Consider the following 288358-nt stretch of genomic DNA (forward strand, 5'->3'; position numbering starts at 1 on the left):
ACCTTACCCCCAGGTATTCTATAAGAACCATGGTCATGAACGGGAAAATATACTAATCAGTTTCAATCGCGCATTTCATACCTAAAACACGCAGTTCGGTAAATGTGAACTATGGATATGAAACAAGTGGTAATTTATCTTCTATTGTGTACCGGTCACATTTCTTCAATACATCTTATCTTAGAAAAACAACGCGTGGTTTATAGTTATTTCAACGTTACACAAGAAACTTGCTTGAACGCCCCTGGTGAAGTTCCGTTCTAGATTACAAAACCATTCTGAATAGCTGTTGTGAAGTTGTATGTCAATCGTCATTTTACTACACGTGTTTGCTAAAATGTGCAGCATAAGTTTGTAAAATGAATAAAATAAACAGATGAGATGCAGACGTTGTACGTTTTCAAAATTAAGATCATAGACAGATGACTTTCATTCATCATTTAGAGTTTCAGTGTAAAATTGTGATTCTTTAAATTTTGTTTTTGTTTGTTTTACATATCGCCAAACATGTAACACACTTGCCAGTGACCTCTAGACCGGAATGTTCATTTAGGAAGGTCAAGCAAGTTTTTTTTCTGTAGCGTCGACGAAAGATAAACTATGTTGATAATCTCAGCATTATGGAAATGAAGACATGTGGACTGGTGCAACGATGGAAGATAAATTATCGACGTTGTTATTATACTTGGCACCCCTTCACCGTCTGCGCGTTTTAAGTTGAGAAATGTACTATTGAAACGGGTTAGTATATATTCCCCTTCTTGACAGGTTTCTTAAATATACATCGGGATAGGTATAACATTAATAGGCTTTCTTTTCATGGTCTGGATGCCAGTGGCGGCGGCTCTATAAAATGTTTCCCCTTACTTGGAATAGTGTTTATATATTTCGGCAGTCCATTCTATACCTTGGTTATAGAGTTCCACAATTATTTGGTCAATCTACACAAGTTCTACTGTTATGTTGTTCAGTGTAACCTTGACATTTGACCTATTGGACCTCAAAATCAACTGGGTTATTAGCTTGTGATGATCAAACCTCTCTATTTAAGTTTCCTGATCTAGACTTAAAGCATTCTCAAGTTATCGTCCAGATTCGTTTTAACTGATCCGGGTCATTGTGACCTTGACCTTTGACCCTTCAGACCTCAAAATCATTATGGGTCATCTGCTGGAATGATCAATCTACTATCAAATTTCTTGTTCCTAGGCCAAAGCGTTCTTGAGTTATCATTCGGAATCGTTTTACTGTTCCGGGTCACTGTGACCTTGACTTTAATCTACTGATCTCAAAATCATAGGATTCTTGCCTGCTACGTCAAAACCTAACAATCAACCTTCATGATCCTGAACCCAAGCATACTTGGTTTCGTTCCTAGGCCCAAGGTACTCGATTTATCATACAGAAACGGATTGGTCCTTATAAACTTTTATTTGTTTTTAAATAATGAACAAAAATTTGTATGGTTAATGTCTCGGAAGATTCCTGGTATTTTATGATATTTCTTGATATTTCTTGATATACATAATAAAAAAGTCTCTTGCTAAGCTAATTATATGGTCATGTAGCACCAACATGAATGAAAGTCATAGTTAACTGTGGAATTTACATCAATCTCAGCAAATTGTTCTTGTCTTTTGTCTTATGTTATTGTCTATTAAGATACGAATGAAGCTTGTTTGCCTTATGTCCTTATTAGTCGACTATACGTGTGTGGGAGAGCATCCTACTCGACATGGTGTTGGCGTCGGCCGGTCCTTCCGCGTCAGCCTTTGGTTAAAGTTTCGATGCACTTTCTACTTTATCTTTGTTATTACTAGGACGGATTTAATTCAAACTTAGAATAGTTGTTCCTCATTCTCATACACATCATTTGGCTCAAGGTTAATAACTCCTGCACCAATATTTAATGAATAATCCTCCTTTTTACTTATATTTCAGGTTTAAATTTTGGTGCACTTTCTCATCATCTTCAGTTATTTACTGAATGGATTTGATTCAAACTTAATATTGTTGTTAACATCATCACCCACATCATGTGGCACAGGGTTCATAACTCTGACACCAATATTTCAGATTATGCACACATTTTTACTTTGAATTTCCAGGTTAAAGGTTTTGGTGCACTTTCACTTTTTATCTCGGTTTTTACTCAATGGATTGATTCAAACTTCAAAATAGTTGTTCAACTCTTCACTCACATCATATAAACACAAGAGCCATAAACTCTTGCACCAGTATTCATGAATATCCCCCTTTTTATGACTTATTTCAGTTTAAGTTTTGGTGCACTGTCACTTTATCTCGGTTATTACATAATGGATTTGGATTCAGACTTAGATAGTCTGTTCAACATCATCCACTCACATCATATAACACAAGAGCACATAACTCTTGCACCAGTATTTCATGAGAATCATCCCCCTTTTTACTTATAATGTCAGGTAAAGTTTTAGTGCGCTTTCACACTATCTGAATTATCACTAAATTGATGTGATTCAAATACTCTAAAATAGTTTTTCCAAAATCATACTCACTCATATGACACAAGGACATAATCTTGCATCAGTATTTCATGTATTATCCCATATTATGATAATTTATGTTAATGTTTTGATGCACTTTCACTCTATCTCCGTTATTACTGAATGGATTTGATTAAAACTTAAAATAGCTGTTCAACTATACCAGCTTCATCATATGGACACAATGGTCCATACTTTGGCACCAATTGTTTTCATGGAACTTATGCCCCTTGTACGTAGAATCAAAGGTTGTAATTTTGATGCATTTCAATATATCTCAGTTATTACAAAATGGATTTGATTCAACATGACAAAAGGTGCATCACTCATGTATCAATAGTCATGTATTATGCCCCTTATGTATATAGGTAGACAATTACTCTGTTTTAAATATCATCGGGAGGGCTTGTTTATAACAGTAATAACAACATTTAAATACTGCTAAATTGTTAATTTACCCGATACTTTCAGGCAAGAAATCCATCTTGGACAACAAACGCTTTATTTTTCACATGAACTTCATACCTGTTTTTCTTACTTTTTCGCCAAGCCTTTCACAGTATATCTGAATTTCGTCTCTTCAAATGGCTATTTTGAGTACATTTTTCCGATAAAATACCGTATTTTGTTCGAAATTTACTATAGCGCTCGTTGGAACAATTTTCTCTTATGTAATCCTCAACACATTTCCAAAAACTGAAAATTGTTTCTCCCCTGCGCTCGAATCGTATTTTGTGTTAAAGTGCATGGAAAATGTCTAAAATGTACAAAATCTGTGTTGATGAATTAGAAACTAGACCATGGATCATGACTTTAACGCAAATGTTACAGTTCTCGTCAAAAATGCACGGATTAATCATTTATCTTTCAAATAGTTCATAACGTTGAAATTTTATTTTTAATTTCATTTTGTCCAAATTGTAGTGGCTCTAAACTGTGCCTTTCATAACATGGACCTTTATACTGAGTACTGATTCTATGCTACTACTTTTGTGCTGCTTCTGTGCTGCTGAACTTCTACCTACTGCGACTGCTTGCTGCTGCCACTGTGCTACTGCTACTAATTTTATTGTTGTTATGCTACTGCAGCTACTTCTAACGCTCTGCTACACGTATCTTTTACTTACAGCTTACTGCTGCTTCTGTTGCTACTGCTTCTGTCGTTTTCACGTTTCTGCTACTGTTAATGTGCTAATGCACTTTTCATATTTTCTAGTTGATACAGATACTGCCTTAAAGTGGAAATAATTGGTATTTTCCGATTAAAAAAAAACAAGGCGGAAAATTGTTGTGTGTGTAAAAAGGTCGATGGGGAATTTATAAACTTTCAACTGTCAACATACAAAGTATTTCTGTTCCAGTGCGAAATTATAATAATCAATTATGACTTTATTTATTTTGATTTGGGTAGTCTTTTTAAAATGGTCAAACTGCATGCTGAAGTTGCTTCCCTTTCAACTTCAGAAATTTCTTAAGGGTGATCACTGTATGTAGAGATTGGAGAAAAGAATATTATTGTATTGTCCATATATTTATTTCTTATTTTTAAAGATCAACTTCAAATATTACGCGACATTATCGTTAATTTAACACATTTTAATGACACGAAACTGAAAATTGATTTTATTAAAACATTCACCAAAAACTCAATTTGTGCAGTAAGATGCGATAATGCCATTTTATTTCTAGGACATCTTTTAAAACCAGCTTTACCCCCTGGCGAATCACGCTTTGCATTTCGCCTTTTCATAAAAGATCCGGTCTTTTTTAATGAAACCGAGTCTTTTTGAGAGATTAGTTTAAAAATCGAGGCTTAAATGTGAAATGTTTTATCGTGGATTAAAATGGCCACAATTAGTCCTAAAATATATTATGTGTTGCGTGACTTATTCTATCATGAAGACAGAAAATGTCTAAGTAACAAATTGAAAATTTAAATTCGCGACGCTTTTACGAGAGCAAAGTTGTGAAAGAAAAACTCAGAATATTTCTCATGTTATTTTTTTTGCGCGATATTTTATACAATTTTGCATAAATTCTTGCGGGACTTGAAAAGCTACACGCGCATTTTATAAATGACGGTTAAAATTTCTCGCGAATTCAAATGAACGAACTGGCAAAACTGAAAAGTGGCAAGTTACAAACAGATCATTCTAACACGATCCGATTCATTTTCCTATCAAACAAAGAACTAAGAAGATGAAAACAGTGAATTATTATACAACAATTCACTGTCTCGACGTTCACCAATTATCACGTTATAGCGTCAAACGAATTGCGGCGCGCAGATAAGAAACGATTGAAAACGGGCAAAATATCTAATGAATGCGTCAAGGATAAACTTACTTTAAAGGTCCTGGTAACGGGTTTGAATCGAAATATTATATCTTATTTCGTCGTTCAATGCGTAATTATTATATCACTCGGCGCTGCGACCTACGTGTGATATATTACCTTCGCTCTCTGAAAATCCAAACAATGTTTTTTCAGCGACAATTCACTAAAATGAGATATGTTATTTTTAATTAAGGTCACACAATGGTTAAATAGATTTCATCTTAAATTTAACGTTTAACATACAACGACCAAAAAACAGGACGGGTACTTTAACAATCGTTTTTTAATCAATTAATCTTACTCTAGTTCCCGTATGTAAACTAAATATTTGATAGTTTTCCATATTTGTTCGGAGAGACTCTTTGGGTGGGTAGGTTTTTTTTTTATTATACATGACGGAACCATTAAACCAGGGGGTTTGAACCTCTATATGCAAGACCGTCTGTAGTACATGTCAGGCTCTAAGCCCAGTAGTTGACAATACGGAAAGGACAGTTCATTTCTGTATATTTACATTATCCTGATCTGCGCATTCTATTTCTCTAAACCACTACAATCTACAATAAGCATTTATTTGTGTAAAATGTTCATTCTTCCTAATCATGAGTTTGAGCATCAGCAAGTCTCACGAAAATGTAATTCTTATTACATTTAAAAAAACAATATTCTTTATTCTCTAATTTTTTCTTTTGTATTGTTTATTTACTTCGTTAACTTGGTAGCATTGTTTTGAATCTTTGCACACTTATTTTTCATCATGAAGGGACCTGTTATGGCCTAGAAAGAACTTATTTTTTCATGAATTTTATCAAAATTATGAACTTCTAGTACTTCGAAAAATCTGACTTCTTTGGTCAAATTTTTGTTTGATCCACCTTTTTTCAAAAACTATAAGATCTAAGGCCATAACTCTAACCTGTATTTTCTCAGAATTATGGCCCTTTTGTACTTAAATATTTCTAAACTATGACATTTGTTCTTACATAATGGCGGGTATGTGAGACGAGCGATAGCACCCTTAGGAGGAGCTCTTGTTTTAATTTGGTTGTAACTGTATGTATAATTCATATTACATTTCTAGGCTGAACACCACTAAGTCCACGAATGCTCTTTATTTCATTATTATAAAATACACTGACTTCAGATCAGTTTTTCGACTATTCTAGCATATTAGACTTTCAGGAGCCTTTATTCCCATTAAGAACTATATCGCTAATTTAGAAAATACAAAATGAAATGGGGGTGGTGTTAATTTATTATAAAAAAACTACAGGTTGTTAAAAACAACCACTCCTTTTTCCTTCTTTCATTTTCTCTTTATCGAGACATTAACTTATTACCCGCCCTTTTTACCTAGCATGCGATAGGGATTATGCCGATTTCGATAGAAACAATGCTGATACTTACTGAAACGCTTAGGGTAAAAGTAAACATGTTGCTGTTGAGAAAAATGCTCTAGGAAAGGATTTAACAGTTAATCTAAAACAATTTTCTTTCACACAAGATCAGGGAGTGTTCAGCAATTATTTTTTCATTATTTTATATATTATGTCTTGCGCTTGATTTTTACGATGACGAACCCTTTGATATATGTTATCGTGTGTACGATATATAATTTCAAACGCATGATATAAGTGCTGAAACATTCTTGTCTCTGTAATTCTCTAATTTTTCAAAATTGGTTGCCGTTGGTCCTACATCAGCACCGTAAAGAAAAAAGATCTGTAAAATGATGTTAACCAATAGTTTACGAAGAATTAATCTCAAAGGAAGCTCTTCTCAATGAATTATTTTATACATTTGTATTTTACGACGGTGAATTTCTACTCTAATTTACGACCATAAATACATATTCTAATATTTTACGAATTAATACTTCTCATATATTTACGACATAAATATACTCTTAATTTACTACTTAAATACTACTCTAAATTTACCGGTGCATACTACTCTATATTTACGGCATAAAATTATACTCTATATTTACGGCGTAAATACTACTCTATATTTACGACGTGAATACTACTCTAAATTTACGACATGAATACTACTCTATATTTACGACATGAATACTACTCTATATTTACGACGTGAATACTACTCTATATTTACGACGTAAATACTACTCTATATTTACGACGTGGATACTACTCTATATTTACGACGTGATTATACTATATAAATACGACGTGAATATACTCTAAATTTTCGTCGTGGAATACTTACTCTTTATTTACGGACGTGAATACTACTATATATTTACGACGTGAATATACTCTTTATTTAAGACGTTGAATACTCTCTTATATTTAGTCGTGAATACTACTCTTTATTTAGACTGAATACTACTCTAATTTACGTCGTGAAAGATACTCTAATTTACGACGGAATACTACTCTATATTTACGTCGTGAATACTACTTATATTTACGACTGAATCCACTCTTATTTACGGAATGGAATATACTCTATATTTACGACGTGAATACTACTCTATATTTACGACATGAATACTACTCTTTATTTACGACGTGAATACTACTCTTTATTTACGACGTAAATACTACTCTATATTTACGACGTAATATACTCTTATTTACGAATGAATACTACTTCTTTATTTTTACGACGTGAATATATCTTTATTTACGACCGTAAAATACTACTCTATTATTTTCGACGTGGATATACTCTATATTACGACGTGGATGCTACTCTTATTTACGACGTGAATACTTCTCTATATTTACGGACGTGGATACTACTCTAGATTTACGAATGAATACTACTCTTTATTTACGACGTGGAATATACTCTTTAATTTTACGACGTAAATCTACTCTATATTTACGGGACGTGGATACTAACTCTATATTTTCGACGTGGATACTATCTTTATTTACGAGTGGAATACTCCTTATATTTACGAGTGAATATACTTATATTTAGACATGGATATATCTCTTTATTTACGACATAAATACTATCTAAATTTACGACGTGAATACTACTCTATATTTACGACGTGAATACTACTCTTTATTTACGACGTGAATACTACTCTATATTTACGACATGAATACTACTCTATATTTACGACATAAATACTACTCTAAATTTACGACGTGAATACTACTCTAAATTTACGACATGAATACTACTCTATATTTACGACGTGAATACTACTCTTTATTTACGACATGAATACTACTCTATATTTACGACGTGAATACTACTCTATATTTAGACATGATACTACTCATTTTTTTCGACAGACTACTACTCTATATTTACGACTGAATACTACTCTATATTTACGACATTGGAATACTACTTTACGACTGAAAACTATCTATATTTACGCGTGGATTATACTCTTTATTTACGGCGTTAAATATACTCTATATACTTACGACGTGTATACTACTCTTTATTAACGACGTAAATTACTACTCTATATTTACGACATGGAATACTACTTATATTTACGACAGAATACTACTTTACGACTTGAATACTATATATTTACGGAGTGGAATACTACTATTTATTTACGGGTAAATACTACTCTATATTTACGGACTGAATACTAACTCTTATTTACGACGGATACTACCTCTTTATTTACGGACGTGAATACTAACTCTATATTTACGACGTGAATACTACTCTATATTTACGACATGAATACTACTCTTTATTTACGACGTGAATACTACTCTTTATTTACGACGTAAATACTACTCTATATTTACGACGTGGATACTACTCTATATTTACGACGTGGATACTACTCTTTATTTACGACGTGAATACTACTCTATATTTACGACGTGAATACTACTCTATATTTACGACATGAATACTACTCTATATTTACGACATAAATACTACTCTAAATTTACGACGTGAATACTACTCTAAATTTACGACATGAATACTACTCTTTATTTACGACGTGAATACTACTCTTTATTTACGACGTGAATACTACTCTATATTTACGACGTGAATACTACTCTATATTTACGACATGAATACTACTCTATATTTACGACATGAATACTACTCTATATTTACGACATGAATACTACTCTATATTTACGACATGAATACTACTTTACGACATGAATACTACTCTATATTTACGACGTAAATACTACTCTAAATTTACGACATGAATACTACTCTATATTTACGACATGAATACTACTCTAAATTTACGACATGAATTGAATACTCTCTAAATTTACGACGTGAATACTACTCTATATTTACGACGTGAATACTACTCTATATTTACGACATGAATGCTACTCTATATTAACGACATGAATACATAAAGTCTATTTAACTTGATTATGCATTAGCATAAACTTTCATATATACGAATACGAATAGTTTATTGCATTAAACAATTTACATTGTTTCTAGCAAATATAAAAATGCAAAGTAGCTTGGGTAGATATAAATTCACAATATAAACATGTAAACATCAAGAGGGTTACAGAAGAGTACATGAATACATACTTGAGGTTGACATTTGGTTGATTTTCTTTAAATAATGTCTAGGTAGGTTATAATATCTGTATGGTTTTTCTTGTATTTCTAGAGCTAACGAATTACAAAATATGTTGTGAGAAAGTAAGAACTAGTTCCCCTTTCGCTGAATGCAAAGTACAAAAAATTTGCAAGGCACAGTTTAGATGTTCTTGATTGCGAAGATAAAGGAGTTTCAACTTGTTCAGGATGGCCGCGGCAGAAGTAATTAGATAATATTTTCTCGTATGGTCGCTGTATTTAGGGCATATCAAAAGAAAATGATTTTCAGGTTCTACTTGGTTCATGTTACAAAATATACAGAGTCTATCGTTTCGGGGCATATTTTCGTATCTTCCCGATTCAATAAGTAAGTTTTGTGATGACGTCTGAATTTGTCAAGAGAAAATTTCTGTATTTACTTTTGGTAGTCATGAAAAATATTTTCTCTATAACGTAAATCATGTTTAAAAAGAGCATAAGACTGTAAGCGCTTGAATTGTTAATTTCACGATAACAGGTTCGCGCTTGTAAATGTCAAGTATTCTATTTTTGATGGCCTCAAAAGGTATGTCTATTTCAAATGGTGATACCGACATATCCAAATCCATTGGTGTCTACTATATTTTTAATTTGACGGCCTCGTTTTTGTGAGTGAGTTCTATTAAGTCTACAATCCTCTTTCAACATTACAAAATGTTTGCTTAACAAGTGAATTATTCCTTGTTTGAGTATTATTTATACCATTTTTTGAAACATTGTTGTTTTTTCTTTAGGAGTACTTAAAGGTATATCCTTAATGTTTCTCATAAGGCGCTGCTAAAATGGATAGATGTTTTACGATAAATTGCGCTAAGATATTTGGATGTAATAACTTCATGTCTTGGCGCTTTATGGTAACCCCCAAACTGGGCGAGCCGAAATGAAGGATTGACCCAATTGGAGTTTCAAAAAGCTTAAGTGTTTTATCAATTGAATATAAATCTGCATCTATCAAATAATTTTAAAAGATTGGAATAAGGAGAATTATGCATGCTGTGAAGCATTTATGCGTACGAAAACCAATTGCCATCTATGAAAAGCTTGAATCCAAGATATTTAATGGGAGTAATTGTGAGTATATATATTAATTAAGTTTTGGACCGAAATAGAGTGAGTACCTACTTTTTGAAGAGTTTCACTTCTACCTTTAAAAACTACTTCTGCCCCAAGACTATTTTTGAATGAAGTGAGCATAAATTTCAAAACAGACCCCAGAATTCAACCTTTAATTATAATGTCGAGTTAGATTCTGTCTCATTTAAAATCTGTTTAATTGAGACTAGAAAAAAATGATTAAATACAGTTTTATTTTGTGTGGTTTAATAATTGTTCAAACAAATACGTTGATGTTTCTTTTATCAAAATTAGTGCTGTAATGAATTTCTGCAATTGTTTTAGATAGTGGGCCATCACACTGAATTTGTCTCTACTTGAGTGAGAAATATCATAAATTATACAAAATTTACAAAAAAACGGCAAGGTAAAAGTTGTTTAAAATTTGCAACACAGTGCGAAACATGGTCACTTTAAGAATAACCATGCAAATGCCATTTTTTAAACATTACTATTAGGGGTCCAATACTTAGATTGTTATGTCTCCAGCGTTCAAAAATCATTGACGTGTTGATCCTTAGTCCACATATATTACTATAAGCAATACTTTATATCTAACATTGACTGTAATGTTTCAGGGGATGTAGCAAATAACACTTGGTCCTATGAATAAGATGAGAAATAATTTGGAGCTCATTAATTAAATACCCATCAGATCGCATTAATGTTGATGTATAATATCGTTAAATTATCATAAGAGAAGAGGGGAACTTGGATCACCTGTTTCAAGCTATATATGAAATATTCTGAATATGTATTTTGTTTATCTGGACACATGATGTGGACGGGAATTGTACTATCTTTATTACCCATCACAAGTTTTAGAAACTAACTGTTCTGAATTAATTTCTGCCTAGAAAGGGACCATTTCTATTTTATCGAAACACTGTTGGTAGTCTTATAAAGATTGCAGTAGAATGTTACCAGAATTCAGAACCTTTGTAATAACAGATTGTAAAAAAAAAGATACAAATCGATAATAGATTTCCTTTCTGAAAACCGAACTGATTCTGGGAAAAGAGTATCGTGTGATTTTGCCATGCATTTATCTTTGAGTAATATTTGAGAGTAAACTTTGCTAAAATATTTATCAATGTAATCCCTCTGTTAATTCATTTGCTTCATTTACATGGCCTTCTTAAATATCGGGGCTATACACCCTCACCCATGATACTGGGTAGTTTCAGAGTTGAAAATCTGATTTAAAAGATTGAGTGAAATGGATGATGTAATTTCATAACAAGATTTTTAACACGTTTCATCGTAATTTGTCAGTGCCTGGACTTTATTATGGTTTTTGAAGAAAATATTTGCCCTATGTAGCTCTGTTTCGCTAAAATTTTCTATCTATTTCCTCATTTTCGCGACCTAGTCTCTGTATCTGTATGAGATTGCCTGATTCTCCAAAACAGTGTAATGAAAATGATTAAAAAAGATTCATTTACTGAAAGGGAACTTGGGTCTTCTTGAGTTCTTTTTAAATAAGTTTTTATTGAACTGCTTTCCAAAAACTGCCTTGGAGTTTTCTTAGACAGATTTTTCTAACCTTTTACCTCGTTAAATCTATACTTTCTTCGAGCAAGCTTTTTACTTTGTTATATCTGTTCTAGCACGCACAAAACTTCGCTAGTTACATCAGATTTTATCTCTACGAATGTGTTCCTTGCATATTAAACAGTTTTCTTTTCCATGAAACAGTTTTTCATCAAACCACTCAGGCCGTTTGTTTTGCGTAGGGTATCTGAACTACGCCTGACCAGTTTTACCAATACCATTTATATAGTTTATGTCATTATTTCGAAAAATTGTTGCTAGCTGTTGTGTGATCTTGTATCACCAAGAGGAAGAGTTCTATCCCGAAATATGCTGCCTTAGAGGAAAAATTATCCCCACTCTGCAGACCATAACCGTATATGACTAAAACCTGTCAATCAACAAAAAGGAAGATTCACGGGTACAAATGTATAACTGTCATCTTTAAACAGATATTTATTTGCACGTGCATATCAAAAATAACCAGCTGAAACGATTGCCTACTACTTATGACTAATATTGTGTTACATTCCGTGTCGGATAAGGAATATATATGGAAAATTGTGGGGGGATTACCAAAAAAAAAATCTAATGTTGTTTCTGTTTCAGTACTGTTTATATAACGCATATTATCAAAAATACAGTGAATATTTCAATCTCACTGAAATACAAGATCTTAATATTGTAAGCAATGCATTTTTGGTGATGATTTAAATTAAATCAGATTAAACAACTAGTTGAATTAATCGAAACTGGTAAAAAAATAAAGAAACATTTTCTTATTCGTGTAAATCTGTACCGCCTCGGTAGCCTAGTGGTAGAGCGTCCGCTTCGAAGTGCGGGAGGTCGTGGTTCGATTCCCTGCCGCCGGCGTCATACAAAGACGTTTAAAAAATGGTACTATGCAGCTTCTTCGCTTGGGCGTCAGCATAATGGGGATAGTGCAGGATGGTCAGCCCGGTGTCGTATAATGTGATGGTGGGGTATTATGCCACGTGTCTACGGCGTGATATTCAGTGAGGCAGCACCTATAAGTTGGGCATGTGCTCAACTGCTACAAGTAGACACCGTCGTTTATATGGCTGAAAAATTGTTGAAAAAGACATTTAACCGGAACACACACACACACACACACACAAATCTTTTCTGCAGTTCTCTGTGATATTCTATAATTTACTATTTCAGTGTTTTCGCACCTTATTATTACTATGATCGGTTTAAAGTTGAATCATATTGAGGTAAAAGCGTATTACAATTTTCATGAATGAAAACTTGCGAATCAAGCAACCAGTAATCAAACTTAATTACGTTACTTATCAGTTGAAAGTCGGATACATTGATTTACATGTACTATATGTTTTTAGTGTTTGAAATTATCTTTTGTCCAATGGCAATAGGATTTTTCAAATTATCGGGAAATTTGTTTTGGTAAATCAGCATTTACTTCCAGTCGTTTAATAACACGGTAAGTCATACTTTAAAGTGAAACGATTTACAACCGCAGCATAGGCATGTTATTGATTTTACTCGCTCTGGCGTCATCCACGATCCGCATGAAACTGTTCAAATCTTACGCAAATTGGGAAAATAGCTAAATGGTAGACAATTCCTACTTTAAATGAAAAATAGTAACAATGATAAATTAAAAAGAAACAACAACTGAATGCCTACTTACGTGCCATCAGATCTACATGTATTTAAAATTCAAGAGAATAATCTCAGTCGAACAATTATAAATGAAAAGCACTTGCTGTAGTCCAAAACGACCACAACGGAAAAGTGGCACCCTTAAAAAAGAATCGTTGTTTAGTGTTACTTCACAATACGTAACAGTACAGGAAAGTATATAATTTAAAATTAAACGTGTCAACTAAACTGTTTTAACGAAAACCCTGGAGAGAAATACCATGGTTCCTATGGTGCTCGAACCCCGACCTCGTGAGCCGTAGGCGGATAACTACCACTCAAACCAAACGTGCGACCCAATAACAAGGCACTTACCACCATACAACTGCGAGGTGTTGGAAGTGGCCTATAAACCCTCAAACACTGCATTGTCATCTGTTAATGAGTCATCAATACTGTTTATTCAAAGAGTTTTTATTCCCGTCTTATTTATAATGTTCACGAGATTTTTAACGGTTAGGAACAATGATCACTACGCATCATTAAGGAATCGCAAAAGTAGCACAAACTGGATGATCATTTTCGGCATCTCGGAGACTTTGTTCGGGGACATCCGAGGGGAACTTTATCATTGCCGGCGGCTGGTTACTGGTAATTCATTTTCAGTCTTTTTTATATCCGGCTCCCGAACACGTGATTATCATTCAAAACGAAAACAGATCGAAGCTCACTCGTGTCTTTCTCGTTTCATTCATAACTTTTGCAGCTATTCAGTACTGAAAATGACCGGTTCTAGTGATTACTTCAGCTGTTCTACATGTTAACTAATTTTGATGCCTTGGGAAGTAGGTTTAACTTACTAGGTAGTCAGGTACACAGCACGTGTGTCTGTAGGCGGAGCTTTTATTTGTAAACAAAAACTATATCAAACACTAAACATGTTAGTATTTATTAGTAAGTATTTATCAAATCAAATTGGTCCCGCGGCTAGGCCGAGGCAGAATAGTTTTTTTTGATAAATGCTTACTAATACACTAACCTATACTAAAAGGATACCTAAATGAAGTTGAAAATATATGATCTGCATAACAAGATTGGTTCGGTTCCACTATGGGTGATTATTTCTATTTAAAAAGATAAGTGTTTGCTCGCTTATTGCTCGATATAATTTAAATCTGAGAACACTTGTGGCATATGTCACAAAAGGATGATAGTTCCAGATGATACTTTATCTACTCATCACAGCAATATTTGGGACGACCGTTAATGAGGTATGAACCCTATATCGCGTTCTTTCTGAGAGCGGGGCATGTTAGTGTGGATAAGACAACGGTGGTCTAAAAATATTTGGGTACGGTTATCAGTATCTAATTTCTGTACATTTAAGTCCATTTATAATTCCTTTCCGAAGTATTATAAGTTGTCTGTTGAAGTTTAAATAAACAAATATACTTAACTTTAAAGAAGTCTGCAAAACACTAATGTTATTTTACAGAAACAGTTTATCAAATCAGGAATAAAAATGAATTCTAACACTTTTAAGATTTCCTTTTATATAAACAAAGAAGTGCTTTACGTGTATTGTTTAGTCGATTAGAGCACGTTTCGAAAATGAATACTTTTGGCTATTCGGTAAACGCCCTTGCATTAATACAGCATGGAATTATGTGTTGGAAATAGTTGTTGTAGTAGTTGTAAGTTTACGTTGTCCTGCATTGGTGTAATAGTAATAGTAATTTGAAAGTGTAAGAATGGAGATTTTAGATTTGAGTGCTGTGTTGGCACATAAAACACGTTTTTTTTTTGTTCAGATGCGTCATAATTAATCACTCAGGCCTTTGTGATTAGATTACTACGCATCTGAACTCACTCTATTACACCAATTCAGACGACGTAACTTACAACTGCTACAACACTATTTTCATATTACATAATTCCATGCGGTTTTAAATACAGATTTTTCAGATTTTTCGACGTACACTCAAAATTGCCCCAAACCTTGATTATTTTCGAGGCAGGGGGCGGGGGCGGGCGGCATGGGGGAAGAGGGTTCGATAAAAAGTATTTCATTTGAACCGAGTTTTACCGAAAAACTTTTGGCGCGGGCTCATAAACAAGAGGACCATGACGGCCATAGGTCGCTCACCTGGATACCACTGCTCTTAATTATAAGGTAAAGGTCATATTACATAGATCATTTAGGCATACACATAAAAGATCGCAAGATTAATATTTTGGAGCATTTTCATAATGATAAGGTATTTCTATCTAATAAAGCATCAAGTGTATTCAATGAATACGGGTCATCTACTAATGACCAACCTCCATACCATGTTTAGGTATCCTACGCCATGGTCTTGCCAAAGTTAAACCCTTTTAGTTTTGGTGGCTTGACCTTGACTTTTTTTGGATTATTTACGCAAACATTCCTACTAAAAATGATACGAATGATTGGTGATGAAAATTATGGTTATGAGTTCCAGAGTTTCACAAGGTAAAAACTGGGTAATATTAGTAGTTCAAAGGGCCCATAACTATTCATCAAATTGATTTTGATATAATATTACTTCACCTAAGATAATGGTAAAGCTATCTATTTGTACAGCAATTAATACGATGACGTGTCCTGCCGTTACTAGGTTCAGTATAATTGAAAACTTCATTAATGTTATAAGTTATCAGTTTCAAGTGAACCTGACTAGCTCGTAGGTCAAAATGCTTTCCTTATTGTATAATATGTTTCAATTTTTTTTTTTTTTAGTTTGAGAAGGTCGTTCTCAAATGCCCAGCTAGGTTTTATAGTTGCACTGATTAGACACATGTGTTTTTAAGAATAAAAAAAGCCATTCTTGACTGTATGGTTTTCTAGTAAGTATTTCTAAAATAAAAACTTTACAGAAATATAAAATCAGAAAATATTGGTACCTAAGGGTCTGGAATTCATTAAGAAAATGTCGTAGTTTTTTATATTTCAGCTTGTTTGATCATGGACTGGTTTAGAGGATCCTTTTTATAGGATAACTGACATAAAGAGCGTGTTATTATAGCCATATAGAGTCCTGCAACGCTCAAACTGATCAAAAATGTACTTGGACATTATATAAAGTGAACCGCTGACCTACTATCAATTATTTTTAGAATTTGCTTTCGTACTTAATTTCAACTCCAAATGATCATCGTCTTCCAATACTCGACGAAGTCAAATCCATAATTAGTATGCCTCGCTCAAGTAAGGATAGCGCGATATAGGGTTTAATACCTCTTTAACGTTGTGTCCATACAGCTGCACGTGTAGCATAATGATCATCTGGGAAACTTGTCTCCTTTTGTGATTAATTTAAATACCCACAAGTATCTCAGCATTCATTTTATTTTGGACATTAAATTACGAGCAAATTGTCTAATCCCGGAGTCAAAATTCATATAAATTTGTCAAACGTGGTAATAATACAAACCTAAAGACGCCAATGTGAGGTCACAGGTTTGTATCATAAAACTGGTTTTAAGTTTCACATCTTACCATTCATTATATATTTATAAATATTTAATGTATTACCTACCCCGTGACCACTGGCACCAGATCAGAAAGAAAATGCCTCCGTACGTGTTATACCCCCTACCCTAGGTATTCTATAAGAACCATGGTCGTGAACGGAAAATTATAACCATATTTCAATCGCGTAATTTCATACCTAAAAACACGCACAGTTCAGTAAATGTGTTCTATTGATATTAAACAAGCGGTAATTTTATCTTCCGTTGTGTACGGTCAAATTTCTTTCAATACCTTCCTTATCTTAAGAAAAACAACGTGTAGTTAACAGTTTTTTCCAAGGTACAACAAAAAGTCATGCTTGAACTTCCCTGGTGATGTTCCGTTTAGATTACTGCAAACACTCTGATGGCTGATGTGGAAATCGTTGTTAATGTCAGTCGTCATTTTACTCACGAGTACGCTAAAATGTTTATATACAGCATAAATGTGCAACAAAATGAATTAAATAAAACAGAATAGATGTTTCAAATGTATGATTTCAATTCAAATCATTTACAAGAATGGAAAATTTCATTCATCATTCGATTTATTATCCGTAAAACTGTGTAATATATTGCATGCTGTTTTTGTTTGTTTACATTCGTTTAACTGTGCACACTATGCTTGACTTAGGACCGGAGTTCATTAGGGGAGGTTCACGCAAGTTTTTTGTTAAAATTGACTTTGCATAAAATATAGGAGATCTCTGCAATTGGAGTATTGAGACAATGTGACTATATGTGCACGATGGACGATAAATTATCGCTTGTTTAATATCCAATAGTACCATTTAATAACTGGTGCTTGTTTTAGGTATGAAATAGCGATTGAAATGGGTTTAGTATATTTTCCGTTCACGATATGGGTCTTATGAACACCTAAGGGTTAGGTATATACAGATACGGAGGCCAATTTCTTCTGATTGTGCAGTGCCCGTGACTAACGGTCTACGTGGTTACTTATCCAAACGTGTCGTATATCTACGTAACACGGGGTGGTCTAACATAAACCATATGGTAATTTCTAGATGATAGATTTTTTCCAACTCAAATTGCGACATTGAAATGCTACAAACACATAAAAATCTCGAGTTTGTTACATCATTATTTATCTCTAGAAACGAATTTAATCTCTACACGTTTCCTGTTTACCTCGTATTGTTTACTATTTGGACATTAAGGAAAGAGAGAACAATTTTGCCTCTCATAGACAAACTGTTATTATATCAAATTTATATAGTGCAAACTAAGCATATTTACAATATCGTTATTGTGTCGATGCTGATTGACATAATTTTTGAATGAAGGAAGCTGAAGAATGGTTATTCAGTATACTTAAATTACATTAACGCTACTCTAAATTTTGATTATCATGTTAGACACGATTATTCTGTCTTTGCAACCTCGTATAAACCTGTGCAGAGGTCGGTCATAAAATTTGCACAGTTCGTATTCATTAGTTATATTTTTGATAAGTTATGGTTCAAATTGGAGAATGGGACTAGTTATTATAGAAATTTATAGTTGGTAAGGATTAGCTGGGATCATTTTATATTTCTTATCAACAAGAAGCACCAATTTTGGCAATAGTGGCCTTTGACAAACTAAGAGAGAAAGAGAAAAAAAAACCTCTTAAATAATAATTACCCTTAGGCTGTTCTCAGCTAGACCCCTTGATTTTTTCACTTGATATAAATCTTCTGGCTATTCAAATTTCGTATAATTATGTCTCTTTCCTATTCAGAACATTGGATATCAGAGTCAAGAGTGAACGGTCTGATTATATTAAAATAGAAATGAAAATATATAAAGATTTGTATCTAGTCGGTAAAAGGACTATGATTTCTCATTCAAGGCCATTTTTTGGATGTTTTTATGTATGTTATATCTATATATAAAACGTATTTTGGTATGCAGTATGAACAGAAAATAAAAAATACAACTAGAACATTTGAGATATTTATACTTTCTGCATTTCTATCAAGATAGCCTGTATAAGGTGTTTACAATATTCAAAACCAAATTTCTATTTATTTGAACATTCAAACGATTAGATAAACGAATGCGTTCTAAATTTTTAACGTGTATACTTGCGTGTTGGATCAAAAATGTTTAAACAAAAACGACAGGCCTGGAACTTACAATATCATCTTTCAAGGTAGACGATTTAATTTATGACATCGCAGCAAACTATTGCCATATATGGTAATCAAGCCTACTATTTAACAAAATGTGTGTTTCACGGGCATTAGAAAAATCAATCTCACAGAGGGTAACAGTCGTAGGTGTTTACGAGTTGAAATATATTTTAACTCTGCTATAATTAATTTACTGGAGCAAATTATAAATAAATATATGTTTGCATATTTTTTGTAAAAGCATAAGAAATTCGTACTTATAAACTTTTACGTTTAACAACTGGTGTTAAAATTAAACATCTTCATACAAAGTGAATTTTTTTTGTGTTGTGACTACGTGATTCCTTAAGACATTTATTACAACTCAACAATGGATACGTTTGGAATCTAAATAAATCATTTGGAATAGAGTTACATGACTAAGGTAACTTTCGTTACACTTCTTTCAATCCATTTTGGATAATATTCAATTAATCTATATAATATATATTAACTAACCCTATTACATAAGGTTCAAGCCCGATAGATATAACTTTCATCTAGTTATTTTCCCTAACTAAAACTTCCAGCAGACACAGATAACAAAACCACACCCTATAAACCAATCTGCTCCCTCTCTTCCTCTTGCGACCGATCAAAACAACAATTGCTAGCGGAAATTTTACAAATATCTTCATATTAATTATTTGCAATCAGGGTTTGTATTTATTTTTACAAAATTAAACAAAATATGTCATGTGGTGTTTTTAAAAACATTGAAAAACAAGAAATATTTAAAAAATGCGACTGATCACACGAGTTACAAAAAATGAAGGAAGGGTAATATAGGGAACAAAGAGCACCAAAAAAACAACAAAAAAAACAAAAACCAGCCTGAGAGCTATCTACACCAAAATTTTGTCTAAAACACATTTTTTTTGATCCCATAACAAAACCTTTACCAATTTCGTGTTTTTTAAGATTTTATGTTCCAAGGCGGGTAACTTTTTTTTCTGTAAAAATAGCCCTATTCAAAAAAACAGTATCACAGCCCAGGATCAATTTTTTTCGTACTACGTTTGATCCCGGGGCCCTGTTTTTATGCGCACTCATTACTCATCTGGTAATATTTGTGAAAAGTTATTTTAGAACACTTTATCAAAAGGAGGTTAACGCCCGAAAAACCAAAAAAAATAAAGCGCCCCTTTTTGACCAACAAGAAATTTTTAATTTTAACAAAAAATAAAAACTTATTGCTGCTCCAAAAAGAATTTAACAAAAACTGGACATTTTTCTGATCTCTAAAGTTACTAATTTTTAACATGTTTAATTCTCATTAATTTTAAATGCCTAAAATATTTTTTCGTATTTTTTTTTTATTTTTTGAAACAAGTGGGCTAAATTCAGGGTAAACATCGTTCTTAGTGGTTAAATTTTTTCATTTAATCTATACTTTTTTAAAACAGAACAAAAAGGGTTTTCGATCATGTAAATCCTTTTTACACTGTAGTCCCGTGAGCTTGGAATAAGACGCGCACGAGATGACATCTGAAGAGTAATCAATTTTCAAAATTAATTTGTCTATCCTATGTTACACCGTAACAAACAAAATTCAATATGTTCACATAAACAATTTTCTTACAATTATCTAGAAAATGTCTACGACATATCAATTATGCAATGCAGCTGACCTGCCCGCTTAGCTCAGTAGGAAGAACGTTGGTCTACGGATGGCAGGGTAACAAGTTTGATCCCCGAAAAGGGCGTAATTTTTCCGTGACATTTGAAAAAGATTTTTGTCTGAAATCATTCTTTTTTCACCTCTGTAATTCATGGGAAAAATTTGGGCATTACTTTCGGAGAAAATTTGTACTGGTCCAAATCCAGAACAGGGTGGGTTTAACTGTCCGCAGCTGCATGACTGAAATACTGTTGTAAAACGGCAGTAAACCCAAACGAAACAAACAAATACAATGCAGTTCTACATCGAATTACATAAATACATTTACATGCTCAAGTTCTTGTGTAAAACAAGACGATGCATCGGCATAAACTAAATGTCCTTTATTTTGTACCATTGTAGTTACCCGTTGTGGAAATTTTCTCCCAAAAGAGCCACTTGGTCTCCCAATATATTTGCCCCTGTTTTGAATAAATCCCCCTTGCCGGCTGATAAGTCAAATTACCGTATGACTAAACCTCTGTCAAGTAAAACAAATAGAACAATTAAAAAATATGTAGCATTGAAATATTTGAACACATATTTTATTCATACCCTGCGTGCACATCAAGATACACCTGAAATGATCTGCTATTATTACTGACTAAACGTTTTTAAACCTTGATGACGTGGTAGGAAACTAATGGGAATATGTGGAAATTACCCAAAATAATTTAATTCAAGTACATGTATGTAAAGCGTTTATCGACCACAGTAAAGCAAATATTTCAGTCTGACAGAAATACGAGATCGTAATAAGGTAAACGTGACACTTAGGAGACGATTAAATCAGATTGACAAATATTTAAATTAGTGATCGACATTTATTTGAGAAAAGAAAAGGTAAAGAAACTTATCATTATCGTGCAAGTTTTTTGCTGCAGTTTTCTGCAGAATAAAAACTGAGAATTTTTTTAATTTTTAATTTATAATAAAGTGTCACAAACTGATCAAAATGTAGCTGAGAAAATCGGTTATATTTTCAAGTTTAAAATTTTTTGAATGGACAAAATGCCAAACTAGTATAACACTACAGACCGACTTTGTCTTGCATAATAATTATTTTACATTTTTTTCAGATATCATAGATATATCTCATTGTTATTACAAGGGTGAAGAAAATAAAATTATATATCAAATATAAACAGAAATCAAATAACTACATTACTTTAAAATTAAGTGTAATACAGAGGTAATAACAGAACAGAATAGAATAACACTGGAACAAAGTCATACGATATACAACAGAATAACACTGGAACAGAGTCATACCATATACAAGTACCTTTCGTATTTAAAAACCAATTCGCAGAGAGATAAATATGTTCTTTCTTTAAAATTGGTAATTACATTTTTTTTCAATGGCACCATGTGTGTTGAATTTCAGAGGACCTTAAAGATTAACAATCAAGATTTCAAAGAAAAATTACTTGTAAAATTCTTTCATAAAATACAAAAAAATTTTTTTGGGTGGCCAAAACCCGGTTATATTTAAATATTTTGGGGATTTTTTTATAACAATTCATGATACAATATAAGTAACTTAGGGAGAAAAAGGGATCCACAGCGATTTACCGCTTAGGAGCTATCTATAAAATGTGTAGAAACAGTGGACTCAACCTTTTTATTTCAAATGTAGCCTGAGAACGTATTATCTTGAAAAGTAAAATATACATTTTCCTAATATCTGACATTTAATTTCTGTGATAATTGTACAAAAAAATGTCCGACTTTGGTTGATACTTTAAACAACTCGGAGAAGTTTTATTGCTTGTATATTTTGTGATCATTTATCGTTATTTATTATGTAAGTGGTCATATTTCGAACCATTCTTATAAGTTAGGTTTCGAAGAAAAAAAAAAGATCATCACCAAATCATAGAAAAAGCTTTTTTTTACATAAAAAAAACCACATAAAAACATGTACTTACTAAAAACCATTGTCAATTTACTCTATAGTAGAATTTCCGGAAAAGACGCTTGAAGGGGCCACAATATGGGCTTTTTAGGCCCCAAAAACACACCAGTTTTGAAAAACTGTTACATGTTTTTGCAACAATGTATCAGTGTTTAAACTAATTAAAACATCGTTTTCAACAATTGTTTTTCATTTATTCTTTACAAAGACATTTTTTCTTTTTTATGGGGCACTCGTTAAGTATCCCATTTTATAGACAGAATAGTAAAACATGTATTTGACAGATAAGGTATTTGTTAAGATATTGTTTGTTAACTAATAATTACGTTTGTTTTGTGATATACTGATCAACCTTAAACCAAGCCTAAACTTAAACTAAAAAATTCTCAATAAAAGTTTACTGAGTAAGTTTGTGTTAACATTCAAATAATCCCCTGGACCTGTTTAACATTACTAGAAAATGCTTGAATTTTATCGCAAAATCGGTTTTTAATCAATTTTCGTGATACGAAGCAATGTCAAAAGAGACTTTCATTAACAGCTGTAGTCTTTTTTTTTCTTTTTAACCAATGATTTAAAGGCTTCATTTAAAAAAAAAAATCCTTCTTAAGCCTCACGATATTTAAACAATACAAAAAAGGATAGTCGTAATTATAAAACTCATTTTTTAAACAGTCTTTAGTTTGGTTTTTACCCTTCGAAAAGAGCCGAAAGGGAAAGTTTTCTAGTGCGAATTGAATTAAAAAATTACATATCAGAGGGAGATGTTTTTCAATATAATTATCCTTGGGGTACTTGTTTTATCCGCTAGATTTATCATGGGGTTTTAAATTTTATTTTGCTGTCATCACAAATTTACGATTAATTATCGACTGCTTTGGAGTTTTACTGTTCCCCATTTAAAAATTTGTTTTCCCTTGAGGGAGACAATTTTTTTATCACATAAATTTTTTCATCACTTTAGGGGCCAGTTCTGTTATCACATAATTTTTTTATCCCTTTAGTAGCCATTCTGTTACACATATATTATCACCACTTTGCAGCCATTTTGTCATGCACGAATCCTAATTCATCTTGGTTGGCTAAAGTTTATGCATCAGATCATTATTTCATGTCTTTGGGTTCTTATTTTATCATAAAATTTGATGTAAAAAAATAAAAGAACAAACTTGTAATTTCCTTTTTTTCCAATCCATTTTTTTTCCCCCAAAATACCATCTTTACTTTTTTGCTATAAATTTAACAAAAAGTTTTAAAAATTTAACCAAGCAGTAGTACTTATCATAGGGGGGGTGGAACATTTTGCGACGAACTTTAAAATCTAATCTTTTAATGCATTTTTAAAATTTTGTTGCATTTTGCAATACATTTTTTTTTTTAATTCAAGAATGTAATCATTCCCCAAAACGATTTAAAATCGAGTTTTCATAAAAACAGTTATATTTTTCCCGTTCCTTTTGGGGCATGAGTTCATTAATTTAATAAAAACATATGTAAAGAATTACGCATAAGACACAAGTCAGGGAGGGGGCCCGGGAAAGGGGTTGCCTTAACTTACCTTACTCAACAGAACCGGGTTTGCTATTACTTTGCTTGGTTGCATATTATGTTTCCAAAATACCTTCTAGTAGACTCTATATGTCTGTCTAGTTTTATTGATTACTTTACAGACAACAATAATTTCGTTTGAGCAAATTTAATCTCCACATATCTGTCATGTGCAGAACAAGTCAATTTAAAGGGGCCCTTATCCTACACACTGTTTTGGATATACTGATTTCCGTTATAAAACCTTTTAGTTGAAAACATTTCGTTAACATGATGAAGTAACATTCAAGGTAGACGGTTTTTTTTTAGACCCACGGGTAAACAAAATCCCATAGCTTATCAAACTTACTATTTAAAAGATATTCTCTAGAGTAAAACGCGTAACGACCCTTAAATTTAAACCGGGCCGGAGTGTCTATAAAATTAAAAATGTTTTAACATAGCTATGAATTAGTGATAGATTAATACATGTTTGCATATTATTTTGTAAAAAGCATAAGAAATTCGTACTCTTATATATAATTTGGTTTTTAAAACCCGGGTTAAAAACAACATCTTCATACAAAGTGAAGGGTTTTAAAGTGCCCTCAACACAAAAAAACTCATTTTCGAAACGTTCTTCAACAATCTTTAGTCGCCCACTTTTCCTATCCTGTCCCCACTGACCACAACAAAACCACCACGAGTGTTTTTGCTTGGTCCCCTTTTCCCTTTTCTAGCCCTTTCCCCTTATTTTAAAAGGGGCTTTTCAAAAGCTGAAGTGCGCAAAAAAAAACTACATCGGATAAAAACTGATTTATTTCTAAAATAATGAGCGATCAACGACAGTAGCTAATATTCTTTTTATTTTTGCCTTTCCTCAAAACACATAAAGAAAACCCAAAAATAGGTTAATGTAAAACGCTGCTGTTTGTAAAATTAATATTACTAATCACATTTTGCACAAAATCCCAATTCGCAAGAGTAAGGGTATAAAAGCTTAGATTTGTTTCTAGGGTGAGGATATAATGCCAGATTTTAAAATGATATAAAAGATGTTCTTATATTGTTGATGTTATGGAATGCTGATTAAATGATAATGAGAAGTTATAAATGGTTTTTATATGAATAAATACGTTGTAGTACTGCATAATAATTGATTTCTTTTTCTGTTATACTCGATGTTTTAGTTTTGTTTGACCAACATAGGAAACTTTACGTTATACGGGAAAAATGCAGCACTATTGCTTCGTTTACAGAAAGTAATTAAACAAAGGCTGTCAATGGTTATTTATGTTGTATCTACATGAGTTACAAGTTTTAAATGTGCTTATTAATTTAAACTACAAAAATGTACCTAAATACTTTTTCGATATGATTTTTTAAATATTTATAACAATAATAGTAAATGCATGGTAATCATCGTTTATAGTATAGCTAAGTTAATCTTCTTTGTTTCAAAGAAGACCAGCAAGTGTCTAATCAGTGATCTATTCATATGTATACATACTAAATGTGCCGCGCGCTTGGAATAATTTGTAAAGCCCTGTAAATAAGATGTTGAGTGCACGAAATAAGATGTTTGTTGCACGAAATAGGATGTCAAGTGCACGAAAAAAAGATGTCGTGTGTGTGAAATAAGGTATCGAGTGCACGAGATAACATGTCATTTTAACGAGATAATAAGTGATGCGCACGACATAACATATCATGCGCACGAGAAAAGATCTGAAGCGTTCTCCTCTATATAATTTATATTCAAATATATTTTGTGTATCCTGCACGTAGCACCGTATCAAACAAAATTCAGTATGTTCACAAACACATTTTCCTTACAATTATCGAAACAATTCCTACGACAAACCATTTATACCATGCAGTTCTACAATGAATTACATTAATACATTTACAAGCTCAAGTTCTTGTGCAAAACAAAAATATGCATCGGAATAAACTTTATGTTCTTTATTTCAAACCATTCTTGTTAATCGTTTTGGATTCTTGTCGCCCCAAACGTGTTTCCCAAGAAGACATCTGCCCCTATTTTGAATTAGTCCTTGGACGATAAAGTCAAATTACCATATGACTAAACCTCTGTCAAATAAAGCAAATATAACAATTCACAATAAATGTAGTACTGAAATCTTTAAACGTATATTCTATTTATACACTTTGCGTGCATGTCAAGTAACAACTGATATGATCTGACAAAACGTTTATAAACTTTGATGACGTGGTAGATTACTAATGGGAAACTGTGGGGATTACCCAAAATAATTTAGTGTATAGTGCATATCTCTAGCAATCATTTAAATCTGACAGAAATACGTGATCATAATAAGGTAAACGTTGCAATTAGGAAATGATAAAAAATCAGATTAACAAATATTTAAATTAGTGATCGACATCGGTTTGAATAAAAAAGATATAGAATAAAATCTGTAAAAAGATCCTTTGGAAGCAAAGAATGCAACCAAGAAAAATAATAGCAGACTCGGTTTGATTGAGTCTGTTCATGAGAGGTAATGAAATGTGCAACACCTCTCACCTTATCTTCATCGTGTATTTATTTCTGCAGTTTTCTGCTATATTCATAATACAGATATTTAAACGTGTCAGGCTAAAAACTGAGGAACAGAGAATATTAGATTACTGTCTTATTGATTTAAATTTATTAAGTGAGTTGGAGAAAATATAAAAGTCGAGGCTCATTTATAAGACAGTAACCTAATGTTGTATTTACTCTACCGTGATCTAAAACATTTTCTTGAATCAAAATTCAAAATTTACTACCAACTAGTTCTGAGTCTTGCATAAAAATTTAGAAATTAATACGCACCACCATTACACAAATAGGTCTTTAAAATCCAAAATATTATAACATAAAAGCTGAAAAACAAAGGCTAACCTTGTTTTGTGCACGACCTGTCTGTTATGATAAACATGAACGAATAGTTTTAATTTGCTGCCAAGTGAAGTTTTGTCCGAAGTTCAGTTGCAAATCGGATTGATCACATTCACCATGCAAACTTATACACAAGCCAAAACGCCGCTTGACAACACAAATAGGCAAACCGTTCCCTCAATGATTTTATTCAATAACACTCCATTCCAGATGCAATATATTCCTTGAATTAAGTGCAGAATGCTAAAATCATGGACAAGCGCTATACATGGGTCATTTTCCGTTTCTCCGATCGTTTCCGTTATAAAAACTTTGTTTGTGGTAATTGCAAATACGGTATGCATAGCTATATATTTGAACCATGGTCTAATTAAAGCGCGTTGTTAAAAATAATTTCATTAATATGTCTTTTATCAGTTATTTTAAAAAATCAAAAAGAAAGCCACCAAGCTTTATCAAGTCACGAACCTGATAAAGCAAAATTTATCGTAACCCTTGATTTTTGCCTTTATTTTGTATGAAGGTAGGATTAAATGTAATTTATATGTCACCGACTGGGCGTTATATTATCTTTTAAAAATCGTTGATAATAAAGTCCTTTACCACTGAAAATGAGTCCTCTGTCAATAAGTTAACAAATATCGCCATTTTAACTACAGCTGACATTATATCGCCTAAAAACGGGAATTAACAATATATTTCCACCCAATGATTACAAAGGTAAAATTTAAGTTATTCAACCATGCAGCGTTTGTATAAATCACGTCAAGTAAGTTATGAAGGCCTAAATTTCAAACATTTAAATCTGATGTCTATGTAATAGTTGTTGTTTGAGGAATAGATCTGCATGATGTTTATAAACATATGAGAATTTTTGTTTCCATCTGTAAACACTATACAGACCAATTCCTGGAGTGATAAATTACCATATAGTCCAGATTGCTTTCGTATATGTAAAACGTTCACTGTATATATGTAAAATCCGAAACAAAATGCAAAGAAAGGAACACCACCACTTACTAAAATGTGTCGTGTACTAGATAATATAACGAAATGCCCACGACATTTATATTGCATGAAACACTCGTGCACATGGTAGACATATATACGATTATTGTTATAGTTTGATTCTGATATCAGCAATGCAAGTAAACAGACTGTTTTGTAGTATCAGTACACCAGGGTTTGACAACTATGTTATTTATCTTTGTTTATATTTATATAATTGAAGAAACTGTAAATTAATTTTCTTTCTAAATTTGCTACTTACATATACATTAACCTACACATCCTAAAATTCTCTTAAAACCAACTCCTCGGGACAAAAAAATGTGTTTGTTTGTAGCTGGAGTGTCTTATACATGGACAAGTTTTGGAAATAAACTGATTTATATAACTAATTGATTAAACGATCATTTAAATTCTCCAGATGTCTTTATGATATTATAAAAGTTACTTTTTGGGAACTTATTTCATTACTCTGCTACTTGATTGCTACTTTCGTAATATTCTTGAGCATGTGCAATATCAAAATTATATGTTCTATATGTAACCTGTACAAAATTACATTTATAAATTAATACAATGTCACAAATAATATAATTTTTTGAAAAGGAAATATTGCCAAGTAGTATAACACTTCGGTCGTGCTTTATCTCGTATTATAATTATTCTACATGTTTCGGATATCATACGAGGGATGTTCGAAATGAATTTCTTATTTCTATCTGGAGACTTCAAATTTCAAGTTAGCCCAAAAGGGCTCATTTCACGCCCTCGAAGTACTCCCCGTGGCTAGAAATGCAAAGTTTCAGCCGATGTATCCACTTCCTGAAGGCGTCACGGTACGCTGATTTGGGCACAGTAATAAGGTACTGATGAATGGCAGATCCAAGTGTCTGTCGAGACTGGTATTTCCGCCCAGCAAGGAATGATTTCAATTTCGGAAAGAAAAAGAAATCACATGAGGCAAGGTCTGGAGAATACGGTGGGTGAGGCAAAACAGTTACTTTTTCTTTCTTCAAAAACGCCGTAACTATTGCGGAGGTATGAGCGGGGGCATTGTCATGTAGAAGACGGACATGTTTAAAACCAGTGGCAGGGCGTCGTTTCTGATAATACTTTTTCAGTTTCTTCAGTACTACGTCTTTGTAGTACTTTCCGGTGATGCTTTTGCCCTTTTTCACCGGCACTTTTATTGCGACTCCTTCACCAGAGAAGAAGATTGCATACAAAACCTTCTTTGCACTCAAAGAACGTTTGGCAATTATTGGGCGTTTGCTGTGTTTAGTGGCCCAGATCTTATTGCTTATCTTTCTGACGGGCTCAAAATAATGGACCCAGGTTTCATCACCTGTGACGACATTGGCAAACTGCTTTTTGTCATATTTTGGAAACATTTGAAGCAGCTTTTTGGCCACTTTAACCCGTTGCCTCTTTTGCTCATCAGTCAACAGATGTGGCACCCATCTAGCAGAAATCTTTCTGACTTTCAAATGCTTCTTCAAAATAAGGTGAACCGTTGTTAGTGATATGCCTACCTTTCGTGCAATATCACGAACTGTAAATCTGGCATCTCCTTCAATGATTTCCTTTATTTTGGAAACGATTTCTTTACGAGATGCAGATTTTGGCCTACCTGATTTCGGTGCATTTTTGATGGACTCTACACTCAAATTTCTTTTTCCACCGCCGAACTGTAAGACACATAAGAAGGTCCATAAGCAGTAGAAAGTTCAGTCATCAGCTGCTTCAAAGAACAACCAAGTTTTGAGCGAGCTTTGATGTAAGCCCGTATTTCATCTTTCTTGTCGACGCTTCTACCAACCATTTTTACTACAGTGGTCAATGATTGCGTGTATTCAAATGGTAAATTTTATGTCTTACACTTAGTCTAACATGTACATTTATACACCGTTGTGTAGGTATTGAATAGCCCTATACAGGTAGGTATTGGTTTTTATCGTGCCCCACGTGGATATCGAGCTAGAGGACAATAAGCAATTCATATCGAACACTCCTCGTAGATATATCTCATTGTTATAACAAGGTTGTAGAAAATATAATCTAACAGAAATCAGATAATTACACAAATTTGAAATAATATAACATTAGTACAAAACTTAAGTCATATAAGTTGAAAGCCAATTCAATGAGAGATAAAAATGTTTATATAAATTGGTGATTTACATAATTATTTTTCAACGGGCATCATGGGTACCTAAATCACATGTTTCATATTTCAGGTGACCTTGAAGGCATTTTGTTTTAAACGCTATTACGATGTATCAACAATCACGCTGCTTTTAAAATTTATTTTATCGTTCAAAATAAGAGATAATATTATAAAATCATTGTATTAGAATACTGAAAATATCTTTTCGGGGGGTTGCAAATATGAAAATAAACACTATTTGCAAAAGTTCAAAACTGGACATACGTCCTGAGAATTTGTGTAAGTTCACTGCACAGTAGGTTATTAATAACGGACACCTTGAAAGTATTAGTACATATTAACTGTCTGTTTAATGGTCCTTTGCATACAATTCTTCTATTGAATAAGTAATTAAACTGTAACCTCAATCGTTTAAACAGCCATTCCGCCCTGTTTATTAGCTCTGTAAATTCATTGCAACCCAGTTATTTTTTCTTGTCCTGTAGGATCATGAAGTCCATTCAATATCCATATAATAAATTTCTGCATAAGCCAGCTTTAGACGGCGTGAAAGATCTTGCAGTCTTCTATTATTCTGATTCGTTACACCCATGTTTGCAAAGGATCTTCTTATAAATTCTATTCTATTTATAAATAAATATGTGGCAAGTTTTATTGGTTATTTGACAGAAAACAATTTTGCTTGTACGAATTCTTCCTATATCTGTTATGTACTAAAAAGAACCACTCAATTAAAGTGCAGAACCTAAACATGTGTCAGAAAATACCGATCCCCGTTACCACGGGGGAGGAACTGTTACACGAGACTCGGTTGTGGAGGATATCATGTTACAGATTTAGGATGCTACTGTTACAGTTTTCCTGGATAACGTTACAGCATTCGGAGGATAAAAATCACTGTCGGTGTTTTGTTTGCCAAAAAAATAGTAAATATTTATCTCTTTTTTGCAAAAGTAAAAATTGTTTTTCTAGATCAATGGTATGTACGTCTGCTGAGACATGGTTTAACACGTGAAACACAGTATATTGATGTCTATCAAGCGTTTAATGACAAAATCCGAAATTTTGATAGAAAATCTAAAAGAAGTTGATTAAAATATGTTTCAACCATATTTTGTGCTCATTTGCATCGATAAAGACCCTCTTTAGGCATGCAGGTATAATACGAGGTAGAAAAATCAATGTGGGTCTAATTTTTCGTGGTTTTATAGAATGTTACAGTTGTGGGGTGCTTCTTCTGGATGTGTTACAGATTTAGGATGATACTTTTTAGAATACATTTTGACAATATACAATACCAGGATAGCAAATAAAATTTAGATATCATGAATTATGCGGGATTTTTTGTAAGATGTAACAAATATATTATACCAAGTGCATTTTTTTTATCTAATTTCGAAATTCTAAATCTGATACAACAGCTATATAAAATAAAATGATATATAAACATTTTCAATGGAAAGCTAGTGTTCTATATCTAATGTATATGATACCATAATCACCAATTCGCATTGAATCGTCGTTTGCACTTTAATAAGCTGTTCTTTCATAAATAGTACCTGTTTATGCTACATGTATTAAGCTAGCAAACGATGTGTCCTAGCTTCAGAAGAGCTTGGCAATGCGTGTCTTTATCAACGATTTCAATTACTAATAAGCCTAAAAGAAAATATCCTCTCGGAATCGGTAATGGAGAAATTAATTGGCTTTTCTCACGACAACTCGCATGTGCAATAAAACATTTTTTCAAATAACAAAAGATTCTTTTTTTGTTAAACATGTATACGTGTTTACTGTTGGAACAACCATCGAATCATAGTCTGCTTGCAGGCGCGTAGCTGCCTACAAGCAGATATGCATCTGCGCAATGAAGATTTGGCAAGCATGCACAATCAAATAGGCTAATCTGAAGCATTGAATCTGTTTGGACACAGTTAGGAGCCTAAATCATTTAACAGAGGATTTTATACGCAGTTCATAGTTAAAATGGATAATGTTTCAGGATTTTCATCTAAAAGTATATGCGTCTTTGTCTTTGTGTGTATGACGGTGGCAAGGGCTTTTCAGGACTGTGCGCCATTAGAAGGCATGTCTCAGGACTGTAGGCATTGCGTAAACGCGAGCACGAGCACATTAAATTCGGGTTGTTCGAAAATTAGGAGCTACCTTATAAACATAGTAACTCACTCTCTTTTTTAGATTTGAACGAAAGTAATTAATCTATGTGAATATAAATAAATACACACTTAAAACATTTTTCGATTTCGCTCCGCGATATCTTTGGTGATTTATTTAGAGGTTATGGAAAAACATTTAACAACTGATGTAATTAGAGATTGTTCAAACGATCGGTCAATTTGCATGGAAAAGGGACGGGAGATTTGCTCTGCATAACTTGTATCATCAACTGTTCATCATATGTGATTCTTGACATATCACAACCGACATCTTTTCCCGTTAGGTGGACTTTCCTGTGTTTTAAACGTCGTTACAGCAACGCCACTCTAGTACATGTCTGACTGCCTCAAATGACAAAATAAATGTTGTTTAGCAGTATTTACATCTAACAACAGAATCCTGAAGAAGGAAAAAGTATCATCCTAAATCTGTAACACATTCAAAAGCAGCACCCCACAACTGTAACATATCCGGCTAAACTGCATCATTCTATAAACCACGAAATATTAGATCAACAGTAATTTTTCTACCTCGTTTTATAAGTCCATGCCTGAAGAGGGTTTTAATCAATGCAAATTTGCATGAAATACGGTTGGAATATCTTTTAATCAATTTCTTTTAGATATTTTTCTATCAAAATTTCGAATTTTTTCATAAAACGCTTGATTAACATCAATATACTGTGTTTTGCAGGTTAAGCAATGTCTCAACAGACGTGCATATCACTGATCTAGAAAAACAATTTTTATTTTTGGAAAAAGAGATAAATCTTTACCACATCTTTGGCAAACAAGATACCGACAGCTATTATTATCCTCCGAATGCTGTAACGTTATCCAGGAATACTGTAACAGAAGCATCCTAAATCTGTAACATGATATCCTCCACAACCGAGTCTCGTGTAACAGTTCCTCCCCCGTGGTTACATAACCGTAGTTGTTGAAATTAATGCGTTAAACCCAATAAAAGGTGCACGATCATCCTCCTAATCAAAGATACTGTTTGCTCGAAATAATCAGGTTGTGTGTTTCATAAAAGCAGGATTATGTTGCTCAATAAGGTATTTTTAAATGGTCTTTGCTAAATAGTAATACATTTTTTTCCGCATATCCAGTTGTCGTCGCATAATATTTGTTTCAAATTTTCACAATTTGGAGCAAAAGAAATAACAGTAATGCAGTCAGCAAGTTTAGTAGGTAAAGTAAAATTTCTGTAAATGGAAATGGAATAGCCGCGTGTTCGATGTTCGGAAAGATGTGGTTTGACAGAAGGCGGTGCATCGCTCATCCATTTTGTAGTTTAGTGACAGGAAATTGATAAAAGAGGATATTTCAGTGCACGAATTAAGAAAAAAAGTTGTATACATGTTTTATGTGTACAAAATACGCTTGCAAATTCTAACCCGTAGGTCGGCTTAGTTTTTGATAACCAACCTGCGCTCAATCGCTTTTCAGATTGATACGTTAAAAATTAACTCTGTGAAAACAAATGAGCCATACAGTAAGCTGCATAAAAGTAAATTTATATCTATAGTTTCAAATTTTTCGAAAGCATAGGCACCTACTTGTGAGAGGAAATAATCCCCACTGCAGAAGTTATACCTATTTCTCATTCAAATCTGATAAAATGCCATTTTTGCCCACGCAGAATAGTATCTGATGTCTAAATAAAAGCATAATTCTATCCCTTTAAAAAGTGTAATGTTGGCCAATAAATCATTTTCTCCTGCAGGTGCCATTACTTGCCACATGTCAACCAGCACCAGTTTGCACAAATTCAATATTATCTTATTGCATCTGTCACGGTCGCAGTTGTTATCTTTGTTGAGCGAAAATGTTGATACGTTTACTTATAACGCAATGGCGTTGTTTTAAATTCTGTGACTTCCTCGCATACTAGTATAATATTGCTTCGAACTCATCCACTTTAAAAAAATAAAATAAAACGTAATATATCCGTAACAGTGATTTTTCGTTAAATAAGATCATTGTTTGGAGTTTAGATGCGAAGGAATTATAATACGAGGGCGCTGCCCGAGAGATATAATAATACGCATCTAAACGATAAACAATGCTTTTATTCACAAGCAAATTACTGTTTGGGACATATCATTTCGATTCTAACATGTTTTCAATGATTATTATATACGTCCTTGACGATATCTATAAAATATTTGCCTGATCTCTGTTAATTTCTTTTCCAGCGCGCCAATATGTCGTCTAACGCTATGACGTAATAATTGCGACATCCAAAACGTTAATTGTTGAAAAATGACACATAGTTTTCAGCCTTCTTTGTTTAATAGAAAAACAAATATGGTCTTGCTGAAATTCAATGTAATGTTTGATGTGTCGATATTGCATTTCGTCTGACACGAGATTTTAATATATAATACCGTGTTCACACTAGCAGAACGGTTTTATTTTTATTAGGCACTAATTGGCTATAATTGGTATTTGACATTCAAAACCCATCAAAATATAATTTAGTTTGCGTCCACACTAGGCAAAGAAATGTGGTTTAAATATATACATGCAATGTTGGAAGTTAACAAATATCTTGCAATAAGCAAAAAAGGTTACAAAGAATTGAGGCTAACAGAAACAAGAAGGGGTCATCAATATTTAAACTTCTGTGTTCATCTAAGAATTTCTGTTCATTCCATCTATTGTCCATTTTGAGCGTCAGCATGACTCCATATCGCAATTTAATGTTTTTGTTTCAACAACAGTCCAATTACTTTTGCCAGCCACAGCATCAATTGTTTGATACAAAAGAGAAACACATGGTATTCTTCCTCCAAAAGGTAAGATCTGTGGATTTGGGATTGTAAAACCAGTTATAACCCACATTTGCGTTCACATTTGTAAAATAATGTAGCATTACTTTTTAATGTAGTATTAAAACCACCTCCCGAAGTAGTTTTAATGCTACATTACAGAAACCACTTGACCTTTACAACATTCACGTTTTACACCACATATAGTGTGGACGCAAACGAGTTTAAAAAATAAACCCAAGTTAATGTAGGATTAAAAACGTAGTCTGAACACGGTATAACATGTCTACACTTGTTTTACTTGCGATATTGTAATATTCATGATAATTATTCCCTCTATTTCTACGGATCGCGGGGTCGTGAGTTCGATCCTCGGGCGGGGCGTATGTTCTCCGTGACTATTTGATAAACGACATTGTGTCTGAAATCATTAGTCCTCCACCTCTGATTCATGTGGGGAAGTTGGCAGTTACTTGCGGAGAACAGGTTTGTACTGGTACAGAATCCAGGAACACTGGTTAGGTTAACTGCCCGCCGTTACATGACAGAAATACTGTTGAAAAACGGCGTTAAACCAAAAACAAACAAAAATCCATCTATTTTAGTCTTGAACTGCCTGCACTTCATAAATCTTTAAAACAACATTTGAAAACGGAGGAAACCGCTCAAATATCCCAATTTCTTTTAGGGTGAGGAAATACCCTGAAGCTTCTATACTGCCTCGGTTTAAATTTGTGTCTGATACACAGTCCTTGTGTATTTAAGTAATAAATGTTAAAATTGACTCCTTCGTTACCAGTTTAGTTATCAATATTTACATTTCAACTCCTTCGTTACTAAACGTGTATTTTAGTTATCAGTATTTACATTTCGACTCCTTCATTACCAAAGGTGTATTTTAGTTATCAATATTAACATTTTGATTCCTTCGTTACCAAACGTGTATTTTGATTATTAATATTTACATTTCGACTCTTTCGTTACCAATACAATACAATACAATATTTCTTTATTACGTCAGGTTACATGTGCAACAACAGACAATGTAATAATCAAATCAGAAAAAAACATACATATGGGTAACAACTAGAAAGTACATAGCAATAACTTCTTTTTTTATAAATTTTATAGTAAACTCTGTAATAGGTAGGGTAGGGGACAGTGATATTCATTTGTCCGCTTAATTTATTTAAAGTATTGAATTTAGCATGGAAATTCAGTATTGTACTATAGGTAACCAGCGCACGATAAAATCGTGAGCTGATCCAAGTGAGTAAATAAGGAATGTCATTGACGGGATATACTACTATAATCAGTAAAGGGTCACGAGGAAAGTAATTCAATGTTGGGAGAATTGCACTTTATGAATGAGTAGATATTATATAACAGTACAAACAAATAGGAGTACATGTGTTAAACTGTGATTAACTTGAATATATTTGGATTTATACAAACAAATTTCTACTGAACGTGCTTCATAATATAGGATACAAATGTGCTAAGATTTTTAAGTATTTTTGGATCCTTGCTGTTCATAAGTTGGCTGTATTTAATAATGTTAGGATTTCTGTAAAATTGTACTGGGATGTGCTGGATTCTTTTAACTCTGAAGCGATTACAAACAAGTAGATAGTGAAATTCGTCGCCTAATTCTCTGGAGCATGAGGAACATTTCCTATCATTGTATGGAACATTTGACCAGCGACCTGTCTCAATAGGCAATTTATGATTTGCAGAGCGATACTTAAAAATTGGTAAGTACAGATGCTTAGGTAATAATGTTAGATAGTTCTCACAAGCGTGTTGATCTTTAAAAAGGCCGTAAAGCTTACCCTTATTAGATGCTTGCATTTTACTGTGCCAATCCGAAAGGAATTGGTCAATCAATGTTTGTTTTACTAACAGGTGAATATTGTTGCAAGTTAGATTTGCTTGATTTAAAAATATGCCACTATTTCCAGTTGTATCAAAAATATTTCTAACATAATTATACCATTTAAAATTACGTGTGCTATTTAACATAATATTATAGGCAATTCTGGAATACTTATTAGAGTCATCTATAACTAGTTTATTCCAATATTTGATAATTTTTGTGCGTATTAAAATGTCAATCGGATATCTGCCCAGCTCGCCATATAAAATGTAAGCAGGGGTACTTTTGCGTGAATTAGTGATTTTACGTAGAAATTCTAGGTGTACCTTTTCAATATCACTTGAATTTTCTATACCCCATACTTCGCAAGAAAAGGTCAGGATTGGTACTACCGTGTTGTCAAATAATTTTAATTGAAGATCTATTGGTAAATTCAAATTATAGATACGTCTGTATAAAAGATGCATTGCTTTTCTAGCTTGTGTAATTAGATGCATTCTAGCTTTATTAAATTTACCAGTTGGGCTAAAAACAACACCCAAATATTTATACTGATCAACAATTTCTATATCAGTTCCATTTAAAATAAATGACATATTCCGCGTACCGCGTTTATTAGAACCAAAAATCATGGCCTTTGTTTTATCTGTATTAATTTGGAGTTTCCACATTTGACAGTACGTATTAAAATCGTTCAGGCATTTTTGAAATTCATCCGGGCTATCAGCTATTAAGACAGTATCGTCTGCAAAAAGGAGAACGAAGATGCACAAAATTCTAACTATTTCATCAGACAGATACTCCAAACGGATTCCATGGTTATCTTTAGATTCCAAAAAGTCTAAAAGATCGTTTAAGAACAAAGAAAATAAAAGAGGCGAAAGATTTTCTCCTTGTCGAACGCCACATTCACACGCCAGCATGGGGGAGAATTTACCATTGAGTTGGACGCAAGACTGTATATTATCATACATATTGCGAATTATTCTAAGGAATTTCCCATTAATACCATTTTCAATTAACTTCTGGAATAACTGGGCCCTTGGTAAGTTATCAAAGGCCCGAGAAAAGTCCACGTAAGCAACGAACAATTTACGTTTCTGGGTCTGCAGTAAATTTACTAGAAAATTTAAGGTAAAAACATGGTCTACGGTAGAATAATTTTTTCTGAAGCCCGCTTGATTTTCATGTATTATATTATATGTATCAACAAACTTAGTCAACCTCTCATTTAAAACCCCAGTAAATAGTTTACCTAAGCAACTAAGAATTGTGATTGGCCTATAATTTTCAGGTGATGAAGTAGAGCCCTTTCCTTTATAAATCGGGATAATATAGCCCTCAGACCAAGTAGTGGGTATAATTCCTGTATCTAAAATTAAATTAAAAAGTTTTGTGTATATAGGTAACATTAAATCTTTGGTAGATTTGATATATTCATTGGTGATATTGTCGGAATTACTCGCCGCTTTTCCATTCTTACATTTGTTAATGATTTTTGAAATTTCATTAACAGTAAAGGGATCATTCAATATAGCATCATTATTAAATAAATTTGTTTGTTCAGCTTGAAATACATCATTTTCGTTAGGAGCAGAATTTACAGTTTTAAAGTACTCATAAAACTCTTCGACTGTAGGCGTTTTTCCGTTTCTTACAGAAGAAAGTCTATTTAAAAACTTCCAGACTGTACAATTTAGGGTCTGATTTTTGCATTTGTCTAAGTTTAGACTCATTGATAAAATTGTGTTTATTTAGGTAGTATTTCATAGTACGCTTGTAATCCTTACTGGCACGGTTGAGTAAACTTCTATTGTGGTCATTTTTGTTCAAAGTATACTGCTTTCGCATACGATTGTAAACAATACGCTTGTTGCGACAACGCGGCCCGTACCAGGGTTTATTTTTTGTAAAATTATTAGATCCGTGTAAATTACGATTACGCTGTTCATTTGACGATTGGTATGTCGTGAACGTAAATTTTGCCGAGTCGTCGAAAATGTTAACAATACTCGTAATAATATCATTCAACTGAGTTTTTTGGTCACCAGAATCTAGTGCGAAATTATCTAATAATGAGTTAACCATTGCAATCTTAGTTACATCAATATTTTGTACAAATTCATTTGATTTCCTATTTTGCCACCTGGGTATCGAATTTCGTCGAGTGTTATCATTTGCATTGATGTTTACATTTACTACATCAAAATTTATTTGTAATGAAAGTAGGGCATGACCATCTGAAAATATACTGTCAACTTCACTAATACTAAAGTCAATCAGGTTTTTCAACAAATTAGCAGACGATATAGAATAATCAATAATAGATGTGTTTTTAAAAGTAAAATTGCCAACATTCTTGTCTTGGCCAAAACGGCCGTTCATAATAAATAAATTGTTGTTTTTACAAATGTCAATTAATTTACGACCTGTAGTATTTATTTTGGGGTCTCGAGATGAGCGTAGTATACTCATGTCAAACTTACTTAAGGTTTCTGCTTGGTTAAAGAAATCAACAATTACATCATCAAGGTCAAAATAACTAGTTAAAAAATCATCAGCTTCAGTAAAATCGTCAAGTGCAGCCGTATGGGCATTTGCATCACCAGTTAACAAAACATTAACATATGAATTGCACATATCGACAATTTCATTTTCAAAAATCAACAATTCATCCTGGTTAAAATATTTAGAAGACTCCGGAGGAATGTACATAACACCAATTAACAAATCGTCGTTAGAACGTTCAGCATTTGTTTTAACTTTTAGCCACATAATATAATCTGAATCGGATTGTATTATTTCCACGTGATCATACAACATACTTGAAACAAAAATACATATACCACCTGATTTACGCAGAACTGCCTGTTTTCTGGGCTTTTTTAACACTTTGTAATTTTTAAGATTAAATTCGTCATATTGATCTATTTTGCATTCTGTACAACAAAAAACATCGAACTTTCCCACCAAATCTGTGAATTCTTGGTAGTTTAACCTAGATTTAATGCCGCATACATTTAAAGTACCAATGTTCAGTATTTTGCGAGGAGGCTCGCTACTTGAGTTCAAGATAAAGTTGGGGTTCACTGGCCCCTGACTGTCCTATGTAGCTTTTTTATCCTGGGCCATATCTTTCGATCGACTGCGTGATATCCTTGACATGGGGCTATGAATTTGCGACGTGGTAGTCGTCTGCGCAGAGGTTAGATTTTCATCAGTACCCGGATGTGGCGCACGGGAACTTGGTAACAGTGAATGTGTACTAGATTTACGGCGGTGCTGGTCTCGTCGGCGAGAACGAGACCTACCCCTCCTTGCTTGATTGGATGGTGGTGATTTCCGGTTTGGAGAAAATAAACGTTTCTCGAGAGTGTTCGTATTATCCTCCGATTCCGACCCGGAAGTGATAATATGTTCGGGCTCGTTTGCGGAATCTGTCATGAATACAGGCTGGGAAAAGTGGTTTTTGACTTCATCCTGTTTTTCCTTCAGGGTTTCAATAATTCTCTGTCTAACATTTGTAGATCTTGACTGGTTAAGTACTGAGTACCAGTCTGGAAAGAGATCCTTATATGTGCGACCCTTGACGATTATTGCTGCAGGAAACACCAGGCGTACGTTTTTAGCACCATGGATTTCGCGTTGACGTTTGAATTCGCTCCACAATGATTTACGTGCATCTGAAATTTCTTTTGGATAATCACGTGAAATACCTGTTTGTGAACCTTTTAGCCGAGTTGCATTGTTTAAAATAAGATTCACCTGAGTAGAATTTCCAAAAGTCACAAGTATTTGACGGTGCTGGGGCTTAGTGGGCCGCTTGTCACCTGCATGCGGTCTGATTGTTCTACCTAACCTGAATGCCCGCAATATTTCAAATGACGATTTGTCTAACTTTAACGTTTCAATAAGAATATTGCTCACTATAGACGCTGTGTCTTCTCCAACGACTTCAGGACAACCAGAAAATAACAAATTTGTTTCCCTTTGACGGGCCTCAATGTCAATTTGCTTGTACTCTAACAACTTGAGCCTCTGATCCGCGACTTCATGTGCCGCACTATTAAAGTATACATACGACTCAATGTTATCTATTCTACACTGCATAAGGTTCAATCGCAACATACCCTCCAACAGCACATTTAACTTTTCGTCCGTCGGCAACTGTTTCAATACATCCATATCCTGGTCTAAATAATCTGGAGGCGGGTTTGACCCCACCCCACCCACTGAACCTGTAGAATGGCGAGCACGCTTGTTTCTCTGTACTGGCTTATAATCATCGGATAACACAGAATATTTACCCGTATATGCTGCAAATGTTTTAGCGCTATCATTTGGTGCACTTGTAGCCATAATAAACTGTTGCTAATAAGCTTCAAACACAATTTTTACGAATTTGGTTTGACACGTCTACAAAAACACGTCCGACATGTTGGTTACCGAACGTGTATTTTAGGTATCAATATTTACCTTTCGACTCCTTCGTTACCAAACGTGTATTTTAGTTATCAATATTTACATTTCGACTCCTTCGTTACCAAACGTGTATTTTAGTTATAAATATTTACATTTCGATTCCTTCGTTACCAAACGTGTATTTTGATTATTAATATTTACATTTCGACTCCTTCGTTACCAAACGTGTATTTTAGTTATCAATATTTACATTTCGACTCCTTCGTTACCAAACGTGTATTTTAGTTATCAATATTTACATTTCGACTCCTTCGTTACCAAACGTTTTTATTTTTGTTATCAATATTTTCATTTCGACTCCTTCGTTCCCAAAACAGGCATTTTAGGTATAATATTTACATTCTGCTCGTCCTTCGTTACCAAAAGGGGTGGTATTTTAGTTATCAATATTTACTTTTCGACTCCTTCGTTACCGAACAGGCATTTTAGGTATCAATATTTACATTTCCGATCCCTTCGTTACCAAACGTGTATTTTGATTATTAATATTTACATTTCGGACTCCTTCGGTACCAAAAACGTGTATTTTTAGTTATCAATATTTACATTTCGACTCTTCGGTTACCAAAGTGTATTTTAGTTATCAATTTACATTTCGACTCCTTCGTTACCAAACGCGTATTTTTGTTATCAATTATTTTCATTTCGATCCTTCGTTACCGAACAGGCATTTTAGGTATCAATTTTTTACATTTCGAACTCCTTCATTCCCAAACGTGTTTTTAGTTTTTCAATATTTTTCATTTCGAGTCCCTTCGTTACCAAACGTGTATTTTAGTTATCCCAATATTTACATTTCGACTCCTTCGTTAATACATTATTTCGCCGAAGCCAAAGGTAGCTGCATATTGTACCTCAGCATCAGTCTAATCCTATACTGCTGGAAACAGTACCAATTTAGGTTAATCACTTGGTGAACACTAGTCGGATATCTGCCGTGATCGGGAATCGATCCGGAACCGCTGTCGTTAAAGTCCAGTTGCAAGCACTGCGTCACGGGACTCCCACATTACCTAATTTCAAAAAAATAAATTTTAGTCCTTCTTTGCTATCTTTTAATTTCATGTTTCAATGAATTTATTTTTTTACCTTCTGGTTCCTGCACTGCCTTCCGGTGAATTAAAATTTTCATTATTTACATTCTGGTCCTCCGTAGCTATCCTATGTAATTTTATCTTAATAGTTTTTTCCCTCGTTGCCAGGGTTTGTATGTAGTTATTTTCACAACTTACATATTTCTCCTCCGTTTGCCATCCCGTTATTTTTTTTTTAGTTTTTTAATATTATAACTCATGTATTCTACACAATATTTCCGGCATTCTTATCCATTAGAACCTTTTCTAATATTCACTGTTAACTTTGCCTTCTTGATCTTGTATAATGGATTTTTTTTAACATAAGATTTCAAAGCAACCGCCTATTTATAGCCTAGTGGCAGGAGGCGCTTGAGTGCGAGAGGTCGTGTTTCGATTCTGACCGTTGTAAACTGAAGGACGTAAAAATGGTTACTATTTTGGCTTCCTAACTCGGCGCTCAGCATTACCGAGAAAATTCTAGCACTTTTTCAGCCCTTTGTCAATATATTGTGATGGGTGGGAGTATCGTGCGCTTGTTTCGGTGTGAATTCTAGTGAGGCAGACTATAAAGTGGCATTGCGCCCCACTGCTACTAATGGGACACCTTCTTTAATGACGGACATGCTTGAAAAAGCTTAAACCGTACACACTCACTACACCCCAACAAAATTCAATGTAGTAAAATATCGTGGATGTTAATTAAAAAGTAATAACTAAAAATTTGTATCCTTTGGCTATCATTGTAATGAGTACGTCCGTTGTAATTCAACCTTTGCCTTTAAAATCAATTTCTAAGAGTAATTATAAGCTAAAGTTTGTTGTCGCAACCATTGCCATGCTTATATCGAAGTGAATCCCGTTTTACCTCTGCTAAATTATTTAGGATTTAAATATAAATTTATATATTTGTATATGATTTTAGGAACTTAGAAAATATTCATTATCATTTACATACACGAGTTAAATAGTTTGTTCAAATAAAAATATTTTGCAAAGTGCGAAAACACGAGGAAAGTTTAAAGTGTTGGTTTGAATACCTGAAGACATTAATGAAAAATTGACACTGGATTGGGCCCCTTCAGCCCCAAACAACGGGAATAAACACGTAGCTTAGGTAACTTTGTACGCATTCAATCTGCTTTACTTAATTAAGGTTTCTTTGCGAACGTTCACCTTTATTATCCATAGTTGCGTTTATATTTTATTCGTCTGTTTACCTTTGTTGGTGTGAATTTAAGATGAGATGTGCTACCCATTGTCTAGTGCAGTATGTTGCCCTTCTTACATAATTTTGCCTGTTGATCATACATTACATGTAAAACGCAGGCACATCCCATCATTTTTTCATTTTGCAAATATCTACCTCTCAAACCATTTCTATGTCGTCTGGACCTTACCTAATGATGTATTTGGTATCTTGCCCGATGAACAAAATTGTTTATAGCCATGGAACTGGTTAATTGTTCTGAAGTAATCCGCTGGTCGTGGTGTTTTCTTCGATATTAACAAATGACATACCTCAAGTTATTATTGTCTTTTATTGGTACCCGTGTCCATTGTTTTTGTTTGTGTAACGAAAACGAATTGCATTAAAATTTATTATTTTTGGTAAATTCATCACAAAAGTGGCTTCGTAGCAGCGGAAAACCTTTCATCATAATTTCTTAGTTGGTATATATTTTTTCATCGGCACAGCCTGATCATCAGTCTTTATAACATCAGTAAGAATTTTTTCTGTGATATTGTTAATCATTAATTTAGCGTAAAACGTAGTTTTAATTAATAGTGTCAGTAATTTTACTGGACGTATTAAAACATGTTCACGTTCCATTAAGGACATATAACAAGAAAGTACCATAGTACGATGTTTGATCTCGAAACAACGATGACGTCGTCTGCATATTCGTCAAAACTTATACCCTTCAGGTTGATGTAACAATGACCCTGAAACCCCAATCTTTGTTTTTAAAAGGACATTTTCTTATGATTTATTCATTTTGTTCTTTATTTGTTATGAAACTTTTGAAATACTTTCAAATCGGGTTGCTAGTGTATTGTCTTAACTTTCAACCATTTCGCCAAAGAAAATAAAGAAGTCTTGCCTTTCGTTACAATTTATGCAGATATAGGCCCCCGATAGGACTATAGGAATACTCCGTCTGTCCGGCCTCAAATCTGGATCCTGCAATACTCAAAAAGTAAAAGTAGGTAGAAAACCTTGATACGTGAATCAGACAATACGTAGATCATGCATATGGATGACTTTTGCCTAAAGGTCATAGGCCATAGTCACTATTGAACGTGAATTAAAAATTGTTTCATCTCCATAATTTTTATATGAATTGTTGGATTATTTTAGTTCTACGCAGAAACGTTTCCCTTTATGAGACAACGTGTCAACCCATGGTCTATACTTGTTGGTTTAAGGTAATGTTCACTGTTTAGGTCTATTTTTTCACCCCATAACGTCGTTGCATCGTTAAAGGTTCCATGTGTACCGCCGTATGAATACATCTGCGGATTTCTCTAAATTACTTTTTGTACTTTTAGCATGTGTAAGTGTTAAGTTCTGCTCAAACCGGGACTAGATGGCGTGAAAACATGCATTTCCACCACCGTCCATGAACAGGCTCAATCAAACCGAGTCTCAACATTTTCGTTTTTGTCTAGTTGAACGACCTGTGGAGTTTCTACTTTTTCTATTCTTACTACTGTACTAACATGTTCCCCGTGATGAGACAATTTGTACATGACCTATGCTTTTAGGTCAAAGTGACTATTGACAAGTAGGGATTGCGTTTCTTGACTCCTGAATGCCTTGAAACATTGTCAATCCTAACACTATTACCAACAAATGGCAAAGATCGAACACTAATACAGTCAAAGTTTTCCGTCCGTATGGGACTTCTGTATTGCCGCTACTCTACTCGGTCACTTGTTATAGTTTATTTCAAATCTTATTTTGACAAATATGTTATTCCCCGACAACTAAAAATCAGGGGAATGTTTAAAACTTATCTGTCTTTGCTAAAGTGATGTTGTTTTTACTCGGTAACTAGCAAAAATATATTCTATCTGTAACAGATCATGTCAGACAAGAAAAGCTGAAAACCGGGTCTGATTGGTCTGTTAATAAAGGTAAAACAACTCAGGGTGATTGAGTTTTTTAACAAAGGTAAACAGCCCTGGTCTGATTGAGTCTGTTAACAAAGTTAAACAACCCCAGCCCTATTCGTCTGTTAAAAAAGGAAACAACCCATGTCTGATTGGTCTGTTAATAAAGGTAAACAACCCGGTCTTTTAATAAGGTAAACAACCGGGTTGATTGAATCTTTTAATAAAAAGCAAAACAACCCTGGCCTGATTGAGTCTGTTAATAAAGGTAAACAACCCGGTCTGATTGAGTTGTTTAATAAAGGTAAACAACCTGGGTCTGATTGAATTGTTAATAAAGGCAAACAACCGGTCTGATTGAGTCTGTTAATAAAGGTAAACAACCCGGTCTGATTGAGTCTGTTAATAAAGGTAAACAACCTGGTCTGATTGAATTGTTAATAAAGGCGAAACAACCCGGTCTGTTGAGTCTGTTAATAAAGGTAAAAAACCCGGGGTTTCTGATTGAATCGTTGATAAAGGCAAACAACCCCGGCCTGATTGAGTCTGTTTTAAGGGTAAACAACCCGGTCTGATTGAGTCGTTAATAAAGGTGAAACAACCCCGGTCTGATTGAGTCTGTAATAAAGGCAACAATCCGGCCTGATTGAGTCTGTTAATAAAGGTAAACAACCGGGTCTGATTGAGTCTTTTAATAAATGTAAACAACCCGGTCTGATTTGAGGACTGTTTAAAAAGGTAAACAACCCGGTTGATTGAGTCTGTTAATAAAGGTGAAAAACCCCCGGTCTGACTGAGTCTGTTAATAAAGGAAAAACAGCCCGGCCTGATGAGTTGTTAATAAAGGGTTTAAACAACCCGGGTCTGATTGGTCTTTTAATAAATGTTAAAAAACCCCAGGTCTGATTGAGAAGTTTATAAAGGTAAACAACCCGGTTTGATTGAGTCTGTTAATAAAAGTGAACAACCCCGGTCTGATTGAGTCTGTTAATAAATGGTAAGGAAGTGTGTTACAGCCGTCATGCCCGCACGTATCGGCTTCAATCTATGAAATGAATATATTCAATTTATTTTAGCCAAACTAAGTCCTTCCTTCCTCCTTAACTTACACAAAAACACATTTTATTGAACCAATTACAATAACTTTGAGCGGCATCAGGAGAAAACCAATATGGTGCGACCAGCATGGATCCAGGCTAGCCTGCTGCATCAGGAGAAAACCAACATTTGTGACCAGCATGGATCCAGACTTTGAGCTGCATCAGGAGAAAACCAACATGGTGCATTTGCGACCAGCATGGATCCAGACTTTGAGCTGCATCAGGAGAAAACCAACATGGTGCATTTGCGACCAGCATGGATCCAGACTAGCCTGCACATCCATGTGTTTTGATCAGGACCCATGCTGTTCGCTTTCAAAGCCTGTTGCAATTAGAGAAACTGTAAGCGAACAGCATTGATCAGGCTGGTCCGGGGTCCATGCTGGTCGCAAATTACTCTATATTGGTTTTTTCTTTGGTGCGGCTAAAATTGTGTTTTGGGTAAATTTAATGATAACGCTATTGGCAAAACAGCAAAATATTTATTTATTCATGGTTTATATCAGCAGAGCCGTGTTTACTCACTAACAATTTATATTTGAAAACTGTTTTTTTTCCCATGTACATTTAAAACCGACACATTTTTACATAAATTACTGAATTATTGAAATGTTTGTAATTATGAACAAAAGCACACAACAATAGAGAGAGATAGGCTGGTAATGTTGTATACAATGGCGTGACAATGTATAATTATCATAAAGAAACATTTAAATTCACCGCGATAGCCGTTCTCAATGAGTTTTCAAATAATAAGTAATCTGAACCCTGTAGATTTTATACCATTTGTTGTCTTTCAGACATATATATTATAATAAATTATTTGGATCATTGTATCACATATGGATGACATTGATCAAATTACAATCTGAAAGAAATAGATAAGTACGCCGACCTTCAGATAACTTAATAATACCTGTTTTTATCTCAAGAGAGGGTATTCATTTTTATTATATTGGCCGTCACTTATGTTTGCACGTGCAATATAAAACATTTTTATGATAGTTTCGTGTAATGATGAAAATGAATGTCCTTTGATAGCTGGTCCAGTGCAGTTTTTGCATATATTTGGTTTATTCTACATGTATGCTAAATATAAAAACTACTTGTAAAGCATTAATTCTAACCGGAAATGAATCGCCAGAATCTGTTAACGTTTTAAAGATTGATTGCATTCTCGAATTTGATGGATTTTGACCGGAAGACCAATACAATACAAGGAATAAGAAAAAAGGGACTGGTGGCACTTTAACAATTTATCGTACAAAAATACCAGCATTAACTCAACTTAAGAACAAAGATGTCAAAAAATGCCGAATTACACACTCAAGTATTAATTCCATTAAAGTGACTGGCTCCAAATCGTTCGACAACAAGACATTTTGTTAGATATCCGAAACACAATGCTCATTTTTAAGAAAGGTTTTAAAACTTTTGACAAACTACATGTATATGTTTCGGAAACACATGAGAATTTGCTGTTTTTACTACGTTCAACGATTTTAAAATCGGACAAACAGTTTAGTTTGGCTCTTCGTTGTCCAAAAGTGTATTTTCCGGTGAATTTAAAATTTAAACTATTTACGTTCTGTCGTCTCCATTAGCCATCTTATGTTTTCTTGTTCCAAAAGTTTATTTCGACTCCTCATTGCCAAGGTGTATGTACAGAACAAAACATATACTATATTTTTTTAAGTATGGCAATTGTTAGAATATTTTTCTTTGTACCGTTAAAACCGATACCTTGTAATTCATTATTTGTTGAAATGTAGACGTTTTAGTAGTTATGAACAAAAGCATTAAACAATTAAATATATTAAATTACTACAGACGGGCCGTCAAAACTGATTACAGTAGTTAAGCTATAGAAATTCTCATACTATACGCCGCGCCGCGCCGCGTTGTCTCAAAAAAATGGTGATTTGGATCATTTTATCAGAAACAGATAACCCTCAAATAAAACTTGTAAGAAATAGATGACCCTAGCGTAATTACACCTTATTTTGTCTCCCAGGGAGGGTATTCATTTTTTGCAATCGGGCGTAGTTGGTCAAGTACAATCATAATTTTAAAAGAAAGAAGAAAAAAAAAAAAGGGAAAAAAAAACAGCTTTAAACATTGTCTTCAATAATTGTTCTTTATTAGTGGGTTAAGGTCAGAGCTTGCAAATAGTTTGTTAATTTTACGCATGGTTATGTAATATTTTCCAGTATTTATATAATGGTTGAAAGGTATTACGTTTTAAAATGTAAGCATGTTCCTGGAAGCAATTACTTTAAATTTTTGCAGTTAAAATAGTACTTATAGACATTTTAAAAGAAAATGTCAAAAATAGAGAAAAGTGGAAACAAGTTGACAGAATGAATATTAGACCCATTTCGTTTGCGGGTGAAGGGCTTGTTATCGTCTTTAACTCGGTAACTGAGATATTTCGTCATCTTCTCAAACAATGAATTTATAAAATAGAACAATACAATGAATATCAAGATGATATTATACACTGACTTTATTTAGATTTAACAGAAAGGACCCATACGAATTGTTTGAAGTAATGGGTTCTGAGGAAAGTTACAAAATACACGAAAAATGAAATGAATTTAAACAAACCATGGAGAGTACAATTTTCTTTGCAATTGCATTAACATGATAGTCTCTATTTTACGTTAAATTGAATATGGTCTTGAGCAATATGAATAATAGTTTGTTGCTTATAAACTCATTAATGCGAAAGGTTGGTTTGTTTTAGTTCAAATTGTACTACCCAAAAACAGGGATAATTCAAAATTATTACAAATACTAGACTAGTTTGAAGGTAAGTTTCCTTAATTACCCATTATCTTAAAAGTCGGTTCACATAGATTTGAAATATTTTAAAATACTATATTCATATCTAGATTTGCTGATTTCTTTCTTCAATTTTTATTGTCAAAAGTACATAATTGCAATATTTTGACACTGGTCACTGGCTTACATGCAAGATCACGGAAAATCAGGTTTTCAAAGGTTTCTGAGATTTTTACTCAGTCGCCCCTTTGGCTGAGTGGTTAGGGTATTTAATTTTCACCCGTGCGATCTAGGTTTAAATCCCACCCAGGCAATGAATTTTATATAATAAATTCTATCCTCTTCAATTTCTGTTTGCCCTTTAAAAGGGGTAAATGGGGTTCGCCTGAGAAACAGACATTATCTAGTGCCTAAAATGGCACTTTCTACGCCAAAATGGCATTCACATCACATATGATGATTACTTTGAAGAGGGGCAGTGTAACCGTCGCTTACGCATTTTGACACAAAAATAGTTTCCGAAAAGTCTTATTTAAATAAAAAAATAAATCCAAAAAATAAATAATGAAAAAATCCGACCTACCTACCCTAAATCTTTTGAGCATTTTATCGGAAAAAAGAAGGTATTAAATGCCTCCGCTACTATTTTCTATGTAAAAATAAAAAATTATAACATATCTTTATCAACATTTCTAGCCTTTCACACCTGCGAGACTACTCTAGTCTTGGAGGTCTGTATTAAGGCAATCAAATGATACCAAAAATATGGGGTTGACCATAATGCAGTGAAACCATGGTCACGTGACTGAGACACGTGATGAAAAGGATAATATTGCGTAAGTAAGAAATCAGGAAATACCTACTTTTACTTTCTTTTTACAAGACAGCTTCGTTTCAACTTTTAGCTTAGAATCATCCGTAGGCATTCCTCTTTGCACAGAAGCACCAATAAAGCCTATATCTGACATGAACATGGCCTTTAATGAGTTGGACTTGGCGTCCAAGACAAATTCAATTCGTTGTTTCAACTTGGCTTGATGTCTGATATCAGCGACCATAAATAAAATGTCAATACCTTTAAAATATCTATAGCATGACGACTAAAGCGTAATGGAAAAATATCAATGTCAATAATAACCAAAGCGCTCTTTATATGTCATCAGTTTTCTGGTCAAAATAGCGATATCATAGAAATTGTGTCATTTCAGTCTTGAGGCTTTGTCGTAAATGTTATTTAGAACTTTATATAACGCAATGAAATACCGTATTGAAATGGGATATACATACAAACATAATGACCTTTTAACGTTTATAGTTGTATTTGTATAAACGTTATACATGTCTTTGTCAACGCGACAATTAGTAGTAATATATCATGGTTATTAATTAAAATAATTGTAAATGTTCGGGTAAGCAGATCCTATAAAGCACAGACACGAGTATCGTACCTAGGTCGGAAATACACGACTAGACTGATAAAAAACCCCTGTGTACATCCGAAATGTGTTCAAAATAAATACATGTAAATACAAAAACAACAGCAACAACAACAACAAAAAAAAAAACATGTACTAAACTATGAGTCCGAATCATGTGATATGCTGTATTATTATCTTTTGAATGCCGGAATCTATAGAATCGAGCCTGCAAGTAGTGGGTTCACTTTCCAGGCAGTTGAAAAATAAATCCGTCAGAAAAATTACACAAACGGTCCATCACTATTTCATCACTATTTCATCTAAGATTTAGATAGAAAAGACCGATCCCCAAGTCTTCTAGCCCTTCCTGGTAATGAAATATCTATCAGGAAACGGGTGTTTTTTCTACTGCAATTCCCAGGCAGATAAAATATTGAAACGGTACGAAAAAATATCGACTAAATATAGTAAGCTCACCCGCGTAACTCAGTAGGGAGAGTGTTGGTCTACGGATGGTGAGTTCGATCCATGTGCGGTGCAAATGTTCTCCGTAACTATTTGATAAAAGATATTCTGACTGAAATAATTCGTCTTCATCAACCTCTGATTTATGTGAGAAAGTTGGCTGTCACTGGTGGAGAACAGGTTTTTACTGGTTAGGTTAACTGCCCGCCGTTTACATAAACTGAAGTCCAAAACAAACAGACAAAAATATGGTTTGCAGCCGAGCACGGTTCAGATTTATTTAATAAAGATCGAATCAGAATTGGCACAACTAAACCAGTTTTGAATATCAATTGAAAGCGATACCGGATGAGAAAATATTTAGTCATTCTGGACACTATTGCCATAGCGATTAGCAAATCAGGTGCTTTGACAGTATCAGTAGTTTGAGCGTCGGTCTACGGACGCGGGGTCGCGAGTTCGATCTCGGGCTGGGACGTGTGTTCTCCGTGACTATTTGATAAAAATACTTGTGTTTGAAATCATTAGTCCTCACCTCTGATTCACTGGGGAAGTTGGCAGTTACTTGCGGAGAAACAGTTTGTCTGGTAATAATCCAGGAACCACTGGTTAGGTTAACTGCCCGCCGTTACATAACTGAAATACTGTTGAAAAACGGCGTTAAACCCAAAACAAACAAACAAACAAAAAGCTTTGACAGTAATTCGTTAAGTGTTAACAGTCGTACCGCAAATACCCCCAGTCCTCGAATTCAAGAGTTAAGCAACTTGTGCTAACGCCGTATGACCATCTAAGCAAACATTAAAATTTTGTGCTTGATGTCATAGAATATCAGGAATTAAAACTAATTTGCGGCCTTACACAAATTCATTCTCATTTTGACTAGGTTACACCACCCATTTACACTTATCACTAGACTTTCGAATTGTGACGTTACTTGATATGCATTTTTTGTTAAAAAAATTGTAGTAACAATGTACTAACATATACAGTCAAACTTGTGCCAGCGACCAGCGACCGGTCTCTGGTCCCCCCGTAGAATAATGCTCATAAAAAGGCCGTTAATAGCGACCACCTGGCGACCGCGACCAGCGACCGGCCTAATTCATTCCAAAGGGTCATGTTTGCCCTCCACCCCCCCACCCCCGTCATAACGACCAAGCCAATCTGACTAAAGTACTTGATCTTCTAAACGAAGATCTGAGAACGACCCATTCACAGACGTCTTCTGTATATTTTGGATTTCCAGCATTGCTATTTTTATTTTCCCACATCTATTTTTATTTGAACCAATCGGACGACTTGTTCGAATGTGAAAGAGTAAGAAAAATTTGCAGTCAGTCCAAGGGTCGAACTCGGGACCCATCGCTTACAGAGCAATTGTCCTACCGACTGAGCCAACCGGCTATCTGACTTCTGACGAGATAAGAATTGTGGATATCAAAAACCAATGTTTTTTTAAGCTTGCAGAATGTTGTAAGTTGGCTTTTGACTGGCTTGCGGAAGGGTCGTCAGAACGAGGCTATCTATAGCTCGTGTTCAGATCCTATGCGTAGCGTAATAGGATATGTACTTTAGTCAAATTGCGACCAAGCTGGACCGTTCCGGCATGAAAATATATGAAATCCGCCGAATTTTCACGAGTTTCGCATTATAGCAAACATAATAATAAGTGATTGTTTGAAAATTTGCAAATTTGCACCGGCCTAATTAATACATAGAACATAAAGAAAGAAAGAAGCTGTAAAAATACTTTTTATCAGCATGATAGTGGCTAACTAAGAAGTGACCCTTCCCCCGAATAAAGGCACCTGTGGCCAAGACCACCTTTGCTTGTTCCTAAGAGTGGTCTTTGTTCACAGGTTTAACTGTATCCAAAATGATTAAAAAATATAGTATCCCCGGCAGCGAAGTCGGAATCTATCGAAATCTATCTAATTATAATTAACCGGAAATCTTTTCCTTATGCGTGACGTTAACACTGTACAAGAAAACGAAAAATAAAGCCTACATAAAAACTCATAGAATGTCTGCACATATCAGATGAAAAAAAGTTCTAAATTGATAAATTGTTGCTTAAAAAACCTTAAAAGACCTGTTTCTGTCTGCTGTCTAAACGACGACCAAAATTGACAGTAATGGCACGGAAACAAAGTATGATAATAGTTTCAAATATGATATCAGCAATTTATTTTGTAGTATCAATTCATCAGAATTTGGTACATATTTCAACTAAGCTTCATATATGAATTAGAAGAAAATATGTTTAACATAGACTGAGTGTCTTATATACATAATGTATTTGTTGTTAAATTAATTGATTTAAAGAGCATTGAAATTCACCAATTGTCTTTGTAGTATTGTTAAATTACATTTTTGCCCATTATTTTAGCATCCTACTTTTTGGTCGCTTATTTTGTAAAATTCATGGAGAGGGCTAGAAACTTGGGGTTGGTCTCATTTTGTAGCTCAATGTACACGTGAAATAGTGATAGGTAGTTTGTTCAATTGTCTAGAGAATTTATTCACAACGGCCCGGGAAGTGAACCCTTGCTCGCAGGCTCGATTTTCGGGGATTCTGGCCTTCGTAGACTTATGTATTTTTTGAAAGGGGGGTATATTTCTACTACTTTTTTCATTTTGAATCATTTAGGATTTAAAAAAAAACATATTTTGTCCCAGGTCCCATACTGGTGCTGTGGACGTAATATTATGCTTTTTGAAGATATCAAAGAAATATCGTATTGTTATTGCAAGGTTATAGAAAATTAAATCCAAAATAAAGCAAATAATTACACCAATATGAAACCAAGACCTTTAGTTCCTTAGTGTAATACAGGTACAAAATCATACGATATATAAATACCTTTTCTACTTGGAAATCAATTCACAAAGAGTTATTTGTTTTATCTTTTTTTTTAAATTGGTGATTGCATATTTTTCACGAGTACCTAAATTACTTGTATCGTATTTCAGAAGACTTTAAAGATTATCAATCAAGATTTCAGACATTAATGAATTTGGGTTTAAAAGCCATTTCGATATGACAAACACTCTGTCTCTTTTTTAAATTTGTTTTATGGGTTAAAATAAGGGATGATATTGTAAAATGCTTGTATAAGAATACTAAAAAATGATATTGTGATGTAATAATACGCATCTAAACGACAACGAATGATTCTATTGACGAGCAAATCACTGTTTGAGGTATTTTATTTCGATTCTAACAGGTTTTCAAGGATTGTTATATACGTCCTTGGCGGTATCGATAAAATATTTGCCTGAGCGCGCCAATATGCCGTCTAATAGATCTTCCGTTGACATAATTAAAATACCATATTCATTAAGCCTTGTTAACCCACGCACTAACTATCTTTTGATCAAGTAGGGTTGTAAAACATGCCATATTATGCTCTAACAATGAAATTGAGCTATTCGTTTGTTAAGCTAAATGTTATCTATCACTGAATCATTCCTTTATTCATACACAATGATATTATTGTTAACTTCAATGCGTTTAAAAATGATCGTCCAACCTTGTATTTGTCACAGCGTGTTAATCTATTTGAATATTTGTAAAAAGTCGTTTAAAGTTAATTCATGAGATGTCTGGCTTCTTCTTCTTCTTGTCAGACCAGTAGCCTCGATGAAACTTGTGGTTTGCCGCAGATTCTCAATGCCTCCATGCAATTTCTGGTGGACTGAGGTATCTATCGGCCAAGTCGCAGCTCGCTCCTTATCATGCCTTTTACATCTCTGAAGTATATGCTCCGCAGTCTGATCTTCTTCACCACATGCACAAGTTGGCGATGATGCCAGTCTGTTTTGTTTTTGTTTTGGGTTTAACGCCGTTTTTCAACAGTATTTCAGTCATGTAACGGCGGGCAGTTAACCTAACCAGCGTTCCTGGATTCTGTACCAGTACAAACCTGTTCTCCGCAAGTAACTGCCAACTTCCCCACATGAATTATCAGAGGTGGAGGACTAATGATTTCAGACACAATGTCGGTTATCAAATAGTCACGGAGAACATACGCCCCGCCCGAGGATCGAACTCGCGACCCCGCGGTTCGTAGACCAACACTCTTACCTACTGAGCTAAGCGGGCGGGTATTTCTTGTACATGTGAGCATTGAGCTTGTTGTGCCCTGAGCGGAGCCTGACCATCATCACTTGTTCAGACCGATCAAGGAGATGAAAATCATCTTCCTCCATCTTTGGTCTCGTTAGTGCTTTTATGATGGTGACTTTCTCCTTGTAACACACATGTTCTGTTGGTTGTTCTGACTGAGCTCCTAGCTTAGCCAGTTTGTCTGCCTCTTCATTGCCTGCAAGTCCACAATGGTATGGAAAATCTACTGAAGTGCTACTTTGCAGGTTATACTCAGGCTCTGCATTCTCCTGGCTAGCTGCGGAGCTTTATTGTTGATCAGAGCTTCCATGACAGACAGTGCATCCGTGAGAAAAACGACTGAGGAGCTTTCTTCTGCCGAGTCTTCAACCATTGAGATGGCCTTCATGAGTGCTTCTGTCTCTGCCTTGTAATTGCTGCAGTATTTTCCTGTGGCTGCATGTAGTGTTTCTCTCTTCACCACAGATGGGTATTGAATGAAAACTCCTGCTCCCCCATCTTTGACGGCGCATATGGCTGATCCGTCTGTATAGACATGAGTCCATGATTCCGGAGGATAGTCTTCATTGATCATAGCAAGTGTGAAGCTCTTTCGAATGCCTTCATCCTCTTGCTTCCCGCGGTCAAGACGAGGAACAGCAAGTCTCACAGTTACTGAGGACAGATCATTCGCTAGTGGGTTTATAATGTCTTCACTACCTAGGGGAGTCGTTGGTATGTTCAGCTCAGTTTTGAACTCTCGGTTGTGTTTTTTTTGCCTCATGTACGAAGCTGCTACGTTTGAGCCGATTCTTGTGCAGCCATCTAGCTTGGCTTTCATGGGATGGCCCTTGAAAAGACCTGAACTTCTCTGCTTGAAGCAGAACCTTTGCATGTCTTCTGTCTTGTAACGGTTGTGTGCCTGTTAGCTTCTCCATGAAGGAGATTGGTTTAGACTTTGTAGCACCTGTCATGATCCGCAATGCTTGGTTCTGGACCTTGTCTAAAGCCTGTTGGTTAGTTTTCGCAGTTGTGGACCAGGCAGTTGAGCTATACTCTAAATGGGGTCTCACTGTTCCCTGATATACTGTCTTGAGTATTTGCTCATTTGCTCCCCACGTTGTTCCAGCAAGTTTGCGCATCATGACAAGCTTCCTACTGGCCTTCCCTTCTGCTTGACTAATGTGGGGCTTCCAGGTTAGCCGTTTGTCAAAGGTCACTCCGAGGTATTTTGCCTCGTCTGCTTCAATCAGCAAAGTATTTCCCATCTTGATTTTTCCCGCCCTCTGCTTTGACGACAGGGAGATTAGTGTGGTGCACGATTTCTCTGTATTGATCGATACACACCAATCTTCAGCCCAAGCTGAAAGCTTGTTGATGGTTTCTTGCATCCTGTATGTGGTTGTAGTGGCATGTTCTTCCTTACACCATAACTCCAGATCGTCTGCGTAGAGAGCAGCCTTAACTCCTTTTGGTAGTTCAGACACCAGATCATTGATGAAAAGTAAGAAGAGTGTAGGGGATAAGACTCCGTCGTGTGGGACACCATGACGCAACAGGAACTTCCTACTGCTGGCATGTTCTAAACTGACTCTTGCAATCCTGTTGTGGAGGTATGACTTAATCCACCTCAGCATGTGCCCTCCTACTCCAGCCCTCATCAACTTGACGAGGAGTCCATCAGTCCAGACTTTGTCAAACGCCCTCTGTAGATCAATCCATGCTGTAAGCACGACTTTCTGCTCTTGGAAGGCGTCATCTATCTCTTGCGATAGGTAACGCATAGGTTGTTAGTCTCCATGTACCACTTCAGGCGTGCATTCACAATCCTCTCCATGATCTTTCCAACACAGCTGGTTAGGCTGATAGGGCGGTAGCTTGCAGACTTCTTTGGATCCTTCCCTTTCTTGTGGATGGGGATCATGACTGCCTCATTCCATATCTGTGGAAGCAGTCCTTGTGTCTAGCTGTAGTTGTAAATTTCCAGGAGTTTGCAAATTGCTTCAGTGCCTAGATGGGTCAGCATTTCATTTGTGACTTCATCTGATCCAGGAGACTTCTTTGTCTTCAACTGCCTAACTGCTGTCTGTAGCTCATGCAGTTTAAGACCCTGCTTCATGCATTTTGGTGTCACTTTGCGTGTCTGCCTTTCCTTTTTTTTTCTCTTCGGGCTTTCCTTTGCCGTTCCCTGTTGATGGGGATGTTGGAAACATCTTTGTATTTAGAGGCAAAAGTGTTTGCCGCTTGGTTACCCGTTAACAGTTCACCATTCTCTTCCAGAGTTACTGAGCCTCTTCCTGTTTCTTCATCGTTCAGCTGTCTCGTTCACTTCACAGCTTTTGGCCATCTCGCTCTAGGTTGAGCGCAGCTGTTTTGTTTCTCCAGCTCTTCCTCTGTGCTTCCCGTTTGTGCCTGAGGAATTTGGCCTTGGCTTGCTGTAGAGAGAGGTTACTTTCTTGTGAGGGATTGTTTTCTGCTTCCTCCCTGGCTTCTGATAACTCTTGCTTGTAGATTCTCTAACTCATCACTCCAGTAGGGCTTATAGTCCTTTCTTGCTCCCCTTGGAATGGTGCTGTAAGCAGCCTTAAGTATACTGGCGTTGAAGTCTTTGACAACCCGGTTGATGTCTCTACCTTCCACTCTGATGTCTTTACAGAGCTCATCACTCAGACTTTGGTATAAGGCCCACCTGGCCTTCTTGTAGTTCCATCTGGGGATGTTAGGTGAAGTAGAGGCTATACGGTCCATAGTAAGTTGGACTGGGCGATGGTCGCTACCTCCTAGTTGTTCATTGACTTTCCGCTTGACATGTCTGGCAAATCGTTATATTTTTCTGATTCCGCGTAAAAGAAAAGTTTTGTTTATACAGAAATAATTTGTTTCTTAAATGACTTCATGTAAATATCCATCTTTTTTGTTCACGCCATTAATATGATGTTGTTGTTTTTTTCTTTGTTTTTGTTTTTTTTTTGCATTACACTGATACGTGTATGAAGCTCACAAGAAGATACACAAAATTCTTTTTTGTATCTTTAGTTATAATATAAAAATGTGATCAAAGTTTGCAGCCAGCCAAACGTACTGAAATGCTATTACCATGTGTAAAGACTAAGTCTGAAGACACGTCGAAGGATTTAAAATTAATAAAAAAAACTTCTATTGCAGTCATGTTTAGAATTATGACATCTGTTATATCTCATCTCATACGCAACTGCAGCACTATAGTAGATGTGAAAGTATAATGGCTGGTTGAACTGTTAACTACCTATCGTACAAAATACCAGCATTAAATCAATTAAAGAGCAAAGACGTCAACAATCAATCCGAATTACACATTCAAATATTAATTGAATTAAAAAAAAAACAAAGGCGGAATTACATTCTAGCATTAATTTTATGAATGAGCAAAGACGGCAAAAAGCCGGTCGAATTACATAATCCAGTATCAGTTCAATATTAGAGCAAAAATGTAAACATACTGCTGAATTACACAATCAAGAATTAATTCAACTTAAGTACAAAACAGGTCACGGAAATACACATTCAAGCATTAATTCAGTTAAAGAGCAAAAGCATGATAATATATCTTTACAATGTCTATTTCAATTACATACAATTGGTACGAAGTTTAAATTATATCTGTTTTAGTCCTTTCAACAGTAGGATTTTAAAGTAGCGGTTATGTTGTAATATTTGTCTTCCAGTTAAGATTGATTACGTCCAGAAAGCAATTCATCTAGAAACGTTTCTGCAATCTATCTGCAATCTATTTACATGTAAATACTGGTTCTGGCGATGTCATTTTTATTTAGAATTAATGCTTTACAAGTAGCTTTAATATATAATATATAGCGGGAAGTTTGCATACATGAAAAAAGAACAAAATATTTGCAATTTCCTCATGTTAATGATTTAACACCCCAAGCGAGGCTATGAACCTTCATGGGTGAGAAGCTAGTGAATGAAGATTAGCGAGCTTAGCCTCTTGGTCACGACGGTGCCTTGGTATTTCTTCACGTGTAAGGTCAAGAGAGATCAACAAAAGCTTATTTAGTGTTACTCTTTTAAGACCGGACCTTTGATCCAACCAGATCTAACCAGTTTGGACATTTCATCGGCTAGTCCCACAACGGAGGCCGATTTCAATAACGATGGCCGATAACGCAATGATGGCCTATTTTTAGACTTATTTCCACAACGGTGGCTGATTTGTAACAGAAATCTTTAACTGCGCCATGATTAACCTATTAATGACCAGGTCAAACCGACCAATGACCAACGTCTCCCAAATTTAAAACGGAACAGGCATCGAAGCGTCGGCACACTATTGCAGTATCAATGGTTTTACGACACACCCATGGCGTGAAATAATAAATAGATAAAAAAAATTTGATTTAACGTCGCACCGACACATGATAGGTCATATGGCGACTTTCCAGCTTTAATGGTGGAGGAAGACCCCAGGTGCTCTTCCGTGCATTATTTCATCACGAGCGGGCACCTGGGTAGAACCACCGACCTTCCGTAAGCCAGCTGGATGGCTTCCTCACATAAAGAATTCAACGCCCCAAGTGAGGCTCGAACCCACAACGATGAGGGGCAAGTGCTTTTAAGTCAGCGACCTTAACCACTCGGCCACGGATGCCCCTGATAAATAGATATTATTACATGAGTACCTATAAATAGTAACAAATTTGTGCTGAAAATTCTCTTGTTATCGCATTGCGTCATGCATTATCACATTATCATAATAAGCTCCGGGTCCATTATCGATAATGGTCCTGGCGTTAGCGCGGGAAATTAACGTCCGTAAACAGGAATGACGTCATGACGTTTCATAGAGGTAAGAAAATCCGGCTATAGATATACGTTGTGCATTCGGGCGTAAATGTACTTTTAATATTGAACTAATCCAAGTAAAGGGGTGCTGAATAGTTTACTGAATAAATATTTTACACATAAAAGACACCAACCAATCGGACATGCTAAACTTTTCTCGTTGGCGCAGTAGGTAAGAGTGAACGTCGCATGCAACTTATTAGGTATAGGTGTGGGTTCGAATCCCGGAAAAGAAAGACTTTTTCTTGATAACTGTGTCCAACTTTTTTTCACGAAAGACGTTTTTAAAGTTGATGATTCAATGAACGATTCAGAAACAGACACTGCCAGCGAATCTGAGGATTAACCTTGTTTATTTGTAATTTATTTTTCTGATATGAAATAAATTTTTAGAGAAAAAAATAACAGAAAACAAATGGGAAAACTGCTTTGTTTGTTTTGGGTTTAACGCCGTTTTTAACAGTATTTCAGTCATGTAACTGCTGGCAGTTAACCTAGCCAGTGTTCCTGGATTCTGTACCAGTAAAAACCTGTTCTCCGCAAGTAACTTCCAACTTTCCCACATGAATTATCAGAGGTGGAGGACGAATGATTTCAGACACAATGTCTTTTATTAAATCGTCACAGAGAACATACGCCCCGCCCGAGGATGGAGCTCGCGACCCCGCGATCACTAGACCAACGCTCTTCCTACTGACCTAAGCGGGTGGACACGAATGGGAAAAATGAAGAAAACTAATTCAAAACAGTAAATATTGAAGTCCAGGCAATAAAATATGATACGTACTTTTTGAATTATGATTCATAATACAATAAAAAGAAATTTTGTCGGGGTTCGAACCCACAGGTAGCGTGCATGTCATGTATCAATGGGCAATCGCACTTACCAATACGCTGTGCAGTCTCTGATCGCAACTCGGTTAATTTCTTACATTACATACCTATTTCTTACGTAAATCATCAGCCGAAATTATCCGAAAACCAGATCCACCTTAGTTAATGAACTCGTCCAAAGGTCACTTTTGAAGGTCAAAGTATATCTATAGTTTTAGATATCTTGAAAATTGATTTAAACATGGCTTTACTGTAAAGTTTTATCATTCAATTTTAAGCAGGTCTTGATATTTGTCTGAAAGTTAATACGGACATACTCCTCCGTCAGAGTGGAGAATGCTTCCTGAAATAGAACAGTTTATTTTACAAAGAAAAATATTGATTGCAAAAACTACAAACTACACAAAGTTCCTCCAAGTTAATTAATAGAATTGTGATGATATTCTGTACAATTAACATAGAACATAAGTAACGAAGTTGTATTTTTGAAAATAATACAGTGAAATTATCGTGTTAATTCCGAGCATGTCTAAAATAAAACTGATAGTTTAAACATATTCAAAGGCAGTTTTAGGTAGTGGTAATTGTTGGGAAACTGGTTAAAGTATATTTTTTTCCTGAAGAAAGTTCCAAGTTTTGCTGAATGTCGTTAATTCTTATCAAACTAACACTTGACATTTTTATGCCTTTAAATATTACTAGATATTTTGCACTGAACAAGGTTCCATTGATTCTATACGTGACATTCAATGGAATATAGAGCAAACACCTTATTTAGTTATTGCACACCTGTTTAATTCGACCGCTTAATTATCTGAGAATCTGTTAAACTTGAAACGATCAAATATAGCCACACTAGCATGTTTTGTTGATTATTTTGCAGGTCGATGAACGCTTGTGACACTACTGCGCTATATAAAGGATCTTTTCGAATGCAATGCCGAGAACACTGACAAACTGTAGATTTTTTTGGCCAGAATAGCCTGATGTTAATACAAATATGGCTGACAAAGTGTACAGTCGTAAACTATCAAAATATACATTCAAGAATTGGATTAAGGCTGGGCTGGGTGTTCTATATACTAAGGAAGGTATCGAACCTTTTGTTTATGATGAAATAAAACAGTTCCAGCAGAAATGTTTGAGCGACATATGCAATAACAATGGACTTCCTGCCGGTACCACATGTTCTAGTTGTTGTACGGAAAATGTTGTTATTTGTCCTACAGATAGAATTTGCAATGTAGGACGTGGGAAATGCAGCTTCCACAGAAATACTGCAACGCGGTATCTCCGGTCTGGTTGTCCTAATATGATATGTCATTATTTCAAATGCGAGATTCATAATGCTCATCGATTCTACAGTCCATCCTTCCAAAACTCGGATGCAACCCACTGGTGCAGCAATCCATGGCAAATTGCTAAATGTTTCATGCCACCTGACGATTACAAGGATGTGACATGTACAGCAGACACGGATTTCAATGGAATCAACAGTGTTATCATCAACTATAAAGCATTTCAATCAAAGATTCACGATGATCTTTGCAGGAAAAACAATATTTTTAACCAGGTATGTCAACGGATTTCAATATAGAAATTACATTATTATGATATATGTAGTCCTTTGCTTGTTGTCAACCTATAATCGCTGATATATGGCACTTCTTTATTTCGTACTGTCGTTATGGCTGTCTTTTTCCTAAGCCCAGATTTAATATGGCAATTATAAATAAGAATATTTGAAAGCGCAAGCTAAGATGAATTCAAGTAAAAAACAACAACAACAAAAAAAAAACTGTAAAATGTACTGTTGAAATTGGTGTACAAAATATTGTTACATTATCTTAGCTTTAATTTGTTTTTGTGTGACATGCAATTTATGCATAATTGCTGTTACGTTATCACAAGTTATTCATACTCTTGGTACATGTCACATCAAAATTATGCACAACTGTTTTACATTATCGTACAGCTCTTGCTTCATGCGATAGGCACTTAACGCATTATTGATGTATGCTTTATGTGACAAGTAATTCATGCATAATCAATTGGTACATTATCATACAGTTATTTGATATTTGCTATTGTTTGTCTCGCAAGATTGAAGTCATACAAGGAATTTATCCACAATTCTCGTGACATTATTATAGAGCTCTTGCTTCATGTGACAGGCACTTAATGCATTATTGCACAGTTATTTGAGATATGTTTTATGTGGCATGCAATCACTATTTGTACATTATTAATAGTAAATTATTCTAAAGTTATTTGATAAATGATATTGCTTGCCTTGTGCAAGATGTAAGTCATACAGAACTACAGTTTAACATACTATTACCCAAATTAGAGCTGCCAAGGAAACTTACCTTCTAATATTAGTCAATAATCTGAATTTAACATCCACAAATTCGAAATCATAGTGGGCGAATTAACTCTTCCTCTTGCCAAGCCCACCCGCTTAGCTCAGTAGGTAGAGCGTTTGACTATGAATCGCGGGGTCGTGAGATCGATCCTTGGGCGCGGCGTATCCTCCGTGACAATTTTGACATTGTGTCTGAAATCATTAGTCCTCCACCTCTAATTCATGTGGAGAAAATGGCAGTTACTTGCGAAGAACAGGTTTGTGCTGTTACAGAATCCAGAAACACTGATTACTATGTTAACTGTCCGCCGTTACATGACTGAAATACTGTTGAAAATGGCGTTAAACCCAAAACAAACAAACAAACTCTTCCTCTTGCCTTTTTCTTTTTAACTACTCTTTGACTACATTCACATTTTATGATGCTTGGATAGAAGCTTATGTATCACTCTACATTAAAAATGGTGATCGGCCTTTACGTGGAAACTATCGCCCAATTTTTCTCCTGAGCACAATAGGTAAGGTATTTGAAAGGCTAGCTTTCAAACACACATTTAACTATCTTAGCAGAAATAACATTATCACATCTCTTCAGTCCGGCTTTGTCCCAGGTGATTCAGCGGTTAATCAGCTTACTTACTTATATAACTTTTTCACAGAGGCAATAGATTCAGGCAAAGAGGTTTGTGCTGTAGTCTGCGATATAAGTAAAGTGTTTGATCGCGTGTGGCACACTGACCCTTTCCACAAATTGAGATGTATTGGCATAAGTGGTAGCCTTTGGAATTGATTTTCATCGTATCTCTCTCATAGGAAACAAAAGGTAGTTATCCCGAAAGATACCTATAATCTCTGTGCATATAATCTCAGGTGCAAAGAGCTAGAACGTCTCTCTGTTATGACTTATTCCTTCCGTTAATGTAAGAGCGTTTAACGCTCTGCCTCTGCCTATTACAAAATCTCCTTTAGTTTCAAAAGACAACTTTTCTGGCAAATAATAACGTTCTTGTTCACTTCTATAGCGGAAAGCGAAGAAATCAGATTTATCAAACTCACTTTCGGACCAATTGCAGCTTACTCGCCGATGCTCTGTTCTCCAAAAATATTGCTGCATCACCCCTCTGCTCATGTTTACGGCCTGAAGCAACCTACCTCTATTTCTCCCAATGTACACATTACGACAACATACGTACATTACTTACAAATGAAAAAAACAGATATTGTCTTTTTATTCTAAAAGGTATTCTCGTTGGTAATGTGGAATTAAAGGATGAAGACAATGAAAGAATATTTCTTGCTGTGCATCTTTATATTGAAATTGCAATCTGTTTGACTGAGGCGAAAGAAACTATTCAAACGTAGCGATCAGACATCCATCCCCAAGTCGCTTTCTACCGATTTCTTCTACATGCCCGTACTAAACCTTTTCCGAACTATGAAAATAAATATTTCTTACAGTTCACCATAACCACCACATTGAAAAATCGAAACTGTTTGACTGAGTTGAAAGAAAGTGGACTATCTTGTAGACTACACGATTTTGTTGTTTCATTCATAAGTTCATCAGATCATCATTTCGACAGTTCCTTTAGATACAAATGATCCCTACAAATCTTCAAGGGATTTTCTATATAATGAGCATATTTTGTTCAGAGAACAACACAATGAATCTTGCGCAGGACGTTAGCTTCAGGCTGCACTAGGATGTCAGACTTTCGATTTCTTATTATTATTTCTTATTGATATCTTATTCGGTCTTTATATGTGCCGAACTTAGAGGCATTTCAGTGTTCCTAAAATTTATTCGACGTAGCGTGATGAAAGGTCAAGTTTACACTTACAAATTGAATACTTATCTGTTTGTCCGAATACAAATAATGGTAGGGAGCATTTAAAGAAGTCACAGAGCGTAAGTGCGTGCCATAATTGTCGGGACTTGTCCTTTTAACCAAACCTTTGACAAAAAAAAGACAATTACTAAGCTACTCTCACTGAAATTGTCATTATAAAAGAAATAAACCGCAACCCTATCTTGAATATCAATATTTATCCATTTCTTCTTTTACTGCATTTTGAAACTTTGCAATCATTCTGAAATATTTAAAGGATAATTAGGTAGATAGGTGAAAACTGTAGGGAAATGGTGTTTGAGATACTGACATTATGCAAGGTAAATTATAATGACAGAAGGGTCTTTCACGAAAAATAACCATACATGTAAACTTATTATCTTAGATCAGCAAAATAAAGCATTTAGGACTTGAATTAAATTGCAAATAAAAATATAAAAATTATGAATAAAAGCGTTTGCTGATCTTTTTTATATAATTTTTTGTTTGCAGGCTGAAGAGGTAGGCAAAGCTTTCAGACATTCTTCATATTTAGGGATTGAAGATGTAGATCTACAACAGTACTTGATCACCTTACAGAATCTACTGTCAGATCCTGGATATTTGGCTTCTAATACAACTTCGCAAAAAGCCAAAGAAAAATTATTACAGGTGCCTTTATTGTAGATTTTCTAGTAAAAGAATATATATGTTCTTAGTTTAATCAATAATTTTATAAAAACAAACCAAACTTAAGAGTCATTTTTCCTGTTATATACGGGGGATATTTACTATTTTTGACATGCCTGTCTGTCGGTCTTTCATACTGTATTACATCCCTCCATCACAAATGTATGTAAGCTATTTCTTTTGAGTTATTCTTTGCGTTTCAACAGTTGTGCCTATTGCCTATTGGAGGTACTTTGAAAATTTAATGTTTTATTCCTTTCTGCTCAACCTAGATAGCGTTACAAATGTTTGTATGCATCTTTGATAAACTTTACCTTTTGAACGATGTTAATATAGAAATCTATTTTATTGACAAATTTGTATTGTACGAAACATCACGTGAAATGCAAGCTTGTAAAAATATCATTACTGCATTTTCATTGCTTGGTTTCGCAAGCAAGATTCAGAGGGTTGAAGTATCCCAGTATCTAGCTAACTTTAAAAGCACAATTAATGAAAAAACTGCAAATTATATTGAAATCTAAATAGACAGTCAGTTTTTTAAAAAAAAATATTTTACATTAAATAGGATTTCTTTTTCAACAAATCTTTCAATCATATAAACGACGGTATCCACTTGTAGCAGTGAGAACAGTGCTCAATTTTAGTGCCTTTTCACTCGATTATCAAGCCGTATTCACGTGACATTATACCCCAACCAGGCTGACCTGTCTTACCACTAACCTCTTAATGCTTAGCGCCTAGTGATTAGTACGATTTTCACGTCTTTGGTATGATGCGGTCAGGGATCAAACTCACGCCCCCCCCCCCCCCCCCCCTGCACTCGAGGCAGGTACTCTGCCACTAGACTACCGAGGCGGTCATATCAAGAACAAAAATGCATTCCTATTAGTGATTTCACTTAACGTTACGGGAATTTTGTTCCTTAAATAACTCTTCAGAGACTAACGGAAACGAAAAAATAATAAAATGTTGTTTAAACGATTGATCGACCATGTTTCAATAATATATATATGAAAAATACACAAAGATATAACTACCACAACCCAACATTTAAAATATAAATAATAAGACATGCCCTTTTAGTATGAAGTTAATTACATTTAAAAGAATACGAATTCAAAATGTGAAGTTTGATTTTTAACAAGTAACATTTAAACATCAATGAAAGATCATACGATGTTTTTGAAGGGGTACGACAACGAAGATGGTTCATGTTCGTTATTATTTACTTCTATAGTTCGCATATTTTATCATAAGTATACTATAGATTTCAGGGAAGTATGAAGCTATAATGCAGATCTTTACAAAATAAGCAATGGTTGATTAGCTGTTTTTAAAAATACAAATTTTTCAAAATGCTTTAGATTTCCAGTCTGGTATAGTTTAACACATATCATTTGTATTAAGTATTGTAACATTAAATATCCTGCTTAATATGACAACTTAATTTTCGTAGGGAAAAAAAATCCACCACAAACATCTTACATTAAATGAAATTAAGTCATTATCCTATAAGGCTTGTAAATTAAAGAAGGGATTATATTTCAGCTTCAAAATGATACACTGGCCATTGGTATAGACGGTATCCGGAAAGTGCTGGATGATAATGTCAAGGTAGTTCATGAAGAATTTAGGACTGAAAAGGATGAACAAAAGAAAGAAGCTGCAAAACAAAAGTTAGAACTGATCAAAATCACAAAAAGGTCTGTTAATGCTTTTGAAAGACAAGGAAAAATGTCAATGTCTGAGCTAGAAAAAGCATTACAGTCTGCAATTGATGAAACAGAAGTGGATACAAAAGAATCGGTTATGGAGGGTGAGCATTTTTACTTTAAACTGTATGAAAAACTCATTTAGTTAGAAGTGCTTAATTAAATAACTAACCAATGTATTTCGTACTATACAGTGCAAAAGTTAATACTTCAATGAATAGCTCAAAGTTGTTTTCTATTAAGGCAATCTATGTATATATTCAGAAAATATAAGTATTGCTTCCAGATTTAGATACCGTTCCTTCGGATATGGATGTAGATAAGATTGCAAGGGCAATAGGACTTAATTGGGAGTTACTTGGACCTCACCTTGGACTTCCTTCAGCAACGATTGACCAGATAAAGATGGACAATGATACTTCGCAAAAACGTATATATCAAATGTTATACAAATGGCGAGAAGATCGAGGACCCAATGGGAGTAAAGGAAACCTTTTCACGGCCTTTAGAAATCAACCGTCCACAAATATTGACTGGATAACGCTTGGTATGGCTTTCACCGTCACTATTGTTTTCATGATAATGTTCTAAGCAGTGTGTTATCTATTTACGGTTTACTACTACAAATATTCACATTTCTATATGTTCGCATGCTTAACATGGTTTGTTTAGATTCTACCAAAATATACATTAAAACAGTTCCATGTCCATTTTAACAATCAAAATTGCAACCTATTTTGATCGCATTTCAGATTTTATAAAAACATAAGAAAGAAAAAATCCATCTGCATTTTGAGTTAACTCGCTTGCTTTGATGTTATAGTCAATGCAATGAATATAATTATAAATTTCAGAACAATCTTTCCCTGATGCTCCAAAATTCAAACCAAAAGAAGAAAGTAAGTATTTGTTATATTTTAACATTTAATGTATATTACTTATTGGATAGGAAGCATTACAGTCAAAGTGACAAATAGTAAAGATAATAGCAATAGTTTATTAGGTTAAAAAACAATTATTTGGGAAATAAGACGATTTAATTTAATAGATAAAGTTTTTTAAGTTTAAATTTTCATTCGTTTCCAATGTCTATCCGAATGTCTAATGTCTATCCCACTGCCAACTTCACGGACCTATAATTTTGCCGTTTTTTTTTTTTTTTCAAATGCAAAGAGGTAAAAGCACATAGCAAGATGATATTTTTTCAAAGCTTTTCTGCTCCTCGCCCTCTGTGGATTATGTCAATAAAGATATATACTTCACATACTTCACTGAATTTTACGACGTCATGATATTTCGCTTGTAATGGTCAGAGACAACCATTAAAACAAAGATACAGGGAACTTGCTGGGAATGAGACATGTGTATACCTGAGAGTAAGATCACAGTTACTTCAGTGCGTTCTGATTGGCCAGTCATATAAACAAACCCAAAGAGTGATATTTTTACATAACTGTTATTTTAACTACATGTAAAATGCTTGATCATACATTTAACAATATTTACTACTATTTACCCTTCCCCCCACCCCCATCCCCCATGCCAACGAGGTAAACATCTCATTCACACATACGTTACTTAAATAAAGTATCGCAATTTAATTGCTTTTCGCCCGATATTTTGGTAGAACTAATATAATTCTTGTTGAAAAACGTGTACTTAGGTATACAAGTTTCTATTCATAGAAAGCCGTACACGCAATAATGTAATTATAATGTACGTCTATAGGAAAAAAATGATGGTCCCTAACCTAATGACGATATCCAGGCTTCCTTCAACGTTCTTTGTTAGCGGAATTCGAAAGTATACAGGGTCACATGGTATAACGATGCGTAAATAAAAATAGATGATAAGAACTACTCACGAAAGTGCGGTTAACTCAGTCTAAGACCAAAGTCTGGTTCATTATTAAATCCACAAATATCACCGAATGTACTTTTATATTAAATGAATGCTGCACACTTCATATTATCCCCTATAATGCACAACTTTGGCTTATTTGGTTTCTATACAAAGATAATTTTCTAACAATAAAAACTCGAGAACACGCGATAGAAACATTTAAAACCAATCAGCGATCTCTACGAACAGATCAAATGCTGTAAACTCACAAAAATTGGGTTTGGCACTGTCAATCAAATCTATAATAATCAATAAGGTCCTCTTCCAAATTTATTTATATAGGAACTTGGGCCCTATTAGGGACCACTATAGCTAAAAGTAGATATGCCTTTCTTCGCATTAACCACTAAAATGTAATGGATTATTATCAAACTCGATGTGTAACAATATCGTAAGGTCTCCTGCTATTTTGTTACAAATGGGGATAGGGACCAATTTAGCTAAAAACATAAACACGTTTAATGACCTCTTCTCATGAACCGCTTCATGAATCTTCATCAAACTACTGCTGTAATTATTCGTCTAAGGATAAACGAAACAAAATTGCAACCCTACGAAACCTTTGCGAAAAATTAAAAGAGAACCATTTAAATTGTTAAAGTGCGGTGTTTAGTTTTGCAATTTGAAAAATGTTAGATGAAAGATGAATGTTAGATGAAAAATTCATAAACTTCTTTCCTTATTACAATTCGCCGACCATCATTTTTAAAGATATTTCTTGTTTTTCTTTACTTCCGGAAATAGAAGGTCAAGTGATGTCATTTTCTGTGATATCAAGAACATATATATGCATGGAGAGATTGCATAAAATTGTGAGGGTATGATATCCTAAGGCTATCTTGTTGCCCTCTGATTATTGTATGACATGTATCATCGATGACTATGTTAGAATGGATTATTTGTATATAATATTGTTTATATATTTGCAGTGTACATACTGAGTGTTCTAAATAAAGTATTAATCTTATACACAGCAGCAAACAAAGAAAATGAATAAGATTGCAATGCCTTCAAAATTACAATTGATATTGACTGGCACTTATAATTTTATCCAATTTTTTCGGGTGTTTTCGTTTGTCTACGCAATATTCATATACTAAAATTCAGCGCGCAATGAGAAAACAAATATAGTGGCTTTGCGACCAGCATTGATCCAAAACAGCCTGCGCATCCGCGCAGTCTGGTCAGGATCAATGCTGTTCGCTTTCAAAGCATTTTGCAAAACCGTAAGCGAACAGCATAGATCATTACCAGACTGCGCGGATGCAAAGCCACTATGTGGGTTTTATCATGGCGTGGCTCAATTATATATCTTTTTTAATAAAATCTATTAAGTAAGCCAATGACACTATGGTGAAGTAGAAAGTTTTCTGACTTTCACACACGTTACCACGGGTTCGAAGTCACTTCAGGCCATTTTTTCAAAAATCTATAAAATGTAATTTTATCGACATTACTTTTATTCTTACATTATTTCATATAATATATTTCACGAATTTGAAATATTTCTCTTGTAGAATTTATTGTCTTTATTATAACCTCACCGACAAAATGAAAGCATTTGTTGTTATTTTTGCTGTCGAACTCAACTGCTGTCAAATACTAACAACTGAACACACATTATGTCATAAAAATGGAATAAAAAATAACAGTAGTTATACTAAGACAAATATTCTTTGGACCATGATAGTTTAAGAAACGTCACGCTAAAATAAAATGGCAAAATGAGTGTTGCAAAGTACTTCTCTAGAAAGTAGCGCCATCTGCGTGATTAAGGTAATAGACACGTGATGACACTCGACAATTGTCGCTCGATTCCGTATTCTCCGAATGCTATTTCGGCATCATTCGGTTTCTTACGTAGTTTATACGAGCAACCATCAGCGGAATGGCGAAATCTCTTTCGGAAAATACGTCATTTTACGGAAATTACGGATCTATTGAATTTGCTAACAATTTTACATTCGTCACGTACAAGAAGAGGCCCTACCCTTGACATTGGATACCGTTCAGTAAGTTTGTGTTGTCAGTTGGATTTCCGGAACAATCATTAGTAAACACAATGCGGATAATCACGTGACCTGGAGAGTTACTTCGAAGTACACATTTCTTTATTTAATCTAAAACTGTTCAGTTCATCCTAATTAATTTATAGAAAAAAAATCAAAACTCAAACGTAATATGCCTTTCCTTGTGCTTCTTTTTATCAAGAATCCCTCTCGTTTTTTCCTGAAAGTCGAAAGTGTTTAGTTTGTTGTACAGCAAGAGGATTCCTTGAAGGAATTCGCTGTATATAACAGCTGTTTTGCAGGAAAGCGGTGTAACATACTTAAAAATGTTTAAGCAAACTTTCCTCCGCAGAATTAAAACACATCCGCATGTTAATATTATGATGAAAGATATTTGAAAAAAAGGAACTGATGGATCATGCAGACAATTCTTTGATGTATACAACGAACGTTTTAATAAACATTTTGATCACACCCTTCAAAAGCTATACATTTTTAAATTCACGTTTTTGATTTTTACAAGCAAACGGTAAATATATCATTTCGTTGTTGTTGTTTATTTCAGAGCATTTTAGGTTGCAGTTTTAAAATTGATGGAAATCTGCTACAATGTACTAACTATTCGTTATTACACAGACATCCTTGTAACTTAGATTAATTTAGAATTTTCCGTTTTTATTTCATTCTTTTCAGTAAAATACTGAAATTTATCAGTGAAATTTAAATTGGGTTTCACACAGTACTGTTAGATACTCTTTCCTCCACCAGTGTGCCCATACCACGTGACTTTGACGTCATTTTATGGCTAAGACGGCAAGCCAAATTCCGTCGATTCGATTCTTCAAAGTGGCGTAAGTTCTTTATTTCTTGATCAAATATGACCAAATAAAGCGCAGGCTAAGGAAAAAAGTGAGTACTTCACTCACAAGTAAACGGTTTTATCAACAGATGAACAGTTTTGGCCTGTAAACGTGAAAACTGTTTTGTTTAGAGAAAATGAGCATGGTAAGACGGCAAGCAAGGGCCCTTTTTGACAGAAAAACGGATGATTGTGCACATCAGAGGTGTCGCACGTATTACCGATTCACAGGAATTTAATGCCGGCTCTGTTGGAGGCCTTAATTGACAAAAATGTAGCAGGATTATTTAAAAACTTTTTAAAAATCCAAAATATGTTAAGACGGCAATTCCGCTAAGACGGCAAGTCATTTTTTATAGTAATATCGTCTATTGAGTCGCACTTTTCTACAAGCGGTCATTGGATGTTTACCAATAGTAGATCATTCTACTTCTTGTCAAAACTATAGGAAAACACCAAAGAACCGTTATATAAGTGAAGTCATATGATGTTTTGAACTACATTGTACGTTATATGCTTTTTTTTTTTTTTTTTTTTTGGTACAATTGCTAAATTGTGAGGCTTAATAGATAAAACGAGAATTATGATTTGCTCTAGCAGGACTGGCATATAAGTAAGAACTGCTCTAGAAAGGTTAAGAATTCAAAAGCTACACATGTATACCATCTTGGATGTACCTCTGCGTGTCGGTCTTTGGATTAAAGTATGTTATAGCGTTTCGAAAACTAAAGAACAAATATACAGTTAGCAGCAGGCAACAACAAATAATACACATTTTTAACCTAATCAATACTACTTTATATGTTCACAAGTCTGTTGTACATATAATGTTTGAGTGAATGTTTTCTTGACAAATCGTTATGTATTAAAAATAAGGCTACTTATTAAAAAGAGTCATTTTGTCAACTTCCACAAATCAAAAACACAATTTTCAGATATATAGAATAATGTTTTGACAAATAAGAATCTTATTCTTAACCCAGTCTATAAGCAAGAAGACATGCTTTAAAAAGTATTTCTATGTAGCTGTGTTCAAAGTATTGAGTAGAATAGAAAAATCTTATTTTTCCCCCAAAAATTAAACACGATATTACATAGAAATAGTGGAAACTCCACAGGTCGCTCAACACAACAAAAACGAAAATGTTGCAGGCTCGGTTTGATTGAGCCTGTTCATGGATGGTAGTGGAAATGCATGCTACCGTCCACGCCCTCTAGCCCCGGGCTGAGCAGAACTCAACATTTACACATGCTTAAAGTACAAAAAGCAATTTAGAGACATCCGCAGATGTATTCAAACTATGATGAACATGGAACCTTCAATGATACACGTGTTCCATGAAGAGCGGCGTTTGGTCCCCAGATAAAATAAAGGGTTTGCCCCAAACGAGAAAACAATGGGCAGAACTAAACAAACTGGAATTTAGGAAGGGGATCTGAGGTTATGGAGCCTGCATATCACAGGAACAGTCAAAAGACAAAATTAAAAAGCAGGCACCATATCCAAGGGGTGATTAAACAATACCCAAGGCTATGAAAGCGGGAGTATTGGAACCACCCACAAATACACCAACTTTCACAATTCTTGGAGAAAGGGTTGTATAATTCTACACATTTCTGCAAAATCAACTTCTTGTTTAGCCAAGCCTAATAAAATAAAATGTACTGATGTCACGACTTAAGTAATCGTGACACCAAAACATTAAAAATGTTGCAACCCTACTTCTTTAATTCATGGGTTGTTGTCTTTAAACTCCACTACCTTGTTAAAAATGTTTGTACAAACGACCGACCCTGCTACAAAAACAGTAGAAGTCAGTGGGGCCCGCCAAACTGGAAACTAGACCTGTATCTACCCTAAGATCCTGCTGTTTCGACTTCCGTGCAGTTTTGAGATAAGAAAAAGAACTATACACATGAAAATCATCGGGAGAAGACGCAAATGCCCCGTTGATATGCTTTGATTCAATTTGGCTTAAAAGAAATCACATACTTAGAAACTTCACATCAGGCAAACACCAACATTTTATATACTAAGATAAGATTTATTAATTGAGTCGGAAAGTCAAATTACAAGTAACATTAGCTCTGATGAGATTTTTAACCGACTATAAATTCTCGTTATGTACTGTTTTGATTCTATTTTGCTTCATTATCTATTTTAAAAAATTCTGTAGCTTTTACTCTGTTTTATTAACGTTTATCAAAATGACAACTTTCATGTAAATTTTTCAATTCAATAACAATTATAATAATCCGGAAATGATGTAATGTTATTAAAAGACATAGTAAAGTACCCCTAACATCTAAATGTATTCATGATTTGCAAGGAATGTCAATTATTTATCTTGTAAGTATTAATATAGATTATTACATTAAATATCGAGACAAATAGGTAAGTTAACCAGACGTGTACTTGCAGCACGACCATTTTCCTTAAAGCCCTGCTCCCGTCCTACCTTTTAACCTTGAGTTGTCACTGAAAAAGCGTGAAAATCCTGACTATGAAAAAAAGCATATAACGTACAATGTAGTTCAAAACATCATATGACTTCACTTATATAACGGTTCTTTGGTGTTTTCCTATAGTTTTGACAAGAAGTAGAATGATCTACTATTGGTAAACATCCAATGACCGCTTGTAGAAAAGTGCGACTCCATAGACGATATTACTATAAAAAATGACTTGCCGTCTTAGCGGACTTGCCGTCTTAGCATATTTTGGATTTTTAAAAAGTTTTTAAATAATCCTGCTACATTTTTGTCAATTAAGGCCTCCAACAGAGCCGGCATTAAATTCTTGTGAATCGGTAATACGTGCGACACCTCTGATGTGCACAATCATCCGTTTTTCTGTCAAAAAGGGCTCTTGCTTGCCGTCTTACCATGCTCATTTTCTCTAAACAAAACAGTTTTCCCGTTTTCAGGCCAAAACTGTTCATCTGTTGATAAAACCATTTACTTGTGAGTGAAGTACTCAATTTTTTCCTTAGCCTGCGCTTTATTTGGTCATATTTGATCAAGAAATAAAGAACTTACGCCACTTTGAAGAATCGAATCGACGGAATTTGGCTTGCCGTCTTAGCCATAAAATGACGTCAAAGTCACGTGGTATGGGCACACTGCTCCACCATTTCCTGAAATGGTTAAGAAGCGCGGATCGTAATTGCTGCACAATATTCGTCAATGTCGAAGGTGTTATACGGAAGTGACGTCAGTATCTGGCGCAGATGAGAGATGACGGCGTCAATGGGTCCACGTCCTCAACGCTTAATGACACCTTAGTTAGAGGTATGTTGTTTAGCATAGTTCCGCTCTCCGTGACGATCGTCTAAATTGTTTCCATGGTGATGAGGGAGCATCCTAGAATTTTACTCAGCGCTATTTTTGTGAAACTTATTACTTATTATTTCTTTATTTTTGTATGAGAATCCTGATCTTGCCATTAATTTAAAGCACAAAATATGCACGCAATTTATAAAATGGCCACCCTGATTCTGCTCATAAGGGAAGTGCAAAACTGCGACTCGCTACAAGTAAGACTGTCCGTGCCCAAAATTTTCGAATCTAAGGTAATCTAACATTTCCTCCAGTGTATATTTACAACTATTTTTTTCATTTTTATCTCTTTCAAATTTCTTTTCTTTAATATCATTTTATTCACGATTGATTTCAGTGCACATGTTTTACAATTTCATAGATATTAATTAAAACAAGTTTTATTCATGATTCAGTTTCGATTGCTATAATTTCAGTACGAAACACATGTTATCGTGAAGCCCGTGAATTTTGATTTTCACCTGTTCCTTTGTAATTTAAAACATATAAACCAGTAAACAAATAAAAATAAAAAAGAAAATGTTCTCACTTTTGTACTCGAACCACCAATTTCCCGCATAAAAGTCATGCCGTGAATTCCCAGTCCAATATTACCACTTTGTATTTTCGCAGTAGCGAACTGTAGCAAGTCTATATCTGCATGTAGTTCTCGTGAGGCTATCGGTGTGTAACATTATCGTGTTCGCATTAACCGTTAGTTATTTTTATAGGCTATAGCATTTATTTTTAATCCATCGGTATTCAAGAAATTAGAAGTGTTAAAGACCCACCAATACCTAGTGGTCCACTTTTTCCTCTCACATGAACTTGGTGCAAATAATCGTGCATACTACTACATTAACTGAATAATATATTTAGACATTAAATACATTGTCTTAGCCCTATATCTGTAACTGTCAAATTGTAACTAGATACTTGTTATTTCTCATTTCTTCATATAAAAAATGTATAATTACCCTCATGGAAATACAAAAGATTACAGTTATTTTGTGGTGTGTCTTAAAGGTAACTTAATAGCCACTACTGACCTTGACATTTTATAGGGAAAATACAAGTATATACAACTCTCAAAATATACTAAATATTTAGAATTAAAGCTCAAATAAGAGCTGGCACTATAATTAGTGACTAACGCTCTGAAGTCACGAAATGTGACCAAAAATGCCACAGTTGTCTGTGGAAAATATGTCAGCATAGTTTAGGTATGACTCATTTTGCGACCAGATTAAACAAGTTCTCCGAAGGTAACATTGACCTTGGACCTAGGGTCTCGGGTTTTGAGCATGACATACCAGCTCATCATAGGGAAGAATTGTGACAAGTAGTTTCTGATGAATGGCAGAGTTATTGACTGCACAAGAAGGATACAATGTTAAGTCTAAGTGTGACTTTGACCTTGAAGCTAGGGGTTTTGGGCTTGTGTCTGACACGTCATTTCGATATAGGGAACATTTATGCCATGTAATTTTAAAATCTCTTAATCGATGGAAGAGTTATGGAACGGACAAGAAACACACCATGTAAACTGTCAACCTCTAAATGTGACCTTTACCATAGAGCTAGTGGTCTGTTTGTTATGCATGACACGTTTTCTCGTTATGGGGAATATTTATGCCAAGTAATTTCGAAATTCTTTGATGAATGACATAGAAACGAACCGGACATGAAACAAACCCTATTAAACTTTGACTTGACCTCTAAGTGTAAACTTGGTCTTGGAGTTAGGGGTCTGGGTCTTGAGCGTAACACAATGCCTCATTATGGTAAACATTTCTGCCAAGTTGTTTCAAAATCCCTTCGTGGATAACATAGTTATGTACCAGACACGAGAAAGATCCTATTGTATCATAGCTCGGTGTTTTTTCTTAACAAATTTGGTGCAGGTAAACCGTATACACTGACTACAGGGTGCGGTAACTAAAAGTGTGCAGGTATTTAATACCCGCACGCTAGTTACCGCACTGTTGGATAGGAAAGTGTGCCAGCGTGTCTGGAACCGCAGACAGCGAAGTGTATTTTATTGATTTTCTACTCTCGCATTGTTTTATTTGACCTGGGGTGACTAACTCAAAGGTCCCTTAAGTCCTAAGGTGGTCGTAACGTCTCCTTTTCTTGCTCGTAGGGATATTTTTGATTAACTCTATCTTCTCGTAAGATACGAGATACCTTAAGTAATCCCGTATCTTAAGGTAAACAAATTGATGCCTTATCTATATCGTAAATAGATTGAAAATTGAAGAAATTAAGTTTTGTTTAACTTTCTGATTAATTTTTCATTTATAATCTAGCTTTTCTCATTCCTGTTGTTTTTTAAATCGATATAGAGGTAATTTCCTAAAAAATCTGGGTTTTTTTCGTCTGCCTGCAAGGCAACTATCATTTCAAACTATACAAAGTTGCCTCAATACAAGTATTGAGCAATGGCATTTTATTTAGTAAAAAAAACCATAAGAGATACGAGTGTTAATGAATATTTGCAAAGATCTTCAAATGACCTCAAACATGCAAGTCACTTTTTGAATTGATGGTATAAACCTTCCGATGTTCATCAAACATCTTTTTTAAATCCCTACGTGTATAGGAAATTTTCAGTCAATATTATATAAATTGATATTCCGTATGTTAGTTATATAAGTCTGATACTTTCTTCTGTCTTATATCATATATTTTGCTGAGTGATTATAACGCATCTATTTCGGACTCCTACTTACGAGGACGTGTTTGAAGAAATATCAGATCTCGACGTTTCAGTCGTTCAATTACGATGTTCCACATTTTAATGTAATTAGCTAGTTCAGTGATTGATAAAACATTTCTGTTGCTTATGCATATCTGACACTCTGGGATACGGTCAAAATAAATGTACTTGCCTAATGCAGATTTTGGTACTCCTATTCCTACAGTTTAGTAAATATTTCACAACTGTCATTCTTATAATAATTTCTATTGTAGACGCGCACTTTAAATGCTTACCGTGCTCAAATGTAGATTTATATCAACAAAAGTTTTACCACTATTACAAAAAGTGGATGACAGGTTAACATAATTTGATATCCTTTCATGATCCTTTCATGATTCAGACACGTTAGTAAAGAAATTTTAGTAATCTTCAAAAGATTTACCAGGATTAAGTTTCCCGTCAAATTCTTCGACTTAAATTACTCAAATTTAGAATTTAAACCAACAACAGCAAAACTCATACGGTCAGATGTGTTGAACCTAATGATAAATTCTTGTTACACGTTTACACATACCATTGCTTCAAAATTGTACGAGTATTTTATACGAATAAAAATTTATATATTTATCATATTAAAAAAGTATATTCGTGTAGTACACGTTAAGTCTTACAGCTTTAAGTATATCCATAAGGTCTGTCTCAAATAAGTTATGTCATACATTGTAGATACCAGTATAAACTTTGATCTTCATCTTCAGTTTTAAATAAGCTCCAGTATTGTAGTATCAGCCAAGGATGAGGGTCAAAGGTGTTGCCCATAATTATATCAAAACAATATCTTAGAGCTTTTCGTTCGGAACAATAGATACGTCAGTCTGGGAAGTTTCTAGATTGGCTACTTAAGGCAAGTGGCTGCTTAATTAATACCTGTAGGTGACCGCTAATGCAGGATGTACTGTATACCTCTATCACAGTTCAACATTAAATGTGTGCAAAAAGCCTCTTTGAATCTTCATTTCATCTTATATCTCATTCCCTTAGCCTTCAAATTTTATTTATTGAATTTCTTTTTTTATATTTTTATTGTCGAAAAATGACGATATGTCTGTGCGTATATTAGTGTGCTGAGCTACGTGCCTGTCATGTGCATTATAGATCTACGGAGGTCATACCGGTCAGTCGTTTTTACAAGAAGCCACAAGTTCTCTTTCTATTCCCAGAATGTTTACCCGTGGGGAGATTCAACTGACCCATACAAACGGAAGAGGACTCCCCTTTTCACATCCTCCCGCTGAGTAGCTTCAGAAGTGGTTGCGCTACGCCCTGACTCCCATATATATGTAATAAAAAAGGCCTGTTAAAACCCACCAAATAGCTGTTTCCAAACATTCAGGAATGCATTTTTCATTCGCGTAACATTCGGATCCGATTAAAATTGGCACCCCTCCCATCGTCATTTCGTACTTTGGCACTTATAACCGGAGCAATAATTTACAGAACCTTGGAATTGGGAGGTTAGGGTTGATTACATCCTCCGCCAGAAAAGTTTACATACCAACGTTTTCTGGCTATTTTATCTTCAATATAAATTCTTTTTTTTTTTCCAAACCTAATCTGATTTCAAAGTATGGTTAAGATTCAAAATAAACCGATCAGTTTGTTGGTGCCAAAAACAAAATCATTTGAAACTTAATGATTTATCATTATAGTTTATATGTAATTCATTTTTATCAAAATATCATTGATTGACAACGGTGCGGTTTATTTTCACTTGTTTTGAAGAATATTAAGCGCGAAGTTGCTGTTGAAGCGTCATATGCAGACGATAGGTAATGCCGCGTGGACATGTGGTATCGTGGTCAATTGATGAAACTTCATTTATGCTGTAATCATTAATTAATATGTATTTGATTTTTTTTTAACCTGATGAAGTTTTATTTTAATTTTATGTCGCAAACAATTTATTTAATGGCATTCTGCTCTTATATCTGATATCTAGTCTTTTTAGCAACATCCTTGTCATTGTACGAAAGAAGAACTGTTTTCATAGAAAACTAATGTCCTTTTCAGCATGACAGCAACATTAGACGGAACTTTGATTGTAGGGATAATTGTTTGAACATTTTTACATTTAATTTTACTCGTATGAGATAAACCAGGAGCTCCATCAAAAAGAATATTATACATTCACCTCCCAAAAAGTAAGTCCTGTGTTGCACCCAGAGACCTCCATCGCAAGAGAGACACATTACAATGAACCATAAATTAATATTAATACCCGGGGTAGACCACGAAGTGGAAAGAATTTTTTTTTTATTATAAATAAAAACAGCGCATCAAGCTGTGTTGTTCTATCATATATCCTATTTACTTGGGGGACCCCCTCCCCCCACAAACCATCCTAACTAACCACTGTCGGCGCTTTGCCTTTACCATTCAAATCTACCTAACATATATATACATATTGTGTATAATTTTGTCTTCTTTTACTAGAAAACGCATTAGGGTGCCTATTGTAAGCCATTTATTTCTTACGAATTTCATTCACTTTTGGCTTATAGGCCCACTGGGCCGGGTGTTTTTTGATATGTCTGAAAAAGGCGATAAATAATTATATCAACTATAATTATATCCTTTCCGCGGCCGTAACGTAATAAAACGTATTAGCGTCTGATGGCCCTTTCACGCTTCCGTAGAATCAACAATTATTACACGAAATTCATTTTAAAAATATTTCTGAATCGTCTAGGTTGCCGCTTTCAAATACGGAAATATCTGACATCCGATGAATATATATACTGACATTTTTAGACAACAGCAAAAAGGACCTTTTGAACGATTTCAGGAAGTTCCAAAATTCTCCATATATCCTTGCTCCGGTACGGACACCTTTGGGATTTAATAAGTATTTTCTAATTGCTTTAGTAAAACTAAATCGACACAAAAATGAAGGAAATAATTACAAGTTGTTATATAATTTTTCCTTAAAGATAGGACAATTACAAATGTGAAAGATTCCCGTTTCATTTTTATGCACTTTTCACATTTACGGTATCGCAAGTCAGGCTCAACATACGAGGCTGATAAGGTATGCTTTGAGTTATCGAAATAGCGTTACCTTAGTGTTACCTTAACACTGTCGTAAATAACCTCGTAAATTCAGCGATATCGTAAGTTTCGAGTTAGCCACCCCTGGGCTTTACACATTTGTAATGCAAGGATTTCAAGTACTCACTGAACTGCTGTATATGGCAATGAGGAACGCCTACAACTACTATATATGGAAGGCTATGATACAAAACAGAAAGAACATTAAAACTCTCGGGTAAACGTTTTATACTCGGGGGCTACGCCCCCCTCGTACAAATCGTTTACCCTCGAGATTCAATGCTCTTTCTATTACTTAACCTATGACTTCTAAGTTTGACCTTGAATTTCGAGCAAGGGATCTGGGTCTTGCGCATGACAAATTGTCTGATTATGGTTACCATATATGCTAAAGTATTTCAAAATCCCTTCATCGATGGCAGACATATGGACCGGACACACAAACAGATCTTGTTAACATTTGAACTCTAAGTCTGACCTTGACCTTGGAGCTAGGGGTCTGAGTCTTGCCCATGACATGTCGTCTGATAAAGATAAACATTTATGCTAAGTAATTTCAAAACCTCTTGATGAATGGCAAAGTTACGAACCGGACACGAAACAAACTCTATTAACGTTTTACTTATAAGTCAGTATGACCTTGACCTTGTAGATAGGGGTCTGAGTATTACACACGAAACGTCGTCTCATTAAGGTTAATGTTTATGCCAAACTATTTTAAAATTCCTTCATGGATGGCAGATCGTGTTACAGTCCGGACAAGAATTTACAAAATTACAGTCGGACGGACCGAAGGGCAAAGTTAATATGCCCACCTTCGAGGCATAAAAATCAAAAACCATACTGTACTGTAAATAAAAAGTTATTTGCTGAAACATCGTTAAAAGATGTAAAGATGTTTTTGATAAATAAAACCTAAAATTATCAACTGCTTTTGTAAAATTATTGAAATAGATATATACTTATTAACTTAATAATAACAAAATATATTAGCAAAATCTGAAAAGTGGATCCCTCGGAAGCAATAGTGAATATTGCAAACTCAATTTGATTGAGACCGCATTAACTGTAGTTGATTTATTTTGTACACTAGTCAGCAGTGTACATGTATCTAGATAATTTGCAATCATGCTTTGCACGGAATGTCACGGATCAGAGGGATAGACTGGCTATATTCATCACTACAACCCGACAAACTGTATGAAATCTAAAGTGGTAGTATATTCATGGCATGCATGTGTTGTAACCACTGAGCCATCGATACGAACAACGAGTAGGGGTTTTCATTTACAATACTAATAATGACATTTAGACACTTATTAAGATCAGGATTCTCATACAAAAATAAAGAAAGTTATCAAAACGAAAGCTTTATACCATCCATTAAAAACATGCCAAAATCATCAATTTTGCACCTTTTGAACAGCCTGCAATGATCCCGCTGCAAGAGCAATGCCAAATTATTGACTTTCTCAATTTACATGCAAGTCCTTACTGAACTTCAGGTTATAAACGGAATGGGGACCCATCCAGCTAGTTTTTTTCACAAAATAGCGGAAATGTTCCGAGTACCAATTAACAAGCACAGATACCTTCCGTGATTTGAATTTTTCCGCAAGAATATGTCTCATTGATTCATACAAAGCTAGCAGCAGTTAGTTTTACAACTGACATCATACTTTTACATATAACGGCTGTATATTTGTCTAAAGAATTAACAATCATTACCTCTCACCATATTTTACAGACATCCGAAATCACGAAGTTCTAATTATTACAAATATTGAGTATACATACTTTGATACTGCACTGCATACATATTTATTCCATACATTGCTACCATAATCACCCTTTATTTCTTCAATGAAATAATCGATATGAATAATCAACTGAAGGTCAACCATTGCGGTCAAGGTGCGACATTTAGCGGCAGACGATTTTGCGACATTTAGCGGAGGTTGCGACATTTAACGTCAACCTTGCGACATTTAACGGTGGTTGCGACATTTAGCGGCGTTGCGACATTTGACGTTGCCACATACTATACTATTCAAAAAAACTCTAAACCAAACATACTTATTCCCCTTACATTTCATTTTGTAGGTGCTCTTAAACTTTGCCGATATTGTCTTTATCAACTATTTATCTCTATAATACTTCAGAAACATTTACCTAATTCGAGCGATATCAGCAACCTATTATTTCGTGATGAACATGTTACTGTGAGTGAGAACACAATTGTTTTTGCAGCAAAACTTTGTTAACCTTGGATGATACTCCGCTTGTATAGGTCATGTGTTTTTTTTACAACTGTGAGAAGTTTCATTAAATTCTACATCGTAGAAAAAACTCTATTCGTTATGAAAGTTATGATTCTCATGTGAACTTCTATTATGAAAAAAATGCGCAAGGTCCAAAATTTTTAAATCCGTCTAGCACGACCTATCGTTTCTATTTGCTGAATTTTCTAGGTATATTCTGAAGTTTTGAAAAATCAAAGTTTAATCAAATTCTACATTGCAGAAAAAAAAATCGATTTGGAAGTTCAGAACTACCTTAAGCTAGTGATATCGCCTAGTTAACCGTCCGTCCGTCGTCGTCCGACTTAACAGCTTCGCTTTAACACTCCAGAATTAACAATAACGGTCAGATTGTATTGCGACTTGGTCAGAATCATTTTTCTCAACGAAATGACGGACAAAATAGATAATAGGTTTGAAGAGTGTTAAATATCATGATTTCTATTATATATTATCTCCTGGATAGTCTAGTTCCAAACTTTTCAAACATGATTTATATTCAATAAAGACAAATATTCTGACCAGGCCTTATATATATCTGGTAAAAAGTGTTAACAAGTTTGTTTTCATTATTTCATTATTGATCGCGGCCGATGAGGCCGCGATCATATTGAATAGGAGTTTGAGTTTGTCTACCCTCGCCACCGGTTAAGACCATATGGGCGAGCATAGCTTCAATTATATAACAACACTTTATAGGCTACGTGTAGAGTGTGTACCATAATTCACAGTCTAAAGTAGGTCAAAGTGACCTCCAGTGGACTGTGAATAAGATGGGAACTTAATCCCATACATTTATCATAAAAACTACAGTTAGAAGAAAAGACTAACTTATTTGTTTTCTTCATTTTTATATGTGTGTCTTCTTTCATGTACCTCATATAGTGTGTCAAGGCATTTTGTTTTCCCCAATTTATACTATATTAATTATTAAAACATTTTTTATATTTAAAACTATATTTATAGGTCTGACAGATACAGCAAAGTCCTAAATTTATTGAAAAACTTCTGTTTGTTTACATTTTTCAGCCGAACCACGCTTTTGGCAGACCAACGCTGATTGGTTAAAACCGCGTTGTCTGCTTTGTCGTGATTGGCTGTCCTAAAGTTGTTTACAAATCAAGTAGGTCAATCCGATTTTTCTGAAAAACCAGATAAAACGAATTTAACCACCTGATTGTTACTGTAAATAGAAAATAAATCATTTTTGATGTTAAATAAAATGTTTTTACATAAACCATAATCATTTTTATATACTGCCTCTGTCATTTTGCCTGAATTTTATTTTGGCATACTTAACAAATATCTGGACCTTATTATTACTGAATATTGATGATGACCATATAAGAATAACAATGTTGCCAGATATCACATTGAGATTCTAACAACTCAGAAAAATCTGAGTTGTAGACTAAAGCCCCATTTAGCTTTCAGTAATGTCTGTATTGCCTGGTATGTGGTGAAATTATCTTGTTGAACATATATAAGATAGTTTCACTCTTGAATGGGCTCATGATGACTTTTGCTCCATATTATTTACATTGAGCCCATTTTTGCAGTAAACTGCTAAAATTACTTATACTATAAAAGAGAAATAGTATATATTTATGTACAATATGGAGGCTTTTTTAACATATCAGGCAACATGTAGCTCCCTTCCTCCCATATGGATAATAATGGTCATCAATCAAACGATATTTAAGACAATGCCTTTCATGTGACCCTGTTTAAGATATGAATAATAAAAACAATCCAATATATAGAAAACACCGTTTCATGGCTTACTTTTTAGGGCCACTGTTAAAAAATATCAATTTATATAAAATAATTACATTTGGCATATATACAGATAAAACATGAGGGTCACATGATATGGCAACAATTAAAACCTACACAGTTATAGTATATGTATTCGTGTACACCATGGCGTCTGTACTGTATTATTGGATGGACAGGACAAGAAGCAACAAACATAGTTTTTTATTGTTATTATTCTTTCTTTAAGCTTATTGCTGTCTTTATCTCCTTTGCTGAATCAGCCATAACAATTATAGCTGATTGGTAATTACTAGAGTTTCCTGGGGTGACCGGTTATATATGAGTATAATGTTGCTCAACTATTCTAGCTAATAACTCGCTCGGCTAACATATATTTTTCAGCTATCAGTATATGACCAAAAATGTTGACAGTCTAACCTAACCGTCTGACTATTTTTGTTTTCTATTTGTTTATAATATAATTTCGGGTTGATATCCAGCTATGCAGAGGGATGTAAGACAGTTCACACGATCCTTACATTTACCAGTTATCAACCTTACTTTTTTAGTAGTACCCTTTAATGAAAATCATAAAAATAATTAAAATCACTACCCCATAATTACTGACGCCAATACAATATATGTAATTACCTAAAATTTTTGCTTTGTCAAAGAAAAAGACTTGCCGTCTTTGGCCTTTTCTCATAATTGCTCAAACAACTGGTTCCCAAGTGCCAATTAACTGTTATAGAGTTTTTATTTGAAGAATATATGTAAAATGTTGGTAATCCAATGGATATCTATTATAAATTGAATAGAATATACTAGCACCCCTATATCTGTTCAGTTATTGTTATTATTCTGTGTTTACTGCTTACCCAACTTTGTGTTCTATATTATTAAAGTAAAATAAGGAATATCTGACACAATCTTATTAATATGTATTATACTAATTAATTTTCATTTTTACTTATTCCATTATATTAAATACAATGGGGATGTACGGCAAGTCCGCACTCCTTCAAAAAAAAAAACCTCTTTGGGATTATGTAGAAATATTAGGTATTTCTGACAAAACTGACAAATTTGGTTCATACTCTGGTGTTGTCAAGTATAAACCTCATTAATATTTAAATTTCTTATACATGTACTATTAATATTATTTTACACTATAAAGTTATTATAAAATTATGCAATTCTTTATACAACCAGATCTTTTGGTTATATTGTGTATTATACATTTCTTTCTTTTGTCAAGTATGAAAATCCAGTATAAACCTTACACTATTTTATATTTGATATTTAGGTTATGAAAAGAGACACATGTGGGAAGCAGAAAACCTTAATAATGTTTATTTTAGATTTTATCAGTTAATCTACAGTCTAGAATAAATTTTTCTAGTGCTTTAAAGACAGCTACTCTATTAATTTTTGGTGGATCTAGTATGTTTTTATTGTATAATTGAGGCCACAGAATGATAGTGATTGTTTTAAAGCTTCTCTATTGGTGCCAAATTCACCACAGTCCAGTAACAGATGTTTAGTATCATATTTCACTCTACACTGCGCACAAACCGGTTCAATCTTCCTGATATATTGCCCGACACTACCCGGCAACAGGTTTGTGCCCAGTCTCAGCCGTGTTATGGTCTTATCCACCTTCTTATCCTGTGAGTAGATCATTGGACGGCAGAGCCCCACTGAAGTCTTGATGTGTTTATTTTTCGGTTCACCTATAGAAACAATTGCTTGCCATTTGGCCAGAATATAGGTTCGAATCCTGGAGTATACTTCAGTGGGTGAGAGGTCAATATGTTTGGTTACGCTGTCAAACAACAGTCCCGCCTTGGCCGCCAAGTCAGCTCTCTCATTGCCAGATATACCTATATGTGCTGGACACCATACTATGGTGACCTCTAGGCCTGCGTTCAGGCCCTCATTATATAAATTAATTATTTCTGATAACAGTTCTGGCCTCGACTGACTATTATTTGATTTCAGCGAGGTCAGTGATGAAAGTGAATCCGAAAAAATGGCCACTTTGCTTGATTTGTTGGCCAAAATCTAGCACATAGCATTTTTGATGGCAAGGAGTTCTGCTGTATACAAGTATATGCGCGCTGGGGAAAATATTTCATGATGGACCTGTGAATTCTTTACTTGTGGGTGAAACAGGCCTCATAAGCGTAAATACGACTAGCTTCTACTGATTATAAAACATACCGTACAATTTGTTGTGAATTAACTTTTGTTGTACTTTTAGTAGTTCAACCGCCACCCTTGTTTAAGAGCAACATTTAAAAAACATGTTTTTTCATCCTCAAGTAATAAGTAAGTAGACTCGCCCAGTTTAATCAATCTAGACGCATAATCTAACTGTTATACATAGAGCGCTTACTTCACCCGATTTACATTCGGAACATTTTCACGCGTTAGGGCTTTATCGTATGTTTAACATGGGATTTTTGAACCGTCCAAAGATGTTGGAAATGTTTGTCTCATTGTTTATTTTTTTTTAATAAAAATGTTACTGCTTTCATTGTCTACCACTTTTTTCCACCCTTGCCTGAAAAAACAGTAATGAGTTTGTACACTGTTCAAACAATTGTGCTCTGTTGAAATTTAACCAAACACAAGTTTACCTGCATAAACAGAAAGCATGATATGTCACCATGCGCGGATCCAGAGGTGTGGGGTGGGAGGGGGGCGGCGGTCCGGACCCCCTCTGGAAAATCTTATTAAAGGAAAGAAGACACGAAGGAAAGAAATGTTTTTCGAAAAAGGCAACATTAGGACTGCATGTAAAGTATATGCGGCTGCTACTACATACGACCCCGACATAATTCATATTTTTTATCTAAAAGAAACTAAGAATTTTACCTTCAAGAAAGCTTGATTTTATCCTTTTCCCAAATATAACAGGTTAGTCCATAAAACTGTCCCAGAATGCAAAAAATGAAGTGCTAAATTTCAAAATTTCCAGGGTGTGGGAGGGGGGGCAGGGGATCGGACCCCCTCTGAGAAAATTGGCTGTGTCCGTGCATGGTCACTATACCTGTCTAGTACTGGACATTATGGTAAACGCTTCTTTCCTGCACAAATGACAACTTCGCAACTTCTGTCCGGTTTGTACAAATTTCTGGCCGCGGTAAACCATTTGACTTGTTTCTTATTAGGATTTATCTACTGAGCCCATGTATTGGAAACACAATTTTTAATACCGATTGTGTATTGCAATAATGCTTAACTATCTCAGCCGTGACGTGTTCTTAATTCGCAAATGTCTATTTCGTATATGAAACACTTACGATATTTTTCAACGATAAAAACTGGAGAGCACGCGACAGGAAATTGAACCAATCAGCAACCTATACGAAAAGATCAATTGCTGTAAACTCACCAAAATTGGGTCTGACACTGTCAATCAAATTTGTAAACTTTACCTATCAAAGTTAATAGGTAAGGATAGATTTCTTTGAAGCACAGAGCATCAAAAAACGCAGCCCCAGAGCCGCGCATTTAAGTCTACAGCCGTGCAAATAAATGCTCAATGATTCCAAGGAATCAGTTAATATATAACAACACTGAGACATCAAGAATGACTTTAAGCGCGAAATCATCTCGTTAAATTGTTTGGGAGATTAATATCACTTTTTAAATTTCCTTTTAAATAGTTTAGTAGATTTAATATATTGCTGTCCTCTGATTGCCTTCTAAGCCTTGTATCATTCATGACTATGTTTGAATGTATTTTTCTTATATAAAGCAGCACGCAAATAAATAAACTTACAGTATTTTCAAACATGCTAAAAATCTTTGATAAACTGCCTTCCGTATCCTGACAAATTCCTATTATGAAAGGAAGTGCGTTTAACAATGGAAAAATACTAAAGGGATCTTCAATGTTTCCACAAAATATCCATCCGAGGAGTGATAAAATAAAAAAATATATATTTCTCGCATTCCAGGTTTTCAATAGAAGAATGAAATAATACAACTTGCTTTTCTTTTAAGCACAATTTTATCAAATTGCTTAAGAATTTTCGTGGAAATCTCAGTGTGGGGAATCACGTGACTTACAATGGCAGATTACACGGAAAAATGGCCGATAATTTCTCCGTTTCGGCAGGAAAATCAAGGTATTTCTGTTTATAAACATTTGTTTTAGATGTTCTAATATATCCTATCATATGCCCCTTATCTTCCGATTTCCTCCGGTACCCATACTTTGTTCCCTTCACCTATATTTTCCGAGAACACTCGGGAAGTTTGAATACATTCGCAGTTTTTGGGATGACAGTATCCACGGATCGGCTAAATTTTGTCAAAAAAATACAAATTACTGAAGTGAATGACAGTACAATCACACGAAAAGTTGACCAAATATCTAGTCCATCATAAACATGTAAAGAACTGGCAAAAAACAAAGCTGCTAAAAAGAGAATGTCGAAATCTATGAAATGGCGCTGAACACGTACACAGTCTTCAAAGGCGCTGTGCACGAACAGGAACAACTGCTCCATTTTATACTATAGAAATACTTGTTGCCACGAGGCTTCTGTATTTAAACTTGTTTATACATACACAAATGTATTTATACTAAACAGATGTGTAAATATTACTTTAAGAAGTGCTTTTGCTGCTACTGTGTACTTCATTTTATGTTCAATGTTTTGGTTCACTTTACGGAATGACATTCGTATAAATGATAAAGTGGTTGTAGATCTGTTTGTAAGTACTATTTTTATAAATTGTATTTGTATTTCTATACATGCAATATATATGTAAGCTTTAATTTGAGAAAAGTGAATACAGTTAAAGTTTGTTTACGTTATATAATTGTGTCAAAGGATAAAATCGCATTTTCTGAAAAACAGGATCTACGAAAGTCCATGCCTGAACGGCACTGAAGCAGACATGGTCTATTTGTCCGGATAATCTAATTCTGAACGTCCATGAAAGAACACACAAATGAAAAAAAAAAAAAAACCTTTTTACAATGTCTCTATAGGTTGACTGCATTTCTACCCAATTTTATTACATAAACGCGGTATTTAGTGTAATATCAACGATTACACTTGATGACGCTACGAAATCTAATTACATACTGTTATATGACGTCTCGGAGACACTGACGTAGCTTCCTATAGGCACTTTAGACACGTGCCTACGCGTTTTCTTCAAATATGAGTAAAAAAAATCCCCGAAAATGCCAAATATGCAATAAAATACGAGGGTGTACGGGATGATGGGTGTTACATATATTTCCTAGTTTCTGTAGTTTTCTATATGAAACTCATGTTTTTATTTACATATTTTCAGAATGTTTGGTGATAAACAGCGAACGTTCAGTGCAAAATGGCTGTCCGGGTACAAGTGGCTTTGTTTATAGATCTATCGCAAAAGACGAAGTACATTGTGCTAACTACGTATTGTTTTGGCGCATTGGCGGTAGGGAGAAAACCTTCATATTAGAACTACCAGTGACAGATTCGAAGAATTTTCCATCTGGCTCTAAAGAAGTTATAAAAATCCTGTCACCAAAATGCGTCGGTCCTAGGTGGAAATTATGCGACTATCAAGACAGGAAAAAATGATTCGATCAACAAGAAAATATCTGAATCAACAAAGAATTCAGTACAAAGAAATAGACACATACTTGGGGAAATAATAAAGGTCACTGCTGTTTGTACGGAGCAGAATATAGCAATGCACGACCATACGGAAGAGGTTAATAATTTCATGACAATGTTCACACATTTGCACAGGATGGTGATATTTTAAGCGAGCACTTGGGCCATGCACAGTATAAATAAAAAAAACACATCTCCTGACAATGCACATATAGAGATCTAATTCAAACTCCTGACATTAAAAAAATGAAATAATAGGAATTTGCTCTAAACAAATAAAAGAAAAAGTGTAAGCGGACTGTATAAATGCTTCTTTCTTTGCCACCATTGTTGACGAAGCAACTGACAAATCAACCAAGACACAACTCTCGCTATGCGTTAGGATTAGGCCTACTGATGATGCATGTGCCTCTGTAAAGAGTTCCTATAGAATTTATTGTGTGCAGATCGATCAAATGTGCTAAAGTTAATCGAAATACCTTGGATTTCTTGCAAGAAGCTGATCTAGGTATTTTAAAGTTAAGGGCACAGTGCTATGATGGGGCATTAATACATAAAAATACCGTAGTGTGCAAACGCTTATAAAAGAACGATCTCCACATGCAAATGATATACATTGCAAGGCTCGTTGTTTGAATTTAGCCTTAGTACACAGCTCTAAAATCCCATGTGTCCGAACCATGATGCCAACTGTGCAAGATAAGCTTTCTGTTCGATTACTCAGCAAACGATCGGTAGCGTTACCGAGGAACTGGCAAGGGATGCAGTTTCAATGGACGAGATGGAGCAACGTACTAAAATGTGAACCCTTCTGAGACTCGGTGGTCAAAACGAACTGATGCCCTCTGCACGTTCAAGAGCACGTTTCCAGTGGTAATCCATGCTCTGGAAACACTGCGTGAAGATGGAGATGAAAAGGCAGGCCAGTATTTTGCTGCAGATCTTAGATTTGACTTTATCATTTCCCTTGTATCTGAAAATTTGTTAAGTATCATCGTAGCGCTGACGAGCCTTTTGCAGAAGGAAGATATGGACTTTCTAAATGCCGTTACAGAGACAAAGATACACGTTTCCTCGAATTAGCGGAATGACTGGGCAGTGTGGCTTGCCCGGTACGAAAAGGCAATGCGTATGATCAGAGACTTCGGCACTAAAACATCTAAACCAAGGTGTGTTGGAAGTCAAATGCATAGAGACAACCATGATGCAGAATTTGTCTTGGATTATTGGCAGTTTACGGTATACAATGTATTTGTCGACCATTTTGTCTAGAAATGGCAATAGAATCTGTAAAAAGATCCTTTGGAAGCAAAGAATGCAACCAAGAAGAATAATAGCAGACTCGGTTTTAGTGAGTCTGTTCATGAGAGGTAATGAAATGTGCCTCCCTAGCACCGGCTTTAGCGGAACTCTATTACACATAATATTATGTTGAATGTACTCCATGATCCCAAAGGACCAGAAAATATAAAACACTGAATCCAAGTATTGGGAGACTTTTTACAGCCGCCACACTGCACTTAAAGATTGCTTTTGTGATAGATAACTCACATTCTACAAAATGAAGACCGTTTTGTCGCCGGAAAGTCAAAAGTGCCGGTGCCTGTTTACACCGCATATGCACCAGATCTTCACGGCAAATGTCAGATATTTAAAAATGAGATAACAAAGTAGAAAGTAAACTGGAATATTGTCAGTCTAAAACCACAGACTTCAGACCACTCTTCTACCTCCCAGCAAGGTCTTGTATCCGTGTGTAAACACTATTCTGTTTGTGCTTCTGACCATGCCTCCAACATCTGCATTTTGCGAACGCTCATTCAGTGCAATGAAACGCATTCAAAAACTACCTTCGTTCAACAATGACGAGTAATAAAATGCTTTACTAGCTCTGATACACATTCACAAGGATGTCTGCATTGATGTAGACCACGTCATCAATGCACTCGCTTCACAGAAATGCAGAATATGGACCTTTTCTGACCCAAAGCCTGCTCTTTACGAATTTATAAATGTAACAGAAACGGAATAGACATTTTCTCTCTCTATCAGACACAGTTACCAAAAATTGTTAAATGCGAATAACATATTGTAGCGGTTATTAGAAATGATAATAAATAGATATAACTACTCAAACTGAACCCCATGGCAAAATTTGAATAGCTAAAAGTCAAGACAATTATTGGAACTATTTTGTGCATGGTGTAGTATTTTTAAGTGTGAGAAATCAAATGTAAAACACTTGTTTCTCAAAGTGTAGTTCAGGATGTATTTTCAAATATAACAGAGTTGTGGAAATGGCCAGGACAAATAAAAATCAGTTCTTCCTATTTTGCATTGTTATTTTTTAGTGTCTCTAAGTCGTTCTACGGGAAACTGTGAGTGAAATAGGTCAGTATCGGCATCTGATCACAATTTCAAATGCTGGAAAAAAGTCAAAATAAATGTATAAAAATACATTGACAATAATGTGTTGCTGGCGAGGTGCTCAGATGTGCCCAGAATGTAGTACAGGGCGCATGTTTACCAAACAATTTTCCGGCGGAGCATGCCACCGAACTCCTAGATAACTAATGTGCCAATTAAAACACATCTGATTCGGGCAAGGAGCGCCTATGCAAAAGAAAATAAATCTAACAAATCGGTTTCCTTATTCACAACTAGAAGGCATAGTAAATTCACTTTATATGATAAATAGCGTTGTGTATTCAAATGGTTTCCAGTACATTCTTTTACACAGCTATGGCCGAGTGAGTAAATCAGAGTCTTCTGTCAATATTCTCTGTTGTGTTTAAACAAAACAATCATATTTTGTGCTATAATCTACCCACAGACTTAGCCTAAATCTTTGTGATTTCCAAAAAAAGTATTATCTGGCATCGGTACGTAAAACAATGGTGACGTACTAAGTTAAAGCTGAGACGTCACAATATTAGGCTATAAATAACGAAAAACAACCATATAGTGTGTGTAAATACAAAAACCTCGCGGCAACTTAAGTATTTCTATAATATAAAATAGAATAGTTGATCCTGTACGTGCACAGCACCTTTGAAAACTGTGTACGTGTTCAGCGCCATTTCGTAGATTTCGACATTCTCTTTTAGGCAGCTTTGCTTTTTGCCAGTTCGTTACATGTTTATGTTGAACAGGGTACTCGGTTAACTTTTCATGTAATTGTACTGTCATTTAGTTCAGTAATTTGTATTTTCTGGACAAAATTGTGTCGGTCCGTGGATACCGTCATCCCAAAAACTGCGAATGTATTCAAACTTCCCAAGTGTTCTCGGAAAATAAAGGTGAAAGGAATAAAGTATGGGTACCGGAGGAAATCGGAAGGTAAGGGGCATATGATAGGATATATTAGAACATCTAAAACAAAGGTTTACCAATAGAAATACCTGGATTTTCCATGCGAATCGGAGAAATGATCGGCCATTTTTCCGTGTAAGCTGCCTATTTAAGTCACGTGTTTCCCCACACTGAATCTACTACATGTGTACTTACTTTTCATTGTCACAATGACATCCTAGTAAGTTGGAATTAATTAGAATCTTTCGTTTTTATTTTATGCTTTTCAGTGAAAGTTAAGGTGACTTTCACACTGTGCTGTTAAAGGTCCATTACTAAAACCCGAACGAGTATTATATGAAAACCTGAGTTTGTAGCTGAGACTTCCTATTTACTGAAAATATGGCCCACTGCATCGATTCTGACCAAATAGTCATGAATATGTTCAAGAATAACTAACAAATAAACAAAAAATGTTGCCTATGTCAAACCGAAAGTATGCTTTCCGACTGCTTACAAACCCGTCGAGCATCTTCGGACTTTTTTGGAAGAATCCTCCGAAACGAGGCTTTAAGGTAGTTCTGCACGTTTGATAAACCGGAAGTGATGGCGTAGCGTCATTTATCCGGAAAACGTGGAATAAAGCCTGGATTCGACGTACGGAAATGAAACTCATTTTATAAATGAATAGCAACCTATCAGTAAATTTATTACAATGGCACTGTTACTGTCTTTCTAAAGTTAAAATATGATATTAAAATATCTGACACGTTAAAAATTCAAAATAATGTCTTAAAATTAGCGTGAAAAGGGCGGTTCACTTTAATCATCTTCAAATATCTCAAAATCAAGCACACGGACCTATACATTTTATTTCACCACATTATAGGTATTATGTTTATTTACAACTATGGGAAGTTTCATTAAATTCTACATTTTAGAAATATTTCTATTCGCGAAAATGTTATGAATGTTATGATTTTCCCATAGACTTCCATAATGAAAAATTGCGTGAGATTTAATTTTTTCAAATCGGTCTAACAAAAAATCAAGCACACGACCCTATCTTTTTTATTTGCTGAATTTTCTAGGTATATTCTGAAGTTTTGAAAAATCAGAGTTTAATCAAATTCTACATTGTAGAAAAAAAATCGATCGAAAAGTGCAGAACTACCTTAATTTATAAATAGATGCAAAATATATCATATGCCCAAACGATAACGTGATTGTTACAAACTTAGCACATGGAATTCAACAATTTTGTAACTCACAAAAACTTCATGAAAATCATTCTTATAATACAGGTAATATACAGCTATACTACAAGTTTTCATAAGGACAATTCAGGCCCTTCCCGAATAAAAGTGTTTTTACAACTTCGTCTGTAAACTTTTTCGGTTAATCTCTTTTCAGTATAATTTTAAGAATATAAATGAGTAACTGTCTTACACTGCAGAAACAAAGTATGATTGAAATTTACCTAAATACACTTATTTATGTACACATAGCTACATTAATTTAATAAGATTTTAGACATTAAACACATTGTCTTGGCCTAATATATGTCACTGTCAATTTTAAATTTAGATTTTGTACATCTCATATTTTTCGTGCAAGTCGTGCATAATTACCATCATGGAAATACAATTATTTTGTTGCGCGTCTTAAATGGATATTCGTTTGAAACAATTTTAAAATCACGTGATCCCGAAGAATTTCCGACCGATTACGGAAAAGCGATAAACACGAAAGTAGGACAAAATGACCCCACATGTCAGTCTAAGAAAATACAAAAACAATCATTTGTTTCTCTGTACATGTGTTGATTTCAAGGGAAAATTGCACGGCTATCATAATGTTTAGTACTATATTTCAAAATGTGTAGTCTTTTTTTAAGATTTATGTCTATTCATTTGTCTTTATTTTGCACCTTTAAATACTCCATTCTCCACCGTTTTCAGAAATGGTCAAGAAGCCTAGATAGTAATTTTGCCCGAATTTTCTTCAAACCTGACTGCGTTTCCAAAGTCTAAGGCAATGGTGTTATACGGAAATTACGTCAGTATCCGACCGCGGTTGAGAGGTTGCGGTGGCGTTGGGTCTATGTCATTTAAACGCTTGGTGACACCTGAGTTAGCTGTCTGTTGTTCAGCATGTTTCCATGGTAATAAGGGAGCATCCTAAATTTTTATTTAGCGCTTTTTTTGTGTGAGATCTATTATCTGCTCCCACTATCCTCCGTGCAATGGTACTCGTTTGTGAATGGAATTTCATTCTGTGCCTTTCTGCTTAATGTTTCTCTGACATGTGTTGACTACAAAATAATTTTCAAGCTCTCTGACATACAAGCAAACGTTTAAGCACTGTCTGACATCATGGCCTTCGGAATATATTTAGTATGACTCAATGCCTTTGATTTCTACATTTAGGCATATAGACCACGATGTTCGTTCACAAGGTCACATTGATTTGTTCAAAATATACATATTATATCTACTAAAACATGAACCGTTTTAGGTCGTTGTGTTAGTGTATAATAACGAAGCTGTACTTAACAATGGAAACGGAAAAATAGGTATTACAAATCAAACATAAGAGCTGAAAACATAGAAATACTCAGAAGTACGTAGTTTCAAAATAAAACATTTTAAGTGTGCGGGGTAACTGACACTCTGTGGTAATTTATTCATCATTATTAATTTTTAACATTCTTAAACAATGAATGTCAAACATATTTAGTTTGTTATAAACATTGCCGCTAATCCTCTCGTTAGCTTCCGATTGGGCATACACATACAAACATCCTACCTCTTTTATCTTTTGTAAAATGGTACAAAAGGGGAAGCTATAACTACCCTTCAAATAACTCAGAATCAAACAGACTTATGCCCCTTATATTGCATTTTGCAGGTTAGAATGTTCGTAATTGAGAAGTGTGGCCTTGCAATCAGGTTGTCATGTTTTGACAAATCGAACGTATCTTAAAACGCGGCAAACAGTTTCTTAGCAAGATATTTTTGCTCTATCCTGCTTTTTTATAATTGTTTCTGTTTATTTCATAGCAAACATTTAATGATATTGCATCTCAATTCATCATTGGGTTGGCAAAGAAATGAATTCAAAGAAAAATAGTTAATGAAACGTACATGTACATTTGTGAGAAAAGAAGAAAAAATGAAAATGAAAAACGTCTTAAGAAGTCAACGAATTCTGAAAGAGATACACAAGAATCATTACTTATATTCAAAGTGGACAAACAGCTAAAAATGTCCAATGATGACTTTTCGACCATATGTTCAGTACCTCAAAATTGATTAAATTATTCATATAAGGCAAATATAAAATAATATTCAAAGTCCGTTTATGTCTATTTTGTAAGAAACGCTTAAATGTATCCAAAAAAAAAAGCAGCATAAGTGCATTTTGCGATCGAACATCGGTTGATGAAAAACTAACATCTGTATTTCGAATACTGAAAACCTTTACAAGAATTATTTCAAACCAAATGCAACAGATATGTTTAGAAGAACGACGCACTGAAAACTGGGACCCTTTACCTAACTGGATGAACATTTGCATTGCTGTATGTGAGAAAGAAAATGTTTAACGCATAGTTGCAATTTTCATGTATAAAACATCAAGACTTGATTGAAAATTTATAAATCATTATAAATGTAAACCTTTACTATCTAGAAATACTAGGCGTTATTAATTATTTTTAATTTGTAAAAATAGGTTTACTGAATAATATATATTCATCGTAAAATTATAAATCTTAATAGAAAAGTCACAAACGAATTCTTTTTCGTTCGTAAATATATCGTAAAATTACAAAATTATTTTACACGCTCGCTAAGATTTTCTTAAAGTAAATTAAACATTTTATGACGCCATATTGTATTATTTGCCCTGATTAGTAATAAACGAAACCGGTAGGCAAATATTAAGTAACTCATTGAACAAGTTAAGACTGTCATTCGTGAAACTCCACAAAAGTCTGTTCGTTAGGTATTCGGTGATATTATTAATTCTGCAAGTTCTACAAGTGTCTTTAGAATGCTGAAATATGATTTAAAACTGAACCCTTGTACATGCAGCATTTAAAACTTACAGACATTACAAGTAGATATTCATTTGCCAGTTGGATAATTGAGAATAGCCATATTGTTTTCAGACGAGGCACACTTCTACCTAAATGCCCAGGTTAACAAGAAAAACTGTAGGTTTTGGGGAACTGAAAAACCTGATCTTTATATTGAGAATGCTTTGCATGCTGAGAAGGTAACAGTGTGGACTGCATTAAATGTAAATCGTATTATTGGTTCATTCTATTTAGAAGATAACGAAGGAGATGTTGAGACAGTGAATAAGGACCGTTACTTAAAAGTCCTGAGAAGTAGATTTGTGCTAGCATTACGAAAGAAAGATATCAGTCTAGACACTATTTGGTTTCAGCAAATTGGGGCAACTCTTCATACAGCCGGTAATGTGATTGAGTGGTTACAAAAAATTCTTTGGGCGGAACTTTATTTCATTCAAGACTGATTATGAATAGCCACCCTACTCTCCCGACCTTAGCCCCCTACATTTTTTCTTATGGGGTTATCTTAAAGGCAGGGCCTATAAACCTACACCAAGAACAACTGATGAACATAAGGTCGCAATCAAGAGAGAAATCTGTGCAATAAGTAGGGACACATGCACCACTGTGATAAAAAATTTTCAACGTAGACTTGATGTCGTAATTGCCAATAATAGGTGTCATCTAGAGCATGTTCTGCAAAATTGACAGTAGCTAAGGTGTGGAATGTATTCAATGTCTGAAAGGTATTACACATGTATTTTACATCAAACACAACTTTAAACACTGTACAATAAAATATGAAATTCAAATTGTTTCATACAAATTTGTATAGAAAATATCAATGTATGAAATGGGGACAAATATTAAGAAACACCCTGTAATTAAATGTAGTTGGAAAGGTATGTGAAACCGTTTTATTTATTTGATCTATAGACTTCCATCTTGTGAAAAGTCTTTTCATTTTAAGTGCATATATATAGCATCCATTTAAACATTCAAGGCAGCTCCTATAAGAATAGCCGAAAAAAAACAATGTTGCCAACGAAAATCTTATAAGTGACACATAAGCTTTTATTGTTCTGCATAAAATATAAAAAAGCCGAAATAACGTTCAATAGAAATACACTAACCTTCTTTAAGCTTGTTGTATTTATCTTCTTTGTTTGCTGTCGTTAAATCCTCAATCTGCTTTAATGCTTTATACGCTTTTTCAGAAATCTTAGCAGATTCCTCTATCTGTTTAACACCAGTTTGGGCTTCGACTTCTAACTTGCTGACCCCTTTATCAGCAGATTCTTTTATCTGTTTCACACCAGTTTCGACTTCAACTTCTAACTTGCTAACTCCTTTATCAGCAGATTCTTCTATCTGTTTTACTCCAGCTTTGGCTCCAACTTCCAACTTGATAACCCCTTTATCAGCAGATTCTTCTATCTGTTTAACACCAGCATGGACTTCGACTTCTAACTTATCAACCCCTTTATCAGCAGATTCCTCTATCTGTTTTACTCCAGCCTCGGCTCCAACTTCCAACTTGATAACGCATTTATCAGCAGATTCTTCTACCTGTTTAACACCAGTTTGGGCTTCGACTTCTAAGTTGCTAACCCATTTAACAGCAGATACTTCTATCTGTTTCACACCAGTTTTGACTTCGACCTCTAACTTGCTAATTCCTTTATCAGCAGATTCTTCTATTTGTTTCACACCAGTTTCAACTTCGACTTCTAACTTGCTAACCCCTTTATCAGCAGATTCTTCTATCTGTTTAACACCAGTTTGGGCTTCGACTTCTAACTTGCTGACCCCTTTATCAGCAGATTCTTCTATCTGTTTCACACCAGTTTGGGCTTCGACTTCTAACTTGCTAACTCCTTTATCAGCAAATTCTTTTATCTGTTTCACACCAGTTTCGACTTCAACTTCTAACTTGTTAACTCCTTTATCAGCAGATTCTTCTATCTGTTTTACTCCAGCTTCGGCTCCAACTTCCAACTTGATAACCCCTTTATCAGCAGATTCTTCTATCTGATTAACACCAGTTTGGACTTCGACTTCTAACTTGCTGACCCCTTTATCAGCAGATTCTTCTATCTGTTTCACACCAGTTTGGGTTTCGACTTCTAACTTGCTAACTCCTTTATCAGCAGATTCTTTTATCTTTTTCACACCAGTTTCGACTTCAACTTCTAACTTGCTAACTCCTTTATCAGCAGATTCTTCTATCTGTTTTACTCCAGCTTCGGCTCCAACTTCCAACTTGATAACCCCTTTATCAGCAGATTCCTCTATCTGTTTAACACCAGTTTGGGCTTCGACTTCTAACTTGCTGACCCCTTTATCAGCAGATTCTTTTATCTGTTTCACACCAGTTTCGACTTCAACTTCTAACTTGCTAACTCCTTTATCAGCAGATTCTTCTATCTGTTTTACTCCAGCTTTGGCTCCAACTTCCAACTTGATAACCCCTTTATCAGCAGATTCTTCTATCTGTTTAACACCAGCATGGACTTCGACTTCTAACTTATCAACCCCTTTATCAGCAGATTCCTCTATCTGTTTTACTCCAGCTTCGGCTTCGACTTCCAACTTGTTAGCACCTTTATCAGCACACTCGTCTAGCAGTTTTTTAGCAATATCGACATCTGCTTGTATCTTTTTAAGCGCTTCTTTTGTTTGCTTTTCTATTTTATCGTTTGCAGATTTTAATGCTTTATCTAGTTGAGACATTGATACTTCTTTATGTCTGTCAATAGCCTTAACAGAGTCGTTTGTGATATTGATCAGTTCTAACTTTCTAGTTTCTGCTTCCTTTTTGTGTTCATTTATTTCATTCCTGATTTTATTTTGAACTACCTTGGCAACATCATCAAGCACTTTCCGGACATCGTCTTTACCGATGACCAAAGTATCGTTTTGAAGCTGGAATATAATACAGAACCTGAAGACATTGTTGGAATATATTAAGAATTTTCCAATAAGAAGTAAGGATATGGTTTGTTTATTTGATAATTCTATTTTCTATTGTAATTTATATGTCATTCGCCCTTTAGGCTTTACTTTATTGATTAGTCATTGTTTATTAACCTATAGAGTTTTGAAGTATCATGTAAATAGGTTCTATATATTCTATGGTGTTCAAGCAAGTTCTACCACAATACTGTTATTTGGTGTACGTCATTTTTTAAAGTGTGGATTGTTCTTGAGTTTTCAAGAATATTGTTTTTATTTTTAGTGATACATGGAAATTCTGGAACCATCGATGAATTATTAAAAAAGAAAGCTGTCTGAGGACAGGGCAGAACCTATAGTTAAAGATCTTATTGAAAACTTTCCTGTATTTCTTAATAATAAAACATAACAAGTTTTGATATTTAACATTTGAAGAATTTACATTAAAGTTGTGGATTTAAAAATGAATCTTTGAAGATAAGATTTATTGGACATAATAAATTCAATTTGGATTTATGAACAATTTGCATGGATGTTGATTTGACAAGGATATGATTTGGACAATTGTTTGCATATTAGGATGAATTTTACGGCTATTCGACATTCTTAAGGTATCTGAATTGTTAGTCTTATAAAAAAATGCTATTGCTAATTGTTGCTGTTTGTTTTCCTGTAACTGTTACTTACTGTAACAAGCAATTGTAATCATTTGACGTTACACACATGATTGCTTAAAAATATATAGGACCACAACTTATATTTCAATGTTCAAGCAATTACTTCCCCCTCCCCTTCCCCCGCCCAAGCTATTCACCTGTACTCGCCACCAGAAGCATTGTCTTCTATATTTTATGCAGAAGGAACATACAAACTGAGGGACGGACAAATCCATTACTACACACACGCGCACACACTACACATATCACTGTGTAGAACACTCCGGCTATATAGCTTTTGATTAAGAAAATAAAAGGCGAAACTATTTCATAGCAAATAGCATAGCAAAGATTGTGTTTTACATTTGTTGGAAACTGTTTTAACATATGTGACTAAACGTTTGTTTTACATTTGTGACACTTCTTTATTACATATGTCACCAGCAACGTTTTTACATTTGTAACAACTCGGTTTTTCATATATAGAATTTTTCTACATATACGGTAACATTATTTTACGTTTGTTACCATTTTTACATTTGTGACCATTTTTACATTTGGGGGTCCTACATCCATGCCATAACTTTGACATGCATTGAGCAACCTTATTTTTTATTTGGCATAAGTGTTAGTCCCTTATCTTTAAATACAAGCCAAGGTAAAACTTAGGGGTCAAAGGTCATATAATATTTTAGGCCATAACTTTGACATGCAGTTTTGTTTGTCAAAGATAATTTCCTCAATGAAACAGTTGTGCTATAGGACATAGTTCCCTTCTTTTTTGTGAAGTTACAATTTTCTTAAGAATAATTCGCTTTGTTGTTACTATAAATAACTTAATTTGTATCCTTTTTACTACTGGCCATTGGGAAAAACCGAAACAACTTTTATGTAGTACAACATGTATGTTACTTCCAAGTTTTATGTGCATTCTGATCTATGTTTACTTTGTAAGGATATTTTTGTGAACTTAAAATTATAATTTCTTGAAAATTAATTGCAACAAATATGTAACTTCCAATTAGGTGTATTTAAACTAATAAGGACTTTTTTGAGGACTGAAACAAAAATGAATTGTGGGCTTACTTCTCTTTGTTGGTACTATAATTACTATAAACAGCTATTTTCAGAACCTTTAACCTGGTTGTTAGAATTTGATATTCTATTCATTGGGCTTAGGGTCAACCAAACTTATACTGAATATGTTTTACTATAAAATCTACGTCAAGTTCGATAAATAGTTCCTTTCGGCAAGTGTCTTTACAGTAATGGCGTTGGATTCACTGAAAATTGCTTAGGTTTGAATCCTAGGTAATTTCCAAAATTAAAGAACCATTTGCTAATACAGGTGCTAGTTTAAAGTTATTTGCTGTGACTGGCGTATACTGTGAAATTCTGGCACTCTTGTTTAATATATCTTCACTATACGTATTGGTTATACGCCGCGCATATAAACACTTCGGTTAAGCCCTCGTATTGTTTCGAACTGGGTACAAATCTTGTTACGCAACTATAGACCTTTACAAACAAACATAACGCTACCTGAAATACATTAAATAGCCGCCGGTTTCTTTTTGCCACGCCGGTATTTGGCAAATTCAGCCCATATTTATACGCGCTTTACAAAAATGAAAATTGCCTTAAATTGTTATATTAACCCACATATTTTAAAGTTAGTATGTTTTGATATGATATCATTACTAGTTTTATGTAAATCAGTACGAGAAAATTACATTTGCCATGGCAAAAGCGGTTTTGCCATGGCAAATCGGTCTTTTGCCATGGCAAAATGTGTTGCCATGGCAAAATAATTTTGCCATGGCAAGAAAATTCGTGATTTTGCCATGGCAAAATTGCCATGGCAATTTTTTTTCCATTTTTCTTAAAAAGTGATTTTAACTACTTCCAAACGAATGTATTGATAGAAATATGTTGTTTCATATCAATAACTCAGTTGTTTTTGCCATGGCAAAAACTGGCTATGGCAACTTTGCCATGGCAAGATTCTGCCATGGCAAGGCACTTTTTTTTTGAATAGACACCCGTGGGGCCCGCGGGCTACCGACAAATTAAAACCAGGGGGCATACTTAAATCAGAACTACTACAATTTTCTAGAATATCAGATTTTTCAAATTCATTCTAAAGTCACATAATAACAAGGGGAAAAGCATTGATGAAACACGTCTTTTTAGCTCACCTGAGCAATGCTCAGGTGAGTTTTTCTGATCGCTCGATGTCCGGCGTCTGTCGTCCGTCGTCTGTCGTCTGTCGTCTGTCGTCCGTCGTCTGTCAACATTTAGCTTGTGTATGCGATAGAGGCTGTATTTTTCAATTAATCTCATGAATATTGGTCAGAATGAAACCTTGATGAAATCTAGGCCGAGTTCGAAAATGGGTCATCTCGGATCAAAAACTAGGTCACTAGGTCAAATCAAAGAAAAATCTGTGTATGCGATAGAGGCTGTATTTTTCATTTAATCTTCATGAATATTGGTCAGAATGATAACTTTGATGAAATCTAGGCCGAGTTCGAAAATGGGTCATCTCGGGTCAAAAACTGGGTCACTAGGTCAAATCAAAGAAAAACCTTGTGTATGCGATAGAGACGGTATTTTTCAATTAATCTCATGAATATGGTCAGAATGATAACCTTGAATGAAATCTAGGCCGATTCGAAAAGGGGTCATCTCGGAATCAAAAACTAGGTCACTAGGTCAAATCAAAGAAAAACCTTGTGTATGCGATAGAGGCTGTATTTTCAATTCTTCTTCATGAATATTGGTCAGAATGATAACCTTGATGAAATCTAAGGCCGAGTTCGAAAATGGGTCATCTCGGATCAAAAAACTAGGTCACTAGGTCAAATCAAAGAAAAAACCTTGTGTATGCGATAGAGGCTGTATTTTCAATTGATCTTCATGAATTTTGGTCAGAATGATTGCCTTGATGAAATCAGGCCGAGTTCGGAAATGGGTCATCCCCGGGTCAAAAACTAGGTCACTAGGTCAAATCAAAGAAAAACCTTGTGTATGCGATAGAGGTGGTATTTTTCAATTGATCTTCATGAATTTTGGTCAGAATGATTACCTTGATGAAATCTAGGCCGAGTTCGAAAATGGGTCATCTGGGGTCAAAAACTAGGTCACTAGGTCATATCACGTAAAAACCTTGTGTATGCGATAGAGGCTGTATTTTTCAATTGATCTTCATGAATTTTGGTCAGAATGATTACCTTGATGAAATTTAGACCAATTTCGAAATAGGTCATCTGGGGTCAAAAACTAGGTCACTAGGTCAAATCAAAGAAAAACCTTGTGTATGCAGTAGAGGCTGTATTTTTCAACTGATCTTCATGAAATTTAGCCAGAATGATTACTTGATAAAATCAAGGCCGTGTTCGAAAATGGGTCATCGGGGGTCAAAAACTAGGTCATAGGTCAAATCGAAGAAAAACATTGTGTATGCAATAGAGGATGTATTTTTCAATTGATCTGTATGAAATTTGGTCAGAATGATTGTCTTGATGAAATCTAGGTCGATTTTGAATATGGGTTATCTGAGGTCAAAAACTAGTCACTAGGTCAAATTAAAGAAAAATCTTGTGTATGCGATAGAGACTGTTTTTTTTCAATTGATTTTATTGAAATTTGGTCAGGTTGATTGCCTTAATGAAATCTAGGTCGAATTTGAATATGGGTCATCTGAGGTCAAAAACTAGGTCACTGGTCAAATCAAAGAAAAAGCTTCTGTATGTGATAGAGGCTGTATTTTTCAGTTGATCTTCATGAATTTTGGTCAGAATGATTGCCTTGATAAAATCTAGGTCGAGTTTGAACATGGGTCATCTAGGGTCAAAAAACTAGGTCATATCTAAGAAAATGCTTGTTTTATCGCAAGAGACCAATTTTTTGGTCCAATCTTAATGAAAATTGGTCAGAATATTTGTTTCCTTGAAATCACTAGGTCAAACATGTTTTACACTGTTATGGAGTGTTTCTTAGGTGAGCGACCTAGGGCCATCTTGGCCCTCTTGTTTCTCTAGCACTCTAAACTACTGTTCTCACTATAAAAATGCTTTAAGACACTTGTTTTATTTTAAGTCATTGATCATTTTAGGAGTTCCGTTTGCAACATTTCAAATTTAATCATCGGTCTCTTACCAAGTAAAAAAGGTAACTTGTTCTGCCTTTCACAACTACAATCCTGGTTTTCACACACTAAAAAGGTCTTGTTTCTCACCATTATGAAATATTCTATTTACACATGTCAGTCGGTTAACTAATGTTATAGACTACCTAGTCACCTAGACGATAAATTTCATGTTTACACTTCCTTAAGGCTTACAATTTGATATTGAAAACAGATGAAACAGCTATACAAATAGATGATTTACGCAATCGTATGGTTAAAAAATGCTACTGCCTATGAATTTTTATAGTAACAGCCATAAAAGCGGGTAATAAGAAAGAATTGATACGTAAACACGTAAAAAATGAAGAAATGTAAAAATTGAATGACTAAAGTTGAATGTCTGGATAGGTCGATATTCTACGAAGTTTTAATGTCGAATGTCAAACATTCGGCTGGCTCGAAATTCAAAAATATACCAGCAAATATATGTGTCGCAAGTCGATCTGTGTCAACGTAAAGATTGCCCACATGATATATAAATAACGTATGTTATATGTCAACACTCTTAAACGTGTCAGTGGATTTGAATGTCGTGTGCGAGCTATGCTTAAACTCGTTCAAAGCATTTGTGAAGCAATGCAAGCTAATATTTTCAAATTGATTACAATCTTTACATGATTACATATACGCAGTAAGACGAACATTCAAATGATAGTACAAACATTACTTATATAGTTTTCAATGTTATTTTCAGGTCCAGTTTCCCTTTATACTTCGGATGAAAGATTAACGCTAACACCTCAAACTAGAGAAGTGCTTCATGTAGCAATGCTACGCATACATCGACATACAATACCTGGATTTACAATGTGCCGCAAATACTTCTAGAGCAAAGATATATACTTTCGGTTGCTTGGTCATAACTTACTTAGCATGACCTCTTGTTTCGGTCATTGGACAAAAGAAATTTGCAGGACAATAATCGTATTATACCCAAAAGACTGTGAGAAAAACTACATGGAAATATTAATTTTAATCACCAAAGAAAAATTATACTGTTTTACTTAACTTTCCACTATAGAGACTACTGGTATTGTAAAATTATTAGAGTTAGTGAATGAATGGAATGAATAATTTTATACCTCTGCTTAAATTATTATAAAGTTTCACTTATTTCTCCATACTAAACGAATAGAGGGTTGCAAGAGAATACTTTTTTTTATCAACAAAAGTTGATTTTACAACATAAGGGGAATACAAATTGGATTAGGGTGTTGCTAGCTTCAAAATATCACCTTATATGTAGGTCTATTTCTAAAGGGACATAATCGTTTTAGCGGTTACTTTGTGTAAATATATTGTCTGAATGTCTTGAGTTTTACGAGTTAGTTTTATTGTTTGCTTATGAAAAGAATGCATGATACATTTTTACTAGTGACACGTTATTTGCTCATCTGAGAGCATAAAATGCTCAAAGTGAGCTATTGTGATCGTCCTGTTTCTGCCCCGTCTGCTGTCAACAACTTTGGTACAATTTTAATAAAACTTGGTCGAAACGTTACCCTTGATAAAATCTTGGTCAAGATTGTTAAATGGTTACATAAATCTTAAGACTTTGGTCAATAAATTGGAAACATAATTAAATCTCCAGACGCTGCATTGTTTATTTCATCTTCATAAACCATTTCCAAAATGTTTTCATCTACAAAATTTAGGTCAAATTTGAAACCTGATTATATATTATAGATAAACCAAATTAACAGTAGAGACAACGTTCCATAACACTTTGCGAGAATGCTTGTACTCTGTAATGTAGGTCATTTTCAAATTGGGTTAACCGAGTTCTTAAAGTTACATTATAAGGCTTTTAATTTTATAGATATAGCAGCTGTCAATTTAAATGTTATGCATAATTAAACGGCCCTTACACAGTAATGGACTTTACACAGTTAGGACCATAAAGGGAGACAATTTTAGATGATTGATTGAATGATATCTTCTACGATGTTCATTGATATTCAAACCTTTGGCAAATATATGAGGAAACAAATATTGAAATAAGGATTTATTAAGAAATAGACACATTTGATGGTCAGAACAAAACATGCGGCTGCCATATTTTGAACAAAGGCATTACGAGCCTTTAAACTGTGTCACTAAGTCATGTTTTCTACATGAACATGATAAATCTTTGTCAGTCTTTGTGTGTGAAAAATCTAGATCAGTTTCAAAAACTTGGTTACTTATTGTTTTAAACTTGACCTTAGGTCTAGAACTAGAACTTACGCTCTAGAGGAATTGCAGTGTATTGTAAGAACCATAATTTTGCCTTGCTTCCCTTTAGTATTATCTCCCTTTTAAGCTCACCTGGACACACAGTGTTCGGGATAAGCTGTTGTGATCACTCACCACCGTAAGTCGCCGTCCGTCTTAACTTTTCTTCGAAAGACATATTCTCTGAGACCATTTGGCGGAAGTTCATGTAACTGTGCCTTGTATAGCCCTTTACCAAAGTTATTTTAATGTTGTTCCCTGCAGAACACTTAGTTGCATTCGATGATTATTAAGCGGTAAAAGTGTCTACATATTTTGGTTTTCATGTCTAGGAACCCTGGGCCCTGAATAAGCGGTATTTCACCCATTTTGTATCATTGTGTGTGATAAGGAATTGACTCAGAGAATGAAAATGTTTATGGAAGTTATAAAGTGTGACAGCTACTTGCTTTCAGAATTACATAATGATATGGTAGATCTGAGGAAATTACCCATTGATTTTGGGATCAGTGACTCGAATATCAAGGTTGCAGGCACCTGATATGATTTCTGGTAATTTTTGTGTTTTTGAACAAAGAGACTATAACAGCTTTAGTTTGCTCATTTTTCTTGTTCACGAGGCAGTTTTCTATTGTTTGTTTGGTGTGTAGGTTATAGGTCAGGGTCATTGTTGCCGGAACCGTCTACCTAGTCACTGCCTATTGATAATTTGTTAAATATTGTATTCCATATAGCGACCTAAATATTTTGTGCATGTATGCACAATGTCAGTATTATATTGTTTTATCTGTTCAGGGATTTAAAAACATTAAAAAATATATAGATTTATATTATTTCTTAAATGACAAAAAAGAATGCACGCATTTTAGAATTTTGTATCTGAATAAATTTTCATTAAGTGTGAAACGCTACCTTAATGATATGACTTGTCCTGCTCATTTAGCAGAGCATTAACTTGCAGGTCAAAGGTTTATAGTATCAATTTTGTGTCTGCTTTTTTCTCGTCAAGTCTGTGATGTTGTGCTGTATATAATATTTCAGCAGATTAACTTCTCTTTAAAAGTTGTCCAAAATGTAGTTCCTTGTTGTTTATGAAATCTGGTATAATGAGTCATAAGTGACAGGATGTGACAGTGATATTTTGGCTTAGTTTTATTGCTTATTGTCTTAAGAAAATATTTGGAGCATTTTCATTGTGCGGCTATTTTAAAGGGTGATATTTCTCAGAGCTGATTATTTTTCTTATATGTAACATAACGTGTCAAGATTTTTCTATTTTTGATAAGAAGACATGTCATACTACATCACCATAATATATGGTTTTCATATCATTGAAATGCTCTTAAGTGCCAAAAATGAGGTCTGGATATTTTTTATTATATAGATGAAATAAAGAATGAATTGAATTGGTAAAATGTAACCTGGAATGAATCGGAATTAAGTATGAGTTGCCTTGTCATAAAAGCAAAAAAAAAAAATACTTCCTTTTATCTAAAATTTAATAATATATTTTGTATTGCAGTGTTATATAACATTTTTGTTATGTTTACAGAAATAGCAAAGTTGTCTGTTAGCGGCGTATTGGCTTTGTTATGTACAATATTGATGACATATGCCTAGACTAGCCACTAGGCTTATTATAAATATATTTCTACATTTTTCCTTTTTTGACGAATTTAATTTCATAGAGACAAAAGCCAGTCTATTTTAGAAAAATGATGTTAAAAAGTCTTGAATTCGAGCCCTAACATGATTGTATAGTGACATATAATCATTCGTCATCAAAATAATACAGTTAAACAGTTAGGAGTAGACTAGCCACTAGACTGATAATAAATATATTTCTACATTTTGACTTTTTTTGACGAATTTCTACATTTTTCCTTTTTTGACGAATTTAATTTCATAGAGACAAAAGCCAGTCTATTTTAGAAAATATCACAGAGGAATGATGTTGAAATTATCATGATATTGGACATAGGATATAGAAATTATCATGATATTGGACATAGGATATAGACTGGCTCCGTTCACTACATTTAATCATAAAAATGTAAAAAACAATACATCATAGTCTAGGAGCTAGTCTAATGTATGCTATATTTTATGTAGTGTCTATTGCTACTGTCAGTGGAGTACAAAGTTACGTGAAATCATATATTAAGTAGTGAAATATGCGGATTTGCATATGTCTTGTACATAGTTTTGTTATATAATATGAGTTGATGTATGACTTATGTAAATTGCTTTATTAACGTTGTAACTGTTTATACAGTCTATATAATATATGATGAACATTTTTATGGAGAGGATATCATGACAATTGCAGCATCAGTAGTTAGATTATTGGGTGAGTTGAATTGAATGATGGGAGTGTTAGGGAAATGAAGAAGTATAAGCTTTCAGCGAAGATACTTAAGTTACTTTACATATGTAAATTTCATTTTTATTTTATTACTGTATATAGATGAAATTTTGTTTGTTCAATAATTGAATGCCACACGCTTTTTTAAAAATGGATTCCATTGAAAATGTAGTTGCTGTTGTTGTTGTTGTTGTTGTTGTTGTTGATGATGATGATGATGAAATATGTAGTCATATATAAATATACGTTAAATATAGGTTAACTTCTGATGGAATGCATTTTTGTTTTAAGGTAGTTGTGTGCGTTTGGGTATATTCATTTTGATTAAAAACTTATTTGTAGACACATACAAAAAGCATTGAATTTCGGCAAATAGAAAACTTTGGGTCATGTATTTAATCCCCCGCCGTGGCGGAGGGATTATAGGAATGGGCTGCGTCCGTCGGTCCTTCTGTCCGTAACAAAATCGTGTCCGATCCATATCTCCTAAACCCCTTGAAGGATTTTTATGAAACTTGGGTCAAATGATCACCTCATCAAGACGATGTGCAGAACCCATAAGTCAGCCTTGTCGGTTCAAGGTCAAGGTCACAACTCAAGGTCAAAGGTTTGAGCCTGCCATTTTGTGTCCGCTCTGTATCTCCTAAACCCTTTGAAGGAATTTTATAAAACTTGGGTCAAATGATCACCTCATCAAGACGATGTGCAGAACCCATGAGTCAGCCATGCCGGCTCAAGGTCAAGGTCACAACTCAAGGTCAAAGGTTTGAGACTTTCATTTTGTGTCCGCTCTATATCTCTTAAACCCCTTGAAGGAATTTTATAAAACTTGGGTCAAATCATCAATTCATCAAGACGATGTGCAGAACCAATGAGTCAGTCATGCCGGCTCAAGGTCAAGGTCACAACTTAGGGTCAAAAGTTTGAGCCTTCCATTTGGTGTCCACTCTGTATCTCCTAAACCCCTTGAAGGATTTTCATGAAACTTGGATCAAATGATCACCTCATCAAGAACTCATGAGTCAGCCATGTCAACTCAATGTCAAGGTCACAACTGAAGGTCAAAGGTTTAAGCTCTGTTTCTCCTAAACCCCTTGAAGGATTTTCATCAAACTTGGGTCAAACGATCACCTCATCAAGGCGATGTGCAGAACTTATGAGTCAGTCATGTCGGCTCAAGGTCAAGGTCACAACTGAAGGTCAAATGTTTGATCCTTCCATTTCGTGTCCGCTCTATATCTCCTAAACCCCTTGAAGGATTTTCATGAAACTTGGGTCAAATGATTATCTCATCAGAACGATATGCAGAAATTATGAGTCAACCATGCCAGCTCAAGGTCAAGGTCACAACTAAGGGTCGAAGGTTTGAGCCTTCCGTTTGGTGTCCACTCTGTATCTCCTAAACCCCTTGAAGGATTTTCATGAAACTTGGATCAAATGATCACCTCATCAAGAACTCATGAGTCAGCCATGTCAACTCAATGTCAAGGTCACAACTGAAGGTCAAAGGTTTAAGCTCTGTATCTCCTAAACCCCTTGAAGGATTTTCATGAAACTTGGGTCAAATAATCACATCATCAAGACGTTGTGCAGAATTCATGAGTCAGCCATGTCAGTTAAAGGTCAAGGTCACAGCTAAAATCAAAGGTTTACCCTTTCACTATCCATAGCAGTGGCGGGGGATTTAGCTGTCTTTCAGACTGCCTTGTTTATTTAAGTACTAAGTGTTCGGGGAGAGGAATTGTGGTGGGTTTTATCTGCTAGGATACAAATTGCTATATAAAATTGGTAAATACAAATCGAATGCACACGAATGACAACCTCGACTTTCCATGTTGTTAGCTCACCTGAGCAATGCTCATGTGAGTTTTTCTGATCACTCGATGTCCGCCGTCTGTCTGTCGTCTGTCTGTCATCATTTAGCTTGTATATGCAATAGATGCTGTATTTTTCAACTGAACTTCATGAAATTTATTCAGAATGATAACCTTGATTAAATCTAGGCCGAGTTTGAAAATGGGTCATCTGGGTTTAAAAACTAGGTCACTAGGTCAAACCAAAGAAAAACCTTGTGTATGCGATAGAGGCTGTATTTTTCAATTAATCGTCATGAATTATGGTCAGAATGATTATCCTGATGAAATCTAGGCCGAGTTCGAAAATGGGTTTTCTGGGGTCAAAAACTAGGTCACTAGATTAAATCAAAGAAAAACCTTGTGTATGCGATAGAGGCTGTATTTTTCAATTAATCTTCATGAATTTTGGTCAGAAATAATAACCTTGATGAAATCTAGATCGAGATCGAAAATGGGTCATCTGGGGTAAAAAACTAGGTCACTAGGTCAAGTCAAAGAAAAACCTTGTGTATGCGATAGAGGCTGTTTTTTTTTCAATTAATCTACATGAATTTTGGTCAGAATGATAACTTTGATGAAATCTAGGTCGAGTTTGAAAATGGGTCATCTGGAGTCAAAAACTAGGTCACTAGGTCAAATCAAAGAAAAACCTTGTGTATGCGATAGAGGCTGTATTTTTCAATTAATCGTCATGAATTATGGTGAGAATGATTACCTTGATGAAATCTGGGCCGAGTACGAAAATGGGTCATCTGGGTTAAAAAACTAGGTCACTAGGTCAAGTCAAAGAAAAACCTTATCTATGCGATAGAGGCTGTTTTTTTCAAATTATCTTCATGAATTTTAGTCAGAATGATAACCTTGATGAAATCTAGGTCGAGTTCGAAAATGGGTCATCTGGGGTCAAAAACTAGGTCACTAGGTCAAATCAAAGAAAATCCTTGTGTATGCGATAGAGGCTGTATTTTTCAATTGATTTTTTTCTGAAATTTGGTCAGAATGATTGTCTTGATAAAATCTAGGTTGAGTTTGATTATTGGTCATCTGTGTTCAAAAAGTAGGTCACTAGGTCAAATCAAAGAAAAACCTTGTGTATGCAATAGAGGCTGTATTTTTCAATTGATCTTCATGAAATTTGGTCAGAATGATTGCCTTGATGAATTCTAGGTCATGTTCAAATATGGGCTCTCTGGGTTAGTTTAAAAGTAGGTCACTAGGTCAAATCAAAGAAAAACCTTGTGTATGCGATAGAGGCTGTATTTTTCAATTGATTTTTAATGAAATTTGGTCAGAATGATTGTCTTGATAAAATCTAGGTTGAGTTTGAATATTGGTCATCTGGGTTCAGAAAGTAGGTCACTAGGTCAAATCAAAGAAAAACCTTGTGTATGCAATAGAGGCTGTATTTTTCAATTGATCTTCATGAAATTTGGTCAGAACGATTGCCTTGATGAATTCTAGGTCATGTTCAGATATGGGCTATCTGGAGTCAAAAAGTAGGTCATTATGTCAAATCAAATGAAAACCTTGTGTATGCGATAGAGGCTGTTGTTTTCAATTGATCTTCCTGAAAGTAAGTCAGAATGATTGCTTTGATGAAATCTAGGTTGAATTTGAATATGGGTCATCTGTAGTTTAAAAGTAGGTCACTAGGTTAAATCAAAGAAAAACCTCGTGTATATGACAGAGGCTGTATTTTTCAACTGATCTTCATGAAATTTTGTCAGAATGATAGCCTTGATAAAATCTAGGTCAAGTTCGAATATGAGTCATCTGGGATCAAAAACTAGGTCACTAGGTCAAATCAAGGAAAATACTTGTTTTTGCTCCAATTTTAATGATAATTGGTCAGAACATTTTTTTCCATGAAATCACTAGGTCAAACATGTTTTCACTGTTATGGTGTATTATGGTGTGTTTCTCAGGTGAGCGACCTAGGGCCATCTTGACCCTCTTGTTAACTTGAATGTTGCAACTTAAAAAAAAAGTTTGCATATTTTAAAATGCCTGTTTATTATTCCCGTTTATGATAATTGCTAATAATAATCACAGACGGACTCAGTCAGGTTAGAGTAATTAAAAATAAGGTGTATTTTCACGTTCTTTCGCGGAAAATATTGCGCTCCTAAAGTCGCGCAATATTACCGCTGCAGAACTTGCCTTTTTTGCCGACCGTGTATGAACACAATTTCAATGTTTCAGATCATTAGCATGGTATATGCACGGCCGTGCTGTATCAGTGTTGTGATAATATTTTATGAAATGTATAATGATTTTACACAATCACAGTTTTGATTTCTGTCACATTGTGATGTGCTAACATATTTTGTTTCATTGTTATGGCTATTTTGATAAATGACCTTGTAAAGGTTCTATGTCAGACAAAATTTAATATTTTGCCAAATTATATATCAAAAGTGTCTAAGTTCTTTATTCGAAATCCATGGAATTATATATAGAAAAAAAAATAGATGTCATTGAGTTTTGACTTTTGTTATTACTTTATTGTATCTGTATATATCCAGCGAGGGCACTATTCTTGCAGTGGTAGAGGGTATCTGTATATATCCAGCGAGGGCACTATTCTTGCAGTGGTAGAGGGTATCTGTATATATCCAGCGAGGGCACTATTCTTGCAGTGGTAGAGGGTATCTGTATATATCCAGCGAGGGCACTATTCTTGCTTTGGTAGAGGGTATCTGTATATATCCAGAGAGGACACTATTCTTGCAGTGATTTTATTCCTTTTAATGTGTTTCAACGAAGGAGGGGACTTCTACTTTGCCCGGAATTTGGAATTGATCTTAAAAAGCGATTGGTGCACACTGTCCCATTATTGATCCGTCAACGGCAGCCTTAATAACGTTTTCAACGGCTATATATTCTCCCAGGAGTCAAGCTATAGGATATAAATTACTGTAGGAGATGTTAGTATAATACGTTTTACCTGTTTGTTACGTTTCCCGCCATTTGTTGGGTGTTGCAGACGGCAATTTACGTATTAACATGACTGGTTTTGTCTCGTTTTTGAATTATTGAAAAGCACATGTCATTGGCCTGGTGCGTTAAAGCCAAATTACTATGTTATTGTCATATAAACCGTTATATTTCTCTAAATTCATTGTGTACAATGAAACCATTACTCGAGCTGCCCTTCCGAAAGTTAAGATTGTGTGGAATTTATGAAAATGACTTTCGAACTCCACTCACACTCCCGCAAGGTCTACTCGAGGTCCACTTTAGTGATACTTACCCAAGTTTGAGTCAAGTGTGAGTTTGAGTAACGACTATGAATATAGCCCCTAGACTGGAAAGGCGCTCAAAACCACAAAGTCGAGTGAATGTCTTGAAAATAATCAACTGGCTCCTGGCAAAGGTATTGACGTATACACAAGCTGTAGTGTGCACCATGTACGAAATTGAGGGAAATGTAATACATGTATATAGGTCTAGCGTAACACCTGCCAGTGTTAATGTTCATCCGGTTAAGTAGTTAGCTTCTGATGAACTTGAAAATAAACAATCGTGTTATTTTATTTGAATTTATTATACCCTCAAGTTAATACTCGGTGTAAGATTTCCATAGAACTAGCAGGGAATTATTTTGCACACTATACTTCGAATACGATCAAGGTGAGATAATTCATCTGAATATTACCCGGCCTAGGCTTGCTCCCGTCCTCATAATTCTCATATGTAAGTTTGCTTTATTATAGAATAGGTTCTTTCTAAATTGACAGTTTTATTTGCTTAACGTACATCTCTGTTCGTTTTAAATAAATTTTTGGGTTATTATTATTTCATGTGCTCTTTAAGGATGCAGGTAAGTAATTCAAATCCTTCTTTGTTGCGTACCAGGTCGTATCTTTATAGAACATCACTTTTTCCTACATCTATTTTCCATGAAAATTCTATCATAAATTTATTAATAAAAAATAAAAGAAACTAGTTGGTTGAATAGATCCTAGTGAAATGCTAGTCAGTTGTGGTCTGCCACCGTAGCCAGTCAGTTGTGGTCAGCTACCGTAGCCATTCAGTTGTGGTCTGCTACCCTACTCATGGCGCGGACTTGCTGTTTTCCGCACAAACATCAACTGCTTTTGGTTTAACAGTTTATTTCTTTACAATGACTGATGTGAGCCAAACAATTGCTTCAAAAATTTCGAAAACAAAATTTACTTGAATTGCTAAACCTTTGCATTTATATAGGACTGTAACATGAATTGCGCATATCTAACTTGAACGCAGTAACAAGATATTAATGTCGTTCCATCAGATTTTCAACCTCGACATCACGATAAGATGGTGTGTAGGACCCCCAAATGTAAAAATGGTCACATATGTAAAAATGGTAACAAACGTAAAATAATTTTACCGTATATGTAAAAACTTTCTACAAATGTAAAATCGAGTTGTTACAAATGTAAAAAACGTTACGGGTGACATAATATGATATGTAATAAAAAGCGTCACAAATGTAAAAACAAAATTTTGGTCATGTATGTAAAATCAATTTCCTACAAATGTAAAACACAATTTTCGCAGTCGCCCTGTGATTTTCGCGCAACAAAGTGCATACGTTACCCGCTTCTGCGTTTTAGTAGTTATGGATAAAAGTTATTTTTCGACTTCGTCATTCAAATTTTAAAGTTTGAAAATCGGATGCTACTAAAAAAGTATAGTATTACGTACCCTTAGTTTGGCTTATCAAACTTGGAAAACACGATAGTTTGACGAGGTGGGGAGATTACAATTTTTCCATTAGTCCGCGTACAAGTAATAGTCTAGTTCCGATTGTATTTCATTTTATTCTGATATGTTCTTGCACGTAATGTACATACCTCTATAGTATACAAGCCGACAAAGTATGTATATTTAAGTGCTTTCAATTATTAAACAGTGAAAACTAAAAAAAAAAAAAAAAAAAAAAAGCTGTCACTATTGGTGACAAATGCCCCCGAAGCGTTATGATCCAACCTTTAACTTCTAAGTTTGACCTTGACCTTGAAGCTAGGGGTCTAGGTCTTGCACATGACACGTCATCTTAATATGGGTATAGTTCTAAAAACCCTCCCTTCATCGATGGCAGAGCTATGAAGCGGACACGAAACAGACCTGTTAACCTTTGTTTTCTAAGTGTAAACTTGACCTTGGAGCTAGGGGTCTGGGTCTTGCGCTTGACACGTCGTCTCATCATGGTGAACATTTATGACAAGTTTTTCAAAATCCCTTTATGGATGGCAGAGTTACAACTCGGACAAGAATTTACACGGACGGACGCACGCACGCACGCAGGCACACATGCACGCGGACGGACAGCGCGATTTTAATATGCCCACTTTCGGCCTAGTGACCTCAAAAAATATGGGTCATCTACCTACAAAGTTTGACGAAGCTATGCCCAAAGGTTCCTTAGTTATTGGTCGGAAGCCGTTTTACTGTTTAAGGTCACTGTGACATTGATCTGTGACCTACTACTGACTCCAAAGTAGAGATCATCTACCATGAGACCAGTTATCATATGAAGTCTGAGATTGAAACGATGTTTAAATAACTAAAGTAGTCCGGGAACTTTATGACCGAGTCTTGCATGTATTCTATCAACACTTATTAATTCCAGTAACATCTAAACCATTCTTGATATTTTCGTTATTTTCCCAGCTATTTCATTCACGATTTATTTTCTTTAATATATTTACTTCAATGGAAAGTACATTTGTAGAGATATGATAATAAAAACTTTGATAGTTCAGAAGATAAATTGATCTAGACATACAATTAAACGTAAGAAAACAACCGAGAAGATGAAGATCCAATATGAGCCCACTTGAACTTGCATACATTCTAAGTTTTCATTGTTAAATTAAAAAGTTAAAATGAAAGCTTAACATTTGTTGTAGGGATTTCATAAAAACCCGGGGCATAGCTGGGCCGATTGGAGTTGTACAATCAAGCAAGGTTTTATAAGAGTTGTTGCACCTTTGTGTAACAGTATGACCCCCCACCCCTTCAACCATCCAAACCCGTAGCCCTGCTATTTCCTGTCTTTGAAGGTTTTTCATGAATTGACTGTTGTTTTTTTCCCCTGGCACGTGCCGGTTATGAACGTAGAAATGTGGCACGAAATTGCGGCATGCGGTGGAGTGGGAAAATGTATGGCAATTTTCTGATGAACTGTACGCACTTTTGTATTTGCGAAACGGCAGCTAGGCACCTAAAAATCCACAATTCTGCCAAAAAGTGAGTTTAAGTTTATTACTTGTAGTACATACATACATACTATATGGTAGTGAATACATATTTAGTGAGTTTAAGTATATTGCTTGTAGTACATACATACATACTATATGGTAGTGAATACATATTTAGTGAGTTTAAGTATATTGCTTGTAGTACATACATACATACTATATGGTAGTGAATACATATTTAGTGAGTTTAAGTATATTGCTTGTAGTACATACATACATACTATATGGTAGTGAATACATATTTAGTGAGTTTAAGTATATTGCTTGTAGTACATACATACATACTATATGGTAGTGAATACATATTTAGTGAGTTTAAGTATATTGCTTGTAGTACATACATACATACTATTTGGTAGTGAATACATATTTAGTGAGTTTAAGTATATTACTTGTAGTACATACATACTATATGGTAGTGAATACATATTTTCACAGGCTAGACACATTTCACGGTCAGGCTATTCTAACGAACTGTATGTGTTTTAGTAGCCTTACCAATGTGTAAATGGACCAGGTAATGATTTGAACGCTAGATCTTACCGTATCCTATTATATAATGATCATTTTGTCAGAAAAAGACTAATTATAAAATGGGTAAAAAAAAAGTTCCCCGTTTGGGACTCGAACCAACGATCCTACGTGAACATTCAATTTAGCCTCGTTAAGCTACTTTACAAGTGAGTGCTGGTTTTTGGGATTATAAATTTGATATAAAGAGGTCCGGTGTCTATTAATAAAGCTAATTTGAAAATATAGATCGAACTATTTATCTGAATAATTATTTTATAGCATTCTTTCATGTTTTTGACTGACAAAAATAGGTTTTTTATACTAAAATCAGGAGTTGCGCATTGTTGACATGTGGAGTGTCATTTTATGATATTTTATACATCTCAGTTCATGTTTTGCAACATTTCTAGAAAAACATCGAGTCAATGTATACATACATGTAAGCTGTATTTCACGCATAAAAAGAAGCATGATCCTTGTTGAACTGTTTTCCGAAAAACATCTATTACCACTGCACCCCGCTCCCCTTCCTTTACCTGTACTCGCCGCTAGAAGCATTGTCTTCTATATTTTATGCAGAAGGAACATACGAACTGAGGGACGGACAAGTCCATTATTGCACACACGCGAGCACACTACACATATCACTGTGTAGACGACTCCGGCTATATAGTTTTTGTTTTAGATAATAAAAGGCGAAATTATTTCATATAGATGAAATCACAAGGTGACTGCGAAAATTGTGTTTTACATTTGTAGGAAATTGATTTTACATAATTATATGACCAAAATTTTGTTTTTACATTTGTGACGCTTTTTATTACATATGTCACCCGCAACGTTTTTTTACATTTGTAACAACTCGGTTTTACATTTGTAGAAATTTTTTACATATACGGTAAAATTATTTTACGTTTGTTACCACTTTTACATTTGTGACCTTTTTTACATTTGGGGGTCCTACATGGTGCATTTTTGACGTGGTACTGTCAACCGCGACAGCACAACAACATGATGTGATTGCACCACAACACGATGCGGCAACACGAAAATAAGATGTGATAACGGTGTTTCATCGCGTTTCTGTGCGTGCTGTCGCATCGTTTTACTTATGTGTTGGGTCATCAACAAGACAGCACGATGCGACAGTACGATAACACGATGTGACAGCGTGATAAAACAGTGTGACAGAACGACAACCGGATGCGATAGCACTACAAGCCGATGTTAAAGGGCGGCAGCACGACAACGCAAACATTAAAATTGGCAGGTTAAAATTAGGTTGCCCTTGTGTCGAGGTTGACACTACGACGGTAGGGCGGCATTTTTATCGTCTTACCACGTTCTTCTTTGATATGCGCTGTTGCACCATGTTTAGGTGTTGTCATATCGTGTTAGCGTACTATAACTTCGTGTTAGCATACTATAACATCGTGTTAGCGTACTGTAAACATCGTGTTAACGTAGTATAACATTGTGTTAGCGTACTGTAACGTCGTGTTAGCGTCCCATAACATCTTGTTAGCGCACTGGACATCGTGTTAGCGTACTGTAACATCGTGTTAGCGTACTGTCACATCGCAATAGCGTACTGTAACATCGTGTTAGCGTACTGTAGCATCGTGTTAACGTACTGTCACATCGTAATAGCGTACTGTCACATCGTGTTAGCGTACTGTCACATCGTGTTAGCGTACCATAACATCGTGTTAGCATACTGTAACATCGTAATAGCGTACTGTAACATCGTAATAACGTACTGTAACATCGTGTTAGCGTACTGTCACATCGTGTTAGCGTACCATAACATCGTGTTAGCGTACTGTAACATCGTAATAGCGTACTGTAACATCGTGTTAGCGTACTGTAACATCGTGTTAGCGTACTGTCACATCGTAATAGCGTACTGTAACATCGTGTTAGCGTACTGTCACCTCGTAATAGCGTACTGTAACATCGTGTTAGCGTATTAGCGTACTGTCACATCGTGTTAGCGTACTGTCACATCGTGTTAGCGTACTTTAACATCGTGTTTTCGTGCTATCGCAATGTGTTGTCGTGTTGTTACGTCATGTAACGCTATATTTCATCGTGTTATCTTACTGTCGCTTCGTGGGGTCGTTCAATCAGACAATGATTTTTTAAATTTTTAGAATATACTTAAAATATTTGGCAAATTAATCAGATAGGGTTATGTGCTTGATTTTTTTTTTTTTTTTTTGCTAGTCTAAGATGAAATATTTGGATTTCAAACAAACGTTCGTAAAATATGCCTATGGAAAAGGTGTATATTTTATGAAATTTTCTCGAATGAAATTTGTCTGCAATGTAGATTTTAATGAAATTTCTCAGTCATAAATAAACAGTTGGTGATCTTATATGGTGAAATGAAATGTATAGGTCTGTGTGCTTGCTTCTGAGGGCATGACTTTAGAGATACGCATATTTCAAGGTGAATGTCAGTGCCAATTTGGAATAATTTAACAAGCCAAACTTTTCAACATTATATTTTATCTTTGGAATGATAGTAGCGCTATATAAAACTTACACACAATATGTTGAACAATATAATTTGTTTACTTCCGTAATCTTCAGAAAACCAACGATTAAGATTCAACGCTACATGGTTACATGTCTACATACCCTGCACAATAATGAAATGGACCGTCGCAAAATCACGCCCCCCCAGGTCAAATAAATACACAAATTAGTTTTCAGCAATTGTTCATTTTTTTTCGTTACAAATGGAAATTTATTTCTAAAGGGGGCACTTTGTGAATATTTTTAAGTATCCATTGTACGGGACACTACGGCTGAACATGTAACAGAGAGGTAATGTTGATGGTGTATATATATATGTTGTTTGTTTATCAAATTATTCTGTGTTTTGAAGATATACCAAAAACCTTATAAAAACACGGTAATAATCCATTTTCGGCGGACTCTTTTCGAAATCTGCTATATCGGCGATTTCTTTGCGTCGGCAGCTGCTATTCTTTGCCAGAAACAATGTTCAGGTCGGTAAAGGAGTCGAAAAATCGAGCTGCTATCTTAGCTGGGCAGATTAAGTCATATATTCGGGCAAATACTGCATTTGGTGATGCAAGCATGAAATTTGGCATGTGTACTCGTCTGGGTCTCCTTCTTTCAAAAAGCCCGTTAGCCACTTAAAAATTCAATATGGCGGCCATTTTTTAAGATGGCCGCCACAGGAAGTTGCTTATTGACTTAAACAGACCTAAACCGAGTTCTTTTTTTTGTCAATTTTGAGGAAAAGATAAGATTCTTTTAAGATGTTTTGAGTGTGCAAAACCTATTTTTGAGACACAAAAGACTGGTTCCAAAATCCAATATGGCGTCTTTTTTTCAAGATGGCCACCGTTTTATGTAAAAAAAAAAACTAATTTGCCAAAAAACTAATTTGCCATTAATACTGACGTTCCTAGTTGAATCACTTTTAATGTTATAGTCAAATAACATATTTAGAGTGTTGAAGGACAGTTTTTGTCTGGCCTAACACTTTAGGAACTTAAACCATGAATGAGATTTGATTTACGGTACACGAACTGGCCTACTGCACTTCCAGGCGAGGATGTTCGAACTTCTGCTTGTTTCCTGTCCTGGTCTGAAACATGTGCACACAAGTCACGTGTTGACTGTTGTATAACGTTTCCTGTTGTCTTAAACTTCTCTTGTGAATCGATGGATTATACATTGAAGATATAAATGCACTGCATTGAGTATGTCCTATCAGAATGAATCTTACCTGAAACTTATTTGTTCCATGAACATTATTTAAAACGCAGTCACAGAAGAACAAAAAAAAATATCATCTGAAATAAACTTAAACTCAATCTTATGATTAACTGGTTCCAACTATTTCTTTTATTATTAAATCTATATTTTAAGCCCTTTCCATTGATCCAGATGTAGTCACATAATCATTAATAAAAATTGACTCGAAGTCGAAGCCAAAAGGAAAATATATTGATCCCCAGTTGTTACGTCATCACGGTTTGATATCAAAGGAACGTTGTTTACAATTTAATGCGAAAAATGACCAACGGCTGCAGAATTTTATATTCATTTTCATACTTATATGTAGTCTGGATGTAAAAATATTAAAGCAATTTTTGCCTTTTAAGTTCGGCCAATATGTAAATTCATCGACCTGATAAATGTTTGAAAAGTTTTTATCTATATCATGGAAGAGGTTTAAAGGCGTATCAAGGTCAAATATAATGTCATATTTAAGAGATTTTAAAAGTATTTTGTAAGGATATATTTTTATTTGTTATTATAAATAGATTTTTACCATGTTATTATTAAGGTAGATGTTTAATTTTTAAGGTAGCAACTTTAATGTAGCAAACTGCAAAGTAAGATGGCATACATCCTTAGCCTGTTTTACGGTTCAGCATGTGCTGAAAAAACCTAAGCTTAAATGACATAATAATATCGTTGTACATATTGTCAGAATAATTTGTATATTTAATATATTGATAACGTAACACATAAGCACAGATAGTGCTTGACTCCCTTTTCATGTTGTCATGGCTATAATTAATTTTTGAATTGCTGTAATTAAAAGAATTTGGGTCATTTGTCGCTGATTTGGGTTCATTATGTGGATGGCTGGGTCCCAGCTTCGCACATTATGTCAAAATACAAAAGTTAAAGGGGAAACAGATATTTGATAAGGCAAGTACTCGTTGTAAAACGTTATGTTAAAAATTTTTGGGACCAATCAAAAACAAGTTCTAAAAATAGCCGTCTGCTGGGGTAAAAAATAGGTAGATGGATACAGAAAGGCATTGGGTACCAGCGTGAAGAAGCACATCGAGGTTTAAACAATAATTTATCCCATCCCTTGATAAGGAATTATTGCAACTACACTGTCGGGGCGTAAATTTTTAAAAAGGGAAAAAAATAGAAGTTCAACTAAAGAAGATAGCAGAATTTCGATAAGGTTTCGAGCTTGGGGCCAGCGCATAGGATTTTCCCTTTAAAGGTAATTAAATGCTATAGACCATAGCAATTGGGCTGAGCTGGGGAAGCTGAGACAGAGACCCGAGTTTGGAATCTACTGAGATAGTGGGAGAGTTCCACTTATAGAGGGTTCAGCATTTTTGGCAAGTACACCCAAAGGGCAGGGGGATATCCCTATTGGAGTTGAAGCTATAAGAACAAAAGGGCCGAGAAACCAGAATGGGGGCATTCAATAGGGGAAGGCAGAGGCCGGCACTTTGCGAAGGACTCGTATTTGGGTTATTCAAAGACATTGTCTGACGGGAACTCAAAAAAAAAGCCAGTAAAGTAAAGTCCCACCTATGGGATTTTGAGCTAATCATTTTAATTAAAGTAGTTAGAAACTTTTAGTTTGAAATTTTTGGATCTGCCGATCCCTGAATTTTGTCTAGCTCATAATAAGAAATCATTTACGAATCATTGGTACCGAATCTTTTGGGCAAGGAGCCAGGGGAAAATTCATATTTGAGAATTTTCCACCACTCACGTTTTAAAAAAAGGACAATCCCCTTTTTTTGCAGCTAGTCAAGCATATCCACCTTAGCGATTGGACCCAAACCTTTGTTCAAGATACAAAAGGGCGTAGGCTTTTTCCCGGGGTCATAAAACCAGTACCGACAATTTGGGGGCTCGCCGGGATCTATATCAAAGGGGGTACGAGACTGTGTTTTAAGTTCTTTTGGGTGTACCAAAGGGGGGGCGCTGTGACAGCGGGTAGTCTGAGCTTATATTATTTTTATAGATATTTCCCAGCTTAAGTTTAAAAAAGACTCATAGATGGGGGGCGAGGGGAGAACAAGGGGTTTTTTCGGGTTTCCCTGACTTGTGATTATTGGATAAAAAGAGAAGGAATATACTGAACGGAAGAGCGTAGTTGAGACGAGATGGGGAAAGGGGCATCATGATGATGAACAACGAGGTTTGAGCCAAAGAAGCTAGAAAAAAAGTTTTTTTATTTGGGAAACGTTTGGAAAAGAAAGATTTTTAAAAAAGGAAGAACGAGTTTTAAAAGAGAGATTTTGGATTTTTAAAACAAAAGGCTGAAGCCGGAGCTTTAGGGCTATAAAGGTGCTGAGCCTTCGCATAAAACTTTGCGGCCAAGGCACCGAAGTTTCGAGGAAAGTAAAGATGATAGGATGCATCCCTCGAACGATTTGAGGGGTTTGCGAAAACCGGGGATGGAAAGAAGAGACATGGGCTGCAGCCTCAGCTCTTTACTCACAAAAAAAGGCCTGGACATACACAAGCATGCCTCCAGACCAAGCTAATGCATACGGCAAAAAAAGAAAGCATTTTTGAAGCGTTATCAGTTAAAAAAAAAGAATTTTTTAGTTTAAAATTTCAGGAAGCAAGCCTAGCGTGGTGAAACTTTTTTTCATTTAGGGCAAGGTTGGACAGATATTTTAGTCGAGGACAGAAAGGGGCAGAAGTTGATAAACTTTGAAATGCTAAAAACCTTATGATCAAGAACATTTTCACCAAACATTTTTCCCAGACCTTGTTTTTGTTCTTAAAGGAAAGATTTGCAAAATCGAGGGCTGAGTCACGCGTTAGCAGAACAATACTTTAAACACATGGTGGTACTATAACCTCAAACAGGGTTTTGAAAAATAATTCCTATCCAATAGACCACCACAACGCCAAGTATGACCCCTTTCTCTCACCCCAACAAAGAAAAAGGGCCAGTTTTTAAAAAAGCCTGTATTTTTGTATGCCCAAGGAAGGTCATATAGCTAGAGAAGCGAGACCATCCAAGAAAAAAAAAGCGGTGTGCTTTAGCTAGTAGGGGATCCTAAGGAAAGACAAGAAAAGGCAGGAACCCAAAGATTCTACCCTATAGTTTTGAAAAAGGGAAGGGCCAAGCGCAGAAAGACACAGTAAAGAAGGAAAGGTCAGCTTCAGCATAGCTTGTCATTAATGACAGAAAGGTAAAAAAACAAAAAAGATGGATGCTTAATTTGGGAGAGGAAAAATCTGTTTCGGTCATAGCAAGCACCGTACCATTGATTCAAAAACCCGGGTGAAAGAAATTTGGGTGTGAAGACAGGATATATGGGGGATAAAGAAGTTCAAGTTTGAAGTACGGGTTGTATTGGCAGCTGTTGGGAAAGATTTCGTATCAAGAATAAAATTTTTAGATAAGAAGTATCTTAGGTTAAATTTGATGGACGAACAAGGAAAATTCCTTCAGCAAAGATACTTTTGACACACCAATTATACGGAGAATTGAAGCAAGGGTTTTGACAACTTGATCCGATTTAGTTTGGGAAAATATCAAAGGGGCTTCGATAGACCAACATTAAACTGGATAGTAGGGAGGGAAAACAGCTCCTCAAAAAAAAATATTGTTGCAGCTGGGAACGAAGCAAGGCTGAAAAGAAAAACAGCAATAAAACCTTTGAAGGTCACGAACCTAAACGGGACGAACTTGTGCGAGCAATTAAAAAAGCTCAGAAGGAAACAATACCCTAGGAAAACTGTAACCTATGCCTCGCATCGAAGAAAATAAGAAAAAAAGTTTTTAACATTTTGTAAAAGTCAAAAGGATGTATTGATAAAAACCTTTCGAAGAAAAAAAAGGCATTTTACAAAGAGATAAAGCAAATAGTATTTTCCAACCATTCAAAAAGGGGGTTATGCTTAGCCAGAATAAATAGTTGGGGGACACCTTCAATAAAAAAACATTTTGAAAATACAAACAATTTTTACTGCCGGGGTTAAACTAGTGATGCCCAAAAGGGTTTTGTGGGTCTGTGACATTGTCAGAAAATGACCCAAAAGAAAATTAAAAAGTTCCTCTAGGAGATATCCCAATAATGGAACCCATTCAGGGGTGGTGTGGTTTTAAAGGACCTATTGCTCCTTTTTCAGAAAAAAAAATCGTATATTCTTACCTGGTCGCTATGCCACAAATATCCTGAGGCAGTTGCATTACCTAGGATTGAGACAGAAGGGGTAGCTGAAGCTTTGTAGAAATTTTTAGAGTAGGATTTCCACCCCAAAATCTTGAGTGACGGGGGAAGTCATTTTTACCTCACAGCTGAGGGAAGAAGTTTGTAGGCTGATCATCTGAAAAAATGTTCACAACCCCGATAACCCAAAGTGCAAGGGTTTTTCGGGTGCGAGAATGGTTTTTTTAAAGAGTAGTTGAAAAAGATGGTCAAGAAAACCAAAGACGGGGATAAAAAATTTGCACCTATTGTTTGCATATCGAAGGTTCCACAGGCAAGTACCGGTTTTCTCACCTTTTGAACTACTCTATGGTGGGACATCAGAGGACCTATGCAAGTATTTAAAGAATTTTGGGAAAGAAGCTGAAACACCAGAAACAAGAAACCATATAATAGTATTAGACTTAGGGAATGGGCGGAGGAAACATTAAATAGCTAAGAAAATTTTCATTCAGCACAAAAACTCCCAAAAAAACCCAATTACACAAGATGCCAGAAACAAAAATTTAAAAGGGTCGGGATAAAGTGCGTTATTTTTACCAACTAACCACAATAATTAAATGCTTCAGGGGAAAGGACCTTATGAAGTGTTGTTTGGGTCAAAAAAAATGGTTTTTAAAAGTAAAAGTGGGTGAAAAAAAGGGCTTTACCTATAATTTACTCAAAAAGTACGAAGAAAGACAAAAAATTTTTTGCGGGAAATGTCCCCGGATCGGGGCCATTTAGCACAGAGAGGGGGGTAGTTGATTGCGAAAATTTGTCACCGGTCAAAAGGAGGGTCAAAAACATATGAAAAGTACAAATTAATCCCCCATTGTCTGAAAGCCAAATACTGAAAAAAGTCGCTTATAAAAACAATACAAACATTTTACAAAAGCCCGGGGAACACGAACTTGAGAACAAAGTCGAACTCAAAACCACAGAACCTTTAGATCAAACAATACCCCATACCATAGCAAACGTAATGAGGTTTTAACCAAAGGGGTTTCAACACAGTTAAATGCGGAATTATTGAACCTGCCCCCCGCATACAACTCCCCATCGTTATGGTAAAAAGAAAGATAATACAAACAGATTTTTTATTGATTTTAGCGGTTTAATTCTATAACTAAATTTGATACGGAGCCTATGGGGAAAAGATAAGAATTCGGTAAAACTTCATGGGGATAAATTCTTCACAAAATTAGACCTCAGCAAAGGTTATGGCAGATTCCGTCGAGAACAAACTAGGGACCACAGCCTTCACAACATCGAGGGAAGTTTTTATCCGGAAAAACCATTTGGGGAGACAATTCAGTGCACATTTTAAAAAAATATGCGAAAATTACTTCAGGATGCAAACATGCGACAAATTTCTGGACGATATTTTTGGGCCACAAGACAAGGGGAAAACATATTCAATTTTACAAGATATTTTTTAAAAGAGTTAGGGAGCAAATCTTCATTAAGAAACCCTCAAAGTGTCTAATAGGATAAGTAATATTTTATTTACGGACAAAAGTCGGGAAAAGACAGCTGGAAATGGGAAAGAAAACAATCGCATAAGGGAAGCACGAACCTAAGACAAAAGAAAGTACGGAGTTTCCTTGGGGCAACAGATAAAGAAAATTTATAGCATCGACCCGAAGTTGCAGCACCCCGACCCACTTGATCAAAAAAGTAAACCCAAAACCGATGGCAAGAACAACAGCCAAAGCTTTTTAAAACTTTGAAAACCTGCTTACACAAGCCCCCATTCCGGTTACCAACTTTTTTCGACTTTATATTCGTGTGATGCTTCAATACGGGGTTGGAGCAGCACTCTTCAGAGGTATGAAGATGGACAATTTTCCCCAACATAGCCCCGAAAAAATTGCCCAAAAGAGAGGGAACTATTCGGTAATTAAAGGGAATGTTTTTCAATATTTTTGGGTTTAAAAATTTCAGAAATTTGACGGCAGTGGCACCTACGACGATCATGCCCCATTGAGTTACATACAGAAATGAAAGAGAAAAACTCAAGAAATTTTTGAATGGGGATTGTTTTTGCAGTGTTACAGATTCAAGATAAATCATCAAAGGAACAAAAAATTAGTGTGGATTTTAAACAGACAATAATGGTTTAACATTAGGTTTAACAATCTTTTAAAAATCAATCAAAAAATAGTAAAAAGAAAAAAAATTTTTTAACAAATTTTTCTTCAGTTTTTAAAAAAAAATGAAAGTATTTTTTAGAAGGGGCTATTTGTCAAAAATTTGTTATTTAATATATTGAAACGAACACTAAGCACAATAGTGCTTACTCCCTTTTCATGTGTCATGGCTATAATTATTGTTGAATGCTGTAAATTTTAGAATTTGGGGCTTTGTCGCGATTTGGGTTCATTAGTGGATGGGTGGGTCCCACTTCGCACATTATGTCTATACAAAAGTTAAAGGGAACAATTTTGATAAGGGAAGACTCGTTTTTAAAACGTTTTTGTTAAAATTTGGACCAAACAGAAACAATTCAAAAATAGCACGTCTGCTGGGTAAAATAGGTAGATGATACGAGAAGGGATTTGGGGACCAGCGGTTTAAGAAGACACACGGGATTCAACTAAAAATTTATCCCATACCCTTTTAAGGGAAGTTTGCAACACACTGTCAGGGCGGATAAATTATTAAAAAAAAAAAATGAAGTTCGTAGACTAAAGAAGAGAGCAGAATTTCGATAAGGTTTTGAGCTATAGGGCCACGCATGGAGTTTTACCTTTAAAGGAATTGAATGCTATAGACCATAGCAATATGGGGGGACATCGGGAAGCGAACAGAGACCCGGATTTTTTAAACACTGAGTGTAGGAGAGTTTTCCGCTTTTTAACGGTTTTAGAAATTATTTTGGGAATAAACCCCAAGGCATCGGGGGGTATACCTATAGTAGTTGAAGCTAATATGAAGCAATTTTGGCGCTGAGCAACCAGGAAACGGGGGATTCAATAGAGTTGAAGGACAGAGGCCGAGCATCTATGGTAGGACCGTATTTGTTTTATTCAAAAACTTTTTCTGACGGGAACTTCAACAAAAAGCCATCAATTGAGCCCCCAGCCTATAGATTTTTAGTAATCATTTTTTAAATTTAAAAAAAAGTTAGAAACTGTTTTTTGAAACATTTTAGTGATCTGCCGAAAACCCTGAAATTGTCTACCATAAAAAAAACATTTACGAAACATTGGGAACGAATCATTTGGGAAGGACCAAGGAAAATTTTATTTTGAGATATTGGTCACCCGCTCTACGTTTTTCAAAGGACAATCTACACGTTTTTTCAGCTGCTAAGAAAGTCCCTTAGCGATTGGGCCCAAACCATTGTTCAAGATACTAAAGGGGTAGGGACTTCCCTGGGCATAAACCATAACCGACAATTTGGGGGCTCGTCCGGGGTTTATAAAAAGCAAAATTTTGGTTTTAATTCTTTTTGACCAGAAGCCTGTGACAGCATAGTTATTAATTTTTTTTGAATTCCCCGCTTTTTAAAATATACATAATGGGGGGCGAGGGGGGCGAATTTCTTTTCTTTCCACTTTTTGGTTATTTAAGAAAAAAAAGGAATTACTAACGAGAAAGGCGTTTGGGTTCAATCAAACGGAAACATATGTAACAACATTTTAACTAAAACAAAAAAATTTTATAACTTTGAAAAAGAAAAGCTTTAAAAGAGGAAAACATTTTGAAAGAGCGGAGTTTTGGAGTTAAAACTAAAGGCTGAAGGGGGGGGGGAAAAAAAAAACTTTGGACTGATAAAGGGCGACCCTTCCAGTAAAAATTTTGGGCCAAGGTCCAATTCAGGAAAAAAGTGAAATTGGACAACCTCGAACGTTTTTACGTTTGCGAAAAACCAAATGGGGAAAGACATGGGGGTCCCCACTATTCTCCCCAGGAAAATGGGCGTTTACACAAATCCTGAAGCAAATACAACCATTAAAGAAAATTTTTGAAGCGTTTTTTTATTAAAAGAAAAAAAATTTTTTTTTGATTTAAGTTTAAAATGCAACCGACTGGGAAAAAAAAAGTTTTCCCCGTTTATAAGGTTGGACGATATTTAAACAAACAAAAAGAAGTTATAATACTTTTTGAAATCTGAAAGACCTTTTCCAAAAAAAGTTATCCAAACATGTTTCCAAGACCCTTTTTTTAAAGGAAAGAGTGAAACAGGCTATTTTTACGCAGTTAGGGGAAAAATACATTGAAGAATGGTGGGCAAATCAAAAAGGTTTTGAAAATAAATTTCTTCCCAAAAGAAAACCCCCAAACGCCAATTATGCACCTTCATCCAGCCCCAACAAAAGAAAGGCAGTTTTAAAAGCCTTTGTTTTTGTATGCCCCACAAAAGGGGCCATTGTAAGAAACAGAAATATCCCAAAAAAAAATACGGCTGCTTTAGTGTAGGGGTCCTTAGGGAAAAAAAAATAGGCATGAACGCAAGATTCACAAAATAGTTGGGAAAGGAAGGCCAACCAGAAAGCGACGTAAAACGGAAAAATGATTCATATTTTCTGGGGGATTAGTAAAAAGGTAAAAACAAAATAAAGTGATCTTAAGTTGGGGAATGGACTCGTTTGTCATAAAGCAACACCTTACCATTGTTCAACACCGGTGAAAAAAAACTTGGGGGAAAAAACAATTTAAAAAATCATCCTTGCTATAAGCTTCCTATGTTAAGAATTGTTTGACCCTTTCCTAAAACAAACACAGATTTATAAGACCATGCACTGATGTTAGTTATCTGCAAAATATAGGACTCTAATCAATATTATTTATAAAAGAACAATACTGGACCTTCGTTTGGAACAGGCCAGTATTTTATACAGTCGGCGAACGATAATAAAATGGCGCGAAAATGTCAGGCGAGTCTAAGACAGATAATTTAGGTTGGTCAGATGTCACGGTTAATTAGATAGGAATTCGTATTATACTTGTCAAATAGAAATCAACATTTACTTGATTGGCGAAATAACTCAGGTGGCTAAGCTGTCGGTTTTTAGATGCAGTGCGAAATATAGCTCGAGATCGAAACTCGCAAGAGGTTTATTTTCTAAGGAAAAATTTTATGTAGCCCTGCTTTATGTTTGTTTTATTTCAGTTTGATTCTCAGTTTGTCTTTTTTTTTCTTTTTATCTTATTACGTTTATTTCTTTTTTTTTCTATTTTGTTTTAACTTGTTTTAATATCTATGAAATTTAAATCAGTAAAATTGATTTTATTCAGGCTCGTCCGCTGTATCTGTTGCAGAGTCGTCAGTTGTGTCCGTTTCAGAATTTCAAAATAATGAAATCGCTCATAAGAAGCTGTTTTCAATGCTCGCCATTTCGAGCTATGGAATAGTATGTTAGTGTATAATGTGGGGGTAATGTACTTACATTCCATCTGTAAAGCGGACGTTCACAAAGAACCTGTGTATGCTGTATTACCGTATTATTTTTAAAGCCAGTTGAAAAACCGGTGTTGTATCTATGCTAGAAAAGGTAAAAACAAAAGTACATGTGTATACTTCAACCCAGTATCGAACTCCGGACCTCGAGTGTCATACCTAGCGGCCTAACCCATTGCGCTAATACAGTACTTCGTTCATCGAGTCTCAGTTTGAGGTACTAATCCATATCGTCTATGCATGCTTTACCTAAACTGGTAAATAATAAGGTCGACTGCGTTTGTTTACAAATATCAAATTATCGTTCGATTACTTTTTTTTTTTTTTTTTTTTTTGTATAACGCATTGGGTTGTTGTTTTGTTGTTTTCTTTTTTTCAATAAAAGGTGTCCATGACATTTTACACGCAAATAGATTTTCATTTGGGGCTGTTTAAGTTTCATTATTTTTCACCAGATTTAAATCAAGGAGCAGTGCCTTTTTTCTACAACACAGCATGCCTAAAAATTTAAAATTCTGTAGGGCAGCCTCTTTAAATGAATAATCTCCAATACCGTTAACTAAATGTGTATAAGTACAGAGAATGGTATATTTATAGGCTCTGCATAAAACTCAGTACGACTTTTTATCATAATTATGTAACTGAAATGTTGTTTACATTCGTTTGGCCTGGGAATATTAGTATGTAATGGAGCAGAAGTAGAATCTGTTATGTTACAATCGTAGGGGTTAAATGTATCAGCCGAAGATTCAAATATAGACTGTTTCTCTTTATAATTATGTCCTTTTCGCACCTGTAACGTAATAAAACGTATTAGCGTCTGATGGTTCTTTCACGCTTCCGTAGAATTAACGTTTATTACACGAAATTCATTTTGAAACTTTTTCTGAAATGTCTGCAGGTCTCAAGTACGAACATATCTTACATCCGAGGCATATATACTGACACTTTCAGACAAAATAAAAAAGACCATTTTGAACGATTCGACCAAGTTCCAAAAATCTCCATATACCCTTGCCCCATTACATTAGACTCAGTCTGTGTGATTCCTGCGCGCGACCCCTGACTGTAGAGCAATTGGAATGCGACTTTTGTTTTCAAGTTTGGCCTTTCACTGTCATTTTCTTGACTTCCTGGAAAAGCTGACAGTCATCTGACGTCATTTTCTTGACTTCCTGGAAAAACTGACAGTCATCTGACGTCATTTTCTTGACTTCTTGGAAAAGCTGACGGTCATCTGACGTCATTTTCTTGACTTCCTGGAAAAGCTGACGATCATCTGACGTCATTTTCAGTGTTGCCAAAAACATATGTAGCATGTCAGGCGAGACTGAGGAAAAATGTGCCCTGTGCTGTAAGGTTATAGCAGTAAATGCTTTTCAGCTGATGTATTTCATTTTTTATTCTCAAAGATGTTTACTTTGTTGACAACAGGTTTCATATATTAAATGTAAAATATTTATCCAACATAAGAAACTTAGACCTACAAAAAGCTAAATTGGTATCACGTAATTATGTGTTAAACATAGGTGAATTGTTGTTATATTCATCATTTCTAAAGATCATTTTGAAAATTGTTCTTATATTTCAATCATTTTGGAGCATTCCTCTGACTGTTTATGAGTACTTTGCTGCAAAAAGTGTAACAAGAAAGTTACTGTCATCAATTATAATTACAACTAGAGTGAAGTAAATCGGAAATGACGCTGAAATTTGTGTAATTATGTTCTTGTAAGTAATTCGACATTCTCCAGATGTAACTACCGCTAACACGAAAAAAATGCTGAAACAAGCAGCCCCCACCAGGAAAAAAATAAAAGATACAGAGAATACTAAATTTTGACGATTTTCTTTACCTCAGCAAACCATAACACATTTTCATTGCAAACAAGGTAAGACAGAAACTTCAGATATCCAGATTAATTTACAACTAAATCTGTTCACATCACTTGGAAAAAAGATTTTGTTGGGGCCTCTCATTTACAATTATGTCAACAATAACCGTCGGAATTGAGTGCCTTCATGAGTAGAAACTTTTAAAGGTAGAAGCAAAATATTACAGAAGGTTGTTTACATTATAAAATCTTTAACAACTTCCTTGAGGTTGATTTTTTTTTTGCTCGGGATTTTTTATAGGGTTTCAATATGCATATGCATGTCATATGTTCATCACATTTTTCATAAGTTATATAGACTCTTGGATTTTGGAGTAACTAAAAGGCAAAGTTGAAAGTAGACAGAACTTTCATTAATCTGTATTGAATTTATTCATCTGTGGAGAATTTCGATATAAACTATAAATTGGGAAACACTAAAATCAATTAAAAACTGTCAATACAAGAGTTGGTCAATACAAGAGTTATCCATTTTGCTTCAGATAATTTCATTATAGAAGGTCATTCTTTTAAGTATCACATATATCTACTTTAACACCAACAATTAAGGTACCATCTCTATATGACACTAACTTGTCACAAATACATGACAAAGTCATTGACTGATAAATTTGTTCACTAGACGCTATTATCAGTTACAATCAGAGATATGATACAGAAGCAGTATCCCGGTTATCACAGGTGAGTGTTATTCTTAAACTTCTTGTATATAAAAACTGCCTTTTCTCACGTCGGACATACTGACCTTGATTATAACCCATCTATTCTTGCATTTAAAGTTTGATAAGCATTCGCTTCAACTCTTTATCCATTCCTCCTACTCAAGTTCCCTCACAATTTTGTTTTGCTGGGTTAACGACACTGATATAGCAACAGGTATATGAATTTTTCTGATATATATTATTACTTGATAACATTTTTTTGTCAACAGTCGTATTGGATTCTTCTTGAACAAATACAGTTGACATTGTATTGTAAGACCACCCAAAGGACAGTCAAAACAAAGGTCTCAATAAAATTGTCTCTTGATATGTTTAAAAAAAATCAAAAAGATAAGATATATTTATATATTTACATGGGCATCCAGTTTAGAAAAATTTTTTTTTATAAATTTTGATCAAGATTTGTTTCATAATTATATTAAACACTTCTTGCAGTCCATTGACAGTGTCAATTGTTTGATTTTTGACTGTTAGACATGGTTGTTTAAAAGTTAATTTTGCAGGCAATTTTACCGTCCGATACCGCTGGTCGAATAATCAAAAAGGTGTTTGATAGAGTGTATTTCATATGTAGTAAGAACGTTAATGAAGATTTAAAGTGGCCGACTGTAATGCCTTAACGCCTCTGGTATCAAGATAGTGCTTATACCGCATTACTACCTTGTATCCTCCTTTTCAATATATTTATACGTCTGACCATAGCCCAATGTCTTCATGTCAATTTCCGGTACACAACATTACTAAGCATCTCAAGTAAACAAAACGTAATATTCGAAGTGCATTTGCATGACCTTTTTTGGATATCAAAAGAGCAAGACAACTAAGTACTCAACATCACGATGGCAAAATGACGGAGATGGGTTGCAAAAAAAGACGTGAACACGCATAATCACCATGGCAAAATAATGATGATAGACGCCAGAAAATAGCCTAGAAACATCACGTTTTTGATCTATGACAATGATATCTACTCCTACACTTATTCAGATGTGTAGATTACGTTTAAAAGTCCACCAATACACAGTTATCTGATAATTTAATAGGTTTTCTGCACCACCATTTTTACGGAATCCTGTTGGTCAGAGACCACCAAATTCAAAAAAGTACAGGGAACTTACTGGGAATGAGGTAAGTGTATACCTGGGAATAAGGTAACGTCTGTGCGTTCTGATTGGTCAGTCAGGTAAACAAACCCAGGAAGTGATTATTTTTTCAAAATTGATATTTTTTCACTGCATTTACAGTATTTTATTATACATTTTGACAAAATGTGCTACATTTTATGTGTATTGAATAAAAAGTTTTATCAAACGAATTTCTCCCGCCATGGCAACGATGTAAACAGGGGGTTATCTCATTCACACGAAAATTACTTAAATAAAGTATCACTATTCATATGTTTTTCGTCCGATATTTTGGTAGAACTTAGATAGTTCTTGAAAATATGTAGTTAGATATACATGTTTCGATGTATGGAAGGCCGTACACGCCATAATGTTATAATGTAAGTCTATGGGAAAACAATTGGCCATAATGTTATAACGTAAGTCTATGGAAAAACAATTGGTGAGACTACCCTGTTACTGTTCATTGTGTTATATTAATACCACACGACGAACGAGAAAAGTGATAACGACTCGTGTCACTGCAACACGATGCATGGCATTTTTTATCGAGATATCGTGACGTATGTCAGCCGTCGTAACACTAGTCCTGCGTCATGTCACAATATCGCATGTCATGTTGTGTTTCGATCGTCTTCTCTGTAGGTCGACGCAAGACATGCGATATGACGCATGACGATATGAAAGACAGTCAGTTGACAATACCACAGAACATCAAGACATTGTCGCACTTCATGTCTCCCCTCAGATCGCACCGGCGTTTTGTAAACCTTTTTAGATCAATTCACGATATGTGGTTCAACACACGACAATATGACATAACAAGCGATTTGACGCACGACAATGCCACACGAAGCGCAACGCAACATTAATGTCGCGATGTCACGTCGATCATATGTCGGGCATTGGGTCATGCGCCGTGCTTAAGGTCGTGCATGTTATCATATTGACTTGTATCGCATCAGATGTCGTGCGTCTGCCTAGAATACTAGACGATCGACAATCAACACGGCGCAAGACAAAGCCACATACTGCTCGATATATGATACGACGGGCGACAATTTGGATTTCGTAACAAACATACGTTTTAGTGGTACCTCGATAGTTTGATTTTTATTGACAAACAAAGCATATAATACCAGTACCATGAAATTATATGTTATGTGCATAAAATGGTAAATTAATTTTATCATAAGCGTGCAATCACTGTAATTCTGTAACATAAAGAAATTAAGTTGAATTTTTAAGAAATAATTTATAGTTAAACAATGCTTTAACACTATTTATGCACGACGGGTGGTTATACTTCGGGCGTAATAATTTCACGAGGGCTCAGCCCGAGTGAAATTATTTGAACGACGTATTACCACAGGCACGGGTCCAGTGTATATAATTTTTTGTTTAATATATATAAAAAAAAATTTCACACAAATATACTTTATATATGTTAGTCAAATGAAAAAAAAAATCGATGATGAAAAATTCGGTCACAGTATCATATGGAAGGGCATTTAAGTAAAAAATCCTTGCATGTAAATGACTTATTATTGCATGTTAATTACTTATTATTGTGTGTTAGTGACTTATCCATTGGTGTAAATCACTTGTTATTTCATGTAAATGATTTGTTATTTTGTGTAAGTGACTTATTCTTGAATGTAATTGAGAAAGTGATTATGCTGTATTTCTTGTTTACTTGTCATTCTTAACATGTTTGTGTGTTCTTATTCTTAATGCATTTTCGTAAGTGCATTGGCTTAGTTGATCATAATGAAACATTTCAGATTTATTGATGATATTCACTGCCACCATTAAATCTACATCGGTCTAAACGAAATATATCGTGTAGCAGGTTATCGAATGGAAGAAGCAGCAAGCATCAAGGATAACGACGAAAGCATAATATAAAGTCACGTTATGGCACCAGGCGGCGCTGTTCTCATGAATATTCGACATTTTCCGTGAAACCGTGAAGAAAGTTTGTTTGTTATGTCCCTTACTAGCATATACGCCATTTGTAACGCATTCATTTGCGTAACCGCCAGCCATGTTTACTGGAATCGAAGACACTCACTTTTAAGTAAGTCATCTGTATTTCGTAAGTGTTTTGCATCCCAATGGTTATATCGAAAGTATCGGATAGATCTAACACTGGTAACAGGAGTTTTTAAGAGCATATCCATGATTCTCAAGGGGCGGGGCGTATGTTCTCCGTGACTATTTGATAAACGGCATTGTGTCTGAAATCAAGTCCTCCACCTCTGATTCATGTGGGGAAGTTGGCAGTTACTTGCGGAGAACAGGTTTGTACTGGTACAGAATCCAGGAACACTGGTTAGGTTAACTGCCCGCCGTTACATGACTGAAATACTGTTGAAAAACGGCGTTAAACCCAAATAAACAAACAAACAGGCGGCCGTGGTCGGCAATTGTGTGTACGGACGCATTGAATGTAGGGCCTACACCATTAAATCCATGTTAAACCAAAGAGGTATAAAATTTATTTGTATATAGCTCTTTGGTTAAACCTATAAACTAGTAACTGTTTTTGCTGTGGGTATCTTATTAGTGATGTAATTTCTGTCTGGTGACTACTCTCTTGCCAGTATTGCTGATTCAGAACGTTTTGTGACAGGATGATTCGAGGCCCCAATATTGATAGTGGGAATTTAGAAAATCTTTTTATTTTTGCATTTTGAGCCTTGCTGAGTCAAAAATACGATCTTTTATGGATTCTTAGTGAGATAACTTTAAAAGTATTCTGTGGTATATTAATGAAACATTTTACATTATAAATTAATTTGATATTCAGATTGATTTTAAGTGATGTGGCAGTCCTGATTTTAAGGGTTTGGATAGCAGTATTTAAAAATAAGAGTTACCTCCCTTCGTCAGTTTTATTGTGTTTTGTGTGCATTCATGTGCATTGACCCTAGGTCACTATTTTTCCCTCTGAAATGCTTAAATTTCATTGGATTAGCCTCTGATAAGATCTGGTCATTGTCTAGATTGTCATGTTTCTGAAAGCATGTATTGAACTTTTTATTTTAAGGTAACTTGACAGGGAAAACCAAGATGGCGTCACGAAATTAGGGTTGGTCACATTATTTACTCCTATAGGCATACAGACACTAAATAGAAAAATGGCGCGAAAAAAAATGGTAGTCGCATAATGGTGGATACAAATAGTCCTCAGTTTTTTTGCTCTGTAGAGCTATTTTCCTTATTTTCTTTGCAATTTTTTGATAAAATCACATGACAGATCTATGCTTGACATGTAGGTAGCATTTTCATAATGAAATAACAACATGACAAAATATTTCATGGAAACTTAGATCATACACCACCAGTATAATTTGGGGTCTCATTTTTTAGCTGATTTTGCAGTTTGTGTGTTTGACTGAAATTATATGTTGCATCAAACATGACCCCCACTTTTCTTTTGATTTTTAGTTAGCACTGACAATATTCTTCAAGAAAATGTAAGTTACAGACATTTAAAATGGGCCCTGATGTGTGCTGCGATCATTGGAAATATGTCAGTTTTATATAGAATAAAGAACAACTATTTAGTGTGTTATAACCTATATAAATAATAAGGCATACAGACACTAAATAGAAAAATGGCGCGAAAAAAAATGGTAGTCGCATAATGGCGGATACAAATAGTCCTCAGTTTTTTTGCTCTGTAGAGCTATTTTCCTTACTTTCTTTGCAATTTTTTGATAAAATCACATGACAGATCAATGCTTGACATGTAGGTAGCATTTTCATAATGAAATAACAACATGATAAAATATTTCATGGAAACTTAGATCATACACCACCAGTATAATTTGGGGTCTCATTTTTTAGCTGATTTTGCAGTTTGTGTGTTTGACTGAAATTATTTTTCTTGCATCAAATATGACCCCCACTTTTCTTTTGATTTTTAGTTAGCACTGACAATATTCTTCAAGAAAATGTAAGTTACAGACATTTAAAATGGGTCCTGATGTGTGCTGCTGTCATTGGAAATATGTCAGTTTTATATAGAATAAAGAACAACAACTATTTAGTGTGTTATAACCTATAGACGATATGCTGCTACAGAGGTCTAAAGATGCGTTTTAATCATGCGCACAAAAATTGACTAGTTTTCATGGTGACTTTCAGAACATTTGATTTTATAATTTTATAAATTAAATGCTTTTTTACAATTTTTTATGTGTGTGTTAAATGATTAAAATGCATCTTTAGACCTCTGTAGCAGCATATTGTCTATAGGAGTAAATAATGTGACCAACCCTAATTTCGTGACGCCATCTTGGTTGTTCATGTCAAGTTACCTTAAGAATAGTTGAATTTTATTGGATTAATTACAGGTTTGTTGATTCACTCTGACTTATTACAGTTTGTAATTATCAAAACAATGGTCTCATAAAGTGCTCAGTAATGATTTTATCTTTTCCGCTATTGGCTCATTCTGTTTAGACAGTTTGTTTATATATTGAGTAAAGTCTATGTTTCTTAAATGGCAGTCTTTCTTACATCACTGTCTTATTCTCTATTTGCACTATAAACCATTTAATCATTTACAGACCTAAACAGATCACACGTGACAGTGTGTTTGTGTGTGTGTTTTGCTGGACTGAGTACTGCTGTAACATATGGTGCATTTAGGTCCACAACCTGGTAAGCATAATTTGTATTTGTAACCTGTAATTAATTGTATAACTATGTATATGTATGTTTATACACTACCTAAGTATATGTATTTTTGCCACTACACACACATGTATATGTTTGATCCTGAAATGTTATTATTTGATTAAGAGATATGCTTAATATGAACTGTACGGTATTTTGTGCAGCAATCATGTGTTTTACATGATTGTAAGTATTTATAGCTTATTGTAAGTATTGTTCATATTATGTATTTTCAGGATGTGTTTTTACCATACATTATGGAGATAGATCTACCAATATTAAAATGGAAAACTGTATACAATTGTATGGCTCATTGACCCACAAAGGAATAAGAAGAAGAACCCATCCCAATAAACACTTATTAGTTATACTGCCAATTATTACGGCAACACAGTACGAACTAACAGGGTGACAGTGATGTAATTATCTTCTTTCAGATAATATACCTTTTTTCTTTCATGGTTCATTCCACTACAGCTTGGACTATGCTCAACATGTTCATATACCCAGCTACAGCCAGGAAGTTTGTCCAGTTTACTTTAAGACACCAAGAAAATGCAACATACTTGGGATGTGTTGTCTGGGATCAGGTATAAGTAACATGCAGCCAGTGGCTCCTATTATCATGATTATAATTTTAATATAATAGATTATTTATTTATACTTCTGTGTAGGTTTTGTTGGAGCTAATGCAAAATGTGTATCAAGTCTACTTCTACACTTTGTGATTTGTACAATGTATGTACATGTAGATCTACAGTATAAATGACTACTGAATGGCCTGAATTGACAAAACATGAAGTATTTGAAAGACAATTAGGTTTTGAAGAGGATTAGTTAGTAAAAAAGTCTTAATTACATTGGATAAGAACACTGGCTACAAAAGTCTGTGGCACTCCAGTCTTGTATTATTACATAGATAATTCGAATGCTTAACACTGTACATGTATATAGTATATGTTGTATGATTATATCTCAATAAGCTAAAAATTGTTCTAAAGAATACGAGTTTTAATCAATTACTTGAAATAAATTCACTTATTGTAATTTAATTGTAAAAATGATTGTAATGTGATTATTTTCAAAATTAACGAACCAACTCCTGACTTAGAAATTGTGAGGTGGTAGATTGAAACCTTTTTCAGTTTTATTGTATAAGAAATATAGATTAGAATGAAGACTTTTAAGATTTCTGATATATGCAGATACATGAAGATAACAGATACTTTTACTAAAGACTTAATCTATTTTTAGGAGAACAAGTGTTTTATCTTGTTGATGAAAGCAACTTGGTTGGTAAAGGGGAAAACAACTTGTGAGCATGGTACATCACTACCTGTATTGGTGTTCCATTTGGACAATGCTGCTGGCCAGAATAGATACAATAACTTGCTGTGGTATGGTCTGTGGAGAATTTACTAGGTAACAACCATTATATTTTTCATATCAATATCATTGATAGTTGTTAAAACGGTGTATAATTTTAACTTTTGGACCAGTGCAGATCAAGATCAGCCTGTACATCTGTGTAGTCTGATCATGATCTGCACTGTTTAATATTCAGTCAGTAAATTTTCTATGAGAACCCCCTATAAACGTCTATCAAAAGATAGAGTAGTCCATTTTACAAATACAAATTTAGCAGGTTTATAACAATGGTTAACATAATGATAGCAATGAATGTGTTACGAGGGCTGAGCACGAAACTATTGTATCTTGTTCTTTATTTATATACAGTTACAATAGTTTCGCGCTCAAGATACAATAGTTTCGCGCTCAGCCCACGGTTTGTAGAACATCCTTTATGCAGTTATCCAAATCTGCAAACAATGTACATTTTATATACTGGAAGCACCCTGTTGTCAGTCTGTTTGTCAGTTTGTTGAGCATTGGTTGTAAGAATTATCTTTTATCAAATACTGATAACTCTAGTTTTATTTATTTAACAGGAAAAATAGAGGAGGCACCCAGGTTAATTATTTAAATTGAAATATTTCATGTTTAACTTATTTGTTACAGGATATCACAGTTCAGTTGGTTGAATTTTCAATAATGATAGCAGGCCATACTAAATTTGAACCTGAGTGGCACATTTCGGATTTTGGAAGAATTGATGGAGGAGGGTGAATGCTTAGACCTTACATGATATTGCAGGCAGTGGATCAGTCATTGAAGGTCATAAACATTGCACAGCTGGTCAACAATGATTCAAAACCTGTCACATTCTACAAGTGGAGAAATTTCTTATCACATTGTTTTAAACCTTCAACATGTTCAAAGAACATTACCAAGTATCATTACTTTATCTTGTCTGCAAATTCTTGTATGGAAAACTTAAATTGTGATTGATGAGGATTTTTCTGAGAACTGGAAAAAGGAAGTGGATGTAAAAGATAGAAATTGTGGTTTAATTAAAGTTTTAATACACAACACTTAAGCCTGTTTTGTTGTTCATATAGGTGTGTTTAACAGTTAAGGTTACAAATCCAGTAAATGTTGTAGTTTCAATTACCAACATAAAATATCAGCTGGATCTAAATATTAATGTTTTACCAGAGCTTTTAGCCAGTGTAACCCTTATCAAAAGTTCACCTTCATGGTAGCAGTTTGCATATAACCTACGGCCTCTATAAACCTTTTAGTCATTATGACAATTTGGCATAAGGGTGAATGTAACTTACATGTTGAATGACAATACCATACCAAAACTATTGTTAGCTCAACTATACGAAGTATAAGGAGAGCTACCCTACTCGACCAGGCGTTGTCGTCTTTCCGTGTCCCCACCTTGGTTAAAGCTTTTTTACACTTTCTCTTTTTACACTTCCGTCTGTAATTACTTGATGAATTTGATTTGGACTTAAAATAGTTATTCCTTATCATCACCCACATCATCTGACTTAAGGGCTATAACTCTGGTACCAATATTTCATGATTTTATCCCCCCTTTTCACTTAGATTTTCGGGTTAAAAGTTTTGATGCACTTTCACTCTATCTCTGTTATTACTGAATGGATTTGATTTAAACTTAAAATCAACATATCACCCCATCATACGAAGCAAGGTGCATAACTTTGGCACAACTTTTTCATGAATTATTCCCCCTTTTTACTTAGAATTTCAGTTTAAAGTTTTGATGCACTTTCATTCTAACTCTGTTATTACTGAATGTATTTGATCAAACTTAAAATAGTTGTTCAGCATCATCACCCACATCATATGACATAAAGTGCATAACTCTGGCACAATTTTGTCATGAATTATTCCCTTTTTTACTTAGAATTTCAGGTTAAAGTTTGGATGCACTCACTCTATCTCTGTTATTACCAGATTGATTTGATTCAAACTTAAAATAGTTGTTCACCATCATCATCCACAAGATATGACACAAGGTTCATAACTCTGGCACAAATTTTATGCCCCCGAAGGGAGGCATATAGTTTTTGAACCGTCTGTCCGTCTGTCAGTCTGTCGGTCTGTCAGTCTGTCCGCAATTTTCGTGTCCGGTCCATATCTTTGTCATCGATGGATGGATTTTCAAATAACTTGGCATGAATGTGTACCACAGTAAGACGACGTGTCGCGCGCAAGACCCAGGTCCGTAGCTCAAAGGTCAAGGTCACACTTAGACATTAAAGGATAGTGCATTGATGGGCGTGTCCGGTCCATATCTTTGTCATCGATGGATGGATTTTCAAATAACTTGGCATGAATGTGTACCACAGTAAGACGACGTGTCGCGCGCAGGACCCAGGTCCGTAGCTCAAAGGTCAAGGTCACACTTAGACATTAAAGGATAGTGCATTGATGGGCGTGTCCGGTCCATATCTTTGTCATCGATGGATGGATTTTCAAATAACTTGGCATGAATGTGTACCACAGTAAGACGACGTGTCGCGCGCAAGACCCAGGTCCGTAACTCAAAGGTCAAGGTCACACTTAGACTTTAAAGGATAGTGCATTGATGGGCGTGTCCGGTCCATATCTTTGTCATCCATGGATGGATTTTCAAATAACTTGGCATGAATGTGTACCACAGTAAGACGACGTGTCACGCGCAAGACCCAGGTCCATAGCTCAAAGGTCAAGGTCACACTTAGACGTTAAAGGTCATTTTTCATGATAGTGCATTGATGGGCGTGTCCGGTCCATATCTTTGTCATTCATGCATGGATTTTAAAATAACTACGCATGAATGTGTGACACAGTAAGATGACGTGTCGCACGCAAGACCCAGCTCCGTAGGTCAAAGGTCCTAAACTCTAACATCGGCCATAACTATTCATTCAAAGTGCCATCGGGGGCATGTGTCATCCTATGGAGACAGCTCTTGTTCATGAATTGTTCCCCCTTTTTACATAGAATTTCTGGTTAATGTTTTGATGCACTTTTTTACACTATCTCTGTTATTACTGAATAGATCTGATTCAAACTTAAAATAAATGTTCAACATCATCATCCACATCATATGACACAAGGTGCATAACTCTGGCACAATTTTTACATGCATTGTTTCCCCTTTTTACTAAGAATTTCAGGTTAAAGTTTTGATGCACTTTAAATCCATCTCTGTTATTACTGAATGGATCTGATTCAAAATTAAAAATAATTGTTCAACATTATCATCTTCATCATATGACGCCCCATGTGGATGATCTGTTATGAAAAGAACTGAAACCACTACCTTACCCTTGCATAATCATAAGAGGCGATTTAGTCATTAATAGGGTATTAACACTTGGTTTTGCAGTAATTCTGTAATTCCAGCAGGTATGCAATATTAGACTGGATTGTGTACCGAAACAAACTTTGACCTTGACATTGACCTAGTGACCTACTTTCACATTTTTGAAGGTACAGGCTTCAAATTTGGACCACGTGCATAGATCTGTGTTCTAAAATGAAATTTGACCTTGATTTTGACCTAGTGACCTACTTTCTCATTTCTCAAGCTACAGCCTTCAAATTTGGACCACTTGCATAGTTTTGTATACCGAAATAAACTTTGACCTTTAGATTGACCTAGTGACCTACTTTCAAATTTCTCAGACTACAGCCTTCAAACTTGATGCACATGCATAGTTTTGTGTACAAAGAACTTTGTCTTTGAAATTGATCTAGTGACCTACTTTAGCATTTCTCAAGCTACAGCTTTCAAATTTGGACCACATGCATGGACCACATGCACAGTGTTGTGTACGGAAATGAAATTTGACCTTGGTTTTGACCTTGAGCTAGTCAGTAAGTCCTGAAATTTGGAACACTCAAAAATGGCACATTGGTGGGCGCCAGGATCACTCTGTGATCTCTTGTTTAATACATATGCTTTATAATATTCAACTTACATGAAAACCTTTTCCAAATTTAGCTCTTATTTTAAAGTATTATTGTAGAAAACAGAATCAAATGTACATGTTGCCATGGTAATGCAATTTGATAATGTTTCTATAGAAAATGTGAAGGATTTTAGTTAGCTAGATATTTGCACTTTAAGTGAAGATCTAAATATTCATTGTAATAGAAGATTCATTTATTTAAAAATAGCCAGTGATTACCAATAAGTGAAATAGTCATTTATTGCCAGCAAGTAAAAGGCAAGTTCTAAAGAAACAAAAATGTCTTATTGTTACATGGGTAATAACCATGGTTATTACCCATGTAACAAAAACCGTCATAAAACCAAACATTCTTAATATTTTCATGTGAAAGTTTGCGTTTATTTTTCTTAATACACATGCCTTCAAATATTTTACTTTTTAAAAACCATATTTTAAGTGAACATGTTTTTTTTATAGAAAAGGGAATTTAATATATTTGTATAATTTGAGTAATGTTTTTATAGAAATTGTTGTAGATTTTAATTGATTATCATTTTGTGTATTAAGAAGGGATCTAAATTATATCCTGCCATTGTAATAGAAGATTCATTTATCTCAGAGTTGTTAGCCATTAACAGTAAGTGAGAAATAAACAAGAAAGAAAGGATCACTGAGATGTTCTGTTTTTATTAATATGTGTTACAAAAAAAAAAAAGGCTTGGAAGATTTTCATCTGAATTTTTTAAGATTTTTTTCTGAATGGATATACTTTCTAAATTATGCAAAAATTTGAAAATGTCAAAATTCCTCATCTGGACTCATTTTCTCAGTCACATACATGTATGTATATAGATCTAGTGGAAACTAAAATCATCTTGTATGAAACTACTTGCCCGATTTTAGAATAATTTTACACAAATGGTCCTTGTGTGACCCTCTACCAAGATTTTTCAAAATATTTTGATTCATCACAAAACATGGCCGCCAGAGGGCATGGTCACTTTTCCCTATATGTAAATAGTAGAAACTTAAAAACCTTTGTGTGTGAAACAGCTGGCCCGATTTTAGAATACTTTTACACAAATGGTTCTTGTGTAATCCTCTACCAAGATTGTTCATATTATTCCGATTCGTCGAAAACATGGCTGCCAGGGGGTGTAGTCACTTTTCTTCTCTGAATCAATAATAGCTAGAGCCTTGATATTTGGCGTGTGATATGAGATTTGTAATGTCTACCATAACTGTTCAAATTATTGCCCTAGGTTCAAAAGTCTGTACGACACGTATATAATGTAGGCTTACATAGAAGAATTCCTAACTCCGTACCTATACACAGGTGGTCGCTTTAGGGTCAATGGCCCTCTTTGTTTTATGTTGAGCCATAGGCCTGGGTCTAGCATGCAGCATGCCTGGTCATTACGGCGAAAACTTGTTCTAAGATTTTTTCAAAATATTTGAATGCATAAGAAAGTAACTGTCATGACAAGGTCTGTTCTACCTGGTGGAGTTTCGCTGAAATACCAAAAAATAGTGCAGACAAAATTTTGTAAATTCATGATCAGAGGGTAATATCTAACTGAAAATCTGACTGAAAGTGCTGCTTATATGCGCAACTAAGCTTAGTACTTGAGAGCCTTTTAAAATTTCGTTGAAGTCGCTGAAATAGGGAAATGATCAAAATATTCTCTTGGTATAAAGGAAAAATACAGGATTTTCTGTCAGTCCAAGTCAAGTTTTGTCAGTGAGGACTGAAGGACTGACAGTTTTCACAAAGACTGGGCTTGGTACTTATGACTCTTGTAAAATTTAGTTGAAATCCAACCATGGTTACATAGAAACAGCTTGGGGAAAGAAATGGACAGCCCGACAAACCAAAAGCGAGACTCCAATATAGCACCTTTGAGCATAAATTACGGTTTCCTTCAGACAGACCATTGTATGAACGTTTTGAGATTAATATACGGCGGTATTAATGCTATGAAAAATCTAAAAATTTACTGAAAGAACAATTTTGTCACCTATTTCTGTGAATTTACCTTTAAAGCGTGCGGCTGTGAAGAATTTTAGCATCGGTGATATATTGTAAGATACAATTCGGACATCAAAGCACAGATTAAACTAATGGTAATTCTGCACATTTTTATCATTTTTTCTACATGTAGAATTTGCTTAAATCCTGTTTTTTTCAGAATTTATTTAGAAAATTCAGCAAATAAAAATGACAGAGTTGCGTGCTTCATTTTATGCCAGACTGATTTGAAAACTTGCGACTTTTTTTGTGAATTATTTAACATGTCAGATGTTTTAATATCATATTTTAACTTTGGAAAGACAGTTACAGTACCATAGTGATAAATTTATTCACAGGTTGCCATTAACTCATAAAATGATTTTCACTTCCGTACACCAAGTCCAGGATTTATTCTACTTTTCCTGAATAAATGACTTTACGCCATCACTTATGGTTTATCAAACATGCAGAAATACCTTAAAATATGGCATTCTAGTACAGTAATATGAAACAGAATCACAGCATTATTTTCAAATATCTTTTTATTTCCATTCTTTTTACACTCGCAGAAAAAACAAGAAAGTTTGTTATCCAGTGTAGACTCACAGCACTGAGCAGCTTTAGAGTTCACATCCACTATTTCTTTTTTAATGGAAAATACACATCATGACAGTCTAGTGGTCTAATGTGGTCAAGATTGAACAGATCGAGGAATTATTCATGACCTCGTACAGTCCTTTCGAAAATGCCTGTTTTACTACACTAGGCCAAAGCCTTCAGCTTCTGCAGTTATACCGACCATGTGATTTTTCAGCTTTTCCTAGTTCACAAGATCATTAGTTTTGCAGAAGCAAATTGATGGTGCAAGTATTCCCATAAGAAAGCATTTGTGATTTATGATTAAATTCCATAATTCCAGTAGCAATGTTCTTGGACAACATTGGGCATCTAATTAAGGTCTGAAGCACGTGTCCTATGTTTAAAGTTACATTCGGCTGGCTACCATTAATGCTCAACCAAGGTGTGGAGATGGCCTCACCTGAAACACAAAGTTACAAGGTTTTATTTCCAATAACAAGAGCTGTCAGTTGGACAGTAAAAAATTTTAATTTATAAAGGGGCATAAATCTGTAAAAATCAAAACCGAGTTCTGGGGACTGCTTTCCCAGTTTGTTATGTTGATAAGAGGAATTTCAAGTTTCAACTTGATGCCTTTGATAGTAACTGTATTCAATATATTGTAGTTTAAAAAAAAAACTTCAATTAAAAATTTTAAGTTACTCAAAAAAAGTACATTAGAAGTAAAGTTTTTGTTACAAAACTGCTCATATTATTCAAATGTTCCTGACAGTCATTCTTGAATCTGATCTTTGACCTCTACGTGTGACCTTGACCATAGACCAAGGGACCTGGGTCTTGCAAAATTATGACACTCCGTCTCATGATGATGAAAAATTATGTCAATTTACATCAAAATCAAATACAAGGTGCTATCACTTTGGAAAACATTATATATTTATACCAGACACAACTGAAGAAATGACAAGCATAATAAGAATACATGTATGATTAAGTGAATGGACTGTCAAGTTCACCTTATATCACATTAAAACATTTCTCTCCAGTGTGTATTTGCATTTTGCATTAAGTGACTGTCAAGTTTAACATCACATGAAAACATTTCTCCCAAGTATATGTTTTCATATTCGCATGTCAAGTTTACCTTACTGGTACTGATGATAAACCCGGACAGATGATAAAGTCGACCACCTTGGAAATATTCGATTGCAATCGGTTATTTATAAAACTGAACACACCATCTAATAGTTTCCACTTACAACACCAACTGGTGTAAACAAAAACAATATTGGTAAATATTCTGTATAAATAAATGACTTATATTTATTTTTATAAAAAATATTTATCCAAAATTACTGGGGAAGAGGGTGTTTTTTTGCGCATGCTCACTGTCAAAACATGAAGGCCTGACATTTGGTGACTTTTCATTACTTGATCAGGAATGACTGTTGCAGCTTTTTGGGGAAAGTTTCAATATAATAATACCGAAAAAAAAATGTAAATGACAAAGTGTTCGAATTTATCATCAGTCAACGTTCATACAGTCCCCATTTTACATACCTCTTTCAGGGCCTCACTTCGTGTGAGTTTGATTACTAAATATAAATTTGAATTATGTAAAGTTTTCAGCAAAGGTTAAGCTTTATTTTGATACCGGCCATTTATTACAATTTGCAGAAATAAAAAAGTTACAGGTAAAAAACCTCATTTTCTGTTCGGGTTTATAGTACCAGTATATGATGATATCACATTAAAACATTTCTCTCCAGTATGTATTTCGATGTTTGATTATAATTTCTAATCTGCACATTTTTAAAAAGTCTTAAAATCATACAGTATTTTTAATACCCTCTATGTAACAAGATAAGATACGTTTGAAAAGCGAATGCGAGCATTTCAATTTTTTGTGGACACATATTTCGAAATCCTGAATCAAGGCTTTGTAAGAGTTATTGCTAGATCTACTTAAACATCATAAATCTGCCCCATGAAAAAGTCCTGTTACCAGTGTTAAATCTATCTATCCGATACTTCCGATATAACCATTCATGCCAAATACTTAAGAAATATAGATAACTTACTTCAAACTGAGTGTATTCCATCCCAGTAGAATAGATGGCTGAATGCGCTACAAATGGCGAATATTCTAGTAAGGGACATAACAAACAAACTTTCTTTACGGTTGCTTTCACGGAAATTGTCGAATATTCATGAGAGCAGCGCCACCTTGCGTCAGAACGTGACTTTATATTATGCTTTCGCCGTTATCCTTGATGCTTGTTGCTATCTTCCATTCGATAACCTGCTACGCGATATCTTTCGTTTTAGACCGATGTAATTTTGCCAGCGAATATCATCCATGAATCTGAAATGTTTCATTATCAACTAAGCCAATGCACTTAAGAAAATGCAACAAGAATTAGAACACACAAACATGTTAAGAATAACAAGTAAACAAGAAATACAACAGACTCACTTTCCCAGTTACATTAAAGAATAAGTCACTTACACACAATAATAAATAATTTACATGCAATAATAAGGGAATAAGTGATTTACACGAATGGATGAGTCATAAACACACAATAATAAGTAATTAACATGCAAGAATAAGTCATTAGCATGCAAGGATTTTTTACTTAAATACCCTTCCATAGTATCACATACACTAAAAAGGTGAACTATGCGAGCGTAACGCTATGGGAAGCTACTCGGCAAACTTGTAGAACATTTCAAAATCGGAGTTTATACACTTGCAGCCGATACCTGCATGATTGCACCTTCGAAACATTTAAAGCCTTCCATAAATACTAAACTGACCCCATAAATTGCTTTGAAATACACAGTACAAGTCTCTAGGAGCGAAATATTTCAAATATCCCCGGCGATTTCAGCTACCAAACGAAGTGATAAAAACCAGGAACACGTCCGCTATCCGGAATGAAATCACCGGGGATAACTGAAATATTTCGCTCGTAGAGACTTGTACATAGCGTTACGCGCGCATAGCTCACCTTTTCAATGTATATGATACTGTGACCGGATTTTTTGTCATCGATTTTTTTTTCATTTGACTAACGTATAAAAGGTTAATTGTGTGAAAAAAGGGATTTTTTATATTAAACAAAAAAATATACACTGGACCCGTGCCTGTGCGTATTACCACCCGAGTGTATAAATAGTGTAAGGAGGCAGTAAACAGTTGTCAGCTGTTAGTGTCGAATTGGCCGGGTCAAATTTACAAATAAGAGGCAGTTTACGGAATGAAGTGCATATTTAAACTTCTAAATAATAATAACTGCTAGAATTGAAGTTTCAGCGGCTAGAATTGAGTTTCACATATCTAAAGAAAATCAGTTGAGTAGCCTTGATCTTGATAGTATGACGTAATGACTTGCAGGAGCGTATACATGCTTCCTCTGAGCTAGCTTAAAGTGGGGTTGTCATTTTAGCAGGGACCTCGGGAAAAGTGGAATAGTGAAAAAACGGTACGGATGGCCCATATATTTCAGCTTATTTTCAGATTTTACAGTGTTACTGGAGTATGGAACAGTGTAGCAATTGGGACTATCATTTTCAGGGAATTTTCTGCAGCGATTGAAAAATTGGCAAATTTAGCTTTTTTCGTCATCAGTTTCCGCGACCAGGAGAGTACAAAATTCAAGTCTTGTAAACAGAAAACTAGATATTAGAGATGTATTGCAGATGGTTTGTAACGATAGACATACAGTGATGTTAATGTTGCAATATCTTTATTTCAGGTGTGTGGTTACAGACTTTTGTGTGAGGTTTTGAAAGTTAGGTAGGCGACTCTAGGCCGAGAAGCTCAGAAAACTGTTTACTGCCTCCTTAAAGCACGCTTATGCTATAAATTATTTCGATTCTAGTATGTCCTTAATCTCAAACACTAGATAAAATGTAGAAGCGCTCTTTTTTGGTCGCAACAAAAACTTGGACGTCATAGCACGTTAACGTGACATCATTCTAGCTTAAGAGTGTTTAAACAGACACAAGCATATTTGAATATGTGTTCATTTTTACACCTATGCAAACTATCGTGTCAAAACTAAAGAATACTTCCCTTGCATTTGATAAATGGGGATTATCCCCATTGTTGAGAATCTAGTACGATAATGATGTTATTCAGTCGCTATAAAACGATCAGTATTTTTCCGTTTAACTCATATATGCTTCAAGGTCATGTATCTATATCAAGTCACTTCACTTTATTTATACTGATACAGATTCATATCTTGATTTTAAAGCGACCTTTCATAAATGTTGGTAAAATTACACTGGAGGGAATTTTCCCTTCCATCTTCGGTACTAGTTTATCTATCCTGTAGTAGGCCTACAATATTCCCTATTCTTGATTCTAGATTTTGGTAGATTCAGCTAGAAGTTCGATACTTGCCTCATCGTCATCATCTTCTTATTTCGGTGACCTTTTAGTACACGTAGAACATTTAGGGTTACAAAACTTGCGTGAATTCAGTTATTTATATTTATAAAGGGTATATCCATAAAATGTACACACGTTTCATCCATGAACAAGCAAATTTATTTTTTATTTTGATTTACCCCGTAAACTGTTTCGTTGCTCCTTATTCACGTGTTTGTGACTATCGATCACTTATAGGATCATTTTGGTTAACGTAAAACTGGTTACTATTGATTCTACCTTTGCGAACAATCTTGATCTTGGTCACGCTGTACGTCTATGCAGTCTGATCAAGATCTGCACTTTTCGACATCGAGTCAGTCTTGTTTTGTTAAACACCCCTTTTAACAGTCAATGGCAGTGTCCGAATTGAAAGTTTGACAAGTTCATTATTGAAATTAAGCAGGGTAATGCTTAAAGTCTACCTGACTTTTAATGTATTTAGATGAGTATTGGTCTACGTATAAATCAAACTGTCTTCAAACAAATGTAGTAGTGGTCGTTCGGGTGTAATTGTGAACACAGCCAGGTCAAAGTTTTATCTATTTATTTGTAGGACAGACCCAGTAGACACGAAGAAAAACCCACCTAAAAGATAAAACACTAAAATCAGGTAACATAAAATCAGTACGAATTACAATGCAAAAGTAGCAGATGTGAAAAATAAAAATTTCACAAAATACATCTCTCTCGGTTATCAAGTTATTACTAAGTTCCAAAAGAACAATGCTTACCGGAAACGTCTAGCAAATGTACACTTAAATACTAAAAGAACAAGGTGTCCAAAGGTTAGGACATTTTGCCAATGTATAAAGGTAGCAAGGTGTCTAAAGGTTAGGACATTTTGCCAATGTATAAAGGTAGCAAGGTGTCCTAAGGTTAGGACATTTTGCCAATGTATAAAGGTAGCAAGGTGTCTAAAGGTTAGGACATTTTGCCAATGTATAAAGGTAGCAAGGTGTCTAAAGGTTAGGACATTTTGCCAAAGTACAAAAGAAGTTTTTATGGAACTTCAGTTCACTAGAAACAAATCTAAGTAATGATGAATAGAGGGGCCGTGCTCATGTTAGTTCTCGCCAAAAGTTGTTATTTGTGCAAAAGCATAACTGACCGGTAAAAACGTCTCCTATATAACAAAACAAGATCGTATACACGAGTGAACACATGACTGGACATGATATTACAAACACGGAGTACAATACCATACGACGGATTACAGAGGACAAATATGATACAACGGACTACGGAGCACTAAAACGACTGCTTTAAGAATATGAAAGAATATATAAATAAAAATACAATAACTGAATTATTTCATCAATTTAAAAGATCAAGTGAAACTTGTCTCTGCTACACAAAATTATCTGTTTATCATTTCAAACCATGCTAAATATTAAAAACAAAATGTAACATGTAAAGCAAAATGTTTTCAAAATCACCGTTTCGCGTGGTGTTAAAAACAGTGTATGGACTTGCGAATTCTATATCATATCAGCAAGGTAATTAATATACCACGTGATCGTATCAAATTTTGAACCTATCACCGATTTTAACCCGACACATTAAGTGAGGATACTAGATAAAAATAGTTATCAGTTTTGGCCACTGACTTGAAATTTGTCCTGGATTGTATGAGAAAACATTATTTACACCGTCAGAAACCCTTTTGTTTATAGTTCCTTCGGAAATAGTCTTCTTTCAGTTATCTATTAATCATGGATATTCCAAAATCTGTTTTTACTAGAGGATGTACGTACATACGGTCTATAACTGACCGTATATATATTAGGGACAGATCCAAGATTTTAGTCGTGGCGTAGATTTCTAGGGGGTCTGTTTAAAGCCCCCCTCAGAGAATGTTTAGCAATTGTACATGAAATGGTGCAATCTGTCGTATATGTGACATAATTTCAGCAAAAATGTTTGGCAAAATGTTATGTTTTGATTTTGTAAATTTTCAAGGAAAGCATTTGGACTGAGTTGAAAACACTGATCTGATGATTTTCTGGTCCTAGAAATTAAAAATACTATTTATAAAAAAAAACATTTTCTGAGCGAATCAAGCATGAAATTCTGACTAAAATTACTCTAAGACTTTGAAAAAAATGTTTGCCGAAAAATTTATTAGGCGGGGCACGCTGGATAAACACCTTGGATCCGCCCTTATGAATCTTCAGCAAAATTACTACAGGTTTTTCAAGATTTCTTTTTTTTACGATCAATTCTTTATAAATTTTAGTGATGAAAATTAAACGAAAAATGTTTGTGCTAAAATTTGCCATCTGTACCCTATGGTAGGCCATATCAATTTATCTATAATTTGTTGCCACACGCTATGATTCTTTATGATGGAGAGTACAGGATTTCTGATTGATGTACAGGCGCCCACCTATAGAAAGTGCAATGGATCTACATAACGAGGCTTTTATCTTTGACTGATAAGCCATTATGTAGGTGTTTCAATACATGACAGCAGGCATTATTTTACACATTTCTATTATTGCTAACACGACTTAAATAAGTCAGGTAAACTTAAGTCAGGTAAGACTGAATAAAGAACAATTAACTTACCGACTTATTATAAAACGGTTCATTTATTTATATTTCTTAGTAGTATAAAACAGATTTGGTTACACGTCAACATAATAATACTAGTATGTACAATATAGGATTTCTTATTGTCGTATGCGCGCCTGCACATAGGGCATGCTATGGTGTTACGTTACAATACAGTACGTTTGGTTTGGGATTTCTATGGTGGCCGGTTGCTACCATTTTAAACCCGCGACAAATTTTATCGTTTGTGCATAAAAGGTCGTGGGAAACTTACAAATACGCAATATTTGTTGTCGAGAATGTACAAAATGTCGCGAGGAACGTATAAACTGCGATATTTTATAATAGTAGTTGGAAACAGCAAGGAACATTTTGACTCCGGTGGCCGGTAGCGTCCATGATTTGATTCTACATTTTATCCCTTATTTGTTATAAAAAGTCGAGGAACAGAAAGAAATCCGCGACATTTTTTTTTGCAATTGTTGTATAAATTCTACAAAAAGTCGAGGGTAAAAATTAAAAGCCGCGACATTTTGTTCCTCAACAACGGTCTCATAAAATGTCGCGGGCAAGTAAGAGCGAGTCTTATAGTCGCGACATTTTTTGCAGACGGAGTGATTTGAATACACCTGTCCTTTTTACATTAAAAAATGATATGAAGTTGGATGTAGCGGTACCAGCAGCAGAAGCAGAAGTAGATGCAATAGCAACAGCAGTAGTAGCAGCAGTAGCAGTAGCAGCAGAAGCAGAAATAACAGGAAGAGTAGCGGTAGCAGCATAAGCAGTAGCTGCTGTTGCAGTAGTACCAATAGCAGCAGTAGCAATAGTAGAAGAAGCAGCAGTAGGATAAGCAGTATAAGCAGTAGCAGTAGTAGCAGAAGCAACAGTAGAATTAGCAGTAGTAGCAGCAGTAGTGGCAGCAGTAGCAGTAGCAGCAGCTGCAGCAGTAGCAGTAACAATAGTAGCAGTAAATGCAGCAATAGAAGTAGCTGTATTATCAGTAGCAGCAGTAGCAATAGCAGAAAAGCAGTAGCAGGGGAGTTATAGCAGTAGTAGTAGTAGTAGTAGTAGTAGTAGTAGCAGTAGCAGTAGTAGCAGCAGCAGTAGCCGTAGCTGTAGCCGTAGCAGTGTAACAGTAGCAGTACCGGCAGTATCAGAAGCAGCAGTAGCAGAGTAGCAGTAGTAATACCAGCAGTATCAGATGCAGCAGAAGCAGTAGTATCAGTGTAACAGTAGTACATTATGTAGTACCAGCAGTATCAGAAGCAGCAGTAGCAGTAGCAGTAGAAGTAGCAGCAGTAGCAAATACGTGAAATCGGCAGTAGCAATAACAGCAGTAGCATTAGTAATAAAAGGTGTGCTATTGCTTCTGCTACTACTGCTATTACCATTACTGCTACCGCTGCGGCTACTGCAACGGCTATTACTGCTATTGCTGCTACTTTACTGTTGCTTCTGCTACTGATACTATTGTCACTGTTGCGACTGTTGTTACTGCCGATTTCAAGATTTTTGTTACTGCTACTGCTACTACTGCCAGTTTCACGTTTTTTGCTTCCTCTATTGCTACTTCTACTGCTAGTTTCACGTGTTTGCTACTACTGCTGTTGCTACTGCCGATTGCACTCCTTTTGTTACTGCTTCTGCTGCTACTGTTACTGCAAGTTTCACATTTTCTACCTTTGACACTGCTATTGCCACTGCCCACTTCAATGGTAACTTCTAATACATCTTTGAAAACCCGTTTTATTTCCGGATGCAGTCGCGAGTATGAAATCCACAACTTCTTTTAAAGAGACGTTTCTTGGTATGAAAACTCGAGGTTTAAAAGTTTAAACCCGACTTTTTATAAGGTACGAACCAATAAAATATCGCGGATAAAAATGGCCGTAATCGGCTACCTAAATTAAGAATATGTTTGCGTGGCGTCTTCTACTATTTAGACAGAAAAAATGTCGCGGTTTCGTTTTTGATTCGCGACATTTTACGACATAAGTGTGGCAGAAAAACTCGAGAATTTTCACCATAATGCTAAGTCATACGCGGTAGAGTAAAAGTAAACACGTTGCTGTTGAGAAAAGGCACTAGACAAGGATAAAAAATTAGCACTTAATTGGAATACTAGACCTGCGGATGATTACATTTGTTTTAGTAGTGATCAGCCTACATTACAGCACAGAGAGTAAGATATTGAATAATTAGAAGAGGCTGAAATTGTGGGTGTTTATAAGATAGTGGGGTATGGGATTATCTGTAGAGACTGCGGTGCTGGTGTTTTAGAAGAGGGTGGGGTATGGGATTATCTGTAGAGGCTGAGATATGGGGTGTTAAGAAGAGAGTTAGGTACTGGGTATTGAGGAGAGGCTCAGGTATGGGGTGTTTAGGAGATGGTTATATATGGGGTGGGGGTCAAAATAGACTGAGGTATGGGGTGTTTAGAATAGGAGTAAGTACGGGATTATCAGAAGAGATTGAGATATGGGGTGATATGTATGCGATGTTCAGAAGTGGCAGAGGAATGGGTGTCCAGAAGATGGCTAGGTATTGGATGTTCAGAAGAGACTCACGTATGGGATGTTTAGAAGAGGGTTAGGTATGGGTTATTAAGAAAAGGCTGAAGTATGGGGTGGATGGGGTTAAGGAGAGTCTGAGTTATGATGTGTTTAGATATTGGGTATTGAGAAGAGGCTTAGGTATGGAATTCTTAAATGAGTTTGAATTATGAGGTGTTTATAACAAGCCTCGATATGGCATGTTCAGAAGAGTTCGAGGTATGGGGTATATAGAGGAGGCTTAGGTATTGGATGATCAGAAGAGTCTGCTATTAATACAAAGCATTTCGACATTCTCTTGATGTAACTGCAGCTTAACACGACCATGGCTTCCTGTTTAAAATACAGCGAAAACTGCTGTAAAAACATATGAAAAATTTGACAAATGAAAAATATTTTTGCTGAGACCTCTCATTTAAAATTGTATCAACAATCATTATGTTAATTGAGTGCATTTATGAGTGGAAAATATTGATGGTGAAATGTTGTATGGGTTTGTTATATTACAAAAGTTTTAATAACTTCTTTCAGGTAAATCGTTGGTATGGTTTCGGTAAGCATGTCTATCTCTTTCACTCAGAATTTTACATGAGTTTTAGACTTTTGGCTAGTCTTCGACTTTAGATTTATTATTAGGCCAACTTAAGTTCAGTTTAGGCTCTTTCAAACTGCTGAAAATAGACTTAACTTTTACGATTTTCTATTGAATTTATTTACTTTCAGAAACTTTTGATATAAACAAGTAATTGAGAAATCCCAAAATCAATGAAAACCTTGTTCATTTTTTTAAAATATTTTTAAAAGTTAATTTTCTAGATATCACATATTTCTATTTTATGGAGAGCAGCAAAAACATAAATAAGGTAAATTGGTGTAATTAGCTATCATTGTCACTTTGTAAAAAAATAAATAAAGACGCATTTGAACTTTTAGGTATCATCTCTATATGACACTAACTTGTCACAACTACATGATAAAGTCATTGACAGATAAATTTCAAAATTTGGTTCACTAGACGATTTTATCAGTTACAATCAGATATTTGATGCAGCCGTAGTAATTAGGTTATCATTGATCATTTTTGATCTTTGTTTACTTCAACCTTTTTTTTCTCACGTCGGACATACTGACCTTAATTTATGACCAATCTATATATACATTTCAAGTTAGTATATCCTTGGAGTTTCCAAATTTGATCAAAAAATGCAATGCCGGATTACTTCGTAAATCAGAGTTTATGCAACATTTTAATATGAAAAATAATCCGACAGTAGTAACTAGACTAGCCACTACAGCTGATAATAAAAAGGTAGCCTCATAATTTGTAAAAGTGACAAATTCCAGTCAATTTTAGGGATTTTCTCAGAGAACTGATTCTAATATACTGGAAATAGGATATAGACTGGCTATATTCACACTTTCATAAATTATATGACCTAGTCTAGTATTAAAATCACGTCCACATATTCTTGGCGCCATACATGCTACGCGTTTTTTCCCTGACACTCCTGCTACCTTGACAGAACTTTACAGATTTTATTTACTGGAGTTTTTGTAGAACTCCAACTCTTTATACATTCTTCTTTCTCAAGTCCTCTGACATTTATAACTCGAGAACACTTTTGATTCACTCAAAATTATCTTTCCATAATAATATCTTTGAACAAAACAGTTGACACCGAACTATGTGATCACCTAATGGACCGACAAAAAGAATGGTTTCTAAATATTTTGGCAAAAACTTAAAACACAAGAAAAATTCTATCTATTTGACATGCGTATCAAGTTTATAAACCTGATGAATATTGTTCCAGATTTGTCCCAAGATATCAATTTTTTATTACAATCCGTCGATTGTGGCAATATTTTAAGGACTGATTCATTTATGTGAGAAAGCTATGTGTCTTTACCCTTACATACGTTCAAAACTGATAACTTTCACATTTAGAAATTAAAGCGACATTTCATAAATGCAAGTAAAACCTTCTTTAAATACTACACAGTATTCGTTTATGCGTATATGCAGTTTAGCTACATTGAAAAAAAATGTAAGAAAACACTGGAAGGAAATTTCCCTTTATTCGCTTTAACTTATGTATATTTTAGTGCAACATTCCCAACATATGATTTTACACTCTGTGGTTTTCAGTTAGATTTTCGATACTCGCTCATTATCATTGTAAAATTAAAGCATTCTATGACGTAGACATAAAACAAAATAGTGGTCACTAATATATGTTAATATCTCTTATTGCTTACTTCATAAGAAACTATATATAGTCCATGTTCTCATTGGTTCAGTTTTTCGCTAACTGTACAGCTACTTTTTGCTCATGAACTCTGACTATAATTGTTGTATAGCCGAACATGACAAGTGGTGGAGTGAATCTGTTATGGATTGTGCTGGCATCTCTCATGATGAGAGTATAATCCTGCATGTATGCGGGAATGGAACTGTCACCGGTCTGCGTTTTAGGGACAAAATACTCGGATCATATGTTGTCCCTTTCGCTGGCGCAGAAGGTCAGGATTTCATCCTTATTGGCGATAAGCTACTGCGCATCGCGCAAGAATCATAGCAGCCTACCTTGAGGAACAGGGCATCGAAAGAATACATTCATATGCTCGTGTACATTAAGTTATCAGAACTAGGGAAGGTCACACTCACTATTGAGACAAATTGTGCCCTATCGAAGATTGAAACAAAATTGTTACACCACTCACTACCTTATTTCAGACAGGTTTTAGGACTGCTTATCAACAAGAGCTAAACATACATAATTAAGAAAATTTAAATGGTTGTGTTTTGATACATTTTGTTAGCGGGTATTGATTTTAGCTTTTGATTTACTATATAAAATGTTTTGTAAACAGTTTTAATTATATAAAATATACATATATTATATATGACATTCATTTTGTTTTGTTTGGTGTACAATCATATGACTTCTTGGCATAAAGACGTCCAAAGACCATTTACTGATCCAACGTTGCAACAGTGAAAATAATCCATAAAGGATGCTATCAGTCTGAAGTTACAGTCGAAAACGTATGATTATATTCGTAAAGAAACATGTTTTTGGAACATTTTTGGTTCTACGTTACAATATATGACATAGGATTTCTAACTTGCTTAGAGACGCTCGCTATATATAGCACGTTAAGGTTTTACACTATAATGCAGTAAATGGGACTTCTTACAGGCATTAAAGTGCTCGCTTGAGGGCATGCAGTAGTTGTACGTTAATATAGTATATAATCATGTGACACTTTTTGTTGCTCTTACACATAGAACATGCTGTAATTCTTTGTTATAAACTTATAAGGGTCACTTCATAATCCTGCTGACCTGTGTAACAATAAAGTCAATAATGTTTCTTAATGGGGTAAATAAATACTCGTCTAGATTGTGGATATACATATATAGAAAAACTGTTGCGCGAACATCAATTTAGGCTAAACTGTGTGCTACATACATATGACAATAATCGACTTAATACAGCATTTTCCCAAAGCTTCATTTAATTAACAAGTTGTATTTTTGCCTTATATTGTTTTTCATTTTATTTTTAAGCAGCTGACAAGTCCTATTGTAAGTAGCTGCATATATATGATAATTTCCTACATTCAAAATAAATTGAATACCAGTTTGAAGTCGTTCTTCAATTTTCAGTTGTACTACATTCAAACTGAAACAATGAAATACAAATGCATTTTTATCTTCTTGGCTTCATGGCTCACTAGTTTGAATTAAGAGGACTTAAGACCAAATTTTACAGATGATAGCCCTTTTTAAGTTGCTTTCCAAAATTATTTCTAAATTTTGTTTCTTTTAAAGATTTTATGTAATAATGATCATATAAACAGGGTTAATTTTTTAAGACAATTACTCATAATGATAATATATACGAGTACATATTATTAGTACATATTGTTTTACGGATTGATCGCTCAGACTTTTAAAGTTGATACAATGGACCTCTGTAATTTCATCTTGCGCGGTAATTACTTTATCATACCCATATTCCCATCATCCAAGACAGAGACATGTGTGACTTGTTAATGAAATTGTAATACGTAAAAATCAAGGTGCAGCATATTTAGACGACAGTCATGTGCGTCGTCACGTGATACATGATAAGCTAAATGTTGACATATAAATAGGCTACCCGCCCCGCAGTGAGTACATTATACTTACAATATATATGTGGATTACATACGATAAGTGCTTTGACATTTCATTAACTATGGATTGTGGCAGAACATATATGGTATGACTGAATAAAAAGTCGGTAAGTACATGAATTTCTCTTTGAAACTCATTCGTCTTTATCATAATCAACAACACAAAACTTTGGTATCATTTTTTTTCTATTTCTTCAAATTTTAGCGATAATACTGGTACGACTTCAGTTGGCAAAATTAAACTCTTCGTCATGATATTTTGCTTCAGGAATGGAAAGATATTATAACAGACAGGTTTTGTCTTTTTCATTTTGAAATAATTTTTGTCATTTTATCTTTTACTATTGTAAGACAAATATTTATGGTAAAAGCGGAAAGAGTTGGTCCTTTTTGAAATGAGAAAAACCTGTAGTTTGCGATTTGGTACTTATCTAAACTCAGCAAATTTGCATGCCCTCTCTTCTACGCTTAAACCATAACAATGCTTCAACTCTATCAAAGAAAGATATTAAAACATATTCATGTAGACCATCCCCTTACCACCCTTATCCCACAAATCCCTTACAGGCTCATAAAGTTTTTTCACTTTTGCTGCCACATGTTTTAATGATCATCAAATATAAATAATAATTATGTTTTCTAGTAAAATCGTTTCTTGATAATAATTATCTCAAATATTCGTCAAATTTTATCCTTATTAAAGAAATTATTACTGAACCCGTTATTTTGACTACCTTCATTTATGATTGTAACTGTATCCATTCATGAGTAATATGCAAAGTGGTGACTTTTGAATCATTCAATATGCATATTTTCTATTTGAACACCGATATCACAATCCAAGTGAGGCTTCGAATCCTCATGGGTGATAAAATAGCGATTTTGACCACATAGTCACGATGGCTCCTTGGCATGCCTTCACGTTAAAGGTCAGGAGAAAACAATTAGCGTTTTTAGCACTACTCTCCTAGCTCCGGAACTTTGTTACCATTACCAATGTATCATAATATTACATAAACTCAAATGGGTAATTTTCCACATAATTTTAGTATCTTTACAGACATAGCTATTAACCACTCAAGACAATGAAAAAACTGTTTTCACTTGAACTATTGCCGTGATACTTTCTGAGGTTGTCGTAAACACCTTCATCACTTAAATGCTACCATGTTATTATCTGAGGGCATCGTAAACACCACACCTACTTTTTTTGTTACATGGATATTACTTAGTCAGAAAAATATGTCCATATTCTTGAAAAAGGACAAGTGTCCGAAAATTCGAAATAAAGAGTAAAATATCAACACAGAAATGTAAACAAACAAAAACAGAATTTAAAAAAAATCACAGTTTAACACTAAAACTCGAAATGGATATGACTTTTAATTTGAAATCTTACATTGGTCTACATCTGTTCTGTTTATTTTATTCATGTTGCACATTTATGCTGCATTTTTCCATTTGAGCAAACACGTGTAGTAAAATGACGATTGACATACATTTTCACAACAGCCAGTCAGAATGGTTTTGTAATCTAGAACGGAATTTCACCAGGGAAGTTCAAGCAAGTTTTTTGTGTAACGTTGAAAAAACTATAAACTACGCGTTGTTTTTCTAAGATAAGAGGTATTGAGGAAATGTGACCGGTACACAAAGGAAGATAAATTACCACTTGTTTGATATCCATTGAACACATTTACCGAACTGCATGTTTAGGTATGAAATACGCGATTGAAATGGGTTAGTATATTTTTTCCTTCATGACCATGGTTCTTATAGAATACCTAGGGGTAGGGTATAACATGTACAGAGGCATTTTTTCTGGTCTGGTGCCAGTAGTTGTGCACAAGTGATTTTGTTAACTGCTCTTTAATACCCCAGAGTATGGCCCCTGTGTTGTCAAGGATGTCCAGGTGAAGGCATGGATCACATTTGTGATAGCTCTAGTAAATTATTTCGAAAGTCAAGGAATGCGCCTATTTGAGTTAAAAGTTATGTTATACATGAAAGGGAAATATAGTTATTTTTGCTCAAGTCAATAACTTTCGGAATTAAGAAATACAAAAAAAATGTACATATTTCATAGATCTACTTGTAATTAAATAATGTTGAATTGAGTAATATTTCATACATTAAAGCGTAATGGTATAATATAAAAACAAGCACATTATTCACCCATAAGTTACTTTTTAGGCTGAATAGTCACACATATATCCATAACAATTTCTGGTTATAACTTCTGACCGCAGGAACTCTTTAGACTTGTTATCATTACTAACAAACATTTCTTCTTTTCCTGTGATGACACAAGAAATGTCATATGATCCTTTTTTGTATCAGTCAACAAATCAGAACACAGGTTTCATGAATTGTGTTTGACAATTGTCACGTGATATCAACATGCCGAGAAATGCTGGAAAATAGAGCGAGAAAGACAAAATACATGAATTTTTCATCGATAGAGCTTTCCGAGGTGTGTAAATTTTTGCAGTTGGTGTATTTATTATCATTCTTAAGAACTATAAATTGTTTTACCACGTTCTACCGCTATTTATTGTATTTTACACCAGGATATAATCGTGTAAATATTTTACGACTGTGTGTACAAGATGTAAACACGGTTGTGTTGGCATATATAAAATTATAAACTAGACCTTTGTGGAACATTTTAAGGTGAGAAAAGTATACATTTTCGGTTAGAGTGATCCTTAGCTCGTGTAGCCCAGTTGTTATGAGTTGAATATTATCAATATGCGACGCGGTAGAATGGGGTACAAGAACGTAGTAGACAAGATTTAAATTGACAATGTTACCTCCCTTGTCTATATTCATGTTATTTATGGATGATTGGATGGTTTTTTTGGCAATGCACATATTAGTTCTTGAAATTCATCTAAAAAATTTCAAACCAAAAAATCTCCTCTATCATAAAAAATTTCCCCTCTACCATAGCACTTAACGAATCCCTATGCTATAGTATAACTTTTCGTTTGAAAGGTTTAGATTTGCCTATTGTTTGGTTTTCATACCTAAAATGGCCGTTTTGAGAAGTGTCTGTTATAATTATACTAAGGTTATTAGATTTGTATCGAGAAATATGCAAGAGATCTGCATATTTCTCGATGCAAATCTAATAATCTTTTTATTACATACGATTCTTCACTTAAAGTTATTATATAAATGAGATAAACCTCTTATCAACACTGAGTGAATTTGAAAAAAGTGTCATTAAAAAAACTTTTAAACGGGATGACATACATGAAAGTAACATCACAAATGGTGTCACACGCAGGGTGACTTGTACTCATCAAAGATGCCCCTCAAAATTTAGACCCAGAAATGCACCAGAGGCCACCATTTCATACCTGTAGTTCAAAATATCCAGGGGGAGATCCCCCTGAACCCCCAATCAAGACGGGAGTATTATACTCCTACAATACCTTAAACTTTAAACCTAAAATGCACCAGAGGCCACTATTGTATGCATGTAGGGGAGTCAGTCAGACCGCATCTGACCCCTGAATCCCTACCTAACATGGGCAAAGGCGTCCCCTCCTCGAAAACCTTGCGCCTCGGCGTTGATGTCTTTGTTCAAGACTGGTGCCCCCCCCCCCCCCCACCCCCCACCCCCAGTAAAAAACTTCTGGATCCGGCCCTGACACGCCGGCCCGATATGAAGTTTGAACTTCAGACTGGAAAAATATTGACGTTTCATTGAAATTTAACGGAGTTTTTAAATGAGTATGTAATAATAAAAATATATATCAGCATATTGTAGAAATAACTTTGGTCCCACTACTTTGCATTTGCAGTACAATAATTGTAATGTTTGACTGTTTTAAATGGGGATCAGGGCTTTATTGTACCCATCAATTTCTGTATATGTATAAAATATTGTGCCTCTATTTAGCATCAGACTAAACGAGGAACAAATCGCGTATAAGACATATTAATTCTACTCATATTGTTCAATATTTAACAACACACAGCAGCTCGAAATAAAAAACACAATACTTATAGTACGTTTACATGAAAGAGTGATCAATTGTACGTCACAGTTTTATGTTTGCCAAATCAATACCGAATTCGAAGTAATCGCAAAAACAAAGATTTGATCAAATTCATGTAATTCTTTGCATTGTTCTGTTACTACTTAAACGACACTTTTATAGATCAATAACCTTCCTTAAAACACATTGTATGCGTTTCCGGTTTTAAGACTTGTATTTTATTTACACTGTGTAGTCTAACTTGTTGAAAATAGGGAACGTGCGAGGTTGGCATGCCCTAAACGCGTCGTTTGAAACGCACGGTTTCCTGACCGTTCCAAGGTGGTGCGCCTATTTTCAACTTGTTTTTTACCTGTCTTATATGTTGTGCTGCGTATGTTGTCATGTTTGTTGTTAACGTTTCTGTCCTGTTTCTGCTCACTCCCCTAATCACCCCTATCCTTTCTCATTGCAATAGCGTTCCTTTGTTTTGGCATCCTCTCTCAATTTACTATGATTAAATTATCGTGTCCACATTAGTTTTGGCTGCCGGAATCCTAAGGCGGCACCTGATTGTTGTTTTTTTTCCGCAAGTAAGCCTAAAAGTTTTGTAAGAAATTAGACAGCCGCTTTAAAAACATCTAACCGAATAATCTTCAACAGCGTGTACAACAAGAGAGATTATGTCATTCACTTATCAGAGTCAAAACTACGATAAGCTAACGATACCAGAGGTGGTAGTCAGGTTATCTTTGATTGGTGTAAAGCTGCTTTTTCTCACGTCGTACATATTGAACCTTGATTACTACTAACAATAGCATAAACGGTAAATCTGTAAGTTTCAAAACTGACACGAAGTTGAACATTTTGGGTAACTCTGTAAATGATAGCAAACGAAACATTCAAATATAGAAAACAAATCACAAGACTATAATTTTGGATATCACATCGATGTACATTGTATTATTTGTCGCCACATATTTGATTCTCTTTGTAATAAATACATTTGACAGATCCAGTTGACCGCCAAAAAGTAGTCTCCTAAAATATGGTCACTTAATAGATGTGGTAAATTTAGGAAGACAACAAATATGTTGATATAACATGTGCATCGGGACTGTAATAAATAATAAATATTATTCAAGATTGTTTCGAGTCTCACAGTCCATTTAACTTGGCAACAGTTTTATGGACTATTAGAAAGGCTAACTATATATTCGCATTGAGATTGCAAATCCATTTATGTCACGCGGCGTTATCGGTAAGCAGGGTAATTTTACGAAAACGCAATGATTTCATTCAACTGATTCGTTCTTTCCTGATATTCATTACTGTTCGCGTTTTTCCGCTATTATAAGTGATTTAATGAAATCAACATAGTTTGGTATGATAATGGTAATGATTTGATAAAAATAACAGAATAAGTTTATTTAGCTGCAATTTATCCATTTCAAAAATATCAATTTCATGCTGTCTATCCTTACCCTTTTATCTTTGTTAGTTTGCGCATTTGCTATTTTCAGGCATTGACTTTGGTTTTAAATACCCTAATCTGATAACATGAACTATTTATTTAGATTACGTGTTTGAAAGATTTTATTTACAAGTATCGATTTGAAGAAAATAGCTTCATACTGTCACACATCGCGAGGAAAAATGTAGTGCGTCGCTCAACTGTTCGTTACGACGCTCAACATTCTGGTAACCGAAATTTCGCCTGTCTTACGACAACTCGACACTTTTCATGTACTGAACTGAGCTGAACCAACTCCATTAATGTTGCAACGTCTTTTGTCAAATGATAAGGACCACACGCAGCGCCCTTGTATCGAACTCTCGAGATATTTTTTTTTCAAATTATTTTGATTTTCTCACTGAGCTAACTGTATTGATATGTCGTTTAAGCGATCGAGGTTGCATTGCCTTTTATGTGATTGTAATATCTTTTTTTTTGTATCACTTTACATAGGTAATTTATGTTTGAGTTTAGGTTTAGCGTCATATTAAACAACAATGTTTCAGTCATATAAACTGACACCGGAATGACTTGGTACTATTCTCTTAATGCTAAGCACAAATTTAGGAAGCTAGCTGTTAGTTCCATTTTCACGTCTTTGGTATGACGCAGTCATGGTCGATCCCCAAATTTAGGAAGCTAGTTGCTATTTTCATTTTCACATCTTTGGTAAGACGCAGTCATGATAGATCCACAGATTTAGGAAGCTAGTTGCTAGTTTCATTTTCACGTCTTTGGTATGACCATGTTGAATGAAATTGATAAAATGTGGTGTTTCACATTTTATCATGCAATCTATTTTATATTTGGCATGAATGTTATCCTCAGTCAGACGAAGTCTCTTGAGTACACCACAGGCTCCTATCTCAATATTTGACTTTTATCTAAGAATGTTACAAAAAAACCCAGCTAAAATGCACCGCCAATCAGTACTCTCAGTGCTTTGATTGTTACATAGAAGAATGTTAATCGATAGAATATAGCAATGTATTTCGTTGATAAATCATGATGTGTGTGTTAAAATTACAGATAAAAAAATTAAAATATGTTCAGACAGAAGACTCGAACACGCAACACTGAGATTAGTGGCAAAACGCTTTGCCTACACAGCTATATCTGCACACGATACATAATGGTATTGAATTGCCTTTTCAATGATGAGTTATATCGTTGTTTAGGTTCGGACAACGGAAATTAATTTACGGAAACATATGGAATATTCATGAGTGCCAGGTCAATACTTACAGACAATAGGTTTTCATTTATCAAATTGGCAATGTTTGTTTTTACCATTTTATGTTACATCAATACATCATGCTCATTTTCCTATTCATAAACTGGACATGTCCTAATTTTTATTCATGAAATTGACATGTCATTTTCCTATTCATAAACTGGACATGTCATCTTTTCTATTCATAAACTCGACATGTATTACGTCATTATGTCAACAAAATTGAACCTGGATCCCTCCATTCATCATTCTTACACCTAGGATCCCCACCCATCTTTTTTGCATAGTGCCGTATGTATTTCCACTGCTGTACGTTTTCCATGCATTGCTATTTATACAAAACATATTGCATTTTAAATGTTACATTACCTTTTTATGTCTCTGTTAAGTTAAAATCATTTTGGCATTGCTTAATAGTAAATTACTGTTAATCATATCAGTCTTAAACCACTTCCTTGTTTTTTCTAGCGGACATCTTGTTCCGGTTCTCGTTTTATCTCGTATGACGTCACGCCGTTTAAGCAAGTGCGCGAGGCACTGTTTGTATATTAAGTTTGCTTGGCGCTAAAATTTGAATTGTAGTAAATTGTTATTTAGGCTTTTCTAGTCGTTACTTTTAGATTTTCTTGATAGGGATGATATGTAGTTTTCTATTATAATGTCCGTGTGCCGTCCTGTAATATAATACTTTGTTGTATTGTTGATATGACCTGGTGAGAAGTTTCCAACAGTCGAGGGTCTCCTTTAGGCGCCCCTTCCAACTTGGTTGGAACTTCCAACTAGCGTCTGAGTACTGTGGGATTTGTTGGAATTGTTGACAAATAAAAGGCCTTAACCGACCGCTATTCGGCACTTCCACCTTGTTTACAAAAAGTTGCTAGACGTTATTCTGTTCCAAATCATTTTCATATTTATTTAATTATTAAATTACTTATAAATTCAGGAAGCCTTCAGTAAAGGTACAGATATTTTATTTAACACATTTGTGCTGCTCTTGATAGATTTTATCAGCGTTTATTGAAGAATTTTACGTACTTAGATTTTTGTAATCACATCAAGTATTTAAAGTAAACAGATCATACATAATGTGTTACCTTGGTATTTCTTACGTGTTACATCTTTAAGTAGCTTTTATTTCGGCAACTGTAATTTTCGGGTCGGTCATAGGCAGCCCCTTTCGTGCGTTTTATTGGAAATTTATCACGTCGGGGTTTTAGTCAAACAGATCTCACGGTCTTTTGTTTTATCGCTATTTATTTTGCTTCATACTTTCAAGCCGTTATTGTTAGGGCTCTTATAAGCATGATAAATAAAATTTGTAAATTTTCAGAACATCTTGTTTATTTATCTTTTTTTTTTCTCATTGGTAAAATTTTACTTGGTTATCTTAACTGGTGGTTCAGTCAACCCTAATCCTGAGAATGCTGTAGACCGTGAAGGCATTACAGCTGAGCACTGGCAAGTTAACAAACGTCCGCAATATTTATCGTTAATCGTCGTCTGTTGACTTGCCAAGTAGCCCCCTTCTACATCATTCAGTTCAATTGCAATAAGACACCGTATACTTAAAGCGCTACCAGGACGTCCTATCAGTGTACTCTGGCTCGTAACAGATGGTACAGTAGTGTATTTTAAAGCAGTGTCAATTTAAAATATCAACTTAAAGTGCTGAGTAAACAACAAAAATGTCTCTTTTTCATGAATGTGAAAATTGACCTTACACGCATTCTTTTAAACCAACTAGAATGATCCCACAACATAGTGAAAGGTATGTTTAATATTCTGTTGAATTCGGTAGCGAGGGTGAAGCCAAGGCAAGCCATTGGAAAGATAGAAGGAAAAAAAGTAAATACTGGAAAGCTGAATATTGAAACCGTAGTGAATTGCAAATAAATTCATAGGGGTTACACCCATTAAATATGTTATAAAACTGATTCCTGGTTTTTCATATTTAGATATTCTCAGGAATAAATTCCTCCTACTCAATTTCAAATTTACCATTTACTCATTAACACAAATTATGATGAGTAGATACTCACAGGCCAACAAACGTATCTGGAGCCCTGCCAGTGCAATTTTGATAAAATTTCACAAGAATAGTTCGTGCATGATCCTCATTAGTGAAACATTGGTTAGCATGGCAACCGAAAGGAAAAATTTCAAAAATGTTCTTGTTCAAATCCACAGTACCTAGGAATTTTATATTTTGTATGTGGCATTATCTAATGGTTCTTTACCAAGTTTATTTAAATTATCCTTTTAGGGTCATATATTGCCCCGCCCTAGGGGTCCCATAGATTTATATATGGAAAAAAACTTTGAAAATCCCTTTTGTTCAAAAGTAGTGAACCTGCGCTTTGTTATTTCGTATGTAACATTTTCTACCAAGATTGTTCAGATTGTTCCACTAGGGTCACAAATGGCCCCGCCCTTGGGGTCTCAAGTTTAACATAAACTTATATAAGATAAAAACTTAAAACAATTGTTGCCTTGAGCCACTAGACATAGGCCTTTCATGTTTGGTATGAAGCAAAGCCTGATGGTCCTCTACCAAGACTGTTCAAATTATTGCTCTGGGGTTGCTTTGGGTTTCAGTTTTATGTAGACTTGTTCCAGTTAAAACCCTGGGGTGAAACGAAGTCCCATCCCGGTGGTCTCAAGTTTTACATAGACTTATATTGGAAGAAATCTCACAAATCTTATTGTCTGAAACCGCTGGACCTATGCCTTTGATATCTGGTATGTAGCATTGCCGAGTGGTACTATACTAAATTTATTCAAATTATAGTCCTTTGGTTAAAAGAGGCCTCCCCCCCCCCCCCCCCCCCCCCCCCCCCCCCCAAGTTTTACATAGACTTATAGGAAAAAACTTCTTGGCTGAAACTGCAAGGCCCATGCTTTTGATATGTGGTATGTTGCATTGCCTGATTGTCCTCTTCCATAAGTCTTTACGCTTCTTGTTCGTAAGTATATATTGACCTGGCACTCATTGATCTTCACCAATAGTTTCGGACGTTTTCGTTCGTTTACGGAATATTTGTATTCTAAGTATATCTTTATTACTAAAGTTTTGAGCCTTCCATTTTGTGTCCTCTCTATATCTCCTAAACTCCTTGAAGGAATTTTATAAAACTTGGGTCAGATGATCACCTCATCAAATCAATTTGCAAAACTCATATATCAGCCATGACGGCTCAAGGTCAAGGTCACAACTTAGGGTAGAATGTTGGAGCCTTCCGTGTTGTGTCCGCTCTATATTTCCTAAAGCTCTTAAAGGATTTTCATCACACTTAGGTCAAATGATCATCTCATCAAGGCGTTGTGCAGAAATCATGAGTCATACATGACGGCTCAATGTCAAGGTCACAACTGAGGGTCAAAGGTTTGAGCCTTACATTTTGTGTCTGCTTTGTATCTCCTCATTCTCTTGAAGGATTCATACGAAACTTGGGTCAAATGATCACCACATCAAGGCGATTTGCAGAACTTATCAGTCTGCCATGCCGGCTCAAGGCCAAAGGTTTTAGCCATCCATTTCGTGTCAGCTATATATCTCCTAAACCCCTTGAAGGATTTTCATCAAGCTTGGGTCAAATGATCATCTCATCAAAGCGATAAGCAGAACTTAAGAGCCAGCCATGCTGGCTCAAGGTCAAGATCACATCTTAGCGTCAAAGCTTTTAGCCTTCAATTTTGTGTCAAATCTGTATATCCTTAATCCCATGAAGGATTTTCACCAAACTTGGGTCAAATGATTACCTCGTCAAGAACTCATGAGTAAGCCATGTCAACTTAAGGTCAAGGTCACAACTCAAGTTCAAAGGTTTGAGCTCTGTATCTTCTAAATCCTTTGAAGAATTTTCATGAAACTTGGATCAAATGATCACCTCATCAAAACGTTGCACAGACTCCATGAGTCAGCCATGTCAGGTCAAGGTCAAGGGCACAGCTATAGGTCAAAGGTTTACCCTTTCACTATTTGTAACAGTGGCGGGGGATTTAGCTGTCTTTCAGACTGCCTTGTTGTACAATGATTTGATAACTTTCAATAAAGGAACCATGAAACACTAAATAGCTGTTCCTCTTTATTCTATATAAAATTGACATATTTTCAATGGCCACAGCACACATCAGGACAATTTTAAATGTCTGTAACTTGCATTGAAGTATATTGTCTGTTCTTAAAAAAAAATCAAAAGAAAAATTGGGGCCATGTTTGATGCAAAGAAAAAATCAGTTGAAAAATGAGACCCCAAAATGCAAAGAAAGGAATGAAAATAGCTCAACAGAGCAAAAAAAAAAAAAAAAGAGACTGTTAGTATCAGCGATTATGGGACTATGGGACTATCATGTTTTCGCGCCATGTTTTGTCGAGGCCGTAAGGGAGCGAAGACATAGTTGTCCAAATGGCTATTCGGTGTATGTGCGTGCGTGCGTCAGAGCGTCCCTCAAGATTTCTTCGCCTGGACCATAAGCTTGTCATTAATTTTGGGATTTAAAATAACTTTGCACAATTTTTCACTTCCATGAGAAAGCGTGTCGCGCGCAACACCCGTTTCAATATCTTAAAGGTTAAGGTGATACTTGGAGTTTAATGGTCAAATATGGCTATAATTGACCTCGTCCGGTTAATAACTTCGTTATTTAATGTGGGATTATAAAATAGCATGATACAATTGTTTTATTTGGCACAATAATTGTCTCAGTGAGACAGAGTTTCGTGTGCAACTCCCAGTCCTTTTGACAGCTAGTGGGCCTTTGTCATCTAGTTCTATTTAGTGTCTGTATGCCATAAAGCGACAAGCTTCTGGAAGCGGTTACGTGATTATCATTAAAATAATTACCCCAAAGGAATTTTTAAAGACAAAAGGACAGTTTGAGCGAATTTATCAATCGTGATCTCAAAACTATACGAGTGCCATGGTTTCCTACTCCATTTTTTTTATTCTCACACGAATTTTCGATATATTCAATCCCTGGATTCCGTCGATTAAGAACGTATATAAACTAGACAATCACATGCTTTAAATAGTATAGACAGCTGGTGACTACAAATATTATATCTCATTTTGAACATCAGTTCAACTTTAAATACTAATATGAACTGAATTCCATCATAGTATCGTATAATGCAGGCATATTGATACCGTTCTTTCTTACAGATAAACAATGGACCACAGGGCGCAGCTTGAGAACAAGAAATACAGGAACTGGGTGAGAGCCGGACTTGGTATTAAATATGTAAAAGACGGCTTGGAACCATTCTGCGACCATCTTGTTAACCAGCAGCATGTTGATATATTAGATAAAGTTAAACAGAAACATAATCTATTGGCAGTTTCATGTGGACTTTGCGATGTACGCACACTCCAGCCGGACCATGTTCAAACCAAAAATAGACAGTGTCCTCTCGGTCAAATTCATTGTAACTGTCTACATCCTCGCGGAAGAACGTCTTGTCCCAACAACGTTTGTGGTGCTATATACGACGAAATTATTAGCCGTCACGCATCTACTCCTCCCGCTCCATACTGGAGAAACACAGACGCTCATCAGTGGTGTACTGTACCTTGGGCTGTCGCAAAATGTTTCATAAATGCTCCAGGATATGAACACAAGCTAAGAGCAACCGAGTTTGACTGTTCCGGTTTGTTGCACCTGTTGATTGATAACCTAGAGTTCCATCACCATATCCATTGTATAATTGATGGTAATGATGCTTTCTCAAGGGTAAGTAACATATACACTATTATGCTTAATGTTTACTTTCAAGCATTTACGGTTACAACAACAATGGCATTAATATACTTTATAAGAAATGCAATGAGCAGTTTGAAAAAAATTTATGAACAAAACATGTACTTTCAATCACTTTCGAGCTTATCATTGTATTCAAAATGCAATAGCTTCGTTCTACATCGCGTAATCGTAAATTCATAAACAGATATGTGCGCATGGACGACAGGAATGTACTACAGCATTGACAAGAAGAAAATACGACGTAATAAAGTCGAAATAATGACTAAAAAAGTTGACTAAATCATTTTCAAATTGGATAACCATGTAGGTTGTATTTTTTCCAAAAGAGATAAGCCGTGAAACCAGAAAAAAAACAATGTATAAAGACTAAAACCAAAAGTCTTTTTGTACGAACAGGAAGAAATTTCTGTTTCCTATACAGAAATTCTAACCTGGCATTTTCCTTTTTGATACTAGAGTTAGCCATTTATTCACCAGTAAGACTTTGATCTAAAGTTGCACCTAGATACTTCAGATGATTCAGATGTGGAATTTATAGTTTGATTGAAGAGCTTCTGTTAGTTTATTTTTCAATGTTTTTTTACTAGAGTCATCCGCATAAAGTAGATCTAATAATGTGTGGTAGTGGTAGTAGTGCTGGTGGTCTGAGATATTCGTTTTGGTCTGTCTCTGAAAATCAAAGTCCAGCGTACATGTGTGTACTATTTTCGATCGAATATTTCACACATATATCACACATGTGATCTTTTCGGTCGAATATTTCACTCGTAATATACGTATATTTGTTCTGTTACATACACGACCCAACAATGATGTCACATTTCATCTAATAATGCTATTAGAATCGAAATAATAGAGAGTTTGAGATTTCAACCTTCGCCTTCCCCTTCAACGTCTCTTGCGAAGTTAACGTATGAAGTTGAAGTTCGATTAAAATTCCTTGAGATTTCAAACTTTAGAATGAACCTTACTTCTCTTAATCCGCCCATTCAATTTATCTGTAATTATGATCGTTTTTCTCGTGCATTTTGATATCAATTGTCCGAAAGTGCAGGACTTTTACAAGAGGTTTTAAAAATGAAAATTAAATAAAAACATTTCAATTAACATAATCATCGCATGGATATTAGTACGATTACAAAAAAAAACATTTTATATAAAATGATGTCAGTATACAGTGCACGATTGTAAATTATACATGAGAGGAAGTAAAAATGATAATCACATCAACGTATTCTATTGTTGATGGTGTTCTTGAAAGATGATGCAATTAATATTTTTTAAACAAAAACATGAGACACCAACTACTACAAATGCATTTCTCGATATACTTTGAAGTTAAGTAAAATACAAAATGTATATGAGATAAAGCAAACACAAAAGGCTGTTGACTAGTATTTCATAGTTTTTCTTAAAGTTTTCCTTTTACTTTGAATTGGTACTTTGTACATCGAATTCCTTAAAAGACGCGTTTTACTTGTAGACTGTACCTGTTGAAAATCTAACCTTTTAAAAGATATGTTGATAATGTGAGCCAATATACACAATTCATGAATATATTTAACAAGCGATTTGAAACAAATGTAAGATATTCTCGTGATATCCTACGTTTTGGCATCATGACACTCAGTTTGACTCTGTATAATGCCAAACTCTCAGACAGTTCAATATAATCGTGCCAAGTCACCATGTGTTTAGCGAAACAGTCAATAACTGCTAGGTGGAGACGAAAATTGTCGCACAAACGCAATTGTCTTATTAAGTGTCCGACAGAAACGGATTGATTTTATTTGGAAGTTAAAATAAAATGTTCCACCAAATGATAATCGCGGGTTATCATTCATTTTTCAAGTAAAATGAGTGTCATGTCATGTGCCTCCATCCAGATTTCAGTCTTTGATACCGAGTATGTGGACAGAGTAGATGTACAAAGACTGAAGTTTTGACTTTCGTGATATCACATCTTCGGACGTTCAAAACTTCACTTCTTACGACAAAAAGGCCCATCTGGTATAATAAATACAGCCTTAGGACATAAATATGCCGTACAAGTTAAAGGTTGAACAAAATCTCAAAGTTTCTCAAAATCAGTTGATAACTTCATGCTTCCATGTTCAATTCAATGTGTTTAGTTAAAATCATTAGCCAAACAAAGTTTCATTATTCTTATACTTGTTGATCGTGTTTCGCATCAAATTTAGTCCAGTTATACATATGGATAATCGAATAACTTAATAAGCAGAATTCCTTAAACTAAGCTTTTTATTTCACATAGTTATAAAGCGAAGTCTTAGGCTTACTTGACATTACATGGAAAACTTTAGTAGCAACGTCTGATATAAATAAAATACACGCATATCGGTGACGTTTTACCCCAAATATATATGAGAGACGTTGAAGGGGAAGGCGAAGGTTGAAATCTCAAACTCTCTAATATGAAATTACTACGCCTGACATATAGCCGCCTATTATTTAAAAATTATCTAATTGAAATACGTACTGTATCATATTATTTACAATGCCCTCACCTCCACCATTCCTTCGAAGAGGGAGGGGTATATTATTTCGCAGATATTTGCCGGTTGGTCGGTACATCAGTCGGTTTCCGCTAAATAACTCAAGATGATTGATTTTAAGTGGAGTGGGTCAAATGTCACGGTTACAGTGACTGGAAGAGTCAATCGTTTTCCGAATGATAACTTAAGAATGTTTAGGCCTAAGATCATGAAAGTTGATAGGGAGGTTGGTCATGACCAGCGAATTACTCCTTTTCATAATATTGAAGTTGGTGGATTAAAGGTCAAGGTCAATGTGGCCGGGAATAGTTAAACCTTTTCCGGAGTCATGAAACTTAATAGACAGGTTGATCATGACCAACAGATGACTTATTTTGATTTTGAGGTCAGTAAGTCAAAGGTCAAGGTCACAGTGACTCGAAACAGTTGAACCATTTCTGGAAAATAACTTGAGAACGCTTGGGACTCAATCACGAAACTTAATATGGCGGCTGATCATAACGAGCAGACGACTCCTAATGATTTTGAGATCAGCAGGTCAAACGTCAAGGTCACATTAACCCAGAGCAGTAGATCTTTTTACTTAATGACTAGAGAATGCTTTCGTCTAAGAACACATTTGATATGGAGGTCATTTATGACTGGTAAATTAGTATTGTTTTTTTGTGAATAATAGGCGATGTACTACTGCAAGACTTAGTAAAGTTTTCTTTTTGTTCAGTTCTGTCCTGTTCTGTTTTACATACACATACTAAATGCAGTGTTCATGAATTAAGCATTTGTGATAGAAAACGTTTTGTGTAAATAATGTTTCTAAGCCTTGTTGATTTGTTGACGTATTGCAGGTACTTCAACACAGAAACGCCATATTTCATTGTAACAATATGGAAGTAGAGGACACAGACACTGCAAATTATATAGATGATATGATAGAACTGCTGCAAGATGATAAAGAAATCAAAGATAGACAAGAATCTAAAAATGCGGTCAAGAAACTGCTTGAGGTAATATTCCCTACGCAACTTGAGTTCCTGATTTCAAATAACTGGAGTTTTATATTGTATACGTTTTTTAGCTCACCTGAGCACAGAGTGCTCAAAGGTGAGCTTTTGTGATCGCTCTGTGTCCTTCGTCCGTCATCGTCAGTCCGTCGTCAGTCGTCCGTCCGTCCGTCGTCGTCAACAATTTGACTGTTAACACACTAGAGGTCACAATTTTGGCCGAATCATAATGAAACTTGGTCAGAATGTTTCTCTCAATTAAATCTTGGATGAGTTCAATATTAGGTCATCTGAGGTCAAAAACTAGGTCACCGGGTCAAATCAAAGGAAAAGCTTGTTAACACTCTAGAGGTCACAATTTTTGCCCAATTTTAATGATACTTGGTCAGAATGTTACCCTCAATATAATCATGGAAGTTTTTGATATTGGGTCATCTGGGATCTACAACTAGGTCACCGAGTCAAATCAAAGGAATAGCTTGTTAACACAGTAGAGGCCACATTTAAGACTGTATCTTCATAAAACCTGGTCAAAATGTTAATCGTGATGATCTCAAGGTCCGTTTTGAATTTGGGTCATGTAGGCTCAAAAACTAGGTCACCAGGTCAAATCAAAAGAAAAGCTTGTTGACACTCTAGAGGTCACAATTGTGGCGCAATCTTAATGAAACTTGGTCAGAATGTTACCCTTAGTAAAATCTTGGACGAGTTTGATATTGGGTTATCTGAGATCAAAAACTAGGTCACCGGGTCAAATCAAAGGAAAAGCTTGTTAACACTCTAGAGGTCACAATTTTGGCCCAATTTTAATGAAACTTGGTCAGAATGTTACCCTCAATGAAATCTTTGACTATTTGATATTGGGTTATATGGGGTCAAAAACTAGGTCACCGGGTCAAATCAAAGGAATAGATTGTTAACACTGTAGAGGCCACATTTATGACTGTCTTCATGAAACCAGGTCAGAATGTTAATCTTGATGATCTCAAGGTCCAGCTTGAATCTGGGTCATTTAGGGTCAAAAACTAGGTCACCAGGTCAAATCAAAGGAAAAGCTAATTCACAGTGTAGAGGCCACATGCATGACCTTATCTTCATGAAACTTAATAAGAATGTTTATCTTGATGATCTATAGTTCATGTTCAAATCTAGGTAAGGTGGGATAAAAAACTAGGTCACTAGGTCAAATGAAAGGAAAAGCTTGTTATCACTCTAGAGGCTACATTTATGATTGTATCTTCATGAAACTTGGTCAGAAAGTTAATCTTGATGATCTTTAGATCAAGTGCGAATCTGGGTCATTCAGGGTCAAAAATCTAGGTCACGGGGTCAAATCAAAGGAAAAGCTTGTTTACAGTCTAGAGGCCACATTTATGACTATATCTTCATGAAACTTAGTCAGAATGTTAATCTTGATGATCTCAAGGTTATGTTTGAATCTGGGTCATGTGGGGTAAAAAACTAGGTCACCGGGTCAAATCAAACTTTAGAGGCCACATTTATGACTATATCTTAATGAAACTTGGTCAGAATGTTAGTCTTGATGATCTCCAGGTCCAGTTACAATCTGGGTCATGTAGAGTCAAAAACTATGTCACTTGGTGAAATCAAAGGAAAGGCTAGTTCACACTGTAGCGGCCACATGTATGACCTTATCTTATAAACTAAGTCAGAATGTTAACCTTGATGATATATAGTTCGTGTTCAAATCTAGGTCAGGTGGGGTTAAAAACTAGGTCACTGGGTCAAATCAAAATAATAGCTTGTTAACATTCTAGAGGCCACATTTATGACTGTATCTTCATGAAACTTGGTCAGAATGTTAACCTTGATTATCTTTAGGTCAGGTTCGAATCTGGGTCATGCATGATCAAAATCTAGGTCACCGGGTCAGATCAAAGGAAAAGCTTGTTAACAGTCTAGAGGCCATATTTATGACTGTATCTTCATGAATCTTAGTCAGAATGTTAATCTTGATGATCTTTAGGTCAAGTTCGAATCTGGGTCATGTGGGGTAAAAAACTAGGTCACCGGGTCAAATCAAAGGAAAAGCTTGTTTACAGTCTAGAGGCAACATTTATGACTATATCTTCATGAAACTTAGTCAGAATGTTAATCTTGATGATCTCAAGGTTATGTTCGAATCTGGGTCATGTGGGGTAAAAAACTAGGTCACCGGGTCAAATCAAAGGAAAAACTAGTTAACACTTTAGAGGCCACATTTATGACCATATCTTAATGAAACTTAGTCAGGATGTTAATCTTGATGATCTCAAGGTCCAGTTAGAAACTGGGTCATGTAGAGTCAAAAACTGTGTCACTTGGTGAAATCAAAGGAAAGGCTAGTTCACACTGTAGCGGCCACATGTATGACCTTATCTTAAAAAATCTAAGTCAGAATGTTAACCTTGATGATCTATAGTTCGTGTTCAAATCTAGGTCAGGTGGGGTAAAAACTAGGTCACTGGGTCAAATCAAAAGAAAAGCTTGTTAACACTCTAGAGGCCACATTTATGACTGTATCTTCATGAAACTTGGTCAGAATGTTAATCTTGATTATCTTCAGGTCAGGTTCGAATCTGGGTCATGCATGGTCAAAATCTAGGTCACCGGGTCAGATCAAATGAAAAGCTTGTTAACAGTCTAGAGGCCATATTTATGACTGTATCTTCATGAATCTTAGTCAGAATGTTAATCTTGATGATCTTTAGGTCAAGTTCGAATCTGGGTCATGTGGGGTAAAAAACTAGGTCACCGGGTCAAATCAAAGGAAAAGCTAGTCAACACTTTAGAGGCAACATTTATGACCATAGCTTAATGAAACTTGGTCAGGATGTTAATCTTGATGATCTTTAGGTCAGTAGGTCAGGTGAGCGATACAGGGCCTTCATGGCCCTCTTGTTTAATCTAATTATATTATGTTCTTTCCGCCTGCATATATATTTTTTGTTGTTTTAAATTCCGCTTTAATTTCCATTATTTTTAATCCCCCACCACTCTAGGAATGGTCTCTGTCCGTCAGCCCTTCGTCCGTCCGTAACACTTTCGTGTCCGCTCTGTGTCTCCTAAACCTGGATCAAATGATCACCTATACAAGACGATGTGCAGAACTTATGATTCAGCCATGCCGGGTGTAATGAAGTATTTCGACCCCCATAGAATAACGACCCCCCGGTCATTATTCTATAGAAAATGTGACTCATTTCCTGTAAAATATTGACTCCCGTTAAAAAAAACTGACTCCCTTTGAAAACTCTATAGAATAACGACCCCCCGGTCATTATTCTTTAGAAAAACTGACCCCTCCAAGTAAAATACTGACTCCCTAAAGATGACTCCCTTCGAATCTCATAGAATAACGACCCCGGTTATTATTCTATAGAAAAAGTGACTCCTTCCATGTAAAATACTCACTGCCGAAATTACTACATTCGAACTCTCATACAATATCAATTCCTGGACATTATTCTATTTAAAAAAAGTTACCCTTTCCGTGTAAAACACCGGCTCCTAAAAAGACTTTCGACGATAATATCTATTAAAAAGTGATCCCCACCAAACCTAACGGACAATTTTACTAGATCTACAACTCTAATACCCTCCATTGCCAATAGTTAACATTTTGATTGTACTACTACTACTGGTGCCACTACTTCTATTGCTATTACTACATGTACTTCTTCTTCTACTACTACTACTACTACTACTACTACTACAACTTCTACTACTACTACTACTACAACTGCTACTACTGATACTACTATACCTGCTTCCACTAACACGTCTTGTACATCTACCTCTTCTTCTCCTGCTGCTGTTGTTGCTGTCACTTATTCCTCTGCTGTTGCTGCTGCAACTGCCACTACCACTGCCACTACTACTACTACTACTACTACTACTACTACTACTTTCTATTGTTGCCGCTACCGTACTTTACTGCCACTGCTAAGTATTGCAACTTCTATTAATACTAAGTTCTATGCTAGCAGTTTCTTGTGCAGTTTTCTTCTGAAGAATTACTTCATACCGAAGTTTGCAGGGATTATTGACACTGGTTTGTTTTATGAACGTATTGTGAATTGTTAAAAACATGTATACACCAAGATACATCGTCTAGAAATAGAATCCTTTTTCCCGTTGCGGAATGCTCTGATTTATGTGTCAAGTGATGGTATCTGGGGCTAATGGTCAAACGGAAGGACGGACGGACGGACAAGGGCAAATCTATATGACCCCTCCCCCGAGTGGGGGCATAAAATGCAGCAATTAGGCCTTAGATACACGAGTTATCACTAAATTTGACCAAATGACCGGGTGTCGTTTTTTTATGGGAGTCAATATTCTTCGTGAGGTTCAGTTTACTTCACGTGGGGGAGTCATAGTACTATGATCTGGAGGTCATAATACTATGACCGGGGGGTCACTTTTTCTATAGAATAATGACCGGGGGGTCATTATTCTATGGGGGTCGAAATACTTCATTACACTGCTCAAGATCAACGTCATAACTCGAGGTCAAAGGTTTTAGCCTTCCATTTCATGTCCGCTCTATATCTCCTTACCTGTTGAAGGAATTTTATAAAACTTGAGTCAAAGGATCACCTTATCAAGACGATGTGCAGAACTTATGAGTCAGCCGTGTCGGCTCAAGGTCGCAATCTAGGATCAAATGTTTAAGCTTTCCATTTTGTGTCCAATCTGTATCTCCTAAATCAAATTTCGGTCAAATGATCACCCAATCAAGAAGTCATGAGTCAGACATGTCAACTCAAGGTCAAATCACAACTCAATGTCAAACGTTTGAGGTCTCTTATCTGCTAAATCCCTTGAAAGATTTTCATGTAACTTGGGTCAATTGATTTCCTCATCAAGATGATGTGCAGAATTCATGAGTCATCTATGCCAGTTCAAGGTCAAGGTCAAAGGTGTATCATTTTACTATCCATAACAGTGGCTTGGGGTTTTGTGGTCTTTCAGACTGTCTTGTTAAGTATTATTGTAGATCTGAGTGCTATAATAATAAATTCTTTCAGATATTTTATATTTAATTTACAGCTAAAGCAGGAAAAGTTTGTAATAACAACTACAGATGAAATGGAAGTCCGTCGTATTGCAATGGCTGCAATCGAACAGAAGGAAAAGAAACTTGAACAGAGAATAGTTGACGCTGCGACTGGAATTGGAGTTAAAACTGATGAAAGTGAAAAGCAGATAAAGGAGATAGGTTCAACTATAAAACACGAACTCGCGCAGAAAATGGTTGAAATGAAAGATGATTTGAGAAAGACCGAAGTCGACTCAATAGAAAGACTCGAGAAGAGAGAGAAGGAAATCAAGAAAGTACTTAGGATGAAAGAAATTGAATCTGCAAAGAAGATGGATCAAAAAGAGAGAGAAAGCAAAGATAATTTGAGAAAGATAGAAGTTGATTTAAAACAGAAATTGGAACAGAAAGAGTTGCAAATCAAAAGGAATTTGAGAGTGACAGAAGTTAACTCAAAAGAGGGACTTAAGCATGAAGAGATAGAAATTAAAAAGAATTTAAGAGTGGTAGAATTGGAATCAAAAGGGAGACTAGATCAGAAAGGAAAAGAAATTGAAAAACATTTAGAGCGTAAAGGAGAAGATATACTTTATCAGCTGGAAAGAAAACAGTCAGCTCAGATTCAAATCGAAGGCAGGCGTAGTGACGACATTAGTAAGGTAAAATTATATAAATAATGCATTCTTCAGACTGAGGGTGATTTTAAGATATTCATCGCTAGAAATACATGTATCAATACAGACCGGGTCATTAGACTTGATTGATATTTATATTTCGAGGGTTTTTATGTCCCCGGCATCTACTGATGCGGGAGGCATATAGTGATTATCCTCCCTGTCCGTTCGTCCGTCCGAATGAGGTTAACCAAATGGGACCGTTTCGTCTAGCATCAATACCCCTTACTAGAATGACTTGATACTAATGCAGATGTAACCTGTGACCATTCCTCATCTTCAGACACCACCTAACCTCAGTTTGACCTTGACCTTGACCTCGTTTTAGACTTAGGTTTCTTTGTATGTGCCATCTCTTGGTTAACCAAATTGGACCGTTTCGTCTAGCATCAATATCCCTTACTAGAATAGAATGACTTGATACTAATGCAGATGTAACCTGTGACCATCCTCATCTTTAAACATCACTTGACCTCAGTTTGACCTTGATCTTGACCTCATTTTGGACTTAGGTTGCTTTGTATCGACAAGGATGCCACCGTGGGCATCAAGCGTTTATTGAACGCAACTTCTTGTTTATATCCTGTAGGGGATGCGAGACATTTATTCAACACAAATAAAATGCAGACATATTTTTTTTTGTAAAGACTGGAGAGGAATCTTCCAAATGTAGCAAACTTTTTTGTCAGTTCTGTTTTATTTTTAATCGCTTTGTGTCTCATCAGTCAATTGAATTAAGCACTTAGCCAAAGTTAATAGTTGCAGTCTAAATGCGAAAGTAGTGGAAGATATGTAAAATGATATCAAAACCGATTGAGCGCTTTTTTGAGCATGCGCTATTGAAATGCTGAGACATAATTATGATACTATTTTAAAGTAAAAAGATGGAATTTGGATTGGGCTTTTAAAGATATATAGTATTACAATACATATTATTTACATTGTATTTAGTAATTTTACCTTTTTTTCTCAAAGTCGGTGTTATGTAACTGCTGAAACCTATAGTTCATATTAACTGTCAAGATACTATTGAGCATTTTGTCTAAAATGAAATCACCAAATTAACAAAAAGAACAAAAAACTCACTTGAATTATACAAGCGCTTGATCGTGGAACAAAATTAAATGTAAACATTTACATAGTTTGATTTCTCTGATATAGGCAGCAGCAGACGATTTGATGCAGTCCAGTCCTCGTGACACGCCTGCACAGTCTAATTATGAAAGAATGAGAGCAGGTAATTCTTACATTTACTCAATATTTAAAAAACATATTATATCATATTATTTGTATTATTAAAATGTGAAAGTCTCATCGGTGTGTTGAATTTATATTTGTTTTATTTTATTGAGGTGGAAAAAAACAGGAAGAAAGCAATATCAATTTGACTGATATTGGTCAACAGGCTTCTCTGATTGATAAACATTTAAAGTAATTCTATGTTGTAAGTTATGCATGCTGAGAACATTATTTCATTTTTTAATAGCGAGCGTAGCTCGCGAGCAATTGCGCGAAGCGTTAAAACGAGCGCGTAGCTCGCCTTACGGCAATGTGTAGGCGAATACAACAAAGGTGTGCCGAATGGGGCAAAGTGATGTAACTGAAAAAAAATTTCTCTCGTCTGGGCGCCGCCATTTTGTTCTACTTCCGTCAAAGTCGGGAAAATTGTTGTTGTTTTCTCTAAATTTTATATTTGAGTTCCAACCTCTATGTTCATTACGTGTCTTTATCTTTAAAAAAGTTAGGCCTACGTTCTGGAAATAATTCCAATTTTGCCTTTATTTAACGAAGTGCGTGTCCCTAGAGGACAGGTGCTCACAGGAAATGCTTTGTTGGCAGTGAATACAGAACTTCATTTGATTGCTGAACATTATCCATCACTCAAAAATAATGCAAGAAAGATTTCCAGTTGGTAGAAAAAAAAGTATGATTTTCTTTTAAAATATCAAGCATTGCCCAGAAAATGGGATAAAATAAGCATAAAGTCATAGAAACGCCGGAAACAGGTAATGACGTCACCGTGACACCGGCTGTCCATAAATTTTGCAACGTATGATATTCGCTGTTACAGGTATAATTACACTAATGTTTCTTTTCAAGTTAATAGGTTCTCGGAATTGTTTTAAGCAGTGAATAGTTTCTTTGTCGTTTAAGCTACGCTCTCTCAGAGGCTTTGCCTTTTTCATATTACAATGTCAGAGACATATTCAAAATATACAGAAATAATTAGGCTGTAGTAAAGTATGTTAAAATGTCGCTTAATTGATTATTAAAGTTCCGTGCCGATTATCATTATACAACAATGTACATTGTTAAATAACAAAATAGATTGGTGCATATTATTATGCCTAATTTATTTATTTATTTATTTATTTATTTGCTGAATTTCAAATAGAATTCATTTAAGGGATAGATTCATTCATTAATCTAGCTGTTATCAACAGTTTATTTGACAACAAACTAATTCCTATCGGCACAGAACAGTGTATTCATTTGGAGTTCCTCGGTTATTTAGGTTTTGAAAGAGAAGGTAAACAATCGGACGAACGCTGGTATCTGTTAACCAATTAGATCCAAGTTTTAAGTGAAGATTGGTTAAGACTTTGTTGTTATTTCATTTTCAACAAAATTTAAGATATAAATAACCCTAAATCTCTAGAAAAAGGAGGTCCGTACCCCTAGAAAACCCCTAACAGGCTTGTCTAGAGGTACGGATCCGTACCTCTAGAATCAGATTCTAGAGGTACGGATCCGTACCCCTAGACACTTCCTATTGTTTAATCACAGTTATATTGTTTGTTATGTCTGTTGATCAAAATAACATTTGTCTTTTTCAATTTTACACCTGTATTTCAAATTATCAATATCATAATATAAGAATTACATTAAACACTATAAAATCCGTGATTCGTCATATCAATGAACCTACTGAACTGGCGAATACAGTTAGATTCGAGTAAATTAGAATACGAAACGCCCGTGGAAAAAGAACAAGATTTCTAGTGGTTCTGCCTTCGAATATCACCATCAGAAACCGTTTGCACCCTCAGATAGATGAAATACATTAAACTGGTAACATAAATGTATATCTGCAGGGATAATTAAAAAGAAAATGAGGCCAAAATATAGCGGGCACCTGTGGCAAGTTATCATCACGGTATGGTAGATTACCTCCCATAGCAAAAATTACTCGGTCTGAAAAATGATGAAATACGAAAAGTGTGTGAAGTTGGCGAGAAGTTCGACATTCGACATTGAACATTAGATATGAGAACAACATTGAACATTTGAAGCGTGAAGTTGGCAATAAGTTAAACTTTCGACATTGAACATTCGATCTCAGAACGACATTGGACATTGGAACTGAAAAAGACATTGGACATTCAATTTCAAAATGACATTGGACATTCAATTTAAGAACGACATTGGACATTGGATACCAGGACATTGGACATTGGATACCAGAACGACATTGGACATTCGATAGCAGGACGACATTAAACATTCGATTTTGGAAAGACATTGGACATTAAAATTTAACAACGACATTAGACATTCGAATCAAGAACGACATTGGACATTCGAATCCAGAACGACATTGGACATTTGATACCAGAACGACATTGGACATTCGATTTCAGAACGACATTGGACATTCGATTTCAGAACACATTGGGCATTCGATACCAGAACGACATTGAACATTCGAATCAAGAACGACATTGGACATTCGATTTTAGAACGACATTGGACATTCGAATCAAGAACGACCTTGGACATTCGATACCAGAACGACATTGAACATTCGAATCAAGAACGACATTGGACATTCGATTTCAGAACGACATTGGACATTCGATACCAGAACGACATTGGACATTCGATTTCAGAATGACATTGGACATTCGAATCAAGAACGACATTGGACATTCCATTTCAGAACGACATTGGACATTTGATACCAGAACGACATTGGACATTCGAATCAAGAACGACATTGGACATTCGATTTCAGAACGGCATCGGACATTTGATACCAGAACGACATTGGACATTCGATTTCAGAACGACATTGGACATTCGAATCAAGAACGACATTGGATATTCGATTTCAGAACGACATTGGTCATTTGATACCAGAACGACATTGGACATTCGATTTCAGAGCGACATTGGACATTCGATTTCAGAACGACATTGGACATTCGATACCAGAACGACATTGGACATTTGATACCAGAACGACATTGGACATTCGATTTCAGAACGACATTAGACATTCCATTTCAGAACGACATTGGACATTCGATACCAGAACGACATTGGACATTCGATTTCAGAACGACATTGGACATTGGATGTCAGAACGACATTGGACATTCTGGTTGGAAAGTTCGATTTCAGAACGACATTGGACATTTGATACCAGATCAACATTGGACATTCGATACTAGAACGACATTAGACATTCGATACCAGAACCCATTCGACATGCGATTTCAGAACGACATTGGACATTCAATTTCAAAACGACATTGGACATTCTAATCATGAACGACATTAGACATTCGATTTCAGGACGACATTGGAAATTCGACACTAGAACAACATTGGACATTCGATTTCAGAACGACATTGGACATTCGATACCAGAACGACATTGGACCTTCGATACCAGAACGACATTGGACCTTCGATACCAGAACGACATTGGACCTTCGATACCAGAACGACATTGGACATTCGATACCAGAACGACATCGAATGTCCAATGTCGTTCTGTTATCGAATGTCCAATGTCGTCTGGTATCGAAGGTCCAATGTCGTTCTGGTATCGAATGTCCAATGTTGTTCTGAAATCGAATGTCCAATGTCGTTCTTGTATCAAATGTCCAATGTAGTTCTGGTATCAAATGTCCAATGTCGTTCTGAAATTGAATGTCGAATGCCATTCTGAAAACGAATGTCCAATGTCGTTCTGAAATTGAATGTCCAATGTCGTTCTGAAATTAAATGTCGAATGTCTTTCTGAAAACGAATGTCCAATGTCGTTCTGAAAAAGAATGTCTAATGTCGAAATTGGACATTCCATTTAAGAACGACATTGGACATTCGATACCAGAACGACATTGGACATTCGATACCGGTACGACATTGGACATTTGATTTTATAAAGACATTGGACATGCAATTTTAGAACGACATTAGACATTTGTATCCAGAACGACATTGGACATTCGAATCCAGAACGACATTGGACATTCGATACCAGAACGACATTGGACATTCGATACCGGTACGACATTGGACATTCGATTTTATAAAGACATTGGACATTCAATTTTAGAACGACATTAGACATTTGTATCCAGAACGATGAACGACATTAGACATTCGATTTCAGGACGACATTGGAAATTCGACACTAGAACAACATTGGACATTCGATTTCAGAACGACATTGGACATTCGATACCAGAACGACATTGGACCTTCGATACCAGAACGACATTGGACCTTCGATACCAGAACGACATTGGACATTCGATACCAGAACGACATCGAATGTCCAATGTCGTTCTGTTATCGAATGTCCAATGTCGTCTGGTATCGAAGGTCCAATGTCGTTCTGGTATCGAAGGTCCAATGTTGTTCTGAAATCGAATGTCCAATGTCGTTCTTGTATCAAATGTCCAATGTAGTTCTGGTATCAAATGTCCAATGTCGTTCTGAAATTGAATGTCGAATGCCATTCTGAAAACGAATGTCCAATGTCGTTCTGAAATTGAATGTCCAATGTCGTTCTGAAATTAAATGTCGAATGTCTTTCTGAAAACGAATGTCCAATGTCGTTCTGAAAAAGAATGTCTAATGTCGAAATTGGACATTCCATTTAAGAACGACATTGGACATTCGATACCAGAACGACATTGGACATTCGATACCGGTACGACATTGGACATTTGATTTTATAAAGACATTGGACATGCAATTTTAGAACGACATTAGACATTTGTATCCAGAACGACATTGGACATTCGAATCCAGAACGACATTGGACATTCGATACCAGAACGACATTGGACATTCGATACCGGTACGACATTGGACATTCGATTTTATAAAGACATTGGACATTCAATTTTAGAACGACATTAGACATTTGTATCCAGAACGACATTGGACATTCGAATCCAGAACGACATTGGACATTTGATACCAGAACGACATTGGACATTCCATTTCAGAACGACATTGGACATTCGATTTCAGAACGACACTGGACATTCGATACCAGAACGACATTGGACATTTGATACCAGAACGACACTGGACATTCGATTTCAGAACGACATTGGACATTCCGTTTCAGAACGACATTGGACATTCGATACCAGAACGACATTGGACATTCGATTTCAGAACGACATTGGACATTGGATGTCAGAACGACATTGAACATTCGATACCAGAACGACATTGGACATACGATTTCAGAACGACATTGGAAAGTTCGATTTCAGAACGACATTGGACATTCGATTTCAGTACGACATTGGACATTTGGTACCAGATCAACATTAGACATTCGATTTCAGAACGACATTAGACATTCGATACCAGAACCACATTCGACATGCGATTTCAGAACGACATTGGACATTCAATTTCAAAACGACATTGGACATTCTAATCCAGAACGACATTGCACATTCGATTTGAGAACGACATTGGACATTCAATTTCAGAACGACATTGGACATTCGACACTAGAACGACATTAGACTTTCAATTTTAAAACGACATTGGACATTTGATACCAGAACGAAATTGGAAACACGATACCAGAACGACATTGGACATTCGATACCAGAACGACATCGAATGTCCAATGTCGTTCTGGTATCGAATATCCAATGTCGTTCTGATATCGAATGTCCAATGTCGTTCTGAAATCGAATGTCTAATGTCGTTCTGAAATCGAATGTCCAATGTCGTTCTGGTATCGAATGTCCAATGTCGTTCTGGTATCGAATGTCCAATGTCGTTCTGAAATCGAAGTCCAATGTCTTTCTAATATTGAATGTCCAATGTTGTTTTGAAATTAAATGTCAAATGTCTTTCTGAAAACGAATGTCCAATGTCGTTCTGAAATCGAATGTCTAATGTCGTTCTTGTATCAAATGTCCAATGTCGTTCTAGTATCGAATGTCCAATGTCGTTCTGAAATCGAATGTCCAATGTCGTTCTGGTATCGAAGGTCCAATGTCGTTATGGTATCGAATGTCCATTGTCGTTCTTGTATCAAATGTCCAATGTCGTTCTGGTATCAAATGTCCAATGTCGTTCTGAAATTGAATGTCGAATGCCATTCTGAAAACGAATGTCCAATGTCGTTCTGAAATTGAATGTCCAATGTCGTTCTGGTATTGATTGTCCAATGTTGTTCTGAAATTAAATGTCGAATGTCTTTCTGAAAACGAATGTCCAATATCGTTCTGAAGTTGAATCTCTAATGTCGTTCTTGTATCAAATGTCCAATGTCTTTCCGGTATTAAATGTCCAATGTCGTTCTTAAATTGAATGTCCAATGTTGTTCTTAATTTAAATGTCCAATGTCGTTCTGGTATCGAATGTCCAATGTCGTTTTGAAATTGAATGTCTAATGTCCTTTTCAACTGCAATGTCCAATGTCGTTCTGAGGTCGAATGTTCAATGTCGAAAGTTTAACTTATTTCCAACTTCACGCTTCAAATGTTCAATGTTGTTCTCTTATCCAATGTTTAATGTCGAATGTCGAACTTCACACACTTATATACGTATATGTACGCGCAATTATAACAGTATTTAACGCACTTTTTACGTTAAACTATAATTTTCCTGCAGATAAATACCAGTTTGATCAGCGTATATGGCGCTTTTTTTAAAAATCAAAATCTGAGAATGAATGTTTTCTTCGGTCCTTTTTCAATGATTTCCCGAACATTATAATTATACATGTCATATACATAATGTTCTGATCTTTAGACTAAAGAATCGAGCACATGTTCAGTTTGGGAAATGCTGTACTTTTCCAGAATAAGTGCGTTTCTATTGGCTCTATTGTGAGGTCGGATTTCAGGAAAAAGTAAAAAAAAAATATCTCCTGATTTGCGGTGGCGTGGTAGTTCCAACTGAATTTACTGCATGCCCGCAAGATTCTGATGCCATAACTTTTGACAACATCTCCATGGATCCAAACCTTCCCTAGACGACATGTATATTCAGGATACTCTCCAATTCACAGTACATATCCATATCTACGCACTCTTTGCGAAATCAGCTATATCGGCGGTTTCTTTGCGTCGGCACCGGCTATTTTTTGCTTTAAACAGTGCCCAGGTTGGTATGAGAGGCGAAAAATCGAGCTGCCATCCATGATCATAGGTATGCTGCTCAAAATAAGTAGAACACGGAACATTAGAATGTCTTTTCTATATTTTATACTTTTTAATTATCAGCGATTTGCTCGCAACTCGATGAAATTTGTTGATGGTGTACTGACATGGAACACTAGCCCGACTTTTAGTCTTTAACCAGTTTTTGCTTTGATATCATACATATCAAGCTCACTATTTGTATTCATTTATCAATATTCTTCCAAATAATAAAGATAAATAGGCCGAAATGTAAATGGATGTTTTCAAAACTACTTACTCTCGGTTTTGTCGTGGCACCGACGATCTCTCTGCATACCAGGTTATGCACAGGCAGGCTCTCTGCATTACGCACAGAGAGGCTCTAGGCTAATGACTATCTGGAAACATTATAGCTTAAGTAACTTTTTGTAATTGCCAACCTGTTCATAGCAAAGAATCGTCGGTGCCGACGCAAGAAACCACCGATAAAACATATTTCGCAAAGAGTCCGCCGATATGGATATGCACCGTGCAATTGTGTATTAAATTTTAACTATTTGAATTTCAATTCATGTTTATGCAACTTCTGTGAACAAGACATTTTGCTTAACGATTTACAGTTGATTTCGAGATCAAAATATATAATTATACATAATATACAATCACGAATAAGGACGGTCCGATCAAGTACATAAATAGCTTTAAAATGTTCTTAATAGTTGGTGTAAAACAGAAGTAATCTGTTCATAGTTGATTTTACAAATTCGAACAATGAGAGAAAAAATCTACTGACGATTATTAGATTAGATAATAATTACAAAAATGAAGCTGTCCAATTAATTCCCCCCCCCCCCCCCCTACGAACCAAATAAGTCATAAATTCAAACTGACGAATAAGTAATGATTTTTTTCTACCTATTCTATTTCAAGTAAACCACTGCGTTTTTATTTTATTATGTCTCCCCTCCCCCCCCCCCCCCCCCCCCCCACTTCTGGGAGAGACATATTGTTTTTGCCCTGTCCGTCCGTACGTCACACTTCATTTCCGAGCAATAACTGGAGAACCATTTGACCTAGAACCTTCAAATTTCATACGGTTGTAGGGCTGCTGGAGTAGACAACCCGTATTGTTTTTAGGGTCACTCCGTCAAAAGTTAAGGTCACAGGGGCCTGAACATTGAAAACCATTTCCGATCAATAACTAGTGAACCGCTTGACCCAGAATATTTAAACTTCATAGGATGATTGGTCATGGAGAGTAGATGACCCTTATTGACTTTGGGATTACTCCGTGAAAGGTCAAGGTCACAGGGGCCTGAATATTGAAAACCATTTCCGATCAATAACTAGTTAACCACTTAACCCAGAATGTTGAAACTTCATAGAATGATTGGTCATGAAGAGTAAATGACCCCTATTGATTTTGGGGTTACTCCGTCAAAGGTCAAGGTCACAGGAGCCTGAACATTGAAAACCATTTCCGATCAATAACTAGAGAATCACTTCACCCAGAATGTTGAAACTTCAGAGAATGATTGTACATGCAAAAGCAAATGACCTCTATCGATTTTGGGGTCATTCCTTTAAAGGTCAATGTCACAGGGGCCTGAACATTGAAAACCATTTCCGATCAATAACTTGAGTACCACTTGACCCAGAATGTTGAAACTTCCTAGGATGATTGTGCATGCAAAGTAGATGACCCCTATTGATTTTGGTGTCACTCCGTTAAATGTCAAGGTCCCAGGGGCCTGAACATTGAACACCATTTCCGGTGAGTAACTTGAGAACCACTTAACCCAGAATGTTGAAACTTAATAGGATGATTGGTCGAGCAGAGTAAATGGCCTCTAACGTTTTGGGGTCACTCTGTTAAAGGTCAAGGTCACAGGGGCCTGAACATTGAAAACCCTTTCCAATCAATAACTTGAAAACCTCTCGACCCAGAATGTTGAAACTTCATAGGATGATTGTTCATGCAGAGTAAATGACCCCTATTGTTTTGGGGGCCACTCCATTAAAGGTCAAGGTCACAGGGGCCTGAACATTGATAACCATTTCCGATCAATAACTTGAGAACGTCTTGATCCAGAATGTTGAAATTTATAGGATGATTAAACATGCAGAGTAGATGGCCCCTATTGATTTTGGGGTCAGTCTATTATAGGTTAAGGTCACAGGAGCCTGGTCATGTAAAATCATTTCTGGAAAATAACTTGAAAACCACTTGACCTAGAATGTTGAAACTTAATAGGATGATTGGACATGCAGAGTAGATGACCCCTATTTATTTGAGGTCACTTGATCAAAGGTCAAGGTCACAGGAGCCTGAACAGTGACTTGGGAACCACTAGACTAAGAGTGTTGAAATTTAGCGGGAGGACTGGACATGCCAAGTAGATGATCCCTATTGCAGCAAACCATCAGTGTCTCTTTGACTTCCGCTCCTTACCCCTTGACTTCTTGCCTATAGGACTTTGCATTGGGGGAGACATAATTATGCTTTTTTACAAAAACAATTTCTAGTTTTTATTATTATTATCTTTTATATAGTATTATTTTTTTTATAAATAACACATCTCTTGAAAATATTTCCTTAGACATGCGAAAAGTACCGGTATTTCATTTCAGCACTCTATTTTCTGAAATAATATTTTAGAAATAACAACTGCACAAAAAAAAAAATTTTAACAGATTGCGAATCGGGATCTATAGGATGTTGCCGCATATTTATAGATTCGCCTACTGATGATAAACGGTAGAAATCGCCGCAACCTGATAAAGTTTCTCCGTAATACACATTCACTACAGTATCGAGGCACGGTGATGAAAAAATCAATAATCTATCGGCTTATCAGTGGCGTTGCAATTCCTTAGTAGTTGCTATTTCACGCAGAATCAGGAACACATTTTTTTCAGCGTATTGAAACTAGTTATTGGATTTCAGAATAGGTCACATGATCAAAACAAGTGTAGGTTTCATAATCGATCACGTGATCAAATCAAGCGTCTTTATTATACTTACGCTTAAGAAGATCTATTATAATTTATATTTATAATACAGTTTAGTTTTCTTCACATACTGTTGTTGATAGAAAATGTGTAGATCTATTTAATCATATCTGGATCGAAAATATAATTGCAAAATGTAATATGAAAGTTTTGTTTGGTAAATACTTTGGAACTTGTTTTCTGTGTGTTGTCAGTTTGGTCATAAGCTCGACAAGAAAATTGAAAGACGGTTTGTTAAATCTGGGGGCATTGGCCCCAATTATAGTGGTTTCAAGTATAATTAATAGATCGCGGATAACAAAAATATACCTCTTGATTAACTCAAAATCATCACGTACTGGTATGACACTTTCCTATAATACGGAACTTTTCTTCCAGAAACGCCAAAAGCAGTAGATGAGACGCCAAATTTATTTCAAAGAATATATGGATGGTTTACATACCCGAAACGAAAGAAAGGTAATGTAACTTCAATAAGTATTAAACCATATAGAATCCACTTTGAAGAGGTCGGGAACGCAGTATTTTACAGCTTCCCAATCACTACTTTATCGATGTGATGGACCACTCACTTTATGCCGTTCGTTAGTTAGTTCGATTTTATATTTCTCTTCATATAACATTACCTCTGACTGAAACCGTTTGATGGAGGTTGATAAAACTTGGCATGTTCCCATGTTTTTTTCAACGGTATATTTTCATTGCACTCTTTTATTAAATGTCATTCAGTTTAGTTCATTAACAATTCATTGCCTTGATGTTCCATTTTTTCAGTCTTTTGTTTTCGTCTGGCAGTAATAAGATTCATTGACTTTGTCCTATAACTTTGAAACATGTCGGGGAAATGAGTGTCAGTATTTGGTTTAAAATGCCTTCCTTGCAACTGTTGTGTCACTGTCGTTTTTATTTTGTTTCATTTGTCGCGGTCATCTTTATATATATTTTTTGTGTAATTACCGATTCATACTTGTAATGATGTGTGGTTTCGTTGAGCTTATAATTGCAGAAGTGAGAAATGATAAAGAGAAGAAAATTTCAGCAAAACATTAGGGCAGCATAAGGAAAAAAGACACATTTATACAGTAAATATTTTCACCATGTGTTTTAGAAATATACGCAGCATAGGCAGAAGTAAACATTGCCTATCACTGTATTTTTTTTTGTATGAATTAACTAAATACGGTAAGCACTCACAAATATAATATTTCTAACTAGTATCATGCTTTATTGGATTAAAATTATACTGAAATTTAGTATAGTCTACGTTTTATTGCAATGATCCGAAAATGTAAAAGGAAGAGACATTAAGTTTGTAGTTTTTATTTTCAACATTAAGAAAGAGAGAATCGATGTGATGTGGTTTAAGGAAGGTGTCTCCATACAATCACTTCGGTAAATATATTTTATTTTGAAATCTAATCAAGTGTCTCCATACAATCATTTCGGTAAATATATTTCATTTTGAAATCTAATCATTCGGCGCCATGGGAGCAACTTTTGAAGTTGCCACTATTTATGTTTCAGAATTGCAAGCCCTTATGATCAATCTGGCATTTAGCTTCTTTTGTAGAAGATCTACTGATGTAAGAAACCTCTAATTTTAGAGGAAAAAAATGTTGTATTTTTTTTTCTGAGTAGATAAATAGAACAAACCAAAATCAACCGTTGGTGGTCATACTTGACCAGTTAGGTTTCTTTACCTATTTACGTATTGTATTGATTCAGTGAATTACATTCTCTGCAAGAAATGAATAAAGATTGCTGCAAAAGCCTGACAATGGCATTTTTCATTTATTATACAATTACTAAGCTATTATAACAAAAAGAACTGTCACTTGTTGTAGTTACACATAAGAATATTAAGTTCTAAGTTTACCATTAAGCCGGTATGGAGGCTCTGATTTGAAATAGCCAACTATTTCATAGACGCCGAATGATCAGATTTTAAAATGAAACATATTTTACCGATTGAAATGTTTCTCTGGAGATCTCTTACTTAAACTTTATTGATTTTAAATTCCCCATAAATATTGAAAAACAAAATTTAGTTCTTTCCCGCATTCACACCCTGCGATGCATATAAATCTAACAGACATGGTGAAGAAATTAAAATGTGTCTTTCGTCCTCTTTTGTTGCACTTAATATGCTATTTAACGTATGTTAGCAATGTTGTTGTTATTGTTTTCTTTGAAATTATCTTCTTTTTATGCCCCCGAAGGGAGGCATATAGTTTTTGAACCGTCTGTCGGTCTGTCAGTCTGTCCGCAATTTTCGTGTCCGGTCCATATCTTTGTCATCGATGGATGGATTTTCAAATAACTTCGCATGAATGTGTACCACAGTAAGACAACGTGTCGCGCGCAAGACCCAGGTCCGTATCTCAAAGGTCAAGGTCACACTTAGACATTAAAGGATAGTGCATTGATGGGCGTGTCCGGTCCATATCTTTGTCATCGATGGATGGATTTTCAAATAACTTGGCATGAATGTGTACCACAGTAAGATAACGTGTCGCGTGCAAGACCTAGGTCCGTAGCTCAAAGGTCAAGGTCACACTTAGATGTTAAAGGATAGTGCATTGATGGGCGTGTCCGGTCCATATCTTTGTCATCGATGGATGGATTTTCAAATAACTTGGCATGAATATGTACCACAGTAAGACGACATGTCGCGCGCAAGACCCAGGTCCGTAGCTCAAAGGTCAAGGTCACACTTAGACGTTAAAGGATAGTGCATTGATGGGCGTGCCCGGTCCATATCTTTGTCATCCATGGATGGATTTTCAAATAACTTGGCATGAATGTGTACCACAGTAAGACGACGTGTCGCACGCAAGACCCAGGTTCGTAGCTCAAAGGTCAAGGTCACACTTAGACGTTAAAGGTCATTTTTCATGATAGTGCTTGATGGGCGTGTCCGGTCCATATCTTTGTCATTCATGCATGGATTTTAAAATAACTACGCATGAATGTGTGACACAGTAAGACAACGTGTCGCGTGCAAGACCCAGCTCCATAGGTCAAAGGTCGTAAACTCTAACATCGGCCATAACTATTCATTCAAAGTGCCATCGGGGGCATGTGTCATCCTATGGAGACAGCTCTTGTTATTATTTCTCTTAATGTTATCACTTACATACAGACTATCTAGCAGTTATTAATTAAATGAAATACCAATGCTTTGAATGAACTTGTCAATCAATCAAGTACTTAGAAATGTATTTCACCCGACAGTATTCTCCGTTTAGTACGAAGATAATCTGCAAATGTTAACGTATAGTATAAACTGTTTGGAGTGTTAATGTGTAGTATAAACTGTATGGAATGTTAATGTATAAACAGTATGGAATGTTAATAGTATTAATTTGTATTGATTGGATATGATTAAAGCCAAAAAATTACTACAGTATCCTCGCATATTATCCATATCATAGCATAGTTTTCGTATCATATATCACTTATGACATGCTTATGTGTTTTCATGTTTGTCATGTATATTACAATTGAGCTGAATCTGATTAAAGGCTAGATAAATAACTAGAGAATCATAGCATACATATGCTTATAAAATTATATAGTTTTTATTCTGGAAATATAACTATCCAAAAGTATGTCAGGTTTTATAAGCTTTTTAATAATTGATTTTTGCCGTGCTCGAAATGTGAAATAGAAAGGAGGAGGTAGTTTTTTTTCAGCGGGACAGGGGACTCCACGCAATTTAAATTGTAATGATATTTTGCAAGAACTGTCTCCAATGAACCAGTAAATAATTCCTTGTAGGTAACAATCTTTTCTGGATAAAAAGCAATATACTTGACTGTTCCAATATTCATAAATATGGCCTTTTCTTTGTGTTAAAAGATGAAAATAAATGGAGATAATTTGCAATAAGCATATCCTAGACATCCCAGTTTTTGAAATCAAATGTACTTTTGTTGCTGACAAACATTTTAGTCAGTGATGTTTACTGAGCAGATGTATCTAATAAAGTACTGATAACCAAAGGTACAGTGGCTGCCATTGGTGAATGAGGAATTGAAAGTCCAACATAAATTATAGCAATAAATAAAGAATAAAATGGCACGATAGATAGAAGATTCGACGTAAGTTAACTACATGTATACAAAACATTCAAAAATATTACATATTATGGAATGATTTGTTAATACTTGTATAAAAGTTATATGGACCTAGCATGTTGTGGTGGCCGAAGTACTATAGAAACAGAACTAAAGGTTACCCATCACGTATTTTATATCTCTACCAACCGCCTTTAAAACGGCAAACAGTCATTATAAATTGCGCAGAATTACCAAAGAAAATGACCATAAACAGTCCAAAACATCCGTACTAACGACATTTTTAACCAATAAAATCAACACTGCACATGACGACATTAATTATGTCAGAAAGTTAAAATGGACATACTCTTCCGTCAGAGTGGAGAATGCTTCACGAAACAGGACATTTTATTTTACATAGAAAAATATTGACAATAATATAATTGCCCAAACTACACACATTTCCTTCAAGTTAATTAATAGTCTGCTAATAAAAGTTGTGACGATTTTCTGTACAATTACCTTACATGGAACAAACATTCCGAAAGTGTCTGAAATAAAACGGACAGTCTAAACATATCTAAAGGCAGTTTTATAGGTAGTGGAAATTGATGGAAAACTGGTTAAAGTACATTTCTTGTTTTCTGAAAAATGTTCTAAATTTGCTATATGTCTTTAGTTCATATCGAACTAACATTTGACATTTTTATGCCTTTAAATATTATTAGATATTTTGCACTGTACAAGGTTTCATTGATTCAATACTTGTATTGACATCCACAAGTACAATATATATGACAACTTCTACACGTGAATCAGGTGTGGAGAAACAAAACGACATTAAACTATATAATGTTTATTCAAATCGTTGCCATGTCAATCAAAACGGATGCCTCTAACTACAAACCCCTTAATTAGTTGTACTCATTACTTTCATTGTCAAGCAAACTGACAGAAGCTTTTCATATCTTCTCGATGCTGTCCGCGCAGTTTTTAGCACATTTCGTTGTGTCTTCGTGGCGTGTGCTAAATCAGGATATATTATGATACGCATTCCTTGTGATAATGTAATGATAAATCTATATCAGTACTTTTTAATACGGCAATGTATATTAAAGTGTCAAATTAAAGAGCAAATAAATTTTTTTTTAAATAATTATGGGAAAAAAACATAAAATATTCGCGTCAAATTCTGACTGATTGACTAGACACACATTGATGATCTCAGAGAGAGACTATTTTCCAAGTGTGCACAAATTTTTCATGCAATACAAAATGTCATGTCCTAATTGCTGACAAATATTTTTACAGGTTCGTAGCACGTTGGGCATTATGTTATATCAATAGTATCAAATAAATTGTGACACATATTGTCTTGATCTTTCTTCGAACTATTTTTATCATACATTCACGTTATCAACGTTCTTCAAATCCGAAACCAATCTGGACTATGTAAAACAAAAAAGCATGTACAGCCCGTGTCTGATAACTTCGGAGTGACTATTAGACCTTTATAACGGACACGGACAATGTAATCGTACTATGTACTATAGTCAAAGTCTGGGGAATTTCTCAAAACACAAAAATTGAAACCACAGGGATTTGTCTTATTTTTAAGATATTTTAAAGGTTTTCGCCAAATTATCAAGGCACAACATATCTTTATAATTCTTTGCAGTGTTATCCTCTGCTGCGAATAAATCGTCTCCAAGGAGAACACATTTACGTATACATCTAATGAAAAAAACATGTTCAGTTTAATACCTGTAATTTTATTTACTGTCTGCCATTTGATAAAATATCTTTCTTTTTTTAATTTTGTAAATTTATGAGAATCATTTTGCCAGTCTATCAGCAAACAACGCAATTAAAACAAATTTCATCGTAGTGACAGAAAATACATTCTGAACTAAATTCATTGGACGGTAGCCGTTTCTTTGTATGGGTAAAACAATTCTGACCTCAACTCAAATAGCCCATGGATAGTTCTCTTCACTCAAATAAGTATAGTTTATGGCAGAACTTTATCTATTAATTTAGATACAGGACTTTAAACCAAGCAGCTGTCACAGTAATGCAATCACAAGCGGTTTTTAATAACCATGCTATTTCTCAAGTGACAATATATCATTCCAAACTTTAGTTATTGGCCGAAAACCTTTGTTTCTATTTTCAGTAACAAACAAGTTGAAATTAGCTGCATCTACCCCATATATGGAAAGCTACCTATAATCAAAGTTTTGTGGAACATCTCTTTGTTATTTACAGTAATTGAGTTCAATCAATTTAAACGAATAAGGATGTCTATATTGAACTCACACCGACGTCGGTGTCGGTGTTGCTCTTTGCTCTCGGGTCAAAGTTAGCCACCTTCTAAATTTTCCTATAATCATTAAACCTCATATTTTGTAATAGCATTGGTTAAATGTTTAGGTGAACCTCCTCAATGCCTTTTTACTACAGTCACTATAATAAAAAAGAATCATTTCTTCAGGACTGATCTTGTTAAAGGGTAAATATCTCATAAATTATGCTCCAACTCTTTATGCATGTACAAGACGCAATGGCTTCATCTCAAAAGTGTAAAAAGACATGTAAGAACAAACAGTGAACCACATTATTTATTTTGTAAAAATGTAAGCTTTTCAAATAAATAGGTACCATTTCTGTGAAATACTAATGTTGTACAAAACTTAACTTTCGTTTTGAACAGGACCTAAATCGCTACTCTCAAAAGCGCTAACGTTAAACAGTAAACCTCTGAAAATCAATTTTCATAAATGTAAGTTACAGTCATTTATGATTAGAACTATACTGCACGTTTAATTGAAATAAGGTCCCAAATTGTTACAGAAAGTAGTCTTTTTTTACTACTAAGAGCCTCCTCGGAAGTATCATTTATTAGCAATTTCCTCCACTACTTTGCTAGCCATCAAAAGTATGTAGATCTGGGGTTTACAGGCCGTGTTATGGCTGATATTGTTTCTAAATATCCTTTTACCTCAATCCCACTGACTCTTACACCCTGACCACCAAAACATGAGACAACAAATAAATAAGTTTTATGTTCTTCTTATATTTTAGTATTCTCCCAAACACACCCAGACCCTTTAACCTCCCTAGATACACTCCTACACTAACCATCAGTTATTTTTGTAATTCCTATTCATATTCCTTTCTTTTTCAATTCCTTGTGTATCTTTTTATTATTTTAGAACACCCACACTTTCCCAAACAATTACAAATACGTCAAAAGATCTGTGTTTTTCTGTAAGCATATACAGCATGCAGCTTTGCAGGGTTAAACCTCTACACAATTTAAAAGAAAATGCGCTATAATTATGATTATACATATTCTCAATACACACTAAGTACAACAATTTACCATGATTCCTAAAACATGTTTGAGAAAACCCCGCAAATTTGACTGAAGTTCAGAGTACGTTTACATTTACATTTCCATGTCCGTGTCCGTGATAAAGGTCTACTTGGACGAGTGCGTTTAATAGATGCTTTTTCATCACTTTTTTACTTTTCACGTGCTCAGGTCTGGGTCAGAACAGCTAGACATCTGCACGAGAATTCTTTTGTTCAAACAGGTCTTTCAGAAAATTATAGTCTGTACGTCTAACAAAAGAAGAGGTATGTAAAAGTTAAATCCAATTCTTGCTTTACAATAGATATATGACCGATTATCTTTGAACAACAACAACAACAACAACATTTTATTAGCAAACATCGACAAGAACTTGCCTTTGGCTAATGAACAGAAAAAGAAAATACTGATACAATAGATATGTAATCATACATGACATGTTATGAATATGTTGATAGTAAGTATATAATAGCATGTACATATAGCGGCAGCATGAACAGAAAAAGGTAATATTACCTATAAACAGTTATCATAATTCTTAAGTACATAATTACACCTCTGCATTTCTGATACTATATGCTTCTTTAAGGTATTTACAAATATTCAAAATAGTTTTCCTTTTATTTGAACTCATCAGACAGTTAAATAAATTGACATTTGGCCACGAAATGCGTGGCAAAAATTTGGTACGGATATTAGAATATTTTTGACAAGTCATTAAGAAGTGATATTCCGACTCAACAACATTGTAATTGCAATTTCGACACACCCTATTTATTCTATCGGTTCCTACGTATCTCCCAGTTTCTATAGCTAGAGAATGAGCTGATAATCTGAAACAAGTGAATAGTTTTCTCAAATAATCATTATCAATAAAATCAAGATACTTTTCATATTTAAATTCAGTTTTAAATTTTACATAATAATCTAGTTTTGTCATACTATGAACAATACCACTCCACTCTTGTTTAAACTGATCTCTTAGTCTGCATTTCAATATATCAAAAGTGATGTTCTCTTGAAAGTTATGCCACAAGTAGCCGTATCCGAGACCATCAATAAGAAATTTAACATTTTTTGCCCAAAAAGTACATCTTTCATTATATAATTCTTCGTACTGAAGTTGAAAAATCTTATACATAAGCGATCCTGTATCATTCCTTATTTTCATCCAATAATTTAATACTCTCTCTTTACATAAAACAGATATAGGGTATCTTCCAAGTTCTCCTAAAACGGCCATATTTGGGGTAGATGCTTTAACTCCAAGAATCTTTTTACAGAACTTCACTTGAATTCTATCTAGAACATCTGTGTTATAAATGCCAAAAACTTCTGCACAGTATATTAAAATCGGCTCAACCATTCTGTCAAAAAGTAAAAGTTTAGTTTTAACGTCAAATTTTATTCTGGAGAAAATAGAATATAAGCTATTTACCGCCTTTAATGCCTGTTCTGCTAAGGATTTCATTGCCTCTAGCATTGACCCATTGTATTTAAAATTAACTCCAAGGTAACAAAATATTTCAACAATTTCTAATTTCTCGTTATCAATGTACCAGTTATGATCAATGGCTGTTTTTCTTTTTCTAAAAACACAAATTTTTGTTTTATTAACATTTATCTTTAATCCCCATTTAATGGAATACATATATAAGCTATCTAACTGTGCCTGGAGGCTTTGCGCACTAGTGGTAAACACGACCATGTCGTCCGCAAATAATAACATATAGATATTTAAATAATTTAAGTCAGTTTCTGTCAGTGAATTAAAATCGAGATTGGTAGTAACATCATTTACGAACAATATAAAAAGTATGGGCGAGAGTGGTTCCCCTTGTTTTAAACCAAGTGAGACATCGAAAAAATCAGACAATTTTGCATGTATCTTAACACAAGCTGAAACTCTTTCATATATGGCTTTTAACATATTCACCGTTTTGCTACTAACACCAGTATCAAATAATTTATACCACAATGCATCTCGAACTATTGTATCGAAAGCCTTTTCATAGTCGATAAAGGCACAATAAAGAGATTTATTCTCTGACAACATTTTTTGAATTAAACTATGCAATATAAACACACAGTCAACCGTACTTCTATTAGTACGAAATCCAAATTGCATATCGTTAAAAACTGTCATATTTTCACACCATGTATCTAATCTATTACGTAAACATAAAGAAAATAGCTTAGCTATGGTATTGATAAGTGAGATTCCTCTGTAATTATTAGGATCGTTCTTATCCCCCTTTTTATGAATGGGGACAATGATTCCCTTTGTCCAGCTTAAAGGATACACCCCATCACTATATATTTTATTGAAAATTTGAACTAGAAATGGTGTGATAAAAGGTTTGGCATCAATGAAAAAATCCGAGACAATCAAATCAATGCCTGGTGCCTTATTTCTAGACAGCGAGGAAATGCACTTATCAATTTCAGCTGCATCAAAAGGCTTATCTAAACTATCTACTGTAATATGCTCAACATCATTATGAGTAAAATCATTCAGTATTGTACCATTTTGCGCTGGCTTATTTAAAATATCAGCAAAATATGCCGAAAACTGCGTTTCATTAACAGGAATACTGTTTGAACTTTTAGCGTTTCTATACTTGTTAACTTTTTTCCAAAACTCTTTAGGTGCTTTACGGCTTAATTCAGAAAAATTCTGTTTTTCTTTATCAAAATATTTAGATTTAACTTTACGTTTGACATTGCAAAAATGTTTCCTGCTCTGTAGAAAACTCATTTTATTCTCTATACTTGGATTCAGATTAAATTTTCGTTTTTCAGTGAAAAATTTAGCTTTTGCATTTCTACACGCCTCATTAAACCATGGGCTTTTGCGCTTTTTTATACTTTGTCTAGCTGTCACAGTTTTACCAAATACAGCAAATGAACATTCATACATGACTTCTGAAAATGATGATATTTTCGAATCTAAATCTCCTTGGTTACTAACCATGTCATTAGTTATGTCAATAAATATCTCTCGTTTAGATTCGAGCACATTTAACAAATCATGTGATCTATTTGAATCCCGTAACAGTTTATTGTATGTCATTGAACTATGATTCAATGGCTTATGTACATCATTTTGACAAACAATATTGAAGGTAATAGGGCAATGATCAGAATACTCCGTTAAGCTTAAAACCGACATGTCCGATACGTATTCAAAATTATCGTATTTCGTAATTAAATAGTCCACAACACTTGCTCCGTTCCTATTTCTATTAACACAGTGGTATGTATAGTCCCCTTTTTCTAGCCGCCCGTTAGTAATTATTAAATCATGCTCTTTGCACAAGTTGATTAGCTTATGACCAAAAGAGTTTATAACTTTATCTTTAGATTTTCGCTGTTTTGGGGGAGAATAAAAACTTGGTACATCTACATATCTGCCAAGATTAATGTCTTCTATAAAATCTAATGCTTCTCCCGTACGACTGTTTAAATCGCCGCACAAATACACTTCTCCCAACGCACTGTACCGTAAAATATCATCACTCAAATTATCGAAAAAGTCGTATTCAAATAAACAAGACTGATTATTTCTATAAACAGGTGAATCCTCGGGCGGAATGTAGCACGCGCAAATATAGATATTTTTCTCTTCGTTTGCTTGAATGCACTTTAATCTGACCCATACGATACCGTTACGATTAATTTTCACTAGGTCAATGTTACAGTTTAATGACTCCTTTACATAGATAACAACTCCACCGCTAAAGCGTTTAGCTTTTTTATTGGTTTTCGGCCTCGGACAGTTAAAGGTAGTATATCCATCTATATTTATATTAGTGATATTGGAGTTCCAAGTTTCAGTGAGAATTATGATGTCATATTTCGATAAATAATTTATGAACTCTTCATCGTTTAATTTATTACACAGGCCCTGCACATTCCACTGGAGAAATGATATCGAATGTTCGCTCTGTTCCTAGCTTTCGGAGTTCCCTGCGTCATTTCCACCGCTCGCGCCCGTTGTTGATCGCCTACCTTTAATAACAATACGATCATATGAAATGAACGCGTCTAAGCCGTCACGTCTCGCCTGGATTAATTCGGGAACCAGCTGTCGGCGTCGCTCCTGAATGGCCTTGGGAAATTGATCACTGACCCTAAAGCTTGTGTTTTTCATTTTGTCATACACTAATTGTTTTACAAGTAATTTGTCTTGGTAAAAGTTGAACTTTGCCACTATTGGTCTGTTTTTGCCCGAGGTGTGTTTTCCGAGACGATGCGCACGATCGATCTTTATTCTTTCATGTGCCATGTCTATTTCTAGGTTGGTTTTGAAAAAATCCATTAGTTTACTTGTACAGTTTTCTGCTTTCCGTGCTTCATTGTCATTTTCCTCAGGAAATCCAAAAAAGAGCATATTGTCTCTCATAGACCGGGCTTGCAGATCAACAACTTCCTCATTCAAACGCTGATTTTCATTTTTTAGGGTTTCATAGTTTTTGCACACACGATCATTTTGTAACTTACTTTCCCTAATTGTTTTTTCAATTTGGTTTTGTTTCTGTTTAAGATCCTCGCAAAAGTTTGTATCGTAATTGCGACTTGCTTCAATGTCATTCAACTTGCGTCGCTGTTCATTTAAATCCGACTCCAAGCTTGATATTCGTCTGTCCAAAGACCCGACCTTTTCGTCAATTCTAGTAACTCTAGTTTCAATATTGTCCAATTTTCTTAACCGTTGATCCATTGATTCAAGCTTATCCATGATCATTTGATTATAGCTTGGGGGTAAAGGGACACTGTGTATTGGTTGTTGTGCAGATATAGGAAACGTATAATGCGAAGGCTCCTGGTAACACTGATTTGGGTTTTGTAAATTATTGTTCATTCCTGGGCTGTTATTCATTGTATATCCATTGTTCATGTTTTGGGGACTACTGTTCATAATTGGTGGGTTTTGTGTATTCAAAGGATTATTTGCGTTCATAATTTGCTGTACATACGACTGCTGGGACATTTTTGTATTAGGTGAAACGTCACACATAGCAAATCTTTTTACCTCGTGAGTTTCGCTCACTTGATTTGGTGATATCTGTGAAACAGTTCTCTTTTTAGATCTTGAGCGTCCTGCACCCTTTTTCTCAGACTTCTTGCCCATTTAAAGCCCATTAATTGTATAATCCAAATTTCATTAAATTTCATTTTTAAAGTCCATCATAATAACACTTAATTCATTTTTTCTCTTTTTTTTCACAATTCAAATTTTTCTGACCACCATTTTCACGCATGCGCATAGATCGAACACCTCTGGACTTATTGGACTCAACTGCCACATTATCAAAGCTTATTAGTACAAATTGTTTTGACAAGCTGACTAAATGGGAATCATGACATGTTTATTTCTCTTGCGTGTTTCTACGAAAAAAAAGTAGTTACAGTCGGCGAACGATAATAAAAATGGCGCGAAAATGTCAGGCGAGTCTAAGACAAATAATTTAGGTTGGTCATATGTCACGGTAAAATAGATAGGAATTCGTATGATACTTGTCAAATAGAAATCAGCATTTACTTGACTGGCTAAATAACTCAGGTGGTTAAGCTGTCGGTTTTCAAATGTAGTGCGAAAATAGCACGAGTTCCAAACTCGCAAAAGGTTTATTTTCTAAGGAAAAGTTTTATGTGGCCCTGCTTTATGTATGTTTTATTTTTTCTCAGTTTGTCTTTTCTTTTTTATGCCCCCCTTTGAAAAAGGAGGGGTATATTGTTTTGCAGATGTCGGTCGGTAGGTCGGTCGGTCGGTCGGTCGGTCGGTCTGTCGGTCGGTCGGTCGGAATGTAGACCTATCCGTTTCCGGATGATAACTCAAGAATGCTTGGGCCTAGGATCATGAAAGTTGATAAGGAGGTTGGTCACCACCAGTAGATGACCCCTATTGATTTTGAGGTCAGTATGTGAAAGGTCAAGGTCACAGTGACCCTGAACAGTAAAACAGTTTCCGGATGATAACTCAAGAACACTTGGGCCTAGGATCATGAAAGTTGATAGGGAGGTTGGTAATGACCAGCAGATGACCCCTATTGATTTTGAGGTCTGTATGTCAAAGGTCAAGGTCACAGTGACCCTGAATAGTAAAACGGTTTCCGGATGATAACTCAAGAACACTTGGGCCTAGGATCATGAAAGTTGATAGGCAGGTTGGTAATGACCAGCAGATGACCCCTATTGATTTTGAGGTCAGTATGTTAAAGGTCAAGGTCTCAGTGACCCTGAACAGTAAAACGGTTTCCGGATGATAACTCAAGAACACTTGGGCCTAGGATCATGAAAATTGATAGGGAGTTGGTAATGACCAGGAGATGACCCCTACTGATTTTGAGATCAGTATGTTAAAGGTCAAGGTCACAGTGACCCTGAACAGTAAAACCGTTTCCAGATGATAACTCAAGAACGCTTAGGCCTAGGGTCACGAAAGTTGATAGGGAGGTTGGTCATGACCAGCAGGTGACCCCTATTGATTTTGAGGTCAGTATGTCAAAGGTCAAGGTCACAGTGACCAGGAACAGTAAAATGGTTTCCAGGCAATAACTTAAGAACGCTTTGGCCTAGTGTCAGGAAAATTGATAGTTAGGTTGGCCATGACCAGCAGATGACCCCTATTGATTTTGAGGTCAGTATGTGAAAGGTCAAGGTCACAGTGACCCTGAACAGTAAAAATGTTTCCGGATGATAACTCAAGAACACTTGGGCCTAGGATCATGAAAGTTGGTAGGGAGGTTGATAATGACCAGCAGATGACCCCTATTGATTTTGAGGTCTGTATGTTAAAGGTCAAGGTCACAATGACCCTGAATAGTAAAACGGTTTCTGGATGATTACTCAAGAACACTTGGGCCTAGGATCATGAAAGTTGATAGGCAGGTTGGTAATGACCAGCAGATGACCCCTATTGATTTTGAGGTCAGTATGTCAAAGGTCAAGGTCACAGTGACCAGGAACAGTAAAATGGTTTCCAGGCAATAACTCAAGAACGCTTTGGCCTAGTGTCAGGAAAATTGATAGTTAGGTTGGCCATGACCAGCAGATGACCCCTATTGACTTAGAGGTCATTAGGTCAAAGGTCAAGGTCACATTGGCCAGGAACAGTTAAATGGTTTCTGATCTCTTGTCCAAAACCGTAGGGCCTAGGGCTTTGATATTTGGTATGTAGCAAAATCTAGTGGTCCTCTACCAAGATTGTTCAGATTATTTTCCTGGGGTGAAATATGGCACACCCGCTAGGGTCAAATGGTTCATATAGACTTATATAGGAAAAAACTTAGAATCTTCATGTCCGTAACTTACATCATTCAAATTTGGACCACATGTATAGTTTTGAGTGGCAAGATGAACCTTGACATGAGTTGACCTTGATCTTGACCTAGTGACCTACTTTCACATTTCTGTACCTACAGCCTTCAAATTTGGACCACATGCATAGGTTTGTGTACTGAAAAAAACTTTGACCTTGTTATTGACCTAGAGACCTATTTTCACATTTTTGAAGGTACAGGTTTCAAATTTGGACCACATGCATAGTTTTTTGTTCCAAAATAAAATTTGACCTTGATTTTGACCTAGTGACCTAGTTTCACATTTCTCAAGCTACAGCCTTCAAATTTGAACCACAAGTATACTTTTGTGTACTGAAATGAACTTTGATCTTGAGATTGACCTAGTGACCTACTTTCACATTTCTGAAGGTACAGGCTTCAAATTTGGACCACTTGCATAGTTTTGTGTTCCGAAATAAAATTTGACCTTGATTTTGACCTAGTGACCTACTTTCACATTTCTCAAGCTACAGCCTTCAAATTTGAACCACATGCATAGTTTTGTGTACCGAAATGAACTTTGATCTTAAGATTGACCTAGTGACCTACTTTCACATTTTTGAAGGTACAGGCTTCAAATTTGGACTGCATGCATATTTTTGTGTTCTGAATTGAAATTTTACATTGATTTTTATCTATTACCTACTTTCACATTTCTCAAGCTACAGCCTCCAAATGAACATGCATAGTTCTGTTTACCGAAATGAACTTTACCTTGACATTGATCTAGTGACCTGCTTTCACATTTCTCAAGCCACCGCTTTCAAATTTGGACCACATACACATTGTTTTGTACCTAAATGAAATTTGACCTTGATTTTGACTTTGAGCTAGTCTTGAAATTTGGAACATTCAAAAATGGCTCAGTGGATGGCGCAAAGATCAATCTGTAATCTCTTGTTAGGTTAATAGGTTAAATGTCAAGGTCAGATTAAACCAGAATGGTAGAACTTTTGTTTACAGTGAGCATATAATTTCTGTTCCTTGTGCAATTACTAAATGCATCAAGGGGGGCATTTCGTGTTCGACGAGCTCTTGTTATCATATTGCGTTGATTTTTTTCTATTTTGTTTTAAATTGTTTTAATATCTATGAAATTTTAATCTGTAAAATTCATTTCATTTCCGGCTCGTCCGCTGTATCTGTTGCAGAATCGTCAGTTGTGTCCATTTTAGAATTTAAGAAAAATGAAATCGCTCATCAAAAGCTTTTTTCAATGTTCGCCATTTCGAGCTATGAAATGGCGTGTTAGTGTATAATGTGGGGGTAATGTACTTACATTCCATCGGTAAAAATTGAACGTTCACAAAGAACCCGTGTATGCTGTATTACCGTATTATTTTTAAAACCAGTTGGAAAACAGATATTGTATCTAGTATGCTGAAAAAAAGGTAAAAAGTATACTTAAACCCAGTATCGAACTCCAGACCTTGGGTGTCATACCTAGCGGCTTAAACGATTGCGCTAATACAGTACTTCGTTCATCGAGTCTCAGTTTGAGATACTAATCCATATCATCTATGCGTGATTTATCTAAACTGGTAAATAATAAGGTCGGCCGCGTTTGTTTACAAATATCATATTATCGTTCGATTACTGTACTAATCCCCAATGATAACAAGATTCGCGCCGAAACGCGAGGACGATTCTATTTCATGATAACCGATGAAATACCAATCCATAGTGCTTACATATTATCTTCTAAGTAAATATTAGTATTTCTTTCATCTTAAATATCCTATGATTATATGGAAACATAGCTCAGTCGGGTAAAATGCAGATAACAATTGAATATAAGCAAATCATTTTGTGGGTTCGAATCTTCGTGGTTTTTTTTTTCATTTTTTTTTTCTTTTTGTGTTTTTTTTCTTTTCGTTTTCATTTTTGTTACCGTATTTTTGTTTCTGTATTTGTAGGTATGCCTTTATATAACACAATAGTATGTTTATTATTTGCATGCCTTAAATGCATGCATTTAGTCAATATCATTTTTGATATAATGCTAAACTTTTCTGATCTGCCATATCGGCTTAAGATACTTCTCTGTTGTGTTGTCAGATAGTTCATGAAGGAATCTAAATGTTTATTAGAAATAAAAATTTAATGTCGATGCTGATTTTCGAACCCACACGGCAAAAGATCAGTTTAACATGGAATGTATGCTTTACCGCTGAGCTAATTTGCAATTGGTACAAAATCTAGAAATATTTCGATTGTAACATGTTAGAAAAATGTTGAATTCCCTATGTTCCATTTTAATCTATTTATAGTCATGTTTGTAAATATCAAGTTATCGTTGGGGCATAGTAGAACTGTACTGTATTAACGCACTCCATCAGTTAACTACCTGCACGTGAAGTTCGTGAACAAAGTTATAAACCGTGCCTGATGTTAAGAATGGCAGTTTTCAAGGTGAATTAATTTTTGGCTATCTTCTATTGAAAGTATCAGTATTTTAGAATTGCAATATGAATACAGCTTTTTAAACAACACAAGGAAAATTAATTTCCACATATAAACAGAACGGAAATGATAGCTTTATTCTGCAGTCATCAAAAGACATCTTCTGCAATACTAGTGGAGCAGGATGTTGCTAAAATACTTCAGTTGATGATTCAAGCATCAAATTTACAGAACAGTAACTACCTGGCATGCGCTTTAACATAAGATCAAGGGCCACTTAAAATAATGTCGTTTTCAAGATGGCCGCCGCAAAAACAAAATGGCCGCCATTTTGTATTTACTTTTCAGTACTTATTTGAGGGAAGCATGTAATACATTAAAACGATAGCATTTTTATGCCCCCAGCATATACTGATGCGGGAGGCATATAGTGATTGCCCTGTCCGTCCTCCCGTCCGTTCGTTTGTCCGTCCGTCCATACGAGGTTAACCAAATAGGACCGTTTCGTCTTGCATCAATACCCCTTACTAGAATGACTTGATACTAATGCAGATGTAACCTGGGACCATTCCTTATCTCCAGACATTACCTAACCTCAGTTTGAACGTGACCTTGACCTGATTTTGGACTTAGGTCGCTTTATATGGGTCATCTCTTGGTTAACCAAATGGGACCGTTTCTTCTAGCATCAATACCCCTAACAAGAATGAATTGATACTAATACAGATGTAAACTGTGACCATTCCCCATCTTCAAACATCACCTGACCTCAGTTTGACCTTGACCTCGTTTTGGACTTAGGTGCAAAATCTATTGACAAGGATGCCACTGGAGGCCTCAAGCGTTTATTGAATGCAGCTCCTTGTTTTTATTTATATACTTTCGTTTCAGTTTAGAACAAATATCAATCTGTAGTATTCATATTCTTTTAATTTGTAATCAATTTTGTACGACTAAGCTCAAGGCTTTAGACATCTCAACACTTAAGTTTTTATAACTTGCAGTTTTGTTTCCGAACAATGGTAAAATCAGAAGCACACCAACCAATATAAGTTTTATATGCATTACACTCAGATTACATTCAATGCAATAAATTAACATCGTTAAAAAATGCGTCTTATAAACCATGTGGGGATATACAAATAGGACAGTGTGAGTACTTGCACAGTCAATAGCAATATTTTCTTATAATGCAAACCTTAAGAAATCTCTGTTGATTTACTCTACCCATGAAGCCCTACACATTGGAAATCGTGTTCTAACTGTAGCTGTTTCACAAACATTCTATTCCTGCCATGCAGATTTCTTGCCCTTGCCGACAAATGCAAAAACAGTGTCGCAACCGGTAAAAGCAAGAAACAATGGCAGTGCCTTTGAGTGAGGACCAAGTAAGCAAGCCATAAACATCAATACACTGCCATAGCAAGAACTAACTAATAATTGTTATTGTTCGGTTTTCTGTCAATGAGGCATGCTTTACATGAACAAATATACTATTATTAGTCTTTATCGGCTTCTTCTCGATTACATGGGACAAGCGCATTTCTGTTTATATATAAATTGCAAAGAATATCGGCACCCTTTGTTGCTATGATCATTTTATTGGTTTGCACAGTTATCATTATACCCCGAGATATCTAGGGGCTATTATGGATTCTGGTCCGCCCGTCTGTATACGGAATTAAATCTCGTAACTAATATCAGTACAAAGCGAAGTTGCGCATGTGCGAAGCGGGTTCTATTTGGATGATTTTTCACTTAGTTATGGCCCTTTATTTTTCTTTCTTTATATGTATATGGAAAACTTTTGTCCGCGCTATTTCTCGGTCATCATATGCGAGACTTTTATCAAACATTGCAATTATCATTGGTACAAAGTCAAGTTGTACATGTGCACAGCGTGTTCCATTTGAATGATTTTTCACACATTTATAGCCCTTTATTATTTTTTTCTATATATGTATACGGAAAAATGTCAGCGCTACTTATCAGTCATTGTATGCCAGACTTGTTGTTACTTTTATCATTGGTACCATGTGTAGTTATGCATGTGCGAAACGCGTTCCATTTGAATGATTTTTGACTAAGTTGTGGCTCTTTATTTGTTTCAAATACGAATTATGGATTCTGGTCCACCCGTCTGTATACGGAATTAAATCTCGTAACTATTATCAGTACAAAGCGAAGTTGCGCATGTGCGAAGCGGGTTCTATTTGGATGATTTTTCACTTAGTTATGGCCCTTTATTTTTCTTTCTTTATATGTATGTGGAAAACTTTTGTCCGCGCTATTTCTCGGTCATCATATGCGAGACTTTTATCAAACATTGCAATTATCATTGGTACAAAGTCAAGTTGTACATGTGCACAGCGTGTTCCATTTGAATGATTTTTCACACATTTATAGCCCTTTATTATTTTTTTCTATATATGTATACGGAAAAATGTCAGCGCTACTTACCAGTCATTGTATGCCAGACTTGTTGTTACTTTTATCATTGGTACCAAGTGTAGTTATGCATGTGCGAAACGCGTTCCATTTGAATGATTTTTGACTAAGTTGTGGCTCTTTATTTGTTTCAAATACGAACAGAGTTACATTGGATTTTTTTAACATACTTTATATGTTAAGTATAACTAGTTGATGATCCTTGGTGATATAATAAAATAAAAAAAGTTAAAAACCCATAGGTCTCCAAACACGACATAAACAAAAATGTTGCAGGCTTGAATTGATTTGTGATTATGGAGCCTGCATATCACAGAACCTGTTAAAAGACAAGATTAAAAAGCAGATTGCATGGTCCCTTGACCATGACCTTGACCAACTGACTTATTTCTTTTTTTAAGATATTGCCATAAAATTCGAACCACTTGTACAGTTTTAAACAAACATTTCAAAACTGACTTTCAGTGACCATGATCTTGATCTGCTTTCTTTTTCTAAGGTACAGCAGTGAAGTTTGGAGATCTTATACAGTTTTGCACACTATTTTTTGTGCGTCTTTGTACACTTTCTCGCTGTATAATATCCAAAGCAATGTATCATATTTTCAATAACCCTGTTCCTCTGACAATAAGCTGATGTCTGGGAGTATTCATCGCCATTAGTGATACGTCTTGTTTTATCGGCACGAAAACTAAATAGTTTGGTTTTACTTTCAACGCATCTAAGAAAGCTATTCCATAGTTTAGGAGGTCTTCTATTGAAGTCTTTTCGACATTACCAAGAGTTTGAAATAGAACATAAACAAAAGCACAGATAAAACACTTAAACTTACAATGATGTATTCAAATTTGGTAACTGATAAGCAATGGTTCAGTATTGCAATAATATCTAGACTTTTTCTCAGTGAAACAAAGTAAGAAATGAAGGTTAGAACAGAGAAGAGATTGAAAAGAAGAGATGTCCATATAAACTATATTAGCTTCTTTCAGGCCAGTATCATAATAAAATGCTTTCAGGTTTATTTCGGACCAGGATCTAATCAATAGTCGATGGTTATAGCACTGAAAGTAGAAGACTCAAACTTGGCCGTGATAGGAACGTTATCTAAAAGTCTGGCGGTCATTTTAAAGATGGCGACCTTCTTAAGTGGGTCGATATTTGGAAAAAGCAACAATAAAATCAGTTAATGGGAACAAATTGATAGGGAAAAACGATATTTTAGAAACTTACAGATTCTGATTATATGAAAAATGCTTCAATTGTGGCAGCCATTTTGAAATTTGGAGGCCATCTTGAAAATGGATATATTTTAGGTGACTCTGGATCATTTTTGAATCTGGTGAACATTTAGTGTAAATTTCATACTTGCATCATCAAGTGAAGTATTTCGTTAGATTTTCTTACTAAGTTGCTCCACAATACCTGACAAATTAAAACTTTATGGGCCGCGCCATGTGAAAACTACGGTGTTCCGTTAAGGCCAGCGCCTGCTCCCTATGAAGGCGAATGTACGAGTGAACGATGACAAAGCGCGACAGTACGATGGTGATAACACGACAGTCCGATGGCGAAGTGCGACAATATGATGGTGACAATCAATCGGAACGTCGCTCTTCGCTATCGCATCTCCGTTCTTCACCATCGTACTGTTGCCTTATTTTTAGCTCCGCCTCGGACAATATTGGTGTTCGTCCTAGCGAAACGGCTTCTTACGTCTATAAGAGGACATTTTTGAAGAAAAACTCGTACTTTATCTGTTACTTGTCCGATGGACAGATTTCCTTAAATAATGTGCGTGAAGTTGGCAGCCTAGCAGCCTAATTTTTTTAACGAAATTTTCAACAAATACATCATATTTTCATCAGTCTGGAAAAAAGTCATTTTTAAAACAATCAAATTTAATTGAAACATCTCAGTTATGTCACAAAAAATTTGCTAATGCTAGATTCATACGCACGATCGAATCGACCCGACCGAAACATTGTTTCTCGTACTGGACTAGTGTGGTCGGGATTATTAGTCTTGTGTCTTTAATTTGTACAAATGTTTGATCAATTATTGACCGAGGGGTTCGGAAAGTTATCGGCTGCGTTCGTACGGCCGTCGGATGGCGGTCTAGTTAACATTGAGCAGAACATTGCCAAACGTTCGTGAAGAAATCGTGAAAAGACCATGTCATCATTAAGAAACTGCCTCGATCGAAAAAAGAATATACTTGATTGCTGTTCGAAATTGCCACCCGGTCGATGCCATCTGTTGTCTGGATTAGTTCAAACTACCACTACTACCACTACCACCACCACAACCATTACCACTAAAACCGCCTCGATAGCCTAGTGGTAGAGCTTCCGCTTCGAGTGCGAGTGTGAGAGGTCATAAGATCGATTTCCCGCCACGTTATACCAAAGACGAGAAAATTACTTCCAGCCGCTCTCTTGCTTGGCGCTTAGCATTGAAAAGGAAACTGGCTTCTCTTCTCTCGTACCAACGTGGAAGTGAGGTATCGAGAGTGATTATAAAAACTTGTAAAGCTTGTTTCACAACCTATCTAAAATGAAATATGTATAAACTAACCAGTACCACCACCAACACCACTTCTACCACTAACACCGTCACTACCACCACCACAAACACTAATAGTACTACCACCACCAACTACCATCATTACCACTACCACGACCACTACTACCACGATCACCACTATTATTTCTACTACCACCACTACTACAACCATCACCAATACCACCTCTACTTCTAACACATTAACAGCCCGTTTCAACTTGTAGATGTAGAAGAGAACTGTTGTTGTTGTTGCTGATATTTAGTAAAGAAAACCTTTAGACCCTGTACACCACAATATGTAAATGAGACAAATTTGGTTGACAGTGTCATAACCACTTTTGTTGAATTTACAGCAATTGATCTGTTCGCAGAGGTCGCCGATTGGTTCAATTTTCTATCGCGTGCTCTCCAGTTTTTATCTTCAAAATATCACTGGTTTGTATACCAAATAAGGCGACGTTGTACATCATTGGAGATAGTTTAAAGTGTGCAGCATTCATTTAATATAAAAGTGCATAGTGTGTTATCTGTGGATTGAATGATGAACCAGATTTTCCACTTGGACTGAGATAACCACACTCTTGTGAGTATTTCTCATCATGTATATCCATTCTAGCATAGCTAAATTTACGTGACCAGATCAATTCTTAATTTTTGACTGAGAAAAATTTCGGCGTCATAGAAGTATGATCGTGGCTTATCAGAATGCGTTACTTATATAAAGAAGTGGAATTAGGTAACATTCTTAGTTTGATAAATATCAGAAATAACCAAGGGAAAATAACAGTCTTTGAAATGCGTCCTTTTCTTTTATTCAGAAAGCTCCTTTTATTTAGGATACGCACTCTGGCCGCAATACGAAACTTCCGATGAAACTGTCCCTCGCATCGAACCCGTCGGGGATCGGTTGCTGTTTTCCATGTTAATATTAACTTATATCTGAAGACATGTTGCATCAATTACCAGTTTTTTAATTATATTTTTTTTCAGTATTGAAATATCGTCTATAACAGTGTGTATACTTCAGGTATATCTGCTCCTCCCATAACTTCCGGTTAGCCCGTAACTCCCTGTCAGAAGACCATACAAGGCTCCGTTCTCCGGGATGACACTAGTAATTTTTCAAAATGATTTTAGGATTGTTTACTTTGAAATGGTTTTAGCTATATGTGGCAGCTCTCTGAACATCAACAATTTTATGTAGAAATATACAGGAATATTACTTACGTTTTTAACATACGACACTATGATTAACAATACTTTCAGTCTAAATTTACATTTATATTAAAGGATATTTGACAGTTTCACGTTATATTGCCAAAGTAAATTGGCGTACATGTGGGCAAATCTTCAGTGCATTCAGTATGTTAAGACAATAAATTAAATGTGTAAAATAAGTTTCTTTGTCTTCGGTTGGTATTTAGAAACCAAATTTTAGCAAACCGTACCATGAACTAATAAAAGCTTCCGCAATATGTTATATTGCGCGTAATGCTCAAGCGGGAAAGTTGTGAGAAAACGTCCGGCTTTGTGTAAAATATATGTCCAAAGTTACTTAAATAACAAGCAGTAACCATTATTTCAACAGATGCATTGTAACGCCGTATAGAGCTTACGCCGTATATAGAAGTCATGGATTCGGTCCCTTGCTACGTCATACCAATGACGTAAAAATGGTACCAGAAATTCCCGTTGTTTGGTGCTCAGCATTGAAAGAAAACTGGTTCCGCTCTTTCATACACTCACGGCGAAGGAATAAGATGTCGGTAGTAATTTTTCAAAGTTTAAATGACTTGTTTCATAGTGGACCAAAATGAATCGGCATTAATCATATCAAAATCAAGATAAAAAGGTAGTAATTCCATGGAATGTTTAGTATTTCTCATTCTGCGTAAAATGAATATATACATGTATCCAGTCCTTGAAATATTTCCAGTGCAGAGATCCTAATAGTGTCTGTTTATTGAAATGCGCAAGCTACTAAGTCCTAAACTGGTTTAGTTACCTAAAGATTCCCTAACTGTTAAGCTCATTTCTGCAATATGGGAGAGGCGATTGATGCACTATTCTAGTTGCACTTGTGTGTCAGTGAGCTCTTTTTGTTCATTTGAGATGGCCGTAGCATTAAGGGGCAATAATATTTTGGTTTTAGTAAGCCAGCTTTTGATTTGTTACTTTTATCAACGAACCGCCATTTTGTTTTAGGCTGCTGGCTTGCTCTTTGAAATTAAGGGGAAATGCTTGGAGCCAGTAGTTGGAGATTTTCAGATTTTTAGCTCGACTATTCGAAGAATAAGTAGAGCTATCCTACACACCACGGCGTCGGCGTCGGCGTCGGCGTCACACCCTGGTTAAGATTTTCGTACCAGTCCACTTTTTGACAAATTCTTTTGAGATAAAGCTTTGAAACTTTCAACACTTGTTTACCATCACCATGTCCAGTTGTAGGCAAGAGTATATAACTCTGTCAAGCATTTTGACTGAATTATGGCCCCTTTTGACTTAGAAATCTTGGTTAAGTTTTTCGTACCAGTCCACTTTTTGACAAAGTCTTTTGAGATAAAGCTTTGAAACTTTCAACACTTGTTTACCATCACCATGTCCAGTTGTAGGCAAGAGCACATAACTCTGTCAAGCATTTTGACTGAATTATGGCTCCTTTTGACTTAGAAATCTTGGTTAAGTTTTTCGTACCAGTTCATATTTTGACAAAGTCTTTTGAGATAAAGCTTTGAAACTTTCAACACTTGTTTACCATCATCATGGCCAGTTATAGACAAGAGCACATAACTCCATCAAAGATTTTGGCTGAATTATGGCCCCTTTTGACTTAGAAATCTTGGTTAATATTTCGTACCAGTTCATATTTTGACAAAGTCTTTTGAGATAAAGCTTTGAAACTTTCAACACTTGTTTACCATCATCATGGCCAGTTATAGGCAAGAGTACATAACTCCATCAGGGATTTTGGCTGAATTATGGCCCCTTTTGACTTAGAAATCTTGGTTAATATTTCGTACTAGTTCATATTTTGACAAAGTCTTTTGAGATAAAGCTTTGGAACTTTCAACACCTGTTAACCATCACCATGTCTTGTTATAGGCAAGAGTACATAACTCCATCAAGGATTTTGGCTGAATTACGGCCCCTTTTGACTTAGAAATCTTGGTTATGTTTTTCGTACCAGTTTATATTTTTTGTATAGTGTTTGACATATGGCTTAGAAACTTTTATCACTTGTTTAGTATAATAGTGTTTATCTGTAGGAAAGAGAAAATAACTCTGTCATCTATTTTGGCTGAATTATGGCCCTTTTTGGACTTTGAAATTAGTTCTGTTTTCATACAAGTCCATGTTTTGTCAAAACAATTTGACATATGGCTTTTAAACTTTGAACATTTGTTTATCATTATGATTTCCATCTGTAGGCAAGAGTACCTAACTATTTTGACTGAATTATGGCCTTTTTGGACTTTGAAATTGGCTCATATATTGCTATTTAGTGCAAGACTTATCGAAATCATAGTAATGCAGGAACATTGTTTGTATAATCTATTTATTTCTTTTGTCTGAATATCCTTGGAAATATTTTGACCCCATTCTTCAATCAATTCTTCGAATAGTCGAGCGCGCTGTCATCAGACAGCTCTTGTTAAATAGTTTCCATAGTAAAATCCTATCGTAAAAAGTATAGAGAAAACATCAGTATTACCAGCTGATTATAACACTGTAATGTCTCAAAAAGGTTTATAGATGAAATATCATTTATTTCATTGGGTTTCACAACCTCATTTTACGGAATCCGGTTTGAGCCATGTTAAGCTTAATACGACACTTGACACGGTACATGAAAATGCAACACGACACTCGTTTCAATAGTCGATATTGCAACGTGACATACTAAATTTGTACGCGGGAACGTCACGTTGTTGCACAGTCGTGTATCGCGCCTGTAGCATGAAATGTCGCTGTAAATATCAACTGTCGTGTATCGTGTCGCTTGTCGTGTGGCATATCGTGTGCCACGTCGCATTGTCGTTTGGCATTGTCGTGTGAAAGTGTGTCACGTTGCATTGTCACGTGACATATCTTGTGTCACATAATATTGTCGTATGGCATATCGTGTGTCACATCGCATTGTCGTATGGCATTTCGTGTGTCACGTCGTATTGTCGTTCAGCATATCGTGAGTCACGTTGCATTGGCATGTGACGTGTCGTGCCTCCTCGAATTATCGTGTGTCACGTTGCATTATCGCGTGACATATCTGGTGTCACATAACATTGTCGGGTGGCATATCCTGTATCTTAATGTGACATACTGACACACTAACGCCAATATCCAACTATTTATATCATATTTACACCCAGATGACAATTTGTAGAGAAATTTTAAATGAAAATAGCGTGGTGTTACATCCATGGATAACTTTACCAGAACAGCATGAACAGTGTAAATGACCTAAATTACACAATATAGGATGTTCCAAGACTGTTCCAACATACGGTAAAGGATGCAAGTAGCAATTGTTTTCACGTATACATCTACTCCAGAATATTATATCCGAATAATTACATGTACATATACGTCAAAGACAAATTATCTAGATCAAGTTCTAGAATTAAGAATTGTTCGAAATCTGAATCACCAGCAGTTATGTGCCACTATATTGGTCGTCATTTTGGAGTTTCCGAAATTGCCATCATATCTTTCTTTGATTATTAAATAAAAACCTCGACAACCTCTGGTCTTATTTACTTGCCTTTATAGAACATCATTTTTTCCTACACATACTTTTCATTAATGTTCCATCATAGATTTACAAAATATATATGGGCCGTTCCATGAGAAAACCTGTATAAGTGTATTAGTGACAAAAGATCAAAATTGAAATAACAAAACATACATTAAGAACATCCTTTTATCTTCCAGTTCTGATCATTTGAAATAATAATCTTCACTATTCAAGAGTTATTGTACGGTGCCCCTAAAGTGACATGTTACACACATTTTTTCCAATTAGGTAATGTGAGACTTTTTTTTATTTCGTTTAAACGAAATGATTTCGTTTAAATGAAATGATTTCGTTTAAACGAAATAAGTTATTTCGTTTAAACGAAATGATTTCGTTTAAATGAAATAGTTATTTCGTTTAAACGAAATCATTTCGTTTAAACGAAATCATTTCATTTAAACGAAATTAAGTTATTTCGTTTAAACGAAATCATTTCGTTTAAACGAAATAACTTATTTCGTTTAAACGAAATCATTTCTCCTATATTGTGTAATTTAGGTCATTTACACTGTTCATGCTGTTTTGGTAAAGTTATCCATGGATGTAACACCACGCTATTTTCATTTAAAATTTCTCTACAAATTGTTGAAATGATTTCGTTTAAACGAAATAAGTTATTTCGTTTAAACGAAATGATTTCGTTTAAACGAAATAACTATTTCGTTAAACGAAATGATTTCGTTTAAACGAAATAACTTATTTCGTTTAAACGAAATGATTTCGTTTAAACGAAATGATTTCGTTTAAACGAAATAAAAAAAGTCTCACATTACCTAATTGGAAAAAAAGTGTGTAACATGTCACTTTAGGGGCACCGTATTATTGTACCCCCACGACAACAAAGTTGTAAGGGGGGGGGGGGTGTATACTGGTTTCAGGTTGTCTGTCTGTCTGTCTGTCCGTCCGTCCGTAGACACAATCTTGTGCGCACCATCTCTCCTCATCCCCTTGACAGACTTTAATGAAACTTCACACAAGTGACCAGTAACAATAGTAGTTGTGCATGGGGCATGTTAGGTTCTTTCAGCGACAAATGCAGAGTTATGGGACTTTGTTTCTTGTTAACATACAGTGTATATACAGTCTGCGTATGCAGTCTTGTGTGCGCCTAATCTTCCGAACCCTTGCACACAATTTAATGAAACTTGACACAAGTAATCAGTGCCAACCCTAGTTGTGCATGGTGCATGTTATGTTCTTTTAGATAAATATGCATAGTTATGGGACTTTGTTTTTTGTCACTAAACTGTATAGATACAGTCTATATACATACAGTCAACATAATTATGCAATCTTGTGTGCGTCAAATTGCACTGTACTGTGTCAGTGAATGCGGGGAAGGGAATGGGGGATACATTCATCACCTTTAGTGATAGCTCTAGTTAATAGTACTTTTAAGGTGAAGAAGGTGTACCTGATATGTGCAGGATTTTCAAAAACAAAGTGCGTCCTTGATAACATACGTAATTAATAGCAAAAGTTGATCTTCACCCGATGTACAATTATTGAAAAGGTCAAATGCACACTTTTTATGCAAATGACGTCGAAATTTCACCTTTTAACCTAATCAGAAATAGTTGTGACGTTGCCGTTGTCATGACGATTAGATTCTGGGCGTTCATTTCATTTAAAAGGTGTTTTCATTTTGCCCATTTTATATAAAACGCCGAAACCTATGCTGTGATGTATTTTCAAATATACTGAACAGCAAAAGAAACTATCCAGATGTATAACTAGGGTATCTTTCAATGAAAAACTTATATTTATAAATTAGGCGCGTTTCCTTTATACCATATTACACTTAAAGAACTTAACGTGTTAGAAATTTTAAAAATCGATCAACCGTGAAGTCAGTAGTCCCAAAATAGCCTTTTTGCACGAAATTCACGTGCGCGTGTAATTAACGATTTTCTTTGTAAAATTTTTTTGTCATTGGAAACACTGATGATTGAATGAATAAAATAAACAGCATAAAAGTAAAGAAATATTTTTGGTTACATGGCACGACCGAATCAAATCCAGCAATGCAACAGACGTGCTGAAGATATAGCCAGATTGTTTGGTTGTACTAAAGCTACAATAAAATCATTACGTAGACGCTTCCAACAGACTGGCAGTACCTCTGATAGACCACGCTCAGGTCGCCCACGTGTGACGACGCTGGCTGACGACAATTCCATCAGGGTGACGTCACTGAGAAACCGATTCCAACCAGCCACAGTCACGGCTGCAACACTACCAGGCAGGCAGGATAGCGCAGATACCATACGCAGGAGGCTTCGTTTGTTTGGTATCCGTCCGAGACGACCGTACCGTGGCCCAGTGTTAACGCAGAGACATCGGAGAGCACGTCTGGCATGGGCCCAACGTCATCAACGGTGGAGGCGTGTCGACTGGAATATGGTGATATTCAGCTACGAGACACGTATCCGGTTGCGTCAGGCTGATGGGAGAACCAGAGTGTTCCGAAGAATAGGAGAACGCTTTGCTGACGCTTGTGTTGAAGAGACGGACCGTTTTGGTGGAGGAAGCGTGAAGGTTTGAGGCGGCATTTGTGGTGGTCAAAAAACGCCACTTGTCATCATCAACGGCAGTTTGACGGCACAGCGTTACAGGGACGATGTACTAGCACCGGCGCTGATTCCTTTCATCAACCGTAATGGGCCTTACCTTTCAACAAGACACTGCAAGACCACATACTGCGCGTCTAACACGTCAGTACCTACAAGGACAGAACGTTAACGTAATGGATTGGCTTTCATGTTCTCCTGATATGTCGCCAATTGAACATATCTGGGATGAACTGAAACGTAGAGTTAGACGCAACCATCATCCTCAAACGATTCCAGCGTTACAGCAAGCGGTGCTCCAGGAATGTGCAAACATTCCCGCACAGACTATACAACGTTACGTAAATTCCATGCGTCGACGTATCCAATCATTCATCAGAGCAAATGGTGGACATACCCCATATTAGAGAACAGCGTACAGACAGACACTTGAAATGTGTTACATGGAAAACTGTTACATTTATGTGTTAAATTCTAGAGAGTGAAATTTTGTGATTTTTGTATTTGATGGTTGTTACCTTTAAATTGTCACAGTGACGTTAACACGTGATCAATTCTAATGAAATTTGGAGGAATTATAAATCTGAATGAATTGCTTTTTAATTTGTTTTATGAAATATTGTGATTTTATTATTACAGTGTTAATAAATGGAGTATATACCCCGAGGATAGTTTCTTTTGCTGTTCAGTATATATACACTCACTATTCGCTGAAGGAATACTTTTTTATGCAAAACTCGTACCAAAATTTCTTTATGAAATTATAGTTTTCGTGCGGAATTACTAAGTAGTATGCAACAACTGGTCCATAGATTAAAAAAAAACAACAAAAAACAAAAAAACAAAAAAAAAAAAATAAAAATATCTTATAAATTGATTTTATTGTAAAATGTGCTATGATTAGAGGTTACCGACTTCGTTTTCACAGTATTGTCATAAATTTTCCCCTACCACCATTTTCTCGTGCATTTTTTCTGACATAAAACATCGTAAGAAAATCTTTTGATAAATCAATGAAATATACTTCTACAAAATAAATGTAAGCCCAAAGCGACAATGAATGCACGCGAGTTTGTTAAGTGGTAAGTTTGAGGCTGACCCTTCCCGATTAATTAAGTTAAATCTTAGCATGTGTTGTCTCTACGAAAGTAACGTTTCTTGCATAAATTGGGAGCATGAATTTACTGGTCCATAGATTTTAAAAAAAACAATTACTTTCAACGCATTTCTCAGCAAAATAACGAAACGAAGTACTTGACTACCGACTTCGTTTTCATGGTACGAAGTCGCGAAAAAGCCTCAAATGGTGCTATGGACGGCGTTTGACGTTGCGCATTTCCCGCTTTTTTCTGACGTTACGCAAACGTCTAATCACTAAAAGGGCGTATGCTGTTTGCAAATATATAATTAGCCATTCTGTTCTTAAAAAAATCTAATACAATCTGAAACATACTTTCATTCTTGTATTTCCAAATCATTATATTTCATACTTATAAGATGTGTTGTTAAGTATAACTTAAGGTGCAACTGGCGGTAAATGATTTGTTGTGCATACAGAATGTAACAATATCAAATATTTCTTTTTATGTGCCCCCATCCAAGTTATGTATGGGTGGGGCAATTAGTGTTCCCCTTGCCCGCCTATCAGTCCGAATTAATGTCGGGCATATCTCAGAAAGTATTGACCCAGAGTCAACAAACCTCAGATGATTGTTATTAGTATTTCCATTTGAGTATAATTATAATGTTTTAATTCGATCTCAAAGTCAGACCAGTGTTATGGCCCTTGACGTAGTCGAAAATATACATAAAAGTTTTTGTCGCATGTATCTCATTAAGTGCTTCAAGATTTTTGTTGCATATATCTTAAAAATAATAGAGACATGAAACCATGTAGGAATAATATGCAGCATGTGAAGTTGTAACATATTCGGGGTCGAGCGACCGCCAAATACTTGTTTTTTCTCTTATTTATCTTCTGGAACTACTGCATCTAAACAAACTCAGACAAAACTCAGACAGTGGTATAGAAAGATTTAACCACTCAGACTAAAGTTTTCATTTTTGAACATTGGACAAATGGACGTTTTTTTACTTGTTGAAATGTCATGCCACTAACACAGGTTTTCTCACGGAACGGCCCATGAATTGATTAATTCATAGCAAATACCAGTCAATAGTGGTCTGCTACCCTACAAATGAGGCGATGTACGCGTGTTTTAGCAATAATCTTTGCTAACGTTGGAGTATGCTTATTAACCATTGCATTTTACGCAGAATGCAATATGGTGTGGAAAAGTGTGATCGAAGCACCAGTTCCGCAAAAAGTCACACAGTGGAAAAATCAGGATCTCTTTACTATGGAATTCTTTCTACTACCAGTAAAGCACTTTTTTGATCAAGTAACTGTCTTATTCTTTTACAAATCCTTATATCATGGGGTTACTTTTTGTAAAAGGAACTTCTTAAATATCCATCTTCGTTTGCAACTATAATCATGAACTGTTACCCGTACTGATTTGCTAAGATTTTTGACATTTTGTTATCCTGAAGGTTAATAAGTATGATTAGAGCAAGTCTGAATGATTGATATACAGGATTTGTTTGATAAGCCCTGCATAAAAGGATAGATTTTGTACCCCTACCATTTGTGTCATTTGTTTTAATTGTATGTTCCAGAATGGCGACTTTTATTAATCTAACTTTCTGTCTGTCCGTCTTTTCGCCTGTCTCCAGAACGCTCCGGCGCAGGAAAATCAAACTTTGATATTTTTCTTTGTTTTAATAGGAGTGCTAGTGTTGATCATGACATGCAGATACCTCAGTCGATTCTTAGGCATGTTCCTTAATCTCATTTTTACGTAATTTTTTCAACATTTGTTTTACAACTGGCAAGGTTCGAACTGATTGGGGTCAAGGGATTATAAGCCCAATCCCTTAACCCTATCGTATTAATTTGGCACCTACAATGTGTATAAATTATACTGTTCAGTGTTAAACAAAAGAGTTTTGCTATGGTTAGAGTGTAATGAATCAAAGGCCTGAAGGGCCTGAGTCGGCTAATGATTGATGTACTGACAGTATAGTCTACCAGTTTCAGTTTGATTTTAGTTTTTTTCTTAAAATTTCATAACACAGCTCGATATTTACCCAAAATATTATATCCGGATACGGTTACACTTTCTCCAGTTTCAACAATATATTTTACAAATTGTGATGATACGAAGACATTTAGCAGCAATTGGCAGTATCTGACATTGAAGTTTACGGTTAAATTACCTCTTATTTAAATCTTTTCATAAAAAAAGTTGTTTCGTTTCGTGAAAGCAGCCAAACATAGACGATCTACTTTCGATTTCAAAAACTACAAGAAAATACAATTTAATGTTTCGCCGATTTGTTTATTTCTCGAAAAATAAGAATTAAAATCATTTCTAATATCAGTAGTAACTAAACAAATCAGTAAGAGCTTCTTCTTCCGATAATTTATCCGTTTACTGACTGCAAAATTCAACCCTCGCAAAGTCGTAGAAGCGTTGTTATAAACAGGTCACGCGTGTTCGCCGAGAAGTGTCCAGAATGTAGTTAGGATTCATCCGCGAAGTCTCGCGGAAGAATTAACGTACTGCACATATCTTATTCGGGTCATTTAAAATGAAGCTGTCATAATTTAATTTCATCGATGTGGTAAACTCTTTGATAAGAGACATTCCAATGCTTTCAGAGGTATCCACTCAATAAAATACTAGCAGTATGTTCTGGAACTATATTTTGTCTTTCGCTGGATGTTACGCAAGCTTTGTAAGCCTGCGCAATTCATAAAATGCACAGCGCAATAAATTTATTTGCGCAATGATTTTAAAGATTATTTTTTGAAACGGACAGGGTAACAAATGGATAATTTGGCTAATAAGTTAATATGCAGTTTTTATTTGAATTTGTGAACATCATATTTGCTATTTTGTGACAAAAGGGCATAAAAGTCGTCACCATAATCATATGCGCAAATGTATTACCAAATCCCGCAGAATCGTTATGCGTGTTTATGCTTAATGAGTTGCCGCGGAAGAAAATACGTGGCTTTATTCGAGTATTGCACAATTACAAGTCATAAATATGACAGATTACATCGTATATTGGTCATAGCAAATAGGATTGACATAAATGAACTTCATTCGATCAATGAAATCTTTGAAATTAGAGACAATCCAATGGAACTACATCACTTCGCTGTGTTGTGAGGCCATTTAAGAATGAGAAATCGGGCGATAGCAAGGACTCGTCAAACGCTTGACAGCGTTTAGCCGACTCAAAAATTGGTTAATGAACAAAATGGTTTTAGGCGTAACCGCAGTACAGTAGATCATATTTCCTTTTAAACATCAATAATTGAAACAAGATTAAATAGAAAATAAGTAATTTTCACCGCGTTCATAGATTAATATGGTAGCCCGCCCGCTTAGGATCGCCGGGTCGTGAGTTCGATCCTCGGGCGGGGCGTATGTTCTCCGTGACTATTTGATAAACGACATTGCGTCTGAAATCATTAGTCTTCAACCTCTGATAATTCATGTGAGGAAGTTTGCAGTTACTTGCGGAGAACAGATTTGTACTGGTACAGAATCCAGGAACACTAGTTAGAATAACTGTCAGCCGTTACATGACTGTAATACTGTTGAAAAAAAGGCGTTAACCCCAAACCAAACAAACCAATAACATAGTTCAGTCTAAGAAATCTTGACAAGAAACTGCTCAGCTCTGAGCAGTAACACCTCAGCAGGAATACAGTTATAATTACTCTACAGACCCTTTGATCTAATATACCATGACAGCTAGCTGGTGGTCAGCAATCTGAGGGATAGAGTGAGGCTCATAAGAATTACAAACACAAAGCAGAAGCTAAACAATATTAAAGAAGACCTATGGGCATACTGTATACATCAGTTTAGCAACAATTATCTCGTAGTTTCTTTATTTGAAGATTGCTTTTGTATATACAGTTATTGCTAATAAATGAGTTTGCTGCTTACAAATATGGTGTAAAAATTAAAGTATAATTCTAAATTCTATTATATTTTGATTTCAGGGTTTTTTTTTCAATGTCAAATATAGGTAAAACATTGCTAACAATCAAAGACCCTAAATAGTTATATTATTAATTATAATATGTAGAGTCTCTGTAACAAAATATATATTGATAACAATTAGTAACATTTTATGAAAAGGAAACAAAATACTGCCAATTTCAGAAAAGCTCGCCGAATGGGCGTTTACATCAAACGCAGGTAGTAAATGACGTAGCTGTCACTGTAGTGATCAGTAAGATAGTAATTTGATGACGCTTGTAGTTTGCTCCGCCCAAACGTATATTTCTATCGGTAGCAGTGGAAAGCAACCTCGTAAAGTGTTAGTTACAAAAGTGAAATATTACGGGAGTTTATTTCAGGATAATCCTGCATAATCATCATACATGTGCATGTACACATACGCAGCATATACACTTAAAACTATTTACATTATAGATCTGAACTGTCTGAAGATCGACATTGAAGTGTATAATTTGTATTTATAAGCAACTTTCGACGAAATACAACACAGCTGGTTTCATGTATTTACCAGGTCATACGTGTTTACACGCTTTCAAACCAAAATTTTTCTACTTACATTTAATGAACTTTCTAAGTTTTTATTATATTTTGTTTCAGCTTGTGCTCAAGTTTTTCTTAAACTAGAAACGCTAAACTAAGGAAGCAGGAGTTAAGGTTACAAAACGCAATCTTTAATGTTTACAAACATGATGTTTACAAAAACGAACTGTATATAGTCTTCGTATTATATCCACGGTTGTCAGTCATGGATTTATTTTCAAACGCGGAAAATACCGCTTATCATCGATGTTGTCTTCCACATTGAACTATAAGGTTCGTTTATCCATTTTGCTTTCAATTGTGAAAAAACAAACTCGGCAATATTTATTTAAAACTACATGCAGTATCTTGTCAAAATACAACTGAAAGTTTTGTTCCTAGAATTGTGAACGTCTGATAATACCTAGTACATGTTTGTATAATGCCTTTCTTCTGTTTCAGCCTTTAGTCAGATTGTGGCAAGTGCTTCTGTGTTTGCAACCAGTGCAGACCAATATCAGCATGCACGTCCGTGCAGTCTGATCATGGTCTGTACGGTTCGCCACTGAATCAGTATCTTTTTTGTAAGTACCCCTTTTAACAGTTAATGTTACTGTCCAAATTGAAAGATGAGATGGACAAATTCTTTATAGAAATTTAGCAGGTTAAAGGTTAAGAGCGCAGCTTGTTGCATTTCGTTCTTGTTACACAGAGAATAGAAACCTTAAGATCATGCACTAGATTTTGTAATAAAAACTTTATTGTCCAGTTTAGATGTCATGTTGATTGCTATTTTAGCGCGACAATTCTGACTGATGTCACTCTACTGAACATGCTTTCAGGTCACTGTTATATTATAGCACTAAGTCTTGTTCAGTAATTCCTTTCTTCTACACATGTGTATCGGACAATTAAATCGAGTGCAGTCTTGGCATTTTTATTTTATTTTCATTTTTGCTTAAAAAATTACTACAGCTCGTTTAAATGGGTCAGCCATGTTGTTGTACTTATATAATAGACTGGCCCGGTTTATAAGTTGGTCAGGACTACGATATGTATTGTATTTTGCCATCGACTTATTTCTATAAAATGCTTCTTCCCCTTCTGTTTGGATCCGTCCGTGTTTACAAACACGTTTGTTTATTTTATGGACTGTAAATGGTGCAGATAAACACGCAGCCATTTTTTAATAAAAACTAATAAGCATTTCCTTTCCTACGATGCGATGTAATCCGATTGTCGGTAAAAAATACAAAGTGATGTGGTCACTATAATTATACCTCCGAGTTTGATTACCACATCCAGTCTTCCAGGTTTCAAGTGGGTTAATTTAGGTTGCCTTGATGCTTTCTATTTCGATCTTTCCAAGTTTGACGCCGAGAATTGTCGAAGTCAGACAATCTTACGATAGGAAAATTATAGTTATGATTTTAAACAAACAAAAGCACATGTGATTCTGATTAAATGCATATCATGGTCAGATGGTACGATCGTTAAAAACTAGTATTTGTGACAGGCAAAGTATAAGCAAGATCGCCTTTTACAAACGCTGTGAACATAGAGGTGCAATTTTACTATCACAGTTTTAAATAAAAAAAAAAATCTTTTGAGACACGTAAGTTCTATAGAATCTATTTTGTATTTACGACATAATCTGTAAAATACCAAAGCAAAGGATCGACATCGATTAGAATTTCAGAAAAGTTTTCGATATGAAAAAATATACATTATTTCATAGAAATCCGTCAAATTATTACTGAATGCAGAAGACATGTGGTATGCGATGTCATGAATACTTAAGTCAAACGGAAAAAAAGTAGAGATAAAACTAAGCTGTCAGTCGATTCCATCGCCCTTAATCAACTTCAGAGTTCTATGTCGACTTCTGTCGTGTGATTTCTAGAATCCGAATTGTAGTACCCATCCATCGGTTGACTGCTCCCATAGTCGAGTGGTTAGTCGTTGTCTTGAAATCACTGTAACCTCTCACTGACTGGGGTGGGGCACGGGTTCGAGCCTTCCTACCGACCATATTTCTTTATGTGAGAAAGTTGGCAGTTTCTTACGGAGACGAGAGTCTAGTACTGGTTCTTCCCAGGAGCGATGCCTAATTAAGTAAACTAACCACCCGACATCAAAGAAGAACTGTTGAAATCTGGCGTTTAACCCAAGAAAATAAATTTCCGTCGCGAGCAAGTTTCTTGGCAAGGAGACTTACTTAGTCATGAATCCCGAATCAAGTTTCAATTTGCTATTAAAGCGAAATGAAGAAGCCCAGCACTTAAGGTTTTTAACTTCATGTACAACGGCTACATGACCGGAAGTTTAATCGTTGATAAGTAGGACCTAAATACATGTTCAATGTACGAAAAAAAAGATTCCAGTTAATTCAAGCATGTCAGAATCGCATGTTGCTGGATTACCAAACACACAGAAATGCTTAGAGCTGTTACCTTTATAACTTGAGTCATGTATGTAAACAGGGTATTTATGTTTAAACTAAATATAAATAATTTTTAATGTGAAAAGTGATGCCCATCAGACTATAATTTACTAATGTAAACTTAGATCCCTGACCAAGCGATAAATATACACATTATTTTTATCGACTTGTCACAAGGAAATCGATGTACATCGGTGACAGGAAAAAAATACTTATAATGTATACGTGAAATGATCGGGAGAATGCGACGTTAATTAAGTTCAGTTTTACCATGGAGATAATATAGAGAGTCCGCACTCCATCTCTATATTACCTCCATGGTTTTACAGACATAATGTAATCCGTTTGAGAGCACGTACAAAAATGTTTGTTTTGAAACTGAGTCTAAGATACGACTAAAAACTGTAATATCATCCATTTTAAAAACCATAAATACATTTAACACAGACTTTTCAGTTTAACTTGGCTCGTGTCTTGGGCGGAGTTTATGTAAATGACGGTTACAAAATTAGCCACTCACGATAAGAAAATCGATATCAGTCAGTGACTAAATGTGTATGATGCAAACACTGAAACGGCGCGCTATTCTGAAATTGGCAGTATGAGCCGCGCCATGAGAAAACCAAGATTATGACTTTGCGACCAGCATGGACCCAGACCAGCCTGACATTTGAATAGGCATAATAAGAAGGATGTACATGTTCTCATAATAGAGAGTTTGAGATTCCGTCCATTGCGAATCTCGTTTCTTTAAATTTTTGTTGCTATTGTGTATTTGTTTAATTTGTAATTTATGCAACATTTTGTTTACTTTTACACTTTGATTAATCTGACCTATTAGATACTGGCTCATTTAATTTATCAGACTGAAATGAAATGAAAGTTATAATTACGTCATGAGTTGGACTAATATAGGACGTGGAATGTTTTCTTAACGTTGTAATGGAAAGAATCGCGTGACGTCCATGGCGTCCACGCGCACGTTGCGACAAGTTGACGTCATTTTCGCGGAAAATATTAATGCGCGTCAGTTTGATTTGTTTATTGCATTTTCGGAAGATTTTTTTTCCGTATTTTTTCCTGTCTTTCGTGACAGAACGATAATTTAGATATAAATTAATCATTTGATAGTGGATATGTAATAAAAAGGTTATCAACTTTGTGTGTGGATATATGCACTCGTTCTTTCGCGGACAATATTGCGCTCCTGAAGTCGCGCAATATTACCACTGCGAACTCGTGCATATATCCATATACAAAGTTAATAGCCTATTATGATCATATCAAAGTGATAATGCCAAACTCTCAGACAGCACAATATGATTTTAATATACTATTTTATAAGTAAAGCATCTGCGGATCCAGGACTTTTTGTTAGAGGGACACCAACATTAAAGAGAGGGTCACCCCATTTCAGCGGGGGGGGGGGGGGGGGGGGGGGAGTGGGTAGGGGTAGGGTAGGATCACACCGAGTTTCAAGACTGATTTTCTTTGTAAAATGTAAGAATCAAAGGGGGAATTAACCCACAATGTCTCTCTGCCAGGCTCTGGTTCCGTGCATTTAAAAAATGGAGTTATCCCGTACGGCTAACAGGAAAAGTCTCTCATCATGATATCATAAATCTGAAATTGTCTGATACTTCAAAAGAATTTTCCGTCTTACTAGTACCATTTTATGTTTATAATTAAAACGCAATTGTCGTATTAAGTGTCCGACAGAAGCAGATTGATTTTATTTGGATGTGAAAATAAAATGTTCCATCAAATGATAATCGCGCGTAATTATTTATTTTTCAAGTAAAATGACTGTCATGCCATGTGCCTCCATCCAGATTTCAGTCTTTGATGCCGAGTATGTGGACAGAGTAGATGTAAAAAGAATGAAGTTTCGACTTTCGTGATAACACATCTTCGGACGTTCAAAACTTCATTTCATACGACAAAAAGGACCATCTGGTATAATCGATATCGCCCGGGGACACAGATATGCCCGTAGAAGTTAAAGTTTGAACAAAATCACAAAGTTTCTCAAAATCAGTTGATAACTTTATACTTCCAGGTTCAACTCAATGTATTTAGTTAAAATCATTAGCCATACAAAACTTCATTATTCTTATTCCTATTGATAGTGTTTCGCATCAAATTTAGTCTAATTATATATATGGATAATCAAATAACTTAATAAGCAGAAATCCTGAAACTAAGCTTTTTATTTCGCATAGTAATAAAGCGAAGTCTTAGGCTTACGTGATATTACATGGAAAACTTTAGTAGCAACTTGTGATTTAAATAAAATACACGCATTTCGGTGACGTTTTACCCAAAATATATATGAGAGACGTTGAAGGGGAAGGCGAAGTTTGAAATCTCAAACTCTCTAATGTCTTATTACATGTATAACGTCAGATGGGAAAAAATGGATTTGATGTTCTTGAGTCTCCTAGTCGACATTAATTTAAACATCCTGATCTCAAACATTTTTATGCTTTTACAATAAAAAAAACGGTTTTTCATGTTTTTAGAACAAAAAAGATAAAGTATGTTTTAAATTTAGCCAACACAAAATACATTTTATTCTATATTCAGCTGTAGAATATTAATGATCATGATTTCTTAAATTTTTTACTCGAACCTTTTGAAGCTTTAACTCTTACTATGTACCTTGTTAAGTTTCTACAATATAAACTTGTCCATCTTTCAATTATGACAGTATCATTCATAGTCTATAGGGGTATTAATTGAAAACTTACTGACTGAATTGCAAACAGTGTAGATCATGATCTTGTTCTGCAATGGTCGCAGAGGCAAATACAATTGCCACTGCAATTGCCGCTAGCATAATATTTAGAGTTAAAATTATTTAAAGTACATAGTTTTGAACTTTTGACCTTGCTTGAACAATAATTTGGGGCCTCCGTGGCCGAGTGGTTAGAGTCGTTGACTTCAATCCATTTGCCCCTCATCGATGTGGGTTCGAAATCTCATTTGGGGCGTAGAATTCTTCACGTGAGGAAGCCATCCAGCTGGCTTACGGAAGGTCGGTGGTTCTACCCAGGTGCCCGCTCGTGATGATATTGTGCACGGAGGGGCACCTGGGGTCTTCCTCCACCATTAAAGCTAGAAAGTCGCCATATGACCTAAAATTGTGTCGGTGCGATGTTAAACCAAACAAAATAAAATAAATACATGAACAATAATTTAGTTACAAGCTTTCTTCACAATCGAGCTAAAATACATTAATAAAACCTAACAATTACATGTATACAATTTGTGCATGTATAAACATGTAAAATGTTAATTACATATATACATACCCACATAGACGCCATTTCAACAAGGAGAGCAGGGGTCCTATTATCGTGGGGATTAGGGAGGACACAAATATAAGTCTGGAAGTAAAGGTTCAAACTTATAAAAAAAATTAAATATATCCACAGATGAAATTAGTATAAGCAGTTTAGATCCTAAGCTTACATCATATCAACACTAAACTTGTTGGAGGCGGGGGCAAATTACACACTCCCCAAAGCCCTTGTCCGATGCCCTACTCCCTTCCCTCTGTCTAGTATGTCCAATAAATGATACATTTACTGTATTTGCACATAAACTGTAGTGTCAGTGTAACATGCACTTCCATAATCAATTTACGTAATATTTGATAGACTTAGGTGTTAATTCAGAGGTTGCTTCCGTCTGAGACCTTTTTTTGTGGTGCTCTCATGAATGCTGTGTTTTTTTTGTGCTTTTTAGACATGCTTGGAAGCTCACTGATATTGTAAAATGTACATCTGGACTGAAGTCGTACACATCACCATTTTAATTTTTCTTCAAACAAAGGGTTTCAAGTTTTGATCAAGAAAAACATAGAAAGTTAATGTGTTACAGATTTTTAGATTACAATTTACCAAGATGTTCAACATTATATCAGCCTCCAGTGTTGGGTCATAATTCACTGTGGTCCGTTAGCTTGTCAGTGATAATAAGACAACATGCTGGGCAGCAAACCACAGATATTTTCTGTATCTGACCAAGATTCCTTAGAATGAGTTGTATCAAGTGATTTCTAAGTTCAGGCTCATGCATGCAACCATTTCGCGCCAACGTTCACCCACGCGCGTGGTGCACCGAGCAAGCGGAGTATCATCCAAGGTTAACAAAGTTTTGCTGCAAAAACAATTGTGTTCTCACTCCCAGTAACATGTTCATCACGAAATAATAGGTTGTTGATATCGCTCGGATAAGGTAAATGTTTCTGAAGTATAAGTTGATAAAGACAATATCGGCAAAGCTAAACAGGACCTGCAAATGCAATGTAAGGGGAACAAGTCTGTTTGGTTTAGAGCTATTTGATGGTATAGTAGTCGCAACTTGACAGCAATAATTGACCTTCAGCTGATTATTCATATCGATTATTTCATCGAAGACATAAAGGGTGATTTTGGTAGCAATATATGGAATTAATATGTATGCAGTGCAGTATCAAAGTATGTATACTCAATTTGATCTAAAAACTTTCTTATATACTAATTCTTATTTACACAATTTTATATTTCCACGTACACTCCTTTTCAATAATAGGTTGTGCCTTATAATGTACATATATTATGTAAGACTGTCCGTGCCCAAACTTTTCGAATCTAAGGTAATCTGATATTTTCTCCAGTGTATATTAACAACTATTTTTTATCTCTTTTTTAAATTTCGTTTCTTTAATATTTTTATTCACGGTTTATTTCAGTATATCACAATTTCAAAATGAAAATAAAATAATGTTCTCACTTATGGGCTCGAACCAGCATAAAAGCCATGTGTTGTAACCACTGAGCCATCGATACAAACGACGAGTAGGGGTTTCACTTACAATACTAATAATATGTGCGTGAAATTAGCCAGAGCAGCCAGAGTTTAGCCAGAGTAGGCAGAGAAGTCAGAACTCTGGTTACTCTGGCTAGCCAGAGTTCAGCCAGAGTAGCCAGAGTTCAGCCAGAGAAGTCATAACTCTGGTTACACTGGCTGGTCAGAGTAGCCAGAGTTCATCCAGTATCCAGAACTCTGGTTACTCTGGCTGGCCAGAGTAGCCAGAATTCAACCAGAGTAGTCAGAGTTTCTAGATTTTTAACATGTTCTGGCTACTCTGGTCAGCCAAAGTAGCCACAGTAGCCCGGGTCACCAGGATATCATTTGCTCTGGTTACTCTGGCTGTTTCTAGCCAGAGTATCTAGGATTTTAACATGTTCTGACTTCTCTGGTCAGCCAGAGTACCCAGAGTAACTAGGTCCCATGTTCGCAAAATATTTTCAGTCTTTAGTTAGCTGAGTTTGATTATGGAACTTAATTATGTCATTTTTATGTAAATAGCATATTTAAAACTGAATTTCAAGTTAATAACTATTTTCAAGTGGTTAATTAAAGTAGCTCTGGTTACTCTCGCCAGCCATAGTGACCAGAGTTCTGACTACTCTGGCTACTCTAAATAGCCACTTGAAAATAGTTATAAACTTGAAATTCAGTTTTAAACATGCTATTTAGATAGAAATGACATATGAGTCACGTCATGAGAAAACCAACATAGTGGGTTTGTGACCAGAATGGATCCAGATCCGCGCAGCCTGATCAGGATCCATGCTGTCCGTTAACAGTTTCTCCAAGTCCAATACGCTTTAAAAGCGACCAGCATGGATCCTGCGCAAAAAAACTGGCTACTCTGGCTAACCAGAGTAGCGAAAACATGTTAAAATCTTAGAAACTTTGGCTATTCTGGCCAGCCAAAGTAACCAGAGTTCTGGCTACTCTGGTTGAACTCTGGCTACTCTGGCCAGACAGAGTAACCAGAGTTATGACTTCTCTGGCTGAACTCTGGCTACTCTGGCTAGCCAGAGTAAACAGAGTTCTGACATCTCTGGCTGAACTCTGGCTAGCCAGAGTAACCAGAGTTCTGACTTCTCTGACTACTCTGGCTAAACTCTGGCTACTCTGGCTAATTTCACGCACATATTAATAATGACATTTAGACACTTAACCAAAATTTACTTCGTGGCCGAGTGGTTAGGATCGCTTACTTCAAATCACTTGCCTCTCATCGATATGGGTTCAAACCTCAGTCGGGACAATGAATTCTTTATGTAAGGAAGCCATCCAGCTGGCTTACGGAAGGTCGATGGTTCTGCCGAGGTGTCCGCTCGTGATGAAATTTTGCACGGAGGGGCACCTGGGGTCTTCCTCCACCATCAAAGCTTGAAAGTCGCCATATGACATATAATTGTGTCGGTGCGACGTTTAATCCAACAAAAAAAAATAAATATACTGATAGCACCGAAGTTGGGCTGAATGTTATAATATCGAACGCACAGAGCGTATAATGTATGCAGATTTGACAGGTTAAAAAATAGCACAATACATGCCTTCTGTTGCCTTTACGTATGTAAGGGTTTCACCTGACGGGGATAACTTTAATTTACACTGCCTTTTGACTTTTGGAACATGGTGGGGGGTAAGAGTGAGGTTAGGGTGCCCCATAAACCGGTTTAAACTCCCCAGGAATGATTTTGTCACTGACCGTTCTAAGGCGGTGCCCCACTGTGTTCCTGTATTTGTTTGTTTTCTCCTTCATTTGTCCTTGTTCGTGTGTGTGTGTGTAGTGTGCGAGTGTTGTTCGTGTGTGTGTAGTGTGCGAGTGTTGTTCGTGTGTGTGTAGTGTGCGAGTGTTGTTCGTGTGTGTGTGTAGTGTCCGAGTGTTGTTCGTGTGTGCCTTTCTGAGGCTGCGATTTTGGCACGTGGCTTTACCTGTTGGTTATTTATGTCCCCCCCCCCCCCCTTGTCTGGGGGAGATATATTGTTTTTGCCCTGTTCGTGCGTCCGTCCGTACGTCACACTTCATTTCCGATCAATAACTGGAGAACCATTTAATTTAGAACCTTCAAACTTCATAGAGTTGTAGGGCTGCTGGAGTAGAAGACTCCTATTATTTTTGGGGTCACTCCGTCAATGGTCAAGATCACAGGGGCCTGAACATTAAAACCCATTTCCAATCAATAACTTGAGTATCACTTGATCCAGAATGTTGAAACTTCATAGGATGATTGGTCATGCAGAGTAGATGACCCCTATTGATTTTGGGGTCACTCTGTTAAAGGTCAAGGTCACAGGGGCCAGAACATTGAAAACCATTTCCGGTCAGTATCTTGAGAACCACTTTACCCAGAATGTTGAAACTTAATAGGATGATTGGTCATGCAGAGTAGATGGCCTCTATCGATTTTGGAGTCACTCTGTTAAAGGTCAAGGTCACAGGAGTCTGAACATCGAAAACCGTTTCCGATCAATAACTTGAGAACCTCTCGACCAAGAATGTTGAAATATCATAGGATGATTGTTCCTGCAGAGTATATGACCCTATTTTTAGTCACTTTGTTAAATGTCAAGGTCACAGGGACCTAAACATTGATAGTCATTTCCGATCAATCACTTGAGAACCTCTTGATCCAGAATGTTGAAACTTCATAGTATTATTGAATATGCAGAGTACATGACCCCGATCGATTTTGGGGTTACTTTGTTAAAGGTCAAGGTCACTGGAGCCTGAACATGGAAAACAATTTCCGATCAATAACTTGAGAACCACTTGATCCAGAATGTTGAAACTTCATAGGATGATTGAACATGCAGAGTAGATGACCCCTATTGATTTCAGGGTCACTCAATTAAAGGTCAAGGTCACAGGGGCCTGGTCATGTAAAATCATTTCCGGAAAATAACTTGAGAACCACTTGACATAGAATGTTTAAATTAAATAGGATGATTGGATTTGCAGAGTAGATGACCTCTAATTATTTTGGGTCCCTTATTCAAAGGTCAAAGTCACAGGGGCCTGAACAGTGACTTGAGAACCACTAGACCAAGAGTGTTGAAACTTAGCGGGATGATTGGACATGCCAAGTAGACGATCCCTATGGCAGCCAACCATTAGTGTCTCTTTGACTTCCGTTTCTGACCTTTATTGACTTCTTACCTATAGGACTTCGCATTGGGGGAGACATGCACTTTTTTACAAAAGCAATTTTTAGTCTTCCTTATTTTAATAATGCTACGATGATGGATAAATTACCACAGAGACTCAGTTACCGCGGATCATGGTAACTGATCATTTTTAAAATATAGCTAGATTCAAGGTAATTTTCAAATAGAAAGTGAAAGTTTAATTTGTAATACCTATTTTTCCGTTTCTGTTGATAAGTTCAACTTGGTTATTATAAACAAACACTTAAATATAAAACGGTTCATGTTTCATTAGACAATAGTGACATTTTGAACCAAATTATTGTTACCATTGGAACGAACATCATGGGGACCTTAAAATGTCAAAAAGTGTTAAAACGTTTACTTGTATGTCAGAGAAATTGGAAAATATTTTCTAGTTTACTCAATGCAGAGAAACATTAAGCAGAAAGAAACAGAATGAAATTCCATTCCCAATCGAGCACCACTGCATGGAAGATGGAAGGAGCGACTAATAAGTCTCACAAAAATAGCGCTGAATAAAGTTCTAGGATTCTCCCTCATTACCATGGAAAGAATTTAGACGGTCGTCACGGAGAGCGGAACTATGCTCAGCAACATACCGCTAACTTAGGTGTTATTAAGCGTTGAAGACGTGGACCCATTGGCGCCGTCATCTCTCCTCTGCGGGCAGATACTGACGTCACTTCCGTATAACACCATTGCCTTCCATTTTGAAAACAAATCCAGATTTGACGAATATTCTGCAGCAATTAAGATCCGCGCTTCTTGGCCATTTCTGGAAATGGGGAGGAACGTGTATCTAACAGTAATGCGTGAAATTTAAATTCCACTGATAAATTTCAGTATTTTACTGAAAAGAATGAAATAAAAACTGAAAATTCTAAATTAATCTAAGTAACAAGGATGTCTGTGTAATAACGAAGAGTTAGTACATTGTGGTATATTTCCCTCAATTTTAACACTGCAGGGACCCCCGTGGCCGAGTGGTTAAGGTCGCTGACTTGAAATCACTTGCCCCTCATCGATGTGGGTTCGAGCCTCACTTGGGGCGTTGAATTCTTCATGTGAGGAAGCCATCCAACTGGCTTACGGAAGGTCGGCGGTTCTACCCAGGTGCCCGCTCGTGATGAAATAATGCACGGAGGGGCACCTGGGGTCTTCCTCCACCATCAAAGCTGGAAAGTCGCCATATGACCTATAATGTGTCGGTGCGACGATAAACCCAACCAAAAAAAACAAGAAAAAAAACACTGCAACCCAAATAATGCTCTAAAAACAACAACAACGAAATGATATATTTACCGATTGCTTGTAGAAATTAAAAACGTGTAGCTTTTGAAGGGTGTGATCAAAATGTTTGTTAAAACGTTCGTTGTATGCATCAAAGAATTGTCTACATCAGTTCCTTTTTATGCCCCCCACTTTGGGGTCCGTCCGTCCGTCCTTCCCAAAATGTTGTGTCGCGCGTAGCTCTAAAAGTATTTGACGTAGAGTCAGAAAACTTTACAGGAATGTTGGTCAGCATGAGTAGTTGTGCACCTGGGGTTTTGCGTCCGGATTCATTCAGTCATGTAGAAGTTATGGCCCCTGACTTTGTAAAAATTGGTCATTTTAGTGTTGTGTCGCGCCTAACTCCAAAAGTATATGACCTAGAGTCACAAAACTTTACAGGCATGTTGGTCAGCATGTGTAGTTGTGCACCTTGGGTTTCGCGTCCGGATTCATCCACTCATGTAGGAGTTATGGCCCCTGACTTAGCAACAATTTGGTCATTTTAATGTTGTGTCGCGCATAGCTCCAAAAGTATTTGACCTAGAGTCACCAATGTTTACCGGAATGTTGGTCAGCATGTGCAGTTGTGCACCTAGGGTTTCGCGTCCGGATTCCGGAATGTTGGTCAGCATGTGCAGTTGTGCACCTAGGGTTTCGCGTCCGGATTCATCCAGTCATGTAGGAGTTATGGCCCCTGACTTAGTAACAAAATGGTCATTTTAATGTTGTGTCGCGCATAGCTCAAACGTGTTTGACCTAGAATCACCAAAGTTTACAGGAATGTTGGTCAGCATGTGCAGTTGTGCACCTGCGATTTCGCATCCTGATTCATCCAGTCTAAGAGGAGTTGTGGCCCCTGACTTAGTAAAAAATGGTCATTTTAATGTTGTGTCGCGCATAGCTCCAAACGTGTTTGACCTAGAATCACCAAAGTTTACAGAAATGTTGGTCAGCATGTGCAGTTGTGCACCCGGGATTTCGCGTCCTGATTTATCCAGTCTTGTAGGAGTTGTGGCCCCTGAGGGTTTCGCGTCCGGATTCCGGAATGTTGGTCAGCATGTGCAGTTGTGCACCTAGGGTTTCGCGTCCGGATTCATCCAGTCATGTAGGAGTTATGGCCCCTGACTTAGTAACAAAATGGTCATTTTAATGTTGTGTCGCGCATAGCTCAAACGTGTTTGACCTAGAATCACCAAAGTTTACAGGAATGTTGGTCAGCATGTGCAGTTGTGCACCTGCGATTTCGCATCCTGATTCATCCAGTCTTGTAGGAGTTGTGGCCCCTGACTTAGTAAAAAATGGTCATTTTAATGTTGTGTCGCGCATAGCTCCAAACGTGTTTGACCTAGAATCACCAAAATTTACAGGAATGTTGGTCAGCATATGCAGTTGTGCACCTGGGGTTTCGCGTCCGGACTGATTCAGATGCGTACGAGTTATAGCCACTGACTTAGTTAAAAATGGGTCATTTTAATGTTGTGTCCTGCTTAGCTCCAAAAGTATTTGACCTAGAGTTACCAAAGTTTACAGGAATGTTGGTCAGCTTGTGCAGTTGTGCACCTGGGGTTTCGCATCCGGACTCATTCAGTATTGTAGGAGTTGTGACCCCTGACATGGGAAAAATTGTCATTTTAATGTCATGTAGTGGGGGCATCTGTGTCCCATGGACACATTTCTAGTTTTCAAATATCTTTCATAAGATATAAACATGCGGATGTGTTTTAATTCTACGGAGAAACGTTTGCTTAAACAGTATTAAGTCTGTTACACAGCTTTCTTGCGAAAGAGCTGATATATACAGCAAATTGTTTCAAGGAATCCTCTTGCTGTACAACAATAAAAAAACACACTTTTGACATTCGGGGAAAAACGAGAGGGATTCATGACAAAAAGAAGCACAAAGAAAGGCATATTATGTTTGAGTACTGATTTCTTTTCTGTATATAAATGAACTAGAATGAACTGAACAGTTTAAGACTGAATTTAGAATTGTGTTCTTTGAAGGAACTCTCAAGGTCACGTAATTATCCGCATCGTCTTCGATTGTTCCGGAAATCCAAGTTGACAATACAAACTTGCTGAACAGTATCCAATGTCAAGAGTAGGGCCTCTTCTTGTGCGTGACAAATGTAAAGTTGCTGGTAAATTCAATTTCGGTATTAGATCCGTACTCGGTAATTTCCGTACAGTAACGCATTTTCCGAAAGAGATTTCAGCATTCTGCTGATGGTTGCTTGGGCCATAATTAAAAAATTGTTTGTTTGCAGTGCTCCGACCCAGATTTTTAGGAGTGGGTAGGTAGGTAGGTAGAGATTTTTTTTTTTTTTTGTAAAGTCAGTGTACACAAATTTTCTCAGCAGACATTGAAATATATTCATGAATTTCAGTGAGTAAGAGCATACATGGCAGACAAATTCTACAAGGAATTTCACAGAGCACAAACATTTAGACATTTATTAAACCAGATCTTTCATTTTATAATTGATCAAAATTGAAATTGAATGACAGTAATTTGGATATAGACCAAGAATGCAACGAATGATCAGAACACTTTGAACCCTCATTTCTTAAAACCTTTTACAGGCCAGTTGTTCTGACTTCATGCAAGTTTTTGGCAAGATGGGGGTGCGGAAGGTAGACAAAGAAGAATGTTTGCTGCCATCCCCCTGGAAATGTTAAAAATATATAAATGGAATTGTGGCCTCTGTTACATCTCTTGACAGGAATGGAATAGCGGCCTCAGTTACAGTTTTTTTACAGGAAAGAAATAGCGGCCTCAGTTACAGTTTTTTACAGGAAAGAAATAGCGGCCTCAGTTACAGTTTTTTACAGGAATGAAATAGCGGCCTCAGTTACAGTTTTTGACAGGAATGAAACAGCGGCCTCAGTTACAGTTTTTTACAGGAAAGAAATAGCGGCCTCAGTTACAGTTTTTTACAGGAATGAAATAGCGGCCTCAGTTACAGTTTTTTACAGGAATGAAATAGCGGCATCAGTTACAGTTTTTTACAGGAAAGAAATAGCGGCCTCAGTTACAGTTTTTGACAGGAATGAAATAGCGGCCTCAGTTACAGTTTTTGACAGGAATGAAATAGTGGCCTCTATTACCTTTTTTGATTATAGAAATGAAATGGTGACCTCTGTTTACATCTTTTGGTAGGAATAGTGGCATCTGTTACATCTTTTGATAGGAATGAAATGATGGCCTGTGTTTCATCTTTGTTAGGAATGAAATGATGGCAACTGTTACATTTTTGTCTAAATTTTGCGTGCACTGATATTATTTATCTGGACACAGGAAATGTTGTTCCATATGAAATCCACATTCCAGTCCAAAAATTGGCAGTAGGTATAGAAGATCGAATTCCAGAATTGTTTTTAATGGTGGGTTCTGATACATGTTCAACTTTGTTAAATAAAGGTAACTTCTCGGCAACTTGGGGCAGGGGAGCAGCATATAGGCCTCCCAACCCCTCCACCCCAACCCTTTGAATACAGGTCTGTGTAGAAGAGGGTGATTGTGACCAGCTGTGGAGCTTCTCATGCTTAATATTTAGTCTCCATTTTAGTGAAAATTAAGGCTTTAGAATTGAAAGGCTTCACTTTTAAACACAAGCTGAAGTATATCAAATTATGATTTAGTTTCTTTAAGTAAGGAACAAGAAACGAAGTTCACAGCACTTAAATTGCAAATCCATAAATCATCTCAATCGTTAGGTAATACACAAATTGTACTTGTAGAATTAGGTCAAATTACATCACACCCATCACAACATTTAGCTGTCAAACTGCTTCCTTTCATCTTACATCAAAGGCCAAATGCCGATTCCCATCTTTCCTTTGAACTTAGCCGACAAGTGCCAGTGTATTTTTCAAGATGTTTATGCAATTTTGTCACCAAATGTGTCGGATAAAACTGGAATTTAAAAGTTAAATAATGTTTGCAAGGAAAGGAAAATTAGGATTTACAAAAAAAAATCGAGGTATGTTGCTTTATTTCGTGCTCGAACAAGGTCTCAATTAATACATAAAATTGTGAATAGTTATAATTCAAGTTGCGGATTATTCTGGTGCATGATCAAAAATTCAGGTTGACTAACTCATTGGTCAGGTCCGTCGCATTGTGTCAGACAACATTGTTTATTAAAAGAATGAGTTGGGATTTACGGCGAACCGACACAAACACGTCATATACCGCCGAAACATTCGTTTATTGGAAGATTGTTTATCAAATATACATAGGTCACCGTATAGTCCTGTGAGAAAGACTAAGTAAAGATGTCTGAGCGACTTTCTCACTCGGATCTGAACTTGTGACATCCGAAACACGTGCGAAGACGGCAATATGGTCGCGTACACTAAACGTTGAATGATTTGCTGTACAAGGAAAACGTCTGCAGAAAATGCATTTTGCATCAGAAAGGATCAAAACATTATATAGATATATATAATGCTCCCCAGAACTGCCTAAAAATGTTTTGGGTCGGGACGATTTTGATGGGTCGGTCGGAGCACTGCAAACAAACAAATTTTTAACTATGGACTCGTATAAACTACGTAAGCACCCGAATAGTAGCGAAAAAGCATTCGGAGAATACGGAATCGAACGACAATTGCCGAATGTCATCACGTGTCTATTACCTTAGCTACTACTTGCTAGAGAAGTACTCTGCAACAAGGTACACTCATTTTGCCATTTTATTTTAGGGTGACGTTTCTTAAACTATCATGGTGCAATGAATGTTTGTCTTTTTATAACTACTATTATTTTTTATTTCGTTTTTATGATATAGTGCGTGTTCATTTGTCAGTATTTCACTGCAGTTGAATTCGACAGCAAAAATAACAGCAAATGCTTTCATTTTGTCGGTGAGGTTATAATAAAGGGATGACGCATGTTTTTCCTGTTATAACATCTACCAAGGGATAGTAATTGCTTAATCCTCTTTGAAAACTGACAAATCTCTTGTTACCAGCGTTTCCGGAAAATAAATTCTACAAGAGAAATATTTCAAATCGTGAAATATGTTATATGAAATAATGTAAGAATAAAAGTAATGTCGATAAAATTGCATTTTATAGAATTTTGAAAAAATGGTCTGAAGTGACTTTGAACCAGTGGTAACGTGTGTGAAAGTCAGAAAACTTTCTACTTCACCACCGTGTCATTGGCTTACTTAATAGATTTTATCAGAAAAAGAAATATATATTTTAGCCACGCCATGAGAAAACCAACATAGTGGCTTTGCATCCGCACAGTCTGGTCATGATCCATGCTATTCGCTTACGTTTTTTCTAATTGCAAAATGCTTTGAAAGCGAACACCATTGATCCTGACCAGACTGCGCGGATGCGCAGGCTGGTTGGATCCATGCTGGTCGCAAAGCTACTATGTTTGTTTTCTCATGGCGCGGCTCATTTTTAGAATGTGAATATTGCGTAAACAAACGAAAACACCCGAAAATATTGGAGAAAATTTATAAGTGCCAGTCAATATCAATTGTAATTATGAAGATACTTTAATCTTATCCTCGGGATAGCCTCACAATTTTATGCAATCTCTCCAGGCATATGTATGTTTTTGACATCACAGAAAATGACATCACTCGACCTTCAGCTATTTCCGGAAGTAAAGAAAATGAAAGTAATGAAAATCGCCAAACTTAAACACGAAAGTCGCCTATGGATTGGTCGATAGTTAGGGGCCACGCGCAGGGGTCATCCCGTCAATATGTATGTATACGGAAGCATAAAAGGACCATAAGACGCTAATTAATACGATTAATTACGTTACAGCTGCGGAAAGGTTATTAAAGGTAGATCTAATAAAGAATCTGGCGGCGTTTCCGGATCTATATTTCACAGCACCTCCTAATTAGGATTACCGCGAACAATGCGAGAACAAGAAGGTACAACTTCAATGTCAAAGAAACATCGTAGAGAAACAAACAGTTGATAGATTTATGAACAAATAACTTACATAATTTAAATGAAGAAGCGCTGTAAACAAGACTGTAAAACTCCACTTCCGGTTCCAGTATTACATGTAGAGCGCACAGACACTTGGGGTTCGGACCCCACCCACCCCTACTCTCCTCCGCCCTTGGTTAAGTTTAGCCAATAGTTTTTAGCATTTTACCATGTATTGAGCTTAGATCACGCTATGTACCCGGATAATCTTAACTCTGTTCAGCGACCCTAACTCAGTGCCAACATGGCGGATATAAAGCCGATACAACTTTGTTTTCTGTGTAATTACCATGTTTAAAGGAATTTTCTGTTGTTATATCTATCTCCATTGGTCCAGTATATATTTATTTCAAAATGTATCATGTTAAATATATCAATCCTTGTGTTTTCAGGTGGAAAAACGACGAACAAGACAACTTTTTCAATGAAAACTTTTACAAAAAAATCCTTAAAATACTTCTATGCTTTTGATGCCTCGACTATTTTGTTGTTTGAAAGCAAAAATATACTGCTTTATAGGCCCGTTTACACTATGTTGTTAGCTCACTACATGCTGACACAATACATGTTCAAATGTACTGACAGCGAGAATAGGGATAAAAACCTAACTTTGATTTGATAAAAACCGAACTCAGTTTACATGAGGAATGGATAAAAACCTAACTTACACGAAATTGCGTGACGGATAAACACCTAACTGACTAGTATTCTATAGAAATGAATGAGTTGACATGTACATGATCTGATTATTGTAAACATTACTTTATAAGCGGTATTGTCTTCAAACTTTGTCATTAATTTTACAAGATGTTATATGTATGCCCACTACAGTCAAATGTTTTTTCATAATTTTAATATTATGCAAATAGCAATGTTTGGAAAAATCTGGATAAACCCTCAAAAATAACTCAGTATAAAAATCAAAATTATTATATTTATATAAGAAATTATTTAATATCACCGATGTTCAAAGTTCTGTAGTCCCCAATCCCCTATCCCTCCCTCCATCTCTCTCGCACACGCACACGCACGCGCACGCGCACACAGAGTTTCAGAAGAATTGTGTTGGTTTCAAATCTTGTATATCGTATAGTGTAAGAGATTTTATAGAGGTGCTAATGGAATAATTTTGATATTGTTAAAATTGGATTAGATTTATGATTAATTATTAAATATGATATTTTTTCAGACGGTAAATAGGGAAGAAAAGTGTGTGTATGTGGTGTGGTGGGGGAGTGATGTATGGACTGACGGGACAGGGGTGTGGGTATCCTTACATTTTTCACTTGTCCACAGACACTTAAAAATCCACTTGTCCATAGTCAAATTTCACTTGCTCTGATTTGTAATATTAAACCTTCATGAAAGCGCAAATACACTGGAGATCGAGTTCTTTATTACATATCACAGTAGCTGTGGTAAAAAATAAGCTGTTGAAATATTTGTCTTTTAACGTTTATAAATGTCTGAAATCGCGTAAGCAGTGTTCGGGATTTTTTTGGGGGGTGAGGGGGGGGGGGGGGGGTCATGCCCGAAACACTGCCCACGCAATGGTGCAAATCCAGATGAATTCAGAGAAAGACTCTTAAAACCTTCCGACTTATTTTAGTCATACTTGCGATCTCTGTGTGCTTTTGATTTTAATTTGGCTGACTACTGGCTCAAATATTTCCTTTGACAGTGACATATTGTCTCAGCAGTTGGAATTCTACATACAAACTTGTCATAATACTTTTTACAGTTGTTTACGTTTCTGATGTCTTTAAATGTCTTTTTAGTTCTCTGTGTGTAACCCTTGTTTTCCTTTTTGGGGCGGAGTATCCGCACCAATGTTAATACAGTCTTTCAAAAATCAAGTCATTTCTTAATGCAAAAGGCCTAACAAAATAGTGCGTAAAAGTAGTTCTACCTCCTTCTCTTAACAATCTTTTTGCATAATTACACTATCATTCTGAACCTAGCTGAGACATATCTAACAAAGTATGTATCATATAAAAACAAATCGTGCAATATCGCCAATATTTATTAAAAAGCGCAATAATACAGCTTTGTGTGCTAAAATAGACTTGTTGGCTAAAAATAACCATTACGGAGACTTGACACGAATTGTATGCATCATGACCAGAACTGGGTTTTCCCAAAATCGGTGTAGATACACATATCCCCGATTTATTATATAAACTATTAAAGTTTTACCTTACGTCAAATATTTCTTTGAATTGACAGGCCAAACTGATACTATTTATTATTAAAAACAGATATGTTAACATCATTTTGGATTTATAAAATAAGGTTGAACTTGTGTTCATGTGTACGTTTAATATGTTGACATATTTCAATGCTACATAGTGCAATCTATTTACAGAATGGTTGTTTGTACCCACAGCGCGTGCATGAATCTTGGAAATACCATAAGTAAACCGATTTCCGGAGTAAATCAAATAATCCCTTGAAACTATAGGTATCATGAACGTGCATGTGTAATGAAAATATGTGTTGGAAAAACCGACAGGAAGCGGATCATATCTTGCTCATGTGTTCTGTTAATAGAACTTATATCAGTTATACCATAATGCAATGCGCGAATTGCTTTCTATATACTGCATTAATCTTAGTTAATTTCGAAGAGACATGCTGTATTACGCACTCGTTAACAGAATGAATAACATGCGGAATCAATAACTAGTAAATAAATGTATTGGAACAAACGTAGAAAATATACAAGAAATATTATACAGATTATTAAAAGGACAGCGTAACAAAACACAATGTTTTTGGATTCGAAACACCATAGAAAAGCACTTGCGGTTAAACATTTAGTACAAAATAATGTTGATTCGACTTTCAAACATGTATCAGCACAGTCACAATCATAACTTCTATTTCATTTTAAGCAACTGATTCTCACAACAACAGATTGCTAATGAGATGGTTGGGATGTCAGCTGTGGTTGGGGTACGTCAAACATATCCATATTGAAAATACATACGTATATCTCAAAGATGCTAATTATTTCAACGAAGAACTGAAAATGTGGCCGCAAATTATTATGTATGACAATGTATTTTGAAAGTATGCACGTTGTTATAAGGATTTATTTGCATTTTGAAAAATGTATAAGCGTTAGATTCAAAAACACGTTAAGATGACACACATTACAAAAATAATGATGATATATAACGGTTACTAAAATCGGTATGTTACTGCTATGGATATAGTTTCTGTACTGTCTACATTTTTTAAAGAATTTGGCAAAGTGCGTTGTTCAGTATTTTAGTAGAAAAGGCGTTTCTCGGTCCATTTAATAGAAATTAACGAACATTTTGTTTGCGATGTGAGGGCTGGAAACTTAAAAAAAAAACGAACGAAATGAATTCAAAATCTATTTATTATGTTTATTTATTTATTTTGTTGGGTTTAACGTCAAACTGACACAATTTTTGGTCTTATGGTCACATGGCGATTTCCCGGCTTTGATGGTGGAGGAAGACCTCAGATGAATTTGCTATTTTTAGACAATAGACCTTATCGGTAACGTCACATTTTCTCACTATTGATATTTCTATTATAGATTCCACTCTACAAATCAGTTTCTTCTTTATTTTATATAAACTATGAACTCTTGAGACCTCATTTTCAGTACTTTAGAGCAATTCACTGATATGAATACCATTTATGGTCATTTAGTATGACACGTCTCCTTATCAAAAAAAAAAAGAAAAAAAAAGAAAGAAAGAAAGAAAAATATTGACCTGCTATGTTATATATAAGAAAATTAATCTGTTCTGAAAAACATCACCCTTTGAAAATGCTCCCGCCATGAATATCGCTGTTTACCAATTAGGCGTATGTAGATATTTTCTCACAGAACAAAACCAGTACCTGGAAATTCACAATAAAATGGTATAAATCTTTTCTCAATACAAAAATCAATAAAACTAAGCAAAAAATATAACTGCCACATCCTCATATGACTCGTTATACTAAATTTCATCAGCAGCATTGCACTACATATTTGACCTCTTCACATTTAACACTGAGTAGTCACTTCCGGTTTGGTGTAATTAGCTTTATATACTGAAACGTTTCTCAATATCCACAGGAAAATTTCTGTCTTTCAGGAACGACAATAAACCATAAAACAACAAAAATTTGTCTTTAGAAAAAAAAATGCAAATTCGCTAGTGTTCAAGTCAGTTTACACAAAATTCACGAATATAACATTTGAAAATATCATTTCACCTGCATAAACCATAGCAAAAGAATTGCTCCGCCCCATCAGGTTTCTGAAAGCTTTGATTTAGTTTTAGTTACAGAATGCTATATGCTGATGATGCAAATATTTTTCTTTAGCTACTTTAAGTCGTCCTTATGTTCCCTTTAGCATGTATATGATTTCTTCTTTTATTTTTTTTTTAAGTGCATGTTGTAAAATGTGACTCTTCTTATTTTTGTGTAGTGTCAGCTAATCTTTTTATGTTGCTTTAAATGTGCTAAATCTGTATGTTGTAAATTATTTTTTTCTTTTTATTTGCAAGTACATGTACCTATGTGCTATTGTGTTGTAACATGTATGTGATAATTTGTGATTTGTTTCTTATCTACTTAGAGCCAGATGCTTTATTTGCTTTAATGTGCTTTAACATATTTGTATTTTATTACAACTGTTTTATTTATGTTGAGCTTATTAACATGTGTTTGTCGGAAAATAGCTTTAGGCTATTATACTTATCCGACGTTAAATAAATCTTCTTGTAACTAAATCTTCTCTGATAGTTTATCATAGTCTCCGAATTACAGTGTGCGCGAGAGCTAGTCAAAGAACCCATTATCTTTATCACCTCCATACACTTGAAGCAACACACAATCTAAATGATATTTTATGTTTTCTCATTTTATACCTGAAAAAGTATGCTTGTCCGCGGACACAGAATGAAAAATGCACTTGTCCGCCGGCAAAAAATCACGGGTCGGATAAGTTGGACATAGGAATCCCACATCCTTGCAGGGGTGGGTAGAAATTCGAGCATCAACAGTCCATAAAAAGCACAGACGAACAGCCGTTTTCGTTTGGTTAGGTGTTTATCCATTCTAAGTTTGTATTTATCCAGCACTGTTTCCTATACCAGTTAGGAATTATCCCCAAATTTAAACCTACCTCATAATCAATATAATTTTTAAGCTATAAAAATCAATTTCAAACTTTGATACTGTTAAACATTGTCAAAGAGATATTTATAGAACTAATACATTTAACAGGTAAGGTCTTACTGCAATTTTTGGTACTTTAAAACAGTTAGAAACATAAAACATGTTCATTTTGAAGACTTTTTTGAGTACATTTTAATGAATTCCAGCCACATAATGTGACATTTCGATTGAAATATTTAGTACACAAAACATGTTATCAATAAAGGATATTATGACTTTCAAAAGTTTTACGCTAACATTGCATATTCGCATAAAAACATGAAAAAAGACAAGGAAATTAACTACATATATTGTCTTTCTGTCAGCCATGTTGACACTGAGTTAGGGTCGCTGAACAGAGTTAAGATTATCCGAGTACATGGCGTGTAGATGATGATCATAAAACGCATTTTTTAACATTTCAGCGTGTTTTTTTTAAATAAATGTAGTATTGAGAGCATTGATGGTAAAAATACATTTTTTAAAAAAGACGCTGAAATGTTACAAAGTGCGTTTTATGATCGTCATCTAAGCTCGATACATGGTAAAATGCTAAACACTATTGGCTGAACTTAACCAAGGGCGGAGGAGAGTTGGGGTGGGTGGGGGTCAGAACCCAAGTGTCTGTGGTAGAGCGTACCGAGCTGCATGAACCGGCTATACTCAATTCTATCCGGAGAAGGTCGCCCTTGAAAATGAAATTAAATAATGATAATTATCTTCCTAAGTAACAATTTCACAACATGATTCGCGCTTAAAACCATGATCTATTGATATGTAAATTTCACAGATTTGATAGCAGTGCAGAATCCATTTTTTGTGAGTTTACAGCAATTAATCTGTTCGTAAAGATCGCTGATTGGTTTAAATTTTTTCTGTCGCCTGCTCCCCTCTTTTTATCGTTGGAAAATATCTTTGACTGTATAGCAACCAAATAAGCCGAACATGGCGTGTCTGTGGTAGAGCGTACCGAGCTGCGTATTATAGGGGATAGTATGAAGTGTGCAGCATTCATTTAATTAATATAAAAGTACATTGCGAAATTTGGGATTTAATATTGAACCAGACTTTGGTCTTGGACTGAGTTAACCGCACTATTGTGAGTAGTTCTTAACATCTATCTTTATTTATGCATCGACATAGCTAAATTTGCATAAAAGGTATCTTTTGATCCGACTTTCAAATAATTCTGTATACTTGAATCAAAACAGATATATACTTGATTTTGTAAATTTCGAAGATGCAAATGTCATATTTCATCATCGTAGAATCATGATTATTGTCTTTTAGAATGCGATGATCATAAAATGATAATTGTGGCCTGTTAGAATGCGTTAAACATAGAATTATGATTATGGCCTGTTAGAATGCGTTAATCACAGAATTATAACTATTGCCCGTTAGAATGCGCTATTCATAGAATTATGATTATCACCTGTTAGAATGCGTTAATCACAGAATTATAGCTATGGCATGTTAGAATGCGTAAATCATAAAATTATGACTATGGCCTTGCCTGCTACATCACATTAATAATAGAATTATGAATATGGCCTGTTAGAATGCGTTAATCACTGAATTACAATTATATGGCCTGTTAGAATGCGTTAATAATAGAATTATGGTTATTGTCTGTTAGAATGCGTTAATCATAGAGTTATGAATATGGCCTGTTAGGATGTGTTAATCTTAATTCAATGATTATGACCTGTTAGAATGCGTTAATCATAGAATTATGATTATTGTCTGTTAGAATTCGTTAATCCTAGAATTATGATTTTGGCCTATTGAAAACGTTAATCATAGAATTATGATTATTGTCTATTAGAACGTGTAAATTATAGAATTATGATTTTGGCTTATTAGAATGTATTAATTATAGAATTATGATTATTTTCTGTAAGGATGCGTTAATCATAGAAATATGATTATACCCTGATAGAATTCGTTAATCATAGAATTATAACTATGGCCTGTTAGAATGTGTAAATCGTAGAATTATAACTATGGCCTGTTAAAATACGTTAATCATAAAATTATAACTATGGCCTGTTAAAATTTGTAAATCATAGAATTATAACTATGGCATGTTAAAATGCGTTAATCATAGAATTATGATTATGGTCTGTTAAAATGCGTTAATCATAGAATTATGATTATAGCCTGTTACAATGCGTCAATCATATAGAATTATAACTATGGCCTGTTTGAATGCGTTACTTATAGAGATGTTGACACGCGGGTAGAGGAAAAATTGATTTTGTTAACAGTAGCAAAATACAAACATGATGGTAATTATATATACTTTGCATGAAGAAAATGAGAAATAACAAGTATGTAGTTACAAATTGACATTTATGAGGCGAAGACAATGTGTTTAAGGTCTTAATATTTTATTGAATAACCGTAGCAATATAATATAAAAAAATCAGTGTATTTAGCGAAATTTCAATCAAAGTTTGTTTCTAAAGTGTAAGATATAGTTAAAAGAGAAGGTCACTAGGTCGCGGTGGGTCAGAAACCTGGCATCTTTAAATGAATCATATTTGCAACATCTCAAGTTTTACTGGATAAGTCCGTTGATTGCTACGTATAATCCTAGTGTAGTGATGACTTTCCATCTTTGATTATAATATGTTGAAAGATGTGTACATTTCTATAAAAATTGTCGTAAATTTAAATTTGACTTTAAAGTCGTCACGAAAGAACATGTAGGTCCGTTACCAGGCCAGTTTAGAAGTTAGATGTAAGACATTACGATAAAAATACCAGTTTTATGTTTCCAGAACTGCATTTTTGTATGATGTATCATTTCATATGAATTTTTAACAGTCTAAGTTCGGTCAGAAATGAACCAAAACTTTCAGGCGCGGATTGGAAGCAACAATTTCACATGACAACATTTCTGATATTATAGTGTTGGTCTTACGTTAAATATTCACTCTTGTTGAAGTTTAAACGTATTGGGTGATTTTTCTGTCCGTGTTCCGTGTTCAGGTTTTATTAGATATGTTATCCGGATAAATGACGTTATGTAATTTTTTTCTGATTTACAAATGTACGTAAATACCGAAACAGAAAACTAAAACCTCCTTCTTTTTAACACTATTAACTAAGAAACATTTTCAACGGCATCTCCCAATACGAACTTGAAAGAATAAGAAGAAGGAAAAATACATCCGAAAATTAAGTGCAAATGTAACGGTTTTCTTCTTTCGGTTTTTAAGAAAATTCACGTGAGTTTTTATTTCGCTCAGAAAATACCCATTATGTGGCATAAAACTGGACACGCTTCCGCACATAAACACATACTTAAAAAGCGGTGTCTTTATTTTCATATTAAGTGTAATCACCAACAAATACATTGACATCTCATGCGAGAGTAACAGTTGTAATGTAAATGTATAAGGGTTAAATTTCTAAACAGTTGACTAGAGCGGACGCAGTCCTATAAAGGTAACATTGTCTGACGACGAAACCAGGGGTCATGAGTTCAAGCCACGGTTCCTCCAGTTAATATTGCTAAGATTTTGTATGGGCAGTTTACTAATTCCGAGCTAATTTGAATGGTTAGCCTAAACATGCTAGTTATAGAAAATGCCATAAGGGAAGCGTTCTAGAGACAAGTGAAAATCCTCAGAGTCTAACTGTTTCATATCGTTAGATGTGTGTATTTAAGCCTCCTTAGCCGAGTGATAAATCACCGCTGACTTCGAATCACTCACTTGCCTCTCTTCGATGTGGGTTCGAGCCTAAATCGGGGCGTTGGATTCTTCAAGTGATGAAGCCATCCAGCCGGTTTACGGAAGGCCGCTGATTCTACCCTGGTTCTCGCTCGTGATGAAATAATGCACGGAGGGGAACCTGGGGGCTTCCTCCACCATTAAAGCTGGAAGTTGCCATATGACCTATAAATTGTGTCGCTGCGACGTTAAACCCAGCAAAATAATTGAATAAACAAGAATAAAGAAATCATTAAACATTCATAGGAGTCAAAACTTTGCATGCATGACTGAGATACTTAAAAGCGTACGGAAGAGATTTATTTCTTTTTTGGTGGCTGCTAGCTGCCACCAGTGTCAAAAAGAATACTCCGTTTGAAAAATCTTGTCAGTTCTTAAGACCATCCTAACAACACAACCAAAAATAGTTCCAAGCTTTCTAGGTAAACAATTATCTACACAACGTGCATAATTTGAAAAGCTACAATATATGTCTTAATACCATTTTTAATGTAAATTCGGCGACTAAAATCAATACAAACTGAGGTAAACGTTTTAATTAAAACAACAACGTGTATGAATACAAATATGCAAATTTATGGTCACGTGAATAAACGATGACCTCATGTCACCTGAACTGGAGCGATGATATTGATTAGCTATTGTACTGCCCCAGAGGTCACGTAGCTTATAACGTTGAAAAAGGTAGCTTATGTATATAGAAACCTAGCCTGGGAATCCAGACTGACAATTCAAAAATGTTTCCTAACCGCAGTGTCACATGTATAACTTCCGAAATTTAAGGCTTTATTTGATAAAGAACAATGACTTCTGATAGCAATAATCCGCGGCTCTATAGAAATAGAAACGGAATTTCAACGGAAAAGTTTCCAAACATTTCCGGTCCATAGACAATACCAGTTTGTACTGCTGATAGCTTTTCCAGCAAGTTGTAATACTTTTCAAATATGCCAGAACAAACTTAAATTTCGTCATAGCTATCAAATTGTAAGATATTATATTAATGCAACCCTAGTGATCTAAGAATGTTACTGAATTTTCGACTGCATTGTCTCGTTTTCGCTTCAAGCACGCCAAAATATGACCGCGTGTTGATTAGGCTATTTATAGAAAATCGATAATCAGCAGTGATATGGATTTCCTCAGGCGTTGAGGGATACTGCCAATTAACACTAATTAGCGCAAATTTAGTGAGATGATTTATGAACAGAACATTATTTTATTGATATAACTTGAACATGTACAGTTCATCGTTATATCAAGAACAAAATATACTAAAACATGCTTACAATACGAGAGTGAACAAAAATGAAAGAACATTCAGTTAAAATTCATTCGATATTGTTTGCAATGTGACCTGTCGTGAGAATCAAAGACATGTATGTTTTCTAAATAATATTCCCTCACGGATAATCTTCCTTCAGCAAATGTACAATATAAGATACTATATGTATGCATAGATACACATGTATTGGGTATAATTTCGTCAGACAAAACACGAATTATCAACGTGGAAACCCACAGGTCGCCCAAGCTGAGAAGTGTTTCAAGCTCGCTTTGACTAAATGGTGCTACTGTATCACGATTTCATCAACTTGTAAGCCCATGAAAGTGGGCGCAGCGATGATACTAATACTCGCCTTTTTGAAAAGACAATGTGTCAGACTGTAGCAAGTCGTCGGATAACAGATTTGACCAACTTAAAAATTGAATTGTTTCAAGACAGATTCTGCTCACTTCAGCTAAATTCATTCGAGTCACACCATGAGAAAAACAACATAGTGCATTTGTGACCAGCATGGGCCCAAATCAAACTGCGGATCCATACACCACTCTGGTCAGAATCCTTGCTGTTCGCTCACGCACTACGCTGGTTTTCTCATGGTGCGTCTCAATATATCTGGATACAAATATATGTATAAAAAGTAAAACGGTTTCGTTTCGCCAGTTACATATTTTCGACTTTTTTCTCGGTCTGACTAAAGTTGTAAGTTTGCCTGACTTAATGTCCAGCATTTTTGCCAAGGAGTGATAATTAATGCACCTCTAAAATACACTAGCTGCAGAACTGACATTCTGAGGTGCATCTGTGGTGCATGTTTGTGTTGTTTTCTTTCACAAAAGTCTCATGAAAACCACAGCTATCTGATACGGACTAAATCAGTGTGTATAATAATTCATGACAGACACTGCCCAAAAGCTTTAAAAAGAAATCTTAAAAGCTGAATGATTTGGAGAAAAAGCTTATATTATTTATTCATAGTAAAACATTTTCGATGTAATTTATGTTGTCGTTTTCCTCACAAATAATCAAAACTATTCGTTAAAGACTGAATCAGTGTGTAAGTAAACAATGACTGGCAGTGAAAAAGGATTAATTTTGAAACCAAAGCCGAATATTAAAAAAATGCAAAAAAAAGTTCTTATAGCTTATATTAACAATTCCTCAGTTGTCACTTTCTTTGTAATATTTTAAACATTGATTAGCAGCCACCATCAGCGCTTTGAGCGCTTTGATTTTATACATGTATCGTGTCAATAACTTTTTGACACTTTGAACTCCACGCTATTAATAGAACTGCTGTATTTTTCATTAGACGCTGGTTACAGCTTAGGCTGGCGTGTGTCTTTTTACCGTAGTCGAGAGTAATATCAATAAAAATTAGTAAATTTTGATGTTTATATAATTAAAAAGAAAAGGTTTTTGTACAGGTCTTTTATAGTTTTGTTATTCTTCGCTTTGTGTCAGTATGAAAAAATACAGGTTTTTCTTGGTTTAAGCGGCGTGTAAATAGACTGTCGGCTGCGGCAGACTGAATAGATAAAAACTGAGAAAACATTTGGATATTCTGTTTTACGCTTCTTGGTCCTTCTGCCAATTATCGAAGAAGCGGGGAAACAGCGGTTGTTTGATCTGTTCGTCCTCAGTCCGCCGGTTACATTTTCTTTCCGACGTTATCACTCAATTACAGTTTCGGGGACTTCCGTGGCCGAGTGGGTTAAGGTCGCTGACTTCATAATCACTTGCTCCTCCTCGGTTGTGGGTTCGAGGCTCACTCAGCGGCGTTTGTATTCTTCATAGTGAGGAAGACATCCCAGATGGCTTACGGATAGGTCCGTTGGTTTTCCCATGGTGCCGCTCGTGATGAAGGTGCACGGAGGGGCACTGGGGATCTTACCTCACCATTAATAGTGCGTAAGTTGCACATTGAACCTATCATGTGTCACGGTGCGTCGATTTTAATTCCTACATTCAATTACTGTTTCCTTCATTTCAAATGCAACTTGGAAAACATCTCAGCTGCAAAGCGGAAATGCAACACATTTTTTATATTGTTTATGTCTGATTATTTTTTCACAAGAGTTATTACTTATAGACGTTATGAAAATTTGCAGATCAACAAATATTATGTACTTTCGTACATTTTTCGTACAACTGGACTGAAAATTGGTATATCGCTCTAAAACAGCATCATCAAATGGACATGTGCTGCATATTTTCGAGACATTCTTGTCCAATGTGTTTTGAGTTATGGATTTTTTTTAAATTTGGAATATGATAGTTTTGTGTACTTGATTTCTTCACTTTCAGATCAGTTTTAAAATCGCAACTTGGTGTACACTTCATCGACATGAAATGGACATGACATATCAACTTGTTAGATAATTTAATCTAATGTTTCTTTTATTTGTTCTCGTGGCCCGCCGGAAAATGGCTGAGGGAATACAAACATAAAACAAGGATATGTCAAAACATGTCAAGAAACTAAACTCATAAGATTTTGCAAAAATATATTTGCAGGCTACCCTGGATTATTTAATGTTTAATGACAAGCATGAAGGGGAATTAATTCAATAGGTTGGTCGTTAACGTCAAGGAAACTAGGTGCGTGATTTCGACGTCAAACAGGGGAGTAAATGATGTTATTATGTTATTTATCAATCCGTGTCATGTGGAAATGTTCCGCATGTTTAATTTCGGTCTAAAACAGTCAAATTAAAGTATTTTTTGATTTTGTTGTAATTAGCTGATAAACTAGCTAGATTAAACGGCTGACATGGATTATTTACATTAGGTCAAACGGGGTCAAATTTATGAACTAGATAACAATTCATTCTCAACAATTTAGTGCCGAATCGGTAAGGGACAATTACTGTATGTAGCCTTTAACAAAAGACAAAACACTTTTTTAGACTTTATTTTCATGGTTTATTTATGTTAAATGAAACTCATAAAAACCAAATTGATATGACTCTGAAATTATATTCTGGACGGTGGGGACTGGGCAAAGCAGTGGTTATGTGAACATAAACATAAAAAAGAATGTTGATGAAGTTCACTGAAACACTTAAACCTAAATGCGGGGCCTCCGTGGCCGAGTGGTTAGAGTCGTGGACTTCAAACCATTTACCCCTCATCGATGTAGGTTCGAAACCTCATTTGGGGCGTAGATGAAATAGTGCACGGAGGGGCACCTGGGGTCTTCCTCCACAATTAAAGCTGGAAAGTTGCCATATGACCTAAAATTGTGTCGGTGCGACGTTTAACCCAACAAATAAATAAACCTAAATGCACAAGTCTGCTGGGTCTCTATAGGCTGCCAAGACGCTGGCTTAAAAAGTTTCAGAATAATAACCATTTGTTTCATAATTCTCCTGATTTGAAACTTTTTATTTTTCATTAGGGCCGCCTGGTAATGTGGCCTAGAGTAAGTATTTGAAGTGTAAATGAACTTTGAATTTTCAATATTTAGTTGTATTAATGTAACTTGCATTCTCTAGGTCAGAAACATTTTAGTCAAGATTTCATTCGTTTTTCATTTGAATAAAGTTTAGTGCGCCAAGCAGATAGAACTCTTTTTGCCTTGCAGTGGCCTAAAATTATCAGTTTCAGAGTCGTTTTGTTAATAGATACAGTGTTTAACTTTATTATATCTAATTATCAGTCGTTAGTCGCTAACATATATTAGCTGCTCTACCATTTTAACCACATTGTGTGATGCAATGTATAATATGTGTCGCAAAAACAAATGTCACATGACTATAAAAATTTTTGCCAGTCCCGGCGTAGGTTCTATCTCTGTATTATTCGTAAAAAGCCTAAACATATAATAAGTATAGGTTAATAATGGGTGAGCGGGCCTTTGAGTGATATTGGACCCTGGTAAGGTGATAATTAGCCCCGGGGCTTTAGCCCGGGGGAAGGGCTATTATCTTCTTCCAGGGCCATTATCACTCAAAGGCACCGCTCTCCCATGTATTTACCTGTTTATTAACTTGTTTACATATAATATAGTAAGAATTGTTGTTTTTTTGTGTCATTTTTATGGGTTACTTGCATCTTATGGCACATAAATTTCAGCTTTTCAGTTTCTATATTAATTGGTATAAGAGGTCTATTTTCTGTATTAAATCAAATACCTGGATAGTTTACATTCTGCTTATTGCTTAATTTTAGGGATAATAAACATTACGATATTTCACGAGAATACACGATGTTACGCTCAAGATGATAAAATTAAAACGGATATATTCGCTGTTTTTCCTCACGAAACGTCATGACGTCATTTCTGTTTACAGACGTTAATTCCCGCGCTAACGCCAGGGCCATTATCCTATATGGCCCCGGGGCTTATTATGATAATGTTATAATGCAAGACGCCCCCCCCCCCCATGCCCCCCCCCGATAATGGTGAGAAATTTTCAAACACAAATTTGTTCTATGTATAGGTACTCATGTAATAAGTTATAGGGTTAGAAAGGGAGAGCGTGCCTTTGAGTGAAATGGCCCTGGCAAGGTGATATTTAGCCGAGGGCTATTATCTTCTTCCAGGGCCATTATTCACTAAATGGACACCGCTCTACCATGTATTTACATGTTTATTACTTGTTTACCTATAATATAGTAAGAAATGTTTTTGTTTTTGTGTCATTTTTTATGGGTACTTGCAGTCTTCTGCACATAAATTTCCAGCTTTTCCGTTTCTATATTATTTTGCTATTAGAGTCTATTTACTGTATAAAATCAAATACCTGGATAGTTGTACTTTCTTGCTTATTGCATAATTTAGGATAAAATCGAGCATTTCACGAAGGTTACTCGATGTTACGCTCGAGCATGATAATATAAAACGGAAATATTCGCTGTTTTACCTCCACGAAACGTCTTGACGTCATTTCTGTTTACTGACGTTATTTCCCGCGCTAAGCAGGGCACATTATCGATTAATGGCCCCGGGGTTTTTATGATAATGTGGTAATGCATGACGCATAATGCGATAATGGGAGATTTTTCAACACAAATTTGTATCTATTTATGTTACTATGTAATAACTTGTAATTATTCAATCATGGATAAAAAAAGATAAAAATAATACAAACTTGCACAAACATTAATTCACCGGCGTCGGGGTAAAGAAATACAATATACATTATTATTGAAACCAATCGTATCTTATTATTTTTTACCACAGGTCATGGGGAATTACTGAGGATTGTTAAATGTAAATTCAATATTGTTTTGAATCGTTACGTAAGGGTTTTCCATCTTTTCGTAGTAAGTGAAGAAAGGACTGCACCGAGGGCGAAGGATTTGGCGGTTGAAAAGTGCAAAGTGTATAAAAAAAGGGAGACCAATGTAATATCTTTTCTCATTCTATCTCTCATTCAAACATGTAAGAAAAATGGACGATTGGAACAAACATGGACAAAGTGTTCACTAAACTGCACGCACAAACACACGGATGAAATGCTCGGGAACTTCCGTTAATATCCGTGTGAGATTAGTACAATAACCGAGAAGCCCCGATTCAATAAAAAAGCAGACGATACAACATAATAAAAGCATGACGGGGACACTATCGAAAAATTTGGCGCATGCGCGAGGTTTAAGTGTTATTTTCCCGCTCTGACTTAATGCACGGCGCACGTTACTATAAAGATAAAAACTGTTTAAAAAATTAGACCAGTGACACCCTGTGTATTTGTTTGTAATACAAGCTTGATTTTGACAAGGATAAATAAAAACTGCGTCCATACTGACATCATCAACAATAATTTCAAATGTTCCTCCATTTGCACAGAAATACTTTGCACAGTGGATGAATAGTGCTCTTCTAGTAAATGAAATTGTTTAAATAGGTATTTGGGCCAGTAACAAACGTCGGTGCTGTATTTCTCAGAACTGAAGGACGATTGTTAGATCTCTAGGGAAAGGCACATACCCTACCGATCGTCATCTTTAATGAAGAAATTGACACGCCTCTCCTTTAGTTTTACGTCTTGCCAGACATTGAGTCAGTGGAAATTCAGAGGGGCGCCGCGTGACGGTGGCAAAGAAATTAGAGCAAAGGTTACGTATTGCATGATGTTTTCTTACAAGGAAAAAGAACCATGCTCGCAAATTTACCTTTATGCGGATGCGGGTTTGGGGAAATCAGCATTATGTAAAACGGTCGTTTTTACGTGGTGTCAAGCAAAAATACTGGATCCCAACGATGATGAACATTTTAGAAAGGAAGACATTAGTTACAATGTCTGAATTTGACTTGTGTTTGTGTTGTCTTACGTGATTGTTCCGAAGAAATGGGACATGATGAGATGATTAAAAAAACATATAACTAATGATATAGCACACATTATTTCAAATACTGATTTGTAAAATTCTTTCTATGAAAGGTGCATGATAATATTGGATGGATTGGACGATTCACACACGCAAAAAGTGACATTCCACACAGGAAGCTAGGAGGATATGTACAATTCTCACAACAACTAGACCAGTGGAAGTTGGTCGTTAGTAAAATTAGTGCAAGTTGAAATGAGCGAAAGTTGGAACTTATTGGATTGTAAACGTCTGCTAAAGTTTTAAAAAGGTCTGTGATTACTGTTATGTGGTAAAACCTGACAGAGAAAAAACATAATTCAAGAGTTTGGATCGCCGCTATCAAGTGTTAGGGGTATTTCGGATTTGGAAACTTTCCGCATCTTACGGATGTATCTTTTGTTTTATGGTTGTGATGGAATAGGAGCTTAGGAGATCTAGAAAATGTGTTATATTGCAGACTATTGAACTGTCTCTTAACTGGAACGTTGAAAATATCCCGACATGCAACAGTCGCGCGAACTGTCCCAGAGTGATATTCCCACAGTGTTCAGTGAACATGAACATTGTAAGGGAACACTACACATTTCTGGCTATAGCTTTAGGACCATTAGCATTTTGAAACGTTATTCAGTGAAAACAAAGATGAAAGGAACCCTTGTGTTTAGCCAGGTCAGTGACAGACAAACATCTATCCCCATGAGTATTGAAATTAAGTCTTACTCGGGAATGTGTAACACAAAGTACAGAAAAAGACACTAAACATAACAAATCTCGAAAATTTTCGTTTTTTTTCGCACAATAACAGTGCAAGAAATTTTTTTGTGCACTGTACATGAGCTGTCACAAATGAAAGTGATGTCAAAAAACATGGTTCTAAACAATGCAAAAAGTTTGCAGGAGTATTCTGGACATGTCGTCAGTGCTTGTTTTTCTTCAAGCGGAATGAATTCTGAAATCATTTCTTCAATATCCCACAGAATGCTTTTGTTATCAGCCGAGATAAGATAACGAGGAATACAGATCCACGACTTGTTGATTTTTTATGTTTCGGGCTGTAAACCTCTGAAAGACATAAAGTCATGTACATTTCTTGTATGAAAGAAAAAAACACGAGCGGTTAAGGAAACTCAAACTTTTCTGCCAAGATTTTTTTCTTTAGTTATGATTGTAAAGAAGAAATATACTTTCATTTTAGCACGGCTCGCGGGTCACAAATAAAAAGCAACATGCGTCAATAAATATCGACACAAGGCGAGGTCGTAGTTACGTGAAATTATTGATTGTCTGTGAATTGCACGAACTTTCCAGATCAATAAATTATTCTACTTCGTGTAAAGAGATAACGCACAGCTTCGTGGTATGTTGGACAAAGTCGCCGAAATGTGGTCATGGTAATATCGTTGTTCTAGATAACCTGGTTCTTGGAGCAGTGAATGTTGGAAACATTTACAGAATAATTCTCTGTTTCAAAGCAATTATATCGCGGTTTCGTGATGTGTCACGATGTACTGAATGACTTCTGAAATTATATTATAAAAAACAGAAAAACATGACGGAGATTAGATTGTGGTCTTGTTTGACTGTTACCGAGACACGAGGCGGTCGTTTTGTATTTCTGTTTAGAGTTTAGTCTGCTTTCAGATCTAAGGGAAGTTAAGAATTGTGCTGGATACCTCGAAGTGTCACATTGAATGTAATAGTCAGGTGAAACACGTGAGAAGTGCGGGATATCAATCTAGGTGAAATGTAGCTTCACTCAGAAATGTGGAATATTGAAAGTGTTGATTTGGACAGTGTAAACATGGTCTGTTCTACATATGCGTTGATCTGTTAAGGTAGTGGAGAAACTTTTCAACAAGTCACTGTAAAATTGGTGCTGAAGATGACGGAAACCAGAGTTTGTAACGTTAAAAACAATATTTTCACTTCTATCTCTGAATTTCCGAGTTTACGCGGGAATGGACGTTGGGAACGTTTGTGTTTGAAACAAAAGTTTGATAGTTCAGTTACTAAATAATACTCTGACTGATAGTGTAAACATTTTGTATACATTCCATTTAACAGATATGTTTACACACACTTTAAACATATGAATTTTTTGTGTATATAAATACACGCGTGGTTAAAATAGATATGGACAAAAGTTCTTGGAAATGTAGGAAAAAAGGTATGTTCCTTTATACAAGGATTATTAAACAAGTAAGTTATTTTATTTGCTTTTTATTTATTATATTCTAATGTTAATTTTTTTTTTTAACAGTTTTTATAAATTGTGCCCGATCATGTATAAAAGGGGCCATTTAGTGAATAAGTGTTTCTTTGAGAAAGAATACTTCATCGAGCTATGCCATCAAATGGATCCATAGTTATTTTTTTTACATTTTGAGAAATGCAGTGTATTAATAGTTTTTTTAAGCCTTCCAAACCTACTCCACTCCGCCACCATACCGGGCCTGCAACAACTAGACGGAACGTTCGTCCGTCTGTTCCGTCCCTTTCCTATTAAGAACAAAAGAAAACGACTACGCTTTTTTTCATGGAATAACTAAAAAGAGTTTGGTCAAACAAGGACGTCAGACTTCATAGGATATTTGTCTATGGTCAGTAATGGACCCCGTCATTTAGGCCAAAAGGTCAAAGGTCAAGGTAACAATAGACCTGAGTCTGAACTTTTTTAGGTCGATAACCTGAAAAATACTTTGGGCCTACAGAATTATGAACTTAATTGGATGTTTGCTATTGTGCTTCTGTAAATAACCCTATTGTGTTAAAGGTCAATAGGCAATGGGGTCAAGGTCGCAGTGACCTTGAGATATAACATGGTTCATTGATAACTGACCGGTGGTTACAAAACTTCTTATTTGTCTCAGTTGAGTCTGAAAAAAATTTTTTTTCTAAAAAGGCGTCAAACTTCCAAGGATAATGCTTGGGTCAGAAGATGACCCTGTTGTTTTAACGGTCAAAGGTCAAGGTCAAGGTCTAAGTGATGAAAAAAAATTTCATTGAGTACAGCCAAAAAGATTTTAACCTATATGCACCAAACTTTATAGGATGATTGCCTGTGGTCAGAAGATACCCCTGTTGTTTTAAGGATCAGTTGGTCAAGTTCAATGTCCCAGTCTCTTGAGACTGAGAAAACGTATCCTGACTAATAACTGAAAAAAGAATTCAACCTTTAATAGGTTATGGTGCCAAACTTTTATAAGATGATTGCATAAGGTCAAAAGATGTCTCTGTAGATTTAAGGGTTGATAGGTCAAAAATAGGTCAAGGTTTCGCTGTCATCTTTAGACTGAAAGTATATCTGATTAAATAACTGAAAAGATGTTTACCTACATTCGCCAAAACTTTAAAGGAGTGTGGACTGTGGGCAGATGATGACCCCTGTAGTTTTAATAGGTTAAAAGGTCAAAAGGTCAAGTCTCGCAGTGACTTAAGTCTGAAAACGTTCCTGGATTTAATAACTGAAAATTTTCTTAACCTTTATGCGACCAAACTTTATAGGTTAATTGACTTTGGTCAGAAGTAGAACCCTGTGGTTTTACCGGTCAATAGGTCAAAGGTCAAGGGGGGGGGGGGGGGGGGTTTTTTTTTTTTTTTTTCCCCCCCGGGGGCCAAGGGGGGACATTTTTGATGACTGAAAAACGTATCCTAATTTAATAACTGAATATAGATTTTATCCAACATACGCCAAACTCTTTAAAGGGTGAGTGCCTTTGGTCAGTAGATGACACGTGAGGATTTAAAGGTATAGGTCGCAGTCAACTTAGCTGAATAAACGTTCATGTTCAATTAACTGAGATATATTTTAATCTACATGCGACTTTTTTTTTAGGGATGATTGCCAGTGGTCAGAAGATGACCACTGTTGTATAAGGGGTTTAATAGGCAATAATCATAATCTCAATGACCTTGAGACTGAAAAACGGGTTCACGTTGGGTTACTGTATAATTCTTTGCCTATCAGATGTCAAACTTGATAGGTTGATTGCATGTGGACAGTAAAAGATCCTTTGTTTTAAGGTCCAATAGGTCAAAGGCATGTTGCGTGACCTGACACTGAAAATTGTTTCTCATTGGTAACTGCGAAAAGACTGACTACTGACGTCTGACTTCATAGGATGATGGCATGTCATTACATTAAATGGCACCTGTTGTGTCAAGGGTCAAAAGGTCCATGGTCAATGTCAAAGAAATGAAAACGGTTTCACATCGATAACTAAAAAACACTCGGCCTACAAAGGCGTCTGACTTCATAGATTGTATTGCCTGTGGTCAGTAAATGACCCAGTCGTTTTAATATCAATTGATCAAAAGGTCAAAGGTAGCAGCGACCTTGACACTGAAAATAACTGAGCGCCCCCCCCCCCCCCCCCCCACGTGTTTTCAAGACATTCTCAGTCTAAGATGAGTCTTTAAACACTATACCTATAGGCGTAAAATTTCAAAGGATATTTGCCTGTGGTCAGAAGATAAAACCTCTCTTTTCAACTTTTCAAGATCAATAGGTCAAAGGTCAAGGTCACTGATTAATGTACATATTACTACAATAAATTCAATAAAATTTTAAGGCATTAAACACATCGTCTTGGCCTATATATCTCACTGTAAATTGAAACTAATTCTTGCATATTTTTTATTTTTCATGCAAATCATGTATAATTACCATCATGGAAACACAAAAGAATACATGTTGTACAGTTATTTTGTGGTGCCTCTTTAGGTATTTTTGTAGACTACCGAGACTTTTTATTAAACAGTAAATTTAGTGACTATTATTTAAAGTTCTATAAGGCTTAAAATTTCATTTGATAGCAAATGCAAAAGCTGTACAAAATAGATGATATACATAATTATATGGTTAGAATAAAAAAAAAATTGCTACTTTGAATCTGCACATGAGCTTTGTCAGTAAGAGCTATAAAGGGAGGTATAAAAAAGAGTGGAATGAATAAAATATTCTGTTATTGCATCAATATCAGACCATTGACAAGTATGGGAGAAAACATTTAAAGGAATAGGGATTTAACAAAACTTGATATATTTTTTGTTCATAATGTGACATGTGGCTGTCCAATCTTTTGAAAAAAATAAAAAAAAAAAAAAAAAAAAAACATTATGAGCGTTGAAAACGTAAAATTGAATGATTTGAACGTCAGATGTCTGGATAAGTCGACTATTTCGTGAAGTTTTTAATGTCGAATTTCAAACGTTCATATGGCTTCGAAATTTAAAAAAATATGCCATGCAAAAATTTATGTTTCGTTGTCGATCTATGTCGACGTAATATTGCCAATATTGTAGGTTTATTTCATACGCTCTAAAAACATGGTCCGTAGATTTGATATCTTATGTCGATTTCATGTTTAGTAAAGATGTCCACATATACGGGGAATGTTGTATGTTATTTTTCATGTTCTAAACCATGTCGGGGATTTGAATATCTGTTGTCCGATTTATGTCGACGTTAAGTTTGTCCACATATACGGATGTTGTTTGTTAATATTTCAAACGTTCTTAAACTTGTCCGTGCGATTTGGTATGTCATTTGCGAGCTATGCTTAACTTGTCTTATGCTTTTGTGAAGAATGCAAGCTTATATTTTGAAATTGTTTATGATCTTTTACATGGTTACATATACGCAGCAAGACGATAGTAAAATGGTAGTGAAAACGTTTAATTATATATTGTTTCAATGTATTTTTCAGGTCCAGTTTTCTCTATACTTCAGTTAATGATCGACGCCAAATCCTCAAAACCATGACCGTGCTTCCTGTATCAGGCTACGATATATTCGCCATATTATAAGTGAATTTTCAAATTGCCGCAATGATTCTTGTACTTCCGGTGGCTTGCCTACACACACCATATAACATACTTGGGCATGACCTCTTGGTTTCCGGCCATTGGACAACAAAAACTTCGCAGGAGTATAACCGTAAGTTTTATACGGAGAGGGTCGGTGAGAAAATCTGCTTTTCAATTATTACTTTCTTTACCAGAGACAATTCATATTGTTTTACTTAATTTGTTGGTAAAGAATTGTCTTATTTTTACTTGTCGCAAAAATCGCTTTTGATTAAAGTTTGTACAAATGTATGGTACGTTAGTTAGTATTATGTGAAAGAGTTTCAAATAGTCACGCGCGCCGTCAGAAGTCAACATTTTTTTTTTAAAGAAAGCTTGATAATTGCTAACAATGTTTAATTGTTATTTTAGGACATTTAGTTTTAAAATGTCTGGAAATGGCCGTATAATGGAATACACAATGTACAATAAAATTTGCTATGTTTGACATACCACGGCGGGGAAATAGATTTTGTTTGAATTGTTTAAATATTAAATGTATTTTGTTTAAGAACAAGTATATTGTGAGGATGTTTTTTATGTCGTTTCCAAAATCAGTATTTGTTTGCATAGCCCGTACCCATATACAAAAACATGTAATATTTTCATGTTGGAGTCCTTTAAAAAGGGATATTTATGTACACCCCGTAGAAATTAATTGTTTCTGGCGGGACGACATTATAATTTCACTAGTAAGAACATATGACCGTTACAATATCAATTAGTTTTAAACAAAGACTTGTAGAGTAGTAGCGGACTTTTCATTATTTTGATAAAAAAGTTAAAACTAGGAATTATTTTTATGCCCGGCATCTATGATGCGGGAGGCATATAGTGATCGTCCTGTCCGTTCGTCCGTTGTCCGTCCGTACGGGGTTTAAACCCAAAATGGGACGTTTCGTGTAGCATCAATACCTTTACTAGAATGACTTGATACTAATGCAGATGTAACCTGTGAACACTCTCATCTTCAGACATCCCTGACCTCAGTTTGACCTTGACCTTGACCTCTTTTTTGGACTTAGGTTGCTTTATTTAGGCCATCTCTTGGTTAACCAATGGGGACCGTTTCGTTTAGCATCAATGCCGCTTACAACAATGAATTGATACTAATACAGATGTAACTGTCTTGACCATTCCTCATCTTCAAATAACTTTGACCTCAGTTGACCTTGCCCTCATTTGGGACTTAGGTTGCTTTATATGGGCCATCTTTTGGGGACCGTTTCATTTGCATTTTTAATACCGCTTTCAAAATGAATTGATAACTAGTACAGATTAAACCTGTGACCATTCCTCATCTTCAAACATTACCTGCCCCTCAGTGTGCCCTTGACTCGTTTTGGACTTGTTGGTTTTTATCGCAAGGATGCCACCGGGGGCATCAAGCGTTAAATTTAACGCAGCTCCTTGATGTTTCATATGATTGTGAAAAAATCTGATTTGATTTGATTAAACAATAGATGAAACTTCCCCACGTGAAGAATACTTGTATGGTTAAATTATTGGAGTTACTTACTGAATGGAAAGCTAATTTTATATCTCTAATTAAAATTGTTTAAAATTTCAATTAGTACATGAAATTTCTACATTTAAATGAATAGATGTTACAAAAAAAATACATTTTCACCAAAAAAAGTTGGATTTACTAGAAAAGGGGTACGGACTATATGATAAACAGGACTTTGGGTATTATCAGCTTACATTAAAATTTTTTGTAGCATTATATTTAATGTAGGTCTATTTTTAAGGAAGATATTTGTTTGCTATGTGAATTATAGCAGTTGCCTTGTGTATATACAGTTGATAGACTATGGTAGATATATTGTCTGAAGTTTTAGCTATTTTGTATTATATATATATGAACTTTTTTGAGTTTTACTTGTTATGGGGTATTTATGAGCCATCCAAAGCAGTTGGTCAGGATCTATGCTGTTTTGCTACGGTTTCCCCTTTTAGCTATATGCTTTGAAGCAGCCCAAAGTGTTGGTTTTTCATGGCAAAGGATCAAATATATAAGTTGTTTTGGTTTTACTATTTATTTTTTATTTATGAAAAGAATACATATTAATAGTATGTAACTGTGGTTTTGATCTAAACATTGGTTATTGTTTGCACATCTGAGAGCATAAAATGCTTAAGTGAGCTTTTGCGATCGTCCCAATTTCCGTTCTCGTCTGGGGGTCAAAAACTTTAAAAGGGAAACCTTTTTTAAAGAAAAAGTTCCCAAAAAAAAGTTTTACCTTGATGAAAAACCAGAAAAGAGTTTTCCAAATATTTCAAAAAAAAAAAACCATAAAAATATGGAATTAATTTAAAACCCTAATTTTTAAAAATTTAAAATGCCCCCATTTTTTTTTTAAATTTTTTACGTTTCCAAATTTTTAATCTACAATATTTAGGTCCTTTTTTAAAAACCCATTTATTTTTAGGGGTTTAAAAAACTTTGTCACTATTTAAAAACATAGATTACCAATTTAATAGTTTTCTACCGGGGTTTTTAAAAAATAAACCACTTTTTCGAGGGAAAAATTTTTTTTCTATGTAAATTTTAGGTTTTTCTTCAAATTTGGGGTTTCCTAAACGTCTTTAAAAGTTCCATAAGGTTTTTTTGCTCAAACCCGAAAAAACCCCAGGGAGCTTTTGTGATCGCTTTTATATCCCGTCTGTCTGTCTGTCAACAATTTTGCTTGTGTAGCGGGTAAGGCTGGGATTTTTCGTTGATCTTTATGAAATTTAATCAGAATTTAAATTTCCTTGGGTAAAATCTAGGCCCAGGGTCGAAAATGGGCATCTGGGGTCACAGGGTTTTAATTTAAACAAAAGCCTTTTGTACGTTTGAGGCTGTATTTTTTAAAATGTTCCTTTAGGGAAATTTTTGTCGGAAAGATTGCCTTAATGAAATCAGATTTTGAGTTTTTTAAAAAAGGGGTCCTTTTTTGGCAATAAGTAGGTCACAGGTCAAAAATTTTTGAAAAAAAAAATTTTGTGAATGCCCAAATAAAAAGCTATATTTTTCAATTGGGGGCTTCATAAAAATTTTTTGGTTTTATTGCCTTTATGAAAACTAAAAGGTTTAAATTTTGGGAATTTTGGGGCAAACCTTTGGGGAATTTTAAAAAAGTAGGGCCCTAGGTCAAAACAAAGAAAAACCCTGTGTACGCATAGAGGGTATATTTTTTAAAGAACTTATTGGGAAAATTTTGGGCAAAGGGGGGAATATGGGGGCATGTTTAGGTCAAAAAAGTTGGGGGCACAAGGTTTGTATCAATGTAAATACTTTTTTTTAAAATCAAGAGACCACTTTTTTTTGGGCCCCCTATCACAGAAGGTGGGGTATTTAAAAAAACTCTGCGTTTTCCCTGGTCGTTTCATTTTGTCTGTCCGTCCCTTCCCTTAACAATTTCTCGTTATCGCTCTCCTCAGAAAAAATTTCCTGGGGGGGTTTTTCCCAAACTTTTTTCAGAAAGATATATTTGGGTTTCCCAGTTGTGGCCCCCCGAAAAACAATGGTTTTTAACAAAATTTTTTTATGAGTAAAGGCCCTTTTTTTTATTTTTTATTTAATTTTCAAAAGGAATTTTTTAAAAAATAGGGAAAAAAAATTTTTAAAAAATTTTCTGTCCAAAAAACCAAAAAAGCCCTTTGGGTCCCCTGATATTTTTGGTTTTTGAAGCACAAACTAGTGGGGCCCCTTTCCAAAAAGACTCAAATTTTTTTCTCTGGGGTTTTTAAAAATGGGCCCCCGCCCCGGGGGGTTACATTTTTTTTATTTCAGGGGCCCTTTTATAGGGAAAAAAAATTTGTAAACCCCCTTGTTTTAAAACCACAGGGCCTAGGGCTTTGATATTTTGTATGTGACATCATCTAGTGGTCTTCTACTAAGACTGTTTAAATTATCCCCCTAGGATCAAATACAGTCCCGCACCGGGGGTCACATGGTTTACATAGACTTATATAGGGAAAACTTAGAAAATCTTCTTGTCCAAACCACAAAGCCTAGGGCTTTGGCATTTGTAATGTAGTATCATCTAGTGGTTCTCTACCAGTTTTGTTCATATTATCCCCCTAGGGTCAAATATGACCCCGCCCTGGGGGTTACATGGTTCATATAGACTTGTATAGGGAAAAGATTTTAAAATCTTTTTGTCAGTAACCTACAACATTCAGATTTGGACCACATGTATGGTTTTGAGTGACAAGATGAACCTTGACATGAGTTTACCTTTATTTTGACCTAGTTATCTACCTTCACATTTCTGTAGCTAAAGCCTTCAAATTTGGACCACATACATAGTTTTGTGCACTGAAAAAAATTTTGACCTTGACATTGAACTAGTGACATGCTTTCACATTTTTGAAGGTACAGGCTTCAAATTTGGACCACATGCATAGTTTCATGTTCTGAAATGAAAGCCCTTTGACCTTGATTTCGACCTAGTGACCTACTTTCACATTCCTCAAGCTACAGCCTTCAAATTTGGACCACATTCATAGTTTTGTGTACCGAAACAATCCTTGACCTTTACATTGACCTAGTGACCTACTTTCACATTTTTTTGAAGATACAGGCTTCAAATTTTGACCACATGCATAGTTCTGTGTTCCGAAATAAAATTTGACCTTGATTTTGACTTAGTGACCTACTTTCACATTTCTCGAGCTACAGCCTTTAAATTTGGACAACTTCAATAGTTTTGTGTACTGAAATAAACTTTGACCTTAAGATTGACCTAGTGATCTACTTTCACATTTCTGTAGTTACAGGCTTCAAATTTAGACCACATGCATAAGATTGTGTACCGAAACAAACTTTGACCTTGACATTGACCTAGTGACCTAGTTTCACATTTTTGAAGGTACAGGCTTTAAATTTGGACCACATGCATAGATTTGTGTTCTGAAGTGTAATTTGACCTTGATTTTGGCCTAGTGACCAACTTTCGCATTTCTCAAGCTACAGCCTTCAAATTTGGACCACTTGCATAGTTTTGTGTACCGAAATAATCTTTGACCTTAAGATTGACCTAGCGACCTACTTCGAAATTCAAATTTCTCAAACTATAAAGCCTTCAGACTTGATGCACATGCATAGTTTTAAGTACAAAGAACTTTGTCCTTGAAATTGATCTAGTAACCTACTTTCACATTTCTCAAGCTACAGCTTTCGAATTTGGACCACATGCACAGTGTTGTGTATGGAAATGAAATTTGACCTTGAGCTAGTCATTAAGTCTTGAAATTTGGAACACTCAAAAATGGCACATTGGTGGGCGCCAAGATCACTCTGTGATCTCTTGTTGGTCCAGTCCTTATGAAAATTGCCCAGAATATTTGTTTCCATGAAATAAATAGGGCAAACATGTTTACACTGTTATGAAATGTTTCTCAGGTGAGCGACCAAGGACCATCTTGGCCCTCTTGTTAATTTTATAGATAAAGCAGCTGTCAATTTAGATATTATGCATAATTAAATGGTTAGAATGGCTCCTCTTTCAATATTGAAAATGTTGAATTGTTCGACATCATTACCCTTATCATATGACACAAGGTGCGTAACTCTGGGACCAATTTTTCATGAATTATTTCCCATTTTTACTTAGAATTTTAGGTTAAAGTTTTGATGCACTTTCACTCTGTCTCTGTTATTAGCTCACCTGACTAAAAAGCTTTTAGTATGGTCTTTTGTCCGGCGTCCGTCGTCCGTCCGTCCACAATTGAGCTTGTGTTCACGATAGCGCTTTCATTTCTTATTTGATTTGAACCAAACTTGCACATAACTTGTATCTCTATTAGATCTCGATTCCTTTTGAACCCCAGCCATATTGCACGATGGGTCTTGGAGTTATGCCCCGTGAAATGGCTAAAATTGCAGATTTTAGTCTTGTGTTCACGACAGCGCTTTTATTTATTTTTGCATGTTCACCAAACTTAGTCGAGGTTAGATTGGTGAAAGATCTCGGTTCCTTTCGAAAACCAGATGGGTCGGATAATTTGGGCCAGAGTTTCGGGCTTTGAAATAGGGGGACCGTCCATATTTTGCTTTTTTTTTTTATTAACTCACCTCGCCGAATTTCTAGAAAATTTGTTCAAATTATGGCCCCAGGGTCAAAATTGGCCCCGCCCCAGGGATTACTTATTTTTTACATAGACTTGTATAGGAAAATCTTTAAAAATCTTTTTATCTGAAACTACAATGGCTAGAGTTTAGATATTTGGTGTGTAGTATTGTGTAGTAGACCTCTACCAAGAATAAACAAATCGTGGCCCTGCAGTCAAAATTGGCCCCACCCTGGGGACTACTTGTTTTTACATAGACTTATATAGGAAAATCTTTAAAAATCTTTTTGTCTAAAACCACAATGACTAGAGCTTAGATATTTGGTATGTAGCATTGTCTAGTGGACCTCTACAAAGATTATTCAAATCATGGCCCTGGAGTCAAAATTGGCCCCGCCCCAGGGGCTACTTGTTTTACATAGAATTATATAGGAAAATCTTGAAAAATCTTTTTGTCTGAAACTACAATGGCTAGAGTTTAGATATTAGGTGTATATCATTATCTAGTTGACCTCTACCAAGATTGTTCAAATCATGGCCCTGGGGTCAAGATTGTCCCCGCCCCAGGGGATACTATTTTTTACTTAGACTTATATAGGAAAAACTCTTGATTTAAAAAATTCATAAAAAATAGAAGACATAATATTTGAACCTGGAGAAAAAAAAATTATGATTTTCATCAAGGATTGCTTTGGTCGAGATGTTGAGGGTGTGGGCCCAACCGGGTTGGCCGAGCCTATATATTTCACCATTATCTCCTGTGAAACTGTTGAGCCAAATTTAAGGAAACTTTACAGAATGATCCTTGGGTGGTCCTCTACCAAAATTGTTCACATAACATTTTCAGTCATTAACTTGTTCTCCTACAACCATAGTGCCTCATTGGCTTGTCAGGTGAGCGACCCAGGGCCACTTTGCCCTCTTGTTACTGAATGGATTTGATTCAAACTTAAAATAGTTGTTCAACATCATCACCCACACCATATGACGCAAGGTGCATAACTCTGGCACCAATTTCATGATTTATTTCCCCTTTTTACTTAGAATTTTAGGTTAAAGTTTTGATGCACTTCCATTTTGTCTCTGTCATTACTGAATGGATTTGATTCAAACTTAAAATAGTTGTTCAGCATCATCACCCACATGAAGATGCGGGTCATGGTGGCCGGAACCGGCTACCTAGTCACTGCCTCTTGATAATTTGTTAAATATTGTATTCCATATAGTGACCTAAATGTTTTGTACATGTATGCACGATGTCTGCATCATATTGTTTTATCTGTTCAGGGATTTAAAGGACATTTAAATAACAGACGCCGATTTAAATTATTTCTTAATGACACAAAATTCAAGCATTTTAGAAATTTACTAAATACATTTTCATTAAGGGTAAAACGCTACCTTAATGATATGACTTGTCCTGCTCATTTAGCAGAGCCTTAGCTTAAAATGTAAGGTCATACATGTACTTGCAGGTCAAAGGTTTATATTATCTATTTTGTATCTGCTTTCTTCTCGTCCTGTGACGTTGTACTATATATAATATTTCAGCAGATTTACTTCCCTTTGAAAAGACTGGACTTATTAAAAAAGATGTTTGGTCGTATTATAAATATTAAAACACGAGTTTTTTATTTTTGGTTTTGTAGTTGTTATTGTTCTTATTTCTCTACTATTTTAAACACTTAATTCAAAAAGAAAATAGCATGTAGGACTGATTACATTAAACCGGAAGTGAGTACTCAGTGTAACATGTAAAGTAATTCAAAATGTAGTTCCTTGCTGTGACAATGATATTTTGTCTTAGTTTTATTGCTTATTGTATTGAGAAAATATCCAGAGCATTTTCATTGTGAATTTCCTTGAACTTAAGTTTTATTCTTTGACAAAATGTCTACATACACGTTATTGCTAAACAGCTGTTTTCATGGGGCAATTTTAGAGGGTGATGTTTTTCAGAAAAGATTATTTTTCCTGTATATAACATAACATGTTGATATTATTCTATCTTTAATAAGAAAGTGTATCGTACTTCATGAGTATATATTGTTTTCATATCATTGAAATGCTCTACAGAGTTGAAAATAAGGTCTGAATTATTTATATGAGGTAAAGAATGAACTGAATTGGTAGAATGTAACCAAGAAAATGAGCAGGGGTAAAATGTGAAACGTGTTTAGGTATGGCTGTTAATGGGCTAGTTTGTCCATATTATGATAGAAAATGAAAATATTTTGCCGAGAAAGTGTAGAAAAAACTAAACATATTTTAATTTCACTGTTTATGGTGTATTTTGTTCTAGAAATGCATGTTTACTGACTAAATAATGCTAAATTTTAGGTGTCAGGGCTAAGTTCAGGTATATTTCACAGTAAAATTGTGTGATTTGAGTGCAGTGTACTCTAAACAAATGATAGATTATGGCAAGGAACAGTGGTCATAAATCATTTTGCAACAGGTTTTTTTTAAGGAAATTTGGCAAATTAGCATACGTTACTGAAAAAGGCGTAAAAAACATGGAACATTGATTGTATCAAACTGAAACTGGTATTTTTTTCATGCATTTAGGTTACTGGTACAATGTTAGTGAAAGTAACACTTTTTTGCGTGTAGAAAGTTTTCCTTTAAGGACTGAATAGAAAGTTTTCCTTTAAGGACTGATTACACCAAACCGGAAGTGTCTACTCAGTCTTACATGTCCAAAATATAGTTCCTTGCTGTTTATGAAATCTGGTGTAATGAGTCATATGAGGATGTGACAATTATATTTTTGGTTACTTTTATTGCTTTTGTTGTATTGAGAAAATATCTTTAGCAATTTCACTATGAATTTCCTGGAATATGTTTTACTCTTTGAGAAAAATGTTTATACGTGTGCAATAGCTATACGGCTATTTTCATGGGGCCATTTTAAAGGGTGATATTTCTCAGAACTGATTATTTTTCTTTTATGTAACATAACATATCAATATTTTCTATTTTTGATAAGAAGACATGTCATACTAAATGACAATATATGGTTTTTATATCACTGAAATGCTCTAAAGAGCTGAAAATGAGGTCTGAATATTTTATGGTTTATATGAAAATGAAGAATGAAATGAATTGGTAGAATGTAACCTTGTATGTGTCGGAATTAAACCCGAGTTGTCTTGTCGTAAAAACAACAAACTTGCCTTCCGTTTTCATTAATTCTTCACAGAGGAATTCATACTTAACAACCGTTTATCTTAATCACAGAGGAATTCATACTTAACAACCGTTTATCTAAATCACAGAGGAATTCATACTTAACAACCGTTTATCTAAATCACAGAGGAATTCATACTTAACAACCGTTTATCTAAATCACAGAGGAATTCATACTTAACAACCGTTTATCTAAATCACAGAGGAATTCATACTTAACAACCGTTTATCTAAAGCTTAATAAATACACTTTGTAAGGCAGTGTTAGCATTTTTGTTATACTTATGTCAAGAGAAAAAGTAAAGTTGTCTGTTTACCCGCGTATTGGCTTTATTATGTATATTTTTGATGACGTATACCGGGACCGGGTAGTGGTCTGGGTCATCATAGCAACAGAATTACAGGAAATGCCATATTAAATACAGTTCATACAATAATTTATGATGTCATATGCCGGGCAGTACTCTTGAATATCATAGGTGCACAACTGCATGAAATGCCATATTAATTAAATACAGTTCATACAATAATTTATGATGTCATATGCCGGGCAGTACTCTTGAATATCATAGGTGCACAACTGCATGAAATGCCATATTAATTAGATACAGTTCATACAATAATTTATGATGTCATATGCCGGGCAGTACTCTTGAATATTATAGGTGCACAACTGCATGAAATGCCATATTAATTAGATACAGTTCATACAATAATTTATGATGACATATGTCGGGCAGTACTCTTGAATATCATAGGTGCACAACTGCATGAAATGCCATATTAATTAGATACAGTTCATACAATAATTTATGATGTCATATGCCGGGCAGTACTCTTGAATATCATAGGTGCACAACTGCATGGAATGCCATATTAATTAGATACAGTTCATACAATAATTTATGATGTCATATGCCGGGCAGTACTCTTGAATATTATAGGTGCACAACTGCATGGAATGCCATATTAATTAGATACAGTTCATACAATAATTTATGATGTCATATGCCGGGCAGTACTCTTGAATATCATAGGTGCACAACTGCATGAAATGCCATATCAATTAAATACAGTTCATACAATAATTTATGATGACATATGTCGGGCAGTAGCCTGGTTATCATAGGCGCAGAACTGCATGAAATGTCATATTAAATATAGTTCATACAATATTTTATGTAGTGACTATTGCTATTTGCTATTATTATACCTCACATAAATGTCCAATGCAAATTTCCCATTAGTTTAACTTGAATAATATATCATATTCCCCTGTGATTTTATATCACATGCGCAAAATCGTTATTTTCAATTTCTGCGCAGGTGATATGATCCATAATTTCATATCACATGCGCAACAGCGTTATTTTGTTTTTCTGCGCATGTGATATTATTCTTTCATATCACCCGTTGAGAGATTGATACTTTCGCATTGATTATTTTCTTTTTTATGCTACGTGCAAAATATTTCGAAAACAATTTTTCATCAAATATTGAATCGAAACTACAACAATAAGTTTGGAAATGATCTAACTAAGAAAATGAGTACTCACACTTATATGTTTCATTTAGAATAAAAAATGTTATCGCCGTTTTTCGATTGCTACTGTTTGACGCAATGTTGAAATATTAGAATAAATATAGGGGTCAGCGATATGTAAACGTCTTGACTAAATCTATCAAAAAAGTCTTATTACAGCAAAGTCGCCACAAATTATGTGTGCTAATAAGTAAAGACTCTTTAATTCTGTCTTCATTATTTGGTTAGTAATTACTTTTTAATGTTAAATAAATTATTATGTTGATTTTGCAGTAAATGCTTTGACCCTTATAAGCTTTCGGTATAATAAAATAAATATTGCATTCCTGAGAGGGTGATATGAAAAATGTTTACCCCTCGAAATATGAATATAGACCTCGGCTAGCGCCTCGGTCAATATTCATATATCTCGCGGTGAACATTTTTCATATCACCCTCTCAGAAATGCAATATTTATATACTGTCAGTGGAGTTCAAAGTTACGTGAAGCCATATATGAAGTAGTGAAATATGCGGATTTTCAATGTTTTGATGTCTTGTACATAGTTTTTGTTATATAATATGTATATAATGAGTTGATGTATGACTTATGTAAATTGCTTTATTTACGTTGTAACTGTTTATAAAGTATATTTATGTCTATATAATATATAATGAACATGTTTATGGAGAGGATATCATGATAATTGCAGCATCAGTAGTTATGATTATTGGGCGAGTTGAATTGAATGATGGGAGTGTTAGGGGAACGAAGAAGTATAAGCTTTCAGTGAAAGATACTTAAGTTACTTTACATAAAAAATGTAAATTTCATTTCTATTTTGTTACTGTATATAGATAAAATTTTGTTTGTTCAATAATTGAATGCCACGCGCTTCTTTAAAAATGAATTCCATTGAAAATGTTGTTGCTGTTGTTGATGATGATGATGATGATGATGATGACATATGCAATCATATATAAATATACGTTAAATATAGGTTTACTTCTGATGGAATGCACTTTTGTTTTAAGGTAGTCGTGTGCGTTTGGGTATGTTCATTTTGATTAAAAACTTATTTGTAGACACATACAAAAAGCATTGAATTTCGGCAAATAGAAAACTTTGGGTCATGTTTTTAATCCCCCGCCGTGGCGGAGGGATTATAGGAATGGTCTGCGTCCGTCCGTCATTCCGTCTGTCCTTCCGTCCGTAACAAAATCGTGTCCGGTCCATATCTCCTAAACCCCTTGAATGATTTTCATGAAACTTGGGTCAAATGATCACCTCATCAAGATGATGTGCAGAACCCATGAGTCCGCCTTGTCAGTTCAAGGTCAGGGTCGCAACTCAAGGTCAAAGGTTTGACCCTGCCATTTTGTGTCCGCTATATATCTCCTAAACCCTTTGAAGGAATTTTATAAAACCTCGGTCAAATGATCACCTCATCAAGACGATTTGCAGAACCCATGAGTCAGCCATGCCGGCTAAAGGTCAAGGGTACAACTCACGGTCAAAGGTTTCAGCCTTCCATTTTGTGTCCGCTCTATATCTCTTAAACCATTTGAAGGAATGTTATAAAATTTGGGTCAAATGAACACCTCATCAAGACGATGTGCAGAACCCATGAGTCAGTCATGCCGGCTCAAGGTCAAGATTACAACGTAGGGTCAAAGGTTTGAGCCTTCCATTTTGTGTACGTTCTATATCTCCTAAACCCTATGAAGGAATTTCATGAAACTTGGGTCAAACGATCACCTCATCAAGGCGATGTGCAGAACTTATGAGTCATTCATGTCGGCTTAAGGTCAATGTCACAACTGAAGGTCAAATTTTTGATCCTTCCATTTCGTGTCCGCTCTCTATCTCCTAAACCCCTTGAAGGATTTTCATGAAACTTGGGTCAAATGATCACCTCATCAAGAACTCATGATTCAGCGATGTCAACTCAAGGCAATGTCACAACTGAAGGTCAAAGGTTTCAGCTCTGTATCTCCTAAACCCCTTGAAGGATTTTCATGAAACTTTGGTCAAATGATCACCTCACCAAGACGTTTTGCAGAATTCATCAGTCAGCCATGTCAGTTCAAGGTCAAGGTCACAGCTAAAATCAAAGGTTTACCCTTTCACTATCCATAGCAGTGGCGGGGGATTTAGCTGTCTTTCAGGCTGCATTGTTTATTTAAGTACTAAGTGTTCGGGGAGAGGAATTGTGATCTTTATTAATGGTCGTACGTCATCTGCTCAAAACGTTGTAATTCAGCATGAATCACATGATAATGTTCGATACCTGAATCTATGTGGCTTGACTCAGGCAGCGGTCTGGTTTACCAAAGGTGCACAACTACCTTAAATGCCATATTGTACACTTATGCTGTGACTATAGACGATTATGGTGGGTTTTATCTGCCATGATACAAATTGCTATATAATATTGGTAAATACAAATCGAATGCATACGAATGACAACCTCGACATTTTTACATGTTGTTAGCTCACCTGAGCAATGCTCATGTGAGTTTTTCTGATCACTAGATGTCCGTCGTCCGTCGTCTGTCTGTCGTCTGTCTGTCAACATTTAGCGTGTGTATGCGATAGAGGCTGTATTTTTCAACTGATGGTCATGAAATTTAGTCAGTATGATTACCTTGATTAAATATAGGCCGAGTTTAAAAATGGGTCATCTGGGATTAAAAATTAGGTCACTAGGTCAAATCAAAGAAAAACCTTGTGTATGCGATAGAGGCTGTATTTTTTAATTAATCATCATGAATTTTGGTCAGAATGATTATTCTGATGAAATCTAGGCTGAGTTCGAAAATGGGTTATCTGAGATCAAAAACTAGGTCACTAGGTCAAATCAAAGAAAAACCTTGTGTATGCGATAGAGGCTGTATTTTTCAATTAATCTTCATGAATTTTGGTCAGATATAATAACCTTGATGAAATCTGAGCCGAGTTCGAAAATGGGTTATCTGGGGTTAAAAACTAGGTCACTAGGTCAAGTCAAAGAAAAACCTTGTGTATGCGACAGAGGCTGATTGTTTTTCAATTAATCTTCATGAATTTTGGTCAGAATGATAACCTTGATGAAATCTAGCTCAAGTTCGAAAATGGGTCATCTGGGGTCAAAAACTAGGTCACTAGGTCAAATCAAAGAAAAACCTTATGTATGCGATAGAGGCTGTATTTTTCAATTGATTTTTTATGAAATTTAGTCAGAATGATTGTCTTGATAAAATCTAGGTTGAGTTTGATTACTGGTCATCTGGGTTCAAAAAGTAGGTCACTTGGTCAAATCAAATGAAAACCTTGTGTATGCAATAGAGGCTATATTTTTCAATTGATCTTCATGAAATTTGGTCAGAATGATTGCCTTGATGAATTCTAGGTCATGTTTAAATATGGGCTATCTGAAATCAAAAAGTAGGTCATTATGTCAAATCAAAGGAAAACCTTGTGTATGCGATAGAGGCTGTTTTTTTCAATTGATCTTCCTGAAAGTAAGTCAGAATGATTGCTTTGATGAAATCTAGGTTGAATTTGAATATGGGTCATCTGTAGTTTAAAAGTAGGTCACTAGGTTAAATCAAAGAAAAACCTCGTGTATATGATAGAGGCTGTATTTTTCAACTGATCTTCATGAAATTTTGTCAGAATGATAGCTTTGATAAAATCTAGGTCAAGTTCGAATATGAGTCATCTGGGATCAAAAACTAGGTCACTAGGTCAAATCAAGGAAAATACTTGTTTTTGCTCCAATTTTAATGATAATTGGTCAGAACATTTTTTTCCATGAAATCACTAGGTCAAACATGTTTTCACTGTTATGGTGTATTATGGTGTGTTTCTCAGGTGAGCGACCTAGGGCCATCTTGACCCTCTTGTTAACTTGAATGTTGCAACTTAAAAAAAAAGTTTGCATATTTTCAAATGACTGTTTATTATTCCCGTTTATGATAATTGCTAATAATAATCACAGACGGACTCAGTCAGGTGAGAGTAATTAAAAATAAGGTGTATTTTCACGTTCTTTCGCGGAAGATATTGCGCTCCTAAAGTCGCGCAATATTACCGCTGCAGAACTTGTGCATATATCCAGTACAAAGTTGATATATAACCTATAAATATTATGTACCTTCGATGTTTATGTTCTCCATTTAAATAGAGTTACTTTTCCTTCTTCACAAAATATTCCTTTATTAAAAATGTTAAATTGACACAACTTAACGCTACTGCTTAAAATATTGTCAATACACCTATTTTTTTTTCTTGAGAAATAAATACATTTACCTTCATTTCAAAGCGTTTGAACTTAATACCTATTTGAAAAATTAGGTAATATCTCTTCATTGTAGATGTCAGATATTGCAACATTCAATTTAACCAGATAGAAGTTAGAAGTTTCCATTCAGGGTCAGGAAATTGTAATCACCAGTCTCCAATGACCGTGTATTTTAGCAATTTATATTATGGCGGATATTACCTTCCATAGCTGGTATATTCTTCTGATTATTGAGTACTAAGTTATATGATCCATGCATGTGTATGTTATATAAGTACTTGTAAATAGTTTTGTTCTTTATATTCATATATAAAGGAATTTATGTTGAATTGGTGCCTTATGCCTATTACACTATTTCCATGCAAAATGTTATCACAACATTTATCTGATGTCTACATTTATGATGAACGTGTTTAAATAGAGGATTTCAAATCAGCGCGGGTTCAGTACTGGAGTTTTTGAACGAGTTGAATTCTCAGCTAATAGATAATGCCATTTTTCATACACTTAATGAATATACATTATCTTTACCATGACAAATCATTTCTTTTCCTTTTTTGCCGACCGTGTATGAACACAATTGCTATGTTTCAGCTCATAAGCATGATATATGCACGGCTGTGCTGTATCAGTGTTGTGATAATATTTCATGAAATGTATAATGCTTTAATGTACACAGTGAGTTTTGATTTCTGTCACATTTTGATGTGCTTATATATATTGTATCATTTTTATGACTATCTTTATGCATGAAAGGTTCTATGTCATAAAAAACCTATTATTTTGCCAAATTATATATCAACATTTTGTAAGTTATTTCTTCCAAATCTATCGAAATTATAAACGGAAATAATAAAGATGATATTGAGTTTTGACTTGCGTTATTACTTTATTGTATTTGACGTATATATCCGGCACAAGGTGAGAAAAATCCGGCCCCGCGGCTGCCCTCCTAATTATCATATGTAATTTTGCTTTATTACAGTGTAACTTTAGGTTCTTTCTATATCGACTGTTTTATTGCCCGTGGCTCCTAACAAAGCCATCAGCTAAGAATGTGTTATTTCAGAGGCTTAAATTTACTCATTAAATGTTTGTATTATTTATGATAAACATAAAGCCAGGGAGCCAGGATATATCCTGCAGGTTGGCATTCGTTTCCCGAACTCCGAATAGACAAGCGTTCCAATAGTTTGATCCAGTAAAT

The 288358-nt window shown here is 35.3% G+C and overlaps 2 protein-coding genes and 1 long non-coding RNA gene across 3 annotated transcripts; 1 reads left to right on the forward strand and 2 right to left on the reverse strand.

Annotated features, from left to right (window-relative positions):
- The first annotated feature begins 19374 nt into the window (after nt 1-19374).
- Nucleotides 19375-202270, forward strand: LOC123539751 (uncharacterized). Its single transcript, XM_053526039.1, has 6 exons — nt 19375-19814; nt 175573-176140; nt 179532-179690; nt 184743-185390; nt 186567-186642; nt 197195-202270. The coding sequence occupies exons 2-6, from the start codon at nt 175580-175582 to the stop codon at nt 197374-197376; spliced, it is 1626 nt and encodes a 541-aa protein (XP_053382014.1). The 5' UTR covers nt 19375-19814; nt 175573-175579; the 3' UTR covers nt 197377-202270.
- On the reverse strand, nt 100358-134888 carry LOC128549804 (myosin-3-like). Its single transcript, XM_053527451.1, has 2 exons — nt 134715-134888; nt 100358-102154 (listed from the first exon to the last, which is right to left on the reverse strand). The coding sequence occupies exons 1-2, from the start codon at nt 134886-134888 to the stop codon at nt 100358-100360; spliced, it is 1971 nt and encodes a 656-aa protein (XP_053383426.1).
- On the reverse strand, nt 149883-152527 carry LOC128549399 (uncharacterized). Its single transcript, XR_008367540.1, has 2 exons — nt 152019-152527; nt 149883-150397 (listed from the first exon to the last, which is right to left on the reverse strand). It is a non-coding gene; the product is annotated as an uncharacterized LOC128549399 (long non-coding RNA).
- Nucleotides 202271-288358: the final 86088 nt, after the last annotated feature.

The sequence above is a fragment of the Mercenaria mercenaria genome, chromosome 16 (assembly GCF_021730395.1).
Source record: "Mercenaria mercenaria strain notata chromosome 16, MADL_Memer_1, whole genome shotgun sequence".
Lineage (NCBI taxonomy): Eukaryota > Metazoa > Mollusca > Bivalvia > Venerida > Veneridae > Mercenaria > Mercenaria mercenaria.

What these genes read in the sequence shown, in the direction of transcription:
- LOC128549804 (XM_053527451.1), bottom strand. Translation starts at nt 134,888, where the DNA reads ATGACGTCAGATGATCGTCAGCTTTTCCAGGAAGTCAAGAAAATGACG. An exon ending in AGGAAGTCAAGAAAATGACA is followed by an intron (nt 102,155 to 134,714) that starts GTGAAAGGCCAA and finishes ATTATATTCCAG; the next exon opens with CTTCAAAACGATACTTTGGT.
- LOC123539751 (XM_053526039.1), top strand. Translation starts at nt 175,580, where the DNA reads ATGGACCACAGGGCGCAGCTTGAGAACAAGAAATACAGGAACTGGGTG. An exon ending in CGGTCAAGAAACTGCTTGAG is followed by an intron (nt 179,691 to 184,742) that starts GTAATATTCCCT and finishes TTTAATTTACAG; the next exon opens with CTAAAGCAGGAAAAGTTTGT. An exon ending in GTAGTGACGACATTAGTAAG is followed by an intron (nt 185,391 to 186,566) that starts GTAAAATTATAT and finishes TCTCTGATATAG; the next exon opens with GCAGCAGCAGACGATTTGAT.